The sequence below is a fragment of the Pieris rapae genome, chromosome 22 (genome assembly GCF_905147795.1).
Source record: "Pieris rapae chromosome 22, ilPieRapa1.1, whole genome shotgun sequence".
NCBI classification, from domain to species: Eukaryota; Metazoa; Arthropoda; class Insecta; order Lepidoptera; family Pieridae; genus Pieris; species Pieris rapae.
In genome coordinates this window covers 7170836-7414153 of record NC_059530.1, presented here as the reverse complement: position 1 = coordinate 7414153, position 243318 = coordinate 7170836, and the positions used below count along the sequence as shown (strand labels likewise).

Sequence of the window (243318 nt, the reverse complement as noted above, 5' to 3'; positions counted from 1 at the left end):
CAGTAGTACAGCAGTGAATAAATTATATTTTAATTTATATTAGTTTTTCTATTATTTTATTTTTTCTATATATAATGTGTTCTATATATAAACTTTTTCCTAAATTGATAACATTTAAGTTAGCATTAATTACTTAAAACAAAGGGTCATAGATAATAACCTAACAGATGTGAAATATTTGAAAGTTGCGTTATCTTCATTCATCATAATTCGCTAAGACTGGCAAATTGCCATTTTGTTTTAAATTCATGTATCGGCTATCTTATACAATAGATAAATAGTCATTGTTTGTGAACTCTGCTTAATGAGAGAAGCCAAGGGTCAACAAAACTGGGGTCAACTAACTGATATGCACCTTCACCGACTTAAAATAAAATAGCAGCAATTACAAACTGACTCAGCAACAATGAAGCCGTTTATGGACCTCTCACTATACATTAACAAATCACTCTTGCGTCAGCAGCCTCGGCGAAGTAGCTTTTATATGGAACCAGGCCGTGCTTGGCAAGTCAATCTCGGAGACAGCGGGCTCCAAGGGCGCTCACGATATAATCAAGATATAGTTCCTAGAACCATTCTTCGGAGTACAATATATAAAAGACTAAATGGCAGGCAACTGAACCGCGACGATCAAGCCTTAAGAGATGAGATATAAAGAGTGGATTGTCGTCTATACGCCATGGATTTGAGAACTGGAAGTAAATGATAAATTAGAAGTATTTAATGTATATTTATTTTTTGATGGTCATAAGTGTATATTGTGTTACCTTAATAAATAAATGATTTTAGACTTTGACTTTAACACTATACACAAAATTTAAGTAGCGAGAAAATCATTGTAAAATCTCCAGAAGCCCTTCCTTTTGAGAGTTTAAATAAATTTTGGTAACGGATTCAAAAGCGAATTTTTTAATTTGTACTAATAACTAACAAAAAAGAATATTATTCTTTGTCCACCGGTACTTTACATACGGCTTCGTAGAGAACTACATATTATATCGAACTTGCATACAAATACGTCGGGGTTTTAATTGGTATTGAGAGTTAAGTAAAGTAAGGTCTAATATCAAGTTAATAAAACATCTAAGCTATAGTAAAGTTGTAACTTTGTGTGTTTTGGCAATTGTCTAACAAATTATGTACCGTTTAAAAGGTTTTGTGGTTAAAATAGACGGCGCCATCTTTTATGTAACATTACAATGCTTAAACAGTCTGAACAATCATATAATTACTAAAATTACGACTATTTTTAGAGGGCTTAAAAACCGAAATTTATTATTTTATTTACCAGAAGAAGAGGAAGAGTTATCAAATTGAATAATCTTCAAGTGTTCATGGATTTTCATTACTTATGCTTAGTAATGTCATATTATAATGTTATTTTTTTTTGTTTCGGACAGATTTTTCTACGTTCTATTGACGAAACGAGATTCCGAGACAAATTAGCAAAAGTACACTAAACGTACTATTTTCGAATGAATTGTTCGAACGGTGCCGGCTACATTCCACTTTACCGCGTTCCAAGCTCCAAGTCGCATATTCTGAGAAAAAGTGACGTCTCTCTCGCACTAAGCATTCCACTTTATTGCATGTGTTTTGGAATCCTGCTCATTGTTTTCGTTCAAGCTCATTTCAATAGCGCAGAAAGATTTCAAAAGATCCGGTCAGAGGTCTTCACTCTACAAATTCTTCTGCTCCATTCTTTTGTTTTAGGGCAAATTCAAATTAGTTAAACGACAACAGATAGAAGACACACGATGAACAAATTTAGCTTATAATTACGAACCAAGGCAGCTTCTCCTGGCAAAAGGTTCTATTTTACTTCGGAACGGTTTATGAAAGACCGTTATTTATTAAAAAATATATTTTAAATTTCGAAATTTCATTGTGTTTATTGGTAATATGAGGTTATGACGGTTATATAACCGTATAAGACGTATATACGTCTTATAGGCTATTTGGAGTTTAGGTCAATTATCCTTTTGTTTCCTGACTACATTTTATATAAAATCTTTGCGTTGTTATCAAAGTAGGTTAGACGCTCATCTAACCAGTATTATATCACTGCTTTCATTAATATATGCAGTTTCCAAATTGAAGGCATACAAAAAAGCAGCTATATAATGCGCTGATGTACCATTTTCGATCGATTGTCTTATCGTAGTCCACAGGATATACCAGACATATCCGTTAAAGTGTGTGAGGTCTCAGTCATCAATTCTCAAACGATGTCGGAACAGTAACTCAACAACGATGATTATCTATTAAGTTGATTGGTCTTATCCTGACGAAATAAACATAAGATGTGGTTTGTCCCAATTTTTGAAAAAGTTACAATAACAACTCCAAAAGCTTCATCTTTAAGAAGACCGATATTTTCTATGTAATGTAGAAAAACCCCTGATATTCCACATTTGAAGATAAAAACTTACCTGCTAAATGATAAGCTGATCATCCATATGCTGAAAGAGAGATCGCGCTTAATCAAATGAGACAGTTTTACATTTCTTTACGGAAGAAGAGTTGGACAAACGTATATAATTATTATAATTAAGAAATACTAACTTGACTTTTAGATCGTAGTCAAAATATATTATATCTAGTACACTTTTTTGTACACTTCTGAAAATCAAACGGTCGCAAAAGGACCACAAGAAGAACTGGCAAGAATTTTTCTTTAATTGTCAACTATACATACAAAAATATGATTTATTATCTATATATATCTAGTTGTCTAAAAATATACTCGACGGCATAACTATAATATCTCACCCTGACCACTGGCTCTGAAAAGGTAATAAATTCATGTTTAAATGCTTCAAAGAATTTATTTAAATATACAGTGGTTCACTAAACGCTATTTTTAATTTTTTACTTATTATACTAAAGATAGAAAAGAATTAGGTAAAACTTATTGGGTGTATTTGTCGGCTGAATTATCGTACGGGCCTCAATAAGACTTCGGCAGAGGCCGTTGAAAAACGCGACTAGAGACGGAGACCATTGACCTGCTAAATAAATGTTTACTGTCCTTGAACGTCGCGGGCCACGTCCGGCGTTACGTCACCCAGGAGGTGCCTCTGGGTTTCACTAAAACTTACTAACAAGTCCTTGGGGATCACTTGGTGATTTAAAAAGTGACAATATGAAACATTGGGATTTACACTCTTCTGTAGGTATCTTAATTATATTGAGACTCTCAGGACAAGCATATCTTTAATATTAACCTAGTTATGTCATATCACAGTTACCAATCATGCTATTACAATAATATATATAATTGATTACAACTGTTGTAATCAATTTAATATTGCGTACACTTACAAACGCAAACGAAGAGATACATATTAAAGCTTCTAATTTTACATTTACTGCCAGTTCTCAAATCAAGGGCGTAGAACGGATGAGAAGAACTGTCAACTGGCAACAAACTCACCGTCAATCTTTTATTGCTTATTCTAATATATGAATAATGCCATATGGAAATTACTTTCTAATTTCACGTGGTAATGTTATCAATGTACAATGATAGCCGTAGATTACCAGATCTGAATAAAACAAAATCACCCGCGTCGTAATAAGGTCAACGACTTGTCCGGAGTTCGATAAGAATGCGAAAACAGCAAACTCAATCTAATATAACACTCAATGCTAATCATCTACGAATTCATCAATCAATAAATTAATATTTTTAATGTCTTCTAGTTTCCGCTCGGAGCTCATTTCGCGGATTTGAGTATGATTTAAAATAGTAATTGAGGCTAACAATTAAAACTTAATTATGTCTGAACGCGCATAATGTCAGTTAACTTAATAATAAAGCTAATAAAAAAGGTAAATAGTAGAACAATAAAGATCTTTGATAAAAATGAGCTGGTCTGCTACGTCGGCTAGGCGGTAAAGTGAACCAGTCTGGAACGCCCTTTTTGCTAATTAATTCGTAACTGTTAATATTCATTTAGTCTGTGCGAACTGTCTCGGCCGTGCAGTATGGGACAAAAACACGCTCAACGCAGAGGTATCAGTGCATGTGAAATAAAAGTAAGGGCATGTCGCACGGGAGGCTCTGCAGCGCCGGCGCAGGACCGTGTAAGTACTCGATCTGGTACTTCCACATAGTTAAGCGCGCGAGGCTCACACACTTTTTGCTGGGCGACGGCGGCGAAGGTCGCTCGAGGCGAACTACGATCTAACATTCCATAGACTATGAATGAATAGTTGCTCGACTGGTCGCCGTCGCATAATAAGTTACTTCAGATTAATTTGACAACAAACATTAAAGTTGGCGAAAACCGGAATGACAGTGCGCACCCGCCCCGTGGGAACGCCGAACCGCTCGTCTCAGCCGATTGTCCGATCGAAGTACTTATGTGATGCTGCGATCGTCGGGGCTTTGTCGAACAAGCCGACAATTTGCTTCGGAGAGTTTTTGCCTCGCAATTCACACGTTATGTTAATTAAAAAGCTTTAATTGAAGTTGTTATGCAATATTATTTTTTATTCAAATAACGATCTTTTCACAGCTGATGTACATTCGTAAATACTAATTGCTTTAGAATCCCAACTTCCATAGCTTATTATAAGCTTATTATAAGAAGGAAAATCAGCCTTAGTTTACTTGTCTTTCCACCGTAGCAAAAGCTTACAAGCAAGTTAGCTTTAAATTAATAATGCAAAAATTATGTCCTCAAATTGTATCAATTGATACGAATAAATTAATGGAAATATCGCAGGTACAAATGTTTTCAATCGAGATTCCAACGCTTTCTAATTAGCCAATTCGTTTTCGGCGATGCGACGTCGTTGTGGCATTTTGTAGCACCCTCATTAGTTCGAAGAGCAATAAGATTATTTGGACTAAAAGGATATTTAGAGGTTTTAGCGGCGGCTAGCCTCGTATAGATGATGTCATAAATTTAGACTATTAATTACTATTAACTCTTTAGACTTTAAAAATTAAACAAATGTTTTCATAATTACGTAATCACTAATCAGTTTATCAAAAACTTTTTTCTTGCAAAAGTTGATATGAGATAGGTTTTTCATAGTTTTCCAACATTTAAATGAAAAGTAATTCGGATTCATTTCCTTTATAAGGCTCCCTTCCTTTTCAATAAAACCTGTAATCGTATTGCAAGAAGCAAGTGGAAAGCAACGGTCGCCCACCGTTCGTTATTTAAAATTCGACCGTTGTAGACTTAAGTCGTTATATTTCTGACGATGCTAATGAACTTCTGTTTTTAGATTTTAACGACAAAGGATTTGAAGGTTTCGCATAGACGAAGCAAATGTACACCACATGAAGAGGTCAAAGATCTGCTGAATAACGTCTCATGTGTTATGGAGGCCAGCCATTATAGGTTGATAGTCATATGGCCGAATCGCCCCCCAGCGCTCGACCCTGAACCTCAAGTGATGTTTATCTAGAGTATATCAAAATACACAATTTCGGCAGATGCTCGCCAAAAGATCCTTGATAAACTAAACGTAAAAAAATGGCTCGTAGCTCGTGCAGGACAGAGCTTACGTTGCGATGTTTGCTAGTAAATGGGGCACTTCACGATAACTTTGAATTCCAAAACTAGTTTTGAGTACTGTCGGGCAATTTATCATCTAATTTATCTTATTATGTTTCCTCTGTTACAGGTTTATGGTGGAAAAACGAGTTGCGTGAATGAAATTGTTAATTTTCGCGTTGTGTTTCTTTCTTGCGTACTCGAATGAGATAGAGTTCGCGTCACGCATTTAGACAAGTGCTGGCATATGTGATATGTTTATATTTTTCAATTCTTAATATATTGTATATGTCACGGTTATAAGTAATCTTTTGTGTAGTAAGTAAAAAATAAACAAAACATCAGGTTAAATAATCGTCAGCAATTTACCACAAAACCAGTCCGAATTGGGTCCGTCCCCGTCCTTTGGAGAACACCCGCCGAGTGTTATCAGTCCGCTACTTCTATGTGTGCCTACCCCGGTGCCTTCACACAACATCCTGTCGTTTACTTTTTCCTTCGGGACCTCTCGTCATGCCCGCATTCCTGAGATTGAACACGTTCATCCTAATAGATATCTTACTTGATTAAACATTTGTTTATAAAGTTAATTTGAATGAAACTGATCGAAAATCATCAAGATTATACAAAAACAGCAAAAACATTGTCTAGAATGGTAATTCAATATGAATTCTAAAGATCTAACAAAGTTAGCGCTCGAAGTCGCTTTGAGTCGGTCGTGGCAATGACTTGCGGGCCTTGAAACTGTGGTAGACGGAAATCGGGCCTCTTCGCTATCTAAAACTATTTATAAAACACGACATGAAAGGCAGATTCGATTACTAAACGCTTTATTGATAAATAAACAAAGCCTTGTATAAATCTTATTCATTATTCTGCTCGAAGAAACTCTAAGATTTTTTTATCAAAAATATGAAGTATTCAAGTTTCACGTATATGGTAAGGAATCTTTTAACATTGTCTGGGCATATTATCTTAGAAAACACATGTAAGAAACGTATAAATATTAAACAGATGTGCGTTATTGCCACAGAGTATACAATCGTTTGCCGAATACTTGGTAGCTGATTTGATATTGCGAAATTAGTTGAACCCACTTCGACTCTTATCGAATGTGTTCGGTCATATTTGCAGCCGAATGGAGGTGTTATCGATATAGCTTACGTACTTGTGAGGCCCATATTGCGAATGTACTAATAAAGCGCCCACTTAACATTTACTAAATAAAATGATCTTACTTTAACGGCATTCTTAATTATTGTACCCAAATAAAAGTTTATAATCAATTATTTTAAAAGAAAATATATACTTTTTCAAATTAATATTTGTATTTTCAATTCACTTGACATAACAAGTTTTATAGTAAAGGGCCGGCGTCCTCATAAGCGATATTTTTCATCCAACCAGGAAGAGATATAGAAATGATCAACTTCAGATTCGAAGTTTGAGTGATTGTATGCATAACATGAAAAAAAATTAGAAATTTTATAATCTTGAGAGGCGGTATGCATCTAATAAATTGTATTACATATATGTAATCATCAACAGAACACAGGTACACAGAGAAGAAGGTACCAATTCAAACTTATCGTTACGTCTGCATGTTGAATGAAGAGAGATGGAGTTTTTAAGAACATTATACAGTAATCAACGCTTATTATATGATTATTGATACATTGTCTGGAATCTAATGCTATATTTATATAACGGGGCAAACAAAGTTTTTAGTAGTCGTAACTGGGAAGGCTGCAATCAGCATGCTTATTAATTACACTTTTTTACTTCATTGTACGGCACTCAATTAATCATTTATTCACCCTCAGACTACTAAATTAGTTCCTAGTGCCTATAGTGGCCTATTAATTGTAATGAAGTTAGGTATTTAATGTGAAACCTGTTCTGTTATCTTTTGCCAACCTCAATTTTAAACATTTATTCTTAAAAATCTTTATTGCCCCGTTTTAATAAAAACTGCGATCTTCAAACTTCATGTGAGATTTTCATCTGATTGATTGTAATACTTAAGTAAAATTAACATATAAGCGACTTTTATTACAGTTCAGCACATACAGTCAAGTATTTATTTATTACATTCCCCAAGAAATACTATAGGAAGACAAATGCTGTCGCCTTGAATTATGAAAGACACAAAATCCGCGTCCCACTTTGTCGTAAAATAAAATCATTTTATACTTATTATCAAATAACGACATATAATAAATACATATCAGTGTAATCACTTTTTTTCCAATTCAAGGATTTACTATATTTAGGACTGTTAACATTGCGATAACTCGAACAAAAACTGCCAATAGCTGTATAGAGAATGCGCGCAAGATAATTAATTAAGAGCTATTAATCGACGATTCTTCTTAAGCATTCTGTTAACGGCAACGGCATAGTATTGATGTGAACTTTTTCCGTGGCTTATTTACTCTTATTTAGTGAGGTCGTCGAGAATTTATCTGAAGGGCTTTATTTATGTATGTTACAGCTCCACGGCGCAGTCTAGGCTACGACTCCATGATTTATAGCGTAAAAGCGCCAAGACTATGTTGTTTACGTATATAATTTATATTGCACATAGAAAACTTGACATAGTCTAATTGAAAATAGTAATTATCACGAAATACAGTCTCAGACAGCTTTTGTGTTGTACTGTATACTGTAGTTATTTATTTAACAATTTTACTACAATAAAGGAATTTAATTTTATGAAGTTCCTGCAGCATATCGCAAATATGAAACGTCTGTACATTTTAATGACTGAAAATTCCGATTTTTATAGGGCTTCCATAAAGCCTTTTTGAAACATAAAGAATAGCTTTTGCTGACTATGATTCTAATAAACATACGAAACGTCGAGAGATAATATTTTTTATAGGAATGTGGAAATTATAAGCTGATTTAAAAAAATCACCACAACGACAGAAGGTAATCATCACTTCTCATAGGTTTAAAAATACACTTCATGATTTAAAATAAAGCCTATTTTTTCCGGTAATAATAAAGCGACGAACGAGAGGTTCATTTCCTAGGGTTTATTGACCGAAAACAGAGAGACAACTTAGACAAGCACTGTTTCCTGTGGGGCAAGGGGACCACTCGCCAGTTCACACGACCCTGCAATGAGTTTTAATTGAGTACGGACGGCAGGAAGCTGCGGCCACGGTCGTTGCCTAGGGTGACCTTTCTACACGCAGAATTGGACAACTAATTAACTAAGCAAGCACTAAACATGTGCGCAGGCGCATTACTTAAGACCGTCCGCATCTTATACTAACTTATAATTCGGCGTTGTCAATTGTTTTGACTAATTGTGGTTTAAAGTTTAAAGTTTAAGTCATAAATTTTGTAATTTATTCAAACATACGACAAATTAACCATTTTAAATTTCTATTATTTTTCTAAGTTTTGTAAAAACAGGTTATATTAGTTCAAGATTGGAAAGAGCTCTGTGCCTTTATTAATGGAGTTGACCTTTAATTGAAAGGCGATTGCCAGCTTAATCTTATCTTAAATAGTCGTGAATGACGCACAGAACTATCCCTTACGCCATTATGATAACGAAACCTCAAACGAACTTCCGAGTCACCAAATTAGATCTCGCAACAACAGACCCTCGACATGAACGTGAAATTTCAATTAAACTTTAATTTCAAAAAGCTTTAGACACACCTACAATCTGTTAGCACTTTACATTTAGACGAATCGCGTGAATAAAATCATCGAAAATAAAAACGAAAAGTAGACACGCTGCAAAAAATCTATTTTCGATTGTAACTTGGATCGACGGTTCACTGAACGAAACAAAATTTTGATAGAGACTGCTTTCCTGATTAGGAGTTTCGAAGTCACGAATTAATCGGGATCTATTTAGATTAGTTTAGTTTTGCACTTATAATGCTAAATTATGTTACTTGAACCGTTTGCAATATTGGCGACGCGTTTGGTTAATCATCTACTAGCAATACAATAGAATAAACGTGGTGTGAATATGGAGAAATGTGTGTGTATGAATCACTGTATACGTCAAATTAATTAAGAATTGTAAAATTAGTGAAAGCACGAATTTCACCGGTGCATTGCAGCGTCAATAGTTAACAGTTATTCAAATGAACGCTCCACTTTATCGAAGAGACAAACGCTCTCCGCATTCCATACGAGCATATTATGAATACGACATAAACAATTTAGTAAGCTCATAGTAATCTATGTAAGTAGAAAACATGTTTAAGTATGTATGTGTTTAACTCCGAAATTATTCTTGTATGTATGTACTATGGATTACCTTTATTGTTCTATACTTTTAGGACAGACAGAATCAACCTATTGTTGATTCTGTCTGATCCAACATATATATGACAATAGCTTTATCGATGTAAAGAAAATATCTCAGTTATTAAAAACCGTTTAAAACAATGGCAATCTTTGGCCTTAGAGTTCCATTTGTGTTTTAATCTGATCTTTTTTATTCAATAGGCAAGTTGGTTAAACCGAAGAAAATGAACCTCTGGTAGGTGAGCCTTCTGGGCCTAATGTGCACGTCGTCGATTTTTAATAGGCATGCCGGTTATCCGTTATTCACGATATTATCCTTCACTTGCTGAGAAAGAGCACAGCCGGGGTTCGAACCTATAATCTCAGGGATTGGAGTCTCTCCCTAAAGCCGAGAAACCCACTCATATATATAATATTATCTAAATAAAACAATACTTTATTCATTAAATTTAATATCAAATAACAGAGAACAGAACAGAATTTTAGGTAAGCTAAAATGTAATTTTAACGTTTAATTTAAGAAACATAGAAATCGTCATTAACTAGCGTTTAACAATAGCGCATCATTTATTTTCAGTTCATTTGTTTGTGTGATTACGTTTCAACACACGACAGCGAGATATTGCCTTGATGGAAATAATTTGCGGCACGATTCAGCCTTAGGCCCCTCCCAATACCCGCCACGCGCATCATCATAATTTCATGGACAACCTAATTTGCGGTTTGGCCACATCAAATTATTCACTAACATCCTAATAGCGCTTATTTGTTTTTCTAACTGGTGCTAATGGATGGATCTCTGGAATTAAGAATTCTTTATATCAGGTTACGAAAATAGATAGGACAAATTGCGAGTCCCACAAGAGGGCTAAGCGCGAATAGTATGAGTACACATCCTCGTTAGTAAAGCTAAGTTATTGTGGAGCCGCAGGCTTTCAAGTCGTGACGGCTCTCTGTTTGACTAATGACGAAGAAAAAGAATTCCGCCTCCCATTAGGTTCGACTATACGCGGCTGTTGACTCGAACAATTTGCACGCGCGAATAGTACTCGTCTCAGGTTCGATGTATTGTTCCTATTTATTTCCGCTTGGATACCCGTTACGGTACCAACGTCGCAGGTTTTTTGACGCCTTCCTTTCATGTCCGACGAATGGATAAAAAATTACAGCTTTTTAGGTGTATTGTCATCACATCTAAATGGGACAATGGCGATGACAGTATATTATTCCGTAATTTATCTCGCTCATTTATCAGTCAGGTCTTAAAAGAATATCATCAGAACGCGGCCTACATGCAGAGGTATGCATGAGTATCGAGCAGGTATTCTTGAAAGGTGAGAAACCAATGTTGCAGATATTGCCTATATGGAGCACTTTTATTCCGAGAATCGGTAATTAGCGACAGTGGCATGTGTGGCGTCCGCGGATCGCAGCATCGCGGGGGTAGGGATCCGCAGATGGAGCCCACGCGACACAACGTCTCAAAAAAACGTAGACACGATAAAAAGCCGAGGCGACAGGCGTGAGAACGACGCCACGTGGCCATTCATGTATTTGATTCATAAACTGAGGCCACCGCTTCATTATTCGCATGACCCCATCACAATAGGACGCTCTACATACCGATATAACGAACCACAATCAACTGCATCGAAATAATGCTTTATTGATGCAACTTTGTTAGCGTGCGCATGATAATGCAGTTATCACCAAGTGTTATTGTATAATGCTGAGTATAATATCGTATTTTTGTCTTTTTAATCAAAGCGAGGTTTTTATGAAGTACCATATTATATTGTAATATAACATATTACGAATTAGATTATGTTTTCTTTAAATATAGCTTTAGAAATTTATTAATTTATTTATAATTATAAAATTATTTCATTGTATTCCGTTTACATACAACTTATTAATAATAAGCGAGTATTTATGGTAAATACAGTCGGTAAAAAAGAAGCGCACTGTGGATGGAATGTAGCAAAACAACTAATTCAATACGTGAGTGGGTGGCGAGCGAGAGTGAAAAAAATATCCTCAGAAAAGGCTGCGCCAGAGTCGGGAGCCTTCATTGTTATATTCTCCGGGATAAAATCGCGGTCTCGCGGCGCCCTATAAATCAAGATCGATAGAGGTCGGATGCAAGGCATTTTTAAAATTGCGTGCACAATATAGTGTTTAGGCGGAATATGATAATTGTAGGAGGCGCCGTAAGCCGACACCGACGGAGGATTACAGAGCCCGAAAGCCGTCGTGTCTCGCAACCGCCCGCCGCGTCTCATCACGCCTCGTTACTTGCGAAGGAATTTACGAAAATCATATTAGATTCATTCACAGTGAAATCCAAAAGCGAAGCGTTAGAAAATAAGCCTTATGTACAACGAACAAAACATAACATGTTTCGTAAATGGGTATATCGTGCTGAAGGTTCACTAAGTAAGGATTGTCTTAAAGTAAATGGTTTGTATCAGTTGCCTAAATATCTTATGAAATGTATAAATAAATGCTTTAATTTAAATCTATTAAAAATAAACAGTTAAATTGACACAGTTGGGAAAGTTGTTTTTAAATGTCAGAATCCTCGAAAGAGTTCAAAACGTTCTATGTGTGTCAAACAAAATGTGAACAAAGCAACCCTGAATAATCGTACGTAAAACGTAATTTTACGGCGTTTGAGGTAAATAATTAAGCGTGTGGTATGTTAACAAGCGGGTTTTTTGCGTTTTTCAACTCTCCTTACCTGATTATTGGGGTCACAGTGACATGACAACTTTTTTAATACCATTTCATTTACATTTGAAAACGCATCGGCGGGAAGTTAAACCGCTGACAATTACGAGAGAATGTTACCCAATAATGATAACAAAGCTATTATGGAATCTATGAATAATGCTTCGATATTAGAAATTAACATATTTTTTTGAGGAATCCTTTGGTGGTGGCCGCGAACAGGTACACGCTATGAGGGTGCAGAATTCTTTGAATGGGATTTATATTGTTCGGTCGATTGAACCATATTGAACTCTTTTGCGAACACTTAAAGTTTAAAATTGTGTAAAAAGTCCGGAGTTGGAGTTTTAAGGTGTACGCTCAAAAGTATCTTTGAAGCATGTTATTAAGGTATTTAATCAGTTGTTTCGAAGGTCTGAAGGCAGGTTAGGCTACTATCAATCAGCAAGGCGCCATTGAGGGTTGGTCGAGGCTCGTGAGAATTCATAAACACTTACCCGCTTTATCGGTTACATTTTTTTTAATCATCGGGTCCGGTCAATTAATGGTTTGCGCCGTTATTTTATTTTTGGTTTAGGTATTAGAAGAAGCTAATTTATTTTTTACGCCTGACAGGCAGAGTAACGAGGTGCACTAAAGGAATGTTATCTTTGGTTATTATAAATTAAGGGTATAATGCATCCTACGGGAGGCCGATCGATTAAGTCTTTATACGATTATGTATCGATAGGAGTTTATATTGTCTTCTAAAACTTATATGTATATATATATCCAATTTCCAGTTTTTTTTTAAATACCGATTGTAAGATTGCACTAAATAAGAAAAGAGGATGCCTACTGGAAATCTGGGAAAATGGAATAAAAGGAATGGCTATGTTTTGGATAATAGAAGCTAGGATGAGGAGGGAAGTGGAAGAATTTGGAAGTGGCCTGCTCAATATCAATATCGTGTAATTGACTCAATCTAATGCGGATTATATATATATACAAATATTTGTACTATCACATTGATAATCACTTAGATAATCGCACTTCGTTATCATAATTTAGTGTATTTATTTAGGAAAGTCGATGAAGTTATTTAATTTGAAGCAGTACATCAGGGTGGTCGGTTAGCTATGCGCATTGTCAACACGCACTAACCACACTAAACACTAGAGTTTTTTATAAGCACATGTGCGCCAGGATACCGAGACAACCCAAATATTTGTCTTCAATTCTAAAACGCTTAAAAACTTTGATATAACAAAACTGGTTAATTTTCTACACTCTACCTCTCAGTAAGGCATCTTGTGACTAAATGATTAAAAATCAATGTACGAATTCTTACTTGTTTGTATTGGACATCATTTTCAGAGCAGGTCTGTTCAGTTCTTGAACGTAATAAATTTTAAACTATAACTCCGATCTATCCGATATTTTATTATACAAATAGTTCGAAAAAGTCACAATACAAAATATTTACATTTTACTGACAGAAATTAACCAAAAAAATTATCAAGCATATAAATATTTTCAAACCAGTTACGTTTTATATCAAATCCTAAGCGTGGCAATCTGCCGTGTAAAAACTAAACATTACATTAATAAAAACAAGCATTTACTAAGGGAGAAGTAGTATTTTTTTTATTACACACAAGGACCGTGAGATGCGTGTTATCAAAGGAAGCCTGTGTTATAATATTTAGTTAGAAAACGTCCCGAGATGCCTTTCAGCGAATAGCGGAGTCATAATAGCTGCTTACTGATATCGTCTCGGGAACGGATAACAACGTGAATTTCTTTCTATTATAACCGAACAAGACAATACTTTCAGTACAAACTCACCACTAATAATTTAATATTCATGATGAGTGATGATGATTCATGACCAATTATTGTTAAAAATATAGAAATTACATATGAAATACTATTCCTTACTGAACTCACTACCTGATCGCAAGAGAAAAACCGATAGACCGAGTCTGAATTGTCGGTTACAAGGACCTCGAAACGAATGGTGTTCGAAGTTAGACGCAAGAAGCACTAAAGAGATTCCGATGGCGAAATATCCTTGAGGAGGCGAGGCTGATGATGATAATGCTAACTGTAGACAGTTAAGTTTGTTAAATTTTACTTAATCGAAATTATATGCTCAAAGATTTAACTGCATTTGTCAATAAATAAATAAGCTTTGCCTGTTTATCTAATGGGACGTGTCGAATGCGTGCCATCTATTCTCACGATCCGAAAATGGTAAAAAACGACTCCCAAAATTATCAAAACGAAGCAACAAAGCTTTCACTTTGGAAACAACGAACCCTTGTTGTGATGTGGAAATTTCTCTCAAATGTTCGTGTTAAAACATCCTATTTTGGAAATGAAAGAAAATGTCTACGTGTTAAACATTTCTAAAAGAATAACACTTAAATATATTTTTTTTTGGATGCTTTTAAAATTGTTACTTGCAAAAATATTTAAAACCACATTTTTTTAAAAACAATTAACAATTTATTGTTATGCTGTTCTTATTTGTTCTGTTTTAAGCCTTTCTATATTTCCTTTATTACTGATGGTAAATCAGCAACGTCTATAATTCGTAATTAAGAAAGGATAATATTATTTTATACCTCAATAAGCAAAGTCATGTATATGTAATTATTTTTCTATAAAACCTTGAGTGTCTCAGGACATTGATTATGGTTTTGCTGGGACTACATTAAGGTCATTCACCACTGAGCCGTGAATGCCACCTGAATTTGGACGGATGCTCTCTCTATATGACGATAATCTAGTAGCAAATCAAGTAGAATTTTATGATACTAGTCATCAAGTAGGTTCTTTATGATTTTTAAAATTATTGGTTATCCTTTCCGTTTCTATTACAATGTATTCTTCCATTTCTCTATATCATACTACTTATAGAAGCTAAATGCTTGATTTTTCAGTATGATTGTTCCAAGAAATGTCGTTCACGACATGACCGAGACCTTGTAAAACAAAATATTTGGCGATTAAGAGAGTGTGGAACAGTTTTTTTGCCAAATCTACTCTCGCCCGTTCTACGTTTTGTAAATAAGGATTAATATTTTTGTAAGTGCCTAACTGTAAATTGTATTATTTATAATTATAAAAGCTATTTATAATTTGACTTAATTTCTCAACAACTATATTTACAATGACAATTACAAATTAATTTAAAGGCAAAAATATAATTAAATTGTTTATCGGTGCTAAATTGCGATAAAGTGTCATATCTTTATAGCATTAGCGTTTTATCAATAGGGTATCTGCATTATCTAAATGCATCAATGCATAACGGAACAAAGATCAATAAATAAATCCATTCCACGTAATTCTTACAGTTCGCCCCTTTGACTGAGCCTCATTCCTTAGCTTTCATCTCGCTCCTGCGACCCCCTAACCATATAGAGCTTACTCTTTCCGCAACTTTGAATATAACCGCCCTCGCTCGAAATTCTGAGAAGTGAGCTCGTGGCATTTTTTAGAACGCATAATAATTTGATTGGGAAATATTTATGGAAAGGGTGGTCGGACGGGCCTCGCAGAGTAGTCAGACGAGTCAATTATCAGTTCTCCAGTGTCGGTGCCTGAAAGACGCGCAATGGGTGGTTATCCAGACGTTTTTAAGCTGGAATTTATGGGACATTGATAGACGATAGAATTTCACACGAACAAACCCTTTCTTAAGCCACACGTTAAGTGTCCGACCGCTAATAAATCGATTCTATCTGTGATATCATCGGCCAGCATTCCTCCAAGACATTTGTCATTGTTTTTAAAAATATATAAGTTTTTAAATATATATATATATATATATTAATATTAAACAGAAGATTAATATTAAACAGAGAACATTAACACAGAAGATTTTTACAAGGTAATTTATTATAAATCATATACATCTTTAGTAGCTGTCAAAGAAGCAAAGAATAACAGCCCTGACAGCAGCTTCATCCGAGATAATAATCGTAGCAACGTGCTACGACATTATGCTACGCGTGTCGTAGCCGTTGCATTCTCGTTACGATCCGTAATTCGTAATCTTCTCAGTTCACTTATACGTCACATTTAATGCTATACGTATACGTTTACAAAGTAAAATTTATAAATATAAACGCCTTTATGAGGATCAAGAATACAAACACTTGTGTGACTTTGCGATTGACTCAGTCCTTCGATATCTACTTTCGGTTTCATCACGAACTTTGCCTACAAAGGCGAATATTAGTTGGAAACGTTTATTGCGATTTTAGTAAGAACAATTTATAAATGTGAGAATACCAACCAAAAGGACAATCGTGTTATAATATTACAGGTACACATCAATATTAATCTTAAAGATAGCGTCAAGGTAATTGTGGAGTATCATTATTAAAGCACCCACCGATGACCGCACAGGGTCTGAGGCCTACCAACTAAATACATAATTTTATAGTCATTCTAATTTGTCAACTGAGTCGGTCGCGGCGCGGGGAGGGCTGCAATATCCGGCGCATGTGCAAGACAATACAGTTGAATGGTTCATTAATAGCGAGGCAATGAATGAGCGCGTAAGCACATGTGCAACAATCAGCCCGGTGCCCCCCGGCCTCTGACATATGCGGTTCATTGTCTTGTGCAAAAAGAGTTTCGGCCACTTCGAGGAATACATTTTATTGTCTACATCCGATGTTTTGTTCGTAATTTTAAATACGGTGTCGAGGATTTTGGGCTACATTAATCAAATTTGCTACTTTTGAACGACATGAAATAAAAATAAAATTATGTTTTATTCACTTTCTCGACCTCCGACGGAGTGCTCGGCGCTCGCCACATTGTTTCAATCCTACCCCGTTTTCCCTTTTATTCTATCTTTCCGAATTTCTGATGAGTCCTCTCTTGTTTCTTCATACTGGGCCTTTCCAAGTCTTCTTAGCCCATATGTATCACAAATGCCTATATAGATATAATAATTGAAAAAAGGCTCATCTTAAAACTACTATAGGGATTGTAACATTGATTCTATATCATAGCTTTATGGTGTTACTGAATGGCTAGCGTCCACAGTATTATGAAAACTGAAATACTTTAGTTTATATCTATCAAGTAGTTTCCATTGTCATATTCTCACAATGACTATTAAAGCTTAATGGAGCGTATTATGTGAGAAATAATTTACAAATTCCATGAAAACGTGGGTTTAGGAAGGCTTATTGTCATCGCCGAGTTGGCTTTCGCTTCCTGTCCTTTTAAAAATGGTTTGTTTAGAAGCCAATGTGAGGCGTAAAGCCGATACCTGTGGTACAATGAGCAGGTACTTTTAACAATTGAGCAGTCGGTGCCGTTATTTGTCGATGCGACACGTTGGCGCCAGATCCTTGCTCCATTGTATAATTGTACTCACAGTCTATTCTGTGTCCGATGAGTGACGATACTCCTTTATTGGCGCTTCCGTCAACCTGTACATCCCCGAGGATTTTCAAACCAAAAACCGACCGGCAAAGTTGATTTATCGATAACACAACCATTAACATTTGTTTGCATATAATATTTAGTTTATCACCTCGACGACCGGATATGAACCGTCTCGCCGCCAATCCGACTGTTATCGGTAGGGATTCAATAAACTAATCTATATATGTAAGTATAAAATATATGAGAGGCAGTTAAATTTTGCAAGCAATCTTCGGATCGTTGAACGCTCGACAGCCCGCATTCGTTCATTACGAGATGACTTAATTGATGATATAAATAAGTAAAATGGGCGATGTCGTAATGAAGGTCACGTGGCAAGAATTCGCCACAATTGCCTCGTCAAGTGGAACTTTGGGGTCGTATTGGGCGAAATGGGGTCTTACATGATGTGTTTATTACGTTGCAATCACGAAAACCATTGAATTAGTTTTTATTTGCTCATTGAAATTGATATGCCCGTATGTGTATTGGGTGACACGCACGCACGCCGTTTTCAACATAAATATATATGTATTTCACAAAGTCAGTGTTTTATTTAGAAGTCCATAAATATACGTCGTATATATTTGCCTTTCCTCGAAGGACCGAATTTAAAATAGATAATTCAGATCGTGGGAATAGACGCAGATAACTTGTTTAAGACGTTTGAACTTTCGCGGTTTGTATGATGATAAACCTGTTACTTAATATCAATTATTACGTGTTTTTATCAGATAAAAGGCATTTTATTAGACTATTCGAAATCATAATTTAAAAGTTCGGTAATATATTGCAAAAACGCACTTGTTATATTATATCTAGGCGGAAATTATATTAAAATATGTTACGGTCAAGTAAACGTACATAAAAGGTCGTTAACTTGAAAATAGGTATTGTTAACTTCTGTATACTTTTCTTATTTTTAGGTTTTACCTACTCATGAAATGGAAAAAGAAATGATTAGCTTTTATCAAAAAGCCTTTTAAAATAATTAATGTCTCTTAATTCCCTGTCAGCCTATAATATTCAGTCAGTTTGACTGACAATAAGAGTCAAAAATTAAATTTCTCTCTTTGTAGAAGAAATATTGAATTCACGAAATTCGTGAACAACACGTGCATCCCATCGAATACAAGAGGTATGGAAACAGGCGTGGACTTCTGTAACTGCTAAAATACTCGCGCACTATATTATATGCTGCATGGTTGAGTCGCGGAATAGAATAATCAAAGACAGGTGATGTTGTGCCGTTATTAACGTATCCATATCTTGTGTGCATCAGTAATTCCCATGGTGTTGCATTTCCCATGGACTTATCACTTACATAGGTCAGTGATTTTCGATAAGCATTCTTATTGAAGATCACAGTAGAATCAACATTCACACCGAAGATTGACAGCTATCTGAAGAACTATAGATATGAGAAACATCACAATAGTTATCAGGTGTAACTCCTGCCTGATTAAATTTAAAAAAAAACAGAAGGACAAGAAACTTGGACTGATTTTTGCATGGAAATAATGATATTTGTTCCATTTGCATATAGATACTGTATAATGAATTTACTACTGATTACAATTGATTAGAGGGTTAAGAGAACAATTAATATAGAAACAATGTGAGAGATTATACAGATAAGATAACAATATTTAGCCACCACAAGTAAGTACCACCACAAATAATCTACCATCCATAACCACGCAAAAAAAACAAAACATATTTACATAAGGTAATAAATAAAATTTACATGTATATATAGAATTATAAGTGCTACACTTAGTTTTGATATACAAAACTAAAGTAAGGTAAAAAGTAAGTTTTCCCGTGGCAATCGGCAGTGTCAAAAACTGATGAACAAAAACTATCAGAAAAAGAAACCTTACGTAGATTAGTCCCAGATAGATCTGGCGAACATCATATTAGTAAGTTCTCTAAAAACTTAGTGAATTTGCAACAAGTAAAATTATTTGTCTATGCGATAAACACCGCCTACCGACATCTGCAACATAAAATCCATAAAAAACTCAGACTCCTATTCGGTATGAAAATCATAAAACATAAACTATGGCCTGGTACTGTATCAAATGTAATGTTGTTGTGACTCAATTCGTGCCAGCCCGTGACAATGATCATGAAACTTTTACAAGCTAACTCATTAAATAAAGGACTTAAATTTGAAACAAAGCAACGGCGCGGCGTACCATCATGAAAACATAGTCAAACACCATCGAGAAATTACGGGATACAATTTCATTTAAATGTAAGATACCGCAAATAAAAAAAAACCTCTTCTTTTAAAAATATATTGATACACTCACATAACTTTAAAATACATTTTGCCTACTTATGGCTAAGTTAAAAGGATTGTTAACAACAGTCTATTATTGTTAGCTTTTAAATATGTCTTAACTCGTAGGGAGGTAACTTTATACATAAAAAGTGCAATGTCTATTTTTCTTCTTGGCTCAAGCTGTGTTGCCAATGCTAACAGCGAAATCGCTTATTGTTCAATGCTCGTGAAATAAATAAGGTTCTTGAATGCGATTATTATATAAAATGTTTGGAAATACCATAGGTGTCTCTCAGGAAAGTCGTTATTGCTGAGTATTAAGCTTCGTAAATACATAGGCAAGATCTAAGAGCGAGATCATTAATATAAAGGAAACTGACGTTTCCAAATTCCACACAAAAGGAATTTGTTGTCGATAAATATTAGCGGGGGGTGGGATGACGAAGTGAATCTGTAATCAATACTAGTTAAGTCGACAACTAGGTACATACACTGATTTATGATATTCCCGACTTTGTCTGTCTAAATTTATTATAATTATTTGAATAATGCTATCTTTTTCGAAATGGAATTTGATTATATAAATCGAGTTTATTATGCAAATGTAATTGTTCAAACTGTTTAAAAACAATTCATCCTCAAGATCCTCATTACAAATATACTGTTCTGTGCACCAGGGTGTGACAGGTTAAATGCAAGAAACATTAAGGCGGTTCAATTATTTATGCTGTAATAGATAGATGACTATTTAGATACCTAATTGTGATTTACTTGGTACAGGTATTAATTCTAAGCATCGAAAAAAAACTTTTTAGGGTTTTATTGTTTATTATATAATTGAGTGCGAATGATGATTGAATGAATGGATTAAAATTATATCAACTTACTAGATCAGTTCTTTGAGCAGTTTAATACATAACACAAACTTATTTACATTTTATAACAATTATAGTTATAAAATTGTCTGAAAGGTTGAGCTCAAGTATAAATGAAAACGAAATCACACGAGACTTGCAGGAGATACATACAGAAATATGTATTTAATATATTAAGTACATTATGATCATTCCAAAGGTATTATTATCAGTCCAAAGGTAACATTACGAATCAATTATTTTTTACATAATAAAAGATTCCTTCAAGTTTGATAATATGAAACAGTCATCTCCAAAAAATAAACGTAAATAGAGCACTCATAAGTTAAAAGTATTTAGAATAAACACAGCCTTATCGAGTACGCTTTGAACAAATATTATGGTGTCAAACAGGTGTTGGTGATTTACTTTCACAGCCAACACATGACGTACATTACGTTATTGACAGTATAACGCACCCTGAAGGACAATCGAGCGTGGGAGCATCGCGGGGGTACCCACTAATGGATGTTCAAAATCGTCTTATTACTTTTGTATTATTGTTGCTTTTTGTCCGCCATTACAATGACCGCATTGCATAATAGACGCACGCAGTCCAACGCAATTTTTTGCAGCAATTGAAATCGTCCTGTCTCACATTACACAATCAAATGTATCGTTGATTCGACACTGTACAATACCTAATAGATGCTTTCTATCTATACGAAGGATGTTTATCGTCGAATTCCTCATACGCTACACTAAATCCATTGTCCTGCATCCGAATCGCTATAAAGAATTTATTGTTTTACGACTGGAATTTAAATATTGTTTAAAGTGTACATAGATAAGGGGGAAGGGTGGCAGCTAGATGGCTCAAGGAGGAATGCAACTTCGCCAACTCACACGCCCAGAATGAGTCGGATCTTTTTTTAAGGCGCTATTCCTGGAAGTGTTCGTTCGGTCGGAGGCTGGCGCTCGCCGGCCGTTGTGCCGCGGCTAGTTTTGATCTTATTGTTAATGGGACGCCAAGTTTTTTCGAAGGCTTCGGAAAAAAGGTTTCATGGTAACCCAGCGGAAACGTTACGGGTCCAGGGTCCATGTGAAGTAAACTGTATATGTATACGTTCTACGAAGGTGTTATTTTTAATCGCAGGTCGTCCATTGTTGCTCAGGAATGTAGATGGCCTGTCATAACCGTAATGGGCGAGATGAGAGGATTCCTGCATTTCTATATATCTCTCGTGAATTAAGAACTACGAATAAAAAACTATTACGTCATAAATTGTGGGACAAGATCTTAAACTTTACGATTTCTTTAACTCCCTAAGATGAAGAAATTCTCTATATTATTCGTTTGAATAAAAATTTAAAAAATATTGAAAGTTTATCATATTCAAACTTTAGCAAAAATGATTAAAACGACGATTTCTTTGTCTTGACGCTCGATTGATCGCTTTTAATTGTAGCATTAACATTTATAAAAAAGGATAGTATTAACAGGTATATTCAGAACATAAAAACTTTATACGCTCTAAAGTTAACTATTAAACATGCCTACAAAGTATCGAATCATTCTAATTATTTTACACTTTCAAAAGAATGACATAAAATCATCTCCAATATATGAATGACACGGGTTTACGAGGATCCCTCAAACAAGAGGATTAATATCTGTGTGTGCGTGTGCCTCAAGGAATTTGAAGGTCCAATTACTAGCGGCCGCCTTTCATTAACAACTTTATTTATAGAGGCATGAATACATTGCGGCTTTTTAATCAATCATGTGGGATAAAACAGGCATCCGGCCTTATCACCGCTAAACCAGAGTAAAATATTGCTTGAAATGCAAAACATACATTTACGTCACGCGCGCACATTAACCGATTGTTTCATAACAGTAACGTACGCAGTTAACTCTTTATCAATCTAACCCGCAAGTAGGGCAGTAACATGTTTGTTGTAGAGAAACAACTTTTACGAGCCATTGCAATTTCATATTTCGAGAATTTCCAATTAACTAAAAGAGAGCTATCCCGTTTCCAAGGTCCCATCGGTAAATGGTTCATTACCCAGGCTCGAGTGGCCAAAGCGACCGAAGGCCGCACGCACTTCCAAAAAAGATCCCGAGACGTAACATAATATTTCCCAAGCAGCGTTTATTTATTAGATGAACAACGGCCCGGCGCCGCGACAACTCTGCTTCTGAGAAACGAACACCGACGTGTCGACTCGAAGCCGTTACATTTAAAAAAAGCAATATTTATGTTGATGAAAAAATCGGGATACCACTCGTACTTATCTCCGAACCGTGAGCTTTTTGTTTAAATCCCGATTTGCAGGAATCCGCAGGTAACGCCTCTCTAAACTCGGCAACAATTTGTTAACCATGTTAAACATTTGGGTGTGGTTTCGGACATAGCAATTAAGAACATTTAGAGCCGCTTGCTAAAAAATTATTTTACTAAGTTTCTGTAAATAGAAAGATGGGCAAGAATGTTAAAAATAAAGCTAGGCTCCTTCACGGACCACTACAAGTATGAGATGGAATAATTATATTCATTTAAATTTCATAAGGAATGTTGTTAATCGTTGCATTGGAGGATCGTGTGACGAATTCTATAGGTACTTGTAATAATTACATTACAAATTAACTTTAATAACCCCACATAAATGGTAACTTAAAGAGAAGGACGGAAGATTGGCAAAGAGTTCGATTATCGATTAATAAAAATAAAAATTGTATTAAGAATTTTGTTATATTTAATAACTAGAACTCATATAGCATGAAAAACAAAATGTACCTAGTTATAAGTGTGATCTACCTTTCCTTTTAATGTGTCAATTTCAGTAATTTTATATAATCGGCAGATAATCCCTCGATTAGTAAGCAATAATCTTTACTTGACAGCGTGACAAAGGCAAACCCGCAAATAAAAGGCACAATAGATTTGGAGCTGACTGCGTAAGCCGATTACAATCCCCTAATTTGCTGCTCGTTTTTAGATCTAGTTTCATTTATTTCAGGTAAATCCCTTTAATCAAAACTGTCTTCCTACTTCAATTCGTAACGCCCTTTTTTATTATCATTATGAGAATTGTGTTCCTAGTGGAAAACTTAATATAGGAATTAATTAATAGTGGTTTTATGAACAAAACTTTACTTAGATAATTATTCGATAAAAATTGTTAAATTTGTTTTACTTGTGGACATTGTATTTAACCAAATTTTAATAACTAATATTAGTGCCTCGAGGTACGTATTGTGGAAGTCAATGTACGCCAGTATATATACTAATAAATATTACATTATTAACATAACTTCACGTTTCGAATGCTTTACAGCAGAAATGGTCAGTAGTCAAGTTTTAGTTATATTGTTCAATAAACCTATTACCTACTCTTGACCAAGGGTGACAAATGATAGAAAAAAACTAACCTACGTATCTGTCCCGAGCCTAATCTTTTAATAAATAAGTATTACAACAAGATAAACTATCTATTAATTAACTTTACTAGTGATACTCCATGGTATTACTGCCCAGGAGAGGGTGAAATGAACAGCTTTGTTTCTAAATGTCGCGTCGATAAGAAATAGAACGAAACGGTGGTACGTACGTTTAGTTTACTGTGGTTGTTAAAACGGAATGACGCCGAGTCTGTCGAGTACGTTGGACCAATCACAATAAAACGTAAAATGCCATCGTTTCATCTCTTTCGCGCTCTATTTCTGGGTGCATTTCTTTTTGCTGGGATTCGAATTTAACGGACAAAATAAAACATCATTTTTATAACAACATTGGTTTTTTAGGTTATTGGCATTCAGGAATAAATCAAAGATACTTAATAAATTATTTATTGTACAAATCAAATGCTTTAATACACGGCTGTCAAGACAGGACGAGCTTGGGCTTGAAAGACACCAATCGTTTCACCTCAGCAGAGCAGCGAGTAGCCGATTAGCCCCATGTGTTCAAAAGAACACACAGACACACATTGTTTGTGTTGTATTAATTGTTCGTAAAACGTGACTATGTATCGCTATCACTCCCAGAGTAATCAGCCAACAAGGACAGACCGGAAGGTTTACTCTGTGGCGCCTTTTCACTGCTCGAAGCCGTGGCATTTGCTTCTCTCGCATCTGCCTTCTTACTTCTCACGAGATTTGCTAAGGGATTTTTCTTTGAAATAACTCCTATACTCCTGTTCCAAGATTCTGTTTTTGCTTGAGGCTTTGGCAACGGGTCTTCCATCTTTATATGTTTTGCTGCCGGTTCTTCCACGTCTTCGATTATTTCTTCTGCAACTAGTTTCGGTTTTGTGTTGGTGAATTTGACGGATCTGTAACATAAACGTAATTTTCCGGGAAGTCAATCTATTTGAACAATTTAAGGTCTTATGCTTAGTACAGCGATTTCGTGTAAATAAAATTAAAAAGATAACAAATATTCCAATAAACACAGACGAAAACCTTACATTAATATCGATAAAGAAATATGCTAGATTATACATTATTATTAACATAAATAGGGACTTCTAAACACATTGAAATAAGTAAATCACATAACATCTAAAATTCTCCTTCACATTTAATAACAATAATGAAGTGGGTGTACTCAACTAATCATAATAAACAGTATATCAAGAGTTTAAAACTTAGTAATTAGAAATTTTTAGTAGATGTCCCTAATCATTTGTTTAATCTATATTCTATAGTATTGTTATAGTCAAAGTATGATAAAGTCCATGTTGATAAATGAAGGATTGATTTTAAATGAATTTTCTAATTCAATGTTCTTGGTAAAGCAAATGTAAATTTGCATTACTAATATTAATTCATTTACTGTGGTATTTTAATACAACTTGTCTTGAATTATTTCGCCAAGAAATATCTTGGGGAGAAAAAAAAAATATAGAAGATGTAGCCAAGCTATGTGACATGCAAAAATTGGTGGCTAGCTTTTAGACTCATTACCAGAAATCAAACTCAAATTTATTATAACAAATGCAAACAATGTTGTAAAATTCTGTATCATTTGTTTCTCTGTATGTCAGAAAGGATTGTAAATCTAAAATGCAAATGCTTCTATTTAATATGTATATCTTCTTTTACCATTCATAAGTGTACATTAGTGTACCTATATGATGTACTAATAATTGATTATGATTTTGATTCTGTGCACCCAGTGCACTCACACTCACTCTTTTCATACACAAATAGCTAGTTATCTAATTTTATAAAACAAAGTTGTGTTAGTTATAACAGTTATAACTCAAGATCGGCTGAACCAAAGTTATCTCTCTTTTTTGGTGGATTCTTCTCCGCTCCGAATAGCAGATTAAGTAATAAAATATCGGAAAAGTTAACGTAAAACAATAAATTAATTTAACAATCGAAAACAGCATGTGGTGCCATCTGTTGGCAAAACTATGCATTGTTTTATATCTAATTCGTGTCAGTCATCTTGAGGTGAATGAGGACTAATCAGGCTTTGATATTGATCAAAGACATATGTTACCACATATATCAATGCTGTATATTTTTTGTCAGAGTCAGTGTTTGTACAGAATGTATAGAACTTCTAAATTAAATTATTTTTATTAAATGATCTATGTATGCTTTAAATTTATATTTACTTTATAAAATCATTGTCTTCCTGTTCCTCTCTAGCTTTTCTCTGTTCCGTAGTCTCTGGCTGATATTGTTTCAACATTCCTTCATAATCAACAGTCCTCTGTCGCCGATTCAACTCTTTTAATTCTTCTAGGCTCTCCAACAACTCAATTTCTTGTCTCGATTGCTCAGTTCTGTATTCTGCAAAAGCCAATAAGATAATAAGCAAAATGCAATTATTACACAGACTTATAAAAAAAAATTTGTTACTTCGAAATTTCAATAGACTTCCAGCTACAACAAACTAACAATAAATCAAAATCCGTTATGTTATTACAAAACTAGAAGAAGCTAATGTGAAATTAAAACAAAGGGCAAAGAATGTAGAAAAACAGGTATTATCCAATTTTAGGAGAAATTATTAATTATATCATGAAGTGTATAATTTATCAAATAGCATATTATCAATGAATATTAATAAGACTATATATTAAAATAATGTAAGAAGATTCTTCTAAATCCAATCATTGTCATTATCTTTTATTATTGGAATTAACTATAACGGTATCTCATTATTATACACTCTCTCATTTTAGCAAATATTAGTTAAATGAAACACATATAACTAATATTTGCTAAAATGAGGTTTTTATAATATCTAATATGAGACATCATTACTCAAGTATTAAGCAAAAAGACTACCTAAAAGTTTCATAGGATTATTAGCTTCCTCCTCCTTCTGTTCTTCTTCCTCTCGCTTAGCTTGCTCTTCCGCTAATTTCAGAGCCATGAAATTTCTAGTAGCACCAGCTTCTATTTCATAATCTGTATTCTTAGGGTCAGTTTTAAATGAAATCTCTTGAAGACACCTTGTGCACTGGAATACCATAGTGAAAATTATTATTAATGTTCACTTTTATCATTATTAATGTGTTGTCTTGAATAATATAATTAGGAAAATGTATGCCAATACTACACATTAAATAATAACTATAGTAATGAATGTATATAGAAGTTTACATCATTTCAAGTACTCCTCAACAACTTACCTTAATATAAAACCTATATATTCGTATACCCAAGTAATCTTCATTTTCAACATCCTCCTTACGAGCGTTGAATTTTTTTCCTTTATATATGTACTCCCCACAAGTGGCACATCGCATGTTGAATGGGGCCATAAGACGGACTGTATATTGGCGATTTTTGGCCAATTTCATGCGAGGAATCTTCGACGGATCGAAATCAGGAGGATAGTATTTCTGAAAATAGCAAAACAAATATAAGAATGCATTTTAATGTTTACATACTACCAAACCAAACTGTATTCCTACCGAAATACTTACATTCAATACTTTTCTTTCCGACATGTTTTATTTGTGGTATATATACGATAGAAAGACTAGATTTTTATGAGAAATAATACTTTCAACAAATCATTAATTCCAAAGTAGCACTCATAAGACTACCATTTGGTCCAGTAAGAACTCTTCAGTCAACAGTCAACACTTGTCACTTGAAAACAGAGTTGAAAGGTTTTTTGATTGTGAGTTTTGGTATACTGTCACGGCGTTACGAGAGCTCACAGTTGCCACGATGACCGACGTCGGCCATAGATAATTAGATAGCGACGGTCATGCGCTAAAAATATAATAGTTTATTACTTAAAAATCTATTAAATGTATTAAGCATTTCTCTAATTCTTAGCATTAATTTTTCTGCTGCGACCATTGATATACAAAAACCCAAGATGCACACTCAACGTCTAAAAAACGTCCTCAAAAAATGAGCGCAACATTCTAAATTGTGCGCTCATTTCAAATAGTCTCGCGTCGCTCGCGTCTGGGAGCAGTCGTCAAAAATGTCAAAGTGTTCTGTAAGAAATTGTAAAAATATTACGTCAAGAAGGCTAAAAAGGATGGGATATCGTATTTTCGGTAAGTAAAAAAACTTTATTGATTAGTTTTTGTTGTTTTTATGACTGATTATAACAAGCAATGTGTGAATTTATTTATTTTTCTAAAAACTTCATTCAACGCACAAAGTTATATACGGCCAACTTCAATGGCTGCTGGTTCAGTGTCAGAACAACGCATTACAGTCTTCTTTTTATTTTAGTCGCATTATAAAAATTACCCTGTTCTAATAAGTGGAGTCGATTATTTTTATTTGTGTTTTTTATTATGAATAAACTAGCGGATCCGACAGACGTTGTCCTGTCTACACGTCTTTAATTTCAAAATTTCAATTTTTAATAAGCCATTTTGATGAAAATTATTATTCAAATGTTATGACAATATCTAACGATCCAGCACATGGTCACAGACGATATAACACAATGATAACAAAACTTTTTTTAAATTTCGGGACAGACTAAAATTAAATATCGATTATTATTTAAAATTTTGACACTGCGATGGTAGCGCCGTCTGTCGGATCCAATGTAAAACATTCCAAAATCAACAACAACTAATAAATTGAAAATTAAAAAAACATTGTCCAGCGGACAAAATTGTGAATCTAAACCATTCCCAGATCCCCTTGAACACACACAAACAATTTCGTCTAAATCGGTCCAGTCGTTTAGGAGGAGTTCAGTCACATACACACGCACTCAAGAAATATATATATTAAGATAATAAGTGGAGTCGATTATTTTTATTTGTGTTTTTTATTATAAATAAACTAGCGGATCCGACAGACGTTGTCCTGTCTACACGTCTTTAATTTCAAAATTTCAATTTTTAATAAGCCATTTTGATGAAAATTATTATTATTATAAATGTTATGACAATATCTAACGATCCAGCACATGGTCACACACGATATAACACAATAATAACAAAACTTTTTTTAAGTTTTGTTAAGCTTTTTTGTAGTTTTTGACAAATATAATTACGCTAATAAAGTGTAGATCAGGAGGTAGCCAATTTAACATTTTTTTAATGTTCGCAAATATTTTGATATTGCTTACAGATTGAAATACCGGATGATGGCGGTGATACTGAAGTGTGTCCTACGAGTTCAATATTTAATTTAGAAATTGAAAAGAAATTCAAATCTCCTACCACTTCTCTACGCACGGGGTCAGTTTTCGATACACCTCGAAAAGATCGTATAAAAAGCGAACTTCACAAATGCCGCAAAAGGTTAATTAGCAAGGAAAAAGTCATTAAAAACTTAATAGTAGGGGAGCCCAAGAGGGGATTTCGGGATTTACTCAAGCGCGGCAGATTAATATACAGGGGGATACCTTGTACCCGGTTAAGTACCTCCACCAAATATGAGGCTCATATATAAGGCCGCCCGTGAAGGATACAGGATCAGATTAGTAAAAAAAAATTGATCATCAGACATTCTCGAGCGCGTCAGATTAAGGTAGTGTGAGTTAATCACATCCTAAAAAGTGTATATTCCACTAATCTGACAATTTGAGAGTGACGTAAAGAGAGGGGAGGGCAGCAAAGTTGTAAAAAAAAACGTCATCTTGACATTCTCGAGCGTAGCTAATTTATTTTTTATTTTGAATGAAATAATTCAAGAATATTGAAAAATATATAATCTGACGATTTCCGCAAGCCGAAATAACAAAATTTCGTCGATAAAGTTCGTGCGATAAACGCGTGCAGCTGCGTGATGCCTACATTTCCTTCTCCGCGTTTCCCTCAAAATTAGATTTCAAGTGAATTTGAACCGATTCGGACCGATAGATTTTGAGAAATTTTGAAAAATCTAAAAAAATTACAATTTATTTTTTTGAAAGTGTTTTTTTGCAATAACTTTTAAACGGCTTTATCCATCAACTTCAAAAAATCTAACTAATCCACCTTTAAGCTTGAAAAACGACGTCGATCGCCACCAAACTGGTCAAAATCGGTTGATTCGTTCGAGAGATATCGTGAACGAAAGAAAACCGAAAAAAGTGTTTCTATCACATAACTTCGACATTTCATATAGGATTATCGTTCTTGATTATGAATTAAATAATTAGAGCTTAAAAAATGCGTCGATCACCGTCAACCGCGGGAAAATTGCTTGATCCATTCAAAAGTTATTGGGGTTTGAAAATTTCAAAAATAGTGTTCTATGAAACTTCTATCAGACTTTCGAGCTGGGAGAACTCAAACGCATAGAAATATTATTTCTTTGAACTCAGCGAGCTTATAAGTACAATTTTAAGCGCCCAGGAATGGAATTGCAGGGATGGCCTTTAGGGTGAACCGTTTTTCTAATATTTTTTTTGTCAGATCAGGCAAATCCCTCTAGATAATCGTCAGATTATGAGACAGTACGTTTAGAATATAAATCTGAACCATATATATCTTAATCTGACGCGCTCGAGTATTTCAAAATGGCGAATTTTTTTTGCACATTATAATAATGGCTGCGAGTTTGCGTCTGATCGAAATCATCAGATTATTGAATGAGAGCTTTTTTTTTGGTGCACTTAACACCCCCTTAGAAAACCTAACGCGCTCGATTAATTTTTTTTTTTTTTTTCATTTTTAACCCTTACGTACAACCACCCCCATCATGCAAATGATCAGATTACCATACGTACATTATTAAAAATACGTAGGACATTGATGCTATCAATATCTGACGCGCTCGAGTATGTCCATGCAACAGTTTTTTTTTACATATTTAAACATCTATAGCCGCTTTCCCCACCGATGAAAAGGTATATATATCATATAAAATTTTTTTCTTCTTATCATCTAAGCTTTGCAACCCAATAGGTCTCCACGACGCTCGAGTAAATCCCCATTTAGCATCGTGGGCTCCCCTACCATAAGGAAAAAGAATTCGAAACTTTTTAAAAAGACTATTTCACTAAAGAATGCGTTAAATGTTTTAACGAAAAGATTTAAATCGTTTTGAACCAAATATTTGAATAAACAATTTTAACAGTTATTAATTGTTTTTTTGGTATACCCATAGGCTACCCAAAAACATATTTATGCACAAATAAAAGTATATTTATGTGTTAAAACACAATCTAACAAACTACAACTACAAACAACGTAAAAATACTAAAGAGTAATGTATAATGAAAAAAAAGTCATGTTCGACTCCACTCAATACCTTGTCCTACCGACCACGGTCGGTCGTCAAATTTTATTGCTTTAAGTACACTGCGTTGTAATAACAACTTTAAACAATTCGCGTAAGGTTGATTTTGCAATAATGTATGCCTGTAACTTATAGAAAGAGACAGAAATAGTGTTTCGGGACACTTTCAAGCGTTACTTTTATTCGAGACTGTGCATCTTGGGTTTTTTGTATATCAATGGCTGCGACAAAATAATTTTTATTTACCAAAATATATCCAAATATTCAGTGTACAAGGGACGCTACGTATAATTTCGCCAATTTCACTGTTTCGAAGTTTGCTATAAAAAACGTCGACTTTGCATTTGTGTTTTTGTATTTTTAAAGCAAAGTATTGGCAAAGGTGGATTACCTTACATTTCTGAATTGAAATTTTTCTTTGAAATTTTGTAAAATTGTTCGATACTTTATTACGCAACACAATTTCATAACAATTACACAAACAGTACAGGTACAAGGAAACAGTAATTTTATTGCTTTAATATCAAAAATTATTGTTCTGCTTCTCAAAAGAAGATGAATTTCCTGAAACAATAGAAAAAATCGATATTAAATAATTTAATAGTCTTCTAGTTGATAATTACATTTAGATATTCTTTTTTGTAGTTTGTATCTATTGAACGCATATACAATTTATATGTTCTAGCTTTTGCGTTTTACTACACGCAGATAAAACTAAGGCAAGAACTTCGAAACAGAATTGTTACCTGTCTTTCCGATTTCCGCCAGCTGCGAGTTCATGTTCTAGAGCAGCAATTTTCGTTTCGTGACGCGTTCTCTGCACTTGCGCCCGCCGCTGCTGATCTTCCAAAGCGAGTACAATCTTTTCTAGCCGATGGATCTGTTGCTGCTTCGTTTCTAATGTTGCAAACAACTCTTGAATCTCATCGGCTTTGGCTGCGATTTGCTTGTTTACCTATTTTGCAAGATACATCTAAAGATTCGGACACTTACTTTACGTACGAATTTTCATTAGTGAGAAAGTTTTTTTTATGTTATAGGGCAGAGGGCAAATGGGCATCAGGCTCATCTGATGTTAAGTGATACCGCCCCCCATGGACACTCACATTGCCAGAAGGCTTGCAAGTGCGAAAGCCTCGAGACGATACGGATGGTATTTTGTATTCTGCCTTGACGTCCGATAATGAAACTCAGCTGCAATTATCGAGTGTATGTAAAATAGTATTACTTAAAATGGATAGATGCAACAAATGTACAGTGACAAGACAAAACTAAACTCCTTCTGGGCTTAGTGCCCACTATTATTTAAATAAAGACAAATATATGATAAAATTATTTCGCTACAAACAATAATAAAAAAACGCGTCTCACTCCATCTACAATTTTCATTCGGTGATCTAAATCTTGTTGCAATGCAGACAGCTCGCGGGTTTGCTCCATTTCTTTATTCTTGAGCACGTTAATCAATTCTTCACGGATCTGTACCACAGCTTATTATAATTTATAAATTTACAGAGAATTATGTTTAAGTTTAAACGTTAAAATGTCCATTGACCATAGAGGCTTATTATTACATATTACTTGTATCTAATTTTTTATCCTCTTTCTATTAGTTAAATGTCATTTTTCTAACTTTTTAGTTATCTATAAACAATATTGGTGAAACATGAACATCCATCACTAAAATGTGTTTTATAGTCTACAAAAAGCACTTCTTATAAGATTGTTTCAAAAAGTGACCTTGAGGAATCTTGCCTGTGTACGTGCTGTTTTATCTTGCTGTTCAAGTTGTTGTTCCTTTTGCGCTAACATTTCTGAAAGTTCTTCGTTGCGATGCACAGCCTCCAGAAGACTCATTTTTAAGGCCATAGTCTATAAATCGAAATGTATTTACGATTAGATACAATCATTGATATACAAAAACCCAAGATGCACACTCAACGTCTAAAAAACGTCCTCAAAAAATGAGCGCAACATTCTAAATTGTGCGCTCATTTCAAATAGTCTCGCGTCGCTCGCGTCTGGGAGCAGACGTTAAAAATGTGAAAGTGTTCTCTGAGAAATTATTGTAAAAATATTACGTCAAGAAGGCTTAAAAAGGATAGGATATCGTATTTTCGGTAAGTAATGTTTAGTTTTTGTTGTTTTATGACTGATTATAACAAGCAATATGTGATTTTTATTTATTTATTCTAAAAACATCATTCCACGCATAAACTCTATACGGCCAACTTCAATGGCTGCTTGTTCAGTGTTGGAACAACGCATTATTCTTCTTTTTATTTTAGTCACATTATAAAAATGACCCTGTTCTAATAAGTGGAGTCGATTATTTTTATTTTTGTTTTTTTTATAAATAAATTTATGTACTATTGAACTTTTTTGTGTGTAGTTTTTGACAAATATATTTACGCTAATAAAGTGGTCAGGAGGTAGCCAATTTAACATTTTTTTAATGTTCGTAAATATTTTGATATTGCTTACAGATTGAAATACCGGATGATGGCGGTGATACTGAAGTGTGTCCTACGAGTTCAATGTTTAATTTAGAAATTGAAAAGAAATTCAAATCTCCTACCACTTCTCTAAGCACGGGGTCAGTTTTGGATACACCTCGAAAAGTTCGTATAAAAAGCGAACTTCACAAATGTCGCAAAAGGTTAATGGTTAATTAGCAAAGAAATATTCATTAAAAACTTAAGGAAAAAGAATTCTAGGCTTGTTAAAAAGACTATTTCACTAAAGAATGCGTTAAATGTTTTAACGAAAAGGTTTAAATCGTTTTGAACCAAATATTTGAATAAACAATTTTAACAGTTATTATTTGTTTTTTTGATATACCCATAGGCTACCCAAAAACATATTTATGCACAAAATATAAAAGTTTATTTATGTGTTTAAAACACAATCTAACAAACTCTTAAAATACTAAATAGTAATGTATAATGAAAAAAAAAGTCATGTTCGACTCCACTCAATACCTTGTCCTACCGACCACGGTCGGTTGTCAAATTTTATTGCTTTAAGTACACTGCGTTGTAATAACAACTTTAAACAATTCGCGTAAGGTTGATTTTGCAATAATATATTATGTTGGGACACTTTCGAGCGTTACTTTTATTCGAGACTGTGCATCTTGGGTTTTTTGTATATCAATGGATACAATATATATACCAAGACAGATATAAGAAAAATTATACATTGTACATATATCTGAAAAACTACGTATATTCTTCCACTAGTATTCCTAAACCTTATACTATCACTACAAATTGGGATAATGAATATTACATCTATATTATACTGAGTATTATTGGCATATAGTTTAGCTACCTAAAAAATCATCTTTCTGAATATGACAATTATATTGACATAACAATTTAAAGATCAACTATCCTTTAATTGTGGATAAGTGGGGAACAATTCAGTAACTTCCTCCAACAATTACCTCCTGTTGAAGCTCCGGATAACAAATACCACCTGATGTATCTTGGCTATTTATTAAGGCACGATTGTGAGCTTGTAAATCGTGGACGTATTTTTCGTATTGCACAACTTTCTGCTCACTGCAATAGAAATTTTGCAATTTAGCTTCAGGACCTACGATAGCGGCTGCACATTGATTTGTTATTATAAAAACTGGGGTAACCATGTTGGTATACAATGGATAACATCTTTTAGAAACATCTAATTTGTATATTTTTAATAAGATCAAAAATAATTTAGAATGTTAAAATATTTACTTTTCGATAAGCGATACGATAAGTCAAGCATAAAATTTCAAATTCAACTCAGTATTAAAGTTCTAATACGGCTAATCTGAATCTCAGATTCAAGCCCGGCTAAATCACTACTACTACTTCACGGCCAGCACACGACTGGCAAGGATAAAAATATTAATGAATTTAAGTATTGAGTGTAAAGAAATAAAACAAGTTACACTTACTGAAGCTTAATATTCTTCGTTAAATCACGAAGCTGGATTTGCATTTTACCAATTATCTCCTCTTTACTCAACAATTCGGCTGCCAACTTTTGCTGCAAGGCCATTTCGTTTTCTGTGTCCTATTATACATTACAATGCATTGAATTCATGTGTTAATATACTAAAATTTATGGAACAATATCATCACCTTTTAGTTAAACAGTAAAACGAATCTGGTACGAAACTCTACAACAAAGAAAACAAAAATTCATTTGATAGTCGCCTGCTATAATTTGAGAAACAAATTTTATAGTTTAAGAACATTATGAACACGCTGTTAGTAAGAGTTTATGATATCCTCTTACTCTGTTCAAAGTAAAAAAAAGGATATTAAAAGTTCGTTAGAAATAAGCGTAAAATAGTAATTAAATAATTACTGCTATTTTGGTCATAGTCTCCAGGAAGCGAACTTTTTCCCGTTTACATGCAATCACTTCGTCTTCAGTCATGCGCAAAGTATCTTTCGTAGCTTGAAGCTCAGCCCACAAATCCATTTCCCTCTCCGTTGGAAGATCTAATCATATTTCAAAATAGGCTGGTTTAAATATATATTTTTAGGCTGCATTTTTTTACCTTTAAGTAATTTGTATCATATATTTTATATCATATAACTTTATTTAACGCGTAGGAATCTGCCCTTAAATCCCGACGAAACACGACGCATATGTGACATATTAATTTACTGAAATTTTACTTTCTTCCCATAATATTTAAACTTATCTGTACATGCACTTCAACATTAACTAATAAATACAATAATGAACTTGGTAAAGTAACATTTTAAAATAATACCAGGGTTAGGCTTATTCCTTTCGTATTCTTCAATTTTTGCTTGGAGCTCTTCAATAGTATTACGACTCTCATTGAGTTCTTCTTGAAGAGCATTCTTAAAGCCTACTTCTCGTTGTGTCGTTTCACGTTCTGCTTCCAGAGCTAGATTAAGTTCTTTCAGTTGGTTGTTAAGGTCTTGAACAGATGATTTATGTTGCGCAGTCAAACTCTTTATTTGATCTTTTAAATCGGCAACTCTGTAATAATCGCAGTTCATTACGTTTTTCACGTTATATTACCTACTGGTCTTTTGTAAACCAATTCTTTGACTCATTCTTAATAATCATTAAGTAAACAAATATTGAATTGACCAACCAACCAACCAACATTTTAACTACTCCTTTGTAGACTAGACAGTATAACTTACACGAATTAACAAAAAGCTTACTCAGTTTCCAAGGCATCACGTTGCTGCACCAAATGTGTATTCGTAACTTCACCAGTCTTAACGGAGTCCCTCCATTTCCGTGCTCTTGCTTCTAGTTGTACTTCACGCTGACGGCCCTGAATTAACAATAGTTGGCATGATAATGGTTTCAATGCTTTCACTCACCAGTTCCAATGTCCATTACCTGGTCCTCCAAACTTTTCACGGTACTGGTGAGAGTGGTGATGCTAGCCTCAGCTTCACGAAGCTGCCTATCCATCTTAGATATGCGCATCCGCTGCTGTCTCACTTGAGCCTCGCTGGCCGCGAGTTTGTCCTTCATGGCCGTTTTCGCTGCTTGTTCATCTTCTAATGCTCGTCGTGTATCCTGTGATTTTTTTAATTCTAAATATTAGTAAATATTATATATTTTCGATTAGTTTTCAGACATTTGTTATCTTAGATTCTTCTTCAGCTAGATTTCGAGTGCTGAGCGCTGCTTGAAACTACACGAATACGAATATAATAAGGTTTTTATATTAGTTACCGCCAACACTTTTTTGGTTTCTTCATCAACGGGAGTTTCGCGGACTTCATTTATAACAGTTACCCTCGTTTCTATGTCTTGTCGCAAACGTGCTACTTCCCGTATCAAAGACTCTCCAACGGATATTAAAGTAGCTCTTTCTGAGCAAGCGCGCCTGCAAAATACATTATTTATTTTTAAGTGTGAATTTACAAGAGATAAATAATCCATGGCAATTGGTGTTATTTTTCTAACTTTGATAGTAACGTTATAGTTTCCACTGCGTCATCAGCTCGTGATTTCAAATCACGTAGAGCCTCACACATTTCCAATCCTCTTTTATTGTAGGCATCGATTCGATCTAATGCGTCACTGTCTGGCTCCTCCTGAAAAATATATTATGCATACAATTTAACCCAATGCGGCGGGCATTGGGTTAAACTAACTTTAGTTAAAATCTCTGAGCCAGAGTTAGACATAATAAAGAGTGGAATTGCCTTTGTTTTACAAAATGCTAAATAGTTCAATATGTCTTAGACGTTCAACTTAATACTTTGGATTTTTTTTTATTAAACAATTTATATATTGCTTACATACCTCTTTCTCTATGTATTTTTTTACCCAGTCGATTAACTCTTGGCGTGCGGCAAAGGCTTGAAGACACAGCTCCGCGAAACACGAAGGGATATTCATCGCCTTACATTCAGCATTGGTGAGAAAATTTTCATCTAAGTAAAAAAGAGTTTTCAAGAATTGAATCTTCACATAAATCCTACACTAAAACGGGCCGTTCTTAGGCAGCTAGCTGATGCCGCCGAAATATTTTTCTGATGAATTAATTTATGAAATCGGTGCAGTAGTATGTCGTAGGTATATATTATAATTATTTATAGTAATAGTATAAAAAAAATCAGTGGCACTACAACCTCTTTAGGCCTTGGCCTCAGATTTCTGAATCTGTTTCATGATCAATTTTAAATCTAAAAGGCAAGTAGGTGATCAGCCTCCAGTGCCTGACACACGTCGTCGACTTTTTGGGTCTAAGACATGTCGGTTACCTCACGGTGTTTTCCTTCACCGTTCGAAAAATGTTAAATGCGCACATAAAAAGAAAGGCCATTGGTGCACAGCCGGAGATCGAACCTTCGACCTCAGGTATGAGAGTCGCACGCTGGAGCTACTAGTCTAACACTGCTCAAGTAATAGTATATACTGTTCTTAAAATATATCCGCCCTTTCATAACGCGTAGCTAAAAATGCTACCGTATTTCTTGCGGTGTTAATAAATTAAATATATCATGGTTACTACCTAGGCGTCTTATAATAATGCTGATGCATTTGCTCCTTTAGACTTGTTTATGGACAAATTTGTTAAAATAAGATAACTTTCATGAATTTTAAATGATCGTCATTTAAAATGTAACGAATGTCAGTCTGAATCGGTATCTGATAATTATTATATTGAAAACGTGTCATTTATTTGTTGTTGAAGAAGGAACACTGCATACCTATAGGAATGCTACTGTTGAACAATTCCACAGCACCATCTGCTGTACTCTGTCTACACAGTTCATGGATTTCTTCTTCCGTCCAGTCGGCAACATTACATAGTACAAGTTCTGGTGCACCTTCCCCACTAGCCAGGTGACCCTCGCTTAGCAATCGATCGTGTAAACTTCGTAGAGTCTCAAACACCTCTAATACTGCTTGCTACAAAGATAAATAAATTATTAAAAAGACACAAATCAAAAGTTGGGAACGAAATAATAGTGTCTTTTTTAAATCTAAGAATAATAAACTGGTAGACTGACGTTTCTTGAATATCTCAAGTTAAAACAAAAAAAATCTATGCATTGCAGGACTCCAAACCAACATGTAGTTGAAAAACACTTGTTAGAATTTATTATACTCGTATACCTCACCTGCTTTAGATCAAGCTCCTTCTTCAGCCGATGAAACTGCTTTTGCTTTGCAGCATACACGCTTTTAATATCATTGTCATTTGATGTTCTTGGTTCATACGTTGGGGTAACAGGGCGAGTAGTCTTTAAGGGAGTTTTTGGTCTAGGGGTGGCTTTTTGGGGGGTATTGGGTCGACTGCAAGGCGTGTTCGTTCTTTGTTGGGATGGAGTTGACGGTCTGCTTGACATGCGTGGGGTAACAGGGCGAGCTTTAGGCGTTTGCGGACGGCTTACTAAGGGCGTTTGTGGACGGCTATTAATTGGTGTTTGCTGTTGAGTTTGGTCTATAGTTTCTGAAATAAGTGAATTCTCTTAAACATGCCTATAAACTTAAGTGACCTGCACAAACGTACTTAATTTTAACCATTAATTGTGGTTTATTCGATTGGCCAATATTACTACCAATAGACTATTGACAAATTGTCAAAATAGTAATTTCATTCATTATATTTATGTCGGAGCAATGGCGATTGTGTCAGCTGCAATTGTCTTTATAATTTAATAATATCAACGTCAAATCAGTTCAAATAATACTTTGTAGTAGGTACTTTGTTTAATTTGTCAATGTTGCAAGATAAAGAAAGATAAATTTAGGACTATTTCAATTGTCGAGTAATAAGGATAAATAATTATTCGTAACTTTAAACATTTTCAACTAAAGTTAGTAAATATTAAAGTAATCATTTGACAATTATTTCTACGACTGCCTTTTCTACGATAGCCTCTGTAGTCGATTTAGGTTCAATCGCGGAACGAGTTTTACTCACCAATTATGACCGCCGGCTGAACATCATCTTGTGACATATTATTGTAAGTCTCTTCTACTACTGTCGTCTCTAAAAAACACATATATGGTTCATTACGGACTTAAGACATTAGGCGGTCTTATTTATAAATAAAGTGTTCGCTATGATTAATAGTTGTTAGTAGTTTGGCAAAGCTTCTTTACTTCAGCACCGCTCTTACACAAAGTATTGAAACAAATCTACCCTTTCGACTTAAAGTGTAAATTTAGCTGCGGCAAGATATTAAATTCTTTTAACCTAGGGTTAAATAACAGGGAGACGTTAGTGGCTGAAGTTTCCTTTAGCTGTCTGAACTTATTTTGCTGTGATTCTGTATTGTTAAAGTACATTTATATCCTACCCTTACATATTTTTTAAACAGAACATCACGAGGATTTAAGAGCCTACGTCATATGGTTTCGTTTTTAGGTATGATTCTGATTAGAAATCTTTACTTTCTCACCAATATGATTCCTTCTTTAATAAATTAATTTACAAAAAAAGGCACAAAGATTAACCTTCAATGTTATTCTGGTGGATTTCTGCAAACGCCACAACAGGAACGTTTTCTTCTTTGTCGGCATTTATTTCCGCCACTTCATAAACTATTTCGTGCCTATCTTGTACCTGTAAAAGTTTCGTTTTCGGAATTATAAAGGTCAAAGGTCTATAAAGATATTCTGTATTCTCATCGTGTACTCGAGATAGATAGTTAAAAAAATATTATTCATGTAATTTGTACAACATGTTAAATTAACTTACTATAGTTGGTGGTGGATTCTCTGGTTCACGATTTCTGTTCACCTACAAAATAACTTAAATTAAACGCGAAAATACACGCCTTACATAAATAAGTCGGAAGCAAGTATGAGACTGCGCGCCATCTAAATTAAATATTGTTTTTTATTGGAACCTAGGACAAGTATACAACATAAACATAATTCCTACTTACAAACCAATCCAAAACAATATTGCATCGCCGAAAATGAAACACAGTCACTGTGTGCGCTATAAATTAATTTATCAAACAAATTCAATTTAAACTACCTTAATATCAGTCTTTGAGTCAGTCTTCCCACTTTTCGGAATAGCAGTTCTAACCTGCAAATTATATAACGATTGATAAATACAACCTTTACCTATTTAGTAATATCAATAACCATCAAAGTGCAAGTTTAACGACCAATAAATATGAACTATTTTAATCGTAGCATATAGAAAATTTAACAAGAACAATAATTGAAAACTATCTATTATTATAAGAGGGTGAATATAGGATAAGAGACTAAACGCAGAACAAAAATGATCAATCAATCAATTATTTTTCGCTCCCTGATTAAATAAAAACGACGAGGACGAATTAGGCGAAAGTTAGAGGTGACTATGATTTTTATTGTATCATGGTTGACATTTGTAGTTGACCCATTATAATGAAAACAATATATATGTATTGACATATATTATTTTCAAGCATAACGTAGTTAGATAAAATCAAATCTACGATGAGTGATTTTGATTAGTTCCTGCTCTTAATCGCTTAATCGGCTTGTAAAAAACCGTTAAAAAGTTAACCAAACATAATTCATCGTTGAAATTTATTTATACCCGCGATGAAGTTGGTGACGGAGGAGATCTAACCGGGGACAGGCGTGTGGTTGGTGTGGTGAGATTCCTGTTGGTGGCATTTTTCGCTGCACGAGCTGCCGAGGCGGCCGTTGGCCTCGGCGCAAGACGTGGAGCTGCCGTATCTAATTAAGCAAATTAAATTAAATTTCCATTTTAACTATTCGCTATCACTAATATTAAATCCTGAACCCGATATAACTTACGTGGTTTATCTTTGTGTGATTTCACTGTCGTTGACATTTTGATTCATTTGCAATAGGCCAAATCATAAGACACATAAACTGAATTTTGAAATAATAACATTTACAAGAGTGAACAGAAAGTATGTCTATGTCATAGTTGTTCTGATTTCAAATTGGATAACTTTTTTCCTTTACACTTGACATTGTCTGGCCGTGCAGGTTCTATGTCTACAATCTGGTGCTTGGAGATTTTAACACGTACAGAAGCTGTAGCATGTCTAGAAGAGACACATCGTCGGTATGAAAGCCAAAACTTGAAGGTTTTCTAACTATGTTTTAATAATCAAGAAAATTGTATTTATATCTTCGTACTTTTTTGTTTCTTGTAGGTTAATTCATCGGGCTATTAGATTGCATTAATACTTGGTTAGCAGTGCTCCCATTATAAATGTGATTCTTCTTCTTCTTTTAATGCCTCTCCATAAGTGGAGGTTGGCCGTCAGTCTCCTGCGCCAGATGCAGCAACTCTTCCGCATTTGCAATACCCGTCCAGTCCCTAACGTTTCGAAGGTATGATTTCTTTCTTCTATCAACAAGCCGTTTACCCTGGATTTTACCCAATATAATTAGTTGAAAGAGGTGGTAGCGGTCGTGGCGCAACATGTGGCCCAGGTACGCAACTTTCCGTTGTTTAATGTTTAATGTGATAATATATTCTTATGGTTCAATATGAATTATGTACCTATATTATTTTTTTCTTTGATAAAAGGCAAGTATAAAATAAAGAACCTTCTTAATAATTTGACATGGTCGGTCAAAGTCGGACAAGTTGGGACCTTTGACTTTGCTTTTTGACAAGTTTTATAAATAATGTTGTGATATTAGCCTTATATTAAAAATTTTTGTTATTTTGAAATATTTATGAAATTATGTTTAGATAAAAATTCAGCTATGTCTGGAGATCTCCGCGTAAAAGGTTTGCCATATATTATGTTTAATGTGTGTTTGTTTGTATGTTGCACCAACATATGCATACTTTAGCGTATAGCTAAAGCAATCAAAACATCGAAAGTGTAATAGAAATTACATTATAAATGTATGTGTGTGTGTGTGTAAATACCATGATATTAACAAAATATTAAAAACAAAGAAGCCCATCTCGTTATGACTTCTACCTCCCGAGAAATTTAATAACGAAATTTAGTACACATTTTTGGTACAAGTCTAATATGACAATATACTCAAACACAATTCAAACAACATCACATACAGGTAACAACAATCAACTGATACGCTCCTTTCATAAAAATTCTAATTTCAGATGTATCAGGCAATCAACAGAAGTCTCGAATACCACAAAGAGTTGTTACTTCGGGTGCTCCCAGAGGAAGACAGCGCTACCCTTACAAACCTCGAGTTAACATCAATGAAACAATGGTTATCCTTTAAGATCATAAGTAGACGATATCTTTATTAACGGAGTCTAGTAGTAAGACCACGAGTCTCAAGGGTGTTTTCATAATAAATTATAATGCGAAATGCGAAAGTTTAAACGCAAACTAACAAACTTCCTGTATGTAAAATATTTTAACGTTTTTGATATAGAGCCTTCATACATGCGTAGCGCTGTCTCAACTTTGAATATTAATAATATTATTATCTCCAGACATAGCTGAATAATTTCATATGTATGATTTCCAAAAATTAATTGTTGGAAAGGCTATTTGTTCAGTTAGATTAAAATAATCATGTTCGTTAAAAAATAAACATACCATTAACGTAATTATAAAGGGTGGAGTGTTGCCATGCCGCACAATATGCGACATTTTTAACTTTGGAAAATGATTATCCATTTCTAGTGTTAAGTTTTTTTCTGTATATTCTAATAATCCGCATTGTAAAAATGTGAGCGTTAACCAAATAAATGAAAAGCATTTTGTTGTCATGCTGTAATATTCATTAAATAATAATATTGGCTTCAACAGAAAACCAAAGTAGAATCCGCTCCTTCGCCAGCGCTACCTCCACGTCTTTCTGTTAAAAATACCAGACCAAGGTCGTGTGAGGTAATATTTAAATTATGTAATTTGTACTAATAATTTAATATATAAGTAAAGTACACATTCGTACATATTTACAGACTCGGCCAAGGTCGGCTAACAAGAAAGAGGATCAAGTACTCCAAGTGGATCCCACCCTGCGGCCACAAAGGATTGAAAGGGAAAGATTAGCGCTCTCCCAAAAGGTTTTTTTAATTAGACTGAATTTAATGAATTAGTTACGAATTGTATAATTAGTCTCTTTAATTTTCACGCATAACCAACATACCCATTAACGAATACTAATTAAATATTTTATGCCATTCATAATTAAAGGATTAGTTACGACCTTAGAGCCATCTGTGACAATAGGAAGACAATTGAAACATCTTTTCAGAAAGTTTTACTAACATCGCAGAAGAGGAATACTAATGACAAGCTGAAAGACGCAGCGGCTAACCGAAGTTTAAGGCCGATAATTACAGTTCCCAAACAAGTAAATACAATTTCACGGCTATATGAAAAATAGTAATCCGTCATTTAGACGTTTCGTTTTTCCACCGTATTGCTGGTTTATGGGACTGAGAGATTGTTAATCTATGAATATATTTTCAGAAAATACAATCAAGAATACCATATACAAACAGAACATCCACAATATTACCGGATCAAGTAAGAATAAATATAAATTTTTCTAACGGATATGATCGCGAATTTATCTACTGGGTATTTGTTGTGTTTCCCCGAGGGAGTCGGTGCGGAATAGATTTAAGGAACTAAATATTATGACATCCGGTCAATATATTCTTGAAGCCTTGTTGTATGTACAAAAAAACTTAAACGATTTTAAAACAAATGGTGACTTTCACCAGTATAATACGCGTAATAGAACTAATTTGAGTGTGCGACCAACCAGGCTCCAGAAGATAAACCACTCCTTATATGGAAATTGTATTCGTTTTTACAACAAACTCCCAAGCGAAATTAGAGAACTGTCACTAAATAAATTCAAAGCCCTTGTTAAAAGTAAATTAATTAATAAAGCCTTTTATAAATGTGACGAATACCTAAATGATCCTAATTTTTGGGATTGATTTGCTCCAGTTCAAACAATTTGTATTAAAAACTTGGCGATTGAAAAGAGTGGCGGAAAGTTTCTTGCCAGTTCTTCTTACCCGCTCTACGCCCTTGACTTGCGAACTGGTGGTAAATGTAAATTTACAATTAATTTAATTTGTTTTCCTTGACGTTCAGAAGTGTACATGTTTACCTAAATGAATAAAGATATTATGACTATTATGACTATGACTACTCGAGTTTTAATTTATATGTACATATTGGAATTAGTTTGAAAGTGATTTGTTCGCCGTTTACAATTGGTAGTCTTGTAAAGAGTTAAGAAGCATTTTAAAAGTGCTTTTTATCGGAATACATATGTATAACGACCAACGGCCAACATGACGAACCTAGCCGACCGACGGATACAGCCATCAACGCACTTTAACATCAGACAAATCTCCTGCACCATGTATATAGATATAATTTAACGATTTAATTATAAATACATCTTAGGAGACGATAAAAAGATGTGAAGAACTCGAAGCGAACGACGATTTTGAAGCAAGTTTTGACGTGGACGGTTCAAACGAAAATCATAGTTATAATGATGAAGGTATTACATACTATATATATATTTATTTTTTTATTAATCATTGATAGCCTTTTTGATTAAATTTAAAATTTGACTCCGGCGACGCATGATTGTCAAGAATCGTTGTTATATATAATAAACAAATACTAAAAAAGGTTTATATATAGAAATGCATCGTCTTCTTCGCACTTTTCGTTAATGACGCTACCTCCACACCACTATTCTCAGTCTGCCTGGGTCCATGGGTCTCGACATCCCTAGTGGATGTCGAGACCCATAATTGGTCAGAGCAACGGGTAGGCGAACGACACCGACTGCACCTGACATCACTCCTCGTTGAGACTATTCGGAAGCCTATGGCCAAAGTAGCTAAGCACCCATTTGTAAATGATAGTTGTCTTGTGGTAATCGTTGTGGTTGGTTGAGAATAGAGTTATTGGTTATTTTTGCAGTCAATACAATGTACTCGCAACATTCTTCTCCAACGATACACGATATCGAATGCTTCTATCTTTTTGATTTTAAATAAAAATGCATACCTAATTGTACTGTAATAAGTCTCCAACTTAGAAGTTCGGTTCAATTTTCGCTAGAGTTAGGCATGAATAACCTATCTTGTTTCCCAAGATTAATTAGAAGGTGCTGATTCCAATAAGTCATAAAACGATTAAAGCCAAATCTGGAATTATATTTAAGGACTGATTATTGAAATTATTTAAGTGTAACGAGAATATTATATTGAAGTAAAGCAAAACAATGGCGTATGTTTTAGAGTCCCTAACAACGAAAAGTGAAAAGTTAGTTAAACTAAAAATGAACTGGCAAGAAAAGATTGTTCAGTTTGAGAAGATGAAAAGTGAACTGAATGACCGTCAGGTAATATTAATTTTAGCCTTGTAGCCTGGCAGATTAATTTCTGCATCTGTTTCTTCATGTATATTTATACTTGAATCTGAGAACTTATTATCTGCAGAATGTTTGGTAATCATTGCGCCATAATGGAGGATGGATTATTAATAACGTAATTATTATATATTTTTTAATTATTATATATTAATAATAAGTATCGGTGTAGTGGCTTCAGCAGCTCTCTTCCCTGAGGTCGTAGGTTCCATCCCCTCTGCTTCTGCTGCGATCTCTCGAACGGAGAAGTAAAACGTGATAAAAATTCGACGGCTTATGTCAAGCACAGAAGGCTGATCATTCTATTAGATTGACATATGATCATAAAACAGATACAAAAATCTGAGGCCTAACCCTATAAAGGTCGTAGCGCCACTGATTTATTTTATTTGTAATAATTATAATATTTTATTTTCCGTTTAGAATGACATACTTCAAGTGTATGCATCAATGCGAGTAACGCATCAAGAGCTGTCAAAATTGGGTCAAAAAGCAATTCTGCCCACCACAGAAGACCTTCAAGTTATGAATGTTGCTAAAATGACCCCCGCGCAATTGTTACAGCTATGTGAAGGGACCAGGCGACAGAAAGATGGCAAGTTTATTTTATTCCACCTAAAAAAGATTCAGGTGATCTTTTTAAATTTGTACATACTAACGTCTGGATACCCTTTATATAACCTCTACAATTTCTATGGGTGTTTGTTTTAGATTAACTGCATTTTATCATATTTCTTTACTATAGGTAAGAACGGTTAATACCGCCGACAAGTATTTTATTTCATAATTTTGTTTATTTCAGACACCCAAGTGATTATAAAGGATTCCTTGACCATTGATATGACTAAACTGAACAATATTCCCGCAAAGTTAGTCGAAACCTCTGAATTAATCTTAACACAACAGCGAGAATTCACTAAATGGTTTCAGAATGTTATAAGTCAAGAGAAGGTGTGTTTTATTTTATTTTATTTATCAACAAATATAAAATGTCACCACAGCTTTACTCCTGTCCCCTATTTTATTTATGGCATTGGTTTTTATTAATTTTATTATATGATTTAATTGTTCGATTTGTTAGATACAGTTATTTGATTATTAACACTATTAGAATTAATTAAGATTTGATTACTTTATCCTAGGAATGCAGCATTAGAGCCTTATCGAAGAAAATTAATGAATTTAACGCTGAAAATGAAATGCTCAATGGTTTATTGCATACAAGTCAAAATGAATTTCTCAAAGAGATTAATGATAATATGGACTTTTTGAGGTAATTTTATTATTTAATTACTTAACGTAATTTAGTTAACGGCTAATTGTATGTAAGTCCGTGTCTGTGTTCGTCGCTATGTGTTACTAGAAGATGCGGAATAACTATGTTCAAATATTTCCTTATCTATGGCTGCGCCCGCATTTCAGATCAGTTAATACAAGTATGGTGCGTTTGAGCCCGCCTTATAAAACTAAATAATGAAACATCTTACAGAAAATGTGTAAATGAAGCGATTGGCAATCAGTTACGGAATGAAAAGTTAACATACGAAGTTTCCGAACTAAATTCAAAAATTTCAGATCTTCGCAAACAACTAACAAACGCAGAACAACAAAAATTGTTTAATAACAAACATAAAATTGAGGTATTATCATAAAAATTTAACTCCTATTTTTATCCGGCCGATCGTCTTATTTCCTAAGAACATGCCATTCCGCCTTTGTCGGACTGGCCTTGAATATATTATACATAAATTTACCTATTATTAGGAACTTGAGAAAGAGTTAAAAGAACAAAAAATGAAATGCAAGTCACTTCGGGATAGAGCATTCCGAGCTGAAGGCCAAGTTAAAATGGAAGGAGAGCGTTCAGCTAATTTAGAAGCAGCGTTGAACCAATCCAGAGTCCATACACGTAACTTGGAAAGAACTATACTGCAATTGAAAGAACAGGTTTCTAAAATATAGTTTGGCTATTCTTTGCTTCTGAACTTTAGTTTATCAATTGATGTTGAAAAACCGATACCAAAGCGTTTGTTAGCTCCTAGTTATAATTTATATTTTTAACAAAAAACTAAAAACAAAGAAATACGTTTAAAAGTATTTTCTCGAATGTTCCATAGCTTTCGCGCGAGATCGGTGGGAAAGTGTTGCTTTTATTATTAGTGTACAATTAAATATGAAAGAAATAGCGTATGTTTTACGAAAGGTTACTATCCCAAAGAGACAATCGTTCCTTATACGTTTGTCGTTTTTAAGTAGTCGATCATCTATATATCAAAAGTCTATATTATTCATTATTACTATATCGTGACTATTGAATTCAGAAAATCAGGGCAAATGTGCATTACTGACAAATCTATGAACGCATCTGTATAATAGTTTATACAAAATTTTACAGAACGAAAGATTACAAAGCGACTTTGACACTGAATTAAATAAATTAAATGAATCAATTCAAGAAAACAGTACACATTTAGAAGAAATTGCCGATGCTCGTGAAAAACTTCAAGCCGAGTAAGTATATCATCAATTGAAGAGTGCAGTATATTATGTCAGTGTTAATACACTGTATTAATATGTATATAGAAGAAGTTTATGTTCATCAACAAAATGACATATTTTCCGAGTATGCTTAAAAATAGAAATATATTGTCAGATTAAAATTTGCTACGAGGCGGAATAATGACTTCGGTATGTCAAAATAAAGCAAAAGCAGTGTTGGCCTAGTGGCTTCAGCAATCACCAGTCGTGCAGCAATGGACTTTCTTTCTGTTTGCGCATTTCTAGAACGCTAAAAGAGAATATCGCAAGGGAACCGGCTTATCTCAGACCCAAAAAGTTGACGGCTTGTGTCAGGCATAGGTAGCCTATTAGATTGACAAATGATAATGAAACTGTTAACAAAAATTTGAGGTCAGACCTATAAAAGTCAAAATGCGTTTCTGATATATAATAGTCATATTTCGTATTAGTGTTCGTGGACTGAATGTTGGTCCGTTGTAATATAAATCCCTGCAACAAATTATAAATGAATATATCAATATACGCATGTTTATAAATATACCGGTCTAATTTCGGATTATTTTAATGTTTGTATTTGACCTCCTTCATATTATCTTGATAACGCGCAAAGTTTAACGCGCAATACTGTAAGCCGTAAAAGATAAGTTGCACAATGATTTATAAATTAACACTAACAAAAAAATAATTATTACCAGAAAAGAAGATTTGGAAAAACGTCTAGAAATTTTATCCATTCATTACAATGAATCTATAAGTAAATTAAAACATGAACTCGGCGTGAAAGTTACACAAGTAATAGAGACTGAAAAGAAAAATCTAATAGAGGTTGAAGAAAAAAAGAAGTTACAAGGAACAGTAGAAGTTCAGTGTACAAAACTTTTAGAAGCTGAATTACAGCACAAAGAATTGACGAAAAAGATAGAAGAATATGAAGAAGAGTTAAGTAAGTGGATCATTATGAACGCACGGTCGTTTCTTATGTCATTTGATTATCTACTTAGGGATCTTACACGTATTTCAACATACACACATACACAAATAACAGTAGAAGATAACATCAATTATCCTAATATTCATTAAAAGAGCCTCACAATATATAGCATACATATGCGAGTATTCAGTTTAGTTATTTATTTGAACATGTTATAATATCCTGGTACAGTTTAATATACAAAAATGTATAATTAAATATTATTACTAAGTATTTATCAACAGACAAATCTCGTGAACGAGAGAGTAATTTGGAAGGTGCAAAAGAAGAACTAGATAGAGTTAAAACAGAAATGGAGCAGTGCAAACATCGATTATTGGAAAAAGTGGATATTATGAAAGAAATAGAGGTGAGTTTAATTTTGTTTGGTATCCAAATACGTTATCATAGTTTATTAAGTGTTATTTTCCATAAGTAAAATGTAACCAATAAATTAATAAATCCTAGTATTAACCTTCAAAATATTTGTATACCTACTGTTTGTTCTCAGATTAAATTTAAAGAGTCTCGGGCATATGAAGTCAAACTCAAAAATGATTTAAAAACAAAAAATGATTACATCACCGCTTTAGAGAGAAAACAAATGAATTTGGAAGAAAAACTAAGGGAAAGGTAGCACAGTAACATTCTTGTAATTTATTAATTGCTTATTCACTTACCTACTCATTATTCGTAAATTGTTGTTAGTGAAACTGAAATGGACACCTATAAAGAGCAATTGACGACACTTAAAAATCACATAATGGAATTGCAAGAGTGTTTTGGTGACGTTGAAAATATAAGTAATTTGCATGATATGGTGAGTTACACATATAGTACATGTATTGTGTATTGGTTATTATTCTGACTTTGCTCTTAAAGGCCGTAGTCAAATGTTATGCACCCTAGAACTGGGTTTGGTTGCAATACACTATCGAAAAAGGGTAATAACTATTTTTGTAATTCTTATTTACAATTAATTTATATTTTCATTTTAAGTTAAACGAACAAAAGCATAAAATGGAAATTATTACTCGCGAGAATCATGAACTTGCACAGACATTGCAAAAAAGGAAAATAGACCTAGAACTTTTGATGGAAAAGGATGTCAGTCACGAACATGAGATAAAACAAAGAGATGATATTATAAAAGTTCTTTCGCAAAAGGAAGAAGAGCAGGCTAACATCATTAAGCTATTAAGAAATAATTTCGAACATAGATCTAAAATTGATTCTGACGTAACGTATCTTTTAAGTTGTCTCATCTTAAAATTTATTACTTAAAATTTGTGTAATTAAATTAAACAAATACTATATTTGTTACAGTTAAGCAGACAAATTACAGAAAAAAATGAAGAAATCGATGTTCTTATTAATAACTTGGAAACGAGGAAAGGTCAAATATCGCAACTGGAAAAGATTATTCTAACATTAGAAGATCAAATGCGAAAAGCTAGTCAGCAAAAGCGTAAAGACAACGAAAAGATTGAACAGCTCGAGAGAAAGTTTGAGGAATATAAAACTTATATGGAAACCAAAAACAATGCTCCAAGCAAAAATCTAGATAGCTTATTTGAAATACTCGAAGATGAGTTAGGAAATTCATTTGAACAACAGTTCAAATTTAACGATTCACATAAAAATAAAAAAACTAAGCATAGCATTATGACTGATCGTTCGACGATTCCAATAAGTCGGGCAAAACATCAGCTGATTTTGAATGAACCCAAAGAAGCGCACACTACTATTTTAATGGGTGATTTTCATAGTGAAAATTTGCCAAAGAAAGACAACCAGGTCAAAAAGGACTTCAACCGAAAGAAGGCTAACGTGGAAACATTTCAGTGGGCTGCAGATTGCAATAGAAATTCATTGAATATCCCGCCATGTTCAGAAGAGGAAGCCATCACAACCATTAAGGAATCTGCTACGGAAAAACATGAGAAATACATAACTAGAAATCTCCAATTACTTGTTCCTGATAATTATAGAGATGACAGAAAATATAAACAGCTAAAATTGACAAGTCACCGAATCTAGTTTGTTTTGTTATGTGATGTGATGTTTGATTACTAAAATAATAAAAGTCAAGTTTGTTTTAATATAATTTATTTTCACAAACATTTTTGTCACAGATCCTAAAACTGGCTGGAATCTGAAACAAAAAATACTCTATAAGCATTCTTATTTCGATCCGAATTAAACCTATAAATGTTTTATATGACCCTACTTTTACTATTAAACACACTGTGTGGTTGCGAGGAACCTGTACTGTGATGGGTCCTCAATATTTCACGCTCAAGTATCGCTCTTCGTCGTTCTAGTTGCGTTCTCACTCGGCCTTCCCTCTCGAGCTGCAAACTTTGCGCCAAAACTGCGCTCTCCAAATGAATAACTCTGGCACGCTCGGCTCGTAAGGCTGACCACGTATCCGCCGCGTACGAAGACATAGATGTCAACGATCGCGATACCTATAAAAAATATTGTATGAGACAGAATGAAATGAAAGAGAGAATGCTTTGAATTCCATGCTAAAATTTACTACACGGAAATCTTGGGTTTGATTACCGGCGAAAGAATAGTTTAAATAAGACTACCAGTAAACAATAAAAAAATGCAATGATTTTAACTGACACTTTAGCACCGTAAGTTATGTCATAAACATACTACACAACTGGTATTTTTACTTAAAAGGGATCCCAAATCTTACACTTTGAAAAGAAAGATGTACTTAAAAAGAATAAAGACTTTTATTATTATTATTATTATACCTCAGGGAATATAGAGGCATCAGATTCAGGTGGATCAGGGCGGCCTTCTAGGATAGCTTGTAAGTCCCTCCGAGCCCGCGTCATTTTCGCAAAGAGGTCGGCAGCTCGCTCATGCCTCTCCAGCATGAGGGCGCGAGACGCCGCGGCTGATACCAGGGCGGATCTCTCTCGTTTTAACGTTTCCACTTGTATCTGCATGTCTAGTAACTTAAAATAATATTTTGTATTTATAAAACATGTTATTCAGACTAAGTATTGATTATGATTCAAGTAAAACATAAGTAATATCTACCTATAAATATTTTGATGACTGAACCTAAACCATAAATGTTTAATAACTAAACACCCGGTAGGAATATTTATAAAAATATCACCCCTTTGTGTATTACTAAGAGGAGTAAATTACTATAAGACGACATTACTTGACCCCGGGAAACTAGGTAAAAAAAATACAATTATATTATTTAAACAAATTTCAGTAACAGTACCTCTGTTTGTAAATCTTGGTAAGTTATATCTTTGGAATAACAATCATAGTTTCGCAGTTTTTTTATCTCCAAACGCATTGCAGCAAGCTGATTTTCATATTCAGTCATACTTTGTTCCCTAATAATATAAATAATTAGATCATGAATGGAGCCAGTGATATCCTATATCCATAATATTCCATTAATAATGAGGATTAGTACAAATTACCTTTGTACAACTTAATTTTCACCAGATTTTATATACACTATACTGATAGTTAATATACTAAAAAAGTTAGTCCTCCTAATCTCTTCAGACGCAAACGCTTTGTATAAATAAACAATTCGCCCTAGTTCGTATTAACATGACAGGCAGGCTACCTGGCAAACAGGCACAGTTCGCATTCCTTTATAAAACGTATTATCAATTTACACATATATGTATAACATGGCGATTGATAAGGCACATAATATGCCCATATGTTTAGTACCTACAACATATTGTTTATTATTTTATGCGTATTAAAAGTTTAGGTAAGAATAGTTACACGAACATAATTTTTTCGTTTTCTAAATGGGTTTCGATCACTCGCTGGAGCGCCAATATCTTCTGTTCTCTACTTAATAATTCAGTTGCCAATTTATCATCTTTATTCGCTCCTTCTTCTTGCTATAAGATATCAAAATTAATCGCTTTTTTGTTTTAATAATTGTGTCGTTCTACGATTTGTATTATTAATTTACCAAAAACCAAATTTTACTGTAAACAAATTTTTTACTTATTAAAAACGCAGGATATTCCATGGAAACTGATACAGAATAATTACAGACGCTGTTGTCCATTAAAACAGTCCAAACATATCCATTAATTATTATATAATTACCAAACAATTACTAACAAGAAACTACGTCTACGTCAAAGATCTAACTAAGCATAATGAACACCCGATTCTTAATGCCGATAACGCGTTGTTTTTGTACCAGATTTCGACCCAATGTAATATATTATCAGCTCATGACTTAAACCCTGGAATCACTAAATTTAAATTATAAAAAAAATTATAGTTAATCAATATCGGAAACAACATCGCTATAACGAATATGAGTTTGAGAGTACCGGCCGCGGTGTAGGGCCTCTGAAATTCTTCATATGAATTTTACAACATCGGGTACCAAAATTACCGCAATCTTTGATAGTGAATTCAAAAAGCTCTCCTTGTCAGCTCGGGCTTGACGAAGGTCATCTTCGGCTCTTGATAAAGCTACACGTGTCACCTGAAGCTCCTTCCAAATCTCCGTTTCATTATCAGACGGTTCAGTTTCTAGGGAAAGTAAACATATTTTTTTTTTTCAATTAAAATATAATAAAATTAAAACACTAAACGTTAACACAAATATATTTGCATGCATATGCATTGCGCTGATCACCTAAGTAACTTAACATATCGGAGAGTATAGATATAATATAATCCCTTATAAATCTAGTGCTCAGCACGTCTGACTGTAGATAATGATATGTCTGATTCGAATCACATGGTAAAACATGAAACTCCATTATCACCTAAATGCAAATAATATTGCAATGTTTTACCTTTCGATGGTATGTATTCCAAAACACGTTTGCGTTCCAAATCAACAAGACGCATTGATCGTTCACGAATCGATCGTAATTGTTCTTCCAATTCCTTTATCCGAGCCTCTAATTCTGTCACATTTGATTGCGCGATCTTTCTTCCTTTTTCCTTTACAAAATTAAAGTCCGTTCATATAATCAAATATTGAGCCTGACATATGTAAACCGCGTCACTGGCGTTGGACGAGGTAGTTATTCCACCAGACCCATAGACAAATTTGATTGCACAGACAATTTTATTTTCTGGACATATTAGGCAGGAATGCCCTGTGTCTGTCGCAACCGCGTGACGTTTGTTATAAATAAATAAGTTGTTTGGACAAACATAATTTTGTCTTTCCTACTTAATGTATGTCGATGCACTATAATATGTCATTTTGAGTAGTTTGTGAATTGTACTTCACGTCTATCTAAATACTTTGTATAACTTCATGGCACCTGCTCTGCTACCTTCGCCTGCAGCATCTCGTTGCGCGCCTTTTGATCCTGTTCTCGTAGAGCAGCCTCTTTCTCTGCGGTTTCGGCTTCTTCTCTCAACTCTTTCACCCTTAAAATAAACATATCTATGGAAACATCATTTACCAGTGAATGATATTTAAAGGTTCGAAATTAAAACTGTTCGTGAAAAAAGAACAGTGTAATTTAAAATGATTTAGATTATTATGCTTTACCATTTGTAGTACATAACTATATGCAGGGCGTCCCAAAACTAAAAAAGGGATGGCAAGTAGGATCACACTGAGCAATTAATTATTAATTTCCTTTGAAAAAATTGACTTCGGCAGGTACACATGTTTTTAATTTGATTAAAATGAAAAAAGTTTCGATGTTCCTTTCTTTCAAAATACTATGTTTCTTAACAATTATTATGTTTTGTCCATTCTCTGGATTGGCGTCAAAAAATTACGAGTCTTTTTTTCACATTAGATGACCAGACGGACAGACATTTTTAGAAAATAATTGAATGCAGTAATACTTATTATTCAAAATAAAATGATGTCTTCTTTCAGCAAAATGCCTATCTACGATATTTGAGGTACTTTCCCTTTATGTTCTATAGCCTTGTATACTTAAAGTTCATACGATATCAATTTAATTTACAAAACATTATTATTTATTTAATTTTTTTTTATTTAACTTTTATATAATACCTCAGTTCCAAAGCATCTCGTTGTCGTGACAAAGCGTCAATAGTCATTTCTCCAGTCTTCGAAACCTCTATAAGCTTTCTCGACCTAGCATCATAGCTAGTTTCTCGGTGACGATACTGAAAAATATTTTTCCAAATTTATAAAGTTCAAGATATAATTTGTTGATTTAATAAAACACACATTATTATTTCAAATGAGATCATAGTTTTATTAGATGACATACATCTATTTTTGTTAAATTGTGACTACAACTTATAGAACTTGAATAAAAATATTGTGATGAAGAGAACTGAAGAGGTTACACTGTCATTAAAATATAACACTTATTCGTCCCCTGCACAAAAAATACGTAAAAAGACAAATCCAACGCTTGGCGATTTCTTATGTTATTATATGATTACTTACAAGTTGTTCCAGGTCTTTGTGCTTCTTACGAGCAATCTCCAGCTCCGCCCGCGTATCCTTCAGCTGCTTCTCCAGAGTCGCGACCCGGGCCCTCGCCACTCGCAGCATACTTTCGGCAGCTGTGACGACGTCCTTTAAGGCCTCTCGTGCCGCTTGTTCCTTGGCCAATTCATCACATACCGCCTGTTAATTTACATTTTTAATTGTAAACTATGCCCATTTAATATGACTTATAATTAAATCCAAAATTAAACAAGTTTGAACTAAATCATTTTGATGAAATACCAGTAAGTTTAAGTTTGTGTAATGATAATCGTGAATTTAAATAAGATTTATTAAAATTTAAATATAAATTAGTAAGTAGGCTCGAAGCCTTTTTTTTTAAATTTGGTCGTTAGTTCTTGAGATATAGGAATTATTTATAATATAGTACATATTATATATAATTTAGTATATATAATTTAACAGATTTTCAATGTCTGACTAATCCTAAACAACTATTCATCTAAAACAAGTTACCTTGTATTTTTCCGCACTGTCTACATTATCTTCAGGCTTTTCACCATCGGCTTGGTTTTCCTTTTTCGTGAATTCCTCGATTTTCATATGAAGCAAGCTATTATCTTTTTGTAGGCGCTCGATTTTTTTCACAAAGTTTTCTCTATCCAACCAAGGCACCCTGATAATCATATAAAAGTCCATAATTCCCTTACGTATAAAGCGTAATCTAAAGGTTTTTATTCTCAGTACTAAATTTGCAATATTATCATCACATCTTATGTGCGAATCGAGCGCCATTAAATGCTGTGTTATTAGTCCTGCTTAGTATATGTTACCTGTTCATTTCACAAAATATCTTACTTTACTAAATCCATGGAATATGCAATCTTCTCTTTCAAATTTTCTGCAGTACCAGCAACAAGTCTATGCAGTTGCTCTGTTTCGTTATCATAGTCGCTGTTTTTGCTTTTCCATTCTAAATTCTGCAAAATAAAGAATCACCTCTTATGTGTCTTCAGATTTCGCCGAAGGTAGATTCAATAGTAATTACTTTTTTAATTTATCAACTTAACTGTATGGTACGTGGCACGATCACAACGATGTTTGCAGCGCAGAATGTTAAGCAATTCAATCCGTCGAGCCATGATCTCAGCTCCCATACTCAACACTTGTTCGGGTATAGGCCCAAGTTGGGCTTGTAACTGCTGCATTACTTGTGCTCCTGGCATAAGGAATTCAAATTATTCTACTCTAAAGGTCACGTTCTTCTCCCTTGTATAGAGCTACTGGTATACGCAAAATTTACCTTTAAAAGAGAAAAACTACAGCAAATAACTACTGCTTAAATTTCTTTGTGGAATGAGATGGCAAAATTGTAAAGGCTACGGAAATAATGAGGATTTTCAAAATTAACGGGCGGAAAAAATATATTTAAAATAAATAAAAAAGTATCAGATAAGCATACTCAATAATGTCAAAGGCATTTTTTAGTGGTATAGTATTTATTTTAACGTGTGTCCGATAACTTGTACATAAAGTCAGTGTACGTCTTAGAAAAATCTAACACTAAACAGCATCAAATAAAGCTACTTTTTTTTTCATCTTACCTAAACAACCACTCGATTTGAGTGGACTTTCACCATCACATCGCAACAGCAACAAAAGATCGTGAGCCGGCCACCCTGGTATCGAAACTATTCTGATGTCAGTCAAAGTCTCGTCGGCAACTCCAGCTCGAGATTCAAGCTCCTTCAACGCAGCCAGGTGCTCCAAGAACGAGTCCTGTGGAATACACACAAAGTAAAGCACTAGAATTACTTTTCCTTGATTATTACTTAAAGCGCCATTTACACGAGGCAAGCTTCTTCCCTGTAGCATACAATTATATCAACGCAATAAATGAGTTGCATCGTCTAAACGAAACGTAACATTCTTCATCAATGGGAAAACTTTCCTTTCAAAACTATTCTTGATGTAACCAGCACGTACAATAATTTTTCACGGAATTCTTGTACGTAATTATCTCTTCATTTGCAAACATGATTTTTTATTTTGTTTCTTAAGTCCTTCGGTCCGAAACCATCACTTTAAATTCCTGAAAAATGTAAACAAGTGCATACAATTTTTGAACGTCAATTTATCATCATATTGCATTCAATTATTGCTCTAGTATTGAAGAAAATGGCATCGTGTAAATGAGCCTTTATACACCCGCACACTCAAATATCAATTATATTCCGTTCAAATCTAGTGAATCCATTGGTTCCAAGCCATGATTTTAACAAATGACTTAAAGATTATATAAACTATAATACAAAACAATATAATTGCATTTTAACGCCAATTAAACTCTAAACCTAACATTAGAACAAAGATATGCTAAATGATCATTATATGCACATAAATTCTATAATTATAGGATTATTCCATGAACTAATAAACGTGGGTAACACTGAAAATGTTTAGAACTGGCCAGCTAGAAACATTGCTAAAGAACACTTTTTTTTATTTCAATTTAAGAATTATTTCTTAACCAAATGTAGGATATTGCATTCATTTGACATTTGCTGTTGTGAATTGGCGGCAAATCCCAACGTTAGAAAATTTTCGGTCAATGATTTATAATGACTTTCGTTGTGGGCTTACTGAAAAACAAAATTATGATAGGCTGCGATTAGCATTCCTTACTGAAGCCCCATCTTGTGTCACTATTTACAATTAGTTTAACGAGTCTAAGCGTGTACGTAGAAATCTCAATAATGATCCTTTAACAGCGACTACTGAAGATAACATCAGTGCCGTATTTGACATCGTCGCAGGTGATGATATATTGCTACGAACCTGAAACTAAAAGATAATCAGCTCAGTGGATGTTTACTTTCGAGAATCGACCAACCAAGGTAAAGAAAGGAAGAAGACGAGAAAAAAAGATGATTTTGATGATTCTTTGGTCGGAAAGGTCGTTTCGCGACAGTTGTGCTAGAAGATGGAAGGTTCCGGTTCAGTTACTGCAGACTGGTATGTCAATCGCCGTTTTCCTGTTGTCTTGGAAAAAAATCGACAGCAGTGCCCGCACAGCGGAATCCTCCTTCACCACGTCAATGCTTCAGCGCAATCTGCAGGTCAGGGCTGTTAAAAAAAAGTCTTAACTTTCATTTATTCCCAAGAGCTAAAGATAAAATTCAAGGTATTTGCTTTACGAGCCTTAAAGATGCGGTGAAAGCGTACGAAAATGCGATAGAAGAGACCCCTTATGAAAAATGGGCCCACTGCTTTTCTCAGTGAATCTATCGAATGCGACGATATGTAGAGAGGAACGGAGTTTACTTCAAAAAACAATAAAAGTATTAGCAACTTACTACTTTAAGCAGTTTTTCATCTTCTAAACATTTTTAGTGTTACCTAGGTTTCAATAGTCTATCCAAAACCATTAAGTGCTTTTACAAATATATCGACACCTATTAGATGCACCTTTAAATGAAATAAATCGATACTTTCAGTACTTGTCAAATGAAATGAAATATCAAAAACACTCAAACCTGTTGATGTAATAGAGACTTCCGTAATTTCATGAACTCTCGTTTCTTCGTCGCTATAGCTCGAAGTGCTTTTGATACTAAGCAATGGGGCATTGTAATAATATCTTTTTCTGACAACAAATACAAAACTGGTATTAAATTTATTAAACTGTACACGCCGCCTCATTGACTAAGTAGTCACACTTGGCGTCTAAACGATCGGGTAGTTTTTATTTCCAGAGGAATAATACATATTTCTGTACTTCTACAAAAGTTAGTGAATCAAAAGCAGATTCATGATATATTTATGTCGCAGCTAACTAGCTTTAATAGCCGTTCAATTATCAGCCTAGCCCTTTTAACTAAACGGTGCCGTTTAACTAACGGCCTGGAAAGTATTCAGCCGTAGTGTTTGTTACAAAATTTAATAACCTGGCTAACTAATGCTTAGGCTATTCGTATGATAGATATATATTTTTGGCAGAAATAAAAAAGATAAAACATACGACAAAAAATATTACTTTAAAATTAAATTGCATGAGTCAAATTCACATTACTATTGTCATTACACTCTTCTTCGAAAAGTTTCGAGTTGGAGAGTGGCAGTGGAATAAAATGTAAACTAACGTTAGGCAAGTATTGAAACGATCCAAGTCATTTTCCTGGCTGTTTGATCAACTGGCTGAACATTTTTCAGGCTGTTAGTTAAACGGAGCCGCGCCGGTTTGTTAAAAGGGTGGGCTGTTAATTAAATGGCTACTTAAGCTTGTAGGCTGCGACATATATACAGTGTATATAAAACGTATAAGATAGAGAAAAATAGAACTCCAAAAAATATCTTAGATTTAGAGAAAATAATATATCAATTAAATCAGAACAGAAAATTGACTTTACTTTCAACAAAAACGTTGTTTATACTAAACGTTAAATAAAAAAGGACAAAAAATGTCATTGACTCCTGTCGTACTAGGTACGCGTCGGCCTTTATCACAATATGCCAAGTGCTATAAAAACCACACTATAAACTGACCTGTTTCGTGGTTCATGCTATTTTGAAAACTCTCTATCATCGAATCTAGTTTTTCTGGCGCTGACATAAATTCCTTGCCGTATATTGTATTTTTATCTTTTGTCGGCTCCATCGGCTTTTGGATTTGCTATACGAAAACAAAGTCGTTAACTAATTACTAAGCGCGCTCCAACATAATTTCATCACGATAAATAATTTCCGGTTTAATTAAAGTATAATTTTTATTAATTTCTAATCACTATTTCCATTTCAGGGTAAATAATAATGGATAAGTCAAAAAATAAGCTGATGCATCTATAAATCGGGATAAATAAATTGTCACCGTTTTCAATGATAGACGTACCTTTTATTATTACAAAATCTATAAACTTTGATTATTTATTCACGATTTGGGTTCCTGTATTCTCTACTTAAGAGTTATTTGAGGGCCTCTTTTAACGGTCACCGAAAAGCTTGCGATCGACTCCAGGTCGAAGTGTAGATTAAAATTAAATTTTTAATGTTGTTCTCCGCCTACTGAATAGTGGACCTCAAAAGGGTCGACCACCTAGGTTGAAAACGTAGGTCGTGCCTGGGACAGAAGCTAATTATGTCGAAAAATCGACTAACAGACAAAGCAACAACACTTACTTGAGGATTAAGACTTCGGCATCTTCTCTCTTTTCCGCTTTTATCAATCGAATTAGGACTCTAAATAATAAAGATAATTTTTTAATAATAAGATATTTACAATTCTTGTCACTAACTTTGAACTGAACCTTCTAAGAATATCACTAAAATAAATCAACTTTAATTCCGTGAATTATAAACGAGTATTCTCGCATACCAAACGCAAAAGGATAGATCTTTTTGAATACCACTCGTTAGATAATAATAAAACGTTGCATAGAGAACATTTTTAAAATAATTTGTCAGAGCAGTATTTCATTTGTTCCACAACATAAAAAACGTATTCAGTAGTATGTAATAATTAGGGGCAAAAATTATCATATTAGTTTGTTAGTCAAAACTTACCGGGGTTCTAAGACTACTTGGGCTGAAGGAATGTGCTCTCTTGTTCAATGGCCGTGGTGTGCATTTTCGCGTGGTTTTATCACCAACTGTAGTATGATAACGAAAATAATTATTGTAATTAAACTAAGCTCTCTCCATCAATGACAGCCGTGGAACAAATCTCTCGCTTCTTTAAATCATTCGAAACGTCGAGACAAAAACCAATGCAGTAAAATTAAAAAGGTTATTTATGTGTCATTTAAAATCATGGTTTTTATAAACGATACTTTTTAAAATTTAATAACAGGTAAAATAAAAAAGGTGCTAGTTTTTACCTTTATACTACTATTAGGTACATTAGTTTTATGTTATCGTGTAAGGTAGACATTATATTATCTGGATGACACGATCAGTAGACTTTAATCGTAATTGAGGCGATAAAAATAATCGCAATATTGCTTTTATTAAATATTGCGTGGTACATACATACAAAAGCAACTTGTGTTACTATACGTATCTAATATTATTTCGCATATTTAAATGGTGAGTGATATTCTTATCTATAGATTATCATTAGGCGATTTTATTTTTACACTACGTATATTATATAATATGTACGAATTGTAATTTTAAGTATTCCATACGTATTTTAATTATCTAGTGTAAAAGAATTACAATATACAAGTACTTCAATACACAAATAATTTAAATTAGTAAATTAATTTTAATTTAGTTTATTGTTTGAATGAATCAACCATGTGTAAGGTTGTCTGTTCTAACTTTAATGGTGTACATAAATTACCGTTCATTAGATTGATTTTTTTTCTTTTAATACATCCAGTTTCGCTCATCCATGAACTCGCGTTGACGAAATTAAGTAAAAGATAGCAATAGGTACTTTAGGAATATATTCGCAGTTTCGTTATAATGCATGATATCCACGGTTGCAATTAGAGTTAATTAACCTGTTGACCCCTAAAACGGGGACATTGAACCAAGGGCCAATTTATACACGCGATCGCAAATGTATAATGTTAAAATTGTTATTGATATAACTTACCGTCGCTTCTATTCATCTTTATTTAAATTTTTGGCTTTTAACGAAATTTTTATTAAATTTTGAACTGTCAAAGAAAGAAGCATTATATGACATATATATGATAGAAACATCAAGAAGGTTTCATAGCAGAAAAGGTGCCAAACGTCGTTCGGTATTTTTTGTTTTTAATACTCTCTAGATATTACCCCGGCTATGTTGTCGTCGGAGGTATTAACAAAAAATAGGTCTAAAATAGTTTGATAAAAGAAATAGGTAGTAGTGGTTTGTATAACATTTACAGCAAATTCCAAAACGATGCCTCAACCTATTGCTAAACAATATTAAGTTCGTCTCTGTTACTTTTATTTTCATAACATGTTTAGTGTTATAACCGTCGTATCCATACATTAGACCGTTGGTCAGGACATGTAAACACCGACTCTTCAGATGGACTGCTACTAGGACAGGCGGCACTTTGTCAAAATCAAAATCAACATATTTTATTTATTCAGTTGAAGCACATGATCACTTTGAATTATCAACTCTACCGCCTGTTCGAACCTCCTGTATTTCCTGATAAGAACCTCGGGCTACTTATTTTTTTTTATCATCTAAGATTATTTCCAATGCTTATATTAGTTACACTTAAATTAAATAGCTGGAGGAAATTATTTTAAATTCCCAGCTTCCTTATCTTCTAGGTAGTCCGATATATAATGAGAGCTTCTGTTTTATATATTATTTAACAAGTTTACCACATCATTTGATAGTTCATTACTATGAATGATTTGTTAACTGTGTGGAGCCTAGTTGTGGGAACAGCACGTTTATTCTAATAAATATGACTGTTTTTTTTCAAACTAGTGTAACTCTGATTACAGGTTCAGGATTTGACAGATTCAGATTCGCCAAGAACTCACCATGACCTGTCAACATCTGGACAACATCGGATTTATTCTTTGAATTATCGAAACGTACCTCGGTATTGTAGCATATGCGTAAAATCGAATTAGATTGATAAAACAGATACATTTCTACGCCTATTTTATTAAGAAAATTGAGAAAGACATAATTTCGTGGACCCAAGAGCGATGGCTGAGTGAACCACTTATCTACACTAATAAATAAATTATCCAGCCCACCGCACATCACCTCAAATGTCTACGCTATGTTATTGACTTTTTTCATACGTGATATACATAAACATTGTAGTATTTTGGGTTTTCTCAGTATAAGTTGAGCACAAACAAAAGAAAACCCAGCCGCAATCAAACCCAAAGCTGATAGGACTTTTTATACCCCATTTTTGGTAGTCTTGTATGAACATTTCTCTTATATTAAATATAACTACACAATGGTATTTTTTGCATAGCTATGATTTGAAAACCGTTAGTATAATGTAACAAACAATGTTTAAACTAACTGCCTCCTTAAAAAATATTTTTCTATTACAATGCTCATAATTAACGATATCCAAAAAAATAAAAAAAACAAATATCCAGACGTGAAGCAGGACAGGCTAACGGCCTATTAGATTTTTTTTAACTTAACCGGCCTACGGACATCTAGCTGTTTATTGTCATTGAATTTTTTTAAACCTTGACTTGATATAAAATCTAGGTCAGTTGATAATTTTTTGCGCATCAAACGTTTTTATTATTAATGTTAAATAAGGTTTATCATTTTGATCTGTGAATTATTGTTAACAACATGAATTGCGTTACCTGTTGGAGGAGGGAATAAATGGAGTCCCAAATGGGGCGAGGGAACATTAAAATTCAATTCAAATATTTCTTTTTTCCTTACCTAGAAATGTTCTTTCAGAAATAAATCCAAATTACTTATGAACACTAAAATAGTTAATTAAAGGCATAGAAAGCCTAAATATCTCACTCTAAAGACACTAATTGTAATAAAAACCGAGTGTTATCGGCTAATCAAATATATTTTTAACTGAAGATAAATAGCGCGGCTCACGCGTGTTTTCACGGCCGCCGTATTTTTATCTAACGTAACGGATAACGACGACTAGACGACTACAGCGTATTAAGATTTTTTAGTCTTTGTATAATTTGAATTGTAGTAGAAGAAGAAAAGAGAAGTGGGAGAAGTTAACTAAGTTAATATTAACTCTCTGCAAAGGTCTTTAACCTAATCAACACTAGAACGTGTAAACATTATTGCACCTCAATTGGCAGACTTAACGCTTATCGTAACGAGAGGCTCGATAAGAATTGCCCGTGCGCAGACCGTCAGTACCGTGATCGACGCCGGCGCAGCGAGTTTGTGCGCCGTCCTATATGAATTATAAACATTGATATGTGCGACCTGTGTTTAGTAAACTGTGCTATGAGTATATAGTGTTTGTATTAATTAAACGTTGACGAGGTGAGTCGATTTCAAAATACGTGCAATTTTACAAAGGTCATTGACTCGCGAATTGTTTATTTATATTTCATCTAAAAACAAAATCTAGCTCGTGTCGATGTATCAGCGCGTGCGCAACTAACCGTTTCTGACAATTCAGTTTTAATTTCACTCTCCGTAGGTGGTATTATATTAGAACTTTCTTTTCTTTTCACTGCGGAAGCATGGTTCTTCCATGTTACAAATGTACCACGATCATATTTCATCTCTTTATTAATAAGAAAAAATACTAATTAAAATATAACATAGTCTATAATAAATGTAAACATGATACAATAGATAATTAGCAAATGATATCTTAAACTTAACTTAATTAGAAATGAGTTTAACAAATAACAGCATTTCGTTTGATATTTAAATTTATTATCTGATTCATGACACAATTCTGTAATCATTTAACCCTTTTAATTTATTCAATCGTTTTAGGTTGAACTAAATTTACATAGAAATTGCTTATTGCTTAGCCCATTCATCTATGCCAAAAATCTCATTATATAGACTAGACAAACTTGTCTATGTTTCAAATGGTCTATATCAAATTTAATTGAAAATAGACCTAAATGCTTTAATATTTATTTATATATGTTCAGCACATCAAATAAATATATACAGTACAAATTACAAGATATTTTTCAATCACACTTAATATATTACTGTAAAATCTGAATCAATAAATTATTGTTTGATTTATGATAAAATAAATAAAAACGTTTTTTTACCGACGTCTGTCAGCTGATTTTCAGTCTTATTAGTGTTCAATACAATTTATTAATGAATTATTTCTTAACTGCGATATATTTAATAACTACCTAGCCTTATTTAAGACCAATGAGTAAAGTGAGTCTAGTCTCTTCTTTGATATTAAATTTACCAAAAAGAATATTAAACAAATTTTTACTCATTCATTAAAAACGTCTTACCTAATACTTTTTTAATTAAAAACGTTAACCTAAATTAATAAAACTTTGTAAATAAGACAAGAAAAATCACCCCCTAAATTATACTTATTAATATCAAAACTTTTCTTAATAAAAATAATCCACCAGCTATAGCTTGTTTCTTTTCTTATAGTAGCAATGCAACTCGAGTAGGTGCTAACTTTTTTATTTCCGCGTTGCCCGTCGTTACACAACGAACGAATAATGTTTGCTGCCTACCAAAGAAATTGCGAACCAATTCACTTATAGTAACATCATGAAAAAGGAGTTTTTTGGCAGTGTAACATAAATGATCATGGGCGGCAAAGTCACTCATTTACACCGAAAGCCGCCTACTCTGCTGTTCTAAAAGGAGTAAATATAATTTATGATTAAATACATCTTGTAATATAGTAACACTGATAACAGATATGGTAACGGTCGTTTATTTACAACAAATATTTGGTGTTCGATAATAATATTGGTTATATTCGGAATAATATTTCGTTGTTACCACTTCCGTTGCGGTGGACCGGTTAGACGTCAACGTAGTTAACTGTCTGCATGTCCTCTTTATTTAGTCTTAATTGTTATCGTAATAGATAAATATATCGTACAATAATTCCTAATAAATTAATCAACATTACCATAGTGGTTTATCTAAAATAGATACACCGTACAAAATCTATTAAGCAAAAAAAGGTAAACAGGAAAAGAATTACAATCGGATACCCGGGCATCCAGGGGTTAGTCTAAAAAATTTGAGAATTTGTTTACAACATGGATTTAAGCAGCGATTCATTCTCGAGTCAAATCTGTTACGCGCTAAAGATCGTGTGAATTATTTAAAATAACGTAATGTTTGCGGTAATATTTTCTGGTAAATCAACACTTGTTAAACGAATTTTAAACATTATGTTATCGTTGCTTTACGATTACGAACTGTTTGACACTTAACAGCATATGAAAGTAGTTAATACATAATTACATACATAATATTTGACAATAACAAATTAAAAAATAAATTGCAAATTTGCTTAAGAAGGCTTTCGTTTTGGTTAAAATAAAATGAACGTTGACATTACATGTTGTATTGATACTGGTTCTACGTCTGCATTCAATTGCCGGAGATTGTCTATTATGAACTTGAATACTTCCTTCGTGAACCCATATTGTGTATGTACTTTATAAATGAATATGAGCTAAGTAAAACTGGTAGATAAGGATTCGGATAAGCGACGACCAGCTCCATTACTATTAGGTTTAATGGTCTCCATGCCTCCAATGGTTTGTGGACACGGGGCGCTAAAAATCTTGTACTCAATCCTCTCCAAGGCCTCAAATTTATGTATACGGTCAAGGTTAGAGTTCGGCAAAACTATCAGATAGACCATAGAATACTTTTACTTGCATATTATATGCAAATTTATCAAATCATTAAATAATAAAATACTTAATTTACCGGGCCCTAACACTTTCTGAGTGCCCAGCCCTTTAGAGACAGGTCCAAGAGACTTTAATATCTCTGGTACAAGCCACATCGTATACACGACCATTAGTATAATTTCGGTTTCCGTCTGACCCGATTATCCTTTTTAAATATAATCTATGTCAATGTGTGTCAAAATAGATGTTGGTTGTTATGCAATAAATAAATTCTAGAGTCGTAAGGACACCGTATAAGGACGAATTCGGCAATGTTCCCTATTACGTGTGACACATAACAAATGTTGTATAACGAATGACGAACATTTAAGAAAACACTTATTAACATACTGTAACAATGGATTCTTTTATGAATATTTATTTATTATAGCCGTGTAATCCTAGTAGTTAAGTATTTGCCTCTCAAATTTGAGGTCGAGTTTTAATAATGGAGTTTTAGATAAACGTCTTGTGGCAGAGATGGCTGGTTATTGACTTACCAATTAAGTAATATGGTAAATGATAAAGACGTATTTTTATGTTTTTCTTATGCGTATAGCCCTATAAAATAAATTTCCAATTTTCACCATTCTTAGGACAGATATAATCTTAGATTTGTCTCAGAATAGTCTTTGTATCACCCTATACTTTTATTAAGTCAGGATCTTCATTTTCAAGATAGAGCGTTTGAAACAGAACAACTTTTTAAATTCTCTACATATGTTATCTTCTTGTCTATGTTTATCAACAGACGAATCGATCATCACTTAGAGTATAAGTAGTCACGCACTCTCTTAAACTAAACTTTTTCCAGCTGATCTAATCGGAAACCACAATGGCTATGAAAGAATATCTCCAGTGGTTGCCACCTCCTCGTTCTCTGCTGGCGCTCTTGTTGGCAGTGACTGGCTTCAGCGGACGTCTATTTGCAGCTCACGTCGCACATTCACCGACACTACTTGTGGACGCCTGTCATTCCTTATGCAGACTTATCGGTCTTATCACAACTCTATTAGCTTTTAAGGTAAGCGTAGATTATGTTGTGTTATCGAAGTTGTTGTGTTGAGGTATCGAAGGATACCTGGTAAGTGTAGTACCTGATACCTGTAATACCAGGATCTGAAGATCCGTACGGACGAAGTCGCGAGCAAAAGTTAGTATATAAAATTATTCCTAAATAGTAAACTAAAAAAAGCTGCAAAAATTCTGCCATAAATTTGTGAAATATGCAGAGAATCCACAGAAGGTAACGCAGGTCCCGCCAGCCAACGAGCTGCAACTCATGCCTTAAATATCATGACGATAATTTCCACCCGGGAAATGCCAAACTTTTTCTAAATTGGAACATTTCGCCCAACTTGATAAGTTGCACTGGTTGTTTTGAATTTTCGTTTCATATATTTGAAAATACAACTGCATGGTAACGCTTCAGTTCTTATCAAACCGTAAAATTGTATTTTCTGAACAATCCGAATATAATGCATTAAATAATTGTTACACGAAAGTTATTTTTTTATCTTTACAATTATAAGGAATATTGAAGTAAATAATTAGTTTTATAGATTATTCCAAGGTTAGGCTTGTATCGACTGATTATTTTCTAACGGCGGTTTCAAATGGCAATTATGGTCAAAATCATAAAGCAGATAACTTTCTTTTAATAGGAAGCATACCTGGATAAAAGCGCCTATCCTTTAGTAGGAAGGATAGTACAATCTTTTTGCTCAATTTCATTAATCATTTTAAGCAAGAGTCCTATTTAAACCCGAATAAAATATTGTTTCACGGAATTCAATCCTTCCTAATCCTCCGCGTTACCATGTGCGATAAATATTAAACTACGATAATAATAAAGTCATATCGATATGTAAATATAATTTAATATAATATAGTTTAACGTTTCAATTGTATTATTGACTGAGCGACAGAAACATATGTGATCGGAGTTCAAAAGTAACATATTTGACTTTAAACATATTTTTATAGTATGAACGGGCTGACGAAGGAACTGGACGCGAAGGCCGTCTCCGGAACACATTCGGTTGGGCCAGAATCGAAGTCCTCGGCAGACTTTCGGTGCACGTTCTCTTCGCGTCGTTTTCCCTTGCCTTAGTAGTGAACGCCCTGCAGCTCGGCGTGCATTCGTCTCATGTTCAGCCTCCAAGATATCCCAGGGTCATTTTGGGAAGTGGTGTGATCGGTCTACTGCTGAATGCCATCAATTATCTTCTACTCGCGGGTGAGTTACTTTACAATTTAACTATAATAATACAGTAACACACTACATATTATTGAAAACAAACATTACACAATATGTCCTTAAGTTGTGAGTTTGTCCCACAATGTTTTAAACAAAAAACAAAGTATACATGTCAGAAGTGAAACTTCTTTGTAAATTAATTATTACTAAGATAAAAGCCCCAATAGATGATCATATATTAATATATGATCACTCCATATATTTCTATATCTATATTCATACTGTTTACGTGCTAATGATAATATATATAAATAAAAGATCTGCGTTTAGTCCTCAAGTCGTTATGCGACAGTATTGCCATCTAATATGTAACTACTAAACGAATACATCAACCAATAGCGTGTATTTTTTTCGATCTTCCTTACTCTCTCTCTCTCTCTCTCAATCTTTCTGACTATAACTCTCTTCCACATCTCGCTTCATGGCACTGTGCGTGATGCAACGTTTACTCTATCTCTCGATCTTTCTCACTTGCTCGCTCTCTACTCTCCATACATGGCTTTTTGCTGGCATTTTCGTTACGCTAATATTATAATTATTGCGTTTCATACGAAAAAAAATTACCTTCATTTGCCTAATGTAGTGTCACTAAAAAAAATCGGTCTAGAAGTTTCAAGTATAGAATTATACATTAATTAAATCCGTTTAACAGAATATATAGGTACATAAAGAATTGTCAATTGCCTTTGTTTATGTTGGTTAGTAATAGTATCGCTTTTCATTTGAAGCGAGCTTAGCGCAAAGAAATGAAATGACATAATAACTACTAACAAGTGAAATTCTATTTGTGACACACTAACATACTTATTATATTAGCTTTTCTTTAAAATATTAGTTTAGAGTTGATTTTTTATATGCATATTTTTATATTTCATATTTATTAAGTGGTTTATTCGATACAATACATGGAAATAAAACAATTACTATAATGAATTTCACTGTATAATTAAGTCAAGAAGTTTCGTACCAGGGACTTATATTTGTTCACTATATAAAGAAAAATACGCAATTCTTAAGGATCTCAATTGTTGACAGGACGAGAACTAAGTTACAGTAGAAGGCTGAGTGTAACAGAGAATGGGGGAGTGGTTCTCAAATCAGGATCAAGGGAGCCTGTACTTGCGCATGCACCGAGTGATATTACAAGTATGTATCAATCATAGGAGATATTCAGCCATGAACTATTCTGTTTACTTATAAAAATATACAAAATTCGAGCCCTGTGGTTTGACAATATTCGACACATTAAAAACAGGCGAGCGACTTTTGTTTGATATTGCGAGGGCTCAGCTTAATCTACTTGCATTAAATTTTGGTGAACGTGCATACAAAGAAATAAATAAATACTTGATAAATTTTGTTATTCTTTTAAGATGATTTTACTGTAAAGGATAGTTTGAGATGGATGGTTGGACCATATTAATTGACCATTATTGTTCGCAAAATATATTGACTTTTATATGATTTCGTGAAGGTAGCTTGTGTGTGATGGCAGCGGGCCTAACATTGGAGTGGGAGCCTAGTGTGGCGGGTGTGGCAGACCCCGCCCTTTCCGCGTGTGCTGCTATACTACTTGTCACAATTAATTATCCATTTTGTAAGTATTCATTTATGAGATACAGATAACAGTTTAAGCCCTGTCATGACATTATGTTTCAATTTCACTTATCAGTTTTTTACGAACTAGTAACAATAAAATTACTCTTAATTAATACGAACGGATACCAATGCATAGTATCTTTCTCTTAACAGTTTCATACATATTTTTATAGAACAGATGACAAACGGGCAGGCTGCTCAACTTAGGTTTAGTGATAGAGCCTATGGAAGCTCATTGCCGCACACTTAATACCGTTGGGCTCGCGAATGCGTTGCCAGCCATTTAAGAATTGGTACGCTCTTTTCTTGAAGACCCTAAGTAGAATTGGTTGTGAAATTCTAGTGGGCAGGTGGTTCGACATAGTAGTGATGCAAAAACTGCTTTAAAACGTTTAATTGTGGAACGGCGCCATATTAAAGAAATTTTAATAAATAATTAGTATTTACAATCACCGCCAGATAAGTTTTTTATTCATTTTTTGAGACAAGCAGTTGTTCAATCTTCTCAGCGAATCCATGAGAAATCGCCTTAAATCTAACCTAAGTTCTCCGTTACTCAGTCTTCGAAATGGTTCTAATTTTATATAAATCAATATAATAACATTTATAGTTGTAACGCATTAATGAGATATTTCAATAATTTCCTAACATAATATTATCACACATATAGTCACAACATCTTGGTTTACGCGAACACTATACTCGTAAATAACACTATTTATATCATCCAATCTTTCGATAGTTTTTTAACCATCGTGGTCAGAGAGAGCCGGCATTGTAAGAAATTCGGTAAATAAATTTTATTAAATTCTTCAAGCATTTAAAAAGCCAAACATACATAACGTCATACATGTATTTCGATGCCGGTTTCATTTATTTGAGTTCATTCACCTCCATTTGTATTAATAATTTTCTCTTGCATGTTTATTAATTTATCATCATCTCATTATGATGCCTTATCGTGCTTTAAATCTTTTGAAGCTTAGAAAACGCAAAAAAACTTAGCCTCATTAATCGTCGCGGTCTATTTCGAATCTAGTTGTTGCTTCGATAAATACAATTATTTTGTAACGATTACAATTTCTTTATGAAGTTATTTCATAAAATGTTGTCTCGTCTTATTTTCTCGATGATATTGTATAATATTTTCGTATTAACTATTAGATATTATGAGGTCTATCCACCAATAATAGTAATAAAACTACAGCCGACGACTTCGAATTATTAGCTTGAGAGGATTCAAGGTATATAAAATAGATTTTTCGTATTTATTTATTTATTTATTTATTTATTTGGTGCACAAAACACATTATAATCTTTACAAAAATAAACTTAAAACTAATAGTTAAGAACAGGATTCTAATGTAAAACCATGTGCACACTGCAAAATTAATGTTACATCAATAAAAGGCTCATAACTAACAAAGGTAACATAGTAAAAAAAAAACAATAATAATAATAATAATAAGTTCCTCGACACCAATATAACGTAACGTTAACCAGGACCACAAGGGTCAAATTATAATAATGGAGCTAAAACATGTTTAAATAATTATTACGTACCTAAAAGAATGCTTAATAGGAAACTTATTACACTTTAGCGTTTACCCCAGAAAACCAATTAGCGCAAAAATCTCTTCACATTTTACTTAAATCTTTTTATGGCTTTGGCAAAAATCGAAAACAGAATTAACCATGTTTTCTCCTTTTAATGATGTATAAATGAGCTTATTTCTTACGTGTAGATCACGCTAGCCTAGCCTAGCCTCATAAGACTAATAAATAATCAGTTAAACTGACAATATGATTCTTATTTTATCTACCAAAAGTTTATCATGAAAAAAACACATGTCAGCGAACTTAATGTTTAAAGAACTTTATTTCTCATTACAAAAACAGAAATATTTTATTTACATGAGAAACTTAATATTAATATGTATATATTATATACGAGCGAGATACACGTCGCCATTAGCCGTAACAATTTTAGTCAGCTATGTTCATTCTAACATGCATCTTTAATGCCTTTTTGAATTTGTCAAACACTCCAATATTGCGAATTTGAGATGGTAATTGGTTAAATAATTGCACACCCTCATACCTAATAGATTTCTTCAAATAATTTAACAATTTAAATTTATTTTCTTAAACATTAAGAAACTACATATTTGATATTGCAACGCGATACAGTGAAATCAGCCGGGCTGGTTCTACTCCAAACGGTACCGGAAGGGCTCGGTGCCTGTGAGTTGCGAAGTGCTGCATTGCAGGTGCCGGGAGTCCTCGCCATACATGAGCTGCATGTCTGGCAGCTGCATCGGGACAGATTGGTCGCTACTGCACATATCTGTTATAACTCGGAAGATGTGAGTGTAATGCATTCTTTTGATATTTTAAAGTATTGTTTCGTCTTTTGTCTAATTGTGTTTACACTGTGATGTAAAGACATATATAAAAATATTATATGTTCTTTAAAAAAAAAATTATGATATTTTTCCAATGCTTTTATTGAAGGCTTCATTGTAAATATGTAAAATAATAGGAGATTCTCTTGTATTTCTTTTCCGTGTCATTGAGTAGATCTGAAGGCATCTTTTTATTTCCAGGATTTTCTGAAAAGCTCAAATCAAGTGAGCGATTTATTCAAACGCCATGGAATAAACTTGGTTACATTACAGCCAGAGTTCAGCCTTGCTGCAATCACAGGTTTTTAAAGATTTTCCTTTTTCTAATAGAAATGTAACACATTTTTGTATCTTGAGTAAAATACTCTAATCCCAATAATCCTCTTGTCCTAATATATCACTTGAACATATCAACATTAGTATCGCAACCTTGCCCTCGTTTATCGTACAAATGTTTTATCGATAGATGCTTGGGAAATCTAAAAGATGACAAAATAGGTCACATTACTTTCAAGTGGTTACTTTGGCTTTACTACATTCATATACGTAAAACTCAAATGATTCTAGAATGATTTGTCATATTTTAGTTCTACGTCAATGTTAGGGACAACACATCGAATAGCTTTTTTGGATTGTAAACCTTTCCTTTAAGTTCTTAAAGTTATTCCAAAACGTTGCACTATCTAACGTAAATTCACAAAAGATTCGTCTAAGTATCGTATAAGCCATTCAGTAAGTAATATAATTAAAAAAAATTGACTAATAATATAATTTGTAACTCAATCAGCCCTTTCATTTCATTATTTTCCTTGGCATTTCATTATTTTTATTAGGAAACATGAATCCCATCTTTACCCAGATTATTTGTAATATTTGCATATTATTTCCAGATTCGGGTGAAGAAAAGAAACTTTTAATAGATTTAGCAAATGCTTCCTGTTCCTGTCCATGTGCCAAGGAGTGTACAGCACCACGCTGTTGTGCTGCACCACCAAAGCCTACAATCACGCGAATATAGCACTTTTTAATACCGTTCTTAAGTAACAATCTTGTGCGAACACTATTTTACAGACTTTTTGACTCTGAGTTGTTTACATTGTGGAATTTGATATCGTATTTTTTTATTTTTAGGAATCGTTTTAGATTTACAGTGTCTCAAACGAGGTTAGAGGTGTATTCAATTGTTCTTAATTAAGGTTTGATGTAGGTTATTTTATTTAAACCCCCGATTTAAGTTTAGCAAAATGTAAGGCAATTGCTGTTCGTTTTGAAATTCACAAAATAGGACTGATTGATATTATACAAAATACATCATAAATCACAAACAGAATAACGACACAGAGATGGAGCCCAGTACGGGCTAAGTATGTTTCATTGATTCCTGTTAAAGGAAGCATAACCTGTTTCGTTGGAAATTGAACCCAGGCTTATCCACCACATCCATTATACAACGCGGTAGCTTCGAATTTATACATAGTACATATAAAAGATATAACATCTTCGATATGAAATTATCTTAAAGATAGATACAGGTTATCTTATAGTGCCCATATCAATATTGTGTTACCAAGTTAGGATCTAATCTTTGAAAAACACAAAATATTTGTGTAAAAAAAAAGGTTAACTTGTGTGTTCTGTAATTTAGTTTGTATGTAGTTTAAGTAAAGCCAAAGACGACTTTCCTACCAGTTGGAAAGTGACATTTTCTATTAAAACTAACTTTTACGCTCTACTTGTTTCGCCGTAACCTACAAGATATTCAAGTTTAGCATTCGTGATAGAAAATACGTGACTTCACAGAAACATAATTATTAAACACTTTTTTAATTCAAACGCCACCGTATTACTATTATTTTTCAATTACAATCATAAACTGTACAAAATCGTCATTTTTTACAATTGTTATTGTACAAATTTGTCAAAAATTTTACAGGTTTAAAACAGTGCATTTGCACATGACCTAAGCACACTCCGGCGTAAATCGCGTCTATCAAATCGTTCTATAAAAACTTTTTATAGTCATTCACAAATGCAGTAGAGTAGAACACCTACTTACAATAAACTGATAAGAATAATGAAGTAACAATCGTATGACAAAGAATCGATTGTTCCATCAAATGGATTATTGTTATCTTTCAATGCCTTTTATTCTCAGAGGTCACATTCATTTTAACCGTAAGTGCAAAAGCCGATGACCTTTAAAAGCTCACCCGAGGTTCCCGAACACTTCGTTGAATATGCTTTATACAAAATATTTAAACACTTAAACGAACTAAGATTCTGATTAATAATTATACCTTTACTAATTTTACGCTGATATTTTAATTTGCAAATTATTTTTGTGTCGAATACAACAAGAAATATCACAGATTAACGCGGTGAAACCAGTTGGTTAAAAGGTTTATTTATAATTTTTTTATATACCGCTTCGAACGAATGGCGAAGAACGGCCAAAAAAGTGTATTCAAAGTAAGAAAAGTATCGAGTAAAATGTATAATTTTTTTAGAGCTTCTTGAACAATTTTTTGAGAAGCAAATTTTTTGCTCGCGTGGTATTCTAAAATTGAAAAATAAAGTACTAAAAACGTGTATTGCGTTAGTAGTAAAAACAGTATATTAAACCCTTTTTTACAGTAAAAATATGATTGCTTTATCGCCGAATCGTAGTGAAGAAATACAATACTGAATGAGGCCTTTTAACAATAATATTTTGCTAGGAGCACCTCATCTACAGCTATCGCAAATTATTGTATGGCAATAATATTAGGTCACGCTCTGGTGATCCATGCGATTATTGTTATTCTGTGTTGGGTCACGTCTGCCGCCGATATTTGTATCCAGAGTATTTTTTAAACCCTACGTAAATTTGTTTAATCTTGCCCATTTTAAGTAATGTAAACACAGTTATTTATTTGTGCTAATTGTGATGTACAAGTTTTAAAATTTATATTGACGATATTTACTACATATTTTAAAAAGCTTAGTAATTAATAATTTTCGACTTTTAAAATTCTGGAAAAGCGTTTGTATCTAAAATCTGAAGTACCAGTAGTAATTGCCGTTTGATACAAATGTGACTATTTAAATTTGTGGATACACTAATTGGTTTATTCTAGTTACTGTACATCAAAATATGCACCAATATGTTGCATTTTGAGCGTTGTTCAATTAGTACGTAAGTCAAATTAACAGAATGAAATGTATGGAGATGTAACTGTGATGTTCCTAAGAGTATTATTATTGAATTATAATATCGCTAGAATTAGGAACAAGTGATAAGTAATATTTTAACACGTAATGTACAAATTAATAAACACTATTTTTTAATGTAATAAACGAATGTTGTTTTTATGCAATGTTTTTATTTCTTCAATCATTTTTATGCGATTTTTAACAAATTGCGAAAATGAACATTTCCAAACCAATATTAGTTAGGGTTTTTTAGAACAGAGGGCACCAATCCTAAAAAAATCGTCAAGATGTATAATAATGTAATCGATACGCGTAATTTCCATTAAAGAAGTGTAATTTAAATGTTTTATAAATAGCATCTTCATTTAAGAACTAAGCAATAACTAATTGCAAATGACAGTTCGTGTTGTTGAATAATATCAAGGTTTCTTTAAGAATGTATTATCTAAGTGTAATTCAGCATCGAGACTTCAATTAAGACTCAGGGGTTTAGATTCAGGAGGTACGCTGTCTATTAACTGGAATCCTAAGAATAAAAACTCGGGGTTTATTTTATTTGAATAGGCCGATTGACAAACAGTTGAGTTTTCTTAAAACCTTTATTTCAATAAAACATTAACGCAGCTTATGCTTATTATCAATACATGAGATTAAAATAGAACTATTCGTCTTGACCGTAGGTGTCGGTCAACGTGCTATTCGAGGCTCTACAATGTCTCGGTCTACAAATACGACTCTTAACTACTTTTTGGCACGGCTTCCCGAAGCCAGATGCGAAACGCTGAAACATACACACACATTTTAGTAGACATAAGAAACAATATGTATCTAGGTACTGAAAGTTGTTCTGTTTGTAACTATTCCGAAATTATATTTGAAATTGCAGTAAAAAAATAATTTAATGTTCTCGGCTCATATAATATGTATTTACTTTTTTTTCTATTTATCGAGAAACATACAAGAAGTATTGGCTTCAGCGTGCGATTCTCTTGCAGTTTATAACTACGATGCCGGGACAAATAGACTGACTTTCTTTCTTTATGCATATGTCTCTTTCTTTGTACACAGTCGAACTTTGAAGAAAAACATCGTGAGGAAACCGGCACGCTCAATAACCAGAAAGTCGACGACGTGTGTCAGGCACAGAAGGCAAGAATCAAACGCTATTTATATATTATAAATAAACTACATAAGACTGTTAAAATATACCCTATAAACTACCGAATATGAAAATAATAACTAAGTGATGCAGCCATTAGGACTGGAACTTACTCGTACAAGTCTATAGTTGAGTTTGATAGCATATTCACAGTCCCCGAGGCACTCGGACCAGCCGAGCCACGGTTCCATCTCGCAACTCACATCTTCGGACCGCCGTTACCACCGATAAACACAAATATAAAATTAATACTTAAATTGATCGAACATTTTTAAGATTTTTAAAGAATTTAAAATTTGTATTTTAATTTTTACTATTTGACTAGTTATAACGTGATTATGAATAATATACTAATTAAAGCCTGGGATAGTAAAGATCTAAAAAATAAATTTCTGGGTCTGTTGTTGAATTTAATCACGTCCTCAATGCCTTCCAATCCGTTTCGATTGTAACTGGCAATCCTATTAAGTATCTTCAGAATATATAGAATACTGAAAAAAAATATATCTTATATGCCATTGTTCATTTGTGCACACAGACATCATTACAACACTTATTTTGCACAAAAAAATATATTTATAATACGTTACGTTTATTAAATAAGTAATTTAAATACATAGCAGAGAAAAAACCAAAGTTTTTAATATTTTTTAACACTAACACAAAAAAACGAGATGAAATAATACAAAGAAACAACAAGAATAAAATAATAATTTAATTTGAGAGATAACACATTAACACTCTTCATATAATACAATTGATTGTATTTTAATACAAAATGAATTCAGCGCCAGTGATATTAATAATATAAGGCACGGCTACACAGTTTGACCCATGAACCAGTTTAGAAGAATAAGCTGCCAAATGTTCAGTCAAGTGCAGTTGTCATAGATCTTGGAAAAGTTTCGAATAATTTATTTGTTTAGCAATAATAACTCACCAACTCGCGGTGAATCGTTTGGCAAGACTTCGTTGTCAATAGCAGGAGGAGTCGCTTTTAGCTTTTTGGTGCTCGCCTCTGCGACTGGAAAAACTATCAAATACTCTTATTTTTATGTTTATTTAACTATTCATTTGAAATAAACATGTAAATAACACAAATTATCTATTATTATAAAAAAAATAAGTAAATGCAGAAAACCTTACCCAAAATTAACCTGTATTTAGGGTTTATAGTGTGTTTAATGAGTTAGTCAAAAGTGGTAAGTTACGAATAAACCCCAGACTACAAATTATTAATATATAAACGCTATTAAAAGTTGTTAGAGGACTTTGGTGTAAATAAAAAAAATAAAAAATTTATTGAGTCGGTTACAAAACGTGTTCTCAGAAGTATTACAGTATATTTGACATAATGTGTCAACCATACCTGAAGAAAACAAGATACCCTGTAACAATATCTTTAAGTTTTAAGGGAATCCCATATATATCCCTTACCAGCGGATATATTTTTCCCAGCACACGCTCGATCACAAGTTTCCTTGTCTCGAAAGTTGTTCGCATTCCCACCACAACCTGTAAATCCAAACGGCTCGCAAACTCCAGTAGAGTTATCGTAGAACCATCTCTCTTCGTACAAACGGCATGGGCCCACAGACATAGGCAGTGTGCAGACCTCTGAAATTAAGAGAAACCTGTAAGTTTAACGTTAAACGTCATCTTTCCAAAGAGTAGAGCAGTATAGACCTATAATGGACTTCCTTGCTTTGAGCCCACTTAAAATTCGCTCAAACGGTGAAGGACAGGAGGTTCAGAAGGCTGATTACCTACTCGCCTATTAGATTGCCAGGCAATGAGACAGATTTAGAAATCTGAGGCCCAGATATAAAACGGTAGCGTAGTGCTAGTAATTATTTTACTCTCCCAAAAGTAAATTTGAATTTATATGTCCACTCACATCGACAATATAATTTATTTTCATGTTCTTACGAATAAATTGTATGATTCGCGATTTATGATGACGCGATTGACAATGAAATAGTTTCAATAAAATAATAATAGCTTGAGCGCTATTTTTATCATTTTCAAGGCGTTCTACAAGTAGAATGTAAAGAAGGAGTTTATTCATTTGTACAATCTCAAAATTTATTTTAAAATTTATTGAAATTACGCTTTTCGTAAATTCGTACTAAATTACTTATAATTATATTTTATAGTAAAATAAGGAACAGGTTTAACAAATTATATTTACCTAATTGAATTATGTTGCTAGAAGAAGACAGATGTTGTTTACTTTATTTTTGCATTTCCATAATTATATTTACTTATTATCGAGAAGAATGAATATTGTAGGTTAAAAGAAAAAAAGAATGTAACATCTTATACGTACCCTGAGGCACATCAGCGTCACATGAAGGGTCTTCTCCATCACAAAGTGCCTCCTGCTGAGTCAAAGTGTCCTGACAGCGATCCAGGTGCTCTTGTACCAACAGGTCTACGTTCGGATTTTCACTTGTCACATTTTCCGATGGTACTGTCTAAAATTTTTGAAGGTAGCGTATATTATTTAAATTATACATCTCTACTAGCACCTATACACTACACTATCCTGTAGAAAAATAATATGTGTATTTCCCATATTATGTGTTCTGGAGTAATAAGTATAAGATATGCAAGATGCACAGAAATAAATAAATACGGATGTTACTATCAAAACTTTATAAAACTTTGTGCTAACAATCTTGAACAAAACATGAAACATTACTTATATATAATGCAAGAGGCATTTGCCTCTAAAAACACCAATATAAGTAAATTATACCAAATTCTGAAAATCAGCAAACAGCTTATTCCAATCAGCGAGCAGTCTCTTCGTGAGCAGGACTTGTACGCGCGGGTCCTTCGAGATATAAAGACGAGTGCGAATACGTCGACCGCGGCCGCATTTTGCGGAACACGGGGACCACGAACCCCAACTTGTCACTGCGCATTCGCCGCGAGGATTGTCCTATAAATATTTATATACTCCAGTAAGGAAAAACATTGTCGAACATAATTATATATATTCAGAAATAGACGTTTTTATAAAGAGAAAGACTTATACTAACTGTTTTAAGTTATTACATAAAACTGACTACCAATTGTTTACAGACATTGTAGCAATAGGCGGCTGTTCGGAGATAAGTTGTGTTTGGAGGAGGTGTTGTAGTCGTGTTGTTTGTACAAAATATATAAACGATTAAAAGAACGATGAAATATAAACGACTTTCACCAGTATAATACTCGAAACAGCTCAAATCTAAGCGTACGACCAACCAGGCTCCATAAGATAAAAAACCCTCCTTATAAGGAAATTGTATCCGTTCACACAACAAACTCTTAAGAGAATTTTCATTATTTAATTTAAATTATCTTTATTTTTGAGATTTATTTGCACCAGTTCAAATTGTATGTATGACTCGACTTGGCTATGGAGCGGCTGGGAGTTTCTTGCCAGTTCTTCTTGCCCACTCAACGCCATGACTTACAAACTGGTAGTAAATTTAAATTTAACATCTTTTCTGTCGCCGTTCATAGTTGTTAATTATCTTTTGAACCATAATAACTTTATTCATAAAGTTATTTTGAATTTGGGTCTGAGTTTCAATATCAAGTCATTGTATATTTTCAGTCCACATTCAAATAATATAAATAACGAGAATTATAACATTGTCTATCTGTGTTTACTATTAATAAAATATATGATATAATACTTACAATATAAAACCAATCGAAGTTTGTGGAATTTGCATAAGCACTGGGTGCTCTGTAAAACAATCATAACAATAAGTATGTATCTTTATAAAACTAAATTTTTCTTGAAAATCCTCCCTCCTTGAAATTTTAACATATCGCAAACAAATACAGTTGCTTCGGACTTTGATTTATAATAATATGTTGATTATATTTCTTTAAAAGCCGGTCAATGTTTTCGATCAACCCATCTCATAGGAAACTACTACTTCCCATGGTTACTGTGTTACATGTGTGTATAATTAAATTCATACTTAAAACACGGTCCAGCTTCACAAGGCATAGCCTGGCTGAGGACGGTTCGGGCCTTGAAACCAACATGGCAGCGTTTGTAGGCACGCGGCACTAAATATTGCCTGGTCCTGGCTCGAACCCCACACCCTTCACAGGGGGACCATTCGGACCAAGCTGACACTGCACACGGTCCGCTGGATTCAGCTGGATCAGGCTCGTATTCTGACTGGACTCTAAAAATGTAAATTAAATCGTTTTTTAATTAAATTTTTTGAAGTGAAAACTTCTTTAGCATCGTTGTGATTTGAAAGCATAATACAATGATATAACTTTAAATTAGAGTGTATTTTATCATTTTCCGACTTATTAGATTAATTTTAATAAATTATAATTTTTATTGCAGACATGTTTTTTTTATAAATTGTATGTGCACAAAGACACATTTTAACATTAGAATCTAGCCTAACTTAAGACAAATATGTAATTTAAAACAATCCTAATTTACTAAAATAACATATGAAAGTGTCCAATAACACTACTTTGAATTGAATTCCATCTTCGAGTAATATGTGGGTCGATTAAGCGAAATAATATATAATAAGCAGACTTTTGATATAATCGTTTACCGGCAATGTAGCCTAGGTCCACGGCAAGGTTTGTAGTCTGTGAGGGGTGTTCTACAGGCTTCTGCCTTGGCTCGAGCGGGCCACATGTAGTCCCTCTGCCGAGCGGCACGCCCCTCACCACACGTCACGCTACATGGACCCCAAGACCCCCAAGATAGAGTCGCACATGACCCGCCACCGGTACGTATTGATGCATCACTGGTTTGCTGATTGCCAGGATCTGGATAATGATTTAAAAACTGTAGGATTTAATCATGTTTCAAAAGAAAGTTAGGACGATAAAATCGCTATAGGTATCTGTCTATTAACTGATTGAATTTATGTCAGACGTTATGCTGTCAGAAGTTTAAATTAAGGTAATAAGAGAGCAATAGAGCATAATATAAATAAAGCGGTAATCAACTCTCGTTTTCTCTAAAGCTGGATTATGCGAGAGAGGCGAGTGGTCTTTGGTGAGAGGTTAGTTGAAACGTGTTCAAGTTCCCAACAGAAACACCCGACGAATAATTCATGTAAATTAAATGAATACCTGAAGATTCGCAGCTCTTTTCGTACAAGCGCAGTCGATTAAGCCTAAGGCGAGCAAAAGGCCTCATTTCTCCCGTGGAAGTGAAAAATGGCGAGCGGGAATCTTTAGGCCATTCGGGTCTCAGAGCGCGAACTGGAGCAGGCGGCACCGTCGGGTTGCGACGGGACTATAAAATCAAGAAAACTTTCTTTTTACGTTATATTACGACAAAGATTTACCAATGATTTCTTTTTTTTATTATTGCTATATAAAAATATGAATTTTATGAAAAACATCCACATCTATATTTCCGTATATAATTTTAAGACGTCAAAAATAAATAATCATTTAAAGTAAACACTTTTTTTGAAGCTATGTTAATAAGCCAGCCAGTCTTCTAACTCCTCCAGAAGTCTCTTGGGCACTTCGCGTGCTTCAATGCGACCACACTACTTCGAGGATTATTGGAATGGTTTCCTTTTCTATATACAGCAGTCGTTGACAATTTTTAACTCTTGCTTTCAAGGGATTATGTACAAACCAATAGAAATATAAAAACAAACTTTAATCTTAATAGATATACTTTACATACCATGTAACTTATACCACTATCAGTTCCAGTATCATAAGGATAAAGTGGTAAGACAGCCGATCTTCTCCAAGTACAGTTCAAGTTGCATAGCTCCAATGCCGAAATACCAAGAATCCAATCCGGAGATGGCGCCAGTTTAGAGGCCAAAGACACTAGATGATGTTTGGCATCCACCCTGAATACTGCAAAGGTGGTAGGAATTCCAGAGCCGGCCACTTGTTGCCAGGAAATGCCGCGGGCCTTGATAATCGTCCGTATATGATCGCTCTGAATAATAATTTTGGATTATTCATCGCAACAGCAAAGATATTAAATATATATTAAAATATCATTTATAGTACATATAGGGAGGGATATGCGAAGATTATTCCCACTCTATTTCCTAAGTAAACAGCTGGAAAACTGACTAAGTCATTATAAATTTTATACTCGACAGCTTTTAAAGTCTTTTCAGGTATAAAACTATTCATTCCGTCGCATTCCCCAGTTAAACTATATTTTACAATGTTTCTTGTAAGCCTTACGTGCTGGAGGCCTATGAAACATTACCTCAGATTTCAACTCTTTCTCAAGAGTAGTGGTTGTACCATCATCAGCTAACTTTCTTAATCCAGCTGTAGCCACTCTTCCCTCTTGCCAAACTCTGAATTGGGCCGTATGTGAGGCACCTATAACGTCGCTGAAATGCGCCCGCGCTGATTCCGGTGGGAATTCTCTAGGGTGAGTGTTCCGAGACCACAGACCCTCGAATGTTACCTGTTTTGATTTTATTGCCATTAATTGGGATACCAAAATCTGAAATTGGCGGAAAGAAGGCCAGAGTTATAAGTTGTGTAGAGGTCATGTTTTAGGTTAACACTGACATTGCGACATTAATTGATAATTACTTAATTTAAAATTGTCAATATTCTTTAAATGACCTTCGGTCCTGTTCCTCTACGTGCTATATCAATGAATTTAATTAAATGTAATTGTATAATATGAGAAGTTTATAACTTTGATAAAGATATAGGTATTTACAGTTGAGCTTTCTAAAATTACCTCATATTTAGCTTCATCGCAAGCGCAACAAGGCTCCACAATAGGTGGTTGGCGATCAGGCGCAGTCGGAATGGCAGGCGCGGGACACAGTTTACGTGCGAGAATGGATACCGTAGTGGAATCAAGATGAAAAGCGCGCGCGCACAAACGTACACAGCTCTCAGGTGTACTTGACGGGGCGTTCCAAATCACCTACGAAATATTTTATAAACCCAAATCAACAATAAAAATATGTTTATTATGGAACATAAGATACAGGTATCAATTATTCCAAGAAATTAAATTTGGATCGGTAGACATACTCATCGGTAAAGAAGACAACGGGCCGAGAGAAAAAGTCGGTGTAAAAAACTCTCGGTACTTTTAAAATAGCAAATTATCAAACAACACTTATTTTCAAACAAACATCGCAAATAAATTAAAATCTGCTTTGTACTAGTCCCAGATATTTTTGTCAGCTTGATAATCGTCAACTTTATAGTAAGCCCTTTATACACAGCTTTTCTTTAATACACTTCTTAAATTTAATAAGAGGCAGAGATAAAGAGCCTCTGGGATTTTATGAAAAAAAAGTTTTAAAGGTTTTTCCCAAAAGAGAATTAGTAACTTTAAATAGTCTAGTACGGGAAAATTGCAGCCTGCGTTTGTTCCGATTATTAACATTAAGTGTATGTTCGATTTTAGTAAACTTATCACTATTTTTGTAGGCATATCTACTAGGGTGGTCCTTATTCCCAAGAAAATCAATTTTCTTATTTACTTTCGCGGGGCACTACGTAATTTGGTTATACTATAAGAAAGTAATTCAGTAATTTTTCCAATGACATTTAGAGGTCGCTACGGAGATTTGAATTAAAAAAAACTAAAATTTTGTATTTGTCAAAATTCTTTATTTTAACAAGAATGAGGAAAGGGCCAAGAATTGAACCCTGTGGTACCCCCATGTCTACTGCCGACCCAGAGGACCTCTTACCATTCACTTTAAAGTTCTGAGTTTGTAACGCACTAGATCTCAGAAGGTAACTTTATAAATGCTATCTAATATATTTTCACTCACAAGTCGAGACACCATACTTCTCGTTTTTTTATGCTAAATCTACATCAGTTCTGATCTAACTGTTCTGTTAGTGATGGTGTTAAAACTTCCTATCAACATATATATTACTAATATTGTAATTACACAAGAAATATTTAACCTGAATTTCCGTCTTTGGGTGAGCGGTAGCGTTATCCACAGCCGGCTTGCACAGTTCGTGAGGCTTAGTCTGGGCATCATACGCCTGGAAGCTCCCAGGTGAACCACTCACAGTAACATTTGTAGCATTAGAACTAGTATTTAAATTATGATCTAATTCCGCCCAAATGATGAAGCCTATGAATGGGGCCGGGCCTTGTCCGCTGTCTACACCTTGAAGCGATACTGAAAGCGATAATAAATAATGTTTTATTAGAGGTACCTACTTTTGTAAGTGTAATGACGTTGCTATAGAACTTTTTATAACAGCTGGGTAGTAGTAGAAACATGATTTGAATTTAATTTGAAAAACTAAAATTTAATTGATTTTAAAATTAATAATGCCATTCCAAAGTCCCAAGAGCCTAAATTTTGCCCCCGATAAGTTTAAAAGTATACCTACATCAGTTTGAGTTTTATCTCAATACAGATATAACAAGATCTTTATTTTATTACCTGAATAAAGTTCTCCAGGAAGAAATAAGTCTGGGTCACCGGCGATTGCCAACTTGTAGTGGGAGTCAGCCGGCTGCGCGTGTGTTGGAGATCGCTCACACAACTCGGACATAATTATACCACAAAACACCAAAGTCACAAATGCCACAAGATGCATTTTGTTTAAAGAATATATTATAGCAATTCCGCTTTTTAAAGGTATTACATTATAACAATGTAAAATCTAAATCTGCGGCTATAAATATTTTATTTGGTTATGATTAAATTAATTGTTTATATCACAATCATGAACATCATGTGACTAATGAACATTAAGAAAATACTTATATAGATAAAAAAAAACCTATTTGCTAACTCCGCTTACTGAATTTTCATCACTTGAACCAAACTCGCACCGTTGCGCTTTATAACTTTTAAATTAAAAGCTTGAAACGCCAACATGAAGTAGAAAATCGCTTTCTCTTAACTTAATCGATAAAGCGCCGACTAATTTTATTTTTATTTTGAAGTTGAATTTTTTTATACGTTTTCTTTCTAGAAACAGCTTCAGCTCGCCGTTCATTTCTTTGTTTTATAAAGCTTTTGTTACAAAACAATGTGACCTTTTTTAATATACCAAAAAAAATGTAAATGATAAAAGGCTGATCACGCACTTCCTTGTTGCAATACTTATTTGTATTATATTTATTCAATTTAAAATTCCTGCTAGTACTAATGAGTTTAAAATATATAAAATTTATATATTTCCGTTGTATATAGCTATTTCTAACGTTACGTTTTAATATGGGTTATCTGTTAAATTACGTTGTATCTCATTAAAATACACAAGTACATACATAAGCACCCTTCAGGTGTTACAAACGCGTTAATCTAATAATCCAGTCAGCAAATACAGATTAAAACAAAGTTGACTGACCTCGCTTCTTGAATTAATTAATCTCAGATGAGGTTTAATGAACAGGCTATTGATTATAGAAAAGTTATTGTAAATTCTCTTTGTTGTACGGGGATTAAACCGCGAAGCGTCCGCCCTCTCTGGTAGACTCCCGCCACGGTACTGCGGTCTCACCCTCTCATATTAAATTTACAGGGTATCCGAACCCAGATATATTTACCTCAGTAGATTGAATTGTATTTCGATTTGATTGATTCAATATCAACTGTAGAGTGGAATTGAAAATGTAGTGTGGGGTATTTATACAGGCTCGCTTGCTACATTAAATGCGATACTTTTTATTATTTGTTTTAAAATATTATTCATCTGAAAAGACTGAGCCGCTATTTTACGGTTTCAGAATGAATAGATATATATAATTTTTTATTGAAAATATTATCTCTACACGTTTAAAATACTTCTATTAATTATTACATAGTTTTAGAATATCGCAAGGACTTTTTCTTTGAGAGACAGCCTTGTGCGCGGCCTGTTTTTTTTTTATTAAGCACATACATTTCAATTCGAATATCGAGTTGAAGCATTTTTGAATGTATTTCAGTGATGAGTTATATCTATAGATAACATCATATTATTTCTCAGAAAACAAAAACGAGGATTAATTGGTCAATCCTCAGAATAACTACTTACAAATAAGTACGACGGATATATGCGAAACTACTAAAAAAGTTGAAAAATGTTGTTACCAAGTGGTCATAGAAATAGGTCGCTTTTTGACCCCGTGCCGACACAGCACTAACGATGGCCCTTAAAATGTGATAGAGGAGCATAAAAGGGGCATTTTCAAGAGTATGAATTTTTTTCTAAGGATGTTTTTCAATGTATGAAACGTGAATAGGTAAAAAACAATAACTGGATTTTCCTAAAATCATCGTTCAGTTGACTAAGGTTTTAGAATACACACAAACATATGTATAATATATGATACTGATGTAAACTAATGCATGTATACTTAACCTATATATTCAAACTTGTAATTGTGAAGTGTGTGAGTGAAGTAAATAATACAAAACATTATAAGTAATACGGATTTTATTTTGTTATCGAGGGCCAAAAACAAGTAAAAGTCAATGTGGTTTATATTTATTTTTAAATTTTAATACACATTAATGTAATTGTTTGAATTAGATACATGTATGATAAAATACTGATTACATAATATTAGCTTAATACTATACTGAAGTAGTTAATTTTAAACATCCAAATCTCTGAATACATTACACTTTAACAGGTGGACTGAAAAGTTTCGTAGGTTCTTTTTATAGAAATTAATATTTCTGCACCGTGACATCTGTATTGTGTATATTATAGTACTTAGTACGACACTTGTCAAATTTAAACACGTGTCTTTCGAAGGTAAGGGCTAACTAAAACTCGTATTAACTTAATCTTAGTAGCGGCATTTACATGTACTACGAACTTTTCAGCTCATTGAATACATATACTATAATTTTATCAATTCAAGGTTTAAATTATATGTAATATTAATGACTATGATTTAAACGATTATGGTTTATGCTTAAACTACGATTAGTAAAACGATTATTCAGGTGACAGCTGAAGACACTACAGGACATACAGCAAAAAATATCTGATACAATGGTCCGTGAGCGTAATTACAATGACGTAGACAATGGAGGATTTTTAAATTTGTTTTCGCCTGGTAAAACATTTAAGTACGGGCTTCAACCCGACATTTTTTCACACAATCTGATAGTTTGCAATACAATTATAAGACGAATCGCTGCATAATTATTTGTAATAATGTATTTGAATTTCCATATTTTTCGTAGTAAGAGTAAAAGTTTATATAAATTACAAAAACGTTTGCTGTGCGCTAAAGTATACTATATATAAAATCATCAATTAATCATCGTGTTAGGAGTTTTTCTCAATAAAATTGCATACATTCAATATAATTAAATATAAATATCTACAATAATATAGGCCCTTACTTTAAATGCATAAATTGGTTTCTTTTCTTGAGCACACTCAATATTCATACATAAATTTTAAAAAAAGGTATTAAACCTCATTTTCACTTTAAGTGTTTACTTTGCTTTACTATGACCTTAAACTCCAGTCAATCCGGTTCAAGGTTCAAGACGCATGCGTCTATTATTCGATGAGTTTTTGATCTATACATTTCCTTATTTTTCATGTATAAATACATCGCCAAGTCTTCGTCGACCGCTGTCCGATCTCAAACGAACAACTTTGGGAGCGCTGCCACCAGATCAAGCTACGCAAGTGGAAATGGATGGGTCATACACTCGAAAGAAATCCAATAATTACTCCAAGCAGGCGTTTAATGGGAACCCGCAAGGAAAGGAAGGCAAGTAGAGCGGAAAAGACATGGGGCCAGGTGAAATTGTAGACTCAAGACCGAACGCGATGGCCGACGCCCCATGGACCTCTGCTTGTTATAAGACATTATGTCAAGTAAATTAATATTTGTAAAGAAAAGAAGAAGGACGACTATGAATCCCATTCTTTGCGATTGCGATTAACTTTTGTACCAAAATAAAAGAAATAAAAATCCATCTCATTTAATATTTAGGACTGCGGTCTGTTCGGTGGATTCTCCCTCATCTCCAGGACGTGCTCCAGCGGTTTGGGCTTTCCGTCCGGGCCGATCGTGGCCGGTTTGACCACGCCCTCAGATAACATTTTATCAAATAAATTCACTAACTTCATAGCCTCGTGTTCCTTCTGTAAACAACATTTTTTTTAGACACTAAATATCTTATTAGATTTCCTTTTAATTATTTTATTATTAATTACAGTTTTCTATACATATATAAAATATAATAACACGTTTTAATAAAACTTCATTAAATAATTATAAACCATACCTGTTCCTCAGTCATATTCTCAAACGGATCGACCCTGGGTGGCCTGGTACATCCAACGACAGGATCGATATGAGGCTGGGCCTCCAAATACTCCTCAGTGTCAGAGTCTTCGCTACTCGACGAGTACTGTATGGGGCCACGCCCACCGCACATGAGACCTTTTTGCGCCAAGTGACCGGCCGCGTTACCGAAACCGGTATACTTTACCATACGGCCCACTGAAAAAAAAAATATTAAAATACCAGGCAATGTCTGATGAAAATTCTTGTGTGAGATTAACAAATCAACGAACATCGAAAGAGGCTCTCAAATCGTCAAAATATTTTATTATAGTAATTGTGCTTGTTTAGACTAGGTGAAATTAAATTTGACATGAAGACTTTTTGAAAATAATTTACATTTTCAGATTAGAAAACTCATTTACCTTTCTCTTTGCACAGAATAAAGAGAAATTCTGCAACGAGATCCCTTACAGACGTGACGGGTGTAGTCAAAAGTCTGCAGAGTTGATTACGAAGGGTGTTTCCCTTTTCCGGAGGCAGGGAAACGTCTCTCAGCGGCGGCAGCACCGTTTGCCGTAAGTACTTACGATGTGCTCGGACATTACGAGCGCTTTTGTTCAATACGGTCAGAATCGGTGAAAGGTTTTCGTATTCATTAGCTGAACCCTAAAATGAAATATAGACAAGCTCAGCGACGCAAGACTTCCGTATGTCAAACGTACATTTTTGACATGTGTGACAGAAATATAACCGAGCGCTATGTGTCGTGTTGACAAGAAAATAATATTGTTGTCGTCTTACGCCCGAACCCAATAATTGATCCACAATCTCATCAATTCAAAATCATTAAAAATTTGACCGTGCCAATCGATCGATCTTCTATTTGCATCCCAATAACCAAACCCTACGAAGACAAACCATTTTTAGCGACGGATAGAATGTAATCGCTTCGCTCTCTACACTCATATTTGATAATCAATATAAACCAAATAAAGTAAAAAACCTGTACAAATAATATTAAAATATGTCTATGTTTAAAACATATCAAATACCTTTATAACTATTTAAAAACTGGTGTAAATTAAAATTTTAAGATAGGATAATGGCACAGTTAAACTAAAATTTTCATACAAAGGTCTATCTTCATTCACCAATCCGACCTACCATGCTTACATAGCATTGCATAGCTTGTATCGACAGATGGCTATAACAATCCGTCGATTAGTTAGTGGCGCACTTATATGAATATTTGGATTAAGATGTCTATCTCAGATGTTCTAAAATGAATTGAGATATGTTATTGGGTTTGGGCGTTAATTGTATGTTAGTTTTTCGACTACATATTTGCGTGTTGTTCCGACAAGAATAAGCCTACTACTGACAGAGGACAAATCTTTGTTTTTGTTTTTTTTATTAATAATTAACTATTAATAACTTAAGTTGTCGGGTGGTGTATATGATTGCACCTCCTTACAAACACTTACAAAACTTGGCAATTAAAAAGAGTGGCGGAGAGTTTATTGCATTGAATACAATCTAAATACTGTGCAAAATATTTACACATATAGGATTTTCATTTTTCTTATATTCATATTTGTAAATAAGATAAAATAAAAGTATAACATGAAGCTATAAATTTGGTTAAATAACTAAATCTAAAGCAGTATATGTTTTTTATGTTACTTAAGCATAACTTACGGTTGTAACGGTTAATCTGTGTTGTAACAATTGTAATAGAGCATGCACAGCTTCCATATTCTTTCCATCATAAACATACTGTAAACTCTCATCTTCACTACATTCAGGAGATAAGTACTGATAAAATTCTGCTGGTACACTGCAATAAAAAATGTATTTTTATGTCTACACTTTTTGCATTATATTAATAATTTACAAAATATAATATGAAAACAATACTATTGTGAGAATATTTATAAAAATATAAATACTGACAACTTTAATGATGGAATCTTTTATTGACTGTATTCTTTCATGGAATTCTGTTGTGGGGAGAAATGTATGATTATCCAATTTTTTATTTTTCACATATCTTAGCATTGAAGCAACTTTTGCAGTAAGCAAATCGCAGTGACACAACACACAAATAAACTTGTCATATTGCCGAATATTGATTAACAAAAAATCCTTAAAAATCAGAATACTTATATAATTAATCATGGCAACATGCTGTTTTTTCCATGATTAGAGGTAATCATAACAAATTCTTTACAACCTCCACCAACAGAGTGGTGCTGCTGAATAGGACAGGTGGATGACATAGGTCATTGGATTGGGTTTGTGTTAATACTTCAGTTATGTGTCTGATGTTATGATAATTTATTATATTATATTTAAAAGATTGAATCAACTTAAACCAAAATAAAGACAATTTTTTTTGGTACAATATTGATACAATTGTAGGACTAATTAATTAAACAATTTGACCTAATAAGAAAGGAAGTTTTAAAATGTTTAAAGACATTGGAAAGTTTTAAAATCTTTTAAAACTGCAAATTTAGTCATGCTTAGTAATTTAATCAAATTTTGAGACCCCAAGAACATGATAATTATATGATAATTTTCAAACATAACGCATACAAACCATGTCAGTAAATTGGCAATGTTAATATGTAGCTCTGTCAACTTATCCCAACTACTAGTTTCGGCCGTGAGTAGAGCAGTTAAAATCGGCATTAGTTTTAAGACTAATGCTTCTTCTTCTGCATTAAGTGCCTCATCAGGACCAGAATGGTACATCATATTAAACTGAGTTTTAAGTATTTCACATACAATTGATTCTTGCTTGTCCTAAAAATATTATTTAGTTATAACTCTAGAACAACCATTAAAAACAATTTTTAATCAATAAACATTTAGACAAATTTTATAACAAAACTTACACTTAGTACAACTTGTTGATGTTTACAAACATTTGATGCTTCAATTCTATGCTCTGTAGCCTCAGATACAAGGTCATTCAGACAATTTATCAAATATATCATTCCATGCAACTCATTTTTTATTTTGGCTCGTATGTTTTGCCTTAATGCAGTTAAAATGAATAGTAATTTCATATCAAAGAGTATTATATCTTCCTTGTAAGGTATTTCACTGTATGATCTCAGTCTTGCCACAAGTCCTTGTGCAATACTTGTATGAGCACACAACGCTCTGGCCACTTCGCTATTAAATGTAATGTTACACAAACATTTCAAAGCCTCCACAGCAACGTCTTTACTAGGCAAATTTTCATTTACATCATCAGTTACATCAAGAAAATTGTATAAACCAGCTTTCTCTATCAATGTTATCATCCATTTTTCACAAATTAAATTTTCTACTTCACTTTTGTCACGACTACAAAATATTACATTCATGTCAATAAATTTTTTATTTTTTTAATATGATACAATTTTGTTTCTAAACTATCAATTTACCTTAATATTCTTAGAGTAGACAAACAGTAAATATGAATGGATTCAGCTGATTTATCCTGAAGCTGCTCAAAGAGTGCTGCCCATAATGACACCCTCATGTTATTCTCCGAAAGATAAGGGAATGAGAAATTTGTTTCATTCTATAATAAAATAATGGCATTGTTTATTTGGGAGATTAATAAAGATCTACTAAAAGATCTATTGGAGTGTTTATAATTTACCGTTGCTGAAAAATATCGATGTATTCCTATCTTTAAATGAAATATAACTCATACGTACATGCTTCATAAATTTCTCCAAAATTTTCAAAACATTTGGGAAGTCCTTGCTGCTTATAATCGATATTTCGTTTTCATCCATGGCGATAAATATTTACTGGGAAAAGGTACAAATAAATTATGCCTCAGTCCTCAACTCTTCGTAGTTTACTTCGACAACAGCATCAACAGCAATTAAAGCTGCGCTTAAAAATCAATATATTTTTCTTTAATATTGTATAAATGACTACCAATCGCTTTTATATCCGTAAAACGCAGATCGCCCTTTAGTAAACAAATTAAAATGTTGACAATTCGACCTTTGACACTTTATTCAAGTGATCGGATCGGATCGGATCACAGGGTCCTAAAATACATTACTGGAAAAATATAATATATTATATACATATATAATATAGGCATAGTAGGAACTACAAAATGTCATATAAATAAAATTTCATAACAAACTCTTTACAATATTTACATTATTCTTTATCTAAATCATAATGTAGGAAATAATAATTAAAAAGGCACAAATAGAAAATTAAATTTAATAGTTTGTCAATTTAATTGTATAATCTTTAATGCTGGCAGCATTTCCACGGTGTATTGCTATTCTTATTCATTAATGGCCGGTTTACATTATTATATTCCAGTACTGGATTGCTTACTGGAAAAATGAAAACCGGCACTACACACGGAATGAAGTTAATCCAGTAAGCATTCCAGTCCAGTAACTGGATTCGCGGTCTACTTTTGAATTCAGTCCAACTGGAATAATGTAGATGGCCAATCCAGTGCCATTCCAGTGCTGACAAAGTACAAACGTTTTGGTTATTTTTGCGGACTTTTTTTGCGAAGAAAAGAAGTTATCTGATTGATGATACGACTGAGGCTTCTGTATCTATATCCAGTAGTTAATAAAGAAAGAGATCTAATTTTATTTTTGTGGGTTTATGAATCGAAACTAATGAACAGTTCTTCAAAGTTTTCTGCTATCATTCTCAGTACCATTCTATATTAATTGGGATCTTCTACCTTCAGTTGTTGCAAAAGCATTACTGACTCTCCTTTTTGATCTCTTTCGCTGATTCAATTTCTCACCCAAATCCGTTCCTTTTTTTTAGTTTCTTATCGACCTCATTAATAACTTCTTGCAGCAAAAGTGATTGAGTTTAAAACATTTTCTGGACTGGAATCTCGCTAGATCACTGGACTGGAATAATGTAAACCGGGCATAAAGTGAGAAAAGTTCTGCGGTCACCGGAGTGCTGAGTCTAGACGCCTTTCGCGACAGTATTGCTATTTCGGTGGCTTTCGCCCAAATTATACAATAAGCGACGCCAGTGCTATGAAAAAACACATTAACGCTCACGCTTTCTAGTATTCAATGTTCAGCTAATGTTTCGACAGTGTAGAATTATCTGCTATCAAAAATGCTGTTTCCCATTTTTACGGTGTTGTACATAGAAAACTTTTCGGTTGGGATACAGCCCCCTGTCTTATCTACCATAGGTAGTTTTTTTTTAGTTAGCGCACTTAGTCAATAAATTTGACGACACGATTGTCATTTATAAACAAATTCAGTTTCTGACTTTCTACATACATCAACTATTTAGGCATCTTGACTAATCCCCTTGTGCACTTAAACGCCCCTGCCACAGAGGGAACAAAATCAAACTTGGACATTCGTTTAATTTAGCCTTTTATTATTTTCCGACTGCTCTGCGAGGTCGAATCCGTCCGTTGTCCGAGGGTCGAGGGAGGTTAGACCGTAAACTTACGTGTCAATACAAATAGCATCCCATACCAAAGCTTGTCCCATCCTAAAAGGAAAAAGGCATCCCATCTGTTTGTAGCTCCAATATCGCTGGAATATTAACGAAATAAAATAAAATTGATACATAAGCTACGGACAAGCATAATTGTCTATCGCGTAACTATTAACTAATCTGAGTTGAGTTAGTACTGATAAATGACAACTGAATACTGATCATCTGGATTTGACACTGACAAAATAACTGCAATAGTAGTTATTATTTCTTCAATTTTTGTGATGATTGCCAATGTTTCTTGATTAATCGACGAAAAATTTTGGAAGGAAATACCATAACTTAAGCCTAAAATGGCTTCATTAGCACTAAAAAGCCCATCGGCATCCAAACTCCTGTGTAAGTATTTTTCTCAATAGTTTCCGATCTGAGCTATTTGATCTTACATAATTTGACGTAAGGACCAATTTAGTAAATAACAATTATAATAAAATTTATTAACATTGTTTAATATATTTTTGTAGGTAAAAATGGAGCAGTCAGCATCATTTACATCAAATCGTCATCATACAGTTCTGATGCTAAAACTAACCTTGCTGCTATTAAGAGAGGTACTGGTGGCCGAAGTAGCTTCAACGGAATTGTAGCCACAGTGTTTGGTTGCACCGGGTTTGTGGGTCGCTATGTGTGTAACAAATTAGGCAAGATTGGCACTCAAGTATGGAATAGTTGTTTAAATCTATATAAATAATATAAGAACCAATACAAACCTTTATTCTTCTTTTTTAGATGATTTTGCCATACAGGGGTGATTTTTATGATGCAGCTAGATTAAAAGTATGTGGAGATCTTGGTCAGGTTCTTTTCACACCTTTTGATATTCGTGATGATGAATCTATTGCTAGAGCTGTACAATATTCCAATGTGGTTATCAATCTTGTTGGTAGGGACTATGAAACTAAGAACTTCAAATACAATGATGTGCATGTTGAAGGTGCCAGGCGTATTGCAAGGTTTGTCATTAACTTTTTAAGAATGTTTTTTTGTATATTTATCTTTTTAATTACGACCTTTACCTTAGTTTACAAATATACATTTCTATTTGCTATAAACATATTTAAAGTAAATAAATAAGCAATAAGTTTTAAATATAATTATATGTAATTTAAATAATATTGATGATTTTTTAACATAGCCAGCTTACATAACCTGGAAGTTGCTCTTGAAAGCCTTATATAATTTCAAACTATTACTTTAATCACACCTAGAAATGTTAAACCAAACTTGCTTTTATTACTTTGTAATTAACTTAAACTGTGAGGTCAGAATAAACACACAAGATTCTTAATCTTATAATGGCTATTGTAATTTCTTATAGAATTAGCCGTGAAATGGGTGTGGAAAGGTTTATTCACCTTTCATACCTAAATGCTGAACGCAACCCCAAGCCTCTTGTTATGAAAAGCCCCTCATTATTCAAGATCAGTAAATTTATGGGTGAATGTGCTGTGAAAGAAGAGTTTCCAACTGCCACTGTAATTCGTGCTTCTGATATCTATGGCTCAGAGGATAGGTTCCTAAAGTATGTATTGTAACATATAAATTGAATAATATCTGGAATGAAACCAATGACATTTAAAGTTTACTAACTAAAATAATTGTGTAAGAATTTTTTTGGTTGTATTTAAGCTTTTTATTATTCCAGGAGTATTGCATCTGTTTGGAGACGTCACTCGCAATTATTGCCTCTATACAAGAATGGTGAAGCTACTGTTAAACAGCCTGTTTTTGTGTCTGATATAGCCCAGGCAATTGTCAATGCTGCTCGTGATCCTGATACTAGATGCAAGGTCTACCAAGGTGTTGGGTATGTATATTTTGAAATTAACATTTATCTGTAATTTATAGTGAGATGTTGGATTGTTATGATAGCAAAAAAATTAAACATTTATTTTTAGGCCAAAGAGATATCTTTGGAAAGATCTTGTGGTCTGGTTCTACCAATTGATGCGTAAAGATGAAAGCTGGGGTTTCAAGCATTATGACATGAAATATGACCCAATCTTATTCCCATTAAAAGTAATGGTAGCAAATAAGTTATCACCTGCATATCCATATGGTGGCCTGCATTGGGAAGGTCTTGAAAAGGTAACATTTTAAATAATATTGAACTTTTAAAATTAGAAGAACACATCTTTTGATTTGTAATTAAATATAAATGTAGCTATCTACTCAGAAATTCACTATTTTGAATCTTCTGCAGCAGTCATGGTCATCAAGGACAACAATCTTTCAATGCTCCAATAAAGTAGTTTGATTTCAATTTTAATGGTTGAAATATTTAAATTAGAACAAACTTTGCACCTAAGGGGTAAAATAAAAAAAAAACATAATTTCTCCAGGTTAAGAGCAAATACGCATTCAAAGTGTAACAATTTTTTTTAGGAATGCACTACAGATGTTGTGGACATGAATTTACCAACATTAGAAGATCTTGGTGTTACTCTTACGCACATGGAAGATCAAGTACCGTGGGAGTTGAAGCCATACAGGGCCCACCAGTACTACATTGACCAAATTGGGGAGTTCCCTACACCACCACCCCCACCTGTGTACACAGCTTAAGCTGAGCAGTAGTAACATTTAAATATGTAGATGGAGTTTCAATAAATTATTTCTGTTTTAATTTTTGTGTAATCCTTTTAATTTATTAAAATAATACATATTGCGACATTCTTATGCTTTACTGGAGTTTAACCAGTTTAAATTTAATTTTATTTAAAACCTTTCAGCAACAGTGGATCAGCTTTAAAGATCAAATCCAACTTGCAATTAAAAAATCCATACCTTTTAAAACTAAAAGCAAGAATAAAACCTATAAAAGCTGTGGCCCAATCATTAAATATTACACCTAAGAAGAAAAAAGAACTGGCATTTATACAGAATAGCCAGGACTAATAGCATGTTCAGAAGATTCTTCTCATTCGGTACGCTCTTGCCAGAGCGGCCGCGCCATCTAGTGCCACCATCTTCCCCTGGACGACATGGCGTTCTATGGACTGATCGCCACGCCGAGATACGTGACCGAAGAATGTAAAGATGCGAGATTGTACTGTTGAAAACAGAAGCTGCTAAATACCGAGTTCTTGAAGTATCGAGTCGTTTGTCCACGTTTCGGCTGCGTACAGAAATATGGGGAATATAAGTCTCTTCACGAGCCTGGTCTTCGTGGCTTTTGTTATATTACTGTTTCTCCATATCTTTTGCATCTTGTCCATCGCCTTTCTTGTAATGCCCATACAACGTTTGACCTCGTCGATGCAGACGCCATGGCTCGAAATCTGAGCCTCAAGATAAATATACGATTGGACCGTGTTGCATTTCGCGATTTGAGTCACTTGAGGCGAATTATTTCCGGCACGGTCAACAATCATCACCTTGGTTTTGTTACGATTTATCCTGAGTCCAAACTCACAGCTCATTCGTTCGATATTTAACAGAAGCTCTTCCAAGTATTGCGAACTGGATGCAAACAAAGTCGTATCATCCGCGTAACGCAAGTTCGCAAACCTGTTACCAATCCAATTGTTACACCGTCTGTCCAGTCTTCCAAAGTGATGCGCATTATTAGCTCTGTATACACGTTGAATAAGAGCGGTAATATTATACACCCCTGGCGTACTCCGGCACTGGGATGGAAATCACCTGATAGAACATCATCTGTGCGAACTGAAGCTGTACCTTCTTCATAGAGCCGTCTTAAAAGGTGCACAAGATGTTTTGGTGTGCCCATATCTAGCAGGGTCTTCCACAACACCGGGAAGAAGATACAGACATACAAATAATTTAATAATTAATCTTAAAAGAAATCAAAGAAGCGAATTTGATTCAAATGTCATTGATACCGGCTCAAAATGTTTTTATGCATTAATTAGAAAACAATTCAGCTCTAAAACAGGAATTCCATCGGTTTTTAAAAATGAGGTAGATGAACTTGTTGAGCCATCAATGATAGCATATATGTTTGCTGATATCTTTGAGTCAAATTACTCCCCAGAACCTGATGGACCAATACCAAACATCAAACTATCCAGGACTGAAGCTTCCTTTGATGATTTCGAGTGAAATGGTTTTAAAATCTCTCTCTACATTTGACAACAAAACATCAGGACCAGACGGCAGTCCATCCATACTATTAAAAAATGCCAAAATTAGGAATGCGTCCTAAACACAGGCTTTGTACCGTCCGATTGGAAACTGCTGTTGTTGTGCCAATATTTAAGAAAGCTAACAAATTATCAGGCTCCAACTATACGTCTCACGTGTATATTATCCAAATGTATGGAGAAGATTATAGCTGAATCATTGAGGAAATTCCTTTTCGATGAAAATATCGTACCGTGCGAATAGCATGGATTTGTGCCAGGATGATCTGTCGCAACTAACCTACTCGTGTGCCTGATTCAATTGGTAAGAAGATTCGATAGAGGTGATCCTATAGATAAAATCTACCTAGATTTTGAAAAAGCTTTTGACCGTGTCCCAGTTCTTCGTCTTCTATCCAAATTACAGCACTTAGGGATCCGAGGAAAAATGTTAGCTTGGATTACGGAAAGTTTCGGAGAGTTCGCATTGGAGATATACTGTCGTCGCCTGATGACTCCACAAGTATTAAGTGGCGTTTCTCAAGGATGAGTTGCGGTTGTTTACTTGGCCCCTTACTTTTTTTCTGTACATGGCCAATCTGAAGAACTCACTACAGACTTCATATTCGATCTTTGCTGACGACATTAATTTTTTTGAAAATCCACTCTGCCAATCGCAATCAAGCATTACAAGGTGGCTTACGTGATATTTTTCATTGAACCAAGCAGTGGTTGCTGTCATTAAAGCGCTTATTACACTACGCGGTATTCAGACAGTCTTAAAATCTAACTAGCCAAGCTCGCGATTACACTGAACTGAATATCGCAAGCTAATTTAATACATTTTGTCTTCTTCTCGTTTAACTTAAGATTATTTGTACTAAACCAGTGAACCACACTGGAAATGGCACTGTTTACATCCTCAAGTGATGGATTTCCTCGTTTCACTTTAAATAAAAGCGAAGTGTCATCATCCTGAAGCTCCTTTACAAGAAATGGTAGATCATTTATATAGACGAGGAATAAGGGACCAAGTATGGAGCCCTGCGGTATGCCCATAGTAACAGACGATCCCTGTGATATAGCTCCATTTACATTTACCTTCTGAATTATATCGCTCAGGTATGATTCCATAAGATTTAGCGCTTTTTCGCCAATGCCATAGTGTTGAAGTTTTTTGATAAGGATTTCGTGATGGACACAGTCAAAAGCTTTTGATAAATCGCAAAGAACTCCAATGGCATCATGAGAATTTTCCCAAGCATTTAAAATCTCGGAAATTAATTTAATGCCAGCATCGGCTGTGGAGCGACCTCTTGTAAAACCATACTGCTGGCTATGCATAAGTTTATTATTATTAAAATGTATCAGTACTTGATCAAGATTAATTTTTTCAAAAATTTCACTCAATGCAGGAGCACACTGGAGGAATGCACAGATATGGGTCTAAAATTTGTGGGGTCAGAAGTGCTGCCCGTTTTGAATAACGGTGTGATTTTACTAAACTTCATCTGGTCTGGAAAGACTCCACAATCTATACATTCATTAAATATTATAGCCAACTCTGAACTGATAGCATTGATTACTGATTGTACAATGAAAACAGATACACCCCAAAGATCTTTCGTTTTTTTTATTTTTAGCTGTTTAAATGTTTTTATAATATCATTGCAGCTAATGCGCCTAAATATAAACTCACGATTGCATACAGGAACATTCTGTTGCAATAATAAAAGGGCGGCTGATGGCGAAGAATTTAGAAGTAAGCAAGTAAGCACCGCCGTTCGGTCAGTCTAATTGGACAGGCTAACATGCTAGCTCTTATTACATTAAGCTAAATCTGTCTGAATACAGCGTAGTGTAATAAGCACTTTACTAAGATTTGCTTAATGTAATAAGATCAAAATATCCCAAAGAACTTTTTCCCGAACCGGGTATTGCCCAACTGGAATAGGCTTCCAGTAAATGTAATCAGTGCACCATCATTAAACTCCAGGAGTGGACTACCCCAAAACATTTATTTTTTATTTTTTATCAACTATCATTCAACACCTATTTATTATTATAAATGATATACATGGCAAAACAAAGTTTGCCAGGTCAGCTAGTATTCTATAACATTCTTTAAAAGTAAGATTTTATGTGAAAACTAGAAGGCCTACATTTTCCTTAAATTTTTTCTTATTCTAGGAATTCTGGATAAATTTGTAACTCTTATATAAATAAAACATCTACATGGCTAACTATAGAGATGTAGTACTAGGTAATAATAAAAAAACAGTGTTAGGTTATATTTTTATTTAACTTAATTTAGGATGTAGGCCTGCCGCGTCCATATCCTCCTCTCTGAAACAATATGGGAAAGCTTATTTATTATCCATATAATACAAAAGGATTAAAGGATAGTTTTGTTTTAAGCCTTTTTATGTGTTTTTTTACAAACACAGCCTAATAAATTACTTCAAGTGAAATATTTAATAGCTGTCTTCCATATTATGTGAAAAATTAAATGGATTTTGACATATATACAGAGCCCTAGTTAACAGTCTTGTTCCCGAATATCAATCTGGGTCACATAACTGCTCATTGTATACAAAAATTAAGCAGCTTACAAATTCAAGGTCTGCTGTGCCAGGTCCAACATCAGCTTTCTTATCATGAGGTGCACCAGGTGTGGTTGGTGCACGACGGTATGCTGATCTGTCTTCTGCAGATCTAGCAGGAGCATCAGGACGGCCCACGGCTCCACGCCGGACTGTTTCAGTTCTTACTGATCTCTTAAGGGTAGCTGGCACAATTTCAGGTGGCAGATGAAGGAAAATCCTAAGGTACTCAATACCTTCATTGGTCAAGTACCTGAAAATCAAGATATAAACTTTTAATTCTAAATACAATTATTTATAAACCACAATAAAATTCCTCCTTTACCTAGGTATGGATTATTCTTTATCAATGGTTTATTGCCTTAACACACACATACTTTACTTCTGAATCAATTAAAACATAACTGAAATAACTATTTACGTATTTTTATCAAATTTATTATATCTGTTGAAAGGTGCATTTGAAACACAGTACTATATACTAGGATACTGTTATTATAATTATAACAAGCAGGATAACTTAGATCAGCTGATACAATGTGTATCTTGAATTACTGTTCATATATAAGAAAATTGAACCTGACATTTTATAATGCGTAAGTGCGTATAGTCGTTTACAAATTTTTGAGGCCGTAACTTTCTTTCACGAATTAAACATTTCGCACACTTACCAATAAAAATGCCTCCATGCAAATTGTTCCTTAACATAACCTCTTGATTTTAAGGATTGCATAGCTTTGATAACTTGGAGGTTTGGAATCTTTTCTAGATCCGGGTGTTTGGGGGCATGGTAGTCTTTTTTGGCCACCATAACACCCTCTTTAAAAAGGTACTCGTAAATGGAGACACGGTTTTGTTTTGGCATCAACATCTTGAACCACTACCTGCAAAACACGGAAGTTTAGAGGTTATCTCCAGATATTCGCACAAGACACCACACCTTAAAAATAATAGGAATTAAATAATTATTTAACACTGAAAACCAATTTTAATGTCTTTTAGTTTAAAGTTTCTAAATGATTATCAAAATAAATTTAGATTTACTCGTAAACACTACCTTCCGCAACTTTTGACAAGTAAAAGAGTGTGACAGATGTTTAGTTTTCAATACCATACATTTTTGACAATATTACTAATACTGACATCAATAATAATTGACATTGATGTTTTGAAAAAAAAACCGTGCTTGTATAGCAAATAAAGGCATATAAATGTCTTGTTTTATAACTTCTTCCGGGCTAGTATAATGAAAATATGAAATTTCTAAATTGGTACATGATTTATTTACAAGCCTTATTTTACAATTATTTCCCATTTATTGTAGTGCCGAAGCTCCCGCTTTCTATTTTATTTACATTTACTTTCTATAATTAAGTTTTCGGTTTAAAACGAGGCGAAATAGAGCAAATTTAAGTATTTAGCACTATCGGACAGCAGATTAGGCGAGAATGCAGTCTTTTTGCGTCTTCTGGTCTCTCGCAAAAGCTCTCTAAGGAAATTTCTGTCAGCCCTCCATTCCACCACTGAACAGGGAGAATAAGTCGCTGGCCTACCCCGCGAAAGAGAAGGCCGACCATTTGGGCTGTTTCATCATCATTTGTGTGGATCATCATCGACGATCAATCTCTTTCCGAGCGGCTTCGTGTTGCGAAGGGATGTGGGCTTACTCTTCATCTTCTATCGCACTTACCATGGAAAGTGATCAGAGTGGTACGGATTACTGACTAGGTAAGTTTCATATTCGGACGTCGAGGCAGAATACAAAATTCCAATATCACCTCGATGTCCGTCTCAATTGAGGATTTATGGCAGTTTTTTTCATGCAATGTGGTACCAGCTATCCGCTAAAGTATTTCCGAATCCATTCGATGCCTTCAGGAAATGACCGTACCGCCGCGTGTTACACTTTATATCAGAATATGAGCCTTCTGCTCATTTTTGCCCTGTTATATAAAAAAAGAAGATTATTTTAGTCCGTAATAGGTAATTTACAATTCACAATAATTTTACGGGCATGCGGATTGAGACAATATTATGTTTGTAATGGATGTGACCCACTACGAAAGATAGATAGATCGTTAATATTGCATCGTAGCTGCATGGCTTCTGTTTGTTATCTATGAACACTGATGTCAGATGTGTTCAATTTCAATATTGTCAACTGTCAATCTCGACGATAAACCCCACAAACAATCTAAATTATATATTCCTTAATGTTAAAATCTAAGCCTTTATAAGTATATAAGCATTGTGTAAACCTAAATATTAATAATTATTCTAAGGAAATTCCTAACAATCGATGGATTTTCAAAATCGGCCTGGAGGAAAAACAGGAGGCGGTGGCGTAGCATCATGGTCCGAAAGCAACAGAGATCGCCGCGAGCGGCTTCGGCAGCTTGCCTTGGAAACAATCGACTTAAATAAGGATCCTTATTTTATGAAAAATCATTTAGGTTTGTATTTTTTGGAAAAATTTAAATAACCTATCTGCCATCCTGCAGAACCTGAAGTTATTTTCTAACTTGTAAATTGCAGAGGCTAATCAAATGTTTAACTTATAAATAAATAAAAATGTTTGTTTTTCAATCCAGGTTCTTATGAGTGTAAGCTTTGTCTGACTCTTCATAATAATGAGGGAAGTTACTTGGCTCATACACAAGGAAAGAAACATCAGGCTAATTTAGCTCGAAGAGCTGCAAAAGAAGCCAAAGAAGCTCCACAACAATTGGCCCCAGAGAAACCAAGGATTGAACCTAAAAAGTTTGTAAAAATTGGACGCCCTGGTTACAGAGTAACTAAGCAAAAGGATCCTGAAAATGGACAGCAAAGTTTACTATTTCAAGTTGACTATCCAGGTATATAACTCCAGTCAAATTTGTTATCCTGTTTTTATTACAATTAGTCTGTAAACATGAGCTAATTGAATTTTTTTGTAAAGTTAGATGTTACAGATTTAATATAACTTTTAGAAGATAATAATTTAGTATAGTGAATAATTTAGCCAGTATTATATGTGCAGACAGTGGCAGTATGTTTGACTGCCTTTTTTAAAAATTTAAATACATAATATATTTTTAATAATAATATATTTATTTGCAAGAATATGATACAATAATGTTTTGGTGATACAATCTAATGTTTGCATATTCTTTTACACATACAATAGCGTGCAAATTTGCCTTAAATTGAATTTTACATAGATATTACATATGAGTCATAATATAGTCAATCCTTGTAATATTTTATCACTACATCATAAATTATTGAAATATATGATTACGTTATCAAATTAATATTAATATTATTTTATAGAAATATCTGAAGGAGTGCAGCCAAGGCATAGATTTATGTCAGCCTATGAACAAAAAATAGAACCTCCAGACCGCAGGTGGCAGTATTTACTATTTGCAGCAGAGCCTTATGAGACAATAGCATTCAAAGTGCCTAGTCGAGAAGTTGAGAAGCATGATTCTAAGTTTTGGACTCATTGGAATAAGGATACAAAGCAGTTTTTCTTGCAATTTGCATTTAAATTGGAGCCATTGAGATTGCCTCCACCTCCTTCCAAGATGTGGGAAAATCATGGGATTCGTTTACCGCCCCCACCTGGTGCACCAATGATGGGAGTTCCACCACCCCCACCCTTGATGCCAGTTCCACCTCCTCCTCCATCTATGTAACATTGATATGCTTAAGTGTAAGTTTTACTTAATAAAAAGACAAATATACTTCATTTTTTTCATTAAAAAAAACTGACCTATAGTTCACATCATTCAAAATAAATTGAAGTACATATTACAGAAAAGAGCCATTACGAGTGACATTACCAAATTGTACTTTCTGAATGAAAATTAACAAGTTACTATACCAATTATAAGATCCTGATCTTTAATTGGTACAGATATGTTTAATTTATTTTTTTGATGAAAAGAAAAGAAAAATCTAGAACAAAAAAACTACATGAATAATTAAAACAATTTCAATGATTTCTTCTGTATAGAAATAGGAGACCATATATGTAGTATGATGTAAGTAAATAGGTACTGTCAGTGTATGTGTTGAGATCCACTATCGTGGACCCCCATTTACATTTCATGTAAGGGCGCGCAGGTGCGCGAGTATTGGTCATCGCATCGCGCGCGACCTCTGGTCTTATTATCAAGTAATATAGAGTCGGAATGTGCGTGCACCGCGTAAAAGGCTTATTACACCACGCGATATTCAGCCTAGTGTAATAAGAGTTAGCCAGTTAGCCTGTCTAATTAGACCGACCGAATGGGTTCGGCGGTGCTTACTGGCTTACTTGCTGAATATCGTGTAGTGTAATAAGACTTAGCACGCTAAATCATTCAGTCAGCGCGCGGCAGTCGCAGAGCAAAGACGTTTGTACATGTTTGTTTTCTGTGGCCGCGTGCACCATGGCGTGTTCGCAAGAAAAAAAAGTACTTTGGAATTTTTTATAGATAAAGTTAGCCAACGCTCGACACACTGATACATTGGTAAAAACAAACATGAATCTTAAATTTAGAAAGAAGGTTCGGACAATCAATCTTATTATAGAATATCTTAGCTGCAAACGATATGTCAATAAATTTTCTGCGATTCTCTAATGACAACATACTAAAGTGTGCCAGCCTGGTTCTGTTCTTGATTTGTACCGAGACATGCCATTTTTATTGCCATATTGAATGTATGGAGTATCTATTAAATTACATATAATAATATAAATTACTAATATAACATTTTAATAGTCATTCAAACTCGGCAGCTCCTACTCTAAGGTAGTTTCTTAAGTCACATGGCGACATCCGTCACCGACTACGTACGCTTTGCAAATGAGTAAAAATGAGTTAGCATGCGGTATTCAGTCTAGTGTAATAGCGAGCTTGCTAATTAGATTTTAAGACAGTCTTACTAAGTCAGTCTGAATATCGCATAGTGTAATAAGCCTCTTATCGATGCTCGCGCTAGCCTTAGCGGGTGACTATTATGATTGCTTGACGTCCAAAAAAAGTACTTTGGAATGTTTTCTATTTTTTATAGATAAAGTTAGCCAACGCTCGACACACTGATACATTGGTAAAAACAAACATGAATCTTAAATTTAGAAAGAAGGTTCGGACAATCAATCTTATTATAGAATATCTTAGCTGCAAACGATGTGTCAATAAATTTAAATAAATTTTCTGCGATTCTCTAATGACAACATACTAAAGTGTGCCAGCCTGGTTCTGTTCTTGATTTGTACCGAGACATGCCATTTTTATTGCCATATTGAATGTATGGAGTATCTATTAAATTACATATAATAATATAAATTACTAATATAACATTTTAATAGTCATTCAAACTCGGCAGCTTCTACTCTAAGGTAGTTTCTTAAGTCACATGGCGACATCCGTCACCGACTACGTACGCTTTGCAAATGAGTAAAAATGAGTTAGCATGCGGTATTCAGTCTAGTGTAATAGCGAGCTTGCTAATTAGATTTTAAGACAGTCTTACTAAGTCAGTCTGAATATCGCATAGTGTAATAAGCCTCTTATCGATGCTCGCGCTAGCCTTAGCGGGTGACTATTATGATTGCTTGACGTCCACTCTTTTGTTCTCCGTGCTACCCTATTTATATGTATTGTTAGTTATATTTAATTTTTTAGTTAAATCTAGACATGTCAAAAATGCAAATCTCATCTAAATATTGCATAGTTCCCAGTTAACCTTATTATTAATGTTAAACTTCGAATAATTATAACTTTAGTTTTTAACTGTTTTTTTTTCTTATAAGTTTTTAAAAAGAGCAATGCGGCTTTTAAAAAAACGTGTTTAGTTATAAGTTTGTTGCATTCCAGGAAATAATGTACACTGGACATGTAGCACTTTTAATTGTTGTTGAACATTGAATAAAGAATTTTTGAAATTGAAATTTAATATCGCATATAACATTGCATAAGAAGGCAAATCGTTAATATATATAAGGAATAAAAATAGTCCCAGTATTGATCCTTGTGGGACTCCCATTTTAATGTGATCCCGAAGATTTGCTTCCATTTATATCAACTTTGTGAGTTCGACAACTTAGGTAAGAGGTTATTAAGTTAAAAGCTGCATTTTTTATACCACAGTGGTCAAGTTTGCAAAGCAGAGTCTTATGATCAACACTATCAAACACCTTCGACATATCACAAGGTGCGTATCCATTTGAGGCAGACTTGGGGCGAGGCAGCCGCTTGATCCGAGGCCGCACAAGTGGAGACGCTGCCTCAACTTGAGGCACGCCGCGCCATGAGGCAAATTCGTTGCCGCGAGCCGAGCCATATTTTGTCGGTTTTTTTGGCGCGCTCCGAGCCGTGCACTTGGTGGGGACGGGCGTGTCGCCTCAGGTGGCAATGGACAACGAAACTGCAGTTAAATTAATAAAATTATACGATACATCTTCAAACGTTATGTCCAATAGCAATTGGTCACATCCATGCTGAATTCTATTGCGATATAACTCTTTTATCCACCATCGATGCTTCCTTTTGAATAATTTTTTGTTGTATTCCCTTTTTTTTCTTTTTTATTACACTACTATAATGTTTATAGCTATTAAAGCAGCGGCTACTCTACGCGCGTCTGGTGTCTGCGCGTTCTTACTTTAAACTAGTTTCGGATCTAGGCGAGGCGACATGCCTCAACTTGACCCGCAACGTGCCTCGAACCTATGCCTCGGAGTGAGCAGCCTCGGTTTGCTTCAAGTCGCTGCTCGGCCTGAGGCTGCTCTAATGGATACGCACCTACAGAAAACTTCCATGCATCAAATATGTATTGCAACACAGGTATTCCAGCATCGGTAGTAGCGACCTTGAGTAAAACCGTATTGTGCGTTGTGTAGAAGATTGTTTGTATTAAAGAATGTAATTAATTGTTCCAGTACAATTTTTTTAAAAACTTTACTTAAAGTTGGCAATATTGAGATGAGTCTGAAATTAGTATGATCTGTCCTGCATCCATTAAATAAAGGTATTTATTATTTTACTATTCTTCATTGAAACTGGAAAAGTTCCTTCATCATTACAATTGTTAAAAATATATGCAAGATCTGGGGCAATAATATCAATAATGTCCGTTATAATATGTACAGAAACATCCCACAAGTCTCCAGAATGTTTTAATTTTAAAGTTTTAACTACATCACCAGAGCTAACGTGGTTAAACTGAAAATCTATTTTGCATTCCGGTACGTAAGTTTTAAGAAAACTAATAGCCTCTTTGGGAGAAGAATTCAGAGAATATGTAGTAATTACAGGTATTATTGTAAAGAAATCTTCATAAATATCAGCGATCTCTAAGCTTTCAACAATAATCTTATCATCAACCTTTAAAAGGAATGAATTATTGCGGGATTTAAGGTTTCCTGTTTATCGGTTTACATTTACATTCCAAGTAGTTTTGATTTTATTAATTGAATTCTTAATTTTTTCACGTACATGCAAACCCTTTGTATATTTGCAAACTTTTCTAAAAGTTTTGGAATAATTTCTGACATATTCTATAAACACTCCGTTGTGATTATATTTTCTTAAAGCATACAATTCATAAAGCCTATTCCTACTCTTATAAATACCACTCGTGGCATCGAACTTAATTTTTTGTTGCACTTAACAGTCTTTAATGTAAATAGTATCAAACTCATTTTTAATAACACTAAACAATCTTTTGTTTTTTCTCTCCGAATTATTTAGAACACAAGTTATCTATTTTACAAACCTTAGAATTAGCGTTATGCCTAAAACTTTCCATGCGACTATTTGTGATGGTTCCATATTTAACGTGCTTGGCTTCATCAAAATATATTATGCCAGAGAAGCAAAATATCAGACCACAATGGTCATAAGTAAGGTTTGTTATTACTGATGTAGAAACAGATCTGTCAGTCGAAATTATGTGGTGGCAGTTAGAGTGGAAGTTTACTCAAAAACGACAAACTCAAGATGTCCGCGATACTTGACTGAAGTGGACTTATTGAACTTTTGTGAGACGTCAAGTCATCGGCGTACCAAAAAGTGCGGCATTGCCGTGCTGAGCATTGGTGCGGATAGTAACTGCATCATTACTTAAAATATATCAAATAATTTTTATCAATAATTACACCCGAGTCACAAATCTCCTGAACCCATTTTTTTCCCCGGTTTTTCCGGTTGTATTTATTAAAAAAATACGTTTAATTTTGAACATAAGATCATCATGGTATCACTTATTCCACGTTATTAAATTGGAATTATGCAAACACTTGCTTACATTAAGGATCATTCAAATAAAATATCCATGTTCCACATATATGATCCTTGGGGAACACCAGATCGCGCAATCTAGAAAGTAGAGTCGGCGACTCCGACAACTAGTGACTGAGGCCTATTATGACTTAAACCACTTCAGTAAGTTTCCTGCAATTCCATTCTTACACACAGCTTCTGATTATAGTATGACGATAACAATACTTATATCAAAGAAGTTGTTTTAGCTTCTGACTATATAGTCAGTATACATTGTTACTATCTAGGGGCTACACTTTTATCTAATTCCTGACATGCTTTGGTCACAAAAGAGAAGAAGTTTGTTTGAGTAGAACGATCTCTTTTGAACCATGCTGTTCATCAAAAGCACAGATCTGCATACGTTTAATAAGATAACGATAAAACGATAAAAAACTAATTCAAAGAGCTTGGAAAAGTAATATAAACTACCGTCCTATGTTTATACAGAACGGTACTTTTTTACGTCGGTAATAACTTCTTTCTTATATTGTGTACAACACGAGACGTTTTCCATACTTCTTAAGGGATATACTATATATGGTGTGTAAAGCTACAAATATGTGAGGAAGCGAGTCCTTAATTATATAGCTGTTTTATTAGTATCAAGTCCTCGTATTTTCTAAATTATTTTAGCTACACTAAAACACAATAAGCAAGGGGGTATTAGAGAATGAATGCCCATATCGCTTGGACTGGAACTGCTAACATACTTGATTGAACATCGTTGATCACTAGTACAGACAAACATTTATATGAAATTAAATTAGCAATATCACTAATAACTGGGCTGTTACATTGTTCATTTTCATGAAAGAAGGAAGCGGTGGCCTTTCTTAACAGACAGAAATTTCTAACATTTAGGATTATTAGGAATTATATACGGCCTCAATATTTTATATAGCAATAATCGTAAATCGTTCTAATAATATGATACTCTATTTTGTCTGGAGGATTATTGTATATTCGATACTTCTTTGTTAATAATATTTTTAGCGAGCATAATTAAGGAGGAACTGAACAAATTTGTTTATTAAGAATTTTGTACAACTCACATACAATATCATTTCCATTGTCATAATGCGTATAGGCCTTAATGAATATAATAAGAATATTTAGATATTTAATATTAGATACATAGTCAGCTGTCTAAAAAATAGTTTAGATAACAAATTTTGTCAGCGAATGTCGCCTGTGCGACTCAACGGTTTTTTACATAAAAAGAAGATTTAGGATTTTAGAATTCATAATAAATATTGTATATTTACATTGTTGTTTTATTTCTCAACGTAAAATAAAATTGATAGAGGATTGAATCATAAGTAATAAAAAGTTCGTTAGTTGGCGAACTCAAATTTAGATTGAAATCATATCTATCTATTAAATAATTTTCAGTAAAACACGTTTACAAAAGTCCAAGTATTTAATAAAATAATGATAAAAACATATAAATAGTTATGTTATAGATAGGTATACCTCAAACGTAAAATGAAACGTAATTTAACGGTTTTTTATTATTCAATACAATCTTCACTGCAGCTGTCAGCTGGTATAACGGCCGCGAGCTTTATATTTTAACGTTTAGTTTCGCGCGTTACCCCAAACTGGAATTGTATTTCATTACTTATATGTGTGCATGAGTTACAATAACGAACTCGTGTAATATGTTTTCAAAGGCTAAAAGATTTGAAACAATTGGTGAGTAAATTTATAGTTAAATTATAATTTTTTTAATATTTCCATTGAAAACAAATGACTGTTAACGTTTTATTTATCTTTAATAATTGTCTATTTTTACTGGTGTATTAGGAACATAGTTTGAATTATTTTATCGAATTAAAAAAATTACAGGTATAATTTCACATATTCTAAAACAAAGGCAAATTACACACAATGGTATGAATTATTTATCTATCTGGGTTAAAGGATATGTGTCGTCCTACAGTACTAACACTAGTTAACAACTGTTTACATGAGGTTGGGTTTAGACGTATTTAGGTAAAATCTCTGTTTTTTTGTTTAGCTCCAGTAAAGAGTCAACACAAGTTAGCACCACCAAAAGAAGAAAAAGTAATCAAAAAATCTGTAGCACTCAAGCCCAAAGTTACACCACTTTCTACACCTAAGAAACATTCAGACACTCATTCACAATGTAGCTCTGTACAGAGCCTTAAATCATTTATGACTGTAAGTAGACAATTATTTGTTCATATAATTTGAAGTCTAAAATCTCGAATCCATATTGAAATTAATTTCATTACAAAAGTAATTGTAAAATACAAAATAGCTACTTAATAGGATATCTATGTAAAATTGTGTCAATATATATTATATTATATGAAACTTAAAATAAATTAATTTAATTAGACAGATTTGTGGTGGCATTTTTGTGCTTCTTTCTTTCAAATCAAATCAATTCAAAATATCTTTAGTTATATGGGTAAACTCATACACTTATAAACGTCTAAAAAGAAGAACATAGAACTTTAGAAGACAATAATTTAATATTTAAATACTTTCAGCCAAAACCCGTAAAGTCAGTGATAAAAAGTACAAGTACTCAGAAAATAAATGCCTTGCCTAAATCCACTGCCAAAAAAGTAATTACAACATCTTATTCTCCTAACAACCTAACGCTCCAAGATGATCTTATAAAGGCCCATGAAGCTGAAATAAGGTATGTATAATTATTTATTATATTTATCATAAATATATATAATTTACTTTAAAACAATCTCGAGTTGAAATATATTATTATTTTTTATATTTTCAGAAACAAAGACTACACCATTTTAGAATATAATAAGCAAATTGAAGAATTAAAAATTCAAACTGCAAGTTTGAAAAAAGTCATTGAACAAGTGTCTAATGGGGATATTAATATACAATCACTAATTAAAAACTTTAATGATTGTACTTTGCAAAATGAAGATAAAAGTAATTCCACAGATGATTTAAAAAAACAAATTTATGAATTAGAACAACAATGTAGTTTATTAGGCCATGAAGTGAATCATAAACAAATAGAACTAGCATCCCTTGAGGAATTAATAACTATAAGAGATAGCTTGTGCTCCGATCTACAAAAGAAACTTTCTGATACAGAATCATGTTTAGAGGAGACAAAACAAAGATTAGAAATGGTTAAGGGGCATCATGCCCTAGCCCTGGAAGCAAATGAAAGTATTAGAAGGGAATACAAACTGGAATTAGAGACACTCAAAGCCAAAATTGATGAAGAAAAACAAAGTATAATTAGCAAATGCAAAGCAGACCAGGAAAACACAAAAATTAAATTTAATGTAGCCTTAGAGACTATAAAAAATGAATTGGTAAAGGAAAAAGATGAGAAAATTTATGAATTGACAAATAAATTATTTGATAAAGAGAAAGAAATGAAGGCTAAACTGGAACAAATTGATGAGGCTACTCGAGAAAAGTTAAAATTGTGTGAAATACAGTTTGAGGAGCGCAGCAGCAATATTCAAGAATCTCTGGAGCAAAAACATAAGGAGCTGTATGAATTGCACAATGAAGCTAAAAATCTGAAAGCTAATTTAACTGCAACTGAGGAGAAATACAATGCATTACAAAAAGAGTTAGACAATTTAAAAGACGAAAAGGAAACAATGAAAAACGAAAAATTAAAAGTAGTCAGAGAATTGGATGAACTGAGAGAAGAGAACAAATTAAAAATGATAGAATTTGAAAATGAAATTAATAGGTTGACAGTCGAAGTAGACAAAGCCGTGAAGGAAAAGAGTAAATTTGAACTATCGTTATCCGTGACGCGCGACATTGTCCAAGTGCTCACTATGCGTCTACGGGAGTCTGATAACGAATTGGAGCATTTGGAAAATCAGGTTCAGTCATTGACAAATTCAAAAGAAGTATTGGAAGAGGAACTGACATCGTATAAAAGTACTCTAAACAACGCGGTGATGGAATGCAACGAGTACAAGGAAGCGTTAGTCAATATTTTGAAATCCAAAGCGGCACTTGCCAAAGAGCACAATCGTATAATGGAACATAACGTGACCTTGATTGAAAGTTTACAAAATGTGGAAAAGGAGGCTTATCGTGAATTGGGCTCTATCAAGAGTGAATTGATCGAAGATGTCGAACTGATCAAGAAGGAATCCAATTCGCAAATAAAATTGCTTCGTGACGAGGTGAGGTGTTCACAATAGTAACTATCGTTAGTTAATTATAATTGACTAGCGGCCCATCCCGGCTTCGTACGAGTGAATATTTATTTTTGAACATTTTTTGTAGATATTGATATGTTCTTTAATAGTGTGGAATATTTTTTTTGTTCTAACATCAATAGTTTTCGCAGCGCATGCGGTGAAAGTTATATTATAGGCATGTTTTGCACCTTGGGTTATTGCAATTCAAATATTTGCCTTATTAATCAGTGACAATGTAGGATTCAAATGGTGAAAGAATTTTTAAAATTGGTCCAGTACTTTTTGAACCATTTCGTTACAAACATACTTACATACCAATCTTTCCTCTTTATAATTTGTATTAGTTATGTATTAATACAGCTAATGTTGTCATACTAGGAATACACACATTTATTATTTTTATTAATATGAATAACGAATTAGGTGGAGAAGAAGCGCGTGCTCTGTGAGCTGGCCACCGAGCACGCCGGTCAGGCGAGCGCGGCCGCCGAACAGTCCCGACTTCTGTTGGGTCAAGCGGCCGCCGAGATCACCCGGCTTGAGAACGAAAACCAGTGTCTCCAACAACAGGTAATTTATGGATGTGGCATTTTATAATCGTTGGTGGTTGGTTCTTGGGTATCGCAGTACATTAATATTTTCTAATCAATAATACCCTTCACAATAAATACCAATTAATGTATGTCGTCTAAAATCTTTTTCCTTTACATAAGTCGACTAAAATATAAATAAATAAGCATTGTCCGTTCCAGAAGTTTAATTTCGAAGGTATTTTAACATTTGTGGCCCTCTTAGATTCAAGATCAACAATCGCTGGTGGTGGAACTGTCCCTTCTCCGTCAAGAAAACGAAGAGTTAACGATGAATATCGCGAAGCAGACGTCTTTACTCGACAAAATGAAGAAGGACGCAGAAGTCAAGCCCAAATCGCCCTTGGCCATTCGCAAATCGCAAAAAATTGGCAAAGAAAATGTTCAAATTATCTCTCCCCTTAGAGAGAGGAATCATTAAATTTTATCAGATATTCGTTGGTAAATTGTTTTTACGACAAAATTGTGTTACTGTTTGTATTTATTATTTATTTGCAGCATGTTTTTTTTTTAATTTTAAAATATTTGTCATGAATATTTTGTTTAATTTATATTAAATTTATTTGGTGATTCGTTTTGCTATTTGATTTACTTTAATAAATTATATACAAGGTGTAAAATACATTATTTTTGTATGGATCATTCGCGCAAAATATTTGATTGAAATTATTGAGACATAAAAAAAATCAATTCATATAGGTAAACAAGTACTCCTATGAACGTCAAAAACAATAAATTAATTGTAAATGTACATTTACTACCAGTTCGCAAGTCAAGGGCGTAGAGCGGGCAAGAACTGGCAAGAAACTTTCAGCCACTCTTCAATCGCCAAGTTTTTAATACAAATTGTTTGAACTGGAGCAAATCAATCCCAAGGATTAGGATCATTTAAGTATTCGTTACATTTATAAAAATCTTATTGATTTATTTACTATCGATTTCAATTTATTTAATGATAATTCTCTACTTCGCTTGGGAGTTTGTTGTAAAAACGAATACAATTTCCATATAAGGAGTGGTTTATCTTTTGAAGCCTGGTTGGTCGTACACTCTAATTAGTTCTATTTCGCGTATCATACTGGTGAGTATTATCACCATTTGTTTTAACGATTTTAAAACAAATGGTGATAATACAGGATGGTAAAAAAATATGGATTGAACTTCTGCTGCAGCACCCCACAGTAGAATACCGTACGATATATCGCTGTGTAAGTAGCTATGGTACACAATTTTAGCCGTATACTTATCAGTAAAAAGACGGATTTTCTTTACTGCATATGCTACAGAGCTCAGCCTATTCGAAATAGTCTTTTTAATACAGTTGCTCAAAAAGTGGCATATTGCAGGGACGTATAGCGTTCGGAAAGTGGGCTATTACACACTCGTGCTTTTTCTTTGCCATTCCCGCACTCGTGCGTTTTCTTTGCCAACTGTCAAAACAATGTGTATTAAAAAGAAAAAACCAACCACGAAGGTTTTATTAAAAAGATTCATAGAAGTTTTTATGATATATGATTTCTAAATATTATAATAATTGGATTCAATAAGTTCGATTAGGTTTCTTTTCATTTCATATCAATTAAAAAGAGTTTTATAATATATGCAAATACGTATTTTCAAAAAGTTTACTAATAATTGGATTCAATAAGTTAGGTTAGGTTTATTATATTTCATATCAATAAAAAAAATATTAAAAAGAAAAAACTAACCATGAAGTTTTTACTAAAAAAAATCACAGAAGTTTTTATGATTCATGCAAATATTTTAAAAAGAAGCTACTATTTGTTTAAATATCAGATTTAATGATTGGACTCAATGAGTTAGATTTGGTTTTCTTTCAATAAAAATAGTCAACTGAAGAATTGGCTGTATGGGCAAAGTTCCCTTTGCCTACCCGGAATGGGTGAAAAAAAGAAAAAACAAGCTTTGCTCATATTCTCGCGGTTGGCGCCATTTTCCAAAAATGTTCTTTCGAGTTGAGTTATTTGTTGCACAAAATGAGTAATTTCGACGATATTTTATTTGAATGAATACCACCCGAACGCAGTATAATTGCCTAAAATGCTTCGGAGAACAATTTACCGGAAACATATAAGTCGCTACATATCTACGTGCAACGAATTTATTCCGTAGAGAGAATAGAAAAAAAGCAAATAGTTTTATTAAATGGCTTAATTTTTTCGTAACTGTATTAAAAATAGTCGTTCAGTACACGTGCGGTTCCGTCATTGCAACTTGTCCCGACTGTCAACCCTCACCTTCGGCTGCGCCTCGGCTCGGGTAGACATTCGTCGGAACTCGTTGCAATGACAGGCTTTCCGCACTTGTAATGAAATATACTAATGTGTGGGCCCCACTGTAGTCTACTATCTATAGTTTTGCCTTGGAAAACAGTTTTGTCAACAAAGTTTAGTTCACTGTCCTTAACTTTCAGGTTATCAAAATCTTACGCTATTAGTTGTAAATCTAAAACATTTTGTTTTATTTTCTTTAAGCAGTAAGTTATTTACATTAAACCAGTTAACTATACGAGAGATAGTCCGAGCTCACATCTTTTTTATTGGAAAACACTACTTAGCGAAATACAAGTAATTTATATTTTTTATATTAAATATTTTTGAATATTTAACTTATATACACAAAAAAGGCTCCACGCAGACTAGGGCTGCTGCCCAGTTATTTATGATCTATATAAGTAAAATCGTCATCAATAATAATTGCATAGTGATGACTATCCTGTAGTTATGCAACGTGACGTATCCAGACATCTCTAAATTAGTTCCACGACCTGTCATTAGATTGGAAATTCAGTAATGATCTATTCGCCATGCGGGCATATAAGTACATCATTCACTTACAGATTTTCTCTGTCCCTATGTCCTTTTGTATGCTTAAATCATTGAAACTACGCAACGGATTTTGATGCGGTTTTTTTTATAGATAGAGTGATTCAAGAGGAAGGTTTATATATATAATAACATCCATTAAATTGTGGAGAAGTACTGTTATTTTTAAGGTTTCTAATATGATGTCGTAAATAATTACATTTTTTCCGCTTATATTGCAAACGGAGGCTGAACCCTACGAGTTTTATCAAAATAATACACTAAGTATTGTACACATTGAAAAGGTCTACAGAAAAGTCCGTGATGGTATATGTCTATCTCTTATGGATAACCCACATTTTTATATACAACGTTCACAGATTTTCTGTAGTGTATTTAGTATCAGCATTGCACCCGTGCGAAGCCGGGGCGAGTCGCTAGTTTACGATAAATGTATATACTTTTTATTTGTTGTTATAAGTTGTCATGACAAAACTAATAGGTAATCCCCTATTACAATATTTTTCTGGCTATATATATATAGTTTCTATATATATATATAGCAGCAATTACTCTCCTAATTTACCAAATTAAATTTATTGCTCAAAATAAAACGTACCTCAGCTACCTGGATTTGGTTTAATGACTCGGTAATTAAATGTATTTGAAAAAGATAATTTTTTACAATATTCTGTACTTACTCACTTATCGAATAATTAATTGCGGTTAAAGTTTGTATTTAGTTATTGTTGTTTTATTATTTGCTTGTTTATTTTGTTTTAATCTCTCGCTCGTTTGAAAAAAATATATGATCTGATATAATTGATGTGTGTGAGTAAAATTTATTTAGTCTCATATTCTTGTATATTTTAAACATACATACTGTTTTAGGATTTATAACTAAAACGCTGACTCAATAAACACAAATTATGTGAGAATTTAGTTAAAACTAATTTAGACAGAAATAATAAACAAAATTCCAGTCTTAAACATTTATTGCTGAAATACCAATTTACAAAACGAAGCGACGGTATACAACTACTCATTAACACTAAATTATCATTATTCGCTTTTGGTATCAACTCAGTATATTAATGACAACTATACCGAGTAATTCATTTTCACACGTAGACAATAAATTTGGTATAACAATCAATTCAATAGTTGGTATAAAAATGCAAAGCGTACACTTAATTGGTAAAAAAACTATCGAAGCGGTTATTTGGTCATAAATCTTACATTTAACACGAGTATAAGTTATACATACACACGTCTTGTACAAAAATATGAGAAATGTTTTGTGCAAGATATGTATATTTTAATGACTATATGACACACGAAACGCTATCTATCACTATGGCTCATACAAATGCTATAAAAATTACTCTTTGGAAAGTCAGACTTTAAATTAAATTACATTTATGTACGCAAAATATGATAATATGTCGAGTACAAAAGTGAGTTAAAGTAAAAAAATACAAACTTATTAAATATCTTAAAACTACGTTCACCTCACGCGGAGTCTACGTCCGTTAGTTTTATTACGAACAGTATTTTGAACTTAGACCCCGGGCGTACGTCATATTGTAAAAAGTAAGGTAACCGATAATACTTAAATCAAATGAGCATTTAATTATCACTGATGAGATTGTTTCTGCAGAGATCCATTTTATAAAATCACAATCAGTCTTATGTAGAGTACAATAAATCGAAATATTCAGTGTTTGTACTTGAAGTTTTAATACTTAAAAAAAACACTTAGACGATTCTTCAGTCAAATGTTAATATACGGATACAAATAGTAATCTAAATAAATCTACAATAAGAAAACAACACTTAAAAGTCTTAGAAGATCTCGTTGGCAAGTTGAACTAATAAATAAGTGCAAACTAAATTTCGCTTAGAACTAGATTACTGGAATATTAAAAACGGTCAAAGCAAACGAAAAAACTAAACTAATTCAGTCGATATGTGCGTACCTCGGGACGACATCTTCCTGAATGAGCATGTCGCAGGCGGGCAGCCCATGGTGAGGCAGCAAGTCTTGCCCCACGGCGATCAGACCGCTCTCGGGGCCCGATAACCGGCCGTGCCACACGTAGTAGTAGAACAGCTGCTGCATGGCCGCCATGTAACGACGCTGTTCCGGAACTTCGGAGTCGAAAGTGCCTAAAATGGCTTCCACGTCGGCGTCGATTCCGGCCATTCCCGAACCTTTAATTCCTCCGCCGGCCCCAGATCCGAGGACCACGTACATGGGCGCCGCGAGCCGCATTCGCGCCAAGCTGACTAACGGACAGAGAGTGCGTATCGAAGTAATCAACTCGACCAGGCCCTCGTACGTCTTGTTGAAGTGTTTGAATACAGTGGCCGTTAAATTCTTTTCGCCGATGTAGCTGCCGTTCACCATGGCCTCCACGGCATCCGCCGTCCAGTCGAGGTGCTTCATCCTCAACAGTTCGGAGTGGCCGGAGTGTTGGGTCGTCCCGAACACCATCGGTTTGAAGACTTTCTCCTTTCCCTCCTTCTTGGCCTCCTTCTGGGCATCCCAGCTCTCGTAGGCGTGAATTCTCAATAAATCTCCGTCCAAAACCAGCCAGGAGTGTTTGACTTCCTCGGACGAGGGCAGAGTGTCCGCGCCGTTGCCGAGCCACGTATCGGGAGTGGAAGACAAAACTTCTACCGGAGACATGTTTCTGAGACAGTCGATGTCGTCGCATTTACTGATCTGTTTGAATTGTTCGTTGTTTCTCTCCGATAGTTCGAGCGCTTCGCCCGGGAATATCACAGAGGCGGACGACAGCCAGACCCGGGAGAACAGTTTTTGGGCCTTTTTACTCGTGGTCAAGGCCGCGGTGAGGGTCGCCCCGGCGCGGTGCCCCAATAGCGTCACGGATTCGGCGTCTCCTCCGAAATGCTTGATGTTGTGTTTGATCCATTGCAGGGCCACTACGAGGTCACTGAGGGCGTAGTTGCCCGAAGTTTCCGGATACCGAGATTTGGAGATGATATCGAGAGCTAAAAAGCCGAAAGGTCCGAGTCGGAAGTTGGGTCGAACGAAGACTACCTCCTTGGTGCGAGCGTAGAGGGCGGAGGGCTGGGCCGGGCTGATGCCGCCGGCTAGAGTGTTCGCGCCGATCAGAACCACGACGGGCAAAGGCGAATCGTACCTCACGTGGGGCGTCACCACGTCCAGAGTCAGGCAGTCTTCCTCGCCAATAATCGTCCCATTCTCGAGAAACTGCAAGCACTTGGGGGTGGGCTCGATAGCGCTCAAAGTATCGTTCCAACACAGGGAGAGGTTGTTGAGAGGTTGCGCGTACGCGAATCTTCTCTCGTCGATCGGAGGCGAAGCGTATGGAATGCCGTAAAACTTATAGACGCCTTCGTCCAATAGGCTGTAAGAAATATTATATATATGTCATACAAACAATATATTTTACTTTTACTTTATTTTCTTCAACTTACCCCTCCACCAGGCCACAAGTGGTTTGAGTCGTCATAAATCTGCCAAGTCTGAGCGGACGTTCGGAGGGCGGCCCTGCACGCGCGCCGATTGACACGCCAATTATCACAGCTAGGATTACCAGCAACACTACCACGCATACCACTATATCATCTGTTAAGAAAATATAAAATGATAAATTATACATTCATATTTTACCTGAACTTTAAAATGTTTTTTTTAAAGCATTTCCAACTGGCTGAAACTCAATAACTTAATTTGACATAATATGGTTATACTTCAAGCCGAGTATAACTATGAGGTAGGTTTAGCATCTTAAATCCTATATTAATGTTATGTTTAATCTATATTTAGAATATCAAAACTATAACACATTGGGAAGTCCATTTTTTTTTAATTTCATTCCTAATTTTTGGACTACATATATTAAGGTCCTAAGTTGATATCAGCTAATTAATTTAATCAGATACCTCATTTCTTAAACTTACCAATGATGAATTTTTTCTGACGAATCCTCTCTTTCAATGGTAGTTTTGTAGCGACTTTTCCATCCTCAGGTTCCTAATACAAATTACCATTGTTATATTTTTTAAATAACCCTAAGAGTAATCTAACATTTAAGTAACATATTTCAATGACATCTGCACCAAATGGAACAATATTTTTTTGTTTGATTTATTATTAGTTGACGGGATAAAGATGTTATAGTAGATGAAAATGATGAAATCATCAATATACTACCAAAAAGTAGAAACCCCAATGAATAGGAGGCTATATATTATCATGCTACAATTAAATCACAGGGCTAACAAATATTAAAAATACTTACAGCTACATCTAATTTGATATTTTCCATTCCATCATTTGTGGTATCAAGTTTATCTTCCAGTGTCTCCATAGATGCTAATGTAGCCTCAGCATTTTTACGAGTTTGTTTGTTAAACATTTTCGGATATTTCAAGTTGTTGAAAATGGCAAAACTTCGGCTTTTTTCTGGATTACCTTCTAGAATTGTAAGAATGTAGAATGTAAACTTAAGATAACATTTAAGTTCTTAAAAATTAAAATAAGTAGAGGTTGGAAATTGAATTAGTCAAAAACTTATTTAGAAATTAATAAGAAGAAAATCATAGAATTGTATTAAAAAATGTTAATATATATAAAAGGTTAGAATAACTCACCACTATCATTATGAGATTTCTGTAAAAAGCTTGTAAAAGGGCAACTTTGTAAAAACTTGAAGTGATTCTTTGGATGACTATCTTCATCCTTTGGATCTTGACATTTTTCTGTCTCCGTGTCCCTTTCAATTGCTTCTTCTTCCTGTATAAGAAAAGGGCTATTAAGACACATTAAATTTATTAACTGACAATAAAATTACATTAAGTAATAAAGGACATTAAAGATAACAATAGATGGTTGAATTGATAGCTGTGGCTTATGCTTTTTTTGTATGATTGTGCAGATACAATAAAACTTGCTTGGTCTCATACCTTGGACTTTTCTCTGTCTGAGTTTCTTGTAAAAAATCCTGGCATTTTAATTGCGCCAATAGGAATAAACTTCGGTTTGACTTCGCGTCCTTGTTCCGTGATGTCCCCCGACAATGCCGTCTTGACGAACCCTCCGTCACGCCTCAATTCTACGTCATCCTCGTTATCCGCTTCGGTTTTTAGCATGACTTCTTTTTCTTCAGCCTCTATTTGCTTTTTATCCAACGTTTTTTCATCCTCGTTTTCAATTTTATTAATATCTATTGTACTCATTTTAGATGTTTTACCTGGTCAAGCACATTAGTTGGCTATTTTATAAGTTATAATAAAACTCACCGGTGTATTTTTTAACTAACACGGACGATTATCTATATAAAAAAGCTTTTAACACAATACAATACGAAATTTGGTGACCATTGACACACCAAGAATAAAACAACGCGAGACAAGGCTTTGTTCCTTTGGAACTAACTACAATACTCCAATAACTAATTTCGAAAAGGGGTACAACACTCGACGCACAGTTTTAGTGTTTGGCATTTTCAAACTTCAAAAGAATCATGCAGTTAGCGCGAAGCAGCAAGCTCGTCGTTCGCTGCTTCGGTTGATTGATTTTTTAATATTTCGTTGCGCAGGTGCGACACTGCGAAATGCTGTCCACAGAGTTAGAAAACAGAAAGTAGAAACCACAGTCTACAACTATTTAAAAGACATACATCAAAGTGTGCATGAACGAATAATATCATTGTTTTATTAAATATACACTTTCAGAAGAAACTAAGTAGCATTTAAACTACTAGGATTTTTTCTATTTTCCTAAATGCTTTCCTATTTGTTTAAAAAAATGTCATATCTATATAAATAACGTAACTAAATACGGGGCTTGTGACGGAATAAGAAATTTGTATGAAAATAGTCAAAAGACAAAGCGTGACCTAATGTCATTCTTAATTCTTATACTAATTACTTTGCCTTTTATTAAATTCATGGCAATAGTTATAAGTCTATATTGGATATATAGCCACTTTCGATTACGGGTAACGTCGAATGATATCAGTCCACTAAAATGTTACATTTGATAGAGGACGCAATTTTGTTTATAAGGGACTAGCTGACCCGGCAAACGTTGTTTTGCCATGTATATTATTTGTAAGAAACATTTTTTTAGGTCAATAAAAATAATTATCTACTATAAGTGTTCAAAAGAATGATTTATGTAGGGTAATAAATTAATATTTATTAATGCAAAGAATATATTTTAAATTACAATTCTTGCTAGTTATCTAAATATAAAAATAAAGAATCAAATCAAATTAAAATAGGGGTTGATTGTAAAGGGTTGAAAATTCAGGGTTATATGTACTTACTAATGCTGTATCATAAAAAAATATATCTAAAATTGAAAAAAATAATTTCGGGGTGGATTACCATTAACATTTAGGGGGATGAAAAATAGATGTTGTCCGATTTTCAGACCTACCCAATATGCACACAAAATTTCATGAGAATCGGGAAAGCCGTTTCGGAGGAGTTTAACCACAAACACCGCGACACGAAAATTTTATATATAAGATTTATCTCATGAGACCAGTTTTTAGAACCAAACACATAGTCAGCACACAAACATACACTTTCAATACTTTCTCTGTCTGACATTTTTATTTCACTTCTCAACCGCTTATGAACTGACGTTTTATCATAAAATTAATTAGGTTATATTAAAACAAATGAAATAAAAAAAAACAATTGACTTTAACTTTTTCTATTTAAACAGTAAAAAAATAATCATTTGGAGTCTGTAGAAGTTACAGTTTGGAAACATAAATTTAACATTCTCACACCCACCCCCGCAATCCCTATTGGAAATAGAATTTCGTAAAATCCTATTTGAGATGATTTCTGCATGCCAAAAAAAAATATTGCTACCAAATTTAAAGTCTATAGAGGTTACAGTTTGGAAATAGAAATTTCACATTTTAACACCCACTACCGCAATCTTTTTCGGCGGTGGGTTGTTGTAAAATCCGCTCTTAAATCATTTCTGCATCACATATAGACGACTCTAGCTAAATTTGGAGTCTGTATGAGCTACGGCTTAAAAAATAAAAAAAATCATTGTTAAACCACCCCCGCAACACCCTTTGGTGTGAGCTACCGTATAATTCGTTCATAGACTATTTCTACATCTCTTACAGAAGATTCCTACCAAATTTGGAATTTATAGGAGCAATAGTTTAAAAACGGGAATTGTTCATTGTTAACGCCCCCGCAATCCCCTTTGGAGGATGAATTTATTAAAATCCGTTTTTAGTTGACCTCTACATAACGAAAGTAATATTCTTACCAAGTTTCACATTTCTAAGTCCTATAATTCCCGAGATTTCGTGATGAGTAACTATAGAAATTGGAATACTTCGATTATCATCGAAATTTTTAACGTTTTAGCAGACTTTTTTAAAATTTTCTTACATATAAACATTCTCCTGACAATTCTGAAGACAATTAAAAAAAATTAACCCAATCGGTCCAGCCGTTCTCAGGTGATACTCGATCATAGATACGGCATTTTATTTTTATCAAAATATGAGAGTGGGTGTGCAGGGGTGCGTGGGAGTTGGTGGGTGGATGCGTGGAAGTTTGTAAGTAGATTCTTAGCTGAATGTAAAAGAACATTATCCGTTTAGTAAACTCCGTTGAAATCCATGAAAACAAAAGATTCAAGAGAAAACGCTTGCAAGTAGCGGCATAAATGTTCATAAAAGTAAAACAGCAATAAAAAAAGGAAGGAACGTTAGAATTCGACATTTAGCCATAAACCATCTAGGAAATTTTTTGCATCGAATGGTGGTAGTTTCATGTCGATACAATCAGTGGTTTAGGCGTGATTGAGCCTCAAACGAAGACCATTTTCATTATACATATATATATATAATAATATAAGAATAAGATATAGATGTAAGGGGGGTCAATACAAGCTTTTTTGACATCTTACTTATTACTCCTTATTTGGGGAAAACTCCGGAAGTATACATACTATGTCCACCTATATTACAAGTGCAACAGCGATCACAACTTGGGGTTTTACCAAAATTAGGAGTAATCGAGATGTCCTTTCTGGGCGTTAATATATTTGGGGGACTTTTATGTACCTTATACTTACAAGATTTTTTTACATAAAAAGCTGATTCTATACAATTAATATCGAGCCTAAATCCCAACCATTAAAATCAAATAAATAAGCGTGGTAATATCCGTAGCTGTAAAAGGCGATATTACTCTAGGATCATAATTTTATAATTAATATTTGATAAAAAAATAGTGTGGTTTAGCCAATATTTACTGGTATTAGAAATTGGTCTTAGGGGAAACATTCTTATAAAGTTGGCATCACTGGAGCGTAGGCAAACAACAAAATATAGTTAGGTATTATAGGCACAAATGATTAGATTGGCCTTTCCAATTCTTGCCACGTATGAAATAGGGTTACAAGATTATGTACAATTATAATTTTACAATAAAATAACTGCCTTTAACATCACTAAAATAATAACTAATATATGAAACATCACAAAGATTCCAAATAAAAAGATTTTTTAAAGGGATGTTTTATAAACAAATAATTTATTTCCAATAGACATTAACATTCATAATTCTTTTAATGCTTTTCTAAAGCCTTGATAAGAAGATCATTTATGTTTGTGATCAGATTTCTTGGGTCCATAACTAATCCTGCGGTGACCATAGCATTGGAAAACAACTGTTGTGCAATCATGTTTGCCAGCTCCTTATCACTTGATATAAGCTTGTGGAGTTTCTTGATGATAGGGTGCCTGAAATTTTATCATACATTAAAAAAAATGTTTCATATGTTTAAATTGGCCAAAAACCATCAAAATTATTGAAACCAAAACTTAAGAGCAAATTTCTTGTTCATATCCTAAATAGTTATCAATTTGTATCAGAAGACAACTAAGACAAGAAAACCTTACTTTGCATTTATCTCCAATTGTGGTCTCAAAAGTGCAAATCTATTTTCTTCACTAAGATTTTGAGCTTGAGTTCTTATAAAATGTCTAGCTGCAGCCATTTCCGGTACAATTATTACACACGGATGTGAATCTAACTTTTGGGTTGTTCTCACTTCAAACACTTTGCCTGTTAAATGTGATTTTAAATATGAAATCAGGTCATTCACTTGGGTCTGTTGTAGGTCATCGCTACCTGTAAACAATAAAACAAATTTTAAATCATGCTGTCAATATATATTTAAAACTGTTAAGCAGGCATTATATTGGGAAGTTTTATTAATAAAAAAATCATACATCTATGTAAACACATTTTAACATAGTAAATTAGGGAGCGTTCAAGTATTATGACACGCAGTTTTTGGAGATTCTTAACCCAAGTAACGTGCCGTAACATTTTTTCTGTACCCAATAGTAAAACGTTTCGTTAACATCCAGCGACTCATTATACCTAAAAGTTGCCATTTATGGTGTAAAGTATCGGAAAGTCGAAAATAATATTAACAATAACGCATAATCCCCGCCCCGCATCAGAACGCTTTACCCCAAACCTCGCACCCAAAAATTCGTTACGTAATTCTTGAACGCTTCCTAATTATTATCTTATGAGGAATTAAAAACTGATATAATCCACATAATACCTATATTAATATAAATAATAAAAGTGGGCTAAATAAGTGGCATGGTTATAATATTAATTCAATTATATACATTTAGCAGAACATTATACTTTAAGTACTTAAATGTATTATTAAAAGATGGAAGGAAGTAGAAACAAAGTATGGATGCAAGCCATAAACGGCACCATTTATCCATGTTAAAATTTTAAGCTGTTTTCTTGATTTAGTAATGATTGGTAACAAAAAAATGTTCGCAATGTGTATACTTTCTTTGCAAAGGGGCGTATGTTTGTGCGAAGTAGGACCACACACAAAACAAAGTACAAAGTTCACCTTCATAACCGTGCAAATTAATTTATTGAACAATCTCACCAATAATGGTATCTGAGCTCCCAGCAGGGTCCTTTTGCATATCGTTTTCCACTGAGACAAGGTTTCTTCCATTGAACTCCTTGAGTTCCAATAGAACCAATTCATCATACATCTCATAACAGAAAAGGACCTCAACATCTCGCTTCTTGAGAGATTCGTAGTATGGGGAAGATTGGGCTAATTCACGGCTGCAATTTTGTTATATGAAAAATAAAAAATAAAAGTCGTTTCAATATTTAAATCAAAGCGTGATAGGTTTGCTTTTTCCCAAAAAAATTGATTATGAAAAAAAAATCGAAAAATAAGTTTAAACTTTAAACACCAAGTTGTAATGGCGTTTTTATTGCTAATATTAAAGTAATGGGAAATACATAAATCAAAGAAACTGACCTCGGAGCGGCCAAATAATATATACTCTTTTGATCATTCTTCTGTCTTGCACTATAATCGGCAAGTGATGTCTTCACACCACTTTCCAGTTTTGAAGATTCAAAACGTAGTAGTTTTGCTATTTCTTCCTGTACAATTGAGTAACAATGGTTATATAATAAATATTTGTATATTATATTAAACAATTTTATTAGTCCTTTAGGTGGTGCGTTGGAACCCTTGCATTTATATTGATTTTCTTTGTATGCGTACCATTAACAACTCAGTCGGTAAATAAACAACGTGGGTTTTTTTTTCTGTTACAGGAGGAAGACGGGCAGGAGGCTCATCTGATATTAAGTGACACCGCCGCCCATGGACACTCGCACTGCCAGAAGTTCGCTCTCTTTTTTTGACGGACCCTAAATCGAATTGGTTCGGAAATACTTCAGTGGGCTGGTTTCACATGGTAACCAATATATATTTATTATATTTATATGGCTAATTAAAAAAGCATATATATAAATATATATCATAGGAGAACCTAAGCCATATAAAACAACTTTTTGTTGATAGATTATGGTCTTGCTGGTAAAAATGTCATAAAACAATGTAGTTTAAATTTGGCATTTGTGTCATTTAAAATTCTATTGCCAGTACACTGACTTGAGAATAATTTAAAATGCTGCATAAAATTTTCTATCTACATTTAAACATTCAAATAATAACTACAACTATTTACGAAACTCGGTTATGTATCGCATACCTACAGATTAGAACATAAATTACCAGCAAATCGATATATTTAATATGACTAAAAAATTCTTAAAAAAATATTTAAAAAACTCAGGTAACTTCTACCAATAATGGCTTTGTTTGTTCTTTCATGTTGGATGTATATTTTGATCTACCAATCGATCAATCTTGCAACTGTGCTTTATATTTCTTTTTATATGTGTATTCCGTTTTGGCTTTTGTGTGTAATGTAATTGTTTGGATATTGTTTAATGATTAGCTGTAGGAATACTTAAATAAATAAAATAAATAAATAAATACCTTTTCTAGAGGACTTTGACCCGTAACAATCCCTTCTTTGAAGAACAAGGAGTAGTCCTTGTAGAACGCATCATATCCAACGGGATCTTTCTGTGAGTTCTCAACCATGAATTTGAGGAAACGATTTGTGAGTACATGTCGAAGTTTTCTGTAAACAAAAAACGCGTGGGGGTTTGAGAAATAAATTTAATTATAGATAAAAATAAATAACACATATATCAAATATTAAGTTAGTTGCAAAGGCTATATGGAAAGGTGTGTATTGATCTTTATGAAATAAACAATTACTTGAATTGGCTATTATTTATAACGAAATAAATATACTTACGCAATTAACGCACTATTCTGTAACAACTCTCTACTTAAATTAAGAGGAATGTCTTCGGAATCAACAACACCTGAGAATTAACAATAATATTTTTAAATTTGTACCAATCCAAATTCAATTATGACCAAAAGCATGTTTATCGTACCTTTAACAAATCTTAACCACTTGGGTAAAATATTTTCTGCCTTGCTTTTAATTAAAATTTTTCGTGAATACAAAGCAACTCCAACGTCAGAATCTCTCGATAGCTCAAATAACCCCGGTTTTCCTTCTGGGACATACAATATTGACCGTATACTTAAAGGGGCGTCTGTTTTATAGTGCAGTGTGTATCGCGGCTTGTCGTACGAATTGCCCACGAATCGGTAAAACTCAATGTGTTGTTCGTGTGTCACCTCTTTGGGGTCCATTAACCACAGTGGCTAAAAGTATACAAATATTTTATCAACAAATAAAAATAACAATTTATATTTAATTATAGAAATAAGAGTTATAATTATGCTTGCTAATATTTCAATTGTATTGTTTTATGAAAGTTGCATAGTTTGCTATACAAATAATCTTCACTATTTCTGTTTAACTTGTTTTTGTATATACATAGCAAACACACTATTTCTAATAAAAATGTAACAAAATATAAAAAAATGAAGAAAACTAACCTTTATAGAATTGACTTGTGTGTCATTCAGATAAATTGGACTACCAATAAAGTTGCTGTATTTCATAATTATTGCTGCAAAAATAAACATTAATTATTAATATTTATAATTTTTTATATTTCAAATTATGTTAGGACCTGTGAATCAAAACTTAATTTGTGTGTAATGACAATTGATTAATATATAGATAATTAAGGTTGATAAAAACATACTTTTAACTTTTTCTTCATCAGAAAATTCCCTGCAGTCTGTTTTGAGGTATACAATAATTTTTGTTCCAATTGGTGCATTATCCACTTCTTGAATCTCATAGGTTCCAGACCTGAATAAATATATGAATTAAGCTCAAAATAATTTAATACAATTTGTATTAAATTTATGTAATAACTCACTAACTATTTTCTTATTTGCTTACTAATTTTTATCCTTGTAACAAATTATTATTAATAAAAAAAGTGACTTGCAAAAAAGAAACAAACTACATATACGAAATTGTATCTCACCCGTCTGAAGTCCATTTGTATCCTGGAGATCCAGTTTTACTACTTTTAGTAAACACTTCAATCTTATCAGCAACCATAAATGCAGAGTAGAAGCCAACACCAAACTGTCCAATGATGGAACTCGCTTCATCAGCACCTTGTTTCTTAACCTCTTCAATAAATGATTTTGAACCAGATCTTGCTATTGTACCTAAATTTTGGATCAATTCCTCTTTTGTCATCCCAATTCCAGAATCCTGTGATTATAATTAATAATTGTTTTTATATCTTACAAATACAAAATCTGTTGTAGACCAAAATTAAAAAAAGTAGTTTTAAACAAATTAAATGAAAAAAAGAAATTAAAAGTTTCGACTGTTTCATAAATAAAGAAAACTTTTAGTGTATAAACTTACTTGAAATACTAGGGTTCTGTTTTGTTTATCAGTAGTGAGCCTTATTTCAAGTGATCTATCAGTATTTTCTAACTGTAGTGATTCAGCTGCTGAGCTCACACTTAAGTACCTGAACTTTTCCAATGCATCACTAGCATTGGATATAAGTTCTCTAATGAATACCTGTAAATAATTATTTCATGGTCATTACAAAATATCTCAACTATAACAATGGAACGGAAAGGTTCAGATATATCAGGGCTTTGAAACCAAAACAGGTTTATAGGAAGTATAGTATATAGAGTAAGTAACCTCTTTATCGGAGTATAAAGATCTTGCTACAATATCAAGAAGCATTCGTGTTTCGGCCTGAAACTCCTTTTTTTCTGGATTTCCTTTTGATTCTGCTGGCTTTTGATCTGATGCAGTGCTGAACTTCGCGCTGCCTATAGAAATTCAGAAAAAATTAAACAAATTCAGGTTATGTCATAAATTAATTACTCGAATAATTTATATACATACCATTCTGTTTGTACACTATAACTCCGTTTAAATGTTTTGAATTGTTTATTGTCTGATTCAATAAACGTCGAGTTAATAGAGCAGAAGTTAATCTTGCTCGAAGAGCCGACATAGTAGTGTACTATTATTTAAAACTATGATGAAATTACTTGAAGAAGAGAATAATTAGAATTTTAAATGTGTTAGTAATTGTTCTTGTTTGCTCTTTACGAATTATTAAAGAATATCTCAGGAGTCAGGGGTTTATAAACATAAATCTATTTTTTTGACAGAACGAGGAACATTTTCTTTCTTAGGTAAATGACAATTCTACGTTAAAACTTAAAATGGCAATATTTTTAGATTTAGGGTTTAATAAAAGAATGTCAATGTCAAAATCTTACCTGTGAGATGTCATATTCCTCGATTTTGACGTAAAGCAAACGTTAAGCTTCAAATCATTCATGTCAAGCAAATAGTGTTGAGTTCATTTGATCGATATTTCTGAAAATATGAGAATCGTGGGTAAGTGATCCGGACAGCATCATCAGACTGATACAATAATAAGTTTCATACCTTCATTTATTGTTTATAAGTGTACTTGTTAACCATATGACTAAGGTTATTTCTAATCTTTTTTGTAAAGTTACCCAACTCTATAGGAAATCAGTGTCAAATATATATAGTATTTGCTGGAGTTTTTGGATATTTTTTTTTAAAGTTAAGCAAAGTTAATCCAAACCACTCGTCGTGCCAACATTTTCCGATGCACAAAAACTGATTAAGCTTAATTTAAATCACATCCATAATTATCGGATCAAATCATAAATATCTAGCACAGTCACAGCGCTGGTGTGTATTGTATCCACAAGAATTGATATCATTAAGTCATATGACATTTCTTTTTAACACTCGCATTAAAAAGAAATGACAGGTATTTTATATCTCCATAATAGTATCGGATCCCTTAGATTCCTTCGTGATTTTATAATACATTATATTGCCAAACTATTTCATTTTTATAGGTTTTGGTACACATTACCTATTTAGCTTTTTAATTAAACCCTTTAATTTTTTTATCGATAAGAGTTTAATACAACACTAAGGTTATGTCAGTTGATAGCTAAACTTCAAAGTAGCGTCGCCGAGTCGCCGTTATGTACCCCGCGCCCGTCAAGCCAGTTTCAGTGCTTCAGCCTTCAGTCAATTCTTGTGTTTGCGAACTTGTGGGCGTTGAACTGTTTATTGTGATAATGATAAATTTAAGTTATTCTCCAATTCTATGAAATGAAAATATTAAAATATTAAGTAATAATTCCATAACGGTGTTAAAGAATGATTTTGTAGTTCCAAAATTGAGAAGTTACAACTGGCGTTAAAAACTTATTCGCGATGACTGATATGTGACTTTACAAGTTTTGTTTTTAATATTCCGTTTGTTAAATCACATGATAGCAGACGGAGCGAGCTAAGTGACTCTTGAAGGTACCGTGTGAATCGGGCTCGTACAAGTGCTGTAACTTGTAAAAGTGTAATCATGAAAAATGTGCTAAGAGTGTATAGGACGAACTGTTGTTACTATCTTATAGTGCTATCACTACGTTGCTGTACTTGATCGCTGATCTGTAGTTTAAGGACTGAGAATGGTAGTTCAGAGGTAAAGTAGTAAAGATTCACCGTGGAGCATCTGGTTGGAGGCGGTGGCGCGGGCGGCCTGCTGCCCGGCGCCTCGCCTGCCCAGCACCCGCCAAACATGTTGCAGCCCATGGAAGAAATGATACTACCTCCAAAACGTCAAGCTGTTGTTGATCGTCTAAGGTGAGTTGTCTCTTACAAGACTTTCCTCTGAGTATTCTCCAGTGATTTGATTCCAGGGAGCTCTCAGTGAGATTTTAAAAGACTAATACTTTAAAAGTTAAAAGAATACTTGAATTCTCAGGTCTATATTCAAGTACATAAACAGAATTATCTTGAGCATTGTCGTAAAGTCAAACATAATAAATAAAAATTGGTGTGATAAAAGATTTAAGAATACACTAAACTGAATATCCTTGTAAATTTCACTTGACTTTTTAGTTGGACTTGTAAATAGTACCTACCTAAACTAGAAAGTATATTTATTTAATCTTATGTACAAATTGTTTAATTGATTAAGATGAATGAATTATATATTCAATAATAATCATTTACCTGATGTAAAATTTAAATATTGCATGTAATTCTGTCCATCAAAATCACATTGATTATTTTTAACCTTTTTATATATTATTATTTTTGGTAGATATTAATTAAAAGATTAGATTAGAGTAAAACAGTGGACAACTTTTTGGTGTTGATATTTTAAATTAAGGATAAAGATGTACAGTTAAAATCTGTTATAAGGACATTGAAGGGAATCCTCATATTTGGTTGTAAAAACCGATAGTTGTACCAACCGATGATATGATGTTGTTATTCAGTACCTAATACAATAGAATTCAGCAGGGACCTTTGATATAAATCAAATATATAACCGGTATATTGTTCTAAACAATCTCTTTGTAAACTGTTTTGCCTGGACATCATATTTAATAAATAAATCTTGTCTCATTTCAGTGATTCTTAAGTAACAGTATTATAAGTAGGACAACTCTGAAACAGAAAGATAAACTTATTCTCATTTATATATTTATTTAAATCTTTAAAGTTACTAAAATATTATAATCTAAGATAGTTAGAATTGACACTAATAAGATTATTATGAAATATATTATTTAATGAAATTGTTCTAAAAAAGAGAAAACATATTTGAAATTATTTCAGCCAATTCCCTGACTATGCCATAATGTGTGTGTGTCTTTGAAAGTTTGTAAAACTGAACACTTTTTTGAAAGTAAAAAGTATAGACAAATTGTTTTTTTATCTCACAAAATAACACATCACATCTTGTAAGTTAATATTAAAATTTAATTATAAATATTAAAAAATAATTTCATAAACATAATATTAAAAATATTATGTTTATGAAAAGGATTTTTTTTAATTTATGTTTTTTTTTTACCATTATTAATTCAATTAACGGTTATAATGTAAGTGATTCATGACTATGATACTTTATTATTAAGTTTTAGCAAAAACTTTCTAAAAATGTTAGCTGTTTATAATATTGTGGTGTAAAGATTCTCCCTATAAGTATAGGTTGTGTGCATGTTTGCAGTATATGCACTGACTTTTCTAAATATAACATTGCAGTTGCATACCTGAGCAATATGTAAACTGTATATATGTATTTCTATTGGCGCGGCTAACGGTTATTCGTGATTATATACCTTTATTGCATTGTTTCCGTTGGTATACGTAAAAATTGTGTCGTAAAGAATACATATATCGAAGAACTTTACGAACAATAGATACAATGCAATAATAAATAAAAATACATTGGATCCAAGAAGTATTTCCTTTTACAAAAACCTTTTACCTTACCTTTAAACCTTTTACAAAATAGAACCATAACGATAATTGTTTCTAATAATTAACGTTTATGTTTTAGTTGGTAAGTGTAGGTTTGGCGAGTGTGGCATTATCCTTTAGTAACTATATAAAATAAATAGATAAAAAAGCATCTGAGACAGTTTTAATCCTTACTAAACGTAAAACGTGGAAGATTATTTAAATCATTAATTTAAATAACGTTCCAGAAAACGAAATGAAAATATAAGATTTTATAAACTGTAGAGTAATTGTAATATGTTCTAGAAAAGGAAATGGTATATTTATGTGAGAAATCAGTTATACATAATGTAGATTACATGTCGTCTGCATCGCGCGGTGAAAGTAGTCAATATAGAGCTCAGATAAGATTTATGTCTTGTTAGTTAGTTAAATATTACTCCAAGATCTCAATTATATAATTAACAAGTAGATATAGTAGTATGCTCCTTCTCAAAACATGACAGGTTATTTGGGCTTAGAAATAGGAAATCTAGAAAGTTTCTTTGGTATCAAAGCTATTCCAAACAATAATGTTTAACAGAATTAAATAAGAAATTTTTGCAAGTATTATGTTCATCAATTACATACAAAAGTATGTGACATTTCTTTTTGATTCAAGTGCACGACTCAAAAATAGTAGTTCTTGCTTATATGTAAAATACACACCAACGCTGAGACTAGGAAAGTTATGATTATTCGGATATTTATAGATATGGTATATTTATAGATACGATATTTTAATTAAGCATTTTTTGCATTAAAAAATGTCAGTCCGACCAGTGTATTAACCTTGCCCTCATTTAAAAAAAACGACAGCTAAGTAAGTACTACAATAATAATAAAAATTTGAAAAATACTTTTCTATTAGCCTAGTTGTATGATAATTCTTCTGTCTGAAATCTTAATCGATCGTCACATCTCGATTTCGTCCTCATAATTGTATAACATTGAATTATTTTATTGAGACTGACGCGATAGAAAATAATCGAACATCACGGCTAGAGTACAGCATGCAATCATTTGAAAGTGAACGTAAACTGAAAAAATATACGAGTTATATAAAAAGTAAGGCAACCTTATCGATGTCAGTTGTTTGCGTTCGCGCACAAGACGCGACTGGTCATTGAACTAAACAAAAACACCTACCATGCGTCAGTGCATTACGCCTTCACCCCAAAGATTATTGCCTCCGTCCCCAAGAGTCCCTTTAGAAAAGCTCCTCAGAGAATGTAGCAATATGTATTAGATTTAGTTTTAACTAGTGTTAATGAACGTTAGACAATATACTGTAGATGACGTCCATAGCTAATAGATTTAAATTTCAATAATCAGGGAAATACTTTTTTTTTCAAGGGCAGCTCAGATGGTTGTTCACAAATTTGTCGTTAAATGGAGTGTACTGTATCACATCTATCTGTTGTTTTAATATGTCTACGAATTAAAGTATGTGTTTTCCTTATGCAAATTGTCGCGGGCGTCATAAGCTTACGTTTACATAAACGTAACGTATATATAGTTAAAAACCCACCCAATTTCTACTAATACACAAAAACTGTTTTAAATATATTCATATTTAGGTTTAAGTATGTGCAGAGAGACATGGCTCGAGAAAGGCAAATGATCGATGCCTTTGAGATGTGGTGCTGGTGGCGAATGCTTAGAATAATACCGTGGACTGCGAAGCGCACCAATTCATCAATCCTGACCGAACTTCGTATTATTCTCTTAGTTCAGTTCATTTCCTATGTAAAACACGTGAAGCGCAATTGTAAAATATACTTAATTGAATATGCTTATATACTTTTTAATCTTAGGTATGTCTATATAACACTACATTGATATCGTATCCGAATTTAAATGACGTGTTCCGATGATACACTCGTTATATAATGGCTTAGGTGTGATTAGGTAAGAATATACGCGATGTTTATGTATAGTACCGGTTATGTGGATGGAGAATTAAACGCATTTTAATGATATATGAATGGCTTTACACGTGCCAAGTTTTGTTATGTTCATCAATCGGTCATCATCAGTGTGAAAAGGATTTTTTTAAGACACCTTAATACGATAACTTCGCTTCTGTAACAATTTGGTTGATGGCTAGTAAAAGTATTACAAAATTCTTAGATTCGTACTTAATTATACATGTAAAAATTTACTTAGACCCTTTATAATAAACCTCGCTCAGAGACATTATATGTAAGACAAAAAAACCTTTATCCAAAAGTTTCTTGTGTACTTGCTTGCTAGTACATACTTCTATGGTTCAGGATGTAACTTGAGTTCAATTTTTTTTCCAAGACCTTAACCATGATTGCTATTTGTAGTAACATTTAATTATAACTTTGCATTCTCATTAACATGATTATTTTTATAAAAAATGGTACCGCCATGGTAACCCACTAGTATCAATACAACGCCACTCTCTCTCTTGGAGTCGAAACTGATGACAGCTTGAACTATTTTTGACATATTATGGCAGTTTAAGGTTAGAATTATTCATAAGTCTAGCTCTCCTTTGTTTAGTTCAACACGTTCTGCGCGTTACGTCTTTTACCCCAAAAAGTGTTTCTTAGTTGTAAAGGTTTTTCGTAGATGCGTATTATAATGCGGGTTGAGTTGACAACAGCCTTGAAACGTTTTGAACGAATATTTCGGTCGTATAAATGAAAAGCTAGTAGACATCGCATTAACATTTACCCAAGGTGACCGTCGGAGTTGCGGCTCACTGAACATCGTACAGTGGTATATGTTGTTAGGGCACGGAGTATAATGTATATTCATTAAATATTGCAAATTATGCCCATTTTCAATATATCTTTTTAAAATTGTTCATAGAAGATGTATTACTAACATCACATTCGCTTTGCTGGCTAGTTACAGCAATCGTTTATGTAATTTTAAAAACTAAAATGTTTTCGGAACGATATGCTGGTTAGTTTTTTTAAAGTTACGATATTTTAAACAAAGTATTAATAATACTGTTTCTTTCTTCTATACAAAAACGTTTAATGCTAAACTAAATAGATATATCTAATAATAAGCTCCTATACATTTACGTATTTTTCACAAACGAAGCAGCAAATCTACATATGGAAATATAACAATTGTTTCAATTTTAAAGTCAGTTCTGTCTTTAGTTGAAACAGGGCAATTTTTACGTATCACGTTTTTATTGATTAGATATAAATCAATGTTTGTGTTACGTTTATGTTTGGTCTGCACCTATATAAATTGATACATCTGCTAAATTGAATTGCATAAATCTCGTATTGAACATAGGCCCTAACCGATAAAAAATGCCTAATCAGTTATGAAAAAAACACCTCACAACCTCTAAACAATGTTTAAAAAATCCTTACCGATAGATTCGTATCGTTGTACTTTTTTTAACTGGCCTAATATACAATAATCCACTTTAAATATAATAATGACCTCACCCATCCTCTTAGATGGACATTTATTATATTCTAGACACCTATCACAACCAGTAAACATTCAAAGTTACCTTAATTTTACAAATACAATATTAATACAGTGCAGCTGAAAATAAAAATCCGCAATCTTTCCCTTCAAACGAATTGTTTAAATCCAACTAATAAATACATAAATACTGTCTAATAATAATTGGAGTGACGTTTTAGTTAGGAGATGGGTCAAAACAACTTCAAGTTGGGTAAGTTTTGATGGTATATATGTGGGAGACAATAACATAATAACTGTTTATTTAATTTCAAGAAACAAAGAAAACGGAATTTACGCACAGTGTGCCCGTTTCATATACGTACCTATATAATTAAGTAACAATCAGTTTTAATAGAGTACATTAAATTCTAGTGCTATAAAGAAACTTTTCACAAGCTATGCTCCACCTGTATATTCAATTATGTCATGCCAAATCGATATTTTCGAGTTACAACGATAACGAAAGATAAATCTAACGTTTGACTGACAATTGACATACCTCCGTTTATGCACTAGAGTGAGGGTAGATTTATTGTTGAGTGATAGATTTGGAAATGTAGACAAGCTATGAAAAGAAGTTTAAACATTTAAGTAATCTATACTAATATTATAAAGAGGAAAGGTTTGATTTTTTGTTTGTTTGTTTGTATGAATTGAATAGGCTCCGAAACTACTTGGCAGATTTGAAAAATTCTTTCACTGTTGGAAAGCTACATCATTCCTGAGTGACATAGGCTATATTTCATTTTCAAAAAAATAGGCATCCTTACTAAAATTACGATAACATTAACATTTGTTAATTATTTGATACAATTCTAACAGATGGCGCTGAGTTAAAGGTAGTAGTTTGGCAAGACGACGTTTGCCAGGTCAGCTAGTAGTTTATATGAGGAAAGGATTAGTACAAACTTCTGTAAATCCCTTTAACCCTTAACTAATCCACGCGGCTACTTCTTACACACTCAATAATTCCGCTGGCTCTGCTACCCAAAAGTTTTATGGCCTTCTAATAGAGAATCTTCTAGCGCTTCCTGTCCCGCCGATTGCTGGTTTTCAGCAGCAGTAGATCCACCGACCTCTCAGGCTCCTGTCAGCCTCATTCCTGTCCCATGTCAGCCCATACGCACAAGGTAGAGCTGGGCTAACAACTTTCGGCATATTGTTCTACTTCTCATACTAACATTTAAACTACCATAAAAATCGAAAGAAAATTTACAATTCGTGTTTAAACAATTTGTTCTTTGTCAACAGAAGGAGGATAGAGACATACAGACGCCGTCAGTCGGAATGTGTGCCAAGGTTCGATCAGTCGTTCAGCGGCGCATGTGAACAGCAAAACTTGGAGACGAGTGCACTCCAGAAGAGGTTTCTTGAAGGCAAGGCCAAACGGCAAGCGAAGAAGACAGACCGAAAACCAGACCTGCCATCCATAAGCAGCAACCTACATAGCAGCGTGCATGTGAGCTGTGTGAGCTACCTTATTTATTATTTTTCATTTTAGTTTAACTCGTCTTTTAGTTTACTTCGTTAATATTTTTTTACTATTGGTATATATGTATAGTCGAAATAAATACAATTTCGACGGCTAAATCCGGTAACTATAGACTGATATTGGTTTGACTTTGAAATCTCGTATTGCAAAGTAACAATCGTCTTAAAACTAGTTTTCCGTTCTCCCATTATCACGTTATTTACGTGTGTAAAGTAATTAGATATGTATATAATTATAGTTTCTAGTTTTCCATGACGGCTAGCGAAGCGACATTGTATTTTTTTAATATTTGTATGGTCTTTTAATTCAAACAATTATAAGTGTACGTATACTACATAGAAAAATACGATAGAATAAGACGTCACTTGTCTATGGGGTGGAATGTAGACACCGATCAATTCTATTTTTGAATTTTTTCGTTACATGAACGAACGCTTTTGATTTTAAATTATGAATGAGGTTGTATAATAGTGTTATACAACTTTCGAAGATTGCGAGTTCTATTTTCAAATAGGCAGAAGACATACGCAACATGTAGCATTCCTAACTATTTGATCGTGTGCGAAGAAACTCGTATTTTTAAATTTGGAATTTTTCTTGCGTGTAGTTTGCCTACCTTTTGCTTGAAACTGGCATAAAGTTAAATTGGCATAAAAAACTTGGAATTTCGATGTACGATGACAGGATATCTGTATGCGGTACCTGAATCTATCTAGTCGGACCTTTTTAATGTTTTAATCGTGTTTATTTACGACATCATTGAACAGTGATAACGCACGCGCAATTATTTCGAGACAAGAATTCACTAGGCAATATCGTATTGTTGGTAAACGTATGAAGTAACATTGCGTCGCTCTGTTTTCAATAAAACTCTAGTTGCGTTAACATTACATAATGCAGAAATGTTTTACATTTGAGGTACCATTTGGGGCGATTTACATACTATATGTCATTCTCTAAGTTATGTAACTCACCGCACCCTTTAAGTGCTTGGCTCCGAAGGTCGATACCCGGCGAAATAAGTATTCCTTAAATGCTGTTAATTGTGACTGTTACACAGACAGAGTTGGGAGCTGTTAAGTCACATATAAATTTTTAATCTATTCATATAAATTAAAATTTTAAATTATGTGAATTTTTCTCAACGTAGCCTGAGAAATTTGTGGCCTCAATCAATGTTTACCGCCAAATTGTCAAAAAATGGCGCTATTTGCTAATGTCATTAATAATTTATATTTTTTATAAAGTACGATAACTATAATATGTTTGAATTTGCGAGCAGTGTTGGTATAGTGGCTTTATCGTTCGAATCTCATCCTTGAGGTTGTAGGTTCGATCTCCGGCTGTGAACCAATGGGCGTACATAAATCTTAAAAAGGATGTAGCGTCATGTTAGTGTTAGTGCGTAGATATTTATATTTATTATTTGTTTTTTGTACCCTAATTAGTTGAATAATAATTTGTCAGTTGAAAGTGTAAAACTCGTGCTTTTAGATATTTGATATGTAAATTTAGGGGGTGTATACACGGGACCGTGATAAAGGCTTTTTGTAGTGTTTCCATATGTTCTTGAATAACCTTGTGAAACCGGTAAAAACCGGTTCAGTTGTTTCCGATTTTATCAATTACAAACAAGTATAAGATTATCTGTTTGTAAAGAAGATTTCAAATCATATGTTAATCGCTGTATTCTTATCTGTAGCGCGAAGAATGCGTAAATTGTAATAATTATCCTAAATGATAGATGTATATATCTACATTTTAACAAATGTTCAGTGGTTGCTTTGTTTAAATATTTTTTTTCTAAAATATACAAATTGTATGGAAAATTAACAGTGTCATCAATGATTTGTTTTACTAAACGGAAGTTGTTAAATAGGTGCCTCTTATTATTTATTCCTTGCCAACGTAACAGCGAGAGACACGTATGCTGAAAAGCACTGAAAACTTGATGCAAACATAATCAAACCAATTCGATTTAGGGTTCTTCAAAAGAAAAAAAAGAGTGTCCTACCTATCTATATAATTAATGTTGTTTTAATATACGTAAATGTAATTATGTAATGAACGTACTTACAAGCACGGGATGCGTATGCGATGCCACAGGGCAAGTCAATTGACGCTGGGTTACATCCGGACGCGATTTCAATTGTCCTTTCAAACACGTGTTATAATTATTCTTTTTCACCTGCCTTGAACTTCTTACTCAGTTTATTCCATACTTAGTATATCCTCTGACTCTGAATCGCATCTTTTTCTCTTAGCTGTCTTCTATACTGAACGTCAGTTTAAAAAAGAAGTGCATTGTGTTGCTAGCCATCACTACCCACATTCATCTAATTGGTGATCGTACTCCTGACATAAATTATATATGTATGTATTAACAAAAATTGTACTAAAGATGTAGCCAAAGATGGGGTTCAAAATATTAAAAAAAAAATAAATAAATAAAAAGTATTCAATACATTTTAGTAAATCGACTGTGTTGTGTGATGGTGAGAAAGTGAGAATGTGTATGTGTGCTTATGATGCTGCTAATTTTGCGATATGGACATTCTTAATACTTCTTTTATACAGATTCTGCGGTAGCTTAAACGATGTGCAATAAATAATAATAACTATTTAAATATTGGTCGCTGTATGTCCGGGCTGCGCGATCAAAACTTAGTTTGAACATACAAAGCACTATCACAAGGCTTGTAGGCAGGAACATGGAAGGCTAATTTTTCTAGGAGTGAGCTGCAATTTTATTTGAGATGATGTCATGTAGTAGCAATAAATCTTATTGTTTCCGTCGAGAGTCTAAATTAACGATTTTAGAATATTACCTACTTATCCACATAGCCATATTATACGTGGGCATAGCTTAAAAAGAGGATTATATGTGTAATGTCTTTAGTATATATACATTGTAGCGTCGTATAATACAAAACATTCATTGTTATAATCTTGACCAAGAGTTGAATATCCTGTTCATGTGTCATGGATTCCTCGACTTTGTGCTGACACTCACATATCGCTCCTAGCCTGAGATGACGCACACTTGAATTTTTCATTAACCTGTTTTAATATTATCTATGGCGAATTCTACTTTGCGTCCGGTTCTATTGCGATAAACACGATGTGTTATGTTTAAACAAACAACTTGATTGTAACTGTTTTTTTAATTTATCTTGGTTACGAGAGAAATTTGAATGATAAAACTCATTATAAAATTCTCGTGCCACAATGTTCCCATACTCTTCCGAAACGGCTCGACCGATTCTTATGAAATTTATTATGTATATTCAGTAGGTCTGAGAATCGGCTATTATCTATCTTTCGAACCCCTAAGTTATGAGGGGTGTTTACCCCAACACATTTTTATTTTTTTGACAACATTTTTGATTTTATTTTTTTATGATTTACAAAAATACGTACAACCCTTAATTTTCACTTATGTCGTGAATTCTGAAATTTATATAGAGAAAAATCACAAATAAAACCTAAAAGTTTTTAATACTTATTAAAGAAATTTAGTTAAAGTAAATGTAAATATTATCTTATTATTTCCTATTAGACACCGGTTTCTTGATCGTCTTGCCTTTCAGTGTTCTCCACAAAAATCTCTTGCTTTCCTCATCCATGTCGCTCCTTGATATTATATTATTAGAGGTAAAATAGAAAATTTCATTAGTTGAGTTGTAGTTGGTTACTATTCATGTAAATTGTGAAAGTATTGTATTTATTAAACTCAGTAGGGCTGAGCAGTTGTTGTGCAAACTGCGCAATTTCGTAAGCGTTGCCTCGCATTGTCTCGGACCTATTTTGCGCCGCTCACTGTTGGCCCGAGAGCTTGGAAACTCTATTCGATATCAAGGCTAACATTTTCATTTGGAAGTATTTTGGAGTTTGCATTAATAAGACAAATTTATTCCAAACCCTTTGTCGCTTTTTATGTAATTATTTCAATTAGCTGCACATGTTTTTGGTTAAGATTTCCTTTTCTATGTCTGATTTTAACCTACTGACTACCACTGACTAGTAATTTTATAATTACTAATTTAGGTGTTATTGGGTAGCCTAGTGTATCGTTATGAACTTTTAAAACAAAAAATAAATTAATCCAAGGTTTCTTGCGCAATGTGTTAAATTTAATAATATTTTTTTAATAGAAATTTGTCTCAATTTTTCCCTGGATTTTGAACGAATTTTAGATGCCGATTTAAGTTTAGTTCCTTTTTATTAGACAATGTTGTTAACCTTGCTTTATCAATTATTCAAATCTAGACTGTTAATTATTTAAAAATATTCTGTTTTTCACACTCCATACTAACTTATAATTTTTGTTAGTAGCCTGTACATTTAAATAAAATATAAAAATTGTATCTTTACGGTTATATCATCTATACTTAATATCTACTTATAGAAATTATACAAGATATAATATTTAGACTTTTTAATGAACTCTGAAGATACCCTTCAACCAGATTAATTTTAGTGATTTTTAATTTAAAACAAATACAGAAGTATCTTATAAAATTGATGTATACTTTGGTATAAATAAATATATCAGTATCAAATAATTAATAATAACACATACGTAAATTCCATTTATTCATGGATTTCCATCTAATCCTTGAACGAACATCTCATACTAGTTTTTCCCTATAAAAGTAAATAAATATCCAAGGTAATTGTTTTGTTTATTACACTCATTGCGGTGCAAAAGTTGAATCAATGTCTTTAAATAGCTGTTGTTGAGGCTAGTGCTGGGCGAATGGACGCGTTATGTGAACTAAATTGTTTACTACGCGTTTGGTTAAGCATGTGATCCTGTAATACTTTGAATGTTTACTTTACATGTCTATACATAAGAATATAGTATGCTATTTTGCATCTATATACATAAAGTTAGAAGTACAGCGAGACAGAAACTAAAACTTAACTAACAATTTTTTTCATTGTAAAATGTTATTCATAATTGTAAAGTACTCGATAGTGTAATTATATTTAACTATCTCACTTGGTTTTTTAATAATTAAGTATGTTTTTTTGCAGCAACAAAAATTTGGGTGTGGTGATTATGAACCACCTGCAAAACTACAATGCGGAGGAAATGCTGGCGTAAATGGAGCTGGTGAGGCTCTTACGAAGTTCTCCGTGGAAATTGTGCAGCAGCTGGAGTTCACGACGTCTGCGGCGGACTCGCAACCGCAGCAGATATCCACGAATGTAACCGTAAAAGCTCTAGCCAATGCGGTGAAAACGTCCGGATCCCCGCCGCCACAACAGCAACCTCCTCGAATACCAACCCCACTAGACTGCGAAAGGGAATGCAAAGCAGAATGTAAATCAGAGGTAGCTGACGATGAATTTGTTGGGCTCGACGAGTGTGCTGCTGCTCTGGAGCGAGATGCGGCCTCCTCTTTCCCTGGCTTGGCGGAGCTGATAGGCGAAGACGACGGCGATGATACATTCGAAGATCTCATTACCGAAATATCGGAATACCCTGAGTTCATGAAAGATTTTGATCTGGATGCGGGGAAGTTGAATGGGGGTAATATTGGTAGTCTCGAACCGTCGGAAGGAGAACCGGCACCGAGGCCGTATGGGGCTGGGGAGATGTCGCCGGCGGCTCAGACGCTTAAGCATATGGCGGAACAGCATCAGCAGGCGACCGGTGGTGATTGGGCGCGGTACAGGGGCTACGGCAACTACCGCCCTGGACCGAGACCTACACAACCCTCGATGGACCACTTGCACATGTCCCAACAGCAGCAGTTACATCTTTCGCAACCTCATCATAATCTGCAGGTGAGTGCTTTAAGGCTTGAACAGTGCTCAAATCGGTCAACTAGCCCTAGTTTAAATTAAATTGTTGGAAGAACTGTCGCTCATATGCATTTGAAAAAAATATATATTGTGGGTTGAAGGCTACTGTATCGATTGATAAAATCAAAAAAGATAAAAGCAATACCAATTTCCCAAAAAAAAATTTACCATCGAACCGTAGATTAGACATAAATTACAAATTCGCTCCAAAACGGTTTATGCGATTTATTTTAATCTTACACGTATTATTAGATATAGCATATATTATTATTTTGATAAAAAAAAATTTGTATTAATTCGTTTCCTGGGCATGGAAAGTAATAAAAGGTAAATAAACTCAAGCGCAATGGGCTTCCCTCCGCAATTTCACACCCGCGAGCCCTGCATGCGGCTTGTCTTCAGTCCACCTCAACGCTTTGCGACGGGAGGACTACGCTTGTGTGTCGAAGCCAATAATAATTAAATATTTGCGTATTTTAGTTTTTACCCGCGGATTTTTTTAGAAATGCCAAAATATAAAGAGAAATATCAAGTGAGGCGAGGACATGAACTTCGCAAATTATTGTATGTTATAAGTATATGTATATAAGTACCTACCCAAACAAAACTCAAATTTAGAGTTGTCAAGTTTCAAGTGCAACTTGTACAACCAAGTAAAATAAGTTGCTGAACCTGATACCTGATGGAATCTGAAAGTGGGTACTGGATCTCGAGGATGGTAAGCAGTAGACATACCGTCATTGAGCTCGTTGTAATCAGCTCAGCGAGACGATACTAGAAATGTGACTAAATGAACCTGATGATGGACTCCGAAGATGGGTACTGGGTCTCGAGGATGGCAAGCAGTAAACATACCGTCATTGAGCTCGTTGTAATCAGCTCAGCGAAACGATACTAGAAATGTGACTATATGAACCTGATGATGGACTCCGAAGGTGAGTAGTGGATCTCGAGGATGGTAAGCAGCAGACATACCGTCATTGAGCTCGTTGTAATCAGCTCAGCGAGACGATACTAGAAATGTGACTATATGAACCTGATGATGGACTCCGAAGGTGGGTACTGAGTCTCGAGGATGGTAAACAGTAGACATACCGTCATTGAGCTCGTTGTAATCAGCTCAGCGAGACGATACGAGAAATGTGACTATATGAACCTGATAATGGACTCCGAAGGTGGGTACTGGATCTCGAGGATGGTTAGCAGTAGACATACCGTCATTGAGCTCGTTGTAATCAGCTCAGCGAGACGATACTAGAAATGTGACTATATGAAGCTGATGATAGACTCCGAAGGTGGGCACTGGGTCTCGAGGATGGTTAGCAGTAGACATACCGTCATTGAGCTCGTTGTAATCAGCTCAGCAAGACGATACTAGAAATGTGACTATATGAACCTGATGATGAACTCCGAAGGTGGGTACTGGATCTCGAGGATGGTAAGCAGTAGACATACCGTCATTGAGCTCGTTGTAATCAGCTTAGCGAAACGATACTAGAAATGTGACTATATGAACCTGATGATGGACTCCGAAGGTGGATACTGAGTCTCGAGGATGGTAAACAGTAGACATACCGTCATTGAGCTCGTTGTAATTAGCTCAGCGAGACGATACAAGAAATTTGACTATATGAACCTGATAATGGTCTCCGAAGGTGGGGACCGGATCTCGAGGATGGTAAACAGTAGACATACCATCATTGAGCTCGTTGTAATCAGCTCAGCGAGACGATACAAGAAATTTGACTATATGAACCTGATAATGATCTCCGAAGGTGGGGACCGGATCTCGAGGATGTTAAGCAGTAGACATGCCGTCATTGAGCTCGTTGTAATCAGCTCAGCGAGACGATACTAGAAATGTGTTATATGAACCTGATCGTGGACTCCGAAGGTGGGTACTGGGTCTGATTGACTCTGATTTCATTTTCGGGCTTAGATATAACATGCTGCACTCGTAGGTTTCAGAACCAAGAAAAATATTTAAAATTTCAACTGGAACACGAATCGTTGAAATTGATTATTTTTTTAATAAACTCAAAGAAATATAGTGGTATTATAGTAAATATTACCTAATATTTATTTAATATTAAATATTAATAAGTTCATATAGTCACATTTCTAGAATCGTCTCGCTGAGCTGATTACAACGAGCTCAATGATGGTATGTCTACTGCTTACCATCCTCGAGATCCAGTACCCACCTTCGGAGTCCATTATCAGGTTCATATAACACATTTCTAGTATCGTCTCGCTAAGCTGATTACAACGAGCTCAATGACGGTATGTCTGCTGCTTACCATCTTCGAGACCCAGTACCCACCTTCGGAGTCTATTATCAGCTTCATATAGTCACATTTCTAGTATCGTCTCGCTGAGCTGATTACAACGAGCTCAATGACGGTATGTCTACTGCTAACCATCCTCGAGACCCAGTGCCCACCTTCGGAGTCTATCATCAGCTTCATATAGTCACATTTCTAGTATCGTCTCGCTGAGCTGATTACAACGAGCTCAATGACGGTATGTCTACTGCTAACCATCCTCGAGATCCAGTACCCACCTTCGGAGTCCATTATCAGGTTCATGTAGTCACATTTCTCGTATCGTCTCGCTGAGCTGATTACAACGAGCTCAATGACGGTATGTCTACTGCTAACCATCCTCGAGACCTAGTACCCACCTTCGGAGTCCATCATCAGGTTCATATAGTCACATTTCTCGTATCGTCTCGCTGAGCTGATTACAACGAGCTCAATGACGGTATGTCTACTGCTAACCATCCTCGAGACCTAGTACCCACCTTCGGAGTCCATCATCAGGTTCATATAGTCACATTTCTTGTATCGTCTCGCTGAGCTGATTACAACGAGCTCAATGACGGTATGTCTGCTGCTTACCATCCTCGAGATCCACTACTCACCTTCGGAGTCCATCATCAGGTTCATATAGTCACATTTCTAGTATCGTTTCGCTGAGCTGATTACAACGAGCTCAATGACGGTATGTCTACTGCTTACCATCCTCGAGATCCAGTACCAACCATCAGAGTCCATCGTCAGCTGATGATGATGACTCGGTTTCGGTATTTTAGCAATACTGACATTAAAAAGTTTTAACCTCAGAACGAATTAAACATGTAAAAAAATCATGTATGTACTAGTTAAATAATTGGCAGCCACCATTTTTTCTAGACCAATATTTATTTATAAATTTTTATATTTAGCTAATAATTGGTTTCGTATTCACGTAGTTTTGTTAGACTATTCACTATTTTGTTAGACTAGATGGCGTTAGTAAATTATTGTTTGTAGTAGAGGTCAAATCCTCAAAGTCATCGGCGTATGTTAGAGTCTTAAATAAATCTGCTCATGCGTACTAAATACTTACTTATTTTATTTGGTTCGCGCCAAAATGTTAAAGTTGACGAATGCAAGCCGTTAGACGAACGTAATTCTACGAAGTTTATATTAATGGGATTGTGTGAATATAAATTAATGAATAAATCCAGTGCATTTGTTGTTACTTTTTTATTTTGTAATTCATGACGTGAAGGACATAAAAAAACGTAGGGAGTCTGGGGTATTATCGACCGGGCGTAGCGTGCGCGCGCTGCTAGCCCGTTCGCAGACTGAAGGAGAGAAGGGTTACCGCGCCGTGTGAGACACGTCTAACCGCGACGTCTTCTTCTAGCTCACCCACGCCCATTGCACATTAATATGGTCTTTGGATTTAGAGTACTGCAATGAGCTAATAATGCATGCATCAATCGCTGTTTCAACCTGCCGGTTATTTTCCAGTAGCTTTTGAACAGTCGACTGCGCAATATTTTTAATAGGCTAGAAAGTTTTACAAGTATATAGCTCTGTTTACAAAACAAGATTCGCGACCAGATGTGTCCGACCACATGTTTCGTTCAAACTGTATTTTAAGTTTGTAAAAATCTTAGGTCACAATGTAATGAGCGCGATCACATAATATTTTACAGAGGCATAACATTAGGTAGGGTGTGTGATACTTTATTTTGAACAATTGAAATATGAACAGTTAGATTGTCATTGGAGACGTTAGATCTTAGTTCCCGGTAAATTATGGAACCGGTCCTCAACTTTCTAAAGTGTAACAATGTACGATAAGAGCCTACGGCCGATGACATCGTATTATTCGAATGGAAAAAGTCGTGGTGGCATTACTTCCTGCCCGCACGTGTCCCTTCCCGCCATCTTGAAGTTTCATTCGAAGAGGAACTAATGTGGAGTGGAATTCTATTAGCGTTGATACTGTAAAAGCTAACAATGTAATTATATTTGTATATTAACAAATAAACATGAAAACAATTAAAGCGAATTCTGAATTTTTAAAAGGCGTAGGTTCGTTTAAGTGTAATTTTTATGTTATTTAAAGAATATTAAAAAAAACATATAGGTAACACAATGTACACTTATGAACGTCAAAAAAGAAATATGCATTGAATGCTTCTTATTTTACATTTACTGCCGAAATTGAAGAGAAGAACTGGCAATAAACTCTCCGCCACTCCACTCGCCATGCCCCAAATTAATGGAGTAGACACATTTCTATAGCTCTGTATTGGCAAGATCGGATTTTTCAACCCCTTCCTGGTGTAGGCAGTTTATACTTGTTTGTGTTATTAATAGATTTAACCTTTGACCTGTATGGGCGTTCGTGACGTCGGTCCTTGTACGCCAACGTGTACCGTTAGCTCCTCTGACGTCAACACCAAGGGATACAGAAACGCGTCGGCGATTGGGATAAATATTTTCTGGAGATGTAAGATTTGAAACCTCAAACATGACGTAAACTAGTCCAGTTTAAAAATAATCTTTTACGAAAAATTTTGATAACAAAATATATTGCACTTGTATTACAAGATATGGGATAACGGATAGTGCATTACCCCGGCTGCATTCGTGATTGCAATCGCGCGGAAAGCTTCGGATTTACCATGAGTGGTGTGGCCTTTGCAAACTGGACCTTAATACATGGTGGGAGGGGGTTCCCAATACAGTGCTCATGGCAGGCGCGATGTGCGACTAGATAAGCGGTTCCGTTAGCTTGTCTGTACAATACGGCTAAACTATTACGCGTAGTGCACCACTCCAGCTTACGGAATAGCGCTAATAAAGCCAAAAAAGCGCTAGATTTGACGTGATTACAATTGCAATTATTGACTTGGAATTGCAGTTTGAACGTAATGTACAAATTGTATAACACCAAAAATATGATAAAGCGCTTAAAAAAATTTGTAGCTAGCGAAAAGAATGGGCTGGATTGGGCGCTTGATTTTTGTGTACCAAAAATAATCCGCTAGATCTGGCGGTGAAAGCGCTGAGTTGGAATTAGCGACGGCTAAAGTATTACGCGTATATTGGCGAGGGACGTGCGGGCGGCACAACCGGTTCGCGGCGTCCGGTGGCGTCGGTGTATGTGTTGACTGCTTCATACTGGCAGCTGTCATTGAGATGCTCTTAGCCGAAATTTAAGTTCATATTTGTCGATAGTAATTACTTATAAAGAGCTAGTTAACCTCGAATGATGGTCATTATAAATTGATTCATACTATTCATAAGTTTGATAAGTTAAATATTAAGCACCTTCAGTGCTCAAGCCATAGACCATCTAGTCTATTTAAATGATAGATATTTAATAATTAATTTTCTACAAATTTATCTAAGAGAAAAAGTATTCATTTAATACTACCGCGTAGATTGAGCTAATATTACATTTGTTTGCAAGATTGCACTTAGGTAAGATTCGGTCATTAAAAAACCTATTGGATATGACATTGGGGAGTTGTACTTAGCGCTAAATCGCGATTGCATCTTAACCTGAACTTATTAGTAGTTTGGCTCAATATATTTTATATGAAAGCACTACACGGACATTCAGAAAATATAATTAAGAATTTAATCGTTATTAATAATAATTAAAAGTTTACCTCATGTTATAAAAATTTTAGGTTATTTACATAAGCTCTACTCAGAGTGGTCCATCAAATTATCCGTAATATTAAATTGTATTACTAAAAACAACTAGCTAAAACTATAGTAAATTTAGTACCCGATTAGTAGATTTTGTGCAGAAACTATTAGCTCCAATTGGATCATTGCCGGAACTCCCAATGGCGTTCCCAACTTAAATATTGGGTTTTTGTACCGCACGATTTCAAGGTTGCGATGTCGGCGCTACGGATATTGAGAGGACTAATCGGAATTGCATACAAAAACGTCAGGATCGCAGACAGTTACAGGGTACAAGCGCAGAATTTATTACACTCAATAGGTAATAAGTGTTTAGTCTTAATGGACGATTCTGAGTACGGCTCAAAGCAGTTATAATATCGTCTCTGGTAGGCGAAAGCGTTAGATATCCCAATTACCGATAAAGATATCCGTTGGAACAGGTTTTGTGTTTAAAAATATGTGTTTGCATAGTTGTTTATTTGAAAAAGTCGTTTAAATGTGAGAAAATTATGGAGCTCATTATTTTTTTACTAAAAAAATATTAACGATTTAACCTACATCAGCTTACGTTATACGTACGCTTGTGATATTTTCATCATCATCAACAGCTTTTTTATTTGGTCCATTTCTGGACGTAAGCCACCTTCATTTTTCTTCAGTACGCCTGCACTGAATACTATTTATTTCTTTTTTATGAAGGGCAGTGTTGACGCAGTGGCTTACGCCTGCGACAGTCGACCCTGAGGTCTTGCATTCACGTCACGTACGTTGATATTTCTTGCTATTTGTATAGAAGGCAAAAATGTCTCGGAAACATCTGTTGATCGTGTGCTGATAATGATAGAAACGGATGCCTTCTCTGATTATATAGGGTTTTAACACCACTGGATTATTTGTATTTGCAGTCATAAACTTAAGAGAGAGAAATACTTAATAATTGTATTAACTCAACAGTATATTTTTTTAACTGTTACTTTATTTGAAATCGTTTGATGAGACATCTACTGATTATTGTACCGTTATTTTTGTCTTCCTGTTGGGCAAACTTATCTGAATCTCCCTCCATAATATATGTTTTAAGCACCCCTTCCTTTTGAAGTGTGATATATGATAGAATGGCCCAAAATAAACAAATTTAACCCTGGCCTATCAATCCAGGTATCCGCAGCTCAGCATATGCAAGTCAGTGGTGGGAGTGGTCACGTTTCAGCGGCTGCCCAGCAGGGACTGTACGCCACCTTCCACAACCAGAACCCATCACCTCAGCATCATCAAGGTAAGCTTGATTTTTAAGGTTTAAAGCGTAAATTAAATTAATAGTAATATAAGCATGTCCCAACATGCTATCGAAAGTGGCGGCTTTAAAAAATGCCCATTGCCGGATTTATAATAATAAATATATACATTTATTTACGACCGTCTGTCTGTATTTCTCCTGCGTGGATTTCGGGTATTTTGATTTTAGTCAATTTATACGAAACTTCGGGTTTGGTGAAGAGCGTTCTAATTCTGTAGCTCATAGAGTTTACATTAATACATCCGCGACCGGGACTTCTACAGTATTTATGAATGCATGAAAATTATGTTTTTTTTTATCTAAACCTTCTTAGTCTAGCGTAAAATGGTTTTAAGCCAGTTGTATTGTCTGACTGGAATTCAAGTGAGTGTTCAAACTGATTAACAAATGTATACTATTATGTAAAGCAATGAGAATGGTTATTGATTATATTTAACAAGGTCTCAGAAGAGTACTTCTTTATCTTTGAATACCACTTGTTATGTACAAACTAAGTGTTGCTAAGTGTAGCGTGTCGATAAAAAGGCTGACGACTTTGTAATCAATATCAAATTGCACAGAATATACACAAGTCGTAATTTTAACTGTACTTATGCTCTGCGGCTCTATGTGTTCTATGGTTGAAGAAAATTAAAAATCGTTTTCTTTTGTCTTTGATACGTTGTTGGAGTGATTCCTGGCGAAAAAAATTGTTTGTAGGTACAGATGGTTGATGCAATGTTTTTGAATTTGTTTTGGACAAGATATCTTAGATTAAAATGTTTTTACCGTCTATATTCTAACCTACAATAATGTGCTACAAAAATATTTAGCCTTTTGCTTATTATTTTCATGATTATACAGTGTGATGAATGTCACAACTCAGAAAGTTCGTTACAATTTATATCGAAATCTGAGCAGACACTGGATATGGAACTATGTTTTATTAAATTGATGTATGTTTTACCATCTCATCGGTTTTAAATATTTAAAAAACAAAATTTACAAAAATATGTTCAAAAACATTCGTGTCGTACAAAAATAAAGTGAAACATATATTTTGGATGATTACTTATCAAAAGGTTTATGGTGAACTCTAAGGACGAGATTCGGAATCAAGATTTAGCTAGAACTATGTCAAAATCCATCACTAATTCATTCAGAAACGCACGAAATCAAGCTTGGGCAGTTTACGCCAAGTGAAGGAAATTAGCGACTTGAGCAAGATTTCGCGAATCGGAAAATCATGTTACATATTTAAATTATAATTAATGTTAGGTAAATATTACACTCATCTAAGCTGGGTTAGTCCGGTCTTTAGACGCGACTTTAAATCTTTCTCTATAATTGTGTATTTTATTAGTAGGTACATTTCAATGTCATCCGCATGATTCATCAACAGTTTAGTTTTTCTTAAGGAAAAGAACGTTTGAAAACTTCAAGAAACCCTCGAACGAACGTTTCCTTTGTTTAAATACTTATTGCACAATGTTTTACCCCTTTTTAAAAGTTTTTTTTTCATAAGGTCCGCGAGAAGCCATATTTATTAGGCTCTTTTCTAATAAAAATAACATCGAATAGAATGTTTCAACCTTTGAGATTTTTATAAGAGAACATTTTTTTGGGCAATAACATTCTTAATTAGGCAGTTAAATAGTGATTAATTATTTTATTTTCACTAAATATAAATTATTGCATCACACTGATAAGTAATAGCATTCGGTTTTTCCCTAAATGCGTATTAAAATTTAACGGAATTTAAATGCATATTTATAATATTAGATGGGCTTAATTATCAGCAAGAGATTTACTGAAAATTTATACTTTCTTATTTTTTCCCGGGAGTCAATCACAAGCTATCTATAAAGCTACATTAAAGCATTGTAAGTAGTATTATTCGTTTATTTTTCATAACACAGTACAATGTAAGGTTATTAACATATGAGAGAATTGAATCTTATTCCGTTGTGTTAAGGGGTATGTTGCCATCGATTAATAGATGTGAGGGGGGACATCTGGGGTTGACGATCTGCGGGAATGCGCCACGGTTAACACTTCGGGGATGTTATGTTGTATGATTACATTCATGGATTATTTTTACAATATCTTAGCTTAGTGATTTACCTTGTGTTTTACCAGTCGATGGCAACCGAATATTACTTGATATTGCTAGTTTGGGGGTGCGAATCTCGCCAGCATATATGTGCGCGATTAATTTGTTGCGGCCATCTTGTAAGTCGTGTCATATCTGCGACACAGGTTTATCACTTACTTGTAAAAAAAAGTTATGGAAATCAGTGGTTGTAGCGACCATTGGTTAATCTTATTCTACGTTTTGTATCTGAAAAGGAATTGGCAAAGAGCAATGGATAGAAGTTTACTAAATAAAAACAAGAGATGGGGTTCGAAAAATTTTCATTAGGAATACGACAAGGATAGAGAACATAGACAATGAGTATTCGAAGGGACAAGTGATGGGAATATGACATGTAACTGGGCATGGTTTGGCCAAGAGTGGGGCGAGTGACGGCTGAATGGAAGGGAGGCCTTTTTCGGGATTGGCAAATGGACATTTGAATTGATTGTGTATAAGAAAATACAATCTGAAGAGCATGTTGGAATGTATTTACCATCATACCATTCCATCGCCTATATATTCATAAATAACTTATGACGTCCATCCATCCAACTTTGACACGAAACATAGCCAAAACAAAGTGACTAATGAGTCAAATATGCCATTCTTACGTAATAAAGATTTCGATTATTTGTGTCGTATTGTGTTACGATTTATCAAGTGATAAGTCAGAGTGATTTTACGTATATATTATGTATACGTAGGTACTTAAGTACACGAGTATGGTACATGAATGATGATATAATATCTCTTGCTAGTGTATGATAAAATTTAAAACGATGGCATAGCTTATAGCATCCACTTAATAAATTCGATGACAAAGACACTTTCGAATTAAATTAGTCAGTCATCCGTGACCGAACAACCGAAAAATCACGTAAATATACTTATATATATGATACGTTACTTTAATGTAATAAACGTTTATGGAATTCCTTTTTTAATATATACACATATATATTATTAAGTGGGCTGAAAAGTTTGTAGGCTAACTTTAAAAAAAAACTTTTTTTCATAGAATTTGATTTGATTATTCAATAGAGCCTTCGAGCTAGATCTAGTGATACAACGATTAAAGCGGTCTTACATTTTCTCTTTAACCAAAAAATAGCCTTCAGTTTCGTTGATTACCTCTTCATCAGCAAAAAAAATCTGGCTAGCGAGCATTCCCATGAGAGCTGGAACAATTAGCTAGGGTCAAAATCTGGAGAATACGATGGATGCAATTCGAAGCCCAATGTATGGATATGCATTTGTAAATAAAATTGAAAACTTTAATGCGAACATCAGCCATGGGCCAAGATTATTGATCGCTTCGTTTTAAACTACCACCATGTTTACTTATGAGTTAATGAAAAATACATATTAAATACTTCTAATTTTATATTTACTGCCAGTTCTCAAATCAAGGGCGTAGAACGGAAGAGAAAAACTGGCAATAAACTCTCTCGTGAAATATTTGTAAGCTGCAACCATTACACCATGTTCCAGATGACATCTTAAGTAATAAATAATAATAATATAAATTAAAAACAAAGATTTGTCTCCGATTGTCAAAGATACTCTATCAGCAGGAGGCGTGGTGAAATAGGAGCACGCACTTACATTGTCGTGGGAACAACACGCAAATACATAGTCGAAATAACTAACATCACCGCATACACGAATTCAAGTGCGTCCAGTCACCACAAGTAGTATCTGTAGGATCAATCTCGATCCCAAATTCAATGTTAAGTACCTTATGAGGCTAAACTAAGATATATTGAAGCTGAAATTTTAACTTTTGTCACGAAAAATCGGACCTAACATCATTCGTTACATAAGGATTAAAATATTGCTTGACCACGATTTTGTTTATAAGTTGTTTTTACTTATATGGTTACAAATGTATGTAAGGAAGTGTAACTCGTTTGTTATGTACTCGGAACACGGAACGTATGTAAGGAAGTCGTATCATAGATGATAAATGGCCGTTATCAATTATTACATTGTATATTGTGAATTATTGTTTGCACGATATACATTACTATGTATATGTAAAATATTAATCCAGCTTACTTGCTGAATGCTATATTCGACACTCACGACATATTATATTATGTTAATTTTATATTAAGTTATTTAATATTATATATTTAAAACTTTATTATTTTGTTAAGAAATAAGTAAATCTTTTTTTTAAACCATCACAGCGCTACGAATTTTATAAAAACTGCAGACATATTTCAAACATTATTTCACCATTGTTATATTATCTCTGAGGGATTTTTTATGTCCTAAATATTAAAATGATCAGCTTAGTAATTTGTGTGGTTATATATAAATTGTTTCTCTATCTATAGCGGATAGATCAGCGAAGTCTAAACTAGTCTGTCCTCGTTTATTGGTATAATTATAATGATTTAATCACGTAATCACAATGGCTACCAGCTACCAGTAGGCCTTGTCATCAAAGATAAAACTGTTGTAAACACATTGAGATCGTTATGATTCACTAGATGTAAATTTATGATTGTCATTTGATATTGTTGATTTGTTCTCTATATTTACTTATTTATTTATTGAAGTTCACATCATACATTATGATATATCTACAGTTTATGTTACAAGATTTGGCAGAGAGACTCTTTGGTTTTTAGTTTTGTTTCTTTTCTGCAAAAACCAGCACCTCTGTCGAATTTTTCACGATTATAACGGATTAACCAATCCTCCGGGCTGGACAAAATCGGTATTGGGCTGATCAATTTTAAAGGCACCTAAGAATACTTTTTCTTAGGTGCCTCATCCTATCTCATACCTAATCCACTATTTTTTAAATTATTTTTTTGTAACACTTATGTTTACATGTTGCCGATGAGTAGGGATGCCTACAAGTTCGAATTGATTGACGTGGAATAAGTGATACCTAGAAAATCTTATGTTCCAAAATAAACGTATTTTTTATTTTACTAAAATTGTCATACACAGTCAAAATCTGTTACAACGACATCGAAGGGACTACTCATATTTGGTCGAAAAATCAATAGTCATAACAGCTGATGACGTTGTTATTAAGAACCTAATACAATAGAATTCTGACTTTGATTTTGGTCAAATGATATCGCTGTAAATGGTTTTAAGAAAAGATACCTTGTTTTCTTTAAGTGAAATTTGTCATTTTTTTCATATGACTTCCTGTTTTAAAAAACCGGAAGCATATACACATGTTATTCTTTTAACTACGCAACGTGTATGTTGATTGGTTAATTAATATTTTTAAATAGTAAAGTGTTCATTTGATTTTTTTTAGTTAGCGTCATAATTAAAATTTTTAATATTTCTTTTCAATCAGTGAGAGAGATACTGCCAAATAATCGCTAATTAAGGTTTATAATTCAAGGATTAAGCTGAAGTCAGATGCGTTGTTCGAATTTATTTAAATTTGTATTTTATATAGCCTTGAAGTACCTTATCAGAGCGAATTTCAAATTTATCGGTACAAAGTTATTTGAAACTTCGCAATTATTAACAAACTGATACAATCGATTTTACAATATAGATTTATAAAATTAAACGTTTAATCCGGCTTTAAAGTAAGTGTTACATACAATTGAAACGAGTACCACGGAATATTATTAGATAGATGGATTTTGTCACAACCTATTACAGCCATGAATAGTTTTTATTATGATTAATTCACTTCGCTTTGATTCTGACACTGAACAATCGTTGTTTCACAAATTATCACAAATTGTTTATTGTAATTGTAATTTTTTTTAATTTCAGGAAGCAACTGTGATACGTACAACGTGTCGCAGTCGCAGAGTATGAGCTTCTCGCAGGGCATGCGAGCTCGACCCTCGGCGCCTGCGCAGCCAGCCCCTGGCCCTCAGACGCCTCTTGGTAAGGTTTTAATTTTGCTAACAAACTATTATTTAAGCAGTCTTGGCCTCGTAGGCCTTGGAGGTCCTAGGTTCGATCCCCAATCCGACAAATGTTCTTGAAACCGATGCAGAAATCAGAGGCCCAGACATAGAAAGATTGTAGCGTCACTGACTTTACTTTTACAAACTATGTATTATAGGCGAGTTGGTTAAATATTTAAAAATATTTCATTCTTATAGTGATTTTTTTTAAATTAGGTCCAATAGTCCGTTTATTCGTTACAAACACACAAAAATGTCTCATCTGTTAACGTAAGTAATAGATATTTGCCTTACTTTTATAAAATATTTGTTGATTGTCGAGTTGGTTGCTCAATTCGTTCATAAAATTCGTTTTGTAAACGTACTGATGAACGATATTTTAGAAGGCCGACTTCCAAATGTCAAAAATGTTTTGCATTTTGACATATGGAAGTCGTAGTTCGCGACTTATTATATCCTCGTATCTCAACGCAACCTCTTCCTGAATACTATCAAATATATCTTAATACATACTAATATGACTCAAAAGTCTGGACAGACTTGGATTATGAATACTATTGCGTAATTATGACGACATATTATATGTAACTCCCGTGTGTGATTCAGTTTAATACAAATTCGCTGGATTGTTTTGTAAAAGTGTGTATACTTCCTTATCGCCTATGTACTTTTATAGCCCACTTTATATAGCGTTTTTATTGGACATTTATATACAAATTCCAATACTTATCGCTAAAGATATATGTGCAATTTTATTAAATTTTGTACACGCTCACAGTTGACGTAAAACGATTTTAATTTATAGAATATAATTGGTTGTTACATTTTTCTGATACATATTTTTAAATAAAAATAAGGATACCTTTATATTCTTCCTAACTTCTATTTCCGAATATTTTATTTATTTATTTCGTTTATTTAAGTTTCGTTATAATAGAAAAACAAATAATATAAATTATTAAGTATAACGGGAATCTTATCGCTAACAACCAATCTCTTCCAGGCAACCCTAGTAAGAAAAAACTTAAAAAAGGAAGGGTAAAGTGAAAAAGGTCATAACCAAATCAACAAATATAAAATTACAAACCCTAATCTAAAATCATACAAAATTTACTACGAACTGAAAGCTGAAAAAGTCTATTTTATGCCTTATTAGGTAGAGTTCGCGTAGTATATACAAATGTATGTATAAACACACAACAATACAGATTAAAACGTAAAAAAATACTATTTTTTTTTTAATCGATTAAAAAAGTTGCAACAATCATTATAAATTTAGTTATATTATTTTTTTATTAATTAGAAGTAGGCGCGTCTGATCTTTCAACCCATCATCAGTATTTCGTAGAACTATGCTACATTGAAATTGTATTACGTATTGAGGTGACCTATATGAGACGAAATTCAATTACGAGAGCGAGACATGGATATTTTATTACTCGGTATGAGAGGGATAGATATATAATTGAAGGACAATTATGTATTACTATGGTGAATAATTTGCTGGTTATATGATTGTGCGTTTGCTTTTTAAATATTATATTAAACTTTTTTATCTACCGAAATATGTAGAATGTTAAATTAATTAAATAGACTATTCCTGAACGTTATAAAAGTTGAAAGGTTATCTAAGAGCCTTCTGTGCGTAGGCGTTAGAGAATTCAGTGGGAAAACAAAAGCCAAATCATTTTCTTACTTTTCAATTTACAGGCATAGCAGCTGCCGGAATAACCCGCGAGCAACAAGCCAAGATGTTGCAGCAGCAGCAACAACAAATGTTGCGAGCGCAGCAACAGCAGATGCGTCCACCTCCGCCCGAGTACAAGGCTCGTTTCGTGACGTCAGGCGTAAGGCGGGCTGCGCCCCCCCGCGCCTTTCCCCCCCACGCGAGGCATTATTCGCCCGATTGGAGGCATGTGCTGATACAGCAGCAGCAGTCGGCGAGACAACAGTTTCCGCATCATCATCAAGGTGTGTTAATTTCTTATGGTTTAATGATATCAATTTTGTAATATATATTTTCTCACGTTAAAATCAGTTGCTAATTAACGCAGAAATATCAGTCGGCAGAGGTATTTTAGAATATAAACAAACTAAACCTGCGAAATTTGATAATATAATCTCAATATATATAGTTCTTGTGTGCGTGTGTATGTGACTGAACTCCTCCTAAACGACTGGACCGATTTAGACGAAATTTTTTGTGTGTGTTCAAGGGGAATGGTTTAGATTCACAATTTTGTCCGCTGGATAATGTTTTTTTAATTAATTTTCAATTTATTAGTTGTTGTTGATTTTGGAATGTTTTACATTGGATCCGACAGACGGCGCTACCATCGCAGTGTCAAATTTTAAATAATATTCGAATTTTAATTTTAGTCTGTCCCGAAATTTAAAAAAAGTTTTGTTATCATTGTGTTATATCGTGTGTGACCATGTGCTGGATCGTTAGATATTGTCATAACATTTGAATAATCATTTTCATCAAAATGGCTTATTAAAAATTGAAATTTTGAAATTAAAGACGTGTAGACAGGACAACGTCTGTCGGATCCGCTAGTTGATATATAAATATCTTGTCTATTTATAGACTATTATAAAAAAAAGATTTTGTTTTTTTTTCTTGGGTCCATGAAATACAATAGTTTTGTTTCTTCAACATTCTTATACTTACAAAAACGACGTGGTAAATTCGTACATAACAATCGTTAATTCAAATTTATAAATAATCCTAATTTTCAGCTGGCTTTAATATGGGAAACATGGGTGGTATGGGCAATGTAAGTGGCGTGAGCAGTATGTCGCAGCAACAGCAAATGCAGATGCAGCAAGCGCGACTGCAGCAGCAGCAGCAACTTATGCAGCATCAACAACAGAGGTTAGTAAATAGAACTAGAATAGGTGTATTACTTAACGTAAATAAGTAACAGTGAACAACGTGTAATAATCGGGAAAAACTTGTATATTTGAGTATTCTCAGTCGCGTAAACTAAAAATAACTACTCTAATATATAATACTCTTCTTCATCTCTTGTTCTGTCTTTTTCTTTTTCAATCTCATGGTTGCCATTCTATAATAATTTTGCTATCTCGTAATATGCCCAGTCCAGCGCCATTTGAATTGCCTTATTTTCTATATAATGTCCTCTACTTTGGTCGTTAATCTTATCTTATCTCTTCCGCTTTGGTGCTGCTTTTATTAATTTAATTAACTGCGAAAATATAAAAAAAAAACATATGTGCAATTCACACATTGTAGAAGTGAAACCTTCAAAAACAAAGTTTTTATAATTAATCAAATATAAATTAATCATTTTCCACTATCTAAATGTGTGTGTTCTTTAAAAACAGTATATTTTAATGATACATTTTAATTTATAAGTTTAATATAAATCTTTAATTTGGCAAAAACTAAAACAGCGAAAGTTTGAAATTCGATCAAATGAAAAAGCGGCAGTAAAGAGAGGCTGTATAATGCCTCCTATCTCATTTTCTCCCACGTTAAATCTTATGAATTGATGTTTCTGTCTCTCTTTACCGCTGCATCCGGTTTGAAATCACGACGATTCTAAAGAAGTTTATCTATCTCATTTTCTCCCACGTTAAATCATATGAATTAATGTTTCTGTCTCTTTTTACTGTCGCTTTTCCGTTGCACCCGGTTTGAAATCACAACGATTCTAAAGAAGTTTCACTTCAATAATTTTTTGTAACAAAATTTATTGAAGATGATGGGTCAGATTTTCTGCATTTTTAATTTAGATATTTAAAGATATTTTACCTTTTTATCATATAAGTGTTACACTTTTTATCAAAGAAATAACCATATTCAATAAATAATTAAATATTTTCCGTGTTTGTATTTCGCCCTAATCGTGATTTTGATTCCAGGACGTCCAGCCAGCAACAGGCGCCGATGACGCATCTCATCATGCAGCAGAACCAAATGATGAGTGTTCAGGGACAGGTAAATCTTATTTTTTTATTTAGATTAAGACACACTTTTCTTTATGAAAACAAAATTTATACATTATATTGTGTGAGTTAAAAAAGTACAGTAATCCTCCCTATAACCGCCCCGTGGGCCCGGACAGTGTTGCGTGTTGTAGGAGTATTTTCGCAAAACACAAACTAATTATTGACAAGTACAATAGGGCTTGAGGATTGTCTTTATAAAGTAAATGAATTTCCTTCAGATGCCGAACATACACATGAACCAGTCGCAGAGTATGTCGATGCAGGGCGGCATGGGCATGGGCAACCACCAGAACATGCAGAACGGGATGCAAATGCACTCGCAGAACATGAACTCGATGGTCTCTCAGAACGGGTTAAACCAAAACAGCTTCCCTTCGCTGCAGTCGTCCTTCTCGGGGCAGACGGCGGACTTCAACCTCGACTTCTTGGACAATCTGCCTTCTTCGGACACGAGCAACCTGACGGCACAGGAGCTGCTCAACTCGCTGGACAATTCGTTCTTAAACGACATACTGTAAGGTCGCCGGCTTCGGATAGTTAATGTAGTTAGAAATTTTGAGAATCACGTCTAAGTTAATGGCTGGGCGAAACGAAGTACCGGTCCGTCTCTTTTCATCCCGCTGTGAACGCAATGCGATGGAAAGAGACGAATGATTGCTTTCGACGTACAATGTTATACTGATTTAGAGTTTATCAACGGTTTTTTAATAAGCGTGAAATATTTGTATGAACGCCCTCTGGTGGTGAAATGTACTCAATGATTCATATCACAATTCTCTAAAGCAAATCGTATGCGTAAAAAGATATTATAATTGCGAATTGCTTTTCAGAGTTGTTTGTTATCAATGAAAATAACAGACTAAGGTAATAAATGTTAGCAATATGCAATGAATTTCGAAGCCATTAGCTCGGACGCTCGAAAAGCTGCCGTCGGCTATTGAAATAGCAAATTCGTGACCAATAAATTGTTGACCAAAGTTAAACGTGAATTTTTCACCGGATTTCGTAATCTAAACGTTAACGTAGCGTTCTTCCTAAATCTTTAAATGTTTTACGACATTTTGTTTTATAGACTATTTATTGTAATTAGTGTTCGGTGCGAGGACGCACTTGTATAGAAATTGTATAGATTTTTGGTGAAGTTTACTTACGGCGTCGTCCGGCTGAAGCGTTGCCATCTTTCAGTTTTCCATTTTTGCGGTAGATTTTTTTAACTGTATACTATTTATTGTTAATATAGGCGTAAGATAGCACAAAAGACATTCAATAAATTTTATTTACATCGAAATACATTTATTTATGACAGTTTGGGGCAATATTTTATCTAGCAGTGTGTTCGTTTCGACCTCCTTTCGAGATCATGCAGTCCGCCTTCGAATGGCCCAAAATGTAGCGAACGTACATTTAAATGGTGTAAGCCCGATCGACCGATTTGGGAGCCGCTCGGAGCTTCAATATTTTGACAAAAATCCTTGGTATATTATATTAGACAATCTGACATTTCCTCTTCTATTTATGTGGGTAGTTTCAGTGATACCGATCTGACTACCCTCCATTTGTCCTATTAACTAATTATGAATTTATAACAGTCAAAATTTTCGGCCATTGCAAATTTTGAGTGGCTCTCGAATTGAAACGGAGTATCGGGCGATAGTTTATCATTCCTGTACCTAAGATGTAATTAGTTCTACTGTGATGGTCTCAGTGGTGAATAGGTTAATCAAATATTGTTATTGTTAAGATCTCATGTATCATTTAGGGGTGAGGTTTTGGAAATCTGGATTTTTTTTTGACATTTTCATATTTGAAACTGCCTTATTATTTATAAAGCTCTCTTTAAACAATAGATGTTGACATTCCAGAGCCATTGTTAACAATGTTTTAACTTTAGGACCAATTTTTGAATGTTCTTTTAAAAATAATATTACATATTGAAATATTGTGTTTAATTTTATTTATAATACATGAAACTTAGAGCTAAATAATTCTTCACATGGAGCTAAATACTTTAGAGTTAAGGTATGATGAAAGAAGGAGAATGAATCTGACGGTTTTAAAACATATAATATGGGAATTATCGTTCAGTATGGCACTCTACCCTCTTTTATTCCTTTATAACATATATTATTTACAGGTAAGTCAATAAATAATCAGTCTTTCTAAAGATGCGTGGGATTCTAACTGAGATTATGGCTAAATCTACCACATGATAGATTCGGCCTGATGTTTGTACAATAAATCGGAGAATTTATCCAATTTTCTCTCTAAAGTATTTATCTCCATGGCTAATTCTCAGACCATTTCGTTGGGTTTTGTATGAAAAAGTCTAGGGTTCCTCACCCGCGGGCTGTAGAAATTATTAGGCTGTACATACTTCGTCGTTATCGGCTCATCAGTGCGTTCATAAATGTTTTCTTTTTTATCATTTACGAACATTTTGACTCTCCGATGTTTCCTGAGTTGAATGCAAGAAAAAACCGTGGTAAGTAGAATCCCCAATTTGAAGATAGCGCCAATAAACAGGGCAATCATCAATATGAAATATTGATCTTGATACCAATCTTCTAACTTCATCAGACATCCCTGGAAAGACATATGTATTGGTTTGAGTCAGATCTACCAATCTGAAAGAAAGATAGCTGAGAAGTTGTATGATCTATTATCGAACATTTTTGTTATGTCAATTAGATGAAAACTCGTAAATTATTAGAAAAAATAAACTAATAATGAAATTCCAATAAATGATTAAAAAAATAATGAAAAAATCACATTGTTGGTTCAGTTTTGCATCACTATCGGCTTAGTAACTTACCGGTACATATCTAAACTGGGCATTTGGCGTGACCTCCTGACACCTGGACTGGTTAACAGGCGCCGGATTGAGGTAGGACTCCTGTTCGCCTTGGACGCAGCAGCTGAACGGAACAGACATGCCGCGGGGGCCCAAACGCCGTAACTGCCATATCGACATGTCGTAGTTACGGGCACTTGTCATGCCGCAACATTTTAACTGAAATCACCGTTCGCCGAATAAATATAAACATAATATGCCATTTCGTTATTCAAAATGCATTTAAGTTTAGAAGTTAAGTAGGTATCTCGCGGTTTGAACGTCATAGTGATGTACTAACTGCATAAATAATTCAAGTAATAATTAGTAGTACAAAGTAGTATCGATAGTAGGTATCTATTGATTTATAATACTATCGTTTATCAATGAGGTTAAAAGTAGGTATATTTTTTTGGAAGCAGTTCTATATCCATAGTTTAATAAAACAAATATATTTTTGGTTAATTTTTAGTAAAATTGTAGTATTTAATTTACTGATCCTACTGTCGCGTCAAGGGAGAGCGATAGGCGGTGGGGTATGGTGGGAGCGGAAGCACATTCCACGCAGGTGCCAAGTTGATTTGTGCGTGTAGTAAATACCTCTATAATTAATTAATCTCAATAAGTGCGACCACTCACCTCGGTCTGAGCAAGATCCACGGCAGTGGTGAAATCTTCATAGTCAGGCACTCCGTAGTATCCCTGCAATGCTCCAACGGAGCCACCTCGCGTATTCTGAATTCCAAAACATCTTGGCCAAATCGCAGAAATAACTCCGGCCGCGCAATCACAGAGAAGTAAGGACAATACAACTAGAAAATACTGAAAAATAATTTATATTTATACTAGCTGACCTGCCAAACTTCATTCCGCCTAACAGACAAATAATAACGTGTTAACCTTAGTTAAAATTAAATTATGTTTTCATTAAGGTACATTTATACTTATTACATTTTTTTTTGCAAATAAATAAATGTTTTATTGCTTGCCATTGCGAAAGAAGAATGGCAGTTTTACGCATTAGGCCTCTTCTCTCTAGGTAATGGTTCAAAAAAATTATTAAATGGTTCTGCCTTATCGCTTTTGAGTTATTTGTTGAAATATTTAATGTATAAGCTATCGAAACAGTCATCTAAATTATAGCTGAATTCGGTTTACGCATAGTACCTGATAACTATGCGTAAACCAAATTCTAGGTTAGGTCCCGTAATAAAATACCCTCTCAGTATCTATACATGATGTTATGATTTCAGTAGGCCAACCATAGTTTTATAAACAGTATTTATATATATGTATATATACTTACGAATGTCAGCACAATATATCCCGGCATACAAGTAGCCCAAACGCCCAAAGACGCTAAGGTGCAAATCGTGAGACCAGACGCAAGCAAAGCCAATGCTACATAATAAAATGGTGGCTCTTCCAAGCCATCTTCTGGTGTTGCTAATAAACGCGAAAGTAGAATTCTTCGAGTGTCGCATAGTAGAAAGAAGCCGCACACCACTTGTGCAAAACCACATATCTATAAATTAAGAAATTAGATTCTATATTTGAAAACGGCTACACTAGGTAATCCAACATCTCTAATAGATGGTCTTTCTAGAATCTAGAGCATAGTGCGTCGAAATCACGAAACAGATAGTACTCTATTATTACTAATTCAGTGGTCAAAAGTTTGACTGTTAATTATTATTAAGAAAAACACCGAATTGAATCGAATTTCTGTACGTAATGTACACACGCACCAGTTTACTGGAAGTTGTAATATACAAACAGTTTTAACCAAAGTCTTAATAGCATATAAACCTCTATCAATTAGTTTAAAGCCAAATTAAAGAAATATTTGATAAACAGACGTATATATTATACGCTATCGCCCCGTTTGCGTAACGTTATTCTAACAGCAGGGATTAAAAATTTTAATACAACCTAACCTAAACGATTAATAGTATTTTTATTGTTAATAATACGAATAATCCGCCAATCTCTTATATTAAAGAAGGCAACAATTGCATACTTACAAAGAACACACTGTTAAAACAACCAAAAAGCACATTAGCACTCGCAATTTTTTTCAGTTTCATTGTCTTTTAGAAATTTTAACATTTATTTTTAATAATTTCTACACTAAATAACACACAGGAACACGTAGTTCGTTATCGTTTTGACTGTATGCAGAATAGATGTGCCGGTTTTAAGGAGATACGCTCTGTTGATCAGCTGGGGTGACTAATAATTAAGGAATTTTTAAATGAATGCACGAGTTACTTTTGTACGTTAATTTATTGGGCGTGTTTTATGGAAATACATTTGAGCTTAAAATTCTATATCTTTCTTTCTGAAACCGCCGCAGCCTCGCGGTACCGCTGTGATGTCGTCTTGTTCTCTTTCACTGGACTCTTCGAGTTCTGTAAAAAGTTGATAGACTTTATTAAATAGTATTATAAATGATAGTAGCCATTTTTATGTTGGTTAAATAAAATTATTAGCATTTTTTTTTTGCGATTTATTACTTTGCTTTGATTCATCAATATCAATTAATCTGTATTAAAATCTAGGCAACCACAAAAACATTTATTGCATGTTCTTCCTATGAGAAAGAAATTGCGTGCTCCTATTTCACCATGCCTACATATGATAGAGGATAAATCTTTATTTTAACTAATTTTATTATTATTCATTAACTATTAATTAATTAAAATGTCATGTAGAACATGGTGTTATGTTTGCTGCTCCTTACAAAAATGTTTAATGAAAAAAAAAAAATTGGCGATTCAAAGAGTGGCGGAGAGTTTATTGCCAGTTCTTCTTCCCTCAGCAGTAAATGTAAAATTAGAAGCTTTTAATATAAGCATATTTTATTTTTGACGTTTACAATTGTACATTGTGTTATTATGCATATATGATTTTTGATTTTATACTAGTTATATAATAAAACAAGCAAATAAAATAAAATAGTTAGCACAGTGCACAGCAGACAGACAAAAAGAAAGTTACCACGCAGACAACAAAAATAGTAAACTTGGGTTCCTATGCAATTGCCTTTTCTCACTTATTTGAAGAAAAATACTCTTGACTGCACAGACATTGAAACATTAAGATAGTAATAAGATAGTTAAAAAAAACTTTCGCTTTTCTTTCTTTGGTCTTCCTGCGCGGGTAATATCACTTTAACTCACCTGGTGGCAAATGCAATTTCTCGATAACGAACTTCTTCCTCTTCAGTTTAAATGCCAAATCCAGGCTAGAAGGCACAAACGGCACGAGGGAATACAAAGCAGATAATTTTGTTAAATGGAACAGGCCGTGATATTCATTGAACACTGGGTTTGTTTCTTTATCTGATCCAGCAAATGATTCTATTCTCACTGCATTGTCCATTGAATAGAGCAATCTATTCATTATGTGGTCATCCTGAAATTAAAATAATTCTGAATTAAGTGAATCAATATTAGCGGCAGCAAAGTACATCTTGTACAACAAAATAATCAGCGATAAAAAGGTTAAGATTAAAAGATGTTTGCTTTGATTTTCGTAAGATTCTAGATATTCTATTAAATTATAACAATTAAAGAAGACAATATCAATACCTAAATTACCCAACCTAAATTCATACATTGACACCAAATCTGAACTGTAACAATCCTCTAAATAAACTGTAAATAAAAAACTTTTTGATTTACTTTTTGTTTCAGCTTCAGCTTTAAAAATATGTATTTAATAAATGACTTTACTTTAAACTACTTACATCAAATAAATGAGATGGTATAGTAATGAAAGCTACAGCATTTGTATCCCTTAGTAATATTCTTAAACAGTACATGAATTTTATTAAATCGTGGCCATATTTATTATCTAAGGGCTCCTCATCGCAATCCATTGACATCCAGATCGGAGACCCTAGCATGTGTATACTGATTCTAAGTATATTTTTATTTTTACTACTTCTTCTGTATAAGTCATTGGCTAGAACATCCTTGATTTTGTTGAGAGTTTGAGTAAAGAGCCCATTCCTAAAAGCTGAAAAGTTCACATAAAGTCCTCAATATGAATTAACTTAATATTAGCAAACTTCTTCTACTTCAAATTCTCTCATCTATCAAAACCCTCAAGAAGGACTTCATAAAGTGTGATACTTTCATGGACAAAGTAATATTAATTCTGTCTCACCTTGGTCATTATGTTTAACTTTAATGAACTACGTGTATTATATTGGAATGCCGATGGTATTCACAAAAAGCAGCAGGAACTTGCGGAGCTGGCGGTAAGAGATCTTAACGTTGACATCATCGCACTCAACGAAACTAGATTAACAAATCGGCTTACTCTCCAAATTCCAGGCTTTTTCTGCTATCGACTCGATGGCCGGGTCGACGGCTCTGGTCAGGGTATTGCTATCTTGGTTAGGGCCGATTTAGATCACGAACTTCTTTCAATTCCGCCAACCCTTAACCTAGAGGCCATAGGAATATCCCTTTATTTTAACCACGGCAAAATTACCATATATTCCGTTTACCAGTCACCCAATATGCCCTTGCTCACTAGTGATTTAAACGCCCTATTTTCGTCAGAAAATAAAATACTAATTATGGGTGATCTCAATGCTAGGCACCCTTATTGGTCACCTGGTCCAACTAACGCCCACGGTAATATAATCTACAAACTCATGCTCGACGACGAAGTCATTGTCCATGCCCCTAGTGAGCCTACTCTAGTGCATTACAATGAAAATAGGCTACCTACCAACCCTGATTTGTTACTTACTAAAAATATTTATACTGTTGACTCTGTTGAGACCATATATGCACTCTCCTCTAACCACCTTCCAGTATTCGTACGTCTCGCTATTAAAGCGCGTCGTAAGCCCATTGTTAAGCTAAATTATGCAAGGGCTGACTGGAACGGTTACCGCTCATACTTAAACAAAAATATATCTTTACACACACCTTTAAATCTCCCGATAATATTGACTCCGCCATCTCAAACCTTCAAAGCTCTATAATTTCTGCAAAAAACTTCAATATTCCGGTAACAACCCTTAAACCTTGGGAGACCTCACTGCCAAGAAGTATTAAAAGAAAAATAAGAAATAAAAATCGTCTCAGACGTTATTCCGCTAGAGAAACGAATATTCTAACTCGTAAACTTATAAACCGTAAAGTGAAATACCTCCAACAAGATATCAATGCTGCAATAATAAATCACCATGACAACCTGTGGGTTCGTAAACTTAGAAAAGTTGACAATCCTTGTGCCGATTTATGGCGCATTGCCAAAGGGCTGAAATCAACTTCTACCCCACTTTTAGCCCCACTTAAAACTAAAGATGGTTCCACTACCTCAAATATCAAGGAACAGTGTGAAGTTTTAGCTAATGCTTTTTCTAACAATATGATGCTCACCCATAACTGGCCCAGCGACGAGCAGTCTGTTGTCGATGCCTCCTGGCACTCTCTAGACTGCCTCCAACAAGATGGTTATCAAATTCAACTGGTTAAACCAGCTGAAGTAGCTAAATTTATATCCTCTCTCAAAACTCGTAAAGCAGCTGGACCGGACGAAATCTCGAATCACTTAATCAAACACTTACCCCAAAAATGTATTGTGCTGCTTACAAAAATATTTAATGCCTGCTTACTGACTGCATATTTCCCTAATGACTGGAAAGTAGCCAAAGTTATCGCAATACGCAAGCCGGGCAAAGATCCATCTGATCCTGCAGGTTATCGTCCAATTAGCCTCCTACCATGCCTAGGAAAACTTTTTGAAAAAATCTTATGCATCCGACTTCGCCGAGTGACAGAGCTTATAATAATTGATGAGCAGTTTGGCTTCCGTGAAGGTCATTCATCTACCCAACAGCTCGCTAGAGTAGCCGAGACTGTGTCTCATGGACTCAATTTGCGTGAGTCGACAGGCATGTTCCTCCTTGATATTGAGAAAGCCTTTGACACAGTCTGGCACCAAGCCCTTATCCACAAACTACTAAAAATTGGCGTACCTATAGCAATAATTAAAATAATGAAATCGTACTTAACCTATAGATCTTTTAAGGTGCACATAAATAGCACACTCTCTTCCCCCAAATCGGTCCTAGCCGGAGTCCCCCAAGGATCAATTCTTGGTCCCCAGCTCTTTTTACTATACCTTAACGATATACCTATACAAACCCGCACCAATCTCGCCTGTTTTGCCGATGATACGGCATCCTTTACCTCTTCCAAAGACCTGGATTTGATAATAAGTCGCCTCCAACTTTCACTCGATTTATTGACTAATTTTTTTAAGACGTGGAAATTAAAAATTAACGCCTCTAAAACAGAGGCAATTATGTTCTCCGGGACTAGGTCGCTACCATCTCGTACCCTCAACATTGAAGGTTATGCGATTCCATGGAGTCGCTCTGTTAAGTACTTGGGTGTCATATTGGACAATAAACTCAACTGGACCCTCAACACGCAACACATTAGGCTCAAGAGCATGAAGGCTTTGAATGCACTGAGCCCCATCCTTAATAGAAGATCGTGCCTCAGTAGCAAAACTAAGCTAAGTGTATATCGCACTTTAGTGCGACCATGCATAACATATGCCTGCCCAGTATGGAGCAGTACATGCCCTACTAACTTAAACAGCCTACAAGTTGTCCAAAATAAAGCATTAAAATACGCATTTAATACTCCGTTTCGAACAAACCTCCTAAATCTTCATATTAATATTAAGTTTCCCACTATTTACGAGTTCATATACAAACAATCTAAGAAATTCTATTTACATAACAACCGACATAGTATAAATAAATATATTAATAACCTTTGCAAAACGCGGAAGAAAAATTTACCTTACATCGATAAATACAACCGATACAAATTACCCCATCACTTGTTTCTTGAGTGCGATGAATGACAGGCCTGCGCAGGTGCGCGAGTATTGGTCATCGCGTCGCGCGCGACCTCCGATCTTATTATCAATGATATAGAGCCGGAATGCGCGTGCGTCGCGTTATCGATGCTCGCGCCCTTAGCGGGTGACTGTTCCTATTATGATTGCTTGCCGTCCGCTCCTTTGTTCTCGGTGCTATAATACCCTATTTTTAATTTTATTTTTATAATTATACCCTATTTTTATTGTTAGTTATAATTCATTATTTAGTTAAATCTAGATATGTCAAAAATCGCAAATCTCAGCTAAAGATTGCATAGTTTACCTTATTATCAATGCTAAATCTCGAATTATTATAACTTTAGTTTTTATCTGTTCCTTCTCATAAGTTTTTTTAAAAAAAGCAATACGGCTTTTAATAAAACGTGTTAGTTATAATTTTGCTACATTCCAGGAATTAATGTACACTGGACATGTAGCACTTTTAATTTTTATTGAACATTAAATAAAGAATTTTTGAAATTGAAAATTGAATATTAGCAAACGTAGCATTCGGTACAACAATTAAAAAAAATGGCTGGCTAATGCTTAGGCCATTCATATGATATCCCAATCATGTAGCCATGTCATCAATCCAAGTTTGTCTAGGTTGGTCAAATGTTTGAATACTGTTTAGTTAAGAGATTAGACTTTAGATTAAATGGTTAATTAATATTAGCTTAAAATTTTTTGTCTTTAATATAAGTACTTAGTTTATATTGAATAATACTCACATTTATATATATATATATATACATAGATATAAGCTTTACTTACCACCCTTTTCACCATTATCAATTGGATTTAAAAAACAATATGTAATATTACTTTTCTTAATAGTATCTGTATCAATATATCTGCTTAAATCAAAATGATGACCAAAATTGGTTTCATTGTCAAAGGAGGACTCAACCTGAGATAAACCTTCATATCTCCATGCTATTTTCATCTCATCTTGGGGAACTTTGTTTATTTTATCATCTTTTTGTACCACACACGGCTGAGGTAACTCTTTGACCTGTAAATTATTTATCAGAGTTATAACAAAGTGTCAACTAAAGAGGAACTAGTTATAACCAATCTAATAAGACAATAATCTTTAGTAACATATTGTCATCTTGTATTTTCTATCCTATTTCTATTTATAGTCCCATATGAGTTTGATCTAATAAGATACAAGTTTAGAAGCAATCATATTCTTATAGGCATTAATTCTAACTAAGATTCCATTAAGAATTTTAAAATAGTTAATTTATAATTTATATCTTACAATTTCTTCTGGGTTCTCATCAGCAGAAAAAAGCAATAAATCATGCTTACAAACAACACCTTCAGCTATAAAATATTTTGTGAGCACCCTACTATAGCTGCCCAACACATCTGATTCTGTAAAAGATATATTATATATTTTATTTCTGCTCTAGATGAAGCAGAAAGATAGATATTATTGAAACAACGGTGTGTAGATATATAGTATATGGAATATGGGCACAGTCATGAATTTAAGTTAAGAATGTAAATGTAAAACTAGGACAAAAATACATTTATTTATTTATTTATTAAGGATTATATATTTATTTTAAGCAACAAGATTTTTTATTTAGTATAAATGCATTCTAATCCAATCTTGTTAGTTTTGTTGTTGTGCTTCTACTTATACTTGTTTATATCTCGTAAAAAATTGAATATTTAATGTTAAAAAAAACATACCTACGGCGAATATTCCTCCAGTTGGCAATCCACCACCTAAAAGAAAATGAAACAGGTCAACAAGGCTGCGAAAGAGGTTTAAGGTTAACCAATATACCACCACTAACACACCAATAACATAATCGAGAGAAGGAATTCCAGAAGATAACACTAGTAAATTGTTCTTCAATTTAGTTCCTGTAACACTTAAGCATGATTCTGTAATTTTATGGAACCCAGACATTTTTTAAAACGTGCACAATGGGTTAATAAAAATGTTTGTTTACTATTTTTACGAACGTCAAAATGACAATAAAAAAATACAAAACCTGACCTACCTAGTACAGTGTGACAGATACAAAATTTAAATATAGCGATCTTGAAGCTACTTGAAGTCAATGCTGAACAGATTGATTACTTCTGTCTGCACTATATGGATTTGCTATATATTAAAAAATATAGTTTTGTGTTTAGTCATGAACCTGTTACAATTTAAAATTTATTGAAAATATTCGTCATATGGATTATAATATAATATAATAGATATTATCTACATTGATCATTAACTTTGACAGCAATTGTCGTGAGCTTGACGCATTAGTCTACACAATGTATGGCAATTGACATTAACAATTAGCCCTTTTGGCTTTTGCTTTTACGATCGTGTATCCCACGTCTTCATGTATTTTGGAGTGATTAAATCGTTAATACATATATTTAAAGCATTTTTATCAAAGTGAAACGGAATATACCAAAATGCAAGGACCAGCAGTGTTTATGGATATATCCCTTGAGGATCAAGTAAGTTAACATGAAGTAACATAACCTCGATAGTTTTTCGGCAATACTACTGTAGTGTTCAAACATTTAATTCATCCTCCTTGACGGGAACACTTACATTAGAATTTGATTGTAATAACATTGCATATGATCAGGTTTCGGTATTCATCTGAAGCGATAACTTATCTATATATTTTCACTTCAGGCTCTAGAGTTACGGAAGTATATGAAGAACCTTGGTGCAGAAATTTCCGAAGAAAAGTCTCCTAAAGGCATAGAGGATGATCTTCACAAAATCACTGGTGTTTGTGATATATGTTTTAAAGAGAACAACGAGGCAGATATTGAAGCAGTTCTTAACAGTATTGTGTCTATAATGGTATCTGTAAGTATTATTTGCATTTTATGCCTATTGTTGTCACTATAATGTAGGTGCATTCTCCTGTTTTGTCATGCCTAACTGATGGGATAGACTAGAGGCTGAAAATTTTATTATTTGATGCTTTAATAATGTATATGGAGGTAGTCCCATCGACCATCTTTTAGTACATAAACTGGTGGTAATAAAGAATGGTATAGAGATTTTTTACCAGTTTTTCTTAACACTTGATTTTAGAAATAGTCATATATGTAAATATAGAAACATTTAATTTCTTTATTAAAAATTTATACATTGTTTTTAAGTTTGATTAGTCTACTTTTAATACACATAAATTTAATACAATCAAACTTCTTAATCTTTATTTCACAGATACCATTAGAACGTGGTGAGAATCTTATTGTGGCATTTAGTCAGAGATTAGGTAAAGCTCCTGAACCAAAACTTGGATTGATTTCATTACAAGCGTAAGTTGTTATATTTAATCTCTTAGTTACTAAGAACATTATTGAAAAACAAGAAATTTATAAATTATATAATTTCTAAACAAAAATGGTAAATAAAAAATAACTTATAAGCTAATCATAAGTTTTATTAATGATAATTTATCCTAAGTTCCAAAATACATTAAAAAAGAAAGAAACACAAAATACATGAATTACAAAAGTGGCTATGCTTGAATATGATATGTTATGATGTTGTTGTGAGGTGTCTGTAGATTTTTAAAAGATCTTCAAGAGGTAGCCATTCATATGAAATCAGTGAGAACAGAGCATATTCCATAACTTTATAGATAATTTTAAAGAATTGGATCTCAAGTGCATGGAAAAGTTAATAGAATGATTTAGATACAACACTTGGTCCATATGTCACAAATTGCAGATGTCACACTGAGCAGTAGTTACAGTTTTGAAAAATAAAAAAATTGTATATATTTTTGGGATGCATTTTATATAGTTTAGTTTAAGATACTTTGCAAAATTTTTGGATATAGGCAGTTACCATAACAATGTTAATACTAAGCTTTTTTTCAGTCTGTGGCGCTTATATAATAATTTAGAGCCCAACTCTCCTCTCCGGTACCATGTTTATTACCATGTAATAGAACTTGCAGCACGCATTGGAGCTGTTGGAGATGTCTTCAAAGGAGTTGAACAACTCAAAAAGGAGTTTTCCTCTTGCCCACCAACGAGTGAGCAAATGCAAAAACTGTATAGATTATTGCATCAAGTCTTGAAAGATAATAACAGGTATATAATTAACGTCACTTTAATAGTAGTTGAGTATTCATCTTAATTTAATAGTACTATAGCTATAACTTTTATTGATAAATGGACCATATCAACACAAACCGTTTCAAAAATAAATATATTTAGCCATACAAATCCAAACTTCACCTTTAAAATATTCAGTGTAGATACAGAATGTTTTGTCATAATATTTACTTTTGATTTTTGTAGTATTTTTTATTTAAGCAACTATCACATTAGTAAATGCAACACATAGGTTTAAAGTTAAAAGATTGAATTCTTATGATTTGTATTTTATTTTAGTGAACTGGCTTCAAAAGTTATGATTGAGTTGTTAGGCACTTACACAGATGAGAATGCTTCATATGCAAGAGAAGATGCCATAAAATGTATAGTAACTGCTTTGGCAGACCCCAACACATTCCTTTTGGATCCCTTACTAGAGCTCAAACCAGTACGTTTTTTGGAAGGAGAAGTTATTCATGATTTACTGTCCATTTTCGTCTCAGAAAAACTGTCAAGCTACCAAAAGTTTTACGAAAATCACAAGGAATTTGTACATTCCCAAGGTAATTTATAAATTTATCATTATTTCCTGCCATAAGAGGCTAAATTTCTAGACAAGCCAGACCATTTTATGTTCTGTCATTATTTTATTTAGCTTTTTCTATGACTGTATTCCAACTATAGCACTGTATTATCACTATAGCTATTACATATCAATTAATTCCCAATATACACTTTTAATGTGCTTGAAGCACTGGATTGCACTTGTGTAAATCAAAACAATCAGCATTTGAATGCATTAATGTCTAAATGACTTATATTATACCAAACTTATGGGAATTGCCATACACTTTATAATTTTGGTTTACAGGTTTAAATCATGAGCAGAACATCAAAAAGATGAGAATATTATCATTCATGCAGATCGCAGAGTCGAACCCTGAACTCTCATTTGATGAAATTACTTCAGAACTGCAAATTGATGAGAAAGATGTAGAAGCCTTTATTATTGAAGGTAAGTTCCACATATACTCTACATTAAATATTTATAACTCATTTAAAGATGTTATGACCAGTTGCCGATCTCAGTAGAATGGGTTTTAAATGTGTATTAATTGCATTGTTGATTCCAAGTAAATCTGTTACCTTATTCAGTCATTCATAGTTATTTATTTAAATCCTTTGTAATAATGTATTTTACTTTGTGTGCATGTCAATTAATATGCATACATTCATAAAATATTTTGTTTAAATTAATAATTATCAACATGACTGGAGATCTCCTTAAGATAAAGACAAAGCATAAGCTTTATACTATTTATATTTAAGTACATATAATACAATACTTGTTGCAAATTTTGAAGTGTACTCTTGACTGTTTTCTGCGTTTTTAACTATTGTATGAAGACTATATTCACCCCACCATATTTGCTTTGTTGTCGCTCACTATATTCTCCAGGAGTGTTATGATTGTTTATAAATTGCCTAGTTTTAATCTATACTAATATTATAAAGAGGAAAGGTTTGATTTTTTGTTTGTTTGTATGAATTGAATAGGCTCCGAAACTACTTGGCAGATTTAAAAAATTCTTTCACTGTTGGAAAGCTACATCATTCCTGAGTGACATAGGCTATATTTCATTTTCAAAAAAATAGGCATTCTTACTAAAATTACGATAACATTAACATTTGTTTATTATTTGATACAATTCTAACAGATGGCGCTGAGTTAAAGGTAGTTTAGTTTAGGTCCGTGTCGTGGTACCAACGTTTCACATAAGTTCTCCTACGGTTTCCCTTGATTAATTTACTACTATGTAATATAACAAAAACCTTAGCCACAGCAACGCTTGGCCGAGTCTGCTAGTATAAAATAAAGAAAAATATAGCTTTTATATTTGTACAGAAGATTATTGAAGTGATGTGTGTGCATCTGTTTACAATTTCGTCACAATACAGTCTACTTATACGCCTCTAAAGGTTTTATTTATACGCCTAATCATTTGCAGTTCTGAAAACTCGCCTAGTACGCGCACGCGTGAATCAAGCTCAACGTATGGTTCGCGTGTCCAGCACGATGCACCGTACCTTCGGCCCCGCCCAGTGGCAACATCTGCGGGACGTTTTGGTCGCATGGCGTGCAAACGTTAACCAAGCTCACGAATCTATGAAATCTGTGACCACTGCGCAGGTGGAATACGCAGCACAGCAGCAGAAAGCTTAAATTATAAATGTGTTACACGTTAAACTATCTCTAGTGGATTCAAGTCACTCAGCTGTCGCTAGGTGGCGCTGGATGCAATTTTTCAGAAAAAATCGATATAAGTGAATTTAGTAATTTCCCTACCTTTTACTTGAAACAGGCATAAAGTTAAAAAACAAGTGAATTTACATTATTAACCCAATGTTATTAATAATTTATAGTAGTCATAAGGAAGGTGTTTTCCGATCTACATATAAACATATTTTGAATCTATGTTCATTAGAGATAGTGTAATGTCGTAACCATATATTCCGTTTGAATATTTTGGATTTTCAACCTGTCTTACTTTTCAATATTGCCATTGCAATACTTAAAATAGATTTAATAATTTAAAAACAATGTTCATGTTCTTGTCACATTGACCGCGATGATAAAAATAAGTTCCACTTGTTATTTGTAATAGATTGTCACAATTTTGTATGGAGAAGTTTTCAAGGAAATAAAATATATAAGGAGCCTATACTCTTTTATTGATGATGACGATGGCGTTAATAATTGACCTTATACATTACCTAATAGTAAGTAAAATGGAAATGAATGTAATTGATTGAGAATTTATGAAAAAACATTCAATGTAGTTATGTCGGTAAGGCAAATAAGAAATAAGATAGAAAGTTTCTTGCCAGTTCTTCTTACCCGCTCTACGCCCTTGACTTGCGAACTGGTGGTAAATGTAAATTTACGATTAATTTAATTTGTTTTTCTTGACGTTCATAAGTGTACATGTTTAGCTAAATGAATAAAGATATTATGACTATGACTAACTAATTGCGTGGTGTTCAACGACAAGATGACAAAGAAGTGTTACCGACTTGAATTTCTAGCTTTGAAAGCGATAATCATATCTATATCAGATACTGTGTATTTCATAAATCTGTTAGCAAATCAAGACAAACGATTTTTTCCCTTGTTTACTCAAGTTCATATATCATAAATCAAAAACATACAGGTTTACGTTCTTCATAACCGTCTTGATTGATAGTGTTATATATTAAAACTTTCAAAAACAATTAATGATTGTCTACAATTACTACATGAAACAAATTTTAATATCCCAAAAAGGTATCCACGCTTACCCATTAAGCCTCTCCTTCCACCTTTTCGACCTAGTCTACTACGTATGAAGAATTTTTAAACTAACAAAAGTTAGCAAAGGATGTATCTTGTCCCTTTTCTTTGTCGCAGTTTCGTCATATTCTTCTTTATTATTCACGCTGCGTTTTAGCTCTAGTTTTTAAGATTACTTATGTTCTAAGTAATTCCCGTTACTCATAAACAATAGACTATTCTATATATCTTTTTAAAAGTTGAACATTATCTTTGGTTTATCTTCTTTATACATATTGTCAAAGAGTGGTTTGCTGTTATCAATAAAAATCAAAAAAAGGTTTTCTACACTTATGCATTACGCACCCTACGAACAACCCAGTTGTTTCCGCCGATATGCGTTCAGATCGTTTGTCTGCGTGGTGCTTTCCATGTTACTTGGACTTCATCTGCAATCACATTTTTGGGTCCCACCAGACGGTATCGAGAGGGACTTCACTGACATCAAGGATGTAATAACCCAATTGTCATACGGTCTCACTGAGGTTAATATTCTTCTTTAACAATATATTTCTACAATGTTCAGACGTTCATAAAACCGGGGTGTTAGTATAGGAACCCAGGAGGGATAATTTAATTCTGTCTATGAAGTTATGTTGATACATAAGATATCTTAGCCACTTAGTTTTCTCATAGTTTTTTTGTTTTATTTTCGAAAAATATGTAATAATAATAAATTACACAAATAGTCTGTATGGTGATGACATAAATCCATACATTACTTTTATAGATAAATCGAAAACATGAAAAGTTGCAAGGCGAAATAGAGCGTATTTCGGAAACCTTGCCCGCTGTGGCAGCGGCTGCTGGAAGAGCGAGGGACGCGCTTGAACCCTCAAGGATGAGTAGACACAGTCTAAATGTCCACGATTATGACAGACAGGTAGTCTCGAAACCACTAAATCCTTATGTAACTTTATAACTAGGTTTTTTTGTTCTTAAGATAAATCCAGCGTTCACAGCCCTGGATTTTACTAATTACTTGACTAAGCTGCGAATAAAATTGTAGGTAAATAATAATTTTTAAGTGTACCAAACTACCAAAGTATTGCTAAGCTATTACACAACGTTTACGCCGAAGTATACATTGAGTTATTTTCAATTTATTTCAATGTGATGCCAAAAAATAATTAAAAAATTGCGATTAGAAAAGTCAATGTGCGTACAAAAGTCATACTTCCATTTGCTTCCAGATAGTGGACTATGCATTAGAAACTGCAGGTGCTAAAGTGGTTGACACTGGAAATACCGTAGAATACATGATACACGAGTCGCCTGTCAGTTGGGCTCTCCATATATTAGTCGCGTCTTTCTGTCGCGAGTGTTTGGGCGCTTCTTCTATCATCCGGCCAGGTACATTGCCAGGGGAATGCTGGGCCTTCAGAGGCACCAAGGGAGAAGCAACTATACGCCTTTTGAGCACCATTTATGTGACTGGTATCAGTCTGGAGCATATACCATCTCATATTTCACCAACCAAGTACGTATCAAGGCAAACCAAATTAATTTAGTTCTTGGTTTTGTTAATTTTATTAAAGTAAATAATATTTTGATAATTACATCAAAATTATGCATTATTATTTGAATAAATTACCAAGATGTAATACACATATTTAATAAAGTCTGTATAATTTCTTTGGTTTTGTTGTTACAATTTATTTGTTTTAGTTCCGTACTTCACACCAGACCCAAACATATACAAATGCAGGTTACAATTTCAGTAAGCCTCCATAGATAAAGCCCTCCTCTACGTAAAATAATTTACACACAACCACCATTCTCTATAATCTATGTTCTTCTAGGGAGATATCTTCAGCGCCCCGATTATTTCAACTGGAGGGATTGGAGTTTCGTAACGACCCATACCCACACGACTTTGGCTCTTTTGAATACGACAAAGAGGCAAAACCTATACAGTATTTCGAAGTTCGACATCCGTCGACGAAGGGCTATAACTTAGTTCGCATAAGGATATTTTCCAACTGGGGCCACACAGTTTATACGTGCGTGTATCGGGTGCGAGTACATGGCGAACTCGTCAGAAAACCCCTAAATTCAATCAGAGATGATGGTGATAATCTTGTGGAACAAGAATAACATAGAAGCTCTCGAGTTACTTTATTTTCTAATAAATTAGGTACGAAAGTAAGCAGTTATTTGCCACTGTAACTAATTTAACAGTAGGTATTTATAATAAACACTAAAATTGATATTGTCTTTTATTTATTTATTACGTGTTTATCACTCGTATATCAGTGTATGTAATGTTTCAGCAGGGAGTGAGTGTTTAATTTAATGAAGTAGGACTGTTTAGGATATTCTTTTTATCTGAAGTTTTCATCATAGTTCTAAATTTAGACATCCTTTTATCCAAAATGGACGACAATTTAGGTTACTTTACATTAATGTTATAAAAAAATATAATATATACGAGATATAATTAAAATATACATGTCTTTCTCTGCACCATGGGCGTGTAGCTCGGAGAATTGTGCTTTCATTAATATTTTTAGATTTTAAATTATACGTGTATTGTATTTTATATACGACATCATAACTTTTTCCTTAGATCCTAGATCTTTTACACGCCAAACGGTCAGTCATTAAATCAACCCTTTTGCACAATAGTGTCGGGGAGATATTAGTGTCCTTAAATCCAATACCAGGTGTTACATTGTGTTGCACAAAAAGAGAGAAAACCATACGTCGATATTAATCTGGGTGTCCGGCAGCTAAACTATAAAAGCACATTGTTAGCCGGACAAAGCAACAAAGCACATAAATTAAAAAGCAAAGTGATCATGAGCTTCCGTCGCGTCCGAGCTAATGGGTTGGCCGGCAGCTACTGGCATTGTCCAGGCCAAAAAAATCCCTGGATACGTGAAAGGATAATACATCGGAAAGCAAATAAATAATGACAAAGTGTGACAGCAAGCATTTTTATGCGCTTATTTCACTTTGAAGACACCTATGAGCATGAGGCAGATACATTTTTGCGTCTGTTTCATTTATCGTTGTCTTTAATGGCAAGTTTGTCAGCCTGTGCCATACGTGTCGAATTATAGGTAGATCTTATATGGGATCGTTAGGTTAGTTGTCCTTAGGTTAAGATCGCCACGCCTATCCAAGATTAAACAGCTCTTTTCTTGACTTTGCTAGGGCACAAAATATAGTACATTGATTTTTCTATCTATGTTGCACACATAGATAGAAAAATCACATAAACACAGACACAGAAAGCTGATCACCTATCCGCCTATTAAGAAATAATTACCAGAACTCTGATGCAAATCTGAAGATATGTTTCGTGATCAGCTATTATATAAACTTTTTTTTATACCAATAAGCAATCCTAGGACCTCTTACCTATACGCCATGTGCAAACATCTACACCGAGCTCCCTGAATAAATATGGAAGAAATATACCGACAGTTTACCTATGATTTGTAGTTACAGGAATGTTATAATTGTGAGCAATTAATAACATTTCTGGCAGGCCCAATATATCGTTGCCAATAACCCAATTTCGCTTAAAAAGCGTGAAATTCAGTACACAGTAAATCGATTATATTACCTATTCATGTTTGCTTTTCGAAGCAAGACTTCTCATGACAATAAAATTTCACAAAAGGGTGAATTTATCCTTTCCACCTACAAGTAGTGCTCAATATTAATGATGTGATCTTAGTTCAAATGTCTCTGGTAGTCGACGCGACGTGTATTAATGATCAGCATTTGTGTCCAGATCCCTTGTGTTTGGTCACCAATTTATTCAAGAGCCCCGAATGAACTAGGACATATCAAGTAAGATGGTATTACGTGAGAAAAACACTTTTCATAGTCTGACAAATCGTGTTCATGTAGGGCAACCTAAAGCCGTTAAAAGTACCTATATAAAAAAATGTCGTTTTCATTCAAAACTATTGGTGGTTTGTGTGTAAATTAAAAACTTTCCATAAGGAATCATTAGAAAAGACCTAGACCATATAGTGAACAGTCTAATTTGTGGTATGGCCTGATATTTCTTCTCAGAAAGAAGTCACTCGTCTATAAGAATACTTCGTGGTTATTTACAATACCTAATATACGATCCAGACGTTCAGTGTACGTAGGCAGCACTGAAAATGTTAAGTAAATGAAAAACGGTTTAATGTAGAAAGTTATTTTCGTTCCCCTACAAATCGTGGCATTCGATGGAACCACTGAGAAAGGCAGTGGGCCCATTTTCGTACGCTTCCACCGTATTTTAAGAACTCGTAAAGCGAATACCTCATATTTTATCTATATATTAGTGCCAGGTCAGGACTGTATGGCGGATGACTCATTATGTCTAGACCGGCTATAGTCAAATATTTAACAGACCGTTTTGCGGAGTGCGCTGAAGCATTGTTGTGGTGAAGGAGGATCCTGTCGTCGCTGTTAAAAGACGTCCCACACGCGGGAATCATCTTTAAACTCATTAAACTAATTGTAAATAGTGGTATGAGATGGGGCTTCAATAAGAAATGCTAATCGCAGCCTATCATAGCTTTGTTGTTGAGTAATCCCACAACGAAGTCATAGTAAATCATTGACCGAAAATTTCCTCGCGTTAGGTTTATTTTCACGTGTAACAAGAGTTTTAGATTTGCCGCCGATTCCCAAATACGAATGACAAATGAATGAAATACTATAATATATATATATATATTATACATTAGTTTACCAAACATTCAAAAAAGTTTTCATTAGCAATATTTCTAATTGGCCACTTTAAAACATTTTAACCAGATGGATATAATAATTATTGTGTGGAAATAAATAAATGTTTCTGACAACGATGGTACTGTTGGAAAATACAATCTTAACAGACACAGGAATGTGTCTGCCACTTTACGGTAGTTAAAATCTACGTTCAATACTTGTACATCTGTGGCAAATTATTTTTAGGTTGGTATAAACACGTAATAAATAAAAACAATATTGTTACTTTTTTCAAGTCCCACGATACACTTTTTATCATATTCACACAAAAATAGGTTTTTTACATCTTCCTGTTACTTCCTATGCACACAAAAGAAACATTGTATCATCCGCCAAAATATTTAACAAATATTTCTAGACTCTCGCCCATGAAAGGCTTGCCTCGGTAAAGGATTACCGGTATTTTTACGGTTGAGTATGTCACTTTAGTTCTTGAAGGCAATCGTAAAACTACTGTTTGCTCCCGCATGGTTCAATGGGGAAGCGGAGAGCGGGTTAATACAACTGTCGTTTATATATACTTTAAATAAGTTGTCTATGGAATAATTTAAAAAATGCTATAGGACTCGATTAATACATAAAAAAAAGCATATAAAAGTACCCTTCATTCAGAAAACAGTTAGGTGTAAACCTAAGTTTATAAGTATAAACCGTTTCTCTGACTTTGCTTTTGCAGGACTATTTAAGAATCTAAACCACTAGAAACATACAATGTAAAATTGTATAAAATGCCTTTAAAATGTTAAGTTGTCGTTTTTTTAATGTTTTATTTCATTTTTCTGTTTTATATATTTTGTTTATCAATTAAACTGTTTTTATAATATGGAAATATGTTGCTGTAAGAGTACTAAAAATTAAATAAATCTAAACACCTCCAATGTGATATGCCGCTTCCACTTACAAACTGCACCATACAGATGCGTAGGAGTCGCCAAGGGATCCGTTTTAAATAGTTTGAGGCTATTGTTTGATACGTTTTGTGTTGGCATCAGGCACTCGTGTGTGCTTCAGTGACTTTGCTAAATGTCATATACAGGAAATGCGATTTTAATAGCGAAAACAGTGAATTACAAGTCATCACGATCCAGATCAATGCCTTGGGGCAAAAGGGTGTTTGTTGTCATTCTTACCCTTTCATTTTATTGATACTTTTTAGTAAATTTCAAACAGCTATTCAATGATTTTTTGCATTAAGTATTTCTAATAACATTGCCCTCGGGACTTTAAAAAATCAGAATGGAAGCTAGCAAAGTTAGCTAATAGCTACTAAGTAAATTATTTTGCTAACTCTCTCCATAAAATGCATCTCATTGTAACAAAGACTAAATAAACAGTACACGGTAAAAATATTACTGGGTATATGGATTTGTTGCGTGTGTGTTTTTTTATGTGCTTGAGTGTTATGAAAATTAATTTTATTTTTTTATGATAGAATATACCTGCCATATATAGCCAGCTTACCGCTAGCTACTTATAGCTCCTATTTTAATATTTAAAACAATACTTTGCCTAACACAACATGAACCATAAGGACTTATAATGTTATTCAACCAGAAGAGACTGATGATCCCAACACGTCTTTCGATTAGCTATCAATCTATTAGGTACATAAAAAGATTAAGCAATGCTTTTGTTATAATTATGATCGATTTAGTTGCCGGTGTGGCGGTGTAAGAAAGTGCCTTATAAATTAAACATTTTCGGTGTGAACCGGTTTCTTCACGATATTTATTTATTAATGTTTACCATATCATAAATAGTTCCTAACTTACGGTATACCTCTTTTATCTAAAATGTATGACAATTTTGTTAAACATTAAAAAAATATATATGTACAAGATTAAATAATAATACCAGCAAAACAGCGTATAGGAACTTAACAATGCTTTCTTTAAAACCGATATTAACCTATTAAGTACTTCTAGCGATGCAGAAATACACGGAGTGTCGCTTTATTAGAGTTAGCACTTAGCACCACTATTCTACCTGTAAATAACCCAGTTTTGTATATTAGATTACTACAATTATCATGTTAAAACTTGTTAATTCATATAGAATCACGTTTTATTGGGCGCTGTAAACCGGCGCTTCATCATCGCCTTTTATTGATGATTGATGATGAAGCAATAGTTCACACACCTCTTTAACGGAAACCTCTAAACTGTAGTGTATACCTATACTAAATTTGTAAAGTTAGTTTTGCTTTCGTTTATAGACCGTTCATACAAGCTTTATACAGAAGAAACATCGTATTGTTCATAATCAGTAAAATTGTTGGAAAGTGTAATTCTTTATATATTTTGTCATACTGTCTGCTCTATTCAACTGTTATTAAAAGTACTTAAATACGAACTTACATTACTTATTACTTTATTTTCATAAGTCGCTTTCATGTTTATGCTTGGAAAAACGTTTTATTAAAACTTGTAATAGAAAGAAAATCCTCAAGTAAATAACTTAAAATTAAATGAAAGGCGAATATTTCTAAATGGCAACTCAGTTCCAACCTCCGCTACCCAACATCAATCAAATTAAACATTTCGATTGTCGATAATAGTTTTAACTCATTAAAAGCGAAGGGTTTGGCAGGTATGTCCGTATGGCGTGGGCCTAATTCAGAAAAAGCCATTTATTATGGCCCATAGTAATTATCGGGCGCAGTGTTCCATATTCGCTACCTGCCGACAATTTTGCCATTCGCCCATTGTCTGTCGGCGTGGCGCCCTAAAGGGTTCTTAATTTTAAATGCACCGTGTAACTATTTCGGCTTTTATTCGTAAATTTCTCTTTCGCGGGTGGTTAGGCTCTGGACGCAATATGGTGCATTTTTTCGAAGGGGTGAGCTATTAATACAATGTGGTCGGCTGTGGTTATTATGGTTAAATATTTTCTATGTCCAGTTGAATTATGCGGATGTAAAGCAAAACATGTGAAAAAGAAAACAATTTGTGTTATTTAGCTTTCTTATTCAATAAATTAAGTACCTACTAACAAAATCATGTTGTATCTATTCTGTTATCTGAAAGGGATAACCCCTTTCAAATAACCTATCTGAATAAAACTTATAGTTAGTTACATTATTATAACTTAAAGGTATGTTACTTTATCTAAAGTGAATTTTCAAGACACAATAGTGTAAATTTCGTTGTTTCCTACGTAATTCTTCAAGGTATTTTTATCAATTATATAAACCCCAACATAATTACTAGCTGTTTAGTAACTAAGCAGAGTATAGGAGAGCGAAACGTCGGATAATATTACACGCTTGGCAGCGCAGCGAGAACAAACACGTGTGGTGGACGGTCCATCCCGACAGTTTGTCCGCAAACACACCGACAATGAATATAGACAAGCGTGTTTGCCAGTGCAGATCGCGTTTCAACAAATATTCTTGTTTATTTGACAATCGGCTACCGGCCATATCAACCCTCCCAGGCCTAATGTGATGCGGTCGCTATGGCAACGCTACAGCCCCACACATAAGAGACCATAAAAAACAAAACAGCACTGACTCGGGCTAACCCCGGTTCCTGTCGTCCGAGACTTCCCTTCAAAGATTATTTATGATCTCGGGGAAATAAACGTAAAAAATAGAAAAGGAAAAACGACACGCACGATAAAAAAGATCGTAAAAGTGCGGGAGCGGGGTTGCCGCCTCCCGGGTGTAACCCTTCCGCGGCCCGCCCGCCCCACACCACCCAAAGGGTTATATAGCCCTCTCCTTGCTCTCGATTCTCCACTATGTACATAGCTATAATTCATAGATAACTGCGATAAAACTACTTCCTTATAATCCTATATTCTTATTCCGATGTCTTGCTATTGTTTCAAAATTGTTACAGGTTTTTACGATCCATACAGATGTTGCGAATTTTCAACTGGCTAAATAAGGACATAAAATTATAATGGTTCTAAGAAAGTCTCAAAGCCTCTAATTTAGAGGATCTTTTATAATCTGTCTCATAAAATTGCATAGAATCATACTTAAAATTATTGCCCAAAAATAAGTTCAAAATGTATTGAATAATTATAGGTTCGGTTTGGTTGTTTCAATTAATAATTGTATTAGGCTAGATTCTAGAACATGCCCCATGCTCCAGTGCTATGAAAGTTCACTGACGGAGTAATTAATAGTGTACGTCTCAAAATACTATTAAAGTGTTAATTAACTGAAAAATCACCTTCATCATGAGCATACCCCATTAACACACCTTCACGTAAATACCCTCACTTTTACACCATCAAACATCACAGCGAAATTAGGTATTAAATCTATTGAACAGTTTTTATTGTTTTTTCCCTTTTGTAAATGTTTGAACCTGCTGAATGTTTTCTAAATATTATGTATTTCATCTTTAGCAATATTTATTGATACTGTTTGTTTTTATACATATTTTTTTGTTAGCTGTGGGATTAAGAAATAAATAAATAAAATCTTTTGTTATTCGATTTATTATTATTTTTATGTACCGCTTTTCGACAAACCATTACTTTTATGATATATGCCACCGTAGAGAAGTGTTGAACTGGCGACGTTTGTCAGGCACAGGCGGCTGAATATCTACTTGTCAATAATAATAATTAAAGAAAACAGAAAAAACCCATATAATGTTTAAAGAACTTTATTTCTCATTACAAAACAGAAATATTTTATTTACATGAGAAACTTAATATTAATATGTGTATATTATATACGAGCGAGATACACGTCGCATATAGTATCATAGCACCAGCTAGTCAATATAACAAGAGCATCTTATTTAGTTTTTCGCATTTAAATTTCTTACTCTACGTGCTTTCTTTCAGTGGTTGATAAATACACATTGATATTCGATGGATCAGTGTGACTGAGGATGACTCGACGAGTTTCCAGAGGCTGGTAACGAGACTTTCATGTAAATGGGTTTCGTGTAGGTGAGGTCGTGCAACTCACAACCCCCTACTAATCCAGTTTGTATTGAGCAGTAAGGCCGAAAAAAAGATACTTTCATAGAAACAATAGGACATGTACTATTACTATTAATTTACTAATTTGATTTAAATATTATTAGACAAGTATACGTAAGTGTGGACAATCAAATTTGCCGAGTGTTTTAAAGAGTTCCTGTCAGTTTGTTCTATTAAGAAATGGTTAGAGTTTCATAATGAATTACAATCAATTTGGAGTTGTATTTCTATTGAAGTTGGATCAAAGAAGTTACCGGCCACTATATTTAATATCGTCTAAAGAATTTTATTTACGAGATTTTATGGCCATAATCTTGAATTTGATATACATATTTATAAATTAAATTTGATTATTTACACAAAAAGAACTTGAGAAGTGAAAGTATCGTTTTGTAAGCGTTTTTAAAATTCCTACTGTTTCATCTGTGTGCTATTGCCAACTGGTCATTCGGTTAAGTTTCGGCTGCGACTCGACGTCTCCACAGAGTCTCGCTGCCCCTAACCCGCGCCCTAAAACTGAACATATATCTCGTTAAGATCGGACAGGGGTCGGATCATAATATGATGTATCTCTGTAGGTATCAATAGAATAAACTTTTACGGCTTACACTACGAACTCTACGAACTGTATTTTAATAGTTCAAGTTAGTTATAAATAGGAGGCAATGATTATTTTTTTAATGAACTAAAATAATTTCTGATTTATTAATTATTTTACTTCGTAAATATGAAGTGATTTGTTTCCAACACGCAGGTATACAGTATTAACAATATTCTTATTTCTATTTAATATTCTATCAGTTATAATAACTAACTTAAAAAATTTGGTCACTGACACCTACCTTCAAAGCTGACAACATGTATTGCGATATTCTAAATATGTGTTCGTATTATGATAGTATATAGTCATAATGTTGTTATTATTTTTTACTACTTACTTAGCAATAGTTCCTCTTAAATTTTTGGCTGTATCATGTTCTTTAGAGTTCTAAGTATGTGTGTAATAAATTATAGATATCGAGGAAAACAGTATCTACTGAGGGGTCACTAGTCACTATTCTTGGCGGTTTTTTTACTCGTTTCCGCCCACTGGTCGCCACTGCTTTTTGGCAATTTTATTTATTGCTGATATCTCAGTCCATTCCCAGAGGAAAACTTGGATCATGTTAATTTCCTGTATAGGGGATTTGTTTTATAGATAGATTTTTTATATAGAAATGCAATCTAACATTATTAAACGTAAAACTATATTATTCATTCTTGGAATTTAATTTCATTGCTAGAGTTTGAACTTATATGATCCCATAACGTGGCTCTTTAAATTATTAGATTTTACTTTATATAATTATTTAAAAAAATATCATCCGTATCACCTCGACGTCCGTTTCACAACTGAGTGTTTCTCAAGGCAGTTTTTACCGCGCACCACCACTGTGTGGGAGCATACCAATTCTTCAAAGGCCGGTAACTTGTGAGCTTTGTGGCAATGTAATTGTCCATGGGTGGCGGTACCATTTAACATGACGTGCCTCTTGCCCGTTCGCTTCATATTACATTAAAAAAAAAACAATCTAAAAATGGTAGACAGCCTATGTACATATTATGTATCCTCGTCGGTTAACATTAGGAAATAAAGTATATTATCGTATCAAAATTTCGTGCGCTTTTTGTTCACCTCTGATTTGAGATGCCATTATTTAAAAACCAGTATTAACGGCAATTTTATACGAAGGGCCGATCGTAAGCCTGCACATTTAAAATCCCATTTTTGTACCACATTTACATTAGATTCTATACACGCTAAGATGCCAAAGGTATCCCTTGTGTAAATTGGGGGTCAGACAAAAACCGTTGGGCCTACTTATCCCGTGCCCATAACGTCCAGCTACGACCCTTGTCGTTGAAAAAGTACGCATTCTTTTTTATACGCTGTCCGGTGTAACAATTCGCTGGGATTTTTTGCTAATATCGATCGCCATCAAGCGGCGTACTGAGCCGCAATTTTTTTGATAAAAATTGTAAATTCCGAGGGGACGATAAGCACATGCGCGAGCGCGTCAAATCTTCAGCCGGCTCGCGCTATCGTTACGGGACGCATTATTGCTTTTTTAAACTGTTTAACGGGGGAAAGATTTTTAAAAATAAATTCACTTTTTAAGTTAAAAATGTCCCTGTACAATTGTTGCGTGTCGGATGAGCACGCGTTCAAATTTATGTCGGGAAGGGATTTTTTATTGTTTGGTGTGTGCCGTGCACGCCGCAAACGCGCACATGTCACCAAGACATGAATCTTCGGTTGTATATAAAATGGAAACCCTTTTTGAATGTAGTCTCAGGCATCGAAATATACTTTATGACAATGTGAATAATTGCTATTATCCTCAGTCTCACTATGTTATTTTATGAATAAAATCTGTAACGAATATATGTCACATACCTAATTAAAATAACTTAATGTTTATGTAAAAACTCACGCAAAACCAATAACAATATTAGATTTAATGTGAAATGTTAAAACTACGATTCTTATTTTTAAGAAATCAAAATGATTTCTCAATTAGTTTTTGTTACTAGCGTGGATGTCAAGACTTTGAGTTACATAGCAGAGTAAATAAAACACGCGAATATCGGAGGGTGTCAGCGAAAGAGGTGAACTAAGTTTTACTCCCTTCGTAGGGAGGGTCCCCTTGGAGGGTCTCTGGAGATGAAACTTTCGTGGGGTTAAACTACACATGTGTGACTCAAACGCGCGCAGTTACCTAACTCTAACTTTAATTGTGTCTTTACAATCAATACTGCGAAATCTTACGTGGCCTATCCGGTGAACTCGTCATATTTGTTTTGTTTTATCTTGTCTGTTTTCTTGTACAGATATTGTCAAATTCACTCATTAATTTTTTTTAATACACTATTAATAGTCGTCTGATTCATAATATGTTTGTATTGATCTATTTACCTCAGTTTGTATCATTACTTAACACTATTTCGGTAGAATAAAACTTTAAAACTCATTACAAATATACTTTTATTATATTGCACATTCTTTACATATATATTTATTGAATAAGGCTAATTATTATTAAATGGAATTTATCTTTATACTTGTCAATTGGATTTATGGTAAACTTGTTAAAATTTGCATAATTTACGTATTACGTAGTTTCTGGATAGGCTGGAACCAGTTGATCTGTTTTTTTTTAAACCAATGTGGCGAAGGATCATTAAAAGAGAGCACACTATTTCATAAGAGGTCGGCTACGCAACCGAAAGCTCGCAGGTGTCCATTCGAAGCAGTGGCCTCTTACGTTCTGTTTCTTGTCTTATATGCAAAAAACAATGATAAAAGATTGACACATACTAAAATCAAACAAATATAAACATTTTTACACTACACAAAGTAAAGGCAGACCTTATATTAACTTAGCCAGCGTTTCGATAACATTTTCTTTTATACCCGTATAGTTCCTGCAATAGAATTACAGATGAGTGCGACCCTTCGCAATGTCCCTTTCAAAAAGTGGACAATTGCATATACGATCATTGCTTTGCATATATTTTGGACCAGTTATATTGAGGTGAAATAAACGGGGACTAACTACATAAGTACATAAGTAAAAGAAATGGACAAAAGAGTGCATTGTATCAACTCAAACCAAAATCTAAAATATTTTTTTCAGGTCTGAGCATCAGATTTCTGCATCATGACCATTTCTCTATCTAATACGTAAGTAGCTGACCGGCCTTTTGTGCATAATTCATGCCATCAACTAAATGGGTTTCCTCACGACGAAAGGATGATTCTTTACCGTTCGAGCGATTGTTAAATGCGCACATTGAAAGAAAGTCCATTAGTGCAGAGTCGGGGATCGAACCTACGACCTCAGGAATGAGAGTCGCAGGCTTAAGTTAAGATTTGTTACTGATGACAGTTAACTTGCTTGTCAAAAGTTGCTTGCAGGCATTCGTTGCAGTATTTATTCGTTGACTCAAAACGGGACATTGGTTTATATTAGGTCAAATAATAAATAGTCAATGAAAAAAACGCGCTTTAAAAGATTATTTAGAAAAAAGTTTCGTAGTTAACTTAAAAGTTACGAATAAAAAAATCAGAAGAAAAATTTGTTTTAACATAGCTTATCAAGCTTAAAATTTTAAATAAGATCGAAACTCCTGGAACATTTGTATTAAAATTCAACTCAAACTTTCGCGTGGTTTCTCAAAACGGGACAATCTTGCGTCCCACAGTTCATTTCGGTGACACCGGGACTCGTAATTGGAAAAGGGACACTCCCGTTCGAAACGAGACGTCTGGTCACTTTAAATAAGCTCCATATTGTATTTAGGTGACGTGACATTTAAATATACCTTTTTAACAGACATAAGCATAAATTATAACAGTCCCTCGCTGACTTAAGTCTAAAATGAAATCAACTAAGAAGTTGACCCCTTAAAGATTAGGGATTTAAATAATAATGAAGCTAAGAACATGAGGTTTTGTTTTTTACCCAAGAAATAGCAGAAAATTTATGCTGTTTACCGTTTAATGTATTCAAAGAATATGGCAAATGTGATCTGAAGAAGTCTGATGGGATGAAGCGATACAACTGGAGTTATTGTGACACATTTAAATATTTGGCTGATCTTTGTCGATTATAAATGAGTATGTTTTGTAGACAATGGTAAATATTTTGAAAGCAACATATCATTGTGCTCATAAATTAATTTGTTGATGTGTGAAAATAAAGTTTTATGAGGTGTTATAAATAATGTTGTTATCTGTGAGCCTATCTCATAAAAAGTTTTGCCGTGTATTTCTTAATTAATTCAATTAGAATTAGCCATGTTCTATTATGTATATGTGAAATTTTCGAATTTTCAAATAATTTTCGATGAGCAGTAATTTGTAATGAATAAAATTTAAGTTATAATTGTTATGTCCATTAAAAACTTTTGTTGCAGTTCTTTTCAAAGTTTTTATCCAAAAATACGGAAATCATCGGGCGGAATGTTTAGTTTTGTCATCGATTACGCAAACTGTTTCAAGGGTGCGCTCTGCACAGTTCGCCATTATGAAAAAATATGAGTATGTACAAAAACTAGATGCAGCTGTCGGGAGGCACACATATGCGAATTGTAGCGAGAAGCATCCGTCACGAAACGGCATAAGCGCACGGCGTATTTGGGGCGATTGGGTCGTTTTAGAATGGAGCACATGTCTTCTGGGGTGACCCTCGCACATAGGCGAGAAGGGTTCCAAGTTCAATCCGCTCCAGGAAGGGTTTGCAAGGACGCCCGCCGACGCGCAAGCGCACGCGATCCGGCAAAAAAGTAACACAATGCGCTCAACATCGCTGTTTTGTTAATATAGTTGATTGTTCGTAAATTTTTTCGCAAAAAATGTAATATCATCAACTCGTTCACGCCCGGCTTTCAATGGGAACTTTTTAAGAGGGAAAATTTGTTAAAAACGGGTAAAAAGTGGGTCAGAAAGGGGTGCTTTTGAAACTAGTAATCACTACTTTGCGAGGAACGATTCCTGTTATTATACAAAAAAGGAGCTTTGAAATTGAAATCCTAAAATTAGGGTAAAAATTATCTTTTGTTAGACTACGTTTTGTGATAAATGAAAGATTGGGTTAATTCGACTGGATTTAATTAGAAGACGGTTAGGAAACTACCAAAGTGGTCGATTTTTTATTGTTTTATCCATAGTCTATGGCCCTTGGACAAGCTCTAGCCCCTACTTTGGACACTCTTTTTGGAGCATTTGCTGAAACTGAGTCTCGTTTGTACTAATCTTGTTAACTTTATAGATATACTCATTCACTATTTAATTCACTTAATTAACTAAGTATATTTTAAACTAATTTTGTGCTTTTACGTGTTTTAACACGTAAACAAAGTAAGGGTCATCTCCACACTTTTGTCTTAAGCTAGCTAATGCACGGCAGCTATTCAATACCATTTTAGATAAATCAGTGCACAACTGATGATACCAATACTTCCCCTAAATGTAGAAAAAATGAAATCTCAATTATTTATAAATTAGTTCCGCGGACAGTAACGACATTCATCCTTTTATCAAATTTACAATCGGCCGCAATAAAAGGGTATGGATCGATTGTTAGTGATGTTTTTATATCGTTTTTTATTTGACGCCGAGAATTTATTGCATACTCTTCATCGAGAGTGTTACAATATACTACTCACACATATTGTTAATTGATTAAAACTTCGACAAAATTAATTCTGTTTTCATTACGGTTACGCCTACTACCAATAAACTATTAATATGAAAACAGATTATTTAAGTATTTTGTATTTGAAACTATGTGTCCCTTTCTGAAATGAATAACTCAAAAACTACAGAACCGTTGGGTGAAACTTCATCTGTTTCTGTTTACTGTGAAAGCATAATTGATATGACTTTTGTTTCCGAGGTGGACAAATATAAATACACTTACGAAACAACACACGTACTTAGACGCTTAAATAGATACACAAATATTATACAATTCAAACATATCTCGTTTATACATATTATAAACAAATGAGGCTCGCTAGCCGCCATCCCAATAAGATTAAGTATCCCTTTATGTGAAAGCTCAATACTATTTCACATCTATTACGTAATTTCTTTTTCCCCATTAAAATACCCATTTGCTAACAGTACGTAATGATTGGTTAAACGACACTTCCCTTTATATAATTACACGATGTTTACACGGATATCTTTGTATTGTAACTACCGCGTAACCCTTCCATTAGGCACTTGTGCATCGGACGCGTCGTTTATTCACATTAACCAGCCAAAAGTGTAAGCGATTTTAAACTTTATTACAAAGTCAAATAGGATTTTTGTGTGACTGAGTCAGGTAAACACAACCCTTTCACTTTTTCTTTATTTAATTTTTTGTTCGCGATTGATTGTTATTTTTTTAAACATCTGATAGCCGTGACGGTTACGAACAGCCTTTGTGGACACACTTTTTCAACCGACACCTGTTTTAACTAGCAGATAAGCTTTAGACAATAAATGGCACCCCAAGTAAAAAAAGGTGATATTTTTATAAGAAAAGATATTCAACAATTGTTTCTAGTTTCAGCTAGGCGCTGATCAATACAAACAGACTTCTGAATTCGAAAAGTGGCATATCGCTCAGACATGTTTTGCGCCATCATCGATACGAATTGAAGCAGCTGATAAGAATACAGAATATAATGATACGAAAAGTTTAAGGCAAGAGACGGGTTGGTAGAAGGAAGAAGTCGTGGTTGCGAAATCCACGGGAGTGGAGCAGCATCACATCCAAGAAAGAACTGTTACAGCTAGCGAAAGATTAAAGTTTCTAACAGCCGACCTTTAGTGGTAAAATGTCATCTGAAAAAGAAGGAGATTAAAAGATATCGTAGTACACAACTACATTATTCAATTCGCACTGATCTGTGATATAAAAGATACATATCATATAGATTTAGTTAAACTATGATTATATTAAGTAACTAAGCTGTGTTTTATAAAATTGACAGAAGACACTTAGTTCGTTATAATTAGCGATTATATTCCATTTTAGGGTCATTGGTTCTACTGATGTAATTTAATTTAACTTTTGAGGCCTTTGTTTTTACAAATAAACCATTACCATACCATAATCAATACAATAAACATAGAAATTTATAAAATTCGTGATGTAATTTAAACATGTATCTCATAAATTAACTTCTATTGAACGCAGCTTGATTTAATGTTATGTAAAATATTTGTTGACATTGGGTGCTGTTGTGTAACTAAGTATTTCATAGTGAGTTGACCGCCAATGTGAGTGTATTTTGACACTAAATGGTCAAATGAGTTTGAACACCGTGAGCAAACGGGCAGGAGGCTCACCTGATGTCGAGCGATACCACCCACCCATGGTCACACGTTTTAAGAATTAGTCAAAAATAAAAACAGCCGTCAATACGCAACAATGTCCTCATTTGATTTTTCCACTTATGCTAATTAAGCATTTTGGTTAATAAAATATTAAAATGGGCAGATGTGAAAACACATTGCAGGTTACAAAAGTTATCGATTACCGTTCGATCCAATTAGCTGATATCGTAACAATCGAATAGCTCTATCAAGAATGGGGTTATAATTTTTTTTACAGCACGCGTCTTGAACCCTTTTTTAATCGGATTTCGAAGGCGCGTGTGTCGATTTTTTATCCTTAAAAAACTAACTGCTGGGGTCACTTTTTTAACTTAATTAAATTGTTCTTTGAAACACGATGTGGTTTCGAATAACGTCTTGACTGTAGCTATATTTAATATTGGATAATTAACTAACGTAAATAAATTGCGAAGTTTTCAGACTGTTTCTTATTTAATCATAATAATAACTCATTTAATTCAGATAATATCCAAATATAGTTAAAGTTAGAGTTAGTAACAATACAGTTTTAGTTCCTATTGTTAGTATTGGTTAATAAACAAAACAAAGAAGAAAAACATTTCCTTAATTGGATTCCGAGCGAAATAATTATAGTTTCTGCCACGTCTTACCTTATATAACAAAATGTATTACTCAGTCACGTGATTTTGTATTAAAAAATATCTTTGAAAAACCTTGCCTTTCAATTATAACGGAATTTGTGACAGTGGCGGTAATTTCTCTCATAAAATAGCTCGTACGAGGGAAAACTGTGGAATGTGATTAATATTCAAAACGTTACTAGGAGGGATTATAAAATAATAGAAGTAATTTGGGACGGTACGCCAGTCCGATGTCAGGAATTCCATCATCAGATATGCATGGAAATATGCCTTATTACATTCTTTCAAGTTGGTTCATTTTAGCCTATTAATATCGCCTTAATTGAATTAATTTGTCCTTTTATAACTAAAAGATTTAACTATAACGGGAATAGGCTGCTATATTTTATAAATTATAATTATATTATGAATGGAAAGATTTGAGTTTTACTGGAAGCACACTGAGGTGGAACAATCTAAGTTCCGCTAAGATTGTCACACGAAAAGATATCAAAATCTTAGCAATAACCGCATTATATTAACATTATGATTTGCTGTTTACCTAAGCATAGGAAATCGTTAACACTAACCCACGTCGAAACCAGAATTCATCACATCGAGAATCACACAGGCCAGAACAACGTTTGTATGTCCAACGTCGATTGGCAATCACGGAAGTTAACGACAAGCTCAAAACTTCTAATCCATCATAAAGATTATGTTGCTGTATGGCTGCACGGAAAGTTACAAAGAGCACAACAGCACTTTTAGATTTTCGTGAACCACTGCACGCAATCCTGGCCTGTGAGAATTTCTTATCATGAGCTATGGAAGCTCTGCAATGAGGGCCAATTAAGGACTATAAAACACCGAAATTTTAAATGGATGGTCCATACGCTAAGTGCCCAAGTCACAAGTCAAGCAAGACCTAGACTGGAATCCTTAAGGCAAAATAAAAAGTGGCCCCACAAAATAGACCTAGCTACGAAGCATCATTATTAGGACGAAGGAAGCAGGGGTGACGTGGAGTAGAATTAGAAGAGAAATGATAAGAAAGCTGGATGCACTTTTTCCACCTGGGTGACATAGAATAAAATAAAATAAAATAAAATACGTTTATTTTGGAACATAAGATCTTCTAGGTATCACTTATTCCACGTCAATCAATTCAAACTTGTAGGCATCCCTACTCATCGGCAAAGACAGAGGGTGTAGGCCGAGAGAAAAAGCCGGGGTAAAAAACTCTCGGTACTCTTTTAAAAAAGCAAATCATCAAACAATATTTAAAACAAATATATCAAATTAATTAGAGGCAGCCTGCCCAGCACTAGTCCCAGGCCCTTTTATCAACTAGATAATCAATAACTTTATAGTAAGCCTTTTTACACAGCTTTTCTTTAATACATTTCTTAAATTTATTAAAAGGCAGAGATAAAAGAGCCTCTGGGATTTTATTAAAGAAGAGTATCCCTTTTCCCAAAAAAGAATTACTAACTTTACATAGTCTAGTACGGGGAAATTGCAGCCTGCGTTTGTTCCGAGTATTGACATTGTGCGTATGTTCTAATCTAGTATATTTATCACTATTTTTGTATACAAACATAATATTTTCATAAATATATTGCGAGGGAAAGGTAAGTATATTAATTTCCTTGAATTTATCTCTGAGAGATTCCCTACATTTTAAATTATAGATTGCACGAATAGCCCTCTTCTGCAGAATGAAAACAGATTCGACATCAGCAGCGTGACCCCATAACAATAAGCCATAAGTCATTAAGCTGTGAAAGTAACTAAAATAAACAAGTTTAGCTGTATCGACATCATAGGACCTTAAGTCAAGTCCCTAAAATATTGTCTTTAATTTGACCACGTCCAAACCATGATAGTGAAGAGCATCAATTTTTACGTAATTTTCCATCGCTCTAGAGACACTTACTGATTGTAACCCTATTATTAAATTCTATTAAAGAAATACTTTTGGAAAGGATGTCAATTGGTGCAATTAGGCTGATTACAGCTTGTTACTTTTATATTCCTTTTTGGACATTAACGTTGCTTATTAACTAGAGCAATTATAAATGAAAATTTTAAATGTAGTTCGTGTCATTAATTGGTACTGTTTCATTAACAAAATAGGTAAGAAAGACAATAGCTTTCTTTGCCTAATGTACAGAGATTTTTAAGGATATAAATCATTGGTACAGTCGGTGTTTAAGCAACACTTGAGGTAAAGTGCGTTTATAAGTGAAGATTAACTAGTCAAATAAAACGGCCTTTTATAATCTTAGTCACTACGGGATTCTGCTTATAGATGGGATTTACAAATTGATAAGTTCAGTTTTGAGTGTTTAATTAACAGTGTATAAAACTCACTTAGACAATATTAGAGACGTGGGTCATATGTGAGTTTCGGATGCGGTAGTTCTCATGTGGGCGCCCCTCCTCCGCGTTGCTTAGCAACGGTTTGTTTTGCCATTCGGGGCGGGTTAGAAGGGGTAGGCTCCATGATTGATCAGCCTATCTACCAAATGCCTACGGGCACACTTACTGAGATAAACTCATATAAAAATAAGTCGAAATATTTTGTGTTCTATAAACTAGTATAAAGTATGGAGTCTAGCGCGAGGGTTTTTATTTAATTGTTATTTATATATAAATTCATATTGTTTATGTTCTATATAGCAAAGTATCTTTGACTTTGAACCTTTCGAATAAAAAATAGTATATTTCATTACAAGTGCGGAAAGCCTGTCATTGCAACGAGTTCCGACGAATGTCTACCCGAGCCGAGGCGCAGCCGAAGGTGAGGGTTGACAGTCGGGACAAGTTGCAATGACGGTTCCGCACGTGTACTGAACGACTATTTTTAATACAGTTGCGAAAAAATTAAGCAATTTAATTAAACTATTTGCTTTTTTCTATTCACTCTACGGAATAAATTCGTTGCACGTAGATATGTAGCGACTTATATGTTTCCGGTAAATTGTTCTCCGAAGCATTTTATGCAATTATACTGCGTTCGGGTGGTATTCATTCAAAAAAAAAATTTCGTCGAAATTACTCATTTTGTGCAACAAATAACTCAACTCGAAAGAACATTTTTGGAAAATGGCGCCAACCGCAAGAATATGAGCAAAGCTTGTTTTTTCTTTTCTTCACCCATTCTGGGTAGGCAAAGGGAACTTGGCCCATACAGCCAATTCTTCAGTAGACTATTTTTATTGAAAGAAAACCAAATCTAACTCATTGAGTCCAATCATTAAATCTGATATTTAAACAAATAGTAGCTTCTTTTTAAAATATTTGCATGAATCATAAAAACTTCTGTGATTTTTTTTAGTAAAAACTTCATGGTTAGTTTTTTCTTTTTAATATTTTTTTTATTGATATGAAATATAATAAACCTAACCTAACTTATTGAATCCAATTATTAGTAAACTTTTTAAAAATACGTATTTGCATATATTATAAAATTCTTTTTAATATTTTCTTAATTGATATGAAATGAAAAGAAACCTAATCGACCTTATTGAATCCAATTAATAATATTTAGAAATCATATATCATAAAAACTTCTATGAATCTTTTGAATAAAACCTTCGTGGTTGGTTTTTTCTTTTTAATACACATTGTTTTGACAGTTGGCAAAGAAAACGCACGAGTGCGGGAATGGCAAAGAAAAAGCACGAGTGTGTAATAGCCCACTTTCCGAACGCTATTCCTCCCTGCAATATGCCACTTTTTGAGCAACTGTATTAAAAAAATATTTACCTTATATTTAAAATTTTAATTTTGTGGAATTATTATTACTCGTTAAATATGGTGTATACATAATGTATAACATTTAAAGGACAAGTTCTATAGATATTGTGACGTTAAAACGGCCAGAATTTCCCTTACATAGTTTAAAATTTAAATTGGGTCCACAAAAAATGGTTGGCTTTCAAAGAACCGATGCTACTTAATAATTATGAACAATTACATTAACAATGACCTACAAAAAATTGGGTTCATGTTTTATTGGCAAAAGCGTGTCTTTTCTTTAGAAAATTGCAAATTTGAAATATACCTTAAAATATTGTTCTTTTGATTTTTAATGTCTTTAAAGAGTTCACTATGCAAATTTCACAGAAGTGGGGCTTGTACTAGTTTTGCAACAATAGAACGCAATTGAAATCGAGTAACCAGATATGGATATTTTTTTGTCCTGGTATCGAACCTTCGAGTTAAAAAAGAAACGTGTTGCTGACAATGTTAGGTTATTTAATCATAAAGACTTTAATTTTACTACTAAAACCAATAATAAAAACAAAATAATTAATAATTCTAATAAACTTCTAAAAAATTTAAGCCGTTTCACGAATAACTATATATTATATATTTTTAAAACAAACTCGTGATTAGTAACTCTATTTATAACTCAAGAACGGCGAAACCGATTTGGCTAAAAAATTGATGGTGAGGTAGCTTAGAACCAGGAGACGGACAAAAACGTGGTATAACAAAACGCAACAAACAGAAAAACTAAAAATTTATCAGTCAATACAGCAAAATATATATGGTTAAGTATGATTGAAAATTTGAAAAATAGAAGTTTTAAAGTTGATCGGTCGATGTGTTTATTTGACGGGTGGTAAGACCATCTGCGTTATTTGTTCTTCCGCCTGAAAATAAAACAAAAAATGTCGTCTACCACAAATTTCTTCACTGATGTGCGCGACCTATGCACCAAAATACCTGGCCAAAAAAATAATTATTAAAATGATTCTTTAAAATTTATACATAAAATCCTAATTAAAATTGAACAGAGCAGGCAGATTTTGAAGATGATTTTAGATATAATTAAACGCATATACATAATTATACCCGACAATAATAATATTTCAATTTATTATACAATCTTAAACCTCATTCAATGAATTGATAAATATTGTTGTAAAATTATGTTCTTATAACAAAAAAACTATCACAAACAAAACGAAATAAACTTCATTATTTGATATTTACTATAAAAATTATTGCAAAGTAGATATGATTTATGCCCGGAACCTATACCCCACCCGTAATATTCACGAATCCTGGAAAATAGGAACCTACTCCTAGGATATAAAAGCAGAAAAATGATTCTGGTACTTAAAACAATAATTACTGAAAGAACTTAATTTAATTTCAATAAATTATATTAAATTTACTTTATACATCACAGTCTATTTAGTAACAATCACTGTATATATGTAATGGACTGCTTAGATATAACTGCAAAAAGAATAAGATCCGTCCAGGCGATCCATCATCCCTTCGCTGACCGCGCGATGCCCCGCCACCCTCTTACTTTTCACTTTCTCTACATATTTTAAGGAGAAAACTTTCTCTTTTCCTCACTTTTATTTTTCCTTATAATACCGCTGATGATACACTAAGAACTTTAATTTTAGCTATGATAAAACATATCATAGCTAAAATTATCGCCTCTTTTTATTTAAAAGAAATGCGTATTTTTATTTATTAAACTCTAAAATTCTGTATTTATTTAGTAAAATTAAATGTTCATTGCATTCGAATTGCATAAAAATAATCAATATTAGTAAAGATAATACAATTTCAGTGTTACTACACATACAAAGACATATCTGATATCCCCGAGAAGCCTATGTGTGTGTGAAGCCCTGTAATCCGTATAGAATACAAAAAGTATGTAATCAGTCTTTCCTAGGCTAGCTAGACTAGTGAGTAGGTATTGACTATTGGGTGCCAACTTAAGCATTTGGGACGATCTAGAGTGACTACTCTACTATTGTACAAGACGTTTTTTTATAACAACGCGTTGAATGTAAATATTTATCATACGCTCTCGGTGTCTCGCCAACATATAACCAGTTAGAAGTAGTAAATCAATGAAAACAAGGCTTTTCGTTTTATAAATTAATGAAAAGTGATTGGAATTTTCACCTGTCTTATGGCGACTCGTGTGTAAATTGTTCTCGATTTAGAAAGTTCAAATCTTCTGAGACATTTAAAATATATTCGGCGTTAACTCAGACTACAGGTGTCAAGTCTGATTTACGTAACGTAATAGGCAGGTATAGTTTTCTTATATTAAGATGTCTTTATTACATATACATATTTGTATACATATTTGAAAGTGTAACATATTTGCCGTAAATTAATACAATTTGAATAGATTTAAAAATAATATATATAAATTATTGCTGTAGGAAATATCACTAAAATAAACAATAATTAAAAAGTCGGTAAATTTTTCAAAGTATATTCGTTGCGAAATCGATTCTAAAAATATTTATTTATCTGTTTCTTAACATTCTTATTTTTAAATTTAATTTTATTTACTTACTTAATACTTTTACACAAGGCTTCACTACTGACACTGCTAACTTCTACAGCTATTATTATTTTTGTTTCAACTAAGTATCAATATTATTACATTCTCATGCGATATTTTGCGACCGAGGCACAAACTAGCTGCTATGGTCTCTGGCAGAATGCACTGGGACAGTCTACTTACTTACGTAGACAGTGCTACTTACAACACAGCATTACACACTTAAAATTTAACTTGTTCTTGAAAAGAAAAACAATTTTTTTTTTGTTATTGTTATTTTGTATGTCTCTGTGTGTTTTGTGAATAATAAATGGTATATGTATATTGTCCCAAAACGGTTGAGAACGCAAGTTGTAAATCTTGCAACAACATTGGGTGCATGTTTTGGTAACGCGAGGCAGCATCAGTGTCTATAATAAATGAATCGGCGCGGGGGACGCTGACCAATGGCCCCACCCTCAATCAATATGATGGACTCGTCGAGGGGACGATCGCTCACTGATTTTTTCCCTCGCTGACAGGAGTCGGGAGGACGTTTTTGCCCTCCGAAAGGGAGCGAGCAATTAATAAGTGCGTGTCCACCGTGTCGCGATGTTTGATTGTCCTCTCACTAACACTCTTTCGTGTTTATTTTACTACTGTATAGGAAAGAGGAAAACCGTACCGTATTGCAATCATGTTTCAACAACAATCAAAACCTTGAGAAACAATAACGATAGAGCGGCGGCTGTGAAGGATAGCGGACAGACAAACTTAAGGAAGAGCAATGTTTTAAATTTAATCAATTATTTTTATTAATAAAAAAATAACAGCAGGAATTTGCTCAAAAACACTAACAACATACTTTGTAATATAATATTAAAAATGTCGCTACAACCTTTTTTGGTCTGTTCTCCTTGTATTATAATTTCATGGTATGGTAATTTCAGCTTCCAGTGCCTGACACACGCCGTTGAGTTTTTGGGTGCAAGCAAGGTTTTCCTTCGCCGTTCCAGCGAATGTTAAATACGCACATAGAATGAAACTCCATTAGTGCATAGCCAAGGATCGAAGCTACGACCTCAGGGATGAGAGAGTCACACGCTATTGCCACTAGGCCAACACTGCTCGATTTAATATTATATAATACATTTAAAAAATAAAAATAAATTTTAATTGAAACTCAATTCAAAGAGGTGACGATGTACATCGAAACTAAACAATTTAGTACCAAATCGCGGTGTCAAAGTAATTAAAAAGTAATTACTTGTTCACTTAAAATTCGTACCGAGTTGGATGTTGGTGAATCTTTCAAACATGGAATTCTTAATCTAAGTTTAAAAATTTCTCGGAAATCGGCGAATTTTGCACTAAGTCATTAAAGTATAAAACTTCGGTCATTTCGTTGGCGTTGCTTAAAAGCCTTTTTAGGCTGAAAGTAATCTTTCATCTGGCAAGGGAGGAGCTAAAACGGAAGTTCTCTTTGAAGGAAAATTACACGTCCGTTCAAGGGAGATTTTAATTACGTCAAAGTTGTCCGAAAGTTTGCCCAATGCCAACCTGAATGGCATTTTTCGATCAATCAGGACATAATTAATAGTTCCTTATACTGCACTTAGTAATAGTTAGGTTGAAAAGGTTTTTAAAGGCTTACGATCACAGCGATCCAAAATATGCAGTGAGGTTAGTTGGTGGTCGTGAGTTTGAATCACGGTTGGGCAATGGATTTTTATATGAGTATGAGCATTCGCTCCGTGAAGGAATAAATCGTAAGTCAGGCTTTGATCCAAAATTCTGATAAGCGCCATTTACGCATGTCTTACGCACCCTGAATATTATTTTTAATTGCTTACTGCCTGCAATCACTAAAAAATGCATTATTTATAATTAGCTTAAACTTTTAGGCCTTATTAATAACTTTTCTATTGTATTAATCCTGTAAAAATCTGTAATAAAGGAATAAATATAATAAATACCAATACATTTTTATTTCTAGTTAATACTTACTCAAGTAGTTAAACATCGTGAGGAAATTACAAATATTATTCACATATTCAATGATTCCCTTGGCAAATGTCTGTTATATCTACCAGTTCTTTTATTAGAGGCCTGCTGCAATACTCTATCAGAAATGTAATAAATCTATTTTCGAATTTCCGAAGATTTTTAAGAAATAAAACAATGGTAAGACTAAACATTGACTAAATAATCTAGGCCATAATAATTAACTTATACGTCGTATCTTATTCAGAAAAACATCGTGAGTAAGCCGGCGGGCCTCATACCCAAAAAGTCAACTGTTAGATTGACAAATGATCATGAAACAAATACAAAATTCTGAGGACCAGTTCTAAATTAGTTGTAGCAACAATAATTAATATATTTTAATTTATCGTCAGTCACTTTTTGTTACAAAATCAAATTCAAATTCATTTATGCATATAGGTGTTAACTAATGTAGACTTATGAACGTCAAAAAATAAATATATAGGAAATGCTTCTAATTTTAAAATTTACTGCCAGTTCTCAAATCAAGGGCGTAGTAGCGTTCGCCACTCTTTTTAATCGCCAAGTGTTTTACATTTGTGGTTAGTTTAATTAACTTAAACAGTTAATGAAAGAGGCTTCGCGGGCTGAATCGGGTAATTTGAATAGTCATAAAATGCTTAGTTTACAACGAATCGAAGAGCCCAGATATAAATCAGGCGCACCCATGTTGCGATGTTACTTCTATGGAAATTTATAGTCGTCGAGGTTAATCAGTGTTTAGTCGCCATTAATTTGATTAGGGTTAGTGGGCGTGGGTCTATCAATCTCACTCATTACCATGTTCAGTGCTAGGGCTGGCTGAAGAAGCAGAAAGAGGTTCCGTCACTATTTATTTATATTACCTCTCTATGATCGTCGTTTGGCCAAGTCAAACTAAACTTGGAGTTTATGGCCATGTAAGTTATGTTATTGTACTTATACAATATTCTTTATAAGTATGTAATATTAACATACATACATTCATAGAATGCATGGAGTTCCCCATCAGATGAGCATATCAATAATTATTATTTGGGCAAGATGAGCTTTATACGTCACCCACGTCAACGGAGGAGATGTAGTCATTGCGCACATATATATGAGATTCATTCAATACAGCCGAGAATCGAACACAATATCTGTGGGTTGTGTTGAACACAACAATTCATAATAAAAAAACAAGAGATGAAGAAATAATAAAAAAAAAATACTATTTGGATTAATAAGTCGTTTATAAACATAAATATTGCGTAATAGTTGGTTAATTTATTTTGTCATGTTCACACATTTAGAGTATGAAAAAGATTTATAAGCTATATCCGTTTGCCCAATAAAAGAGGTATCACCATTGCCAAGTAACTGACAGCTGGAAAAATTGCTACAAGGTTTTTAATTTCATTTAATAGCAAATTTGTTGCTTCATAAATTACAAGCTATAAATTCAAAATTTATAGCTTGTAGCTTTTAGAGTATTTTACGTAACAATTAACTTATCTTATCAATAAAAGAAACATCGAAAAAAAAAATATATAGTATAATATATAGTACTTTTATATAATTATATCATTTTACATTTACTAAGACCACTGCAGCTGTGTTGACAGAAACCTTTAATTTAAATAAATTCTTTTGACTACGAATTATTGCGTTGAAGGACTGCCATTCAACTGCTCAAACAATATTCAATTATAAATTAAGCAAAGCAAACTAATGTCAATTAAAAGAGAGTAAGTATCATCTTTTAACATCGCATTTGCATGCTTTTTAGTGTTACAGGTGTCTATGGGCGGCGGCAAGTAATAAGTGTCCTGCCTTGTTTGCCTGTTGTACCATAAAAAATGTTGATCAAAAAAGTGATATGTTTATGAGAAACCCAATTACATGTCTCGGTACGATGCCACATATATATAGCAGCACTATAATCACATCGTACAGAATATAGTTTCACTACAAACTGTTCGATAATTTCAACAAGTAAAGTCGAAACTACCTAAGTACGATTACCATTCGAAAGATCATTTAGTTAAAACTAAACATAAATATAACTGCGCAAGCATCCACGCAAACATTTAAGAAAAATACATATTATATTCTATATATAATCATCAATGCATCTTACAATATATTATACTGGTATTTATAATTTGTAAAGTTATATTTATATTTGAAAGTGCATTCCGTTTTTGCCTTTTGTCTATAATTGTTTAGATATTGTATAATAAGTAACTGAAGGAATACTGATAAATATTAAATAGCTCAGTAGAACGAAGTTAGCGCTAACAACCCTAAAAGCTATGTTTTCGACCGATTCGTGATGAACACTTTTAGGTCAATTAGGCAGGAGTCGCGCCCGCGGGTGTCCACTAATCAGAGGGCACGCCAAAGTTTATGTCGTGTTAATTTGACTAATGCGCTTTGTTGACCGGATTACGTAGTAATTAAATAACATGTTGGACAACGTGAAGCCCTCTCGTACAAGACAATCGATTACTCGTTACATGTTCTTTTGAACACTGTACTGGGAGTACAATGTACCAATGTCAAAACCTTATAGAAATAGCCATACTTACTGATCTTATTATTGCAGTGTAAGCAGAAACGTTTTTATATTATTTTTATTGATGTAAATTGATGTTTGTACGAATGCCACACAAGGTTAAGGTTTTCAAACAAATTGTATATAATGTAACAAATGTTAGTTAGTTATTTGTCTATATTCTTTTGTATTTCTGTTTTATCTAAACACAATTAAACAGAGATTATCATATATAGTTGTTATTATCAGGTCTTTAATTATAATTAAAGACCTAAATAAATAATTATTTATTTATATGACTTCTGTAATTGTGCCTTTGTGATTGATATAGTTTTGAAAATATACTCATGGACTTACTTTGACGTTTTCCCGTATAACCTCAATGTCCGTCGTTGAACAACAGTGTGGAACCGGCTGCCCATCGAAGTATTTCCGAAACAATTCAAAATAATATTTCCTTTTTCCGCTTGATCTCAGTTCTATATAATAAATGAAATAAGATGAAATCTTCTTAGAGTGAAACCAAAAAGCAAAGTGTCGTGTCCAGTGGCAATTAGGTGCTTAACCAATTATCTTAAACAATCACCCTCATATACTGTGAATACGCCCCTATCTTTACACAACATTCATGCTTTTTGTATAGCACTTTACCAAAAATTCATTTTATTAGATGTTCAAAAAGTATGATTCATACGGGACATTCTACGTTTCCCTATTATTGCTGTTTAGAGACTCCATGACGTGCGGTTAGGCCGTAACTTAGCAATACATTTGCTGACTGGGGACTAATCAACTGTGGTTTAACATGTTAATAGACATGCAGGTTTGGTTAAATAATGGGTATTTTATCAGTTTCCTTGTCGTATTTTCTTGTTTGGGTTATCTGGAAATAACTCTTCTTAGCATTAATGGCTGTAATAAAGTGAATAAAAGTAGACGAAGCTAAAATAAAAGTTTTGTCTTCTTTTATTTTTATAACGTAAATTCAGCGTTTATTATAATTTAATAATAGTACATATTTAATAAAAGGTATGAAAAACGGACTTACTAAAAAATGCAACCTCTAGATTTCACGTTTCAAGCTAGCATTCAATTTTTCATGTGATAATTTCACAGTAGATATCTGATGAGCGGAGTAATGCCCAAATTAAAAAGTGTAATTAATTAGTTGCCAAGGACTGATTCCTTGTAATCAAAAAATCGGTGAGCCTACAAACATCAGATTTCAGTATCTGTGCCTTACACACGCTGTCCGGTTTTTAAGTCCATGGCTTGCCGGTATTTTTCACGACTTTTCCTGTACCGTACGACCTAATAAATGGGTGTATGGACGTAAATACTGGCACGGCTCTTGAATCCTGGCTGCGACATACCTGCGATCTCAGAAATAAAAGCATGCTCAAGCCACTAGGCCAAAAATATTAGAAATCATACGCATTTTTATCATGTATCATAAATACGCAGTTAGTTTGTATTTTTTTGGTAAATGTATTCTGGGCCTACATTTGTAAAGATGATAAACTTCGCATCATTAATATTGTAATTGAACTATCTATAACGTGTCAATAAAAATATGTGGTCAATATGTAGTTATAATTTGTACATAAAGTTAATCAAATTACCAGTATAGTTACGAAGAAAAGTTTATCTATTCCAAGTTCATCATATGAAATCATATGATCTATTCATTGAATTTTATGAATGACCACGTCAACCATGATTAAATAACTACATTACAGCTACACCGATGAGTAAAGAATACGATGAATAATTCTATATACACCCTTTTTTTCTTGAAAATTTGAGGTTTGATATGTTAATTACGCCAACATCTTCAGTCCTAAGTCTAAAAAAATATCTTACTTAACAAAAATTGTGTAAATATATTTATGTTTAATTGTGTGTTTAGTATGAATCATTCCGGAGACTTTTTAACGTGTAATTAACTCATAAGACAAACGTCAGTTTGTGAACCTTTGAAAATGACTGAATAAAATGTTGTATGTGATTGTACATGGATTATCGTTGGTTGTTTTCAATTATGTTCAGAGGGTGACCGCACTTAATTCGTTTGTGTGCATGCGGGAGTATTTTTATCACAGTAGCCATGTTAAATATTCTTTCAAACTAGTTTTAACTGGAAGCGGGGGCTTTTCATGTATTGTAATCCGCTTCAATTTTTAGATTATCAAACCAAATTTGTGTGTATTGCTATTCAAAGAAAAATGGCAGAATGCGGCAATGGCTGACTGTTGTTTGACATCTTATTTTAACCCAAATAACATCCTAATGTTAACAAACACGATCACCTTTTATAATATAGCCGCCTAATCTTTATTATAATTATTTAATAATCTGATAGCGAACAAAATCAACCTAATGAATCCTCAAACTTCAATATGGAGGGAGCAAGGATCACTTTAATTAAAGCAGTGCCACGCCTTGCATCGGATTGGCTGTTTAACCCTTCCATAACGAAAGGGTTATTATTAGGCCCCTCGGCATCGGCGTGCGCGCCGCCTTGATCGTCTTTTTATGTTTTTTATCTCCGCTTATATTTCTCTCTCGCGCTGCGTTTGATTGGATGAAGAGAAAGGGTTATTGTACATAGGTAAGTGAAAGGGTTGCTGTTATTTATAAGGGGACAAAGTATGCCTAATTGAGTGCGTACATGATATTGTCAATGTTATTACTTATATACTTTTTTCTATAAATCGTTTGCGTATGGTATCTTGACGAACATCTAGATTATTACTGATTTTTTAGATGAAGCACAGCGAATTTCAATGACCAGAATTTCAATTATTTGGTTCTTATTTGGCAATAAAATATTAAAATAAATAGGTTTTAGGCAGTGTTATAGTTAGCGTATGTTTAAGAACCCGACGGTTTAAGTACCTAAACTCAATTTGCATAAAACACGGCTGACGATAGAATCGTAAGTATGTATCAATGTTATTCGATTATATAAGCCCTATAATAATATTACAAAGATCTAACAGCGGTTCACAGACCACTCAAAACCCTTTAATTTAGATTTTTGTTTTTATATAGAGTTGTCACTCATAGACACTCAATGCCAGAGGGCTCGCGAGCGCGTTGCCGGCGTCTTACGAATTGATACGCTTTAATTAATGAGTCAATTGTAATTGCAAAAATAATTCACGAACGTGTTTATCCCGCGTCGAGCTATGATTACACCATTGCATAAGCGATTAGAGGGTTAATCTGATGACTTTTAAAATTAACTTTTGTCACATTATCGTTCAGTTAAAGCTGGTTAGTTAACGTGACTTTCGCAACTACACAAGGATTATTTCTAACACCTTGGCCCCTTTCATTTACGGTTTTAAATCTTGTCAACACGGTTATTACGTTTTAATCTTTATGTCTCAATTTGTGTATAATTTTAGATACACATAAAGAATTTAAACCGTTTATTGTTATACATTTCACAGCTCACAGCTGAGCGTGTATTAGTTTATGTTACATTTAGATTAGATTTTACTGGTGGGTTATTACACTCTTTCGTAAAACAGTACTTAAATTAGTGTGCAACAGTGCTGGCCTGGTTGCTTAAGCGTGCGACTCTCGTATCTGAGGAAGTAGGTTTGAACCCCGGCTGTGCACCAATGAACTTTTTGTCTATGTGCGTATTTAACATTCGCTCGAAGAGTGAAGAGAATATCGTGAGGTAACCGGCTTGTCTTAGACCCAAAAAGTCGACGCCAGACACAGGAGACTGATCCCTGAATTGCCTATTATAGAAATCTGAGGCCCAGACTTCAAATGGTTGTAATGCCACTGTATATTTTTTAAATTCATGTTTAGTACAAGAGCTAGTTCAACGTTTTTTATTTATTAACTTGCCCTTGACGCAACTTATCTGATATCACAACGTGATAATTTTAAATTTTTGTCGTTTAACTTAACATTTTATGTGTTCTAGGTAGCCATCCTTGTATAATTTTGCCAATTTATTACAAATAACAAACACCGCCGTTATCTCCAATCCAAAGAAACCCCTATATTTCAAACGGAGATGCTGTCTCCATAAATAATCTATTAGCCGAACATTGCTTGACGTTTGTAAAGGGCTAATAATAAGTTTTGTGCAACCGCATCGGACTGTGCAAAAAGCGTAGGTAGAAGTTAGAACCCCCTTCTCACCTGCATTCCCACGACGTAGAAAGTATTGTATTAATTTGCGCAAAACATTCAAATATATGAAAGGGTCGATCTAATGCAAGTCGTGTACACAATGCGTGGGAAATGTTGGCTCGCATCGAGACATGACAGCTTTCTCCAAAAATAAAATTACCTAAATCTTTTGGGACGCAGGTTGAGTACGGATTAAATTTTGTTTACATTGCATCTAGTGTTTTTATTGTGTGAAGTTTTACTTCATTGGAGTTATTCCTCAAAAAAATCCTCATTTTATTTTTCATTTATTATTAGGTCAGGGCCTGGTATCGCATAGCCGGGTATCGCACCTACGACCTCAGAGATGAGAGTCTCACGCTGAATTCCACAATGCCAACACTTCTCTCATTGCTCACAAGTAACTTAGTCTAATTTTTAACCACTAGTTTGACCTTTTTTAAGTTCAGCGTAAATCGAATCATTAAAAAAGCAATACAATAAAAGAGGACAATTAGAAGTATTTCTATAATTAAAACGGCATCGGTGACATAAGTAATTCACATAAATAATGAAGAATCTAGGCTCTTTGTGCCTAGTTTCCTTTCTTGATTTGGATACCACGAAATATGTAAAACGACACTTAAAATGGAAATAATAGCAAATCGGCAAATCAGTTGAAAGGACAGATTCCCACGTGTTTCTACTTTGGATGCGCGTAATCAATGGCCCATCTGATCTATACAGCAGCGTAACATTGTCTTAGGGCCCCATAACACTGTTTGGGCCCTGAACTATCGATTATTAGGGCAAGCAACTGTATGTAAGTCTATGACATAGGTATTTATATACATAAATGTGTGATGATGTGGCTCTTGATAATGATGGATGGAAGATGTTTTTCATCAGAGATGTGATGTAATCTTAAAACTTGAATCCAATAGGGATTGCTATGTACTTCGAATAAACAAATAAGGAGACATCTGCATCTACAAGCTTGCTTGAACTACAATGAAATTGCAGACAAAAATTCACTAGGGATGTCGAAGAACCCGCAGTGCCCGTTGAGTTCCCATATCATTCCGGCCCTGGATGTGCAACAAAAACGTAGGTCAGTCTTCAGTGAAACTGGGCTAGTTCTCGAATTGCAACGACCCTTTCACTCTCGATACGTACCTGCGCTTTTTACTATTCCCGGAATCGATTTCGGAGAAGGGACTTATTAAACACGACGCTTGTCAAAGTTGCGATAACTCGTGTATCAATAGTATTTTATTGCTCTTTGATAAGAGTATATATTTGTAGAATGAAAGATCAATAATTGTTGTGTTATGGTCAAAGGCTTTGGAATATTTTGAAATGTCGGATTTATCAGGAAATATGTATCATGTTTACATGTATATATCTATACGAGACGATAGTTTGAGACGCACAGGCTTGCCGAAAAGGCTGGAGTTTCGCAAATACCAAATGGATCCTAAAATAAATCAAATGCAGGACAAAAAACGGGTTAATTACTCTCGGGATGTTTTCTCTGAAAGGATCAATCTTGTTTTACGTCATTTAAACGCAAGTCACTTGCGTTGTTTCGAATTGAAAGTACATATTAATGTCTTTGAGCGTGGATAGTTATTAATCTTTATGTAATAGATATTTAGTATCTATATAGTTATCTATTGCTTTAGAGAAACGATAATAAATATGATTACTTGAATTGTTCTAAAAAGCATTTAAATTAAAAATAGATAGGTACAAATAAAATCTTAATTTGTAAAGATAAGATATCGGTAATATATAATATACTACCCGTATTTTTGTGTATATACTATTTTAATAGTATATTTTGTGCAATACTGGCTCTTTTCCAGTAATCAAAGCTATGGGTTTAGTTATTGTGTCGATATCGGTACGATCATTTATAACTCACATTCGACATCACAAAGGATGCGCAAAAAATATGGAATGTGATGCGGAGAAAATGAAGTATTGAACACTTGCACTTTTAATTTTTTTACACAATTTTATATACGTTTAGATATCTTTGTTTTTGATATCAGGTAGATTTAAAAATGGATGAATAAGTTTAAATTGTGTTATGTTATATATTTTATAGGCCCTATACATACTCCTGACATACATACTTACAGTTCTAAAAGCAGAATTAAGTTTGGATATTGGTTATTATTATTCGTTGGCGAAAGTCGTTCTCATAGTATTCGTTAATTTGGTATCTTCTATTACAAATTGCTCAAAATTATTATTTGAAATGAAAGAGTCCTTCAATAAATCGAGATGACACTAAGTTTATGCAGACAGTACGGAAAGTTGTATATTTCAGATACATTTTGCGTTGTTACAGCTTATAACGATGGGTAAAACTCAAGGCAAGAGACGGGCTGGTAGACGGAAGAAGTCGTGGTTGCGGAAGGTACGTGAGTGAAGAAGCTTTTCAGTATCTTACGCTAGATACCCGAAAATTCAAGTTGTTAACAGCCAACATTTAGCAATAAAATGGCAGAATAAATATTTATTTTTTCTTCTTCTTTTTATTTATTAATTGTTTTTGTACTGTACCATTCCAAAGTTGGCGAGAGCAACGCCAAAAATATAAAATCTTGTATACGAAAAAAATGCTAGATATTGCTAAAAGTCCCATACTCGATAAAACAGAAATGAAAACTAACTCTCTCTCTTATAAAACTAACACTAAACTAATTACAATCTTAATAGCTTTGGTTTACTTAAATGCGTATTTAAATAAATGTTCTACGACGAGTATAAACACGAATTTATTACTCATAATTTGCCTAATTCGACGTTTCGAGTGCTTTTGAGTGGTTCTTAGCGAGAGTCCGCTACTTATATTAAATATATATTTAAATAGTACATTTTGCATCAATATCTGTTCGTATGAATTTAAAAGAGCGATTGTCGGTATTTTACGTCAAAGAATGTTGAACGCGTGATTTCACAGTCTAGTGGTTAAATGTATCTTGTATTTTGCTTGGTTGCTTCGCCGGACCACAGCAAATTGCTGGGAGGTATTTAAACTTACAATAACTTATCTTTATAAAGTGCGGTAACATTGGATGTTATTGCAATTTAATTGTTTAGCCTCGAAAAATAAGCCCTTGTTTAGTTTTAAACATGTGAAAGAGGAATTTGTTAGTTTCTGTCAGTTTTGGCAAGGGAAATTGTTTACTAATAATTGTTAGGTTGATACATAATTAAACAAAATCTGGTTCTGTTTATCAGTACAAATTGTGAATGTAGCAAGAAATTGAGATATTATGAAGAATAATTTTTAGATATGTATTAAAAATATAAAAAAATCTGTTAATTTTAACTAAAGTAATCTGGCTCTTTTCAACTCGTCGGAAACACAATTCAACTGTAAGAGACAAATAAGTACTTTAGTTAAAAATGTGACATTAAACATTGCGAGGAAACCAATTCTTAGATGCAAAACCTGATCACCTACTTGCCTTTTTGACGAAATGATCACGATACAGATACAAATATCTAAGTGGTTGTGATACAGGTTTTAATCATACTATTAGTGAAAGTTAAAGAACACAAGAGCACATGATCTATCGAATCTATAGTCGGCAAACAAAGGCTATCCCAGTGAATAAAGTCAAGATATCGCACGCGAAGACTTTCGCTCGCCTGAACTCGCACACGTGCAGATTAAAAGGATTTTTCGAGTTCTTTGAAATTTTTTACAAAACATATGCCGCTTTTTGCTTAACCCACTTTAGACTCGATTATAACCTTCTTACCTACATTTGCCATGCCCTTTGTGCAAGTGAACACCGCCAGAACATGTTGCAAATAATGTTTTTTGTACTTACAGATAAGCCATCGGTATTTTTTGAGTTTTATTCATATTTACGCTGTATTTCGATTTCTATTATATAGTTTATATGGGCATGTTTGAACTAGTTATGAATGAGTATCGACTGTATCTGTTTTCGAGTTTGTATATGTTATCCAGAGTAACTGTGTAAATTTTTCCTCTGAAGTTTTCAGTGCAAAAATAATTGACTGCTTCAATTTCCTTGGAAATTGTTCCGATTTTGTAACCACATACGCCCATATACTTGTGAAAAGAAAAAAATAATGTAATAATAAGAAAAACAAACAACAACATGGCGAAATTATTTTTTAAAGCATAATCTTTTATATATCAATTAATGAAGTGTTAATTCATAAATGGCAAAGTTAGTAGAATTCATTAATAGATGGGTTGTGGATATGAAAGTCAGGCAGTCTGGAATCTTAAAATCCACTGGAATGGACAAAAAATCAAGTGGGGTGTTAGGTTTTTGTTTGTGATCTTAAGTATACAGACCAAATGAGTCGCATATGGACAGGAAGACTCGCGGAATATACCCATATTCTCATGTTTGTGCAATAATATCAGGGTTGCCACCAGCAAAATAATACTTTTTACTATGAAGTAATTGTTATATTTGATAAAACATAAAATCTTTACATATATAATAATTATGTTATGTAAACCTTAAAAAAAACAAGTAGCCGATAGTTGAGTTGGAGTTTGAATATAATTTTGCCTCAAACGCTGCAAATCTTAGATAACATTCTAAAATCTCTTTAAAATGTCATAATGTTCACCTCAACGCAAAATAAGTGCAAACACATACAAAAAAGCCCTGTTTTGGTTACCGAAGTCACTTAAAAATCACGAGTAAAACCAATAAAGGATGTTTTTGTTCCATACTTGATTTACCACACAGAACGGTTCGGTGGACGTCGCATACGCAATATCTTACAAGAATAGTAAGTCCTGAATTCATACCTCGTTATGATATATGTACTAAGATTTGGGGAAATTTTATTAGTGTATGAACAATGAAAGAGGTTAGACTAATACTGATACCTTGCCTATAGTTCATAAAACGCGCAAAGACTCATAGTGAGTACTGTAGGCAAACAATAAAAAACAAATGATAAATTGTGGACGTAACTATGTATTAAAAATAGGGAATAACATCAAAATAAAAATGTGTGACGATCAGCCGAGGAAATATAATATTTTACTCTCATCAAAATTTATTAAACTATAATTAAACACTTTTCGTTTCGTAATGAACAAGTCATATTCTCTTGATACCTGTGAGAAATCATTCCTGATGCTTACAAGTTTTACTAAAGCTTTAATTAAGATATGGACAGCCCTAAGCACGTTTGCTTCGGATCCCACGATGTGGCCTGTAACCCGAGCCGGCGGTCCGCGGCTTCCGTCCGGCTTTTAGCGCCGTCCCATCGCTCACCACTCACCACTCACCACACCTCCTTATGTACATTGCACGGCAAATCACATTATATGTTTCTATTATGTCGTATTAACACATAATCGACATCACGTTGTATATGTATAGATCTTAGAATTAGTAAATGGTATTGTCAATAAACAAAATTTTATATAAATAAAATGATTAACATGTATAAATATATACTCCTACTATTAGATAAACTTTTAATAATTGGGTATGGAAAAAATATGATTAATGTTGCCTTGAATCTTTAGTTCTAGACACTAATTATATAGGACAGTGACGAGAATTCAAGGATTATCTAAGACACTAATCAGACATGAGTTTTTATGGTCCATCCAACAAAATAAAGCACGTTGAACAGATACTGCGTTCCAGTAGTCGACATCTTAGCCGTTTATTATATTTCAATTATCAATAAAATTAAAAGCTATACCTACTAAATATACATTATGAAAATCATGTCTTAATTGAAATACTAGTGGCAACTTTCTCAAAAGGAGGCAATAAATAATTTGTTAAATATTTCGAATACTCATTTGTTTCACATGTGATAACTCTCACACCAAACCTTCCAACGCGCAGTTCATGTGAACAGTCCGATTCCATACTACATATTATAGAAATGTATAAAAAATAGCGATCACATTAAAAAGGAAGTGCGAGGTGGTGGCCAGCGGCGTCTCACCGATGGGGCAGCGGCCGCGGCGCCTCCCGGGGTCATTAATATTAATTAGGCGCGGTGCTCCCGCCGCCCGGCTCAATGCACAGCCTCTTTGCTTCTGACTCGCTGCGAAAATTAATTACTCACAATCTTTATGTTCCAATTATAAAGGCCTTCGCAACAAATTAAATCTGTCCGGCGCAGGCTTCTTTTGAGAGAGGTTTCACTCTCTTTGTTAATTTGATAAATGTTCTCGGGAGAAATTCTTTGAATTCGGCAAATCGCAGACACTTCAATTAATGCTAAAATAACGGATATGGCCGCGAAAGTAATAAAAAGCTACCGTGAAGTATTAACAAAAGCACGATAATTACTAACGTTCATTTCGATGAATAAAATGTTATAATTGTATGGCAACTGGCGGTTACAGATTGCGTAAGCGAAATCGATTCCCTTGGCTCAGCTTTTGCATAAGTACGACTTCCGCGTTCAAGGAGCAAAAACGAATTCTTTAAGAAAAAACTACGAAGTTTCCCTTTCATCGGGAGGCAAAATATTGAGCTGCGGTAACCGGATATGTTGGCGCGGCCTGGAAACAATAAAGCGAACATCAACGTGTTATTACGTGAAACCAACATTTAATAAGCATGTTTTTTATTTTGCATCGGCTCTAGTTATCCATTAATTCGCTCGTTGTGCAAAAAATCGGTTTACCCACACCGTGCTGTATTTGAATAGTTGGATGGCGAACTCATTGTTATGGGAAGATGCGGAAATGGGATATTTTCTATCGAGAAATATAATATTCTCCGGCATTATGTTGACCCAAGGCAAAAAGTTACGATCGCGAAGTAATTGAACAATACTAAGTATTTGTTATGTAAGAAAATTGTGGTTAAACAGGATACGAATTGCATAAAAGAGTAAAGAAACATTTCAAATACATTTAGAGATTTGGAATGCCTTTTAAATGATAAAGTATATTTTTATGTATACTCCTTGATAGTTTTTTTATAACTACAATTATGATAACAATATTTTCTCTAAGAGACTACCGCTCTTTGCTTATTATGCTGCCTGAACCTATGCCGATGAAGATGTATGTACTCGAGTATATGCTGAAGTATTTCCGAATCAATCCGACTTAGGGTCCTTCATGAAAAGAGCGTACCAATAGTATATTTAAAATGTTCTAACAATTATCAATTATAATAATAACTAAAAAATAAAGTACAGATCAATTAAATCAAAATATCATTTATTAAAGTAAAGAAAACTGTCAATAAACCACTCCAGCATCATAGACATCGGTACATAGGAATTTGTGGACTAGAAGATTTATTTAACAGCATTTTATACACTTATTATAAGATTCTTTCCTCCAACTTCCATGATGTTCCCTTTGGATTAATGACTCTTGGGCCGTGGGGTTCAAGAGCACAAGTACTGCTTAAAGACTTAAGTTGGGGCCTGGTAGATAGAACCGGTGACCCCATAGTTGGTGCTTTCCTCACTCCATGAATATGTATCGCAATGATATGCTGCCAGAGTTAAAGATACACTGCAACATGAGGCATACTTTTCTTCGCTTAAGAAAGTTTTATTATTTAAATATTTTCTACAAATGAACATTTTAAATATGTATAATGTTTTTATACTATTTTAAAGAAATGCAAGCGTGTATGTATTAAACAATATTTATATTAAAATTAAGCAGGAACTGCAGCAAAAAAAAATCAAGAAACAATTAAATATTTTTATCAGTAGGTTATGAAAATTGTGAATTTTGTTTTGTTTGGGTTTCAAACAACGATAGAGTATCTTTTATTATATATTTATATTCCTAATTTTGCACGGTTTCCGTTGTCAATCATAACACTGCACAATGAAAGAATTTTGATCGGAATACAAAAATTTTGAGTGACGAAGGTGCACCCACACAATAAAAATCAACATTAAATGCTCTTTTCGCGATTAATATTTTCTGCCGTTTCAGCATTAGTGTCAAATCCCTCAAATGGCAAAGCTTCAAATTGTGGTGTTTAAGAACTTGATCCATTCAAAGAACATGCCCACGATTTTAATCGTTTTTACGCCCTTTGTCGGAGTTATTTAAATCTTCTAGAATTCAGGACTTCCGAGCTAAAATGAAGATGTGAACCTATCGCTACAATCAACCTCATTGTAGCGATAGGGTAAATTAGTAATTATAACGTTCTCTACCCTTTTGTTCAAATAAAAATAAAATAAATCAGTGGCGCTACAACCTCTTTAGGTCCTGGCCTCAGATTCCTGAACCTGTTTCATGATCATTTTTAAATCTAAGAGGCAAGTAGGTGATCAGCCTGACACACGTCGTCGACTTTTTGGGTCTAGGAAGGGTTGGTTTCCTCACGAAGTTTCCTTCATCGTTCGAGCAAATGTTAAATGCGCACATAGAAAGAAAGTTCATTTGTGTACAGCCCGGGATCGAATCTACGACCTCAGGTATGAGAGTGGCACGTTGAAGCCACTAGGCGAACACTGCTCTGCACTGCTCTTTTTGTTCAAATACAAAACGTAAAACTTCACACTTTTTTATCTCCATGCATAGTTATAAAACAATTTCCTGTCTACTGACCATGCACAAGTGGATTTTGTTCTCAGATCGAATAAGATTAATGAATTTTGAATTAGATACGACGCAGATCGGAAGTATCCTAAATGCAATTCGAGAATTAAAAAAAATTCACTGCCCGCAGCTGGCCTGAACGTAATCCGATCATTATTTTTTTATTTGATGTACTTTTTACAAAAATGACAATCGCATTAATCTGAGTTTAATCTATTAAACTACTTTTAAATACACATTAAACTGTTTATATCTCAAAATGATAATTGTATTTAATTATTTCTAATGATTGAAATAAGATGTATCTACTCCATTTTGGCATATGATCGGAAAGTTGCCGCAGACAAAAATTGTAATTAATTATGCCTTTTAGCTCTGTTTGTTCACGTATATTAATACAGCGTTAGTGTGTGAGTAATATTTAATTTATTGTACGCACTTCGTGTTATATGTTATAAGTTTACCAATAATATGTAATCCAGAAAACCTTGTTCGATCCCAACGTAAGAATATTACGAATTAGTTTTTTTTTATAGAACAGGGGGCAAGCAGGCAGGAGGCTTACCTGATGTTAAGTGAAACCGCCGCCCATGGACACTCTCAATGCCAGAGTGCTCGCGAGTGCGTTGCTGGCATTTTAAGAATTGGTACGCTCTCTTCTCGAAGGACCCTAAGTCGATAGCAATTAATATCAATATTCCTTAGGATAAGAAGGCTAATTACGAGCAATATAGGTAATATTGTACAATGTACCAATGCTGTTTAGACGTCAAAACTATTATAGTTATAAGACTCAACTCTTTAGTAAACGTACACTTATGAGTAGTGATTTGTTCCTGACATTGGACATGAAAGCAATGGTTTAGGGAGTTGCTGATATTAGGAGAGGGTGTTGAGTAATTTGAAGTTGTCAAAGCCAGAAGTTCTACTACAAAGGTCGACCGTAGTATTTTTTTGGAAAGGATTCGAATGTCCGAAACTAAAGCTGCGTTATAGGGCATTAAAACTAAGTCATACGTTCGACAATTTGTTTATTTATAAGGTTCAGTAGAATAGCGATATCGTATTGTTATTCAAATCTAAACATAACAAACAATTATACAATACAGTATTTAAAACATTCTTAACTAAAATAGTAATAATAAAATATTTAAAATGAATATATATTTTTTAATTTTGGTCTGTTGCAGTGGTCCTTGGGATTGACTTGCAGCTCAAATATTTATTGGCTGCTCTGCCATATAAACAAATTGTATGACTGAATACTTGAAAGTTTCTTGCCAGTTCTACTTGCCCGCGCTACGCCCATGACTTGCGAACTGGTACTTAATGTAAATTTAGAATCAATATAACTTCTACTCTGTTGGCGTTCATAAGTGTACTTGGTTACCTATACGAAGAAAATTATTTCGAGTTTCAGTTTCAGTGTAATTTAAAATTTATTATCTTAAATATTTAGTTACAAGCGATTCTTTATGGCAAGGACATTCAAATCGAAAATGTCAGAGCTAAATTGCCGAATAATACATTTGGTTTAATGTCTCCTCATATCGTCCCATCTTCCTAATCTGTCGTCGGTATTATGCAAAAAAGGAATCTTCATGTGCAAATTGAACTTAACCTTAGCACAGCGGGTCTCAAATCGAATGTCATAAATAAGTTAAAAATTGCATAAAAGCTCCCTCAAAAGCGTGCTTTGTAGAATAAAAAAAGTAACGTCCTTTAGGTACCACCTGGACACTTTTTGTAATATCCACGGGTCAAAAAATATTCAATAGTCTTTTTGCATTCCTGGATGGAGGTCACTACGGTAAAAAATCGACATGTGCTCGAATTATGCATTTCGTTGCATCACAATAGAGTGTGGCACGAGGACGTGTTTTAAAAAATCGCGAAATTCATGTCAAGCTAAGAGATCATTGTGCGGTGTCTTTGGTTTGACTTTGTCTATTTCACCCTCGGAATTTGAAACAAATTGACATCTAGATAATATCCTAACAATTGTGTTTAAATTTGATAAAAATATTATTTATACACAATTATACACAAATTAGGTTAAAAAGGAAATTTCTATGTTCATATAGTATATAGGGATTTTATTATATTCTTTATTCTGAACATTGTGGGTGTTACAGGACGTACGACGCCGTAGTCACAGTCTCTATGTCATGACTTCTAACGAATAACGTTATAATGTTAAAATTACTTTTATATCCGTTAAGTATAATAATAATAATTTATTTGCAGGAATAAGGTACTAAAATAAAGATGGTGATACAATCTAAACATTGCATATTCTGCCACGCATTGTTTTTCTTACATATTTAAAATGTAGAATTTTACATAGAAGTTACATGTTACACTATCAATCATTTCATATGCTTACATTATTATACTGCATATACCGCATTATTAAAACATATTATGAAAATATTAAATTAATATACCAATGATTATTTGAGATTGATAATTAATTAATATTATACAGATTCACTCAAATAATCATTAATAGGATAATTTTGTTTTTTCAAAATTACTTAAATTACTTAATGTATACATTAAGTAATTTTAAAAACTCTATGGGGAGATCTATAAATGTTTTTAGGATCTTCGATTGCTATACACAAATTCTGTAAACACTCGCACTAAAACTATATATATATATTGCATATAAGTACTACAAATATATTCTTGGTCTAACAAAATTGATGTTTGTATCTAAAAACTTATTTAAAATACGTTATCCTTTAGGGTGATCAATGGGAGATAAGACCACGTCCCATGTTTGCATCAAACAAAGAGCAAGCGCTAAACGTATCGGACGTTTGTACAGGAACGTTTGAAAAAATGTTATTTTTGAATTTGTGCAAGATTTGACAGCGGAGATGTTCCGTGAAAAGGTGACAGCGTCACAAACAACCCGAGACGTTTGAAAGACGTTATGAATGGGCCTTGAAAGGAGTGATCGAGCTGTCCATTTTATTGAGCTCTGTTGGACCGTACTCGTGTACAAAAAATATGTTTTGGCTCCGCTGTAGACTTTGTAAAGGACTGTGAGGGTCGGTCTAGGCTTTCTAGGACGCATGAGACCGACTAGGAAGAGTGGAAGTTGCTCACGTTCAATGATTGGTCTTCAACATCTTTGACTTTATTATTAGCTGTTTTGTTTTGTAATTAGAAGGAGAGTTTTGGGCTGATTTACACTTAATTGGAATTTAAAGCATTTTACGGCCAATCGGATTTTTTTATAGAACAAGGGGCAGGATTTTCAACTGATGATAAGTGATGGCGATGGACACTCTGTTCTTTTACAAATATGTTTAATGTATTGTGAAAGTACATGATGGAACGCACGCAAACTTTAATTTACTGGATGTATATTAAAGTTTATCATTTTGTAGCGGATTGTAAATGAAAAATATGCGTATAAATAGAGAATTTGAATCATTAGTCTAAAATCTAGATTATGTTTTGTTATGTTTATCTTAGTTTTGTTCTGCTTGTATACTGTTATAGTATTGATATTTTAAATTTATATATACTCCTGTGGTTTATAGTTAATGTGTATTATAACCAGGTTACATCGCTGAACCATTCACTTGCCGATTGGGTTTTGGAACTTCCAGTAACAATTATGTCTGATTGTTTCTCATTTATTTATAAATTCTACCTAAGTTATTTTTTTGACCATTGAAATTACTTCTCAGATCAAAAGTACATAAATCCATTCAAAATGTATTAATGTTGTAAATTTTATTATATTCTTTTGATTTCTAAACCCTATGATGCGTATCGATAGTTTGCAATGACATTTCTAAGAGAAAAAGGGAATTATTCATCACACCCGGAAGGGGAGAGTCCGTGACGCAAGGACAGAACTAGCCACCTGTCTACAACGTCCTAAGTGAAAACATTAAAATCGACTTTAACTCCTTAACTTAAAGTACAAAATACATTAATATTGAATAGCGAGGGTCCAGTTCAATGTTGCCTTTGCAGAATCAAAAGTTTAAACGTCCGAGGAGAACAAAGGGCGATCCTATTCAGGGATAAATATTCAATGTGAATCCTTTGCGATCATACTATCGGCCGGGGTGATTGTCGCAGCTCTCACCTGCGAGATGGACCGGAACGATATAGTAGATAAAAAATTTATAACACTTCCTATATGCAGCATTTAAAACTAAAACACTCTTTAAAATATAAGGGGGCAAACGAGTCTACGAGACGACCAAAGAGGGCAGTCATCGCAGCCCATCGACATCAATTTTAGTGGGTGTGTTACCGGCCTTTGAGGGAGAAGTATACTCTTCCTGTAAACAATTGAATGTTCTCCCAGGGAAAACCCCCACCGAGTGTGTATTCCACAAAATACACATTTACATAATCTGGCATTTTTTTTGTATATATTTATGTGTGTGAATTTTATTTATAGGGTGAAATAACAGCTGTATAGCGGTTTGTAAAACAAGTATAACGAAAAATGCCATTTGAAATCACAATAACTGATTCCAATTTATAATTACTACCATTGATTAATATTATAAAAACGCGACAATTAAACATTTGTTACAACCGTCAATCTCTGCAAACAAGTTTCTAATCAATCACAAGATTGAATTTATATTGTATCAATTGATTCTTGATCCCTTCCCAGTTATATTTCCTAAAATTTACATTAAAATCCACAGCAAATACAAAAAAAACTGGCTAAACTCAAGTCCATTGTGTTCAATTGATTCGTAACGGCCGAATACGCAATAAAGCGAGTGAAATATTCACAATTTTTATAATTTCCTCAGCACATCTGTCGCTCACACGGAAGGGATCGAATTGTAATAATACGCAATTATGTTACATAAGAACAATGTTTAGCATAACGTGTATCACAAGTCGTGTCAAATGGGGCTTTTTTTTTTTTTTTTTTTTTTTTTTTCTATATACATGTGTCTTCACTGAGACATCATGGAACATTACGATCTAGCCTAACTTAAGACTAATAAGTAATTTAAGTCTAACCTAATTTACTAAAAAGGATTATTATATAAGTGAGTGTCCAATAACACTACTTACAGTCTCTATTAAAGGGAAGAAGACACTCTGTTCTTGTGTTCTATGTTGCAGACACTCTTTAGCACTTGATATTTACGTACATTATCACTAAATCACTAGTTCAAATGGTTTTGTCCTTTTCAGTCTTCTCACTAAGTCCGTGGTGTCAAGGAGTTGGATAGCCTCGACATTCACGTGATGGTGGAGCCTATGTTCGTGTGCTCCAGCAGTCTTTTTTATTACTGTAGCGACGTCCTCAACATTAAGGTCCCGGTGGAGGTCGTAATTGCGAATGTACCAGGGAGCATTGACTATTCCCCTGAGCACTTTGTTTTGGAAACGTTGGATCACTTGGATGTTACTATTACTGGTGCAGCCCCACAGCTGGCAACCATAAGTCCATACAGGTGTCAGGACTTGTTTGTATATCAATAATTTATTTTGTACTGATAAGGTGGAATGCCTTCCGAGCAACCAGTACAATTTAGTGTAACGGAGATCCAACTCTTCGCGCTTCTTTTTAACATGGACCTTCCATCGTAGTTTAGTGTCCAGCGTCATACCTAGGTACTTAGCTGAATTTTCGAACGGCACTTTGTCGTTATCAATGTATACTGGCAGGTAATTTGATGTCTTGTTGGAAAAGTTAATGTGAACTGATTTCGACTGATTTAGTCTTATCCGCCACTTCTTGGTCCACAAGCCAACAATATTTATAGCTCTTTGTAGTTTTACTACCGCTTCCTTTTCAGTAGCTGCCGTAGACATGATAGCAGTATCATCGGCAAAGGTCGCGATTATGTTATCTTCTAGTTCAGGGATATCGCACGTGTATAAGAGGTACAGGACCGGACCTAATACACTCCCTTGCGGCACCCCAGCTTTTATTTGTTTCAGTTCTGAATAATCATCTTCTTGTCGTACCCTAAACGTTCTTTGTGTTAAGTATGACTCGAGGATATTTGAAAATTGACGAGGCAGTAGTTTCTTCAATTTGTAAACAAGTCCTCGGTGCCACACTTTGTCAAAAGCCTGAGCTACATCCAGAAAGACCGTGGAGCAGACTTTTTGTTCTTCTAGTGCTATTTCAATATTATTTGTAATTCTATGGACCTGCTCTATGGTAGAATGTTTATCTCTGAAACCGAATTGGTAATCCGGTATGAGCTGCTTTTTGGCAATAATGGGGTTAAGACGTTTGAGAAAGAGTTTCTCAAATAGTTTTGCTATAACAGGTAACAGTGAGATTGGCCGGTAAGATGTTACTTCGTGTGGTGGTTTTCCTGGCTTGGGAATCATTATAACTTCCGCAACTTTCCACATACTGGGAACATATTGAAGTCGAAATGTGGCATTAATTAAGGTTGTCATTTTAACTACGGCTTTACGGGGGAGATGCTGTAGTATCTCACCCGTAATTAAATCAAAACCTGGCGCCTTTTTCTTAGTTAAACATTTAATTTCTCTTATAACTTCTTTCGGTGTGACTAGACGGATGTTTAACTCTTCTAACGATGTTTCTTCGAAGTCAAGTGAATCTTCTTCATCGATTTGAAATATATTTTCTAGGTGATCAGCAAACCTCCTAACTTTTTGTATGTTACTTGCAGCCCAATTCCCATTAGACTCTCGTAAGGGAGGAATATGTGTTGTAGGTTTTTTGATATTTCTTATCGCTTTCCAGATGGAGTAGTTGGTGGAACCATCAGATGTTAATTGGCTTAGGTATTTATTTATTGAGGTATCTTTATATATTTTTATCTCTCTCCTTAGTTGTTTAGTAAGATTATTCAGATGTTTTTTGTCTTCAGGACATCTTGTGGAATGCCACCTTTTTCTTTGAGCTCGTTTTGTCTGTATGAGATTTATAATCTCTTTTGGAAAGTAGTTGTTTTGTACCTTTTTCTTAAATTTAGGAGTATTGCTCCAAGCAGCTTGTTGGATGTTCTTTGTAAATTTATTTACTTCAAATTCTAATTGTTCCTCAGTCTTTAAAGGTACTCTTAGGTCTATCATATTCTCAAGATAAATTTTGAAGCTGTCCCAGTCCGTATGCGGGTTTACGAGAGATGGATTCTGTTTTCGCTTTATAGGGTCTTCGCCAATTGTGAGTAAGATTGGTGAGTGATCTGAGTTCATATCATTGGCTTCCTCTATTTGGAGAACATTTGGTGATACTTCTCTAAATATGAAGAAATCTATAAGATCTGGTATTTTATTCTTGTCTGTTGGCCAGTAGGTAGGCTTTCCTGTCGAAATAGTATCACATCTCAAATCTTTCATAGCATTGAACAGTTCTTTTCCTTTAGTCGATATTAATCTTGATCCCCAGTAGGTATGTTTTGCATTGAAATCGCCTCCCAACACAAATCTATTTCCAAGACTTTCTAGTAGGCTTTTGTACTGATCATACTTAAGTGCATGTCTAGGTGGGCAGTAGATAGATGAAATTGTTAATGGACACTGTTTCATTGCTACGCTTACAGCCACAGCTTGAATATGCTCTTTTTCATATTTAAATGTCTCATGGTGTTTTAAACTGTCCTTTATTATAACTGTACTTCCCCCACTGGATTTATTACTGGGATGAAGGGCATGGTAGGCTTGATATCCTTTAAGTTGAATGTATGACTCCCTGGTAAAATGTGTTTCCGATACCAAGCAGATGTCAATGTTTTCATGTTTAAGAATAATATGAAGTTCTCTTTGGTGTTTTAATAACCCATTAGCATTCCATGCCATTATTTTTAAAGACATCATTGCTTCAGACGTTTAGAAGCTGCTATTATGGTGCCGCTTTCTAGTTTTTTAAGTCTTTCATCAAAAGATGTCAATAATGAAAGTATGGTGTTAATCTTTTCATCTATGCCTGTGTTAGCTTTCTCATGTTGTTGTGTTGAGGATTTAGCCTTTGGTCCTTTAGTGACCTGAGCAAAAGAAACAGTCTTGGAAACTAGTTTTTCTGGTTTTACAGATTTGACCGGTTCTGTATTTGATTTTGATTTTAAGACGTTTCTCATTTTTTGCAGTTCTTTTGCAACTACACAGCCTCTATAGTTAGCTGGATGTGACTCACCACAGTGAACGCACTTCGGTTTCGCGTCTCGAGGCTTGTTACAGTCTACTGTGAGGTGCTTTGCAGTACATTTTACACACCTCGGCTCCTTGGAGCAGTATTTCTGTGTGTGCCCATATGCCTGACACCTCTTGCATTGAGGAATCAATTTTGGTGATTTCAGTGGCTGTACATCAATTTTGCAGCCAAGTATCGATTTGATTTGATAAATGTTCTTTATGTTTTCCTCATGATGGAAAGAGAGAATGAACATGTTCAGCGGTTCCTTGTTTTTCCAGCTATATTTAACGGCTGCGTCTAAAATTTTAAATCCTTGGAGGATGAGGTCTTCAACTATCCTATCAGGCTTGCAAGAAGCATGCAGATTTTTTGCCATAACTCTTATTGGTCTGTTCTGCTTGTTTTCGTAAGAGAACCACGAGGCTTCTTCTTCTTTTAGATGTTTTGTGATACATCTATAGGTAGCTTCGCTATTGGTATTGATCTTCACCGATCCATTTCTGAGCATTTTTACTGTAAAGGAGTCTTTATTTAATTCTTTTTTCATTAAAGTGTCGTAAAATGATTGGTATTCAATCACATTTTCGACGATAATCGGGGGTGGAAGGGGTTCCTTTTTGGACTTTTGTTTGGCTACTTCACAACAAGTAACTTCTTTCATGGGGGAAGGGGAGGTGTTTAGTTTCCTTTTCTTTCTGCTTTTTTGTCGCACCCATTCCGTTTCTTTAGCCAGTTCTTCTTCGTCCGTCTCATACTGGATAGGTTCAGCGGCTGCCGCATCCCTTTGTGTTAAGGGTTGATTTTGCTCGAGCTGAGCTATCCGTTCCTTTAGTTCATGGACAATAGTTTCCAGGTCTGAGCATCGGGCTCTTTCCTTTTTCAATTCAGCTATTAATAAGTGGGTTTTAATTTCACTGACAATTGGAGATGCCATGATAAATTTAAAATAATTAAAATTATAAAATCAAAACCTTGCCTTAATTCATTACACAGTAACAATTAGGTCAACGATTCATCGTAGCGCGACCGCAGCGCTGCGTCAGCGCGTTGCACTTTTTCGATTACAATAATAAATACGCGTCGTTTCTAACCGAAATGGAAACTACGACTGAAAATGGGGCTTGAGACGAACACATTTCTGTGTCTGTTACACTGATCTTTTAGACAAGTAGGTGAACAGCAACAAGTCACAATTGGGAATTGAGAAATCAATTAATTGTGTTACCTCAGGGTTCATATACGCTTACACTGCACATGCTATATTTGAAGTAATTTATTTACTAGTAAATAATACTTACTCAAACTAGTTAAATAAGTTGCTTGTAGTCAACTTGTATTTTTATCATCCCAATTATTCTGATTTTAGACAATATTTTAGAATAATGTGTATCAATATTGTATTTACAACAAAAACAAAAGATTCGTTATGTTATGTAAAAGCTCTTTGTCAAAGGATCCCGGCAGCGGCTGGGCATTGTGATTTTTGCAAGAATATTTAACAATACACCGGCAGGGCCATAAAAGTATATTGCTCCAATTTGCCAAAATAGTCAAAAATACTATTGTTTCATTAGAGAACGCAATAGGACAAATTGCTTGCGCATTTCGGAACCCTTTGTTTGCGTTTCTAGGAATAATCTCGCTTGGTTTCATAACTTTGGCACGTTTGATTTAGCTTTAAGTAAAAAGTCCTTGTTAAATAAATAACCGAAAACAAGCGAATGTATTCATATTCACACATACGCATAGACGAAAGACAATACCTGGTAGTAGTTATACCAATTTGACTTAGATTCCTTCAAGAAAAGGGCGTACCGTGTTCTAAAGACGCCGGGTGACTTGCGAGCCCTCTGGCAATGTCAGTGTCCATGGGCGGCGGTATCACTTAAAATTAGATGGGCTTCCTGCACATTTACCTCCTTGTAAATGTAAATTTAGAAGCATTTAGTATTTAATATGTATTTCTTTATGGGCGTTCATAAGTGTACATTGTGGTGCCTAAATTAATTTATGATTTATTTTAATTGTTATAACATATAAAAACAAAAAGGAATGGTTCGAATCCTATACTCACAAACTTGCGGTGTGCTAATGATATGAGAAGTAAAATTATAATATCGAAATAACATACATTTTCAAAATGTTGCTTTTGATGAAGATATTTTAATGATATTTAACAATAATTATTATAGTACCTATATAGTTTTTAAGGTTGATGACCTTGGGTGTATTACCTAAGTAACATTACACCTTAGCAATGTAATCTATTGAAGTTGATATTGTTCTTTCATTACTGAATAAAAAAACTTTTATGTTTACCTACCATTATGCAGATGGGCAATTGCTATCGTAAAAGTGAAAGGGTTCCATTGTCTATGGTCCGACAAAGTGCGAATAACCCTTGCGAAAAGAAACTGGTTTTAAAAGCAACTTTTGGGTTCATACGTCCTTGAATTCTCCTTGGGAAGGCTTAATTGTCGCTTCAAAGAGTTGAGATGAAAGCGAGGGTGGTCCCACCCTCGAAAACAATAGCTTTCACCCAACTTTCGCTTTTAATGAACCTGGGTCTGTACTTAGGTCAAGCCTTCAAACGATAAGGTTTTTGAATAAGCATTACTCTTACAATACCGACTTGATGTCGCTCGAATCTGGAGATGATTGAAACATTGAAATGTAAAATTTTATTACAAAAATAAATATACGGTGAATTGTATGTATGTATATAAATGAGTATTTAAGCGCTTTTGTAAGTACCTATTTCTAACATATTCGTACCAAGATCGTATACTTATGTGTAGGTATGATTGATGATTAATTAAATTTGCAATGTCATTATTTATAATTAAATATTTTAAGTTTGTTTCATTAAATATTTTAAATGAAATAAACTTAAAATGTAAATGAATATTAATTGAATTGGTATATAAACAATAATATCAGTTCAAAATGTTTCTATTATAAAAGTGTAGATTTATATTGTATTTAAAATCAACGTAAAAAGACGTTTTTAAAGTTTTATTTGTATTTTAACCAAAGATACACTACTTACGTGTATGTTACATCTTTGGTTAAAATACAAATAAAACTTTAAAAAATCCCTTTGTTTACTTTATTTTTAACGTCCCCATAAATTATGTCGATGTTAATTATAGTAAAACTATGTTTTAACCGCCGATCTAATTAATGATTATTTTATTGATATAGGATAAGATGCACCTGCCTTGCGAAACTTGCAAATAACAAAGATCTAATTTAAAGATCTGGTACATTTCTGCCTCCGAAAGCAAGGTGCGACAGCGTGTGCCAGATAACAAGCCTAAACATCCTGAGAGATAAGGACAAAACATATAAAAGAAATGAGTGATTTTTTATCTTAAAAAAGTGCACCGTGTTAACAATCTTCAGTCTAAAATGAGACGTAATACCATATATATACAGTTTAAATTCGCTTAGGAAATGTGGGCACGCGACGACAGCAGGTGGGCACGCTTAAAAAACTAACAATCTTCACCGTGCATTGTGAGTGAAAGAAGTGTTTTCTTTCATAATTATCAGTGGCTAAATAAGGGGTCGGTTTATAAATATAAAACGTACACAAAGCTTTCTCTAATAATGATTGTATTTATGGAACATATTTAAGAACATGATTAAACCTTATTTAGATAATTTCTTGAGTCCAAAACATAATTTATTGATTTAAATAATTAACTTCCACTGCATATAAAAATATATACAAATACAAATTTTATACACAAAGCAGTGTTGGCGTATAACATCAACTGCGATCGTAGGTTCAATCGCCGACTGTGCAACAATGGACTTTCTTTCTAAGTGAGCCTTCAACATTCGGTCGAACCGTGAAAGAAAAGATCGTGAGGAAACCAAGTTTCGTTAGACCCAAAAAGTTGACGGCATGAGTCAGGCACATGAGGCTGATCACCTACATACCTTAAATTGACGAATAATCATGAAACAGATACAGAAATCTGGGGTCCAGACTTATAAATAGTGCCACTGATTTATTAACTTTTTTACAAATAAAAATAAATTACCATTTCTGATTTAATTATAAAAATCTGTAACATTTTTTTGGATGTAAATAATTAATAACAACTGAAGAATGTGTAAATATGCTTTTATCTACCATAAGCCAGGAACTTATCCTAATAATAGAGTTATTAGACGATACTCTGCTTCCTCATCTACTTCGGGATAAAAAGTTGGGGCGCGTGCTACTAAAACAGGAATAAATAGTGAAAACGCTAAAAATAGCCAAAGCGAGCGATAAAAACGCTTAATTTACGTGACACGCTGCTTGGTACGACACTTATGCTTTTTATGTGTTGTCTTTGAGTCAATATGAGGGCCTATTGAAGTACTTTGAGGTTGGTTATATACGAACTAAAACTAGCTACATTATGTGATAAATATTACCTTGAAACGATCTTTTATTGTTTTAAGCTTTAACTAACGTAGATACAGTGCTAGTAATGTGTTTAGAAACTATTACATAACTGCAATTTTCTTGTACATATTGTATATCTTATTATTTAAAGTATATGCGTTATAAGAATATCATTATCGTACAAAGATATATGAGATTTCTTTTAAATATTAATAGTGTCAGCAGGTGTAACAATATTAAGTCAAACTATTGAGAAATATTTAAAATTTGATTGAGATCTTTCCTTTGTCCTAATACTAACCTAACAAAATTGGACCCGACTAAGTGGTTTTATACGTGAACTGTTTGTTAATTTCAGTTTCAGCGTTAATTTCAAAACTACTGGTTCAATTTGTTGTAAAGTCCATTTATCGCGGAAGGCTCTGCAACAACACATGTTAAAACGCAGGGCTTGTAATTGATAATATGTGTGAAGACTGTCTTAGTTTATTTTAAGGACATAGAATATGGGATTATGGCCTTTCTACGTTATTTAGAAACTTTGACGGTCTTAAGCCGTATGTAGAAAAATAATACAGGTACAGTCTAATTTCAAAGTACATTAAATTTAAGATGACGATTTAATAAATGGTTGAGCCACATCGTTATGTTAAACTATGAATCAGCAACTAGATCTTCTGCTACTAATAACTTATAGTTAACTGCAAATCGATGTATAGTAATTACTTATTTCATAATAAATCAAAGGATACTTTAATTTGACCTAATGTTAATTATGATTCTGGAAATTAATTGCATAACAATGCGTTAATTGATCGTTTTATCGAGTTAAATTTATATTGTAATTTACCTTCTTTGATTACTTATTAATATAATGTCTAAGTAGCGTTTTTTCTGTTTTATTACAATCCCATATTATTTCTATTTTTATGGTTATTTCCTTAGGTCTGGGACATAGGACTCTGTATTTGCTTCATGATCAGTTGTAAATCTAATAAGCAAGTAGGTGATTAGCGTCCTGTGCCTGACTAAGGCGAGTCGGTTTCCTTGGTTCATGACCATTCGAGCGAATATTGCACACATAGACAGAATGTGCACATACGGGACTCGAACCTGATACCTCAGGTATGAGAGTCGCACACTAAAGCCAACAGTGCTAAAAATACGTTTAATATGAAATTATAGAAACTCACATGAGGAGCTTTTTCCTATTATTTTATTACATTCTAAATAAGTATACACAAATGAAACCCAGACTATAACGGGAATATTTACAATGCCTTAAATTTATACTTTCAACAAGTTAATTACTATAATCTTAATTAACAGCAGCCGTAACCGTTGTGAGTAGCTTAGCCTAATTTCCAAAACACAAAGTAAACTTAAAAAAATCTAACACCCAGAGAAAGTTACATCTTTATTGTATCCCTAAACAGAAGCCAGGGATATTAAATTTCTCGAATTAGTAAGAGAAAGCACCGACCCATACGGGAGTCGTAAACATAAAAAAGTGCTTATGTGTTCGTCCCGAAAAAACTACAAGGAACATAATGTAGTGGCCATAAAAATGCATTGCGTGCACGAGTGCAACGCGGGGGCAGGGGGCTTTAGACCCCTCCCTCGTGGGGTGTGTTTACCGCGCATAGGGGCGGCCGGCACGAACTCAGATCAAACCAGTGTTGTGGTAGGTCTCAACGAGAACGGTCGTATCACAGAACGAAATAAATCGCGGAATATGCCAAGGTTTTAATCATTTGTCGTATTGGACGTTTAACAATTAGTTATCTGGTGTAAATGTTGTGAAATTGGTGTGAGATGGCCATATCGCTGCAATCGTCGCAGAATTCTCGAGGTTTGTTTTTTTTTTATTATTTATTTCTAAGTGCATATTTCTAAGTTTGTATGTGATCATTTGGCATGCGTGTCTAATGCGCTATGATTGGGCGGTGTGACGGCCGCACACATGGGTTATTTGCATTTTTGACTCAGTCAAGCGTAGCCTTCCGCGAGTGAGTGCCTCGTAGCAACTCTACGCTGCCGCTACGAAATAAACTACGAGTTCTATAAAACTTTATTATGAATGAAAATGTGAATATCAATACTGGTACACCGTTAAAGCAAAAAATAGCCTCTTACTAACAATGTCAATGGTAAATATAAATGTAATGTAATGATTACATAGTATGTATTAAAATCAGGATAGTTTTAGTAATTATAAAATTCATTACTCAAATGTAAAAACAATCATCTATTGGTTTAAAGTTTAAAGAACTCTATATTTCAATATAAAAATTAATAACGAAATTTTAACGATAAATCATACTATATTAATCACTACTTTGTTGTTGAAATTAATAAACATATATTACACGTAGTTTACACAATTATTACAGGAAATACTTTAGGAGCAACATAAAAAACAAATATTTTTATATTTATAAAATAAACGATGCGTTGTTATAAAACATATTCTAATGTTTTTCATATGAAAATATAGCTTAATTTTGTCCTTATACACTCTACCTTCAAGTGGAGCCAGAATATATGGAGTCAGGGTTAGCCGAAGCCAAAAAAGATTGTACTTAACCCTAAATAGCCGAAACCGTACGAACTCTAATCTCCAGAAGTACGTTACCTGACTCTTTAATCGCATTTAAGTTGGTTAGAAATTAGGCCGTTGTTTTGTTAACTTTTTTGTTATTTAGACACAAAATTAGGACAAACTCAGGATACAACAAAATTGACCCACATACAAAAATATGTATAACATTTCGCTTCATTTCGTTCCGCGTGCGGCCACGACCAACGAAATCAAGCACGAAAACTACAAAAATACAAACTAATAAAGAACTAAATTATTTGAATCATACATACATACTCTTAAAAATGTTAAACTATATTTTGATAACAAGTGATTTTGTTGATAATTCCGCGATAAATATTCTGGCCTTTTTAACTTAAAATTGGTATTTACAATATATTTAAAGATAATTAATAATTAACTAAAACTTATTATTAACTCAAATGTCACTGTTTTGGACGTTAAATTAACAAAAACAATCAACAGTTCTTAAAAAATATGTTATTAGTATTATCTGAATAATTTAAGTTACTGTCCATAATTATTAATTTTAAATTTATTGCGTATGAAGGACATTTTTTTTATAAATATGAAAAAGTAATTATTTATTTATTTTATTGTACTCCTACAGCTAACATAAATTATATATAATAGCAAACAAATACACTGAGAATATAGCCACAGATGGAATACATGATACATTATATAACATAAGATTTATAAAAGGGAACAAACAAACAAAGTATTTAATACAATTAACTAACTGTGATTAAATTTAATTAATTAATTAAGCCTAAATTGATTGTGTTGTGTAATGGTCTAAGAGTGTGTAAGAGTATAAAAGTATAAACTTGATGTTATTCAAGAAGTAAAGTATGACAAAAGAAAAGCATAAGGTCTGTTATCAGTGAACCCTTGCGCATTGAGTTATGGAGTGGCAGACCGCCGGTGAGTCCATAAAAGTATTGAGTATGGGTTATTGACAAATATTTATGGCGTATAAAGAGCGGATAATTACAACTCTTTAACACATAAAAAGCGGTGATCGGAAGGGTGCGGTACCTTACAAAATTTATCGCGCTACCCGCCGGGGTTCACTATTGCAAATACCATATTGACTGATTTTTATTATCCATTAAACATACTTCAATAGTGTATTATATCATGAATCTTTTTGGTTTTTGATTTATCACTGGTGATACGTCATTATCTGTTTATTGTAAAAAACATAATATATACACAAGTACATTTTTAACAAAAAGGCCACATTAAAATTTGGTCTTTTTCACATATTTGAATGAATTGACATGAGTTTTTTACATTTAATTTTGAGCAAATTTTGCCTATTAAATACATCAATTTGAATGATTGATTAACCACTTTAATTAAAGTTTATATTTAAATAAACATAAACTATATTAAACTATATTCACCTAAAACAGTTACGGAATTTTTATTTCAGACGCGACCTTTAAACTTCTTGGTAATCCCTACAAACGAAAATACATTATCAAAATGAATTCTAATTACGTCAATTTCTAAAAAGTTATATTACTATTATTAAGAAATATTTCAATTTAATTGCGATTTTAACGTAAATACTAAGTAATAAGTCGATATAAATATACCTATAGAAATCGTAGATTCAATTTAAAGCGGCCGAAATTAATTCGACGTCTAAGTAGATAATGTAAAAACGCTTCCCTCCGCTCATCCTCTTCACGCCTCAAGGAGAACTTTCAATTATGATTTTGTCTAATTTTAATTAAGTGCTCTCAAAAGGCTTTTCTTCGTCGAAATTAATATTTGAATATAATTTGGGAAGAGCGCGGGTGGAGGCCGCCTTTGGAATAATTAATTCCATTATGGAAGACTGAGCATTCGCGCCTACTCATTTTACCGGGCTTGTATAATTTATGTCTGCTTTGACGGCATAGAAAAAATATCAGAAGTTATACTTTATCTTATTATTAAGAGACATTCATTATTCACTGTTATTAAATAAATAGTGCTATTATATTAATATTGGAACATTTCCATGGTATGTTCTGGAGGAGGTAATTTGCGCAACAGGTCGGGGCGGAAGCGACCTGCAGTCGCGTGATTGCGACCAAATGTTTCCTTCGCTACGTCTGGCTTACACTTTTTGCGGTATTTTTTGCCTCCTCTCACTGATAAGTGTGCTATCGATAGGTTCGACTGCGCGTTTGCTTAGGTTGGCTTTAACCCATATCGGAAGTACGACACATTCTCCGACATGCAGTTTCAGCTGTTTATTTAGCCCATTAAGATTAACGGCATTTTTAAAATTGAAAGTCTATTTTTATAAATAAATTATCAAGATTTTCTTTGTCCACAGGTGTATCGGTAAGATCTCTATCAAGTATGCGGGAAGATACTTTGCCAATGCTAGCGGAGAGGCTGCTGGCTACACGAGCGGCGGCGCTGGTGGCGGGATTACCAGCTGAGCTGTACTCGAATGCTCTGTTGGCTGCCTGGCCTCCTTCACCACCCCCACCGCTGCTGCCACCCCCTGCTCCTGAGCTAGATCGTGCCCGTAAACGACGAAGAACCCCTAAACTTGACGACACCTCCACTGCACCTCTTTCGCCACCATCATCGGGGTCTTCTCCTGGTGCCACCGATCCTCCCCGCGACAAACTGTTCACTTGCAAGGTCTGCTCCCGGTCATTTGGCTACAAACATGTTCTCCAAAACCACGAACGCACTCACACCGGCGAGAAGCCATTCGAATGCGGTGAATGTCACAAACGCTTCACAAGGGATCATCACCTAAAAACCCACTTGCGTCTACACACCGGAGAAAAGCCATACAGTTGTCCCCATTGCCCTCGACATTTCGTTCAAGTTGCTAACCTGCGGCGGCACCTGCGCGTGCACACCGGTGAAAGACCCTACGCCTGCGCCCGATGTCCAGCCAGGTTTTCAGACTCCAATCAGTTGAAAGCGCACGCGTTGGTCCACGAAGGAGACGCTCCTTTCGCGTGCCGTTGCGGCGCCAGGTTCAGACGTCGGCAAGCGGCTGCTCTGCACCGCTGTCCTAGCAGCGGATGTGAACCAGGCACTCCCAGCCCGCCGGCCGCAGACTGGCGCTGGGACGATTGGCCCGAGCAGACGGAGCCGGAGGACCTGTCCCTTCCTCGCAGGCCAGCAACTCCGGACTCCCCCACCGATCTGCGCGTGCACTCCGCGTAGTGGGCGCGCACAACGGGCCTCTCGCCGCGCACTCATGAGCCGGTATACGAGTTCCTTTTGCGTAGAGCAGCGTTTTCGCCAATTTTTTACTTCGATGTTGCCTCGCTTACTCGGCGTTTTTACCCTCATTAAAGTAATGCTCTATTTTTTTAATAATTTCCATAGAAACCATTGCTCTAAAAAATTGTAACGGTGAGCTATTTTGCTTTTGTTTATTTCTTGGTAAGGCTACTGATGCCCTTTAGGTAGGCGTCCTTTCTGTTTTTATAATAACGAATTCGCAATAGTCTTGTTCAACCGTGTTACACTTTAAAATTTTATTGCCGTTCCATTTGCATAAGCGCAAGGGCTGCAAAAACGAGACACTTTTTGTTGTATTGTTCTGAACTGACGAAAAAATATGCAAAAGCAAATTGCATAATAGATTTTTTGATTTATGAGTTGACTATTGTTTGTTCTTAACATAAAAAAATGTTCGTTACGTCGTAAACTAAAAATCTGTTGCTCTTCGAATGGCGTTAACCGGAATAGGCTCGCGGATAAGAAGGTCGCGACATTGCCTTATTATTTCAGCGACAAAGGCTTGTTAACAGTCGGTGATTAAATAAGTATTGATTCGGGCGGTAGTTCCGTTGGGTGGACAAAGACGAAGCTATTGTGTGAGCCCTCATCCATCGCGCCTCACGAGAACCCAACCGGGTTTTAATCACCCTTATTATAGCCAATTCTGGAAAAATTTCTATAACTATTGCGAAATGTGATCGTTTCAGTTCTTTTTATTAAATTTTAAACATTAAAGAATGTAGGAAACAGCGATTCACAACACGCGTAGGGGATAATTATTTGAGATCAATGGAGCTTTTACTTGTAAGTAGGTAATTATTTTATCGATAAAATCGAGGCAGCCCCGAGTAAGCGAATCACAATCGAAGGAGACGGACGCAGCGTGCTTCTTTGTAAATATTGCTGTCATAAATTATTTATTATTTATCTGTTAGTACATAAATATTCACGTATAAGTCGTCTCAGTGACGATCGCTGTTAATAGAGAATAATATATGTAAATATTTTAATCAAAGTGTATTGATAATAAATTGCGGATAACCGCTATATACCATTCGTGGTTTGATATTATTGTTAGAATAAAGATTATGTAGTCTAATGGCTATTACGTTATAATTGAACACCAAAGCCATTTATATCTCGAATAAGATGTCTCATGACGTTACAATTTCGAATGTGTACATTGTAAATGAGACCTTATTGGAGATGCATATGGCTTAAAATGGCGTTTTCGTGTCAAAGCTGCATTAATTATTGCAATTTGTTCTTACGGGTATTAGTTTCCTACTAGTTATAATGTGATTTTTTTCGTTTTATTTAAGGACTTTATTGTTCGAGCACACTACGATTGTAATTGTATTGATTGTTGATTATTATTATTTTATTTTCGTAAGGATTAAGGGTCTAGTGTATTAAGTATTCCCAAAGAAATTATTGGTACAAACATTGATGTGTACAAATAAATGTCGACTAGTGATTACAAGTAATGTTATATGGTCGTAGTTAGTTTAATGTTAGTCGTACCAGTCTACCTCATTTCAGACACTTAGGCAGGGTAAATAGCCAAAAACTTAAATATTTTCTATACTTCAACTCTATTGAGATCTCATATGTATAATTTACACACTAAGCTATATGCTGAGACTGATTTATATTACAATTACCTCATTAGAACGAAGGCTTTCTGCAATCATTTAAGTTCCTATTAAATATATTTGTTTA

General features: G+C 33.9%; 19 protein-coding genes and 2 long non-coding RNA genes across 29 annotated transcripts in view; 10 read left to right on the top strand and 11 right to left on the bottom strand.

Moving 5' to 3' along the window:
• Positions 1 to 24947: 24947 nt before the first annotated feature.
• LOC110992890 (splicing factor YJU2) lies at positions 24948 to 28233 on the bottom strand. Its single transcript, XM_022258877.2, has 5 exons — positions 28068 to 28233; positions 27771 to 27983; positions 27424 to 27598; positions 26745 to 26922; positions 24948 to 25448 (listed from the first exon to the last, which is right to left on the bottom strand). The coding sequence occupies exons 1-5, from the start codon at positions 28089 to 28091 to the stop codon at positions 25139 to 25141; spliced, it is 900 nt and encodes a 299-aa protein (XP_022114569.2). The 5' UTR covers positions 28092 to 28233; the 3' UTR covers positions 24948 to 25138.
• Positions 28234 to 32220: 3987 nt separating this feature from the next.
• On the bottom strand, positions 32221 to 42210 carry LOC110992840 (myosin heavy chain, clone 203-like). Of its 3 annotated transcripts, none has more exons than XM_045633234.1 (21): positions 42079 to 42210; positions 41855 to 41997; positions 41297 to 41350; positions 41012 to 41053; positions 40768 to 40876; positions 40232 to 40300; positions 39426 to 39757; positions 39012 to 39213; positions 38101 to 38231; positions 37759 to 37889; positions 37525 to 37678; positions 37183 to 37365; positions 36999 to 37114; positions 36572 to 36807; positions 36157 to 36293; positions 35741 to 35859; positions 35243 to 35360; positions 33535 to 33666; positions 33166 to 33273; positions 32541 to 32749; positions 32221 to 32358 (listed from the first exon to the last, which is right to left on the bottom strand). In XM_045633234.1, the coding sequence occupies exons 1-21, from the start codon at positions 42113 to 42115 to the stop codon at positions 32340 to 32342; spliced, it is 2781 nt and encodes a 926-aa protein (XP_045489190.1). In that variant the 5' UTR covers positions 42116 to 42210; the 3' UTR covers positions 32221 to 32339. The 3 variants fall into 3 exon arrangements, with proteins under 3 accessions (XP_045489190.1, XP_045489191.1, XP_045489192.1); XM_045633235.1 differs by having other exon boundaries at positions 41888 to 41997; XM_045633236.1 differs by lacking the exon at positions 33166 to 33273.
• LOC123690172 lies at positions 33693 to 34614 on the top strand. The gene is made up of 2 exons (XR_006750971.1): positions 33693 to 33914; positions 34281 to 34614. It is a non-coding gene; the product is annotated as an uncharacterized LOC123690172 (long non-coding RNA).
• Positions 42211 to 42915: 705 nt separating the features above from the next.
• LOC110992874 (outer dense fiber protein 2-like) lies at positions 42916 to 52221 on the top strand. Its single transcript, XM_022258854.2, has 20 exons — positions 42916 to 43033; positions 43379 to 43494; positions 44043 to 44123; positions 44198 to 44302; positions 44494 to 44592; positions 44712 to 44768; positions 45669 to 45768; positions 46520 to 46623; positions 47074 to 47245; positions 47453 to 47601; positions 47793 to 47923; positions 48140 to 48290; positions 48415 to 48597; positions 49046 to 49161; positions 49866 to 50113; positions 50386 to 50510; positions 50652 to 50773; positions 50849 to 50960; positions 51140 to 51379; positions 51467 to 52221. The coding sequence occupies exons 1-20, from the start codon at positions 42979 to 42981 to the stop codon at positions 52178 to 52180; spliced, it is 3180 nt and encodes a 1059-aa protein (XP_022114546.2). The 5' UTR covers positions 42916 to 42978; the 3' UTR covers positions 52181 to 52221.
• A 14-nt stretch (positions 52222 to 52235) lies between these two features.
• On the bottom strand, positions 52236 to 60210 carry LOC110992906 (myosin-11-like). Of its 2 annotated transcripts, XM_045633233.1 has the most exons (15): positions 60107 to 60210; positions 58175 to 58349; positions 57641 to 57789; positions 57429 to 57550; positions 57087 to 57246; positions 56568 to 56750; positions 56163 to 56278; positions 55462 to 55558; positions 54970 to 55120; positions 54561 to 54700; positions 53933 to 54048; positions 53400 to 53517; positions 52912 to 53118; positions 52371 to 52611; positions 52236 to 52295 (listed from the first exon to the last, which is right to left on the bottom strand). In XM_045633233.1, exons 1-15 carry the CDS (start codon positions 60197 to 60199, stop codon positions 52279 to 52281), a joined length of 2085 nt encoding a protein of 694 aa, XP_045489189.1. In that variant the 5' UTR covers positions 60200 to 60210; the 3' UTR covers positions 52236 to 52278. The 2 variants fall into 2 exon arrangements, with proteins under 2 accessions (XP_045489189.1, XP_022114592.2); XM_022258900.2 differs by lacking the exons at positions 53400 to 53517; positions 53933 to 54048 and having other exon boundaries at positions 55450 to 55558.
• Positions 60211 to 61115: 905 nt separating this feature from the next.
• On the bottom strand, positions 61116 to 63278 carry LOC123690141. Its single transcript, XR_006750940.1, has 4 exons — positions 63169 to 63278; positions 62130 to 62215; positions 61746 to 61805; positions 61116 to 61242 (listed from the first exon to the last, which is right to left on the bottom strand). It is a non-coding gene; the product is annotated as an uncharacterized LOC123690141 (long non-coding RNA).
• Positions 62615 to 76174, top strand: LOC110992907 (zinc transporter 1). Of its 2 annotated transcripts, none has more exons than XM_045633057.1 (8): positions 62615 to 62651; positions 68731 to 68940; positions 69903 to 70155; positions 71212 to 71322; positions 71651 to 71773; positions 73966 to 74141; positions 74382 to 74481; positions 75071 to 76174. In XM_045633057.1, the coding sequence occupies exons 2-8, from the start codon at positions 68752 to 68754 to the stop codon at positions 75196 to 75198; spliced, it is 1080 nt and encodes a 359-aa protein (XP_045489013.1). In that variant the 5' UTR covers positions 62615 to 62651; positions 68731 to 68751; the 3' UTR covers positions 75199 to 76174. The 2 variants fall into 2 exon arrangements, with proteins under 2 accessions (XP_045489013.1, XP_022114594.1); XM_022258902.2 differs by lacking the exon at positions 62615 to 62651 and adding an exon at positions 65387 to 65535.
• Positions 76175 to 77880: 1706 nt separating this feature from the next.
• On the bottom strand, positions 77881 to 87999 carry LOC110992870 (spondin-1-like). Of its 2 annotated transcripts, none has more exons than XM_022258848.2 (16): positions 87871 to 87999; positions 86955 to 87189; positions 86461 to 86684; positions 85265 to 85456; positions 84773 to 84979; positions 84224 to 84490; positions 83653 to 83818; positions 83124 to 83343; positions 82518 to 82730; positions 82228 to 82276; positions 81293 to 81478; positions 80861 to 81008; positions 79969 to 80148; positions 79472 to 79564; positions 78645 to 78736; positions 77881 to 78153 (listed from the first exon to the last, which is right to left on the bottom strand). In XM_022258848.2, the coding sequence occupies exons 2-16, from the start codon at positions 87109 to 87111 to the stop codon at positions 78034 to 78036; spliced, it is 2514 nt and encodes an 837-aa protein (XP_022114540.2). In that variant the 5' UTR covers positions 87112 to 87189; positions 87871 to 87999; the 3' UTR covers positions 77881 to 78033. The 2 variants fall into 2 exon arrangements, 1 of the variants encoding a protein (XP_022114540.2); XR_006750973.1 differs by having other exon boundaries at positions 78124 to 78153; positions 78645 to 78757; positions 79473 to 79564.
• Positions 88000 to 90442: 2443 nt separating this feature from the next.
• On the bottom strand, positions 90443 to 94810 carry LOC110992854 (synembryn-A). The gene is made up of 9 exons (XM_045633098.1): positions 94712 to 94810; positions 94483 to 94578; positions 94204 to 94343; positions 93667 to 94123; positions 93369 to 93574; positions 92465 to 92603; positions 91189 to 91432; positions 90765 to 90982; positions 90443 to 90621 (listed from the first exon to the last, which is right to left on the bottom strand). The coding sequence occupies exons 2-9, from the start codon at positions 94561 to 94563 to the stop codon at positions 90466 to 90468; spliced, it is 1641 nt and encodes a 546-aa protein (XP_045489054.1). The 5' UTR covers positions 94564 to 94578; positions 94712 to 94810; the 3' UTR covers positions 90443 to 90465.
• A 1641-nt stretch (positions 94811 to 96451) lies between these two features.
• Positions 96452 to 98918, top strand: LOC110992866 (NADH dehydrogenase [ubiquinone] 1 alpha subcomplex subunit 9, mitochondrial). Its single transcript, XM_022258843.2, has 7 exons — positions 96452 to 96631; positions 96757 to 96950; positions 97022 to 97245; positions 97611 to 97814; positions 97938 to 98099; positions 98191 to 98380; positions 98678 to 98918. Exons 1-7 carry the CDS (start codon positions 96586 to 96588, stop codon positions 98855 to 98857), a joined length of 1200 nt encoding a protein of 399 aa, XP_022114535.1. The 5' UTR covers positions 96452 to 96585; the 3' UTR covers positions 98858 to 98918.
• Positions 98919 to 102660: 3742 nt separating this feature from the next.
• Positions 102661 to 104128, bottom strand: LOC110992891 (40S ribosomal protein S10). 2 transcript variants are annotated; one of them, XM_022258878.2, is made up of 4 exons: positions 104038 to 104128; positions 103652 to 103864; positions 102990 to 103233; positions 102661 to 102723 (listed from the first exon to the last, which is right to left on the bottom strand). In XM_022258878.2, the coding sequence occupies exons 2-4, from the start codon at positions 103849 to 103851 to the stop codon at positions 102688 to 102690; spliced, it is 480 nt and encodes a 159-aa protein (XP_022114570.1). In that variant the 5' UTR covers positions 103852 to 103864; positions 104038 to 104128; the 3' UTR covers positions 102661 to 102687. The 2 variants fall into 2 exon arrangements, with proteins under 2 accessions (XP_022114570.1, XP_022114571.1); XM_022258879.2 differs by having other exon boundaries at positions 104025 to 104049.
• Positions 104129 to 105134: 1006 nt separating this feature from the next.
• LOC110992847 (splicing factor 3A subunit 2) lies at positions 105135 to 106708 on the top strand. The gene is made up of 3 exons (XM_022258820.2): positions 105135 to 105433; positions 105572 to 105835; positions 106293 to 106708. Exons 1-3 carry the CDS (start codon positions 105280 to 105282, stop codon positions 106658 to 106660), a joined length of 786 nt encoding a protein of 261 aa, XP_022114512.1. The 5' UTR covers positions 105135 to 105279; the 3' UTR covers positions 106661 to 106708.
• Positions 106709 to 112808: 6100 nt separating this feature from the next.
• On the top strand, positions 112809 to 116551 carry LOC110992899 (putative leucine-rich repeat-containing protein DDB_G0290503). 2 transcript variants are annotated; one of them, XM_022258888.2, is made up of 7 exons: positions 112809 to 112972; positions 113126 to 113170; positions 113298 to 113461; positions 113797 to 113951; positions 114048 to 115446; positions 115888 to 116034; positions 116260 to 116551. In XM_022258888.2, exons 1-7 carry the CDS (start codon positions 112939 to 112941, stop codon positions 116473 to 116475), a joined length of 2160 nt encoding a protein of 719 aa, XP_022114580.2. In that variant the 5' UTR covers positions 112809 to 112938; the 3' UTR covers positions 116476 to 116551. The 2 variants fall into 2 exon arrangements, with proteins under 2 accessions (XP_022114580.2, XP_022114581.2); XM_022258889.2 differs by lacking the exon at positions 113126 to 113170.
• Positions 116552 to 119856: 3305 nt separating this feature from the next.
• On the bottom strand, positions 119857 to 124494 carry LOC110992889 (neurotactin). Its single transcript, XM_022258876.2, has 6 exons — positions 123839 to 124494; positions 123527 to 123668; positions 123175 to 123350; positions 122834 to 122906; positions 122348 to 122498; positions 119857 to 122277 (listed from the first exon to the last, which is right to left on the bottom strand). Exons 1-6 carry the CDS (start codon positions 124109 to 124111, stop codon positions 120840 to 120842), a joined length of 2253 nt encoding a protein of 750 aa, XP_022114568.2. The 5' UTR covers positions 124112 to 124494; the 3' UTR covers positions 119857 to 120839.
• Positions 124495 to 127448: 2954 nt separating this feature from the next.
• Positions 127449 to 132969, bottom strand: LOC110992853 (heat shock protein 75 kDa, mitochondrial). The gene is made up of 13 exons (XM_022258828.2): positions 132667 to 132969; positions 132457 to 132590; positions 132166 to 132327; positions 131771 to 132006; positions 131480 to 131589; positions 131268 to 131341; positions 130754 to 131030; positions 130609 to 130678; positions 130281 to 130428; positions 129246 to 129373; positions 128856 to 129043; positions 127828 to 128059; positions 127449 to 127668 (listed from the first exon to the last, which is right to left on the bottom strand). Exons 1-13 carry the CDS (start codon positions 132776 to 132778, stop codon positions 127494 to 127496), a joined length of 2046 nt encoding a protein of 681 aa, XP_022114520.2. The 5' UTR covers positions 132779 to 132969; the 3' UTR covers positions 127449 to 127493.
• Positions 132970 to 133792: 823 nt separating this feature from the next.
• Positions 133793 to 166107, top strand: LOC110992829 (neurogenic protein mastermind). 2 transcript variants are annotated; one of them, XM_022258798.2, is made up of 9 exons: positions 133793 to 134463; positions 140836 to 141043; positions 146117 to 146872; positions 154033 to 154150; positions 160053 to 160169; positions 161903 to 162163; positions 162935 to 163070; positions 164084 to 164159; positions 164389 to 166107. In XM_022258798.2, the coding sequence occupies exons 1-9, from the start codon at positions 134399 to 134401 to the stop codon at positions 164686 to 164688; spliced, it is 2037 nt and encodes a 678-aa protein (XP_022114490.2). In that variant the 5' UTR covers positions 133793 to 134398; the 3' UTR covers positions 164689 to 166107. The 2 variants fall into 2 exon arrangements, with proteins under 2 accessions (XP_022114490.2, XP_022114489.2); XM_022258797.2 differs by having other exon boundaries at positions 133794 to 134463; positions 140836 to 141052.
• Positions 166104 to 169206, bottom strand: LOC110992893 (tetraspanin-15). The gene is made up of 5 exons (XM_022258880.2): positions 169025 to 169206; positions 168307 to 168525; positions 167640 to 167822; positions 166983 to 167180; positions 166104 to 166753 (listed from the first exon to the last, which is right to left on the bottom strand). Exons 1-5 carry the CDS (start codon positions 169085 to 169087, stop codon positions 166463 to 166465), a joined length of 954 nt encoding a protein of 317 aa, XP_022114572.2. The 5' UTR covers positions 169088 to 169206; the 3' UTR covers positions 166104 to 166462.
• Positions 169207 to 169267: 61 nt separating this feature from the next.
• LOC110992895 (putative elongator complex protein 4) lies at positions 169268 to 175922 on the bottom strand. The gene is made up of 7 exons (XM_022258882.2): positions 175743 to 175922; positions 175632 to 175667; positions 175192 to 175307; positions 174699 to 174939; positions 170752 to 171023; positions 170183 to 170417; positions 169268 to 169411 (listed from the first exon to the last, which is right to left on the bottom strand). The coding sequence occupies exons 1-7, from the start codon at positions 175852 to 175854 to the stop codon at positions 169320 to 169322; spliced, it is 1104 nt and encodes a 367-aa protein (XP_022114574.2). The 5' UTR covers positions 175855 to 175922; the 3' UTR covers positions 169268 to 169319.
• A 311-nt stretch (positions 175923 to 176233) lies between these two features.
• Positions 176234 to 180746, top strand: LOC110992862 (eukaryotic translation initiation factor 3 subunit M). Its single transcript, XM_022258839.2, has 7 exons — positions 176234 to 176411; positions 176596 to 176775; positions 177142 to 177236; positions 177804 to 178019; positions 178323 to 178588; positions 178897 to 179040; positions 180035 to 180746. The coding sequence occupies exons 1-7, from the start codon at positions 176367 to 176369 to the stop codon at positions 180247 to 180249; spliced, it is 1161 nt and encodes a 386-aa protein (XP_022114531.1). The 5' UTR covers positions 176234 to 176366; the 3' UTR covers positions 180250 to 180746.
• A 911-nt stretch (positions 180747 to 181657) lies between these two features.
• LOC110992898 (SUN domain-containing protein 3-like) lies at positions 181658 to 183566 on the top strand. Its single transcript, XM_022258887.2, has 4 exons — positions 181658 to 181880; positions 182126 to 182278; positions 182589 to 182875; positions 183198 to 183566. Exons 1-4 carry the CDS (start codon positions 181689 to 181691, stop codon positions 183490 to 183492), a joined length of 927 nt encoding a protein of 308 aa, XP_022114579.1. The 5' UTR covers positions 181658 to 181688; the 3' UTR covers positions 183493 to 183566.
• A 53864-nt stretch (positions 183567 to 237430) lies between these two features.
• The window catches only part of LOC110992894 (protein krueppel-like), a 6128-nt gene continuing 240 nt past the window's right edge, over positions 237431 to 243318 (top strand). The window contains exons 1-2 of the mRNA XM_022258881.2: positions 237431 to 237588; positions 240677 to 243318. The exon at positions 240677 to 243318 is cut by the window's right edge and continues 240 nt beyond it. Of these exons, the coding sequence (XP_022114573.1) occupies positions 237552 to 237588; positions 240677 to 241533 (894 nt within the window). The 5' untranslated portion in view covers positions 237431 to 237551 and the 3' untranslated portion in view covers positions 241534 to 243318. The remainder of the gene's footprint in view (positions 237589 to 240676) is intronic.

Coding starts and splice junctions, on each gene's coding strand:
- LOC110992890 (XM_022258877.2), bottom strand. CDS start 28,091: ATGTCGGAAAGAAAAGTATTGAAT. Junction 27,984..28,067: donor CGGAAAGAAAAGTATTGAAT/GTAAGTATTTCG, acceptor TGCTATTTTCAG/AAATACTATCCTCCTGATTT. Junction 27,599..27,770: donor TATATAGGTTTTATATTAAG/GTAAGTTGTTGA, acceptor ATGGTATTCCAG/TGCACAAGGTGTCTTCAAGA.
- LOC110992840 (XM_045633234.1), bottom strand. CDS start 42,115: ATGTCAACGACAGTGAAATCACACAAAGATAAACCAC. Junction 39,758..40,231: donor TCAGCCGGCGGTCATAATTG/GTGAGTAAAACT, acceptor CACTTATTTCAG/AAACTATAGACCAAACTCAA. Junction 37,890..38,100: donor AAAAATACATAGAGAAAGAG/GTATGTAAGCAA, acceptor TATATTTTTCAG/GAGGAGCCAGACAGTGACGC.
- LOC110992874 (XM_022258854.2), top strand. CDS start 42,979: ATGAAATTATGTTTAGATAAAAATTCAGCTATGTCTGGAGATCTCCGC. Junction 43,495..44,042: donor TTAACATCAATGAAACAATG/GTTATCCTTTAA, acceptor TGGCTTCAACAG/AAAACCAAAGTAGAATCCGC. Junction 47,246..47,452: donor GACCAGGCGACAGAAAGATG/GCAAGTTTATTT, acceptor TGTTTATTTCAG/ACACCCAAGTGATTATAAAG.
- LOC110992906 (XM_045633233.1), bottom strand. CDS start 60,199: ATGCCCCATTGCTTAGTATCAAAAGCACTTCGAGCTATAGCGACGAAG. Junction 57,790..58,174: donor CAAATCGAGTGGTTGTTTAG/GTAAGATGAAAA, acceptor TCCTTATGCCAG/GAGCACAAGTAATGCAGCAG. Junction 55,559..56,162: donor CGAGATGCTTTGGAACTGAG/GTATTATATAAA, acceptor GTTTATTTTAAG/GGTGAAAGAGTTGAGAGAAG.
- LOC110992907 (XM_045633057.1), top strand. CDS start 68,752: ATGGCTATGAAAGAATATCTCCAGTGGTTGCCACCTCCTCGTTCTCTG. Junction 71,774..73,965: donor CACAATTAATTATCCATTTT/GTAAGTATTCAT, acceptor AACGCGATACAG/TGAAATCAGCCGGGCTGGTT. Junction 74,142..74,381: donor TCTGTTATAACTCGGAAGAT/GTGAGTGTAATG, acceptor TTTTATTTCCAG/GATTTTCTGAAAAGCTCAAA.
- LOC110992870 (XM_022258848.2), bottom strand. CDS start 87,111: ATGCATCTTGTGGCATTTGTGACTTTGGTGTTTTGTGGTATAATTATG. Junction 85,457..86,460: donor ACCCAAAGACGGAAATTCAG/GTTAAATATTTC, acceptor AATATTTCGTAG/GTGATTTGGAACGCCCCGTC. Junction 83,344..83,652: donor AAAGAGCTGCGAATCTTCAG/GTATTCATTTAA, acceptor ATCATTATCCAG/ATCCTGGCAATCAGCAAACC.
- LOC110992854 (XM_045633098.1), bottom strand. CDS start 94,563: ATGGATGAAAACGAAATATCGATTATAAGCAGCAAGGACTTCCCAAAT. Junction 94,344..94,482: donor TGGAGAAATTTATGAAGCAT/GTACGTATGAGT, acceptor ATTTTATTATAG/AATGAAACAAATTTCTCATT. Junction 94,124..94,203: donor TCTACTCTAAGAATATTAAG/GTAAATTGATAG, acceptor AATATTTTGTAG/TCGTGACAAAAGTGAAGTAG.
- LOC110992866 (XM_022258843.2), top strand. CDS start 96,586: ATGGCTTCATTAGCACTAAAAAGCCCATCGGCATCCAAACTCCTGT. Junction 96,632..96,756: donor ATCGGCATCCAAACTCCTGT/GTAAGTATTTTT, acceptor ATATTTTTGTAG/GTAAAAATGGAGCAGTCAGC. Junction 96,951..97,021: donor TAGGCAAGATTGGCACTCAA/GTATGGAATAGT, acceptor CTTCTTTTTTAG/ATGATTTTGCCATACAGGGG.
- LOC110992891 (XM_022258878.2), bottom strand. CDS start 103,851: ATGTTGATGCCAAAACAAAACCGTGTCTCCATTTACGAGTACCTTTTT. Junction 103,234..103,651: donor GCATGGAGGCATTTTTATTG/GTAAGTGTGCGA, acceptor CTTGATTTTCAG/GTACTTGACCAATGAAGGTA. Junction 102,724..102,989: donor GCACAGCAGACCTTGAATTT/GTAAGCTGCTTA, acceptor ATATTGTTTCAG/AGAGGAGGATATGGACGCGG.
- LOC110992847 (XM_022258820.2), top strand. CDS start 105,280: ATGGATTTTCAAAATCGGCCTGGAGGAAAAACAGGAGGCGGTGGCGTA. Junction 105,434..105,571: donor TTTTATGAAAAATCATTTAG/GTTTGTATTTTT, acceptor TTTTCAATCCAG/GTTCTTATGAGTGTAAGCTT. Junction 105,836..106,292: donor ATTTCAAGTTGACTATCCAG/GTATATAACTCC, acceptor ATTATTTTATAG/AAATATCTGAAGGAGTGCAG.
- LOC110992899 (XM_022258888.2), top strand. CDS start 112,939: ATGTTTTCAAAGGCTAAAAGATTTGAAACAATTG. Junction 112,973..113,125: donor TAAAAGATTTGAAACAATTG/GTGAGTAAATTT, acceptor AAAAAATTACAG/GTATAATTTCACATATTCTA. Junction 113,171..113,297: donor AAGGCAAATTACACACAATG/GTATGAATTATT, acceptor TTTTTTGTTTAG/CTCCAGTAAAGAGTCAACAC.
- LOC110992889 (XM_022258876.2), bottom strand. CDS start 124,111: ATGAGTACAATAGATATTAATAAAATTGAAAACGAGGATGAAAAAACG. Junction 123,351..123,526: donor GAAATCTCATAATGATAGTG/GTGAGTTATTCT, acceptor TTACAATTCTAG/AAGGTAATCCAGAAAAAAGC. Junction 122,499..122,833: donor TCAGAAAAAATTCATCATTG/GTAAGTTTAAGA, acceptor TTTTCTTAACAG/ATGATATAGTGGTATGCGTG.
- LOC110992853 (XM_022258828.2), bottom strand. CDS start 132,778: ATGTCGGCTCTTCGAGCAAGATTAACTTCTGCTCTATTAACTCGACGT. Junction 130,679..130,753: donor GTGGTTAAGATTTGTTAAAG/GTACGATAAACA, acceptor GTTAATTCTCAG/GTGTTGTTGATTCCGAAGAC. Junction 129,044..129,245: donor TATTATTTGGCCGCTCCGAG/GTCAGTTTCTTT, acceptor ACAAAATTGCAG/CCGTGAATTAGCCCAATCTT.
- LOC110992829 (XM_022258797.2), top strand. CDS start 134,399: ATGTTGCAGCCCATGGAAGAAATGATACTACCTCCAAAACGTCAAGCT. Junction 154,151..160,052: donor ATCACCTCAGCATCATCAAG/GTAAGCTTGATT, acceptor TTTTAATTTCAG/GAAGCAACTGTGATACGTAC. Junction 163,071..164,083: donor ATGCAGCATCAACAACAGAG/GTTAGTAAATAG, acceptor TTTTGATTCCAG/GACGTCCAGCCAGCAACAGG.
- LOC110992893 (XM_022258880.2), bottom strand. CDS start 169,087: ATGAAACTGAAAAAAATTGCGAGTGCTAATGTGCTTTTTGGTTGTTTT. Junction 168,526..169,024: donor GTTTTAACAGTGTGTTCTTT/GTAAGTATGCAA, acceptor CTTAATTTATAG/ATATGTGGTTTTGCACAAGT. Junction 167,823..168,306: donor GATATATTGTGCTGACATTC/GTAAGTATATAT, acceptor ATTATTTTTCAG/TATTTTCTAGTTGTATTGTC.
- LOC110992895 (XM_022258882.2), bottom strand. CDS start 175,854: ATGTCTGGGTTCCATAAAATTACAGAATCATGCTTAAGTGTTACAGGA. Junction 174,940..175,191: donor ATGAGAACCCAGAAGAAATT/GTAAGATATAAA, acceptor AATAATTTACAG/GTCAAAGAGTTACCTCAGCC. Junction 171,024..174,698: donor TGATAATGGTGAAAAGGGTG/GTAAGTAAAGCT, acceptor TGAACTTTTCAG/CTTTTAGGAATGGGCTCTTT.
- LOC110992862 (XM_022258839.2), top strand. CDS start 176,367: ATGCAAGGACCAGCAGTGTTTATGGATATATCCCTTGAGGATCAA. Junction 176,412..176,595: donor ATATATCCCTTGAGGATCAA/GTAAGTTAACAT, acceptor TTTTCACTTCAG/GCTCTAGAGTTACGGAAGTA. Junction 179,041..180,034: donor AGAAGCCTTTATTATTGAAG/GTAAGTTCCACA, acceptor AATCATTTGCAG/TTCTGAAAACTCGCCTAGTA.
- LOC110992898 (XM_022258887.2), top strand. CDS start 181,689: ATGCATTACGCACCCTACGAACAACCCAGTTGTTTCCGCCGATATGCG. Junction 181,881..182,125: donor TGTCATACGGTCTCACTGAG/GTTAATATTCTT, acceptor TTACTTTTATAG/ATAAATCGAAAACATGAAAA. Junction 182,876..183,197: donor TCTCATATTTCACCAACCAA/GTACGTATCAAG, acceptor ATGTTCTTCTAG/GGAGATATCTTCAGCGCCCC.